The sequence below is a fragment of the Papilio machaon genome, chromosome 12, assembly GCF_912999745.1.
Source record: "Papilio machaon chromosome 12, ilPapMach1.1, whole genome shotgun sequence".
Classification (NCBI taxonomy): Eukaryota; Metazoa; Arthropoda; class Insecta; order Lepidoptera; family Papilionidae; genus Papilio; species Papilio machaon.
The window spans coordinates 4,062,776-4,275,950 of NC_059997.1; the positions used below are offsets into that span (position 1 = coordinate 4,062,776).

At 35.9% G+C, this 213,175-nt stretch overlaps 18 protein-coding genes across 24 annotated transcripts; 9 read left to right on the top strand and 9 right to left on the bottom strand.

The window, feature by feature from the left end:
* Positions 1-18,619: 18,619 nt before the first annotated feature.
* On the bottom strand, positions 18,620-39,235 carry LOC106711673 (activating transcription factor of chaperone). Its single transcript, XM_014504047.2, has 5 exons — positions 39,066-39,235; positions 35,888-35,987; positions 34,911-35,044; positions 27,147-27,317; positions 18,620-19,859 (listed from the first exon to the last, which is right to left on the bottom strand). The coding sequence occupies exons 3-5, from the start codon at positions 35,014-35,016 to the stop codon at positions 19,087-19,089; spliced, it is 1,050 nt and encodes a 349-aa protein (XP_014359533.2). The 5' UTR covers positions 35,017-35,044; positions 35,888-35,987; positions 39,066-39,235; the 3' UTR covers positions 18,620-19,086.
* Positions 39,236-39,845: 610 nt separating this feature from the next.
* On the bottom strand, positions 39,846-42,498 carry LOC106711670 (DNA polymerase delta subunit 2-like). The gene is made up of 8 exons (XM_045680216.1): positions 42,022-42,498; positions 41,825-41,946; positions 41,490-41,583; positions 40,846-40,997; positions 40,595-40,771; positions 40,451-40,522; positions 40,136-40,372; positions 39,846-40,059 (listed from the first exon to the last, which is right to left on the bottom strand). The coding sequence occupies exons 1-8, from the start codon at positions 42,375-42,377 to the stop codon at positions 39,947-39,949; spliced, it is 1,323 nt and encodes a 440-aa protein (XP_045536172.1). The 5' UTR covers positions 42,378-42,498; the 3' UTR covers positions 39,846-39,946.
* Positions 42,499-42,817: 319 nt separating this feature from the next.
* LOC106714699 (meiosis-specific with OB domain-containing protein) lies at positions 42,818-45,684 on the top strand. Its single transcript, XM_045680217.1, has 9 exons — positions 42,818-43,064; positions 43,138-43,199; positions 43,367-43,520; positions 43,798-43,878; positions 43,977-44,070; positions 44,359-44,525; positions 44,734-44,893; positions 45,122-45,224; positions 45,521-45,684. Exons 1-9 carry the CDS (start codon positions 42,818-42,820, stop codon positions 45,677-45,679), a joined length of 1,227 nt encoding a protein of 408 aa, XP_045536173.1. The 3' UTR covers positions 45,680-45,684.
* Positions 45,685-45,937: 253 nt separating this feature from the next.
* Positions 45,938-48,898, top strand: LOC123721448 (dynein axonemal intermediate chain 2-like). The gene is made up of 11 exons (XM_045680218.1): positions 45,938-46,193; positions 46,586-46,733; positions 46,803-47,055; positions 47,185-47,294; positions 47,371-47,522; positions 47,592-47,726; positions 47,801-47,882; positions 47,958-48,136; positions 48,226-48,358; positions 48,464-48,568; positions 48,695-48,898. The coding sequence occupies exons 1-11, from the start codon at positions 45,979-45,981 to the stop codon at positions 48,896-48,898; spliced, it is 1,716 nt and encodes a 571-aa protein (XP_045536174.1). The 5' UTR covers positions 45,938-45,978.
* A 207-nt stretch (positions 48,899-49,105) lies between these two features.
* LOC106714991 (ecto-NOX disulfide-thiol exchanger 2-like) lies at positions 49,106-50,844 on the bottom strand. 2 transcript variants are annotated; one of them, XM_014508162.2, is made up of 4 exons: positions 50,679-50,844; positions 50,368-50,514; positions 49,784-49,930; positions 49,106-49,441 (listed from the first exon to the last, which is right to left on the bottom strand). In XM_014508162.2, exons 1-4 carry the CDS (start codon positions 50,745-50,747, stop codon positions 49,253-49,255), a joined length of 552 nt encoding a protein of 183 aa, XP_014363648.2. In that variant the 5' UTR covers positions 50,748-50,844; the 3' UTR covers positions 49,106-49,252. The 2 variants fall into 2 exon arrangements, with proteins under 2 accessions (XP_014363648.2, XP_014363649.2); XM_014508163.2 differs by having other exon boundaries at positions 49,109-49,441; positions 49,784-49,927; positions 50,679-50,839.
* A 49-nt stretch (positions 50,845-50,893) lies between these two features.
* LOC123721516 (DNA polymerase delta subunit 2-like) lies at positions 50,894-53,070 on the bottom strand. The gene is made up of 7 exons (XM_045680342.1): positions 52,940-53,070; positions 52,518-52,639; positions 52,184-52,277; positions 51,540-51,691; positions 51,289-51,465; positions 51,145-51,216; positions 50,894-51,066 (listed from the first exon to the last, which is right to left on the bottom strand). The coding sequence occupies exons 1-7, from the start codon at positions 53,068-53,070 to the stop codon at positions 50,894-50,896; spliced, it is 921 nt and encodes a 306-aa protein (XP_045536298.1).
* A 440-nt stretch (positions 53,071-53,510) lies between these two features.
* On the top strand, positions 53,511-56,360 carry LOC123721483 (meiosis-specific with OB domain-containing protein-like). Of its 2 annotated transcripts, XM_045680295.1 has the most exons (9): positions 53,511-53,757; positions 53,831-53,892; positions 54,060-54,213; positions 54,474-54,554; positions 54,653-54,746; positions 55,035-55,201; positions 55,410-55,569; positions 55,798-55,900; positions 56,197-56,360. In XM_045680295.1, exons 1-9 carry the CDS (start codon positions 53,511-53,513, stop codon positions 56,353-56,355), a joined length of 1,227 nt encoding a protein of 408 aa, XP_045536251.1. In that variant the 3' UTR covers positions 56,356-56,360. The 2 variants fall into 2 exon arrangements, with proteins under 2 accessions (XP_045536251.1, XP_045536252.1); XM_045680296.1 differs by lacking the exon at positions 54,474-54,554 and having other exon boundaries at positions 53,587-53,757.
* A 253-nt stretch (positions 56,361-56,613) lies between these two features.
* LOC106714992 (dynein axonemal intermediate chain 2) lies at positions 56,614-59,574 on the top strand. Its single transcript, XM_045680299.1, has 11 exons — positions 56,614-56,869; positions 57,262-57,409; positions 57,479-57,731; positions 57,861-57,970; positions 58,047-58,198; positions 58,268-58,402; positions 58,477-58,558; positions 58,634-58,812; positions 58,902-59,034; positions 59,140-59,244; positions 59,371-59,574. The coding sequence occupies exons 1-11, from the start codon at positions 56,655-56,657 to the stop codon at positions 59,572-59,574; spliced, it is 1,716 nt and encodes a 571-aa protein (XP_045536255.1). The 5' UTR covers positions 56,614-56,654.
* A 207-nt stretch (positions 59,575-59,781) lies between these two features.
* Positions 59,782-61,502, bottom strand: LOC123721467 (ecto-NOX disulfide-thiol exchanger 2-like). Of its 2 annotated transcripts, none has more exons than XM_045680264.1 (4): positions 61,355-61,502; positions 61,044-61,190; positions 60,460-60,606; positions 59,782-60,117 (listed from the first exon to the last, which is right to left on the bottom strand). In XM_045680264.1, exons 1-4 carry the CDS (start codon positions 61,421-61,423, stop codon positions 59,929-59,931), a joined length of 552 nt encoding a protein of 183 aa, XP_045536220.1. In that variant the 5' UTR covers positions 61,424-61,502; the 3' UTR covers positions 59,782-59,928. The 2 variants fall into 2 exon arrangements, with proteins under 2 accessions (XP_045536220.1, XP_045536221.1); XM_045680265.1 differs by having other exon boundaries at positions 59,785-60,117; positions 60,460-60,603.
* Positions 61,503-61,525: 23 nt separating this feature from the next.
* Positions 61,526-63,773, bottom strand: LOC123721465 (DNA polymerase delta subunit 2-like). The gene is made up of 7 exons (XM_045680263.1): positions 63,325-63,773; positions 63,128-63,249; positions 62,783-62,876; positions 62,222-62,373; positions 61,955-62,131; positions 61,811-61,882; positions 61,526-61,742 (listed from the first exon to the last, which is right to left on the bottom strand). The coding sequence occupies exons 1-7, from the start codon at positions 63,678-63,680 to the stop codon at positions 61,570-61,572; spliced, it is 1,146 nt and encodes a 381-aa protein (XP_045536219.1). The 5' UTR covers positions 63,681-63,773; the 3' UTR covers positions 61,526-61,569.
* Positions 63,774-64,130: 357 nt separating this feature from the next.
* Positions 64,131-67,144, top strand: LOC123721450 (meiosis-specific with OB domain-containing protein-like). The gene is made up of 9 exons (XM_045680223.1): positions 64,131-64,377; positions 64,451-64,512; positions 64,680-64,833; positions 65,258-65,338; positions 65,437-65,530; positions 65,819-65,985; positions 66,194-66,353; positions 66,582-66,684; positions 66,981-67,144. Exons 1-9 carry the CDS (start codon positions 64,131-64,133, stop codon positions 67,137-67,139), a joined length of 1,227 nt encoding a protein of 408 aa, XP_045536179.1. The 3' UTR covers positions 67,140-67,144.
* A 253-nt stretch (positions 67,145-67,397) lies between these two features.
* Positions 67,398-70,584, top strand: LOC123721451 (dynein axonemal intermediate chain 2-like). Its single transcript, XM_045680224.1, has 11 exons — positions 67,398-67,653; positions 68,054-68,201; positions 68,273-68,525; positions 68,655-68,764; positions 68,841-68,992; positions 69,065-69,199; positions 69,274-69,355; positions 69,431-69,609; positions 69,689-69,821; positions 69,927-70,031; positions 70,156-70,584. Exons 1-11 carry the CDS (start codon positions 67,439-67,441, stop codon positions 70,357-70,359), a joined length of 1,716 nt encoding a protein of 571 aa, XP_045536180.1. The 5' UTR covers positions 67,398-67,438; the 3' UTR covers positions 70,360-70,584.
* Positions 70,585-70,614: 30 nt separating this feature from the next.
* LOC106711651 (ecto-NOX disulfide-thiol exchanger 2) lies at positions 70,615-76,051 on the bottom strand. 3 transcript variants are annotated; one of them, XM_045680226.1, is made up of 10 exons: positions 75,915-76,051; positions 75,583-75,713; positions 74,673-75,319; positions 74,194-74,412; positions 73,878-74,061; positions 73,138-73,244; positions 72,014-72,133; positions 71,703-71,849; positions 71,302-71,448; positions 70,615-70,902 (listed from the first exon to the last, which is right to left on the bottom strand). In XM_045680226.1, exons 2-10 carry the CDS (start codon positions 75,629-75,631, stop codon positions 70,714-70,716), a joined length of 1,809 nt encoding a protein of 602 aa, XP_045536182.1. In that variant the 5' UTR covers positions 75,632-75,713; positions 75,915-76,051; the 3' UTR covers positions 70,615-70,713. The 3 variants fall into 3 exon arrangements, with proteins under 3 accessions (XP_045536182.1, XP_014359506.2, XP_045536181.1); XM_014504020.2 differs by having other exon boundaries at positions 71,302-71,445; positions 75,583-75,717; XM_045680225.1 differs by having other exon boundaries at positions 75,583-75,717.
* A 113-nt stretch (positions 76,052-76,164) lies between these two features.
* On the top strand, positions 76,165-77,403 carry LOC106711667 (DNA-directed RNA polymerase III subunit RPC8). The gene is made up of 4 exons (XM_014504041.2): positions 76,165-76,379; positions 76,559-76,742; positions 76,906-77,046; positions 77,189-77,403. Exons 1-4 carry the CDS (start codon positions 76,269-76,271, stop codon positions 77,398-77,400), a joined length of 648 nt encoding a protein of 215 aa, XP_014359527.1. The 5' UTR covers positions 76,165-76,268; the 3' UTR covers positions 77,401-77,403.
* Positions 77,404-82,976: 5,573 nt separating this feature from the next.
* Positions 82,977-111,510, bottom strand: LOC106711650 (integral membrane protein GPR155). Of its 2 annotated transcripts, XM_045680181.1 has the most exons (15): positions 111,405-111,510; positions 110,190-110,282; positions 109,674-109,963; positions 109,134-109,438; positions 108,566-108,687; positions 108,315-108,480; positions 87,784-88,011; positions 87,202-87,354; positions 86,489-86,660; positions 85,875-86,033; positions 85,550-85,685; positions 84,776-84,986; positions 84,173-84,348; positions 83,506-83,631; positions 82,977-83,387 (listed from the first exon to the last, which is right to left on the bottom strand). In XM_045680181.1, exons 2-15 carry the CDS (start codon positions 110,267-110,269, stop codon positions 83,195-83,197), a joined length of 2,517 nt encoding a protein of 838 aa, XP_045536137.1. In that variant the 5' UTR covers positions 110,270-110,282; positions 111,405-111,510; the 3' UTR covers positions 82,977-83,194. The 2 variants fall into 2 exon arrangements, with proteins under 2 accessions (XP_045536137.1, XP_045536136.1); XM_045680180.1 differs by lacking the exons at positions 109,674-109,963; positions 110,190-110,282; positions 111,405-111,510 and adding an exon at positions 85,770-85,784 and having other exon boundaries at positions 109,134-109,432.
* Positions 101,157-106,550, top strand: LOC106711187. Its single transcript, XM_045680182.1, has 2 exons — positions 101,157-101,597; positions 106,161-106,550. Exons 1-2 carry the CDS (start codon positions 101,231-101,233, stop codon positions 106,433-106,435), a joined length of 642 nt encoding a protein of 213 aa, XP_045536138.1. The 5' UTR covers positions 101,157-101,230; the 3' UTR covers positions 106,436-106,550.
* A 2,014-nt stretch (positions 111,511-113,524) lies between the features above and the next one.
* On the top strand, positions 113,525-121,199 carry LOC106708836 (ATP-dependent RNA helicase DBP2). The gene is made up of 8 exons (XM_014500401.2): positions 113,525-113,638; positions 113,723-113,821; positions 115,016-116,456; positions 116,527-116,755; positions 116,835-116,993; positions 117,132-117,461; positions 117,541-117,693; positions 117,890-121,199. The coding sequence occupies exons 2-8, from the start codon at positions 113,787-113,789 to the stop codon at positions 118,018-118,020; spliced, it is 2,478 nt and encodes an 825-aa protein (XP_014355887.2). The 5' UTR covers positions 113,525-113,638; positions 113,723-113,786; the 3' UTR covers positions 118,021-121,199.
* A 73,258-nt stretch (positions 121,200-194,457) lies between these two features.
* Positions 194,458-195,817, bottom strand: LOC123721518. The gene has a single exon (XM_045680343.1). It carries the CDS (start codon positions 195,757-195,759, stop codon positions 194,458-194,460), a length of 1,302 nt encoding a protein of 433 aa, XP_045536299.1. The 5' UTR covers positions 195,760-195,817.
* Between the last annotated feature and the right edge of the window lie 17,358 nt (positions 195,818-213,175).

Consider the following 213,175-nt stretch of genomic DNA (forward strand, 5'->3'; position numbering starts at 1 on the left):
GTCCCTCTCATCTTATTTTTGTATTCGGCTCACGCAAAAACTTTGTTTGTGCTAAAGTGATTTAAATTGTTTCGTTGTATTAAATTTTATTAGTAATCAAAACTTGACACTGACTTATGATCTGATAAGGGACATTTTATTTCAATTTAAATATGATTTGTTAATTTAACTTTTTCCCAGTGAATGACGTTTTATTAATATTAAAATACGCAAAAATACACAATGGTAATACTTACTTCTACAACTAATTTTACCTAAACGAAAAAGAATTAAAAAGTTATTGAAACGATTCGTAAATTATCTGCGAAAACGTAATGCATTTTTTTAATTTATGGAAAAATTTAATTTTGCAATAAGATATTTGTGATAAATCGTGTAAAGGTTGATGTGACCCTGACCGAGTTAACCTGAACAGATCTCGCTCGACTTTCACGAAATGCGATTTATCAATACTATTCTATAATTTAAGACTATGAAGGCCAAATTAATGATTGCCATTTGAATACATGTAAATCAAATGTATACAAGTATTTAAATAATCACATTCCGTAATTATTCCCATATGTTAACCTGAAAAAGTTTTCTATTTGTTTTCATATAAGCTTCAACCCATAAATAACGACAATATTACTCACAAATAGTATATTCCCTAAAAATAATCAAATTTTACATTTTGATATTTTATATTTTATTCTTAGTCATTAAAATATTCTGAATTGTACACAATTGAAACGAAATAAACTGAAATCATTTGAGCGGTATTTGTATCGTTTTTAGTACACATCCCTCATTACGATGTCGCGATGACAGACTTGAGTTACACATTAATAAGAGTCTGGAATACGTCAGGTTACTTTATTCCCATAACAAACCTTGTAACCTTCTAAAAAAAATTAATTAGTAAAGTTATTACAGTATGAATACAGTACACTCATATTTGCTGTATTAAATTTATTTAAAGGCATCACGAGAAACGTAGATTATGAACTCAACAATTTCAAAGCCACATGTATATGGTTGTTTAGAGGAATTTTCTTCATTACATGTCTTAATTTTTGTAATAAGTGAATGCTGGCGAATGAACGAATTAATATTGTTAGTATTTTAATTAACAATTAACTATATTTGTATATAGCTTTTAAATGAATATTCCCAAAACTATCACTACAGCAAACCAGGGTGCTGACATGACGTAGTTGTACCTTAAATAGCAAAAAATAAGAGATAAGTGTAATAAAAACAAAGAAACGTTGTAATGAGAAAAGTTGAATCCGTGCCATTGCTGTAAACGCTACCAACACAGCGTACATATGTAGTTTCTGTTAGTAAAGTTTATTGGTACACATGTTTGATATCCAATTTGTATTGTTGCTCTCAAACAATCTAGTTTCAATCTTCAATTAATACTATTAATATCCCTTAGGATTGCTAAAGAATATACTATGGAAAAACCAAATTATTTTGTAGTTAAATAAATATAATAAATAAATAAAAAATAAACACTAATATAAGTATCACACATTTAAAGAACAGTTTGGAACGAATTAAAAAAGAGTCTTCTAGAATAGTATTCTAAGTTAAATAAAGGTTAATACGAATTATTGTAGTCAAAAGAAAAGCTTTCTTTACTATAATAATTTACTTAGATGATATAGAAATATTATTATTAATAAATAAATTTAGAATAATTATTCTCTCTCACACATACCTTCCAATTCTTTCAAGTTAAAAAATAAAAAAGGATAGTTAAAAATAAGTAAAATAAAATGAATATTTTCGTAACCAATTTGCTAATTAAGTTGAATCGTATAATATTTAATAGTTAAAAGTCGGATATAAATTTTATTAACATTTTTACTGAAGTTTTGTTTAATGGAGGATTTGTTTAATGGAAAAACTTTAAATGAAGTTTGATGAACGGAACGCTTTTGTTACATTGTATTTCTTTAAGATAATTTTCTAAATACGCCAACTTCGTTTCTACTCCATTTGGTACGAAAGGACGCGATTATGTCCCTCTTAATAAACAATATGTCAAACTCTCTACAGTTATTTTGAAACAACAGACAGCGACATTGATAATCCATTTGTAGCTTTGGAAATTTAAACAAACATTTCTTTTGTTTCCTTTACGTTAAATCTCCATTTTCGTAACACCTATATTTGCCACCCTACTCATTCTCTTGTGATAACAATAATGTATTTATACAAGCGATACATTGAAAACTAATTTGGATTTTTAAAACTATCAGAAACATAGCCTTTAGTAAGCTTTTAAATCAAGTGTACATGGCTCTTGCGCAGTCGATTCTGACATACTGCATCCCTGTTTGGGGTGGTACTAACAAAGTTAAGCTCTTAGAGCTAGAACGCAGCCAACGATCCCTAATAAAAGTCATGTACCATAAGCCCTATAGGTATCCTACGAGATTACTTTACGCTGACAGCAAGTTGTTGAGCATTAGGAAATTATACATACTACACTTGTTAATAACAAAACACAAATCAGTTTTCTATAATTCTAAATTGGATACTAGAAGAAGCAAAAAAGCAATCAATGAAGGTATGGTAAAAACATGTTTTGCTTGGCGTCAATATAAAAAACAATCAGAATACATATACAATAAAACCAATAAAATTCTAAATATGTCACATTTGAACCTACATGATTTAAAAAATATTGTTACGAATTGGCTTAATCAACTAGAATATGATGAAGTAGAAATGTTACTTAACGCACCATAACAGACACATTCAGAAACAAAATAGACCAAAATACTCACACTACTAGTTCCACGCATACACTTTCATGCACTTGCAGTTTAAACGCACACAACACAACACAACAACACGCGCGCATTTACACTTAAAAGCAAACACACATGCAATGTATTAGTCTAAGTCATAACGAAATGTAACAAAATAAAAATGTATAAAATTTCATATGTTATGGAAGAACGGGGCATCCTGACACAAGTATGTACTTACTTAAAAGGGTGCCTCAACCTAAAATTTGTTTGTAATAATTGTGTTTTGAAATAAATAAAATTTATTATTATTATTATTATTACACACTTATTCATTTATTATCTTATTATTTATATAATACATTTTATAAAAAAAAAATTAACAAAATATATTATATAAAAAATAGTATACCACCGGCTGCGGAATCCCATTACTCAAACAACCAGTGGTGAGGGCTACAGAGACAGGAACCTCCTAACTATGCGTGCGGTTTCTAAAATAACTGCCTTTTGTATCAGGCCCTTAATCCAACTGTTTAGCGAGAGCTTCTTAAGCTGTTGGTCGAAGCTCTTCGCTATCAGTCCATTCACCGATACGACTATCGGAATAATGGTAGTCGATTTCATACGCCAAATGGCGGTAATCTCGTGAGCCAAGTCTAAGTATTTTAGTAATTTTTCTTTTTCAGCTTTCACGAGATTCTCGTCATGTGGAATAGTGACATCGACTAACATTACACAACCCTCAGACCGGTCTATTATTACTATATCGGGTCTATTGGCAGTAATAGTCCTATCTGTAATAATAGATCGATCCCAGTAGAGCGTGATATAGCTATTTTCCAGAACAGGAGAAGGTTGGTATTGGTAATAAGGTACCTCAGTATCCACAAGAGCATATTTAAGGGCAAGTTGCTGATGGATAATCTTGGCAACTTGGTTGTGTCTATGCAAGTATGCACCGTCCGCAAGTCGAGAACAACCGGAAACGATATGTCTAATAGACTCACCGGGACGACGACATGCCCGACAAATGTCAATCGTACCATCCTTTAGAATATGTTTTCGGTAGTTGTTCGTTACGATGACTTCGTCCATGATTGCAAAGACAAAACCTTCAGTTTCCCCAAAGAGGTTGCTGAAGCGCAGCCAAGCCACGGAGGATAATTGGTCCACATCAGGCCCTGTTAAGGCGCGATGGAACCTACCGTGTAACTCCTTGCTCTTCCATACACTAATGCGGTCCGAGACACTTAGTACCGGTAACCTTCGCCAATTCGTGGTAGCCAAGGAAAGCGGCGTGACTCCTTTGTCCATTGCTACAACATCTTGATACATTCCCACGTTCACCTTAAGGAAATATTCCCTAAGATTGTGCACCTCGCGGTTATGCAGGGTCTTGGCATTTAAATAGCCACGACCCCCATGTTTCCGCGGGATGTATAACCTCATTACAGACGAACGTGGATGATGCATCCGGTATGCTGTAAGCAATCGACGAACTTTTCTATCCAAGGCATCCAGTTCTGTCTGCGACCATCTCAGTATGCCAAAAGAGTAGGCTAAGACTGGCATGACCCAGCTGTTAAAAGCACGGCACTTGTTCCCACCCGATAAAAGACTTTTTAGAACTTTTTTCAGGCGGCAAAAGAACCGTTCTTTCACCAGTTGTTTCATACCTTTGTCATTAATACCTAATGCTTCCGACATACCGAGATATTTGTAGCTTTCATTCTCCGAGAGGGAAACGAGGGACACATCCTGAGTAAGCTGTAGATTCTCAGAAGCTACAACCTTCCCCTTTTGTACATTTATGACCGCACATTTGTCCACTCCAAACGTCATACCAATGGCTCTGCTAAAATCGTCGGTAATTTTAAGCAAAGTCATTAAGTCAGACTTCTTCGATGCGTACAACTTGAGGTCATCCATGTACAAAAGGTGTGATATGATCTCGCCTCCTCTACGTAGACGGTAACCTAGCTCTGAACTCTTTAGCAGTGTGCTTAAAGGGTTCAGAGCCAAGCAAAACCACAATGGACTCAGACTATCACCTTGAAAGATGCCACGCCGGATTCCAATCCGGCTAGAGGAAGTAGAAAGGTTTCCCTGCCCTGGATTGGAAAAGCTTGTGGTCCACTGTCCCATGCATGAGTTAAGGAAAGTGCGAAGTGTAGGATGTATTTTATATATTTCCAGCACTTTACTTAACCATCCATGGGGCACCGAATCATAAGCCTTCTTGTAGTCAATCCAGGCCATAGAAATGTTCTTTTTACTTCGTCTAACCTGTTGGCAAATAGCCATATCAATGAGGAGGCAATCTTTGGTACCACGGGACCCAACCTTACATCCATTCTGAGTTGCTGACAAAACGTTATTTGTACAAATATGTGCTTCAATTTTGATTCTCAGAATGGATGTAAGGAGCTTGTAGATGGTAGGCAAGCATGTTATTGGTCTGTAATTCTTAGGGTCCGTAGAACATCCAGATTTATAGATCAGATGTGTTATACCTGATGTCATGAAATCTGGAAGCGTGCCCAATTCTATTGCAAATTGAAATTGAGCTGCTAGGCGCTCATGCGAACTACGGAACCATTTTAGCCAAAAGTTCTGCAGTCCGTCCGGGCCCGGACTTTTCCAATTAGGAACAGAACGAACTGCAGCACTTATGTCAGAACCTGTAATAACTACAGGTCCCATTTCGGTAACCGCTTCACACGAGCGTCTGACAACATTCAACCACTCGCCTTCAGTGTGCTCGATTGGCACCGACCAGATACCGCTCCAAAACGCAGTAGTCACAGTAGCATCTGGTCGCTGTAAATCAAGTCCCTGGCTTTGTGGTTGCTCCCAGTTACGGTAAATACACCTCTGATCTCTCTGGAATATGCGATTTTGAATAAATCTCTCAGATCTTTCTTTATACCTTCTTAGGCGATTAGCCCATGCGAACACTTTTTGTTTCCAGAAGTCTATGCGTTCCATGACTCTTGACATATATTCATTGGACGTGATACCAGTCCCAGCAAACGCCTGAGTCACGAAACGCATAACCTTTGGGCGGTTATTACCCGCCCGAAAACAAAGAAGCTTCGCTATGAGCCTTCTAGCTACATTTATGCGCCGTTCAATTCTGCACTGCCATACGGGGCGAGCTTCTCCACGACGAGAACCTGAATTGGGATTTATAATCCCCACTCCAGCCACCCGACATGCAGTCAGTGCCCCACAATAGAGAATTGAATGGGTATCGCATAAATCTAGACTAGAATCCACATACGGAGATAACAAGCGGTCTACAGCATTTACAATACATATATTCCGCTTGTTAATGGGCAATCGTGGTAAGCGAGGACGGTCACTGATTGATACGGATCTATAATTCAAAATCACATCTTCCAAAGTTCTCCTCAAACGCTCAATATCCTGATCACTAACACAAACCTCTTCACTTGGTGGTTCCGTTAGCACATCAGCAGCCACGGGGTCCACAGGTGCAACACTACGTACTTCAGCTGCATTGTGAAGGGGTCGCGCTTCGTGACGGAGTCGCTCAAGTACAGAGTCATCTAACAGGTGACGCCGTTGTATGACCCGCACTTGATCCGATAGACGTTGGGCAGTCACAGACACACTTGGGTGAAGGGTCTGAAACAAAGACAGCATCTTAGGCCGATACGCCGTAAGGTTGGTTCCACCCTCTGTCGCCCCGAAGTAGGCCCGCATGACACTTTCATTTAATAAATGCCATCTCATGCGGCGCACTACACCACCGGTTGCGGGAGCCGTAGGCGGGGGAGTAACCCCCGAGGATTCCAAGCGAGCCGGTGGTGGGCGGCCACTCCTCATCGGTGTTGTAGACGAAGTGGCCGGCAAAGGCGGCCCGACGATGGCTGCGCCACTGGATGTCATCAGGGCTGGGGGAGCAACAGGTATCCAGTCCCCCGTCGTGGCGCAGACCAGAGCAGGCCGCGAAGTTGTTGGGCGTGCGAGCTCACATTCGGCAACGCGACACTGTCTTCTTGGATTTCTCCTCATTGTATCTATGAATTTTGTGATCTGGCTTCTTTTGTGTTTGTTTCTTTTCCATTTCTATTGTTAGTTTTGATTGTTTAAATATTTAAATTGTATTTTAATTTACTGGGAGAAATTTTTCGTTTTGACAGTGTCAAACGTTGCCATAGAGTTATTATTATTATTATTATTATTATTATTGTCGTCGTTGGTTCATATAAAATGTCCCCACCGAATGGCTCGGAGGCCACACAAATTAGAGGTGACTAACCCATAGTCAATCATGGTGGCCCAGTCCGGGTTGGTTAACTTCACTTATTTGAATTGCTTCATAGATATTTTAGCAACGCACGTGCAGTTCCTCAGGTAATGCGAATGTCCACGGGCGTCGATGATACCCTCGGTATACCCGGCCCTTCTCTTATAAAAAAACATGTGCAAGGAGTACCACGATGTTTTCTTTTCACGTATAAATGTACAAATGGCATTCGAAAACTGAAAAGAACATTGGCGCAATGCAGTCTGCATGGATTCGATCCTAGACATATAGATTACGGTCGCGCCCAGTCAGGTACTTAACAAATGTGCCATCGACACTCCACATGTGATACAACAATTAATATACATAAAGGTTTAATTCATTCAACACATAGATTACATAGTAATCATTTAAACAAATCATTAAAGGATAATACTTCTAACTAACGTAATAAATAGACATTTAATAGCCTCGCAATGTCACTTACACGCAATAAAGATATAAAGTACATGCGAGCTCTTGTGCGGAAACTATTTCACACCCGGTCAACACCGCTCCCACATAAATTAGGAAAGAATGGCCTAAGTTTCGTCGTATTGCCAGATTCGGCAGATTAAACGGCTGAGGAAGAGAAACACGACAATACAAAGTATTTCTAAAATCAACCTAACCTAAAAGACACAGAAAAGCTTAATAGAGATATAAATGTATAGGGTATAAAATAAACAAGTAGTCCAACTTACCTTTTTAAACACCTTGGTATGTGTAGGTACCTGAAAATAAAATAAATTATTAACACAAGTAAAAATGTATTTACACACAGATGGTATAAAGAAGTAATTCATATCATATGTGTAGTATATAGGCATTTAGATATGTATTGTACATTACCCGTTATAATAAAAAAAGTTTTATGTAAAACTGTACGTACTAACGACGTTACTCAGCGTAACGAGCGAAATATTTCAAGCTATTAAATAATATGTCACACGGCGTATTTAGAAACACCAAGAAACGGCCATTATGGACCCTCAATACACGTTCCGTCCATTGCTTACAGTACAGTCTGCCCAATCAATATGTCCTATCACGCTTTATAATATCTATAGCACACGGAGGCTGGACATAAATACCAACCGGAAAGGATCGATAAGAGACTGGTTCGAGACTCTCATTAACCGTGGATTTCCACTGTTGTTTTTCATGTCTTTGTGTGATTGTCATGGTATTGAATTTTTTTTAATATTTGTTATTATCTGCTCGTGTTTTGTTTTATTTAAAAACGTATTGTTTGAAGGAAACTAAGTCGTTCAAAGTTTATAATAGAGTGAAAAGGAAAGAAGTATGTTCTAATTTCTTATTTCAATCAATTTACACAAAAGCTTAATTGATTTACTACCTACTTACATTCCAGCTTTTATTTAAAAAGATCCATTTTAGTATTTTCATAACTTATAATAAGAAAGAAAAATAAAAAAATAGAGAAAAACATTTGCTTCAAACATGACTACGTTTACAGTAAAATGTTAACATTAAAAGTTTTCTGGAACATCGGCCCCTCTTTCCCGCTGGAAAGTTGAACAGGAATGCTGCTTCAGATACTAAAGTAGAAAAGTTAACAACGTCTGGATATCTCAGATAGAACCGAGAACTCACTATTAAAACTTGATAAATGTACCTACATTACTATAAACATAAATACTTAATATTACCGATTAGCACTAAAAAATTGCATGATTAAAAAGAAACATCATTCATTTACAAATTGTAAAAATTTGCGATAGAATAGTTCATTGAATAGTTTGCAAAAATATTGTCTATCTTTGTATTTAATCACTATTAATTTATAGAAAGGACATTAATTAGAAAGAAAGATTATTAATAATTTATAAGATATTTATAGAAAATAAGCTGCTTAGAATCGCACCAGCCGCGGCTGGCATTGTCTCGCGGCTGCCGTCACGTTCTATGCTTACAAATGAACGGCAGCTTCACCAATCGATTTCATCTCCCTTAACATTGCTATAGGACTTTTACATATCAACCTAGTTTCATATTTAATCAGTTATTTAAAAGAAAACTTTACAAGCTAACTTCTTATTAACGTACTATAAAAATGTGTTAACCGTGTTAATTCTATGGCTCGATGGAAGAGCAAGAGGATGCAATTTAAGGAAAACAAAACTGTATAATTAAAATAAAAACAGTGTAAGAAGTAAAAAACACCAGTTGTCAATGAGAAGTTTTACTGTCATTTGATTTAAATAAATAACCTTTTTTGAATACAGGAGTTTCAGATTTGTAAATTTTATTTTGCATTTGACAGCTACATTATAACGTAAGGTTTTGTTTTAGAACGATTCAAGTCAAATCATAGGGATCCTCAAAGAATCTTATTTCAACGACTTTCATTTTGTTAAGTTAAAACAATTTCTTTAACAAAATATTCCGTATCCTTCCCAAGAACACTATCCGTTTACCCGAGCATCGCTCCTCCCAGGAGGTTAGAACAAATGCAACATTGCATTGTATATTCTCCTATGTAAATTAAATTTAAAAAAAAACAAACAAAACAAAAGTTTTACTATTTTAACATAAACATTAGTAATAAACCACTAAAACTAGACAACCTAATAGAAAGACGACTTAAAGTATTCATGTCTAGAAATCGTCACACTACTATATTGAAATATTTAGAAATCTAAAGTATTATTTTCTTGAACTTCTTTTGAAATAATGAACAACATTAAATGGAGAGTTCAGGATCTGTTCTAGAGATTGTTCATATGAAATTTCGTTTGCTGCAGGTAAATAATAAACAGATAAACCTAACATTGTATGAAAATATCAAATTAACTAAATGAAATAAAAAGTAATTTACTATGCATACTACAGGGATACCTCTATATAACTAAAAGCTTTTCCGTATCAGTTGAAATTCGTGACGTTGGTGGCCGACCCTATGTATATGCATATCCGATCTTTAAAGAAGACAAGAAAATATACGTCCGAACAAATTGCGTCAAAGCAATAAGTGTAAATGCCTGGTTTCGATAGTGTAGTTTCTTTCTAGTATTTATTTATATACAACTAGCTTTTACCTGCGACTCCGTCCGCGCGGAATAAAAAATAGAAAACGGGGTAAAAACTATCCTATGTCCGTTTCCTGATTCTAAGCTACCTGCCCACCGATTTTCAGTCAAATCGATTCAGCTGTTCTTGAGTTATAAATAGTGTAACTAACACGACTTTCTTTTATATATTTAGATATTTGACTTTCCTTAATGATTACGTCACTTTTATAAATAAATAAAACGGTAAATAATTCCGTAAATCTACGACTTGCCCCGTAGCGATATTAATTGAATTTTGGTAATGAAAAATTAATACATTAGGTATGACTTGAGGTCATCTTTTTAACTCTTTATATTCATGGTATACTCTTTGCCGCTTCTGATTCAACAAAACTTAATAAATCTTATGTAATAGCATTTTAAGCACGATTGTTATTTTCATGAAACTCAAATACATTTTTTGCAATTAATAAAATTTTAAGATCTTAATTTTAAGGAATACTTCGTATTAAAAAAAAACGAAAGTAGAAAAAAAAGATCTCATTATAACGAAGCGTCCGCATTCTATTCAAAGAAAATTCTTTAGAAAATATCATCAGAATGTTCAAGGCCCACCTGTGAGGAAAGAGGGATATTTTTAATCTATTATAAAGATAACCAATATTTAATGCGGTAAAATGTAAAATGATCAAGAAACGTTTCAATTTATTATATTCTATGTATTTGTAAAATTTACTCAAATTTTTTTTGATTTTAATTTCATTTGAAATAAATATCTTTTGAAAAAATAAACATTCTGGTTGTCACAGTAGACTCATTAAAGTTACAAAGTTAAACAGGCTATTTATATAGCCTATTACCTTTGTTACGCTACCTCATGCTTATTTACCTATTTAATATTGTTACTTTACTTCAATTTAAGTATAATTTTAATAATAAACTTCATAAACGGTGACATGTGCAAATTTTATTCAAATTTCAATATTTGAATTCTTTTCATAAATCTTTTTTTTAATTTATATAAATTTTATTTAAATGAAATCGCATTTTGAGAAATTCCAATACAAATTATTTGATTCCATTAACTTAAGATGGTCGCTGTTAAGTTTGATTGACAAGCGCTTTAGCGGAGCTTAATCTGCTGTCAATGTCATGAAATAAGCCAGGTGTGTGAAAGCTGAAGATATTTATTTACAGCTAAATAAATCTGTACCATTGCGAAATACGTCAGACAAATGCATGACTAATAAAATTATGTTTATACTCATATAAAGTAAATAAATACATTACCTGAAAATAACTAAAAACCACAAGTTTGAAATTTAACACTTAAGATATTGATTTATATTGCATTAAAGGATTATTTCTTTTGCCTTCAGTTCAGTTTCTAGAAGCAGTTAAATACGCACAGCAATAACTTAATAAAACATAAACCGAGTCAAATGATTTCAATTTCAGAAACCACACAAAATTACTTTTTAAAAGAAACCTTTTAAATTCCAATTTGCTTTGGTAAACTGCAAAAACTTATGTTAATTGGAAAGTATCGATAGTAAGTTGGTAGCCTGAATAAGTTGCAAGTAATCGCGCTCCAGCGGAAAGTTCTTTTCTTAAGGTTTTCATAAAATACACGAACTTATTTTATTTTCTTTAAGAAGTAAGTACAGGAAGTATTTCTTGTTCCAACTAATACATACTGTCTAGTCCCTTCAATCTGAAGGGAACATAAAAAATATCATAACTAAAATGTAAATGTAATTAAGTACTTATCACTAGTCAGGAGCCCATGTATGGTATTTAAGAGTAACTAATACTTTATATAAATAACAATATTCGGCCACAAATACCGTTATAATTGACACTTATTACAAACATTTGTTATGTAAATTTATTGTAACTAAGTAGCATAAAAGTGTTTTAATTGTGTACTTGTGTACTCGTGATATCGTTCGTAGAGCTTTCGTAGGCTTTCACTAATTACTGACGCGACACGATTTATGAACGCTAAATAATAGTATGTTAACCACAAAAGTAAAAATATTTAAAACCGTACTAAAACCGTAAATTAATAAATGTCTATAAATGAAAGTGTATTAGTATTTTATGTAAAAAAACTCAGGTATCCTCTAAGAGCACTATCAAACTTTTATCACAATATGATCAATCATTATTTTAGTTTTTATAGCTTCGAAACTGTAGTAATTTAAACATTTTCAACAATACTTGCGTATAACTTATCAAAAAGTTGTGTACTACTTCTCAGTGTTACATCTTGGACATTACTGACTTAAATCCATATTTAAATCTTACCCAGAGCATTCAACATTACCTACGTCTTCTGAGTATACCCGTAGCGAAGATAATTTTTCTTGTAATACAATTCTTCAAATTGGTAACAAAACTAACCCTTTGAATCTACTTCAGATATTTGTTATTCAATTTGGCACAAGCTACGCCTTCTAAAACGTACAAATAATTTTTCGAAGCGCGCTACGAACAATGTCTGTAGAAGCGACGATTTAAACTAAGTAAGATTTATTCTAGTGAATTTAAATTTGTGTTTTAAAATTTAATCAAACAATTAACGAAATTGTTAGAACCAGTCTAAAAATATTCAATAATTAGGTTTGTATTCCATAAGTAAAAATAAAATTTTAGACCAGTGAAAACTGTGCGAAAAATACATAGTTAATGTAAAACTTCATAGGCATATTTGTGGAGTGGTGCATTTTAAATATTATTTAAAACATCAGGCATTGAATATTCTGTAGAATTTTATTTTAGAAAAAAAAAATTATAACGAAATCATTAGGCTTAAACATAAAAATTCACAAAAAACTGATACAAATTCCCTACCAACCAATATTAATACCAAGAATAATGACATAGAAGTCGTCGATTGGGGCGTAATGGCCCATAATAATGACAAAGACGTATAAGCTCATGTCTTCGTACATTCAACAGGTTTAGCGTTGTATTGATATCGGACATCCATCAAAGAGGAGACAGTATATCGTGTGGAGGAAGGCGGCGCGGTGGTCGCAGTCGGCGCGGCGGTCACGGGCGGCGCGCGGGCGCTCCCAGCGAGCAGGGAACTGCGGTGCTGCGAGCTTTCGGCGCTCGTTAACCGACCTAAAGATATGTAATAAATTCCGCAAGGTTCTACTTACGGGAGCACAGTCAGGCCCGAGACGCGATACTGCACGTAACGAGTGGGCCCGCGTGGCCGGGCTGCGGCAGACTGTTGCTCCCGGGGCCGCTTCACTTGTTACGTGCCTCCCGCCACCCCGCTATCCCGCGCGCCCGCGCCCTCGCCCCCGCCCCACAACCGCCCGCACCCGCCCTCGCAACCCCGCCCCGCAGCCGCTCACCAATATCACAGGTCCTTCACACAGCAGAGTCCTTCTTACTCACCTGGGCGAGGTATACGTAAGGTTGACCCTTATATTTCAAAAGCCTTTTGAATGTCAATGGTATTCATCAAAGGGTCACGTTTAATGAATGAAATTGAAATTTTAAATATGAACGTCAGAATCTTATTTATAAAAGATGATAAAATGTTTCTGTGTTATGCTTTTAACTATTTACACACCTCTGATATTTTCCACGGTTTTCTTTTTTGCTACGAGCGGGTGCACAATAAGTAAACAATTGATTTCATGTTGTGCAACCTTGACTCGTAGGTAACTAGGACACGGGGTTCGAAACTATTACACCGCGAGGGGCACAACTAAGGTGCTTTGATTATCCATCAACCGTCAAACTTAACTTTGGCCGCCGGTTTACAGTATTTGCACGAATATATTATAGTGAGCAGATTAAAGTTACTAACTCCTTTGTTAACTTTGTAAACGATGTTAAAGGAAGCCATTGTGCCCTGCTTAACTAGCACTGATTTTGTTCCTTTTAACTATACCAGTTCTTACAAAGTATAACACAGTTTTTCATATTAAAATTAAATAAAAAGAAACTGCAAATATTTTGTTACTATTATAGCGACTAGTAAACATAACAGATGAAAGAAATCCCGAGTCTAAAAATTTCAATGGACATATTTTTATAGATATTAAACACAGATATATTACTTGGCTACCAGATATGCATGAAATAATTGCTTAAGCAGTACCTACTCAGAAACTATCTTGTTGAATCGTAACGTTGTTCTTTCCATTCATTTGCATAACGTAATTTCCTAGAGTCATCTTTAACAACACCCTCGATGCTTATATATTGTAAATATATAAACTTAAACTTAAACTCACTGGAAAATACTATTACATTATATACATTTATATAACACAATTTAACATGATAGAAATGAGTGGTACTTGTAACTTTTATTTATAGAGTAAATAGAATACACACTTTTAATAATAGTTTGTATATATTTTGTAACTGAATATGTTCTATGTTTGGAGGCTGGCTTGTTGTTTCATCAGGAAGATATTCTCGATAATCCAAACAATTAACCTCAAGGCACGTCTACACCGACAACACGTACCTCGTCTAATAGAATTATGTTATCTGTGCGTTAGGATTACTACAAACGTTACATCTCAATAATGTAACGTTATAAAAAACTAGTACCATATATAGAAATAAATAAGTTAATGATTATTAGTATTTCAAATGGTAATAGTAAAATTAAAGTAAATCAATAATCAGATATTATCTTTATGTAAATAAATCGAATGTAACCTGTAATGTCTTGTATTGGTTTCTTCTTCAGAAATAAAATAGCCTCGAGAGCGAAATGTAAAACAATTTGTAAGAAACTGCAACCATAACATACCGTGTTACAGAAATCCGCGAACTCTCCTGGGCCTCGTATATCCTCCGCCCTCGCAGACTATCCGAGAATAAACAGAACGAAGCAAACTAAAGAAATGTATAAGGACTATATTTAAGAACAAAACTTGAAAAAAACAACAAAATATTGATACTATTAACTCTCGGAAAAGAAACAACAGAAGGCAGGCAATGCATCTTTAGTTCCTCTGGTGTTGCCATTGTCCATCGGCTTGATCACCTCTCTTGATGCTTTGTTCTCAATAATATACGCGTGCGTGGCATTGTAGATGTTCGACATCGAAATGCAACGCAAATGCCGCGCTATAAAACCAGTTTGGAATAAAATATTAATTTAATACAAAACAGAATAAGTATATTTTCATTAGCTACGTATCTTCAGTATCCATCGTAACAAAACACATAACAAGTTGGGCAAAAAAAAATTATGTTCTAGTCGACTTCCACTTTTGTAAATATTAAAATTTAGTCATTTTTACATATACAGTTTAACAGTTTACATTTGATTTTGGTTTACCAATGACATACTTAACTACGCAGAGTACTATTTTTAGCCGACTTCAAAAAGGAGGTTATAGCAAATAGTTTCGGTCAATACTTATAATTATAACATTTGCTTCCTCTGATCCAGACAATCAAGTCCATTTCTTAATTTATGGTCACACTTGAACGACTTGTAAAGTATTTAACAATTCCATTTATATGTGCATAGCATACAAGGACGCAGTTCTCGAAATGTCGTCTTAAGATCCTAGCCGCAAGAAGCTTCTATGAAAATTCCTTCCAACATACTCGATGTACCAAATACATTCATAATATGGAGCTTTTGACGCTACTAAAGCTGTAAAAGTTTTTCCGTCGAACACAGCGGAGGAAATTACCATACAGTCACAAAAAAAAATCATGTAAAGCGTTGTACAATTTTTGTGTGAGCAAATAAATATCCTGTATGTTTCAACTGTATGGTTCTAAAACTCTACGCGGTGTCAAAGCCTCGTATAAATATTTAGGAAATGTTACTTAAGGCATAGAGGCGTAATTTTACTTGAAAAAAGCAGTTCAACTGGATTCAAAGTCAAATATTTTTCAACTTAGCTAAACCTTCGAAACTGTAAAGTTTAACTATACCGATGAAATAGAGTAAAAATTTACCGTATTAACTTTACATTTAGAGCTTATGACGAAAATAATTAATTTTAATGGTATTTAAATAACTAACAAAATTTATTAAATCTTTGATGCAGTACAAATTTATAACAACCTGAAGGTTATTATTATTCATTGTAATGCTGCAATTAAATTCATCATTTAAAAACAAAATCTCTTCTATACAAATGTTACCTGTATGTACCACCACATACCGTAACGTTGACAATGTGTTTATTGCATATCTAATTATTCGCTTTATATTCATTTTCCTTATAGATAGAGAAACGTGACACGATTTACTCGTTATTGAATGTTTTTGTTATTACCTATATCAAGTTGTTTAATATTAATAAATGGTGATATTAAGCACTAATAATACTTTGAATTAATAAATAAATTTAATCAACACCTACTAGACCGATAAAATAAATACTCGGTAGCATTAAAACTGACTGCAGAACAGGTAATAGCACAATAGTGTGTGGGATTTAAACAAAATACAGACAAAAATAGCTGATATGATCGGATGATGATAACTCATCTTAGCCCGATCTATAAAATAATTCAGGCATCTATCGTGATTAGGACTTAAAGTTAATTCATATTAATGTTCAATTCTAGCGCTGGCTACATTAACTTACGTAGGCGGTCATGCATCAAAGTACTTCCAACCAAAGTGGGAAAAACCTACACGCGTACTTCGAACAGTTAAGTAAATATCGTAAATAAAGCAAAGTGCAATTTTATGAACTTCTAAACAGTGGAATACATATAAAATATATGTTTTATTATAGCTGCAAGTAAATTTTCTTCACAAATTTCATTTCACTATATCTTTTTTTTTTTATTTTAGTTACATTATTTTTTTTATTTCTAAAAGACAATATAATTGCAAAACAATATTTACGTATGTGTATTGGAATTTTCTGTTTAATGTTTCTCATATATGAAAGGAATTTAGATAGTAAAATTCATTAATGACAACCTTAAAAAAATAAAATGTGTGTCAAAATGTGCGCGAATTATTATACATCGATATCAAAATTTATGAGCTTCAACTTGTTTACAACGATTGACGCATGCGCAAGCGCATAAGATGATTAGTTTGTTTTTAGGTCTATATCTTTATCGCGCCTAATGCATTTGAAATGACATTGTTTTTTTGTTTGTTCTTTTTCTAAGAAGGTAAGCCAGACGATAGAAATTTATAACAATCGATAAGCGATACAAAAACATGTAAATGAATCCGAATAGTGTGTTCGGAATATAACAAATGTTATGTTTTTGATTCATCTACTTTAAAGGTGTTCATATGGCTGTGAAAAACCATTACATCAGTATAAGAAACCAGCGTCGGAATCAAGTAATCATTATTCTTTAAAAAGTTAATTGCTAGAGGTGGCCTTATAATGGCCTGCAAGTTGCTAAAGAGTTAGTCATTTTTAATTACAGCGTATTCCATGAGTTTAGAGATGTGCGCGTTAACTTCTAACGCGCTTCGTTAATGTTTATTAATTATTAATAATGTCATTTAATTGAGGTCAGATGTGTCTCAATGACGTATACGTTATATAGCTTGTTAAATCGTTATCTTCTATGACTTACTATATTATATACTTCCTCGAAACATTCCGAAATTGGCTACCTTGACTATTATGAAATTGTACTTGGAAAAAACCTACAGATATTGTTGTCAATTTGACCTTAATAAATTCTTAAATTTTTTAGATTCGGTTGGTAACAAAATACATATGATACACTTTGTGAACTATACATTCATAGAACAACATTACAAAGAGTAATTAAAGTGAGATGTTAAAATGACCTTATCTATTGGTAATAAGGTATCCTAAATCTTACACCTTTCACTGTATACTGTCTGCTTTTTCTAGTTGATGCACGTTGTTAAGTAAGATGGCATCCTAGCAACATGTCATGCTTCCATTTGCCCAGGTAAAACAAAAATAGCCGAAAAATATACTTGAAAGCGTGGATTTCTATAAGTGAAATAATTATAAAAATATTTTTAGCAGTCTACGTTCTGTTTCGTTACGTTGTTTTATAACATTTTAGATCTTCAATTAAATATTAACAGAATATGAGAAAAAGTGAATACACGTATGATTTTTTGCATAAGAAAGCAAGATAAAATACCAGTTTGTCTTGAAACAAAGCTAATGTAAACTTTTATCAGTCATTGTTCTGAGACTACTTTCACGATTTAACACTTTCAATGCCGCTAAGATTTTTACGTATTAAAAAGATAACTTGTAGACCCAGTCAGTGACACTAAATATGTTTAATAAAGGTTTTTTATATATCTTTTCAACAATAGAAACAGCCAGTACCTATCCGATGCTACCATGTGTGTGTATATTAACTTTTGCTTTTGCGATATTGCATCTATATAACTTTAAAAAAAACTGAAATTTTCGTATTGTCATTTTCACAAGGTCGCTCGCTATTCGAACTCTACTTGTTGTAACCCTTACGTTGGTTTCCTGTTGTTAAATAACATTGGTAAACATTTATAAAATAAATGTGAAATAAAACAACATTACTTCCGCCGTCGCATTCCATATATTGCATGAAAAGAGAACAGTTTCCAATTGGTCATTTAAAATTCATTTAAAATATGTGATATTTTTTTTTACAAAATGATATTGATTTTTACAAAATAGTTAAATTTCATTTATGATTTGTATTCCCATTTTCATCGCAATGAATACGACCTATCCTCTAAACGAAATTAAAATGAAAGATGAAGAATTAATGCCACCTATGTGATCTTAGCTTAGGTGTTATATGGAGATGTTCTGTCCCTCGACTGATGACGTGCGCGTACGCTGCTCGATGCGAAACTGTTAATCCTATTCGAGATATGAACTAGACTTATCTAGCTTAACAGAAATTAAACATCAAAATTTGTAGAGCTCCTAAACCTCGGGTTGAGCAGAATTCGATAGACCGGCGCATCTTTCGCGCGGTACGGTTATGTTTCACTTGTAACTTGAGGGAGGGATACGTTTTATTTTATTAGGCCTTTAGCCTTGAGAAGGTCGCGCATAAGCCCCTTGATGTAGCGAATCTCGCGCTGGAGATCTGAGCACTTTTCGCCGAGCTCGGTGTGACGCTTGCGCAAGTTCTGCTCCTCGTTGAGCAGGACTTCGATCTCCGCCTTTTTCTTCTGACGGTAGCGGGTCGCTGCGTTCTTATTCTGCTCCTTCTTACGAGAACGACGGTCGTCTACGTTTCTCGAATAAGGTTTGGGGCGAGAGGGCGCGGACCAATCTTCGTCGGTGGACGAGGAGCGCGGCGAGGAAGGCGGCGAGGAACGCGGGGAGGTGAAAGCGCTGCCGCCCGACGGCTGCGGCGATGCCAACTGAGCGGCGCGGTGACGAACCAGATCCTCTACGGCCTGGAGGTCGCAGTCGTACTCGGCTGCCACTGTTGAGGACACGTGGGCGACGGGCCACTGCTCCTGCGGGGCCTGCAAGGAGGGCGCGGGGGCGAGCGGCGCGTACTGAGCTTGTTGTGCGTAGCTCAGCAGCAGCTGCGTGGCGGGGCCAGGCGGACTCTGCGGCGGCGTGAGGTGGGTCAGTTCCACGGCGCCGTATACGGATTCGAACTCGCGCAGGAGATCCTCCGTGGGCTGGGGCACCACGTGCGGCCGGTCGTAAGCTGCCACGGGCGGCACCAGCGCGGCTGGGATCGGGACCTCTACACGTTCGGGCACTTGGTTGATATTTTCGAAGATGGGGAGCTCTACCTTCTCTTCTAGCCATGGCGGGAATATGTTTTCTGTAAGAAAAAAATATAAATTAGTTCAATCGAATACATTTCTCTTCAGAATTTTTAAAAAGGCCACTAGAGCGAAATATTGCGGCTAATGAAATTTGTGAAAGAGAGATATTTTATTTTACGTTCTACGTATAAATATGTTCACTAGTAACATAGTTTCATAAATACTAAATATTTCTATTTAGAAAGTTTCCTTAGTCTTGCTTACATTACTTATGATATAAAATATGTTAAATTGTAAAAATTAATCAATTTTGCACAACACAGTGTATCCGTTAGAAAAACAAAGTTTGAAACCCTTGAATCACTTTTAGTGTGTTTGTCTTTCATACTCTTTATACAATCAGCCGTACCTCAATTTTTCCACGGTGAACGATTACAGTTGAATCTGCTTATCGTGGTCATGGATAATGTAGAATTTTCACGCGAAATAGCAACTCTCTGTTCATTTGAATCCTTCTTTTTATTGCATTTACAATTTCGCGTCGCGCTGCTTTGTGGCTATGGCTTGAAATTAAGCCGAAGAGCGCTTTCAAATATTAATAGTAGATGCTACTTTATCTATCCATTTATCAATCATGTATTACTACTTTTAGTACCAAAGCGTTTTTTTATAATGAAAATCAAAATAAAATAAAAATATGCAGATAATTAAAAGTGAATAAACTCTGGCATTGATATCATCGACGTAGTCAAAATAATTGTTATAATTTCATGGAAAATTGCGCGGAATGTGACGACAGTCACGTGATCTTCGACCTCCGGCATCGCTTTGCGATCCTTATCTTATCTTTATTCTCAAGCTCACCAAACGTCTATAATCGTACAATTTAAAAAAGTATAAATTGATAAATATTGAACAAAATTAATCAATGACGCAAACTACTAAGTACTCACTTATAGTCGTTCTAGAATTAATAATCACCAAATTCAAGTTGTATGTGAACAATCATAAATTGTTGTTTTAGGTTTTTCAGAGAAAACGTAAAGAATATATTTAATATAGCAGTGGTTCAACAATATCAACCCAGTTATTTCGGACGCATAATAACAAAAGTTATAAAAAACTTGTACCATTTGCATCTGTCTTAATATTTTTTTTATGTAACATTTACATCGAGACACCGTGAGATTGTTAAAAAGATGTTGATTGTATTTTAATATTTAATATTTAATATTCCACGCAAGAAACTATTGTCCGGTGATCAGAACGACGACAATTTAAATAATTTAATAATCAATATTAAAAAGTATCGGAACTCTAAAACATCATAAGTTAATCAATATTCTCACTTAGGTTATAGGAACTTTCCATAAGTAATCTTATAAAGTTTTTGAAACGAAACCTTTTATAATTACCTTATCCCATACTTATAAATGATGTTGTAAAGCCTGATTTAAACGAATTCTTTGTTATAAAAACAAGTATTGAAATGTCATTTTTCTATTTACAAAACACCGTCTGACATTTAACTGACCTCATCGTTCGCAATAAATGTACGAATATTCTAAAGCTATATATGTTTTCTTTGTGACATTTTATAATCCTTTTAAATTTATTCTATTTAGATTCAACAGACACCAAATTAAGCTGCAGCTTAGCTTTATCTCGGACCGAACGCGCATGTTCGCCGTTTGTAATTTTACCAAGCAAATCGTAAAGATTCGGCAAATAGCATAACGAATGAATTCACTCACAGAGTAACGTGTTATAACATTTTCAGAGTGTTTATTTTAGCTTTAAAATGTATTGTCTTGATAGCTTTTAATCGTGAGAAAAAAATTAAAAAGTTAATTTCTTAAGCAAGTCAATAAAGAATTAAAATCACTATTTAATCTCTAAGTGTCCTTGTTACTAATGTACTCCATTGTTGTATCAGTAATTAGGTTTTTAACCAGAATGTTTTTAACACAGCCATAAACTTGTCGCACGTCATACGGGCCTGTTATATTTTGTGCCACTAACCGATTATGATATTTTTATCATTTTACAATCTCAAATGGGTCTAAAATAATGACGGGTAAATTTGAATTGAACCTTTCATTTACCATGAATTGACACTGTCGTAAACACATAATATAATTTATAATTACTAAATTAACTGAAGCAATCTATTTTACAGTCTAGAATCTATATTACAAAGTACAGTATTTAAAACTAGTAGTTACAAAACTTTAAATTTGTAAGTATATTAAAGAATCTCGTATACAACGCGCTTAAGAACAACTTTCACAAATTTGTATGTACTCGTTTTTATTTACAATGTTAAGTACCTAAACAAGAAACGTGTAACTACTTTATTAAATTCATCTCAATTTTATTTCAGAGCTATCAGATATATATATAAAACAGATATATCTTTTATAAAAACTATATTAAAAAGAGAATCTGAAATATTTAAACAGACATTTTAATACTATTTAGGACAAAGAAACAATTGCTATCGCAGCATAATTTTTCTACTTTTTAGCTTTGATTAAAAAAGTCAAGTAAACAATTGATAGAATTACAGCTAATTATAAAAATTATTGGTGTCATGACACTATTACGTCACAATGCAATTCTAACGAGATTGAGAGCGGGGTAGGTACGTGAGATACCAAACTATTAACTGGCAGCAATCGCAGACGACCGCAGCACACAAAAATCAATTGGTAGTAATTGACTGAGGCACGGCTACCGGCCGTTTGTTATGCCGGCCAAATTGGACTGGTATACAACAAAATAAATAAAAAATCGGTTGTATAACTAAATACGAACGCTCTAAACACATTATTAATCTAAACTATTAATAGATCTCGTAATAAAAGCGTGTTTTTTTTTAAATATAATGTCATTGAACTTAACGTGAGGCGTATCTGTATCGTAGGTATTTTCCATAATTAAACCGACACTTATTGTGCATTTGGTAGTCAGATAGGTAGTGTTAAAATGTCACCAAATAAAATAAAGTTGATGTTCACCACGACAAATACAGTTAAAATAAATCTTGTAATAGAATGATTTAAATGGAAATAACATTTCTGATATACTTAAAAAAAAACAACAATCTGACCTGGCAATAGAGCATATATTGACATTTCAGAAAAGAAGAAAATTTCGGAAAGTTTTCTGTGATAAAGGCATGGTAGTTATTTAAATTAGATGATCAGTAAACAAAATCTATGTAACCGTTTTGAAATAATAATATATATCAATAAGTAATACATATTTTAGATAAGTTAATTGAAGACAAACATGTAGCGAGCGGCGCATTGCGGCCGAGCTGACCCTTGATAAACCTTTACAATCTCGGACACTTGTATATGCCCTCCGGCTGTACCATTTGATAACTATTTCTGTGGTCGCAACAATATTTTCCAACAAAACATTTATAATTTTCCTATTAATATGTAAATAACATCAAATGGTTCTCATTTAAATAACGTTTTGCTATGTTTTCCATTCGAACGCTAGTCGTTTGACATTAGTTTAGATTTCTTTGCTTTTCAACGTCCAGCTTATCTCAGATTGTCAACTCTATAACAAATGTGTGTAGCAAACCTTATGTTTTAAAAAGTAAAAACAACGTTAACACATTTGCATCGTAGTTAAAGTAAAACCTGTGAAAAAGGTTCTATTTACCCATACCAGTTAACTAACATTTATATATAGGTATATATACATTAAAGTTATATATAATACTAGCTTTTACCCGCGACTCCGTCCGCGCGGAATAAAAAATAGAAAACGGGGTAAAAATTATCCTATGTCCGTTTCCTGGTTCTAAGCTACCTGCCCAAAAATTTTCAGTCAAATTGATTCAGCCGTTCTTGAGTTATAAATAGTGTAACTAACACGACTTTCTTTTATATATATAGATATAACTCGTTCAAAGATAATTAGTGCACAATGACAATGTGAAACGGGTCAACAAAATATTGATTCAATTCGATAAATTTGTATCAGTAAGCAACAACATTCGAGTAACTAATTCCATAATCTGTATCAATAATGTATATTGAAAACAAGTGGTCAATATACGTCGCTTTAATTATTGGGTGAGTATCGAAGCGAGGTCGCCTTGTGCTCGGAGACTGGTTTATCAGTAGGTCGTGGTACAAGTATCAAAAGATTCCATTCTCTGCAAAACAAACGTTTGTTTGTCGGTAAGAACGCTGCGCGTGCGGCTACAGCCGGCACTGATAAATAATGCAGTCTCCCCGCATTGCTGTTATCACTTGGACCAGAACCTAAAGCGCCACGTGAACGTTGCAACTCAGTGATTATATTAAATTTATTGCAATACATTAACGCAATGCTATGTAAAAAGCAACGTGGAAAATATTGTAGAAAAATATTTTAATATATTAAAGACAAAGAGAACAGTTACACGTTCTTATAGCATGATCAAACGTGTTTACAATCAAACAACGCACATGTGTGGCAAAAAGCGTATCAATAACAGTGCGAATATTTTTAACAGATTTAGCATAATTTTCAATATAAATGAAGTGTATTTTTATTTCAATATCGTTCAGTGTTAGAAACGCTGCAAACTGGCACAATAATTTGTATTCGAATCTTTCTTCAAGGCTTTTGATACTTTCAAGGTATACAAACCGCCGCGGCACAAACAATACACAAGCACGGTAACTAGAGCATGAGGACCTTGAAATTGCATTGCTCGCAGCGGTAACTTTCAATTACTTGACACAAGTCAATAACATTTAGAAATTAAAACAATGATTCAAAACGTACCGGCATACAAATCGGGAAGTGCCATGTTGATGTCCAAGATATAATATAATTTTATAGTCTTATACAGTCCTTAGTGCTTACGAAAGAGTCCTTATATTAATTTTAATACGAATATATAGGCAGTGCTATCGTGCAATATAAACTGTAGTCCTCGTAGAGAGCGATGGTCGTCGTAAAAAGTCCAGCTGGGATCGACAGGCGATCTAACGTCTTTTGACGAGTTTCTGTGAATTGAACACTATCTCCTTATTCCAAATGCAGCGATAGTGGTACTTCATTCTAACGGCGTCCAAAGGTATCGACGGCGGCAGACATAGGTTGCGTGCCGAGCGCGAACGCCCGTAATATGTTACTCGAATCGAATTTATTGTCACGGGTAAGTTTCAACTGGATAAACACCTGCAAACGCGGCGCGGGTTGCACGACTACTAAGTGCGCGCGCGCTCGCCACCGCCTTGGACCTCAGGCGCCTTTCCCCGCCCCCCGCACCGATCCATTGCATTGCATACTGTATCATTACTGCATATATTACACGTCAATCGAAAGAACTTATTAAAAAGAAGATGTAGCCTAAAACATGACCACGTGGAGCTTCCATGTCCGAGGTTAACAGGTTATGTCGTAATGAACAAGGATTATCAAAATGTAATCTAATAGCACGATAACAGGAAAAAAATTAATGAATATCTCTGTAGCCTTCTATCATTGGTTATTTCTAAGTTAAATATTTTTGACAAATTATGAAGAACTTTATTGATATCATTGCAATAATTAGATAAGTGATGATGAAGATGTATTATTGATACAAATATAACATTATCGAGGGATTTCATTCAGGTAAGGAAACCAGGCGCACAAATCAATCCTATTTTTCATTAGCTAACTAAATAAAAAATGATATTGTAGTTAATCTAGTTAATTTTCGCCTATCACTATAATTACGTATCAATATAATTAGTGTCAATAAAAGTATTTAAATTAATGACTGACAGATGTCCTAAAATAATTATAAAAGGAAACTTAAAAATATAAATGCATCTCAAAAACTTTTAGAAAATGAAAAAATTCTGAAAAATTAAGTTCACTATGTCTCGTCTATATGTTACTATTCATCTTTTTGTGTGGTAACAACATTTAAATTATTTTTTTATTTTGATTGTCTAAGCAAAACAATGAGAGCTTTACAAAAAAAAGGCATTGTTTCAAATACATTTTAGCTTTGTACGTCATACGTCAACCCTTTTATACTGTGACTCTAGCGACCAACGGTATTACCTTTCGTTTATTTAAAAGATTTATATTAAGGTTTATTTTAAGAGACTTCAAATTTTATTATTTTTGTCATAGATATAGAAGAGAATAACTTATGTTTTTAATTTATTAGGTTTTTATGTTACGACTATAAGAACAGGAGCTCATGAAGATTGTCATTAAAATTATATCTAAATAAAAAAGTCAAAAGTAAAAAGAAGATAAGAAATTGCGCCTTACAAAAATAATCATGCAAATTTATTTTGCCGCAGACACGTTGACACGTGTCCTTTATCAAGACAAAATTGTTTTTCAATTACTTTAACGTATCATGACATTCGCAATTTAGGATTTCGGTTTTTTTTGCTCGAAGATAACGCTAGATATGATACATTTTCAATCACATCTAAATCCGTGACGTTATCGATGTCTATACTCGTCGATGACATCAGTGAAACTATCAGGACAAAATACAAATGCGATAGAGAAATGATATCTTATAAGCTTGCAGACATTTCGAGAGGTGTGGTTGTGATTGACTGTGAAGTGATAAGAAAAAACAAGACTCATTTTAAGTTTCAGAATCATAAGCTAAACGTGGGTTTCCGGCATATTGTCATTCTTTCTATTCTCTTTGAAAAAATAGAGAACAACATATTTTTGAAATGGTATTTAAACAGTGGTACCTTAAGGTCGTATATCATTATTTGCCGTACCGTAACATATTATCAATATTATTTACCAGCTGTATACGCGTTTGAAAAATTAATTGAAAATTTTGGAGACACCCCAAAATATATCTCATACTAAATCCACACTTAGATACGGCAATTAGTAAGGGAGATCTCATTTTTAAGTAAATTGTAAATTAAAGTTATCAGAGAGTGCCATAAAAGTATTAGCCAGTTAGACTAAAAGGCGAATAGCGTGTAGATTTACGTCTTAAAATCATTGTGCGAAAATTATGGATTCCCATCGTTAAGACATGGTGATATAGACATATGATATGGATATATGGAAGTAGACAACTACTCTAAGTTTAAAAAGATCTAGATTAAGTATCTTAATTTAGTAAGAACAGGCCTAGAAACTTGTAAATTGACGTATATTTATATAAAACAATTCTTGTCTGCCAAATTTTCTCGAAAACTCTATCTTGAAAAAACGTAGACAAAGGGAAAAGAAATTAATTCCAACGGTCCTAGCGAAAACCATTAAAAATTAAATTATATGGTTAAAGATTTTTAAAACCGACTTAATATTCTGTTTAAATCATAAGTATAGACTATAATTACCTTGTTTGTAGTTATTGTCAAGCTGCTGCAGAAGATCTTGTGCGAGGTCGGCGCGCGAGGGCTTGGTCTCAGCCGGCGAGGGCGGGTACAAGTTGTTGGTGCCGTCCTCTTGATAGTGGAACTTGTCCAATTCGACCTTCAGTGCAGCGCTCGGGAATGTCTTAATTAAATCTGCAACAAAAGAAACATATATAAATTGATGACTAGCATTTATTCAAGAAATTTGTTTTTTAATTGGTGAAACCAAATATCAAAGTTCAAAATATTTTTTAGCATTATCATGTTATGTAATTTGAGAAATAATTTATTAATTCATAATGTTCTACTTAAAATTATCAAAAAATTACATTTTATTATCAATTTGAAGTACAAAAATTATATTTTAGTGATATAAAAAACATATCTAAGAATGCATTATTAAAAATTTAATTACATTAAAATATCAAGATATTTTTAATAATAAATTACCTAAAAATAACCAAATTAAATAAACAATATCTTACTTTGTAACAGGTTATATTGGAAGTCTCTACAAAGGTTACACATTCCGTTACTTTTGTAGCAACACATGTTGAAAAATCGCAGGCGCAAAATATGTATAACGCTTAGTACAGTTACGTATCAACCACTGAATGAATATGGACAATTTGTCTGAATATATCTAAGGAGTTTCAAGGTAAGAAGCTTAGATAAGTGTTGTACAAAATACGGCTGACGAATGGAGCTTCAATATATATACTAACGTTATCGCCGCTTCTCGTTACGTCAAAGAAACGCCCAGATGTCGCGATGCTTTAAATCTTAACTGATAATGTCACAACAATAAGCGCTCTACAAAAACATCGAACTCATCATTTTATTGTAATTACTATGTTTTTCATACGTCCCTCAACGCAAATATGTCCATCAAAATATTTACCATATTAATACTGAATGTAAATTTATTTTTACCCTTATGTACGACTGTCGATCGTAAAAATATAACTCAAGTATTTTCAGATTTTGTGATGATTTCGAGGGATATTTATCTCTTTACCAAGGACATACACTAAATATTTATTTGACATCAACATTTTGTTCTAAATTTAATAGATATTCAATATTTTTAGATACAAAATGCAATACTTGAAGAGCAACATAGAAAACCATAGTCAGCTCACAAGATTTAATAACCCTTAAATTTTGGTTTAAGTTTATACGGTCGGCCGCCTGATTGTCGTCTGTCGTTTTGTCGCCGCCTGACACGACGAACAAGAGTAATCCGCCCATTATGTAGATCTTATCCATGTCACTACGACAAATATCAATTTCTCACACTTATCCTGTTGTCGACCAGCCCAAAACCAGAGTAATACAAGGTAAACGATATATATATTAAGTTTTAGAGCGTATTTTCAATAACTTGTTTTTGTTCTATTAATAATAACATTAGTGAAAGGCCAATCGGTGATAATAACAAGATATTTACTGCCGGCAGGCTCGTCATGTCATGCAAAACATCACATCACACCACTCGGTACCAACGGACACGATATCTATCAACGCCCGATATTTCGTTGGGTCATACAGTTGAATAATAAAACATCAGAGGTCGTCACATGTTGATTAAGTTAACTGAAATTATACACCGCTTATTTTAATGAGTTTATTTCAGAATGTTCTATAAAAAAACATTCAAAATTCATACTGGTCGTATGCAGATGGTACGTGCATTACGCGGAACTAAATAGTTTGTGCAAAAGTATGCTTCGACGTTCTCATAAGGCATAAGAATATTTAATATTGTTCCCATGGTATTTTTTGTGTTTAAAAAATACAACCGCAACCACATTGAAATTTTTAAAAATTTCTAGAAATCATTTTGTGCATACTTTTTGTATTAACAAACATGTTTTTGATAACTATATCACATGATATTTTCACCGTTTATTTGATAAGCAGTGGAAAACAGAACGGTTTGCGATATACTCTTTCAAAACATGACCAAGAGGGCTTCTTTAAGTCAAAACAAAATTTGTTTTTAAAGCACCAATGACGTCATTGGCTGGAAATAAATAGACCAATCATGTCACGAGAAATCGGTTATCTGGACACACCCCTGTTACCACCATAGCAACCGGGTAGCGTGAACAAAATACATTTTATTTAACTCTGATAACAGTTATCTTGTTATTGCAACGTCACCTCATTATTTTATATTCTGATATGGTAAGGTAATTTTTGGATTATATAATGAACCTAAGATTACTATTAGACGGCTAAGGGCTGCTGAAGTTGTTTTAACCATTCAATAGCGCTTTTGGTTCAATAACGGTTGAGATTCCCAAATGATGAAGCTATTAAAGTACTTTTGCCCGTGTTATATGTCAAATTGCGTATGTCTCAAAATTACAATGCGACCGTCAAAGAGTTAAGTAAGTGGTAAGGGATGGCAATAAAATTATACGATAAAATTCAAAAGCAAAAAAGATGTCGGAAATGTTTGACTTTAACGTCTAGAACTGACTTGATCGATTAATGATAACATAACGACGACAAATGAAGCAATTTAAGAATATTACATTATCAATACAATCGATTAAATAAGAAAAGAAGGTTTATCCTATGTGACAAAGCTTTGAGGAAGGTGGGTGTCTTTCAATTGTCCTGTTACTGTATTACTAATGGGGTGCTATATATAGTAGCGCTGTTGTCACAGAGTAGAACTTTAGCTTTATGTGAAAGGTATGCTAAAACAAATAACAACATGCTACAACAACTCGATTGCTACTCTGTTTTTTAATAAGTTCCGTTTGACATAACCCTATCTCACCTAATTTTAGTCCTCTTTCCCTTCCCATCCCCTTTCTTATAAGGAAAGGATGAAAAGGGGAGGTGAATTTGATGGAGGAAGAGATGCATAGGAAGGTTAAATATTTTCTTTCTGTGCGTATCCTCCTCCGTCGATTAGAGGTAGGCAACGCATCTCAAATTCCGGATGTCTATGGATAGCGGTCGCTTTGTTATTTCGGCGAACTCGCTCGTTTGCCACCTTATGGTATAAAAAAAAAAAAGATTTTTCATGATACTGAAAATTACAAAAGGTTCGCAAACTACAAGTAAAAACCGATCTGTATCTCATTATAATTGTTAAATTATTCGAGATTGTTTGTGCAGCATTGAAGAAATGGAAATGTACATACGACGGGTGCTTATTAAGACCGTGTCAATCACTGACCTTTTGTCTTATCACGATCATGAGGTGAATTTGTGGGGGGGCTATCGAGATTACTGGTTGGCTATTGGGGTCATGTTAGATGTATCTACACTTATCTTTCGTATTTGCGACACATTCTACGCAAATTTATCTCCTTCAAGGTCGTTAAATTAAAATTAAACTTTTTTTATAAATAATTCTTAATACGAAAAATTCGCATTTAAAATTAACGTTTTCGGCTCTACTAAGCTTTAAATCGACTTTCTAAGATTCCTCTTCGCGATGACATAACATTCTGAAGCGAATAGAAATACAGATAGCACAGACGCAAGTAAGATCAGATTAATTAACGAGCTACGAATTTTACATAGGATATCGGAGCCAATGCTTTCATAGGAGTTATTTTCGACAATAAAATCAGAATTGTCAAAGTCGATGCAACGGCTCTTATGAGTCGCGTCTTCATTAAAAAAAAAGATGTTTCTGCCCATTGGTTTTTTAACCAACTCCTATCTGCAAGGCGTAATCAAGTGTATAAAAGTATAGATATCATACAAAGTGACGTCATCCATGATTTAACAAATATCGCCTAATCCGTTTCTATCACAATAAAAATATCGCTGCTAAAAATCGCCGATTCACTATGACTGAATTCTTATGTTTATGAAGCATTTGCGAACCGTGTCTTTTAAGTTATAAATAGTTTATTTTTAAATGTTTTTTGTTATGATATGATTATTGATCCGACACTGTCCTCCATAAAAACATGCACCATCGAAAGAAGCCTTTAAATAACGTGAACTCTCATTTCTTCTAGGACGTAAGGTTTTATTGGTTTGTACACCTAGGAATACTGGTCATTCCACAAGTTGTTCTAGTGTGGGTAGAACGTAATGATCGGTCGAGTATGCGATGACAAAATGCATTGGGTGATACGATTAAAAAGCTCTCGCTTCTAGTTAATGTGATGATCAGATTGAAACTGTTTTTCATAAATAATAAACAAATTAATTAACATGTACGAACTTGCCATGCTTGGATTCGAACCCACGACCGCTATATTTGTATTCCGAGAAGTCATAGGCTATCACAGCTTGTAACTTGAGATCAAGTTAATGTAATAATAATGATAGGCACGAGACCTGATCGTGTATGGTATAATTAAAGCAGAGATAAGATACGTGATCAAGATCGATTTGGTACGGCTGAGACGCTGGCAAAATATAATGTTAATTTATTTATTGCTCACTGATAGGATATAAAAGAGCAGTTAAATCATTATGGCGAATGTAGTAACTTTCGATATAGCTGCGCGATGTGTGGACTCAAATCAATGAGGTCGATATAACCAATAAGTAAAAAAACATATATCGTGCTAAGTCCTCTCCGAAATAAACAGTGAAAAAAGCTTTTTATTTTATGAACCGGAAAGCTTTCTATGCTTTCTCCTAAATACCTTACCGAAGCTTCTTTACAATCCGAGTACTAAAATGCTGTTACATTTTCCTTTATTCATTTATATATAAGTTCCATTCCTTTCGTAAAGGTACAAATAATGTAAGTCAAGAATTTTTTTTCATTTAATGACAAAAACTTTTAAATTTATTCAAGTTTTCTTCCTCTCCACTATCAATTACGTAGTTATCGTTAAGAACTTACTATAGACATAATCCGAAGTATGAAGTAAGCGATTCAAACGTATTCCTGTATTGTGACCCTTCAATGGCGAGGATAATTGCTGGGTCTACGAGGCTCCTGCTAATTCTATCGCTGCTTATACATGATGTAACTTCCAATGCCAAGTTAAGTTTAGCTTTGATAACCCAGAGGCGACTAATAATGGTCATATATATTCACATAGGCACAAATTGCAAACAGCAGCTCAACCCAATTTTTACCTCAATGCAAATTACATGCAAAGACATTCCTATATCATGTTACTCACAACCGTTGATCTATCTCTCGCTGACTACCTCTCTGAAACCTTTCATTGCTTACCTTTAATAGTTTGTCCGCTTTATGATGCTTAGTTTGACCATAGGCGTGTGATCTCATTTTTGGATTTGCTTTTGTTATATCGACGCTAAAACGCGTCAGCAGCCGTCTGGCACATTCACATAGCTATCTCGCTCACTTGGTAGTCAATAGGCTTTAAGGGGCCAGAAGAGCCAGCAACAACGTATTTTGCACGAATGGGCACACAGAAGACAGGCGTGGTGGAAGAAATTCCGTGTTTCGTAAGTGTGCGGGCCGAAATCCTTATTTTGTTCCTCTTTACCTTTCCATCCTTTTCTTAGAAAGAATGGTAAGGGGAAGTGAATTTTATACAGAAGGGTACGTATAGGAAGAGGAAATATTCTCTTTCTGAACGTCTTCTCCTCTCTCGCAACGGAAGATAACACATCTTTTAAAAATATGTTTAATTATACCTACAGCGTGCAGAGCATGAGCATGAGCGGCACCTTATAGTGCTAAAATTTCAAAAAGTTACTGTTGACATCTGCAATAAGGACAAATGAGAGGATGTGAATATACAGAATATTTCCCTTTATTCCCTGTAACATTCGTTTCCCTACCCATTAATTATTCGATAAACGCAGGTAGAGGGAAAAGGCTAAAAGTGACCTCCGACAAACACCCTCATGAGCCGAGACAACACATTAACAATTCTTTACAACAAAATAATCCCACACATGATATTTCTTTAGAATTTTTTTTTATATCAAAAGGTGGCAAACGATTAAACAGCCACCTGAATTCGCCGAACGGAGAAGGGCACGCACAGAAAGAGAATATTTGCCCTTCCTATGCGTTTCCCCCTCTTCCGCCAAATACACTTCCCCTTGACATCCTTTCCTAATAAATAAGGGTGGGAAGGGAAAAAGGACTAAAATTGAGCCCTCTATTATGAATTCAATGTCACGTCACTCGTCAAAATCGACTTAGCCGATTTGATTAAAGGCGGTCATAATGGAATGGATATATGTACATACAAGGTAAAAACCCGCATGCATAAAAATACGTCATAAAAAATAAAAATTTCTTTCATATGGTAATGAGTAATGAGAAATAAGTGAGTTGGGATCCTCTTATTCCACGTAGGTCTATTTGCACGTCACTAGTGCAGAATCTTGGTGCTTTTCTAGTGACTTCGTAGAGAAGTAATAGTGCAATCTCGTGTAAACTTAGACGTATTTGATGCACGATAATTCTACTTCGATAGCTCATAAAAAAAAAGTTATGTCAATGAAAGATTTTTGCAATAGATGATTTCTTTTTTAAAATAACAAGACAATAAATGTACAATGACAGAGAGAAAAGTTAAAAAAAATAGACGATAAAAGGTTGCGCGGTGACCAATCAACTCTGAGGTCCGTGTTGCCGCAACAGTATCCATGAGGAAGATGTGAGTTAAAAGGATAGCGTTATAAAATTAAATTTAGTATCTAAATACTAGAAATGAGAACCGACTCAGAGATCAAGAATTGCTCCATTATATGAAGGGTTGGACGAAGTTGCCAGCTTTAGTGTTTCCACCTACTTGACATGAGTGCCTTCTAGGAGAGCGAGAATAGGCACTTACTACTATTACCCATATGACTCAAAAGGGTTATGTTTGTCGCACGTATGTATGGTTTTAAGTATGCTGCTTTCTGTGTATGTCAATACATATAATATATAACTGTGTCCGTGACTTCGTCCGCGTGAAATACTGTCTTCGGGTAGCATTTTTAATGACTTAGGCTAATTATTTTACTTAAAATTATAAAATATTGCAGCGAATTTATTAAACTTACTTACAAAACATTCACATAAACCTTACATATTCCCATACAAACCTTCATCCCTATTCCCTATTATTATTTTGTACTCTTGAGGGTAAAAACTTTAAAAAACTTTGATGTCATATTTATTCATATCAAATTAAAAGTCTAAAATTAAGTTTCTAACTATAATTTGACCATACAAATTTCAACCCCCATTTTCATCTTCGTACAAAACTTTTTTGACGTTAAAAAGTAGCCCTTCTCTGGTTCTAGACAATCTATGTACCAAATTTCATTTAAATAGGTTCAGTCTTTTGGTGTGAAAGCGAGACAGACCAACAGACCGAGTTACTTTCGCATTAATAATAGGAAGTAAAAATTGTGACCGCCCGTAGCCTAAACAACTAAAAATATTTTAACTAGTAAATCATCATTCGATTCGACGATTACTGCTGAATGTCAGAGGAATACAGTGAGTTGATTTTCAATTACGTTTAGTGTTTATAAAAAACTAGCGACCCGCCCCGGCTTCGCACGGGTGCAATGCAAAATATACCTACTACAGAATGTCCTTATACACAACGTTCACAGCGTTCACATTAGAAACCTTTAAATTTATCAGTGTTTCTCTACTATATTATGCATTTATTATACATACAAACCTTCCTTAAGAATCACTCTATCTATTAAAAAAAACCGCGTCAAAATCCGTTGCGTAGTTTTAAAGATCTAAGCATACATACGGACATACAGCGAAAGCGACTTTGTTTTATACTATGTATTGATAATTAAAATAGATACCATCATCAGTGTTGAAAAGATCGACATCGAGCAGCATAGAGCATTCTTCATTAGTGAGCAGGCCGTCGGCCGAAGCCAGCGACCAATCCCATGCGCTTGTACTCATCCTCAGCGTTGTTGATCTTGCTGGTACTCTGAAAACCACCAAGTAATACGTCAATTAATTATTAAAAATACATAAATGGACTTTAATTTTTAAGGCTTTTTGTTTCTTGCAACCACTCCAAATAAGCCATAGTGACAAATTTCTAGCTTATGCTAGGATACAGTCCGTGGCAATAGTCGAATGGCGGAAATCGAAGCCACGACTGTTAACTGTATAGATAATAGTACAGAATTAACCATTAAGCTATTGGCGCCTTTGTCACATTCATTTATATTCTTTAAGGTTATCATATTTCAGTATATTCAGTATTTTTAGGCAAAAAGTTTGAGAATTATAAATTCTGCGAAACGAAAAATTTGCTATATAATTCTGCCGCGGAGAAAAAAAATTTCGAGGTGAACTTGTTAATAGGTAGTCCAAAGTTCAGTATTCTCGATTCATTCATCTATATTCTATGTATTCATATTGTACGAGTTAAATGGCCACAATTAATACACAATGCGACGGCTAGCTAACATACTGTAACTGAGTTCCTTCATAAATTGGAGGAACTGTTATGAATATCTTCCGAGGTATACCTATGTTCTTTAAGAGAAACAGAGTGTGTATTTTTAAATATTTTATAATATACAAGTACAATGAACAGCGAAAGTAATCTTAGTCTACAACATTATATAAAAACTCAACAACTCTACGAAGTTAAATCAGAATTAATATTTTATTATTTAATTATAACACGAAATAAATTTAATCACTGAATCACAAATATTGACTTATATTTAAACTAAATTATCAAAATTCTACACAGCACGCACGTCTGACGCAATAATCCAGATTGTTACTTTTTATATAAAAGAGACAGAACACTTACCAAAGGAATAAATACAAGTGGATACAGATGGTGGTAGTCCGATGGAGATGGTGATAATTGTCGAAGGACAAAGTAGTCCCTAGGGGGCGCCATTTTGGCACTGAAAAAAGTAAAAATATTATGTTAATAACATTCACGGAATCATTTTTTTACAATATAAGATGACAAACGCACAAGTAGACACTCGATATCGCTTAAAAAAGTGAAGCAACCGCTGCCCCTAGATGTCTCTAACAAGTTGTTGATGCATTGCGTACCTTCAATGGACAGAGGAGAAGACTTACAGAAACAGGATGTACCCTTATTATATGTCCCACCCCCTATCGAGTCCAATTCTCCTTTCCCATCCTTTCCCTTTTTAGGAAAAGATGGGAAAGTGAACAGGACTAAAATTAAGTCTAAAATCAAGGAAATGTTTTGCCCAACGTCCTTATCCAGTAGACCTTTATCAACTGTGAAAATACCAACCAAACCACTAACTGGCCCTGCAAGTTCACTTTAATCATGATAGATAGTTTGCCACTCTATGGGTTGATAAAAAATAATTTATTCCTATGATCATCTTTATTCTGATCATTCGCACTCTATTATTGCAATGTAGACCTTTTTTTTTATAATCCCTAGAAAATGTAATTTGTTCTATTCATCCATTTTTCTCATAATTCTTCACAATATAATTACTACAACATAGTGTAGGAAAATAACAAGACATAATTAACAGACATTAACTTAGTAATTTACACAACTTCATTTGAGAAGTTGTGTAAATTACTAATGTAGCAAAATTTTCATTAGTAACCATGGTTTGATCACTAACGGAATGTCTTAAACTGGGAAAAACCAAAACTAAATCATTTTACAATGTGGTAATTGGGTCTTAAATGTAAAACAATTTGCAATTGCCTGTTTTCATTCCTAACATTTATAATTATTTTTGACATCTATAATATGTTGAATTTTTAAATCATACTAATCATACTAATATTATAAATGCGAATGTTTAGATGGATAGATGGATGTTTGTTTGAAGGTATCTCCGGAACGGCTGAACAGATCTTGATGAAATTTGGCACAGATGGAGAACATATATCTAGAAGAACACATAGTCGACTTATTATGTTTTTGTGCACGGACGGAGTCGCGTGCGACGATTAGTGTATCTATAAATATAATCTTAAATGATCATCGCTAATAAATTTGTACTATTTCGCGCATCTACTGACTTCCTTGTTTGTAAGGTTATCACAGATGTCATCCTTATATTAAAAAAAAATATTAAATACCTATCATAAACAATTTTTCCTAATAGATACAAAATAATAATTTGGTCAAATTATTACAAAAAAAAATGTATTGGATAATTTTAAACATAATGAAACATAAAAAAAGAAATTGTCTTGCAAACTACATATTTCGCAAGCACTAGTTGATACATGCACAAGAATGGTTTCTTATTTCAGACAATAATGCAATAAAATTGTTAGAATAGCAAAAATGTTCAATTAATGTAATTAGATACTGCAACACATGCAATGACTTATATTATAATCTAGAGATTATAAGTTGGAACATAATGGGAAGTCAAAACTTGAACCATCCAATGTTTTTAACTGTGCTACTTTATAATTTATATGAAATTTTTTATAACAAGCCTAGTACTTCTTACTAGACAGTGACCTTTTGAAGAGTTGATTCGGAATCCAAATTAAATAAATAAAATATTCAAAATAGAATAAATAACAAAATATGCTTGAGAACCAAATAAATTGGAATAATAAATAACTTCTCTCAAATGATTCTCTGACAAAAAAGAATTCAATATTAGGCAAAAATCTTCTTAGGTTCTGGTAGCTATATTAAGCTAATATATATTACAAATAAACTGATTGTACAGTACAATGTAACATTTAGATTTTTAGAAAGTAAACTCAATACATGTTGCAACAAGTTATGTAACTTAGTAGTGATATAAGGTTGTTAGAATAGCCTTATCAAATAATTGTTTTTCATGGATTGACATGTACAAATTTTATTTCTCATCTTATAAATTTTCTGTAGAATGTGTTAAAAACGAAAAAAAAACATTGTTGGCTGAGAAGAATTAGTAAAATTACCATTCAAGCAATTTGTATTATGTTCGATTTCAAAGCCAAATTATTTTATCAATAGACAAAGTACAGATTTTTGTCTAATGCTTATAAATTCCAATATATATTTTCAATAAAATCCTTCTCTCCGATAACATAATAATATTAGCTATCCTTGTTATGGACACAAAATTTGAAATAAATTTTAAATAAATAAATATAATATTTTAACATTTAGTTCACTATTCATTTCATCAAATTCATAAATTTTTTTAAATGTCATGGGGTGTTTTAAGCTTAATGGATCAGCAAATCGTGATAATTGAGTGTAACAAATTATTAACATTGTTGTGTGTCATCATCATCATCAGCTCACTATATGCCTCCACTGAGGGGCTCGGCACCTACCCCAAGTTGGGGGTGACTAGACCATGGTCAACCATGCTGGCCAAGTGCGGTTTGGTTGACTTCACACATATCTTTCGAATTTCTTCTCAGATATGTGCAGGTTGTATCACGATGTTTTCTTTCACCGTAAGAACGTCGCATAAATGTACATAATATGTAAATTTAAAATCGAAAAACACATTGGTACATGGCGGGATTCAAATCCAGGACCTGCAGATTGCAAGTCAAGAGCTTAACCCCTGAGCCACAGACGCTCTCAAGCGCTCTTGTTGTGTGTAGCACTAGGAATTTCTTAGAATTTTTGAACTTGTTTTGTATTATTTAGCACTTTCATTATTGGTCCATTTATGGAACCGTTTTAGGTACATAATTCTTTCAAAAAAAAAAAAGGTCCTTAAGAAAAGAACTATAGTTTAAGCGTAAACAATGGAATTTCATAGTTCCTAACAATTACTGATTCTAGTAGAGGGACAAAAGAAGGAAAATAACTTTTCCGCGCCATTTTATATTTGCGAGTTTTCCATACATGTCAATAAATACTGTACGCTTTTCCTATAATAAATACTACGCAGGTTACACCCAAGAGGTGAAAGTTATAAGCGATGGAATGCAATGGTATGCAATGGTGAGAAAATTGAGCACAATTAGTAATGAAATAAAAAAAAAATAAGAGTTTAACTTACAGCATTTTTATTACGATGTGAAGGCACACGCTGGTGTGCAAGAAGTTTTTAAGAGCTTAGAAACCCATCTTAACGCAAATAATAGCACAGGATAAAACAAATAACACGTCTTTTTAACTTCGAAGCATGATGAGTAATAGGCAAAGCATAGGCAACGAAGTACGGAGCTGAGACGTAATAGTTATTCTGTCAATCTGTCATATGACTCGATTTAGTCAAACATCGGAATAATTTAGTTGTTTCAAAAGTCGATGTACATATTTAATAAGAAACTTCTTAGATTATTAAAAATTATAAAGTACATTAAATTAATAGAATGTAAATGTGAAAATTTCATGAATTAAAACAAACATTTTATCAAATTCGATTCGAAAAACCGATTAAACCAAATCGATTTGAATTGCATCGAGTTGTGTTAAAAAAATTTAATCCAAAAAGTAAGACAGTGTTGCCAATGCTATGACAATTACCGTATTCAGATGTTTTGTGCCTTTCAGACAAAATATGTAACATATATACTGTAGAATAAGACTCAGATGTGTCTTGATCAACATATATCTACTTTAAAGTCAAGACACGACACTACTTATATAAAATGTTATTTGATAATTCATATTTTGCACAATATTGCAAAGAGATAATAGGCGATTCGATAAAAAATACTTTTATTATTATTAAAAAGGTAATGCAAGGTTTACAATATACCAGTACAGCAGATCATCGCTGGCGTACAACTGGCTTAATGTAAACAGTAACTGGCGCGAGTTGGACCATACTGTTCATACCAAGCCAGCGCTACTGTACTACTGTACTGGCATACTGTGTGCAGGCACAATATTAAAATTTATTTTCAACATCTCATTTACATTTATTCAAAAAAATTAAGAAAAAATCATACTGTGACAATCTAGATTAGCTAAATTGACTATCGCAATAGTCTGTTTATCACAAAAATCCGGAATGCACACTATTCTTGTAACTTGGCCATCAGCTCCTAAAATAAAATATAGGTGTTTGTAAATACATATTTAAATTTCTGACAAATGAAATGAAAAATAAATTTGTTTTACCTTTATGTAAATCTGTTGCAAATTCTCTACAATTACCACTGAAATAGATAGCAGGACAGTTGTAAATAGTAAATGGATCAGTTTCTATGCAAGGTGTACAAGGGACAGTATCAGGACATGTAGGTGCAAGATGGCGCCACTGTAAGGTCCTTCTCATAATTTCTAATTCATTATCAAGTTTGCTGTATTTCATTATATCTTTAATTGGTTCCCCAGATGAACCTAAACACAAGAAACCTGGAAGAAATTAATAAAATTAATCATAATATTGAGTTGTTACATATTGAAGATCATAAATTAAGAAAAAGTATTTACCACCAATCTCACATTCATATGGATTAGATACTCGGTTAAATGATTTATACTCCACAGACTTTGGGAACAGGCCTGAAATACAACATCTTATTAGTGTATGATAAGTAGAGATTATCAAATTAATTTTATGCATTGTTAACTTACAGTAGTGGAATGGCTTCTGAGGTAACATGATACCTGAAGGATCTTTGCATCCAGGCATTAAATCCACCGGAGCCACTGCACTTAATGCCGCAGAAAAACCATCAACTGAATCAGCAGATGCAATAACATCTGATTCATTTAAAGTTGCCTCATTTGAATGATTTGCGAAAACGCCACCTACAAATATATAAATATTAATTTACTACATCATTATCAATGGAAATCATTATCATAGAAAAGATCAGGTATACCTGCAATAATAACTCTTACGATCTTAGAGATTTCTTCTTGATATACTGTTGTACCACAAAATCCAGATATCCATTCAAGGAATAGATTCAATGAAAATAAATGTTCAGCTGATTTGGATGCCATATTGAGACCAGACATTAGTACTACATATCTGTAACAACATGAATCCTATAAGTCCATTGCCATAATTATATTGCAGTTAAGAGGCAGTTGCACACAACTTCGAGAGTGCAGAATTTTTTTAGCACATAAGTCCACATGTATAACCTACATTCCCTTTAACATTTAAAAAATTGGTTATTAAGCAGTTCAAATACAACAAGTGTTTGAAATGTTATATGTATAGATGTGAAAAAGATACAAAATAAATCAATATTTTGTCATCCCCCTCATTCCTACCAAAAATAGTGAGATAACAATATTATGTTTTGACAGTAAAAATTTAAATATGGTTAGTATAATTCTTCTTCTTTTAATTAATAGTGGACCCCATCGTTTGTAAAGTGCGTGTGATCAAAATATTAAATAGCAAGAGAGGTATAATTAAAGAATGTCAACTCCAAATCAAATCTATGCCAACTTGGGAAGTGTTGTAGACTAAAATAGAATTACATTTATGAAGTGAGGTGCATGAGAATATTACCTATCAGTATTAAGCTTTGGTAAAGGTTTTTGTATATTGCATTCCGGCCAACAAATATCTTTGATTGTAAAAATCCCATCTTCATCTTCAGACCCTGAAAGTTATGGGCATTACAAAGGTAGAGATATAATATTTCTCCACACATATCTAATATATAAAATTCTCGTGTCACAGTTTTCGTCACCATACTCCTCCGAAACGGCTTGACCGATTCTCATGAAATTTTGTAAGCATATTCAGTAGGTCTGAGAATCAGCCAACATCTATTTTTTTTTAACTGCGCGCGGACGGAGTCGCGGGCGACAGCTAGTATCATATATTTTCCACACACTAACCAAGTATTGCAACAACTACACCAGTAACCACCTCATGTACATCAATACAATTACTAGATAATTTGATCCTTTGAAGTTCATCTTCTAAAACAAGACTATCTGAGTCATGAACAAAATGAGTTCTGAAAAAAAAAAAATCACATGTTATGTGCATGTCCTAATAAAAGTAATGAGAAGACTATTTAAATATGAAGAACCTTGTAGGCTGAGGAATAATCTCCAACTGATCTGAAAGTTCTTTCAGAATACTGGGTTTTAACTGTTGTAGTTTGAAAAGTGTACCAATAATAACACATTGGGTGCCTTTCTCACGTAATTCACACAATTTTAAAACTTTATATTTATTCGACCATTTCTTATTAATAATTGGCCCTAAAATATTTCTGAAAGTATTCAATCTTGCAGAATATATATGAGCATACTGTTTGGAAAAGTCGCGGGATACTTGATAAAACCGTCTTGAACAATCCGTGTATTTTAAGTTTTGTCTTTCTAATTCGGATGGTGAAAATTGATCTCGTTTGTTAGAATCTGGTTTAGACTTGAACAACATGATGATAGTAACTATATCATAAATACTAAATATAGATGTACAAAGTATTATTTCACCGAATTGAATTATTTCTATTTGATTTTATCGTTGACGATTGACGTACGAATAGCAGTTGCCGCTATATTTTGACATTGACTTCAAGTTATCATATCCGCTCCGTTATGCAATGAAATTTGCAAAACATATATATCTGTCAGGATCGTCAGGATAAAAGAACTTTTACTTCAAATTCTTGTAATAATTTATAAATGTCTTGTAATATTATTAAATAGCTACTAATTTCAGCACTAATATAATTAGATCCATTTTTTTTAACTAGGATGTATCATTAATGACAAATAATATCGACTAATATTCCATTGCATAAAAAAAATGAAATTGGCGGGAATCAAAGTTTTTTAACATTCTGTTTATTTCTGTGTGGTTTTCGATTTCTTACCATGGCGGGATTACAAAAAGTTTGTTTAAATAATTTAAACATAAACATTAAGAATGCTTTAGTGATTGGCATAATTATAGCTAAAAAATGTCCAAGAATCTTTAGTCCCAAAAAGAAAAGTAGCGAATCACGAGGTGTGATGTCTTTCACTATAAGGGATTCCCAAATTGATACAATAAATGTCGATGTGTGGGGTTCAGATTACTTTGTAACGACTTTTTATAATAGATTCATCGTTGGAGATGTCGGTAATAACCTTAACAATTTCAAAATATTCCTTTTTTATGTATTCAAAAGTGTTGAAACGAAAGTTTGTTGCAGTTGAAATTTATTCGCCAAAAATTTGCGTCAAAAGTGTGGCAAATGAAACCTTTAATCCACAGGTAAAAATCCTCTTACAACTGTATCCTTAAAAAGTTTAGATCACTCAATTTGTTATTTCAAACCGTATCAGAATATGTCTAATTTATAAAATGAAAGTACGTCTTAGATCTTAATATAAGAGAGAAAAAACGAAATATTTTTATTACATATCATTTTATTCCTCGAGGTATCATCTCCATTTTGCCTATCTATCAACGAAGGATCCTCCGATGTGAGTACTTTCAGTGGCGATACATATGGTGCGTATTTACCGCTGCTCCATATTCCGAGTAAATCATCAGCGGGCTACTGTGGTCTCGCTGAAGTAATGAAATTTACTGGTAAAATATTTTTGTTTCTTTTTTGTTGTTTTCTTTTACTACTAAAGGATGTGGGTCGGTATACCGAGAAAAACCACTTCTATCGTATCATAGTTATGTTATGACCAATGAACTTGTCAATCTAATCTATCTTTTATATAGATTGTATACTACATATATATATATATATATATATATATATATATATATATATATATATATATATATATATATATATATATATATATATATATATATATATATATATATATTTAATTTAATGTATCTTTAATTACAGAAGGAAATGGAAATATTTATGTAGACTTGTTAGTTGTTGTGAAATCTGTGCAACCTGTGAAGATGATAAAAACTAAACTCGGTATAATTGTTTGCATATTATTATTAAATCTTTTTTTAAATTCTTTTGCTACATAAAAAACAATTTCGTAATAAACATAATTTATTGTATTGCATAAGGTGTGGAAATGCCGGTACGTGCTGTAGAAATAGTGGACAACACAACGCCCGCTTCTCTCTATTTGGACATGTTTGATACCGATACTATTCAAAGGTGAATGTTGCGTCATAAAAAAGGAATTTTGTGTAATTGTTTTATAAGCAAAGCACGTTTCCTGAGTGAATTGAAATTAAAATGTAATAATAATAGTTGTCTGTAAGAAGCGGCGTAAAGTACATTTTTAGTACGTGTTATTTATATTTAAATGTTTCGTCTGTTGAATTATTTGACGAAGTCTTCACATTTAACTTTCTATCCCTGCTATAAAGCACATAAAGTTCTTGTTATAAGTACAACGGATGACCACTAAAACCGTCTTTTAATTTTTTTAAAATGTACTAGGGCGGAGGAATGGCGTCCATTAGGAAGCGTGTTGTTCATCGCGGACGCGCGCGTGTCGTGGCGCGGTCGTGGCGCGCGGGCGCAGGTGTGCGGGCGCAGCGTCGTCACGCATCAGCCGCACACCTCCGACGCTGAGGCGCTCAGACTCTACATACAAAACCAAGCTGGTATATGATACAGTCTTCGTACAAGCCGATAAACTACTGTTTTTGATGAATCCTGGATTTCATACAGAGAATTGCGGTCGTGCTGTCATGATATTGTTATATTTTTTCTATGTTTTGGTTAGCCTCTAAGCCATCTACTTTTGGTGTGTCACTGCATAAAAGAAGTGCATAACTCGTACAAAAGAGAGCTGCATATAAGTAATTTCAGCGGGTGGTGAGGCGGCCGCGTGGGCGGAGTGGAGCGGGCAGCGCGCGTGCGCCGCGTCCGTGGCGCAGGTGCGCGACCGCCTCGCTGACGGCGCGCCCTTCTGTGCCTCGCTTCATGCTCTGCTCACACATCTCGACTTAGACGATCTGATTAACTCTACGTAATTTAATTTATTCTCCGTATTGTCGTTACAAAAATATTTTCAAATAATTAACTGAACCGACAGCCGATGGTTATACAAAGAATTTAGACGTCAACGGTATTTTTATTAGACGAACATAGCAGGAGTATTACCCGTTATTCGAGCGTATGTAAATATAAGTCCGCTTCACTGTACCCAATTTCAAGTCAGTTTTGTATTATTTAAAATTTTTGTCAATCAATTTAGGGACAATAACTGTGAAGAGTTAAGAGTGCGCTTCGCCGATCACACCGGGGAACTGACCGCTCGTCTTCCAGCAAATATTTTACAGAACACGTTAGGTTACACGGTGAGTATTGGGAAATTAATTGCTACTTTAATAAGAATCTGGAAATTTATATAACAGCTTTAGTCTGTTGCTAAGATTATTATTTCAAGCAAAGTGTAAATAGCAGGTGAATAAACGGATACTTTGTAGTTTTATAACATAGTTTATAACTGTTATTGACAGTTAAATACATACAACCGCTATGGTCAATGCCAAAATGGCGAAAATCAAACAAGAACAAAATACCACGGCTTGTAGCTTGTCCATGTAATTATAGAGATCTGTGGATATAATAAAGATGTAAATTCCTTTAATAGGCGCAACAGTTAAAAGCGATGTCGTCAGAAGAACGGGCAGCTGTCCGCTGGCGCCTGCTGCTGGAGCAGTGCTGCGCCAAGTTGGCCGCCACGCCGCCGCGCCTCATCGTGCTCTCTCTGCGCAAAGCCAACCCTGCCGACCCTATACCACTTTACTAAGTTTAATGTTGCCATTCATTGATTCTTTAATAAACTCTAATGTAGGCTAATTAATGACGAAAACCATTTCGTTATTGTCTAAACATAGACATAAATAAAAAATTACTTACTAAAGTTATTTTATTGCTCCTTTCCAAAGATTCATACATTCATAAAAGTGAACATATTTAGCTTTTGCAAAAAACACATACATTTTTATTCTATTCGTACAAACCAATTTAATGATTAGAATAAAGAATGAGTAAGAAATATAAACGTAGTACAGTAGCAACGGTATTGATTAAATAACATCGAAAATTATGGAGAAACCAGAAAAAAATGAAATCACTTATGAATATACAAGGAAGAGAAAAGAGTTTGGAAAACAAACTTTATTCGAAGATTATGGCCCTGAAATGTGTGTCAGTATTCCATGCAATCCTAGTCAGTATAAAAATTATATACTACGCAATCCTGTACATGTCGCCGTACAAAATGCTCCAAATATGTCCGAAAACTGGGTTAATTCAACAAGGTAAAGTATTGTAATGTAATAATAATTGTTGTTATAAAGCACCAATTTAAAATGTTGATATTGTTTTATAAAAAGTTGGCGAAAGGAAAATTGTTAATTGTAACTTACAAATAATTCGATGTTGTCAATAGTCTCAAAATTAATTCGTTATAAATTATCTTTATAATATAACTAGCTATCGCCCGCGTGGAATTAAAAAAAACGTATTAAGTAGCCTATGTGTTCTTCCAGACTATGTTCTTATGACAAAAGACTGTGTTATTAAAAACTATGCCAAATTTCATAAAGATCCGTTGAGCCGTTTCGGGGATACATTCAAACACCCATCCATCCATCTAAACATTCGCATTTTTAATACTAGTAAGATACTTGGTATTGTTGGTAACTTTTAGAGCGGAGTATACAAGTTCAGGTATAAACCATGTCGAAGGTGGCTGGCCTAAGGATATAAACATGAATGACCCTGAAGCCACACAACGATATCGTCGTAAGATAGAAAAGGACGACGCATACATTCATGCTATTATGCACCTCGGACATGTTAGTAAACATTACAATTAGAACTCTGACGGTTTCTTCTGCATATATACAATTCTCGTCATATTTTAGAGTATGGAGCATAACATATTACAAAACAATGCGGTAGATATGTATCAGATATATTATTCGGAATTGCCATCAATACCGCCGGTGGAAAGGAGCAGCTGTCACACGGTGAATGTATACCGCGAGCCGGGAGCGCGGCGGCCGGTGCGCTCGCTGTCGTGGCAGGCGGACGGGGGCGCCAAGCTCGCGGTCGCGCACGCAGACATCGAAGTACTCAATACTAGATCACTGCAGTTCTCTTATATATGGGACATAGGTAATCCTTACTCTTTTAGAACGTTCTCAATCTCTTGATAAGCAACTGCAGTCTAGTAACCTCTCATTTATCTAAATCTAACTCTAAATGTTATTCTAAGTGATTCATCGGTCTTACTATATTTAATAGATAATGCGAACGCCCCTGAGCTAACGATAAAATCACCTCAGCCGTTACTGGACTTGCAGTACAATCCTCGTGATCAGCACACGCTTGTCGGTGGTATGCTGAATGGACAGGTAGGTTTAGATTAAAATTTTATTAACTATAATTAATGATTTATAAATTAAAACTTTGTTTTGTCAAATGTTTCAGGTTGGTTGGTGGGATGTCCGTAAAGGTGGCGACCCTGTAGCTCTCTGTCCACCGCATGTGGCTCACAGAGATCTCGTGAGGAATGTTTTGTTCATCAACTCGAAAACGGGGGCTGAATTCTTCTCTTCGTCTCCTGATGGAGTTGTCAAGTGGTAAATACAATAATATTTAAAAAAGTATTGCTGTTGCACAATCAAGACACATTTTTTTATAATTTTCAGGTGGGACACGCGTAATATGAATGAACCTACAGATTCCATGATAATCGACATTGTGAAACTGCCTAACGACACTCAAAGCATAGAAAAGGCTTTAGGTATATCGGCACTCGAGTATGAACCTACTATACCGACAAGGTAGAACAAGACAAAATATTTTTCAGGGCATGTTATTTTTAAAACAACTATTCAAATACATCTATTGTCTACAGATTTATGGTAGGTACTGAAACTGGATTGGTGATAGGAGCAAATCGTAAAGGAAAAACACCTTTAGAAAAATTGCCTTCAAAGGTAAGTAAGTAATCCAAAACTGTGCAAAATAGTTTAACACTATTTTATTCACACGTTTTATTTTCATTTAAATAGTACGAAGCCCATTACGGCCCAGTATACGCGCTACAGAGGAACCCGACGTTCTTGAAGAACTTCCTGACAGTTGGCGACTGGACAGCTCGCGTATGGAGCGAAGATTGCAGAGAATCCTCCATCCTTTGGACACATTCACACAAGACTAAGCTAACTGACGGTGCATGGAATCCTATAAGGTAATATACACAATTATATTAAACTGTGTAACTTTAAAAAATAATCAATGTCTTCTTTTTTTACGAAATTTGTAACTTGTTCATTTCAGATTTTCACTTTTACTAGTGACGCAATGGGATGGTTGCCTTTCCTGTTGGGACTTGTTAAGAAGACGAAGCGCGCCCATTGTGACCGCGCAACTCTGTGACGAACCTTTGTTACGATTACGTCCACACGAAGGAGTAAGTCGTAATTAACCATGTGTTTTGAAATAGATAGCACTTTTGCACGTGATTGCGATTTTTTTTTTCGGTTATAAAATACCAATTATTGTGGTGTTATCTTAGGGTTTGTTGGTGGCTTGTGGTAGCAGCAAAGGAACTATTTACTTGGCGGAGCTGTCACAAAATCTTGGAACCGCGGATAAAAACGACAAGCAACTTCTTACTCACGTAAATATTAAATTAATATATAGGTACCTACACATATAGTTAATCGAAATATGTCAATTCAGTTTAATTGCTTACTTTGTTCATATATAGTGGAAATACATTTTTTTTTAATTTGTGACATTTCAGATTTTAGAAAGAGAGAATAAACGTGAGCGAATTTTGGAAGCTCGTATGCGAGAGTTGAGATTAAAAATGCGACAAGACCGTGATGGCGGACAGGCGCAAGTTAACGAGACCGACCCCACCACTAACGACAGAGATCTTGAAGAAGCCTCCGCGGAGTACCAACAAAGAGTCAATGATCTATTAGCACAGCGAAAAAATAATTAAGATTAAAACTATAATAAAAAAATGATACACGTCCGACTCGAAGGACCAAGATTAGTTTCGTCAGCTATATCTTAAGTTAATCAAACATATAAAAAAATGCATACAAAAAGACAAGTTTTTGTGCAAAAATCTGTATTTTGACTTCTTCGTCATCAACTTTAAACTCGAAGTTGTTAATCATAGTGAAATAACACATAACAATGTTAGTATATAATCTCAATTTGATCGATGATTTTTTTATTTGAGACATCCAACTCTACTTTAATCTCTTTTACTGCAATAACGTAGTATGCCTAAAGTTCATTTTTATATACATACTAACTGCTATATATTTTTCGTTGACTTTTTTTTTCTTCACTTATTGCATTTGAAGGCGACGAAAGACCATCTATGTTCTATATTAGCGCCCACACCGCTGGTGGTGCGCTGGAAGACGTCTTCATGTTTCTGCAGCACATGATGTACTGAGGCTTGCGACACTTCGGGGAACAGCGCGCGGACGTACGACACTACGTAATCCAAACTGGCACCTTGTGGATGTACCTGAAAATTATATTTCATTTAAATAAAACCAACGGTCATTTCGCTATTTTAACGAAACCATGTAGCCACTTGCACGTTGACACCTTCTACTAATTAAAAAAAAAGTGTTTTTTTTTTCTTTAGAAAAAGGGTTTTTTTCTTTGAAAAAAAAAAGAAATAATAAAAACTTCATTGGTCAAGTAATGTTTTTTCAATTAATGATTAGCTTCCTTTGCAAATTGAGTAATCATTGCTTCTTTAAAAGGTCTTAAAAATGGCAAAGAAGATGTTATATTTTGCAATATTTAACTTAAAAACAAATTTATATAGTATCAAAATACTTCTAAAAACAAATTATTATACCTGTAAAAATGCAGACATAACTCCAATTAGCTTAGCTTCACCGCAGCCCGCTTCTATACCTTCTTTTAAATTAACTTTAGTGTCACCATCGTCCGGCAAAGATGGCGGCGGCGGCGGCTTTATTATCGGAGCTGGTAACGGTGGCTGCTTAAAAAAATATTTGTTCAAGAGAAATTTATAAAAAATACTAGCTGTCGTTCGCGACTCCGTCTGCGCGGAATAAAAAAAAATTGTAGGCTATGTGTTCTTCCAGACTTTGTTCCATATCTGTGTAAAATTTCAGCAAGATCCATTGAGCCGTTCTGGAGATACCTTCAAACAAACATCCGTCCATCCACCATCAATTTAAACATTCATATCTATTATCTATATATATAAAAGAAAGTCAAGTTAGTTACACTATTTATAACTCAAGAACGGCTGAATCGATTTGACTGAAAATTGGTGGGCAGGTAGCTTAGAACCAGGAAACGGACATAGGATAATTTTTACCCCGTTTTCTATTTTTTATTCCGCGCGGACGGAGTCGCGGGTAAAAGCTAGTTTATAATATTAGTAAGATAACAGTGTAAATATAAACATACATCGGCGATGTCCATAGCATTCTGCAGAGCTTGTCTCGCTATGAACTGAGCCTTGAACTTCTCCATTTCTTTTTGAGCGTCCATCTTTATAACATCAACTTCATTTTTATAAGCTTCTAGTTGGAATTGAAGACTTTCATTTTCTCTCTGGAAAATATACATTAAATGATAATTAGAACGACTCGATACCTCTATGTGTTATAAATCCAGTGGTTGAGAACTAGATTATAATAGAAATACAAGACAGTAATAAAAAATCATAGTAAAATAGAAGTAGGAAAGAAATTAGCCGGGTTATCAACAAATTTTACCTTTAACTCTTGAATTTCCTCACTATTATTGTCTGAGATCCTATTGTAGCACATGCCATTGTACTCCATTTCTTCAGTCTGGAACTTCTCATTGAATTCCTCTTTCAAGTTATTGAACTCCTAAAAATGTTAAAAAATTTATAATATTATAATTATATGAGAACTAGTTACATTTAACAATTTCTTCCAAAATATAATAATGCAGTTTTTAATATTTATTTAAATGGATCAGTTTCTATGCAAGGTGTACAAGGGACAGTATCAGGACATGTAGGTGCAAGATGGCGCCACTGTAAGGTCCTTCTCATAATTTCTAATTCATTATCAAGTTTGCTGTATTTCATTATATCTTTAATTGGTTTCCCGGATGAACCCGAACACAAGAAACCTGGAAGAAATTAATAAAATTAATCATAATATTGAGTTGTTACATATTGAAGATCATAAATTAAGAAAAAGTATTTACCACCAATCTCACATTCATATGGATTAGATACTCGGTTAAATGATTTATACTCCACAGACTTTGGGAACAGACCTGAAATAAAACATCTTATTAGTGTATGATAAGTAGAGATTATTAAATTAATTTTATGCATTGTTAACTTACAGTAGTGGAATGGTTTCTGAGGTAACATGATACCTGAAGGATCTTTGCATCCAGGCATTAAATCCACCGGAGCCACTGCACTTAATGCCGCAGAAAAACCATCAACTGAATCAGCAGATGCAATAACATCTGATTCATTTAAAGTTGCCTCATTTGAATGATTTGCGAAAACGCCACCTACAAATATATAAATATTAATTTACTACATCATTATCAATGGAAATCATCATCATAGAAAAGATCAGGTATACCTGCAATAATAACTCTTACGATCTTAGAGATTTCTTCTTGATATACTGTTGTACCACAAAATCCAGATATCCATTCAAGGAATAGATTCAATGAAAATAAATGTTCAGCTGATTTGGATGCCATATTGAGACCAGACATTAGTACTACATATCTGTAACAACATGAATCCTATAAGTCCATTGCCATAATTATATTGCAGTTAAGAGGCAGTTGCACACAACTTCGAGAGTGCAGAATTTTTTTAGCACATAAGTCCACATGTATAACCTACATTCCCTTTAACATTTAAAAAATTGGTTATTAAGCAGTTCAAATACAACAAGTGTTTGAAATGTTATATGTATAGATGTGAAAAAGATACAAAATAAATCAATATTTTGTCATCCCCCTCATTCCTACCAAAAATAGTGAGATAACAATATTATGTTTTGACAGTAAAAATTTAAATATGGTTAGTATAATTCTTCTTCTTTTAATTAATAGTGGACCCCATCGTTTGTAAAGTGCGTGTGATCAAAATATTAAATAGCAAGAGAGGTATAATTAAAGAATGTCAACTCCAAATCAAATCTATGCCAACTTGGGAAGTGTTGTAGACTAAAATAGAATTACATTTATGAAGTGAGGTGCATGAGAATATTACCTATCAGTATTAAGCTTTGGTAAAGGTTTTTGTATATTGCATTCCGGCCAACAAATATCTTTGATTGTAAAAATCCCATCTTCATCTTCAGACCCTGAAAGTTATGGGCATTACAAAGGTAGAGATATAATATTTCTCCACACATATCTAATATATAAAATTCTCGTGTCACAGTTTTCGTCACCATACTCCTCCGAAACGGCTTGACCGATTCTCATGAAATTTTGTAAGCATATTCAGTAGGTCTGAGAATCAGCCAACATCTATTTTTTTTAACTGCGCGCGGACGGAGTCGCGGGCGACAGCTAGTATCATATATTTTCCACACACTAACCAAGTATTGCAACAACTACACCAGTAACCACCTCATGTACATCAATACAATTACTAGATAATTTGATCCTTTGAAGTTCATCTTCTAAAACAAGACTATCTGAGTCATGAACAAAATGAGTTCTGAAAAAAAAAAATTCACATGTTATGTGCATGTCCTAATAAAAGTAATGAGAAGACTATTTAAATATGAAGAACCTTGTAGGCTGAGGAATAATCTCCAACTGATCTGAAAGTTCTTTCAGAATACTGGGTTTTAACTGTTGTAGTTTGAAAAGTGTACCAATAATAACACATTGGGTGCCTTTCTCACGTAATTCACACAATTTTAAAACTTTATATTTATTCGACCATTTCTTATTAATAATTGGCCCTAAAATATTTCTGAAAGTATTCAATCTTGCAGAATATATATGAGCATACTGTTTGGAAAAGTCGCGGGATACTTGATAAAACCGTCTTGAACAATCCGTGTATTTTAAGTTTTGTCTTTCTAATTCGGATGGTGAAAATTGATCTCGTTTGTTAGAATCTGGTTTAGACTTGAACAACATGATGATAGTAACTATATCATAAATACTAAATATAGATGTACAAAGTATTATTTCACCGAATTGAATTATTTCTATTTGATTTTATCGTTGACGATTGACGTACGAATAGCAGTTGCCGCTATATTTTGACATTGACTTCAAGTTATCATATCCGCTCCGTTATGCAATGAAATTTGCAAAACATATATATCTGTCAGGATCGTCAGGATAAAAGAACTTTTACTTCAAATTCTTGTAATAATTTATAAATGTCTTGTAATATTATTAAATAGCTACTAATTTCAGCACTAATATAATTAGATCCATTTTTTTTAACTAGGATGTATCATTAATGACAAATAATATCGACTAATATTCCATTGCATAAAAAAAATGAAATTGGCGGGAATCAAAGTTTTTTAACATTCTGTTTATTTCTGTGTGGTTTTCGATTTCTTACCATGGCGGGATTACAAAAAGTTTGTTTAAATAATTTAAACATAAACATTAAGAATGCTTTAGTGATTGGCATAATTATAGCTAAAAAATGTCCAAGAATCTTTAGTCCCAAAAAGAAAAGTAGCGAATCACGAGGTGTGATGTCTTTCACTATAAGGGATTCCCAAATTGATACAATAAATGTCGATGTGTGGGGTTCAGATTACTTTGTAACGACTTTTTATAATAGATTCATCGTTGGAGATGTCGGTAATAACCTTAACAATTTCAAAATATTCCTTTTTTATGTATTCAAAAGTGTTGAAACGAAAGTTTGTTGCAGTTGAAATTTATTCGCCAAAAATTTGCGTCAAAAGTGTGGCAAATGAAACCTTTAATCCACAGGTAAAAATCCTCTTACAACTGTATCCTTAAAAAGTTTAGATCACTCAATTTGTTATTTCAAACCGTATCAGAATATGTCTAATTTATAAAATGAAAGTACGTCTTAGATCTTAATATAAGAGAGAAAAAACGAAATATTTTTATTACATATCATTTTATTCCTCGAGGTATCATCTCCATTTTGCCTATCTATCAACGAAGGATCCTCCGATGTGAGTACTTTCAGTGGCGATACATATGGTGCGTATTTACCGCTGCTCCATATTCCGAGTAAATCATCAGCGGGCTACTGTGGTCTCGCTGAAGTAATGAAATTTACTGGTAAAATATTTTTGTTTCTTTTTTGTTGTTTTCTTTTACTACTAAAGGATGTGGGTCGGTATACCGAGAAAAACCACTTCTATCGTATCATAGTTATGTTATGACCAATGAACTTGTCAATCTAATCTATCTTTTATATAGATTGTATACTACATATATATATATATATATATATATATATATATATATATATATATATATATATATATATATATATATATATATATATATATTTTAATTTAATGTATCTTTAATTACAGAAGGAAATGGAAATATTTATGTAGACTTGTTAGTTGTTGTGAAATCTGTGCAACCTGTGAAGATGATAAAAACTAAACTCGGTATAATTGTTTGCATATTATTATTAAATCTTTTTTTAAATTCTTTTGCTACATAAAAAACAATTTCGTAATAAACATAATTTATTGTATTGCATAAGGTGTGGAAATGCCGGTACGTGCTGTAGAAATAGTGGACAACACAACGCCCGCTTCTCTCTATTTGGACATGTTTGATACCGATACTATTCAAAGGTGAATGTTGCGTCATAAAAAAGGAATTTTGTGTAATTGTTTTATAAGCAAAGCACGTTTCCTGAGTGAATTGAAATTAAAATGTAATAATAATAGTTGTCTGTAAGAAGCGGCGTAAAGTACATTTTTAGTACGTGTTATTTATATTTAAATGTTTCGTCTGTTGAATTATTTGACGAAGTCTTCACATTTAACTTTCTATCCCTGCTATAAAGCACATAAAGTTCTTGTTATAAGTACAACGGATGACCACTAAAACCGTCTTTTAATTTTTTTAAAATGTACTAGGGCGGAGGAATGGCGTCCATTAGGAAGCGTGTTGTTCATCGCGGACGCGCGCGTGTCGTGGCGCGGTCGTGGCGCGCGGGCGCAGGTGTGCGGGCGCAGCGTCGTCACGCATCAGCCGCACACCTCCGACGCTGAGGCGCTCAGACTCTACATACAAAACCAAGCTGGTATATGATACAGTCTTCGTACAAGCCGATAAACTACTGTTTTTGATGAATCCTGGATTTCATACAGAGAATTGCGGTCGTGCTGTCATGATATTGTTATATTTTTTCTATGTTTTGGTTAGCCTCTAAGCCATCTACTTTTGGTGTGTCACTGCATAAAAGAAGTGCATAACTCGTACAAAAGAGAGCTGCATATAAGTAATTTCAGCGGGTGGTGAGGCGGCCGCGTGGGCGGAGTGGAGCGGGCAGCGCGCGTGCGCCGCGTCCGTGGCGCAGGTGCGCGACCGCCTCGCTGACGGCGCGCCCTTCTGTGCCTCGCTTCATGCTCTGCTCACACATCTCGACTTAGACGATCTGATTAACTCTACGTAATTTAATTTATTCTCCGTATTGTCGTTACAAAAATATTTTCAAATAATTAACTGAACCGACAGCCGATGGTTATACAAAGAATTTAGACGTCAACGGTATTTTTATTAGACGAACATAGCAGGAGTATTACCCGTTATTCGAGCGTATGTAAATATAAGTCCGCTTCACTGTACCCAATTTCAAGTCAGTTTTGTATTATTTAAAATTTTTGTCAATCAATTTAGGGACAATAACTGTGAAGAGTTAAGAGTGCGCTTCGCCGATCACACCGGGGAACTGACCGCTCGTCTTCCAGCAAATATTTTACAGAACACGTTAGGTTACACGGTGAGTATTGGGAAATTAATTGCTACTTTAATAAGAATCTGGAAATTTATATAACAGCTTTAGTCTGTTGCTAAGATTATTATTTCAAGCAAAGTGTAAATAGCAGGTGAATAAACGGATACTTTGTAGTTTTATAACATAGTTTATAACTGTTATTGACAGTTAAATACATACAACCGCTATGGTCAATGCCAAAATGGCGAAAATCAAACAAGAACAAAATACCACGGCTTGTAGCTTGTCCATGTAATTATAGAGATCTGTGGATATAATAAAGATGTAAATTCCTTTAATAGGCGCAACAGTTAAAAGCGATGTCGTCAGAAGAACGGGCAGCTGTCCGCTGGCGCCTGCTGCTGGAGCAGTGCTGCGCCAAGTTGGCCGCCACGCCGCCGCGCCTCATCGTGCTCTCTCTGCGCAAAGCCAACCCTGCCGACCCTATACCACTTTACTAAGTTTAATGTTGCCATTCATTGATTCTTTAATAAACTCTAATGTAGGCTAATTAATGACGAAAACCATTTCGTTATTGTCTAAACATAGACATAAATAAAAAATTACTTACTAAAGTTATTTTATTGCTCCTTTCCAAAGATTCATACATTCATAAAAGTGAACATATTTAGCTTTTGCAAAAAACACATACATTTTTATTCTATTCGTACAAACCAATTTAATGATTAGAATAAAGAATGAGTAAGAAATATAAACGTAGTACAGTAGCAACGGTATTGATTAAATAACATCGAAAATTATGGAGAAACCAGAAAAAAATGAAATCACTTATGAATATACAAGGAAGAGAAAAGAGTTTGGAAAACAAACTTTATTCGAAGATTATGGCCCTGAAATGTGTGTCAGTATTCCATGCAATCCTAGTCAGTATAAAAATTATATACTACGCAATCCTGTACATGTCGCCGTACAAAATGCTCCAAATATGTCCGAAAACTGGGTTAATTCAACAAGGTAAAGTATTGTAATGTAATAATAATTGTTGTTATAAAGCACCAATTTAAAATGTTGATATTGTTTTATAAAAAGTTGGCGAAAGGAAAATTGTTAATTGTAACTTACAAATAATTCGATGTTGTCAATAGTCTCAAAATTAATTCGTTATAAATTATCTTTATAATATAACTAGCTATCGCCCGCGTGGAATTAAAAAAAACGTATTAAGTAGCCTATGTGTTCTTCCAGACTATGTTCTTATGACAAAAGACTGTGTTATTAAAAACTATGCCAAATTTCATAAAGATCCGTTGAGCCGTTTCGGGGATACATTCAAACACCCATCCATCCATCTAAACATTCGCATTTTTAATACTAGTAAGATACTTGGTATTGTTGGTAACTTTTAGAGCGGAGTATACAAGTTCAGGTATAAACCATGTCGAAGGTGGCTGGCCTAAGGATATAAACATGAATGACCCTGAAGCCACACAACGATATCGTCGTAAGATAGAAAAGGACGACGCATACATTCATGCTATTATGCACCTCGGACATGTTAGTAAACATTACAATTAGAACTCTGACGGTTTCTTCTGCATATATACAATTCTCGTCATATTTTAGAGTATGGAGCATAACATATTACAAAACAATGCGGTAGATATGTATCAGATATATTATTCGGAATTGCCATCAATACCGCCGGTGGAAAGGAGCAGCTGTCACACGGTGAATGTATACCGCGAGCCGGGAGCGCGGCGGCCGGTGCGCTCGCTGTCGTGGCAGGCGGACGGGGGCGCCAAGCTCGCGGTCGCGCACGCAGACATCGAAGTACTCAATACTAGATCACTGCAGTTCTCTTATATATGGGACATAGGTAATCCTTACTCTTTTAGAACGTTCTCAATCTCTTGATAAGCAACTGCAGTCTAGTAACCTCTCATTTATCTAAATCTAACTCTAAATGTTATTCTAAGTGATTCATCGGTCTTACTATATTTAATAGATAATGCGAACGCCCCTGAGCTAACGATAAAATCACCTCAGCCGTTACTGGACTTGCAGTACAATCCTCGTGATCAGCACACGCTTGTCGGTGGTATGCTGAATGGACAGGTAGGTTTAGATTAAAATTTTATTAACTATAATTAATGATTTATAAATTAAAACTTTGTTTTGTCAAATGTTTCAGGTTGGTTGGTGGGATGTCCGTAAAGGTGGCGACCCTGTAGCTCTCTGTCCACCGCATGTGGCTCACAGAGATCTCGTGAGGAATGTTTTGTTCATCAACTCGAAAACGGGGGCTGAATTCTTCTCTTCGTCTCCTGATGGAGTTGTCAAGTGGTAAATACAATAATATTTAAAAAAGTATTGCTGTTGCACAATCAAGACACATTTTTTTATAATTTTCAGGTGGGACACGCGTAATATGAATGAACCTACAGATTCCATGATAATCGACATTGTGAAACTGCCTAACGACACTCAAAGCATAGAAAAGGCTTTAGGTATATCGGCACTCGAGTATGAACCTACTATACCGACAAGGTAGAACAAGACAAAATATTTTTCAGGGCATGTTATTTTTAAAACAACTATTCAAATACATCTACTGTTTACAGATTTATGGTAGGTACTGAAACTGGATTGGTGATAGGAGCAAATCGTAAAGGAAAAACACCTTTAGAAAAATTGCCTTCAAAGGTAAGTAAGTAATCCAAAACTGTGCAAAATAGTTTAACACTATTTTATTCACACGTTTTATTTTCATTTAAATAGTACGAAGCCCATTACGGCCCAGTATACGCGCTACAGAGGAACCCGACGTTCTTGAAGAACTTCCTGACAGTTGGCGACTGGACAGCTCGCGTATGGAGCGAAGATTGCAGAGAATCCTCCATCCTTTGGACACATTCACACAAGACTAAGCTAACTGACGGTGCATGGAATCCTATAAGGTAATATACACAATTATATTAAACTGTGTAACTTTAAAAAATAATCAATGTCTTCTTTTTTTACGAAATTTGTAACTTGTTCATTTCAGATTTTCACTTTTACTAGTGACGCAATGGGATGGTTGCCTTTCCTGTTGGGACTTGTTAAGAAGACGAAGCGCGCCCATTGTGACCGCGCAACTCTGTGACGAACCTTTGTTACGATTACGTCCACACGAAGGAGTAAGTCGTAATTAACCATGTGTTTTGAAATAGATAGCACTTTTGCACGTGATTGCGATTTTTTTTTTCGGTTATAAAATACCAATTATTGTGGTGTTATCTTAGGGTTTGTTGGTGGCTTGTGGTAGCAGCAAAGGAACTATTTACTTGGCGGAGCTGTCACAAAATCTTGGAACCGCGGATAAAAACGACAAGCAACTTCTTACTCACGTAAATATTAAATTAATATATAGGTACCTACACATATAGTTAATCGAAATATGTCAATTCAGTTTAATTGCTTACTTTGTTCATATATAGTGGAAATACATTTTTTTTTAATTTGTGACATTTCAGATTTTAGAAAGAGAGAATAAACGTGAGCGAATTTTGGAAGCTCGTATGCGAGAGTTGAGATTAAAAATGCGACAAGACCGTGATGGCGGACAGGCGCAAGTTAACGAGACCGACCCCACCACTAACGACAGAGATCTTGAAGAAGCCTCCGCGGAGTACCAACAAAGAGTCAATGATCTATTAGCACAGCGAAAAAATAATTAAGATTAAAACTATAATAAAAAAATGATACACGTCCGACTCGAAGGACCAAGATTAGTTTCGTCAGCTATATCTTAAGTTAATCAAACATATAAAAAAATGCATACAAAAAGACAAGTTTTTGTGCAAAAATCTGTATTTTGACTTCTTCGTCATCAACTTTAAACTCGAAGTTGTTAATCATAGTGAAATAACACATAACAATGTTAGTATATAATCTCAATTTGATCGATGATTTTTTTATTTGAGACATCCAACTCTACTTTAATCTCTTTTACTGCAATAACGTAGTATGCCTAAAGTTCATTTTTATATACATACTAACTGCTATATATTTTTCGTTGACTTTTTTTTTCTTCACTTATTGCATTTGAAGGCGACGAAAGACCATCTATGTTCTATATTAGCGCCCACACCGCTGGTGGTGCGCTGGAAGACGTCTTCATGTTTCTGCAGCACATGATGTACTGAGGCTTGCGACACTTCGGGGAACAGCGCGCGGACGTACGACACTACGTAATCCAAACTGGCACCTTGTGGATGTACCTGAAAATTATATTTCATTTAAATAAAACCAACGGTCATTTCGCTATTTTAACGAAACCATGTAGCCACTTGCACGTTGACACCTTCTACTAATTAAAAAAAAAGTGTTTTTTTTTTCTTTAGAAAAAGGGTTTTTTTCTTTGAAAAAAAAAAGAAATAATAAAAACTTCATTGGTCAAGTAATGTTTTTTCAATTAATGATTAGCTTCCTTTGCAAATTGAGTAATCATTGCTTCTTTAAAAGGTCTTAAAAATGGCAAAGAAGATGTTATATTTTGCAATATTTAACTTAAAAACAAATTTATATAGTATCAAAATACTTCTAAAAACAAATTATTATACCTGTAAAAATGCAGACATAACTCCAATTAGCTTAGCTTCACCGCAGCCCGCTTCTATACCTTCTTTTAAATTAACTTTAGTGTCACCATCGTCCGGCAAAGATGGCGGCGGCGGCGGCTTTATTATCGGAGCTGGTAACGGTGGCTGCTTAAAAAAATATTTGTTCAAGAGAAATTTATAAAAAATACTAGCTGTCGTTCGCGACTCCGTCTGCGCGGAATAAAAAAAAATTGTAGGCTATGTGTTCTTCCAGACTTTGTTCCATATCTGTGTAAAATTTCAGCAAGATCCATTGAGCCGTTCTGGAGATACCTTCAAACAAACATCCGTCCATCCACCATCAATTTAAACATTCATATCTATTATCTATATATATAAAAGAAAGTCAAGTTAGTTACACTATTTATAACTCAAGAACGGCTGAATCGATTTGACTGAAAATTGGTGGGCAGGTAGCTTAGAACCAGGAAACGGACATAGGATAATTTTTACCCCGTTTTCTATTTTTTATTCCGCGCGGACGGAGTCGCGGGTAAAAGCTAGTTTATAATATTAGTAAGATAACAGTGTAAATATAAACATACATCGGCGATGTCCATAGCATTCTGCAGAGCTTGTCTCGCTATGAACTGAGCCTTGAACTTCTCCATTTCTTTTTGAGCGTCCATCTTTATAACATCAACTTCATTTTTATAAGCTTCTAGTTGGAATTGAAGACTTTCATTTTCTCTCTGGAAAATATACATTAAATGATAATTAGAACGACTCGATACCTCTATGTGTTATAAATCCAGTGGTTGAGAACTAGATTATAATAGAAATACAAGACAGTAATAAAAAATCATAGTAAAATAGAAGTAGGAAAGAAATTAGCCGGGTTATCAACAAATTTTACCTTTAACTCTTGAATTTCCTCACTATTATTGTCTGAGATCCTATTGTAGCACATGCCATTGTACTCCATTTCTTCAGTCTGGAACTTCTCATTGAATTCCTCTTTCAAGTTATTGAACTCCTAAAAATGTTAAAAAATTTATAATATTATAATTATATGAGAACTAGTTACATTTAACAATTTCTTCCAAAATATAATAATGCAGTTTTTAATATTTATTTAAATGGATCAGTTTCTATGCAAGGTGTACAAGGGACAGTATCAGGACATGTAGGTGCAAGATGGCGCCACTGTAAGGTCCTTCTCATAATTTCTAATTCATTATCAAGTTTGCTGTATTTCATTATATCTTTAATTGGTTCCCCAGATGAACCCAAACACAAGAAACCTGAAAGAAATTAATAAAATTAATCATAATATTGAGTTGTTAATCATAAATTAAGAAAAAGTATTTACCACCAATCTCACATTCATATGGATTAGATACTCGGTTAAATGATTTATACTCCACAGACTTTGGGAACAGACCTGAAATAAAACATCTTATTAGTGTATGATAAGTAGAGATTATCAAATTAATTTTATGCATTGTTAACTTACAGTAGTGGAATGGCTTCTGAGGTAACATGATACCTGAAGGATCTTTGCATCCAGGCATTAAATCCACCGGAGCCACTGCACTTAATGCTGCAGAAAAAGCATCAACTGAATCAGCAGATGCAATAACATCTGATTCATTTAAAGTTGCCTCATTTGAATGATTTGCGAAAACGCCACCTACAAATAATAATTAACGCCACCTACAAAAAAATAATTTACTACATCATTATCAATGGAAATCACCATCATAGAAAAGATCAGGTATACCTGCAATAATAACTCTTACAATCTTAGAAATTTCTTCTTGATATACTGTTGTACCACAAAATCCAGATATCCATTCAAGGAATAGATTCAATGAAAATAAATGTTCAGCTGATTTGGATGCCATATTGAGACCAGACATTAGTACTACATATCTGTAACAACATGAATCCTATAAGTCCATTGCCATAATTCAATGGTAGTTAAGAGGCAGTTGCACACAACTTCGAGAGTGCAGAATTTTTTTAGCACATAAGTCCACATGTATAACCTACATTCCCTTCAACATTTAAAAAAAAACTATTAAGCAATTCAAATACAACAAGTGTATGGAATTTAATATGTATAGATGTGAAAAAGATACAAAATAAATCAATATTTTGTCATCCCCCTCATTCCTACCAAAAATACTGAGATAACAATATTATGTTTTGACAGTAAAAATTTAAATATGGTTAGTATAATTAAAGAATGTCAACTCCAAATCAAATCTATGCCAACTTGGGAAGTATTGTAGACTAAAATAGAATTACATTTATGAAGTTAGGTGCATGAGAATATTACCTATCAGTATTAAGCTTTGGTAAAGGTTTTTGTATATTGCATTCCGGCCAACAAATATCTTTGATTGTAAAAATCCCATCTTCATCTTCAGACCCTGAAAGTTATGGGCATTACAAAGGTAGAGATATAATATTTCTCCACACATATCTAATATATAAAATTCTCATGTCACAGTTTTCATCACCATACTCCTCCGAAACGGCTTGACCGATTCTCATGAAATTTTGTGAGCATATTCAGTAGGTCTGAGAATCGGCCAACATCTATTTTACATTTATTTTTTTTAACTGCGCGCGGACGGAGTCGCGGGCGACAGCTAGTATCATATATTTTCCACACACTAACCAAGTATTGCAACAACTACACCAGTAACCACCTCATGTACATCAATACAATTACTAGATAATTTGATCCTTTGAAGTTCATCTTCTAAAACAAGACTATCTGAGTCATGAACAAAATGAGTTCTGAAAAAAAAAAATTCACATGTTATGTGCAAGTCCTAATAAAAGTAATGAGAAGACTATTTAAATATGAAGAACCTTGTAGGCTGAGGAATAATCTCCAACTGATCTGAAAGTTCTTTCAGAATACTGGGTTTTAACTGTTGTAGTTTGAAAAGTGTACCAATAATAACACATTGGGTGCCTTTCTCACGTAATTCACACAATTTTAAAACTTTATATTTATTCGACCATTTCTTATTAATAATTGGCCCTAAAATATTTCTGAAAGTATTCAATCTTGCAGAATATATATGAGCATACTGTTTGGAAAAGTCGCGGGATACTTGATAAAACCGTCTTGAACAATCCGTGTATTTTAAGTTTTGTCTTTCTAATTCGGATGGTGAAAATTGATCTCGTTTGTTAGAATCTGGTTTAGACTTGAACAACATGATGATAGTAACTATATCATAAATACTAAATATAGATGTACAAAGTATTATTTCACCGAATTGAATTATTTCTATTTGATATTATCGTTGACGATTGACGTACGAATAGCAGTTGCCGCTATATTTTGACATTGACTTCAAGTTATCATATCCGCTCCGTTATGCAACGAAATTTGCAAAACATATATATCTGTCAGGATCGTCAGGATAAAAGAACTTTTACTTCAAATTCTTGTAATAATTTATAAATGTCTTGTAATATTATTAAATAGCTACTAATTTCAGCACTAATATAATTAGATCCATTTTTTTTAACTAGGATGTATTTTTTTTTTAACTAGATGACAAATAATATCGACTAATATTCCATTGCATAAAAAAAATGAAATTGGCGGGAATCAAAGTTTTTTAACATTCTGTTTATTTCTGTGTGGTTTTCGATTTCTTACCATGGCGGGATTACAAAAAGTTTGTTTAAATAATTTAAACATAAACATTAAGAATGCTTTAGTGATTGGCATAATTATAGCTAAAAAATGTCCAAGAACCTTTAGTCCCAAAAAGAAAAGTAGCGAATCACGAGGTGTGATGTCTTTCACTATAAGGGATTCCCAAATTGATACAATAAATGTCGATGTGTGGGGTTCAGATTACTTTGTAACGACTTTTTATAATAGATTCATCGTTGGAGATGTCGGTAATAACCTTAACAATTTCAAAATATTCCTTTTTTATGTATACAAAAGCGTTGAAACGAAAGTTTGTTGCAGTTGAAATTTATTCGCCAAAAATTTGCGTCAAAAGTGTGGCAAATGAAACCTTTAATCCACAGGTAAAAATCCTCTTACAACTGTATCCTTAAAAAGTTTAGATCACTCAATTTGTTATTTCAAACCGTATCAGAATATGTCTAATTTATAAAATGAAAGTACGTCTTAGATCTTAATATAAGAGAGAAAAAACGAAATATTTTTATTACATATCATTTTATTCCTCGAGGTATCATCTCCATTTTGCCTATCTATCAACGAAGGATCCTCCGATGTGAGTACTTTCAGTGGCGATACATATGGTGCGTATTTACCGCTGCTCCATATTCCGAGTAAATCATCAGCGGGCTACTGTGGTCTCGCTGAAGTAATGAAATTTACTGGTAAAATATTTTTGTTTCTTTTTTGTTGTTTTCTTTTACTACTAAAGGATGTGGGTCGGTATACCGAGAAAAACCACTTCTATCGTATCATAGTTATGTTATGACCAATGAACTTGTCAATCTAATCTATCTTTTATATAGATTGTATACTACATATATATATATATATATATATATATATATATATATATATATACTAGCTGTCGGTCGCGACTCCGTCCGCGCGGAATTAAAAAAATAAAAAAAAAAAAAAAAAAAAAAACTGTAAATCTAAACCATTCTCGAATCTCCACGAACACACACAAAAAATTTCATCAAAATTGGTCCAGTCGTTTAGGAGGAGTTCAGTCACATACACACGCACACAAGAAATATATATATTAAGATATATATATATTTTAATTTAATGTATCTTTAATTACAGAAGGAAATGGAAATATTTATGTAGACTTGTTAGTTGTTGTGAAATCTGTGCAACCTGTGAAGATGATAAAAACTAAACTCGGTATAATTGTTTGCATATTATTATTAAATCTTTTTTTAAATTCTTTTGCTACATAAAAAACAATTTCGTAATAAACATAATTTATTGTATTGCATAAGGTGTGGAAATGCCGGTACGTGCTGTAGAAATAGTGGACAACACAACGCCCGCTTCTCTCTATTTGGACATGTTTGATACCGATACTATTCAAAGGTGAATGTTGCGTCATAAAAAAGGAATTTTGTGTAATTGTTTTATAAGCAAAGCACGTTTCCTGAGTGAATTGAAATTAAAATGTAATAATAATAGTTGTCTGTAAGAAGCGGCGTAAAGTACATTTTTAGTACGTGTTATTTATATTTAAATGTTTCGTCTGTTGAATTATTTGACGAAGTCTTCACATTTAACTTTCTATCCCTGCTATAAAGCACATAAAGTTCTTGTTATAAGTACAACGGATGACCACTAAAACCGTCTTTTAATTTTTTTAAAATGTACTAGGGCGGAGGAATGGCGTCCATTAGGAAGCGTGTTGTTCATCGCGGACGCGCGCGTGTCGTGGCGCGGTCGTGGCGCGCGGGCGCAGGTGTGCGGGCGCAGCGTCGTCACGCATCAGCCGCACACCTCCGACGCTGAGGCGCTCAGACTCTACATACAAAACCAAGCTGGTATATGATACAGTCTTCGTACAAGCCGATAAACTACTGTTTTTGATGAATCCTGGATTTCATACAGAGAATTGCGGTCGTGCTGTCATGATATTGTTATATTTTTTCTATGTTTTGGTTAGCCTCTAAGCCATCTACTTTTGGTGTGTCACTGCATAAAAGAAGTGCATAACTCGTACAAAAGAGAGCTGCATATAAGTAATTTCAGCGGGTGGTGAGGCGGCCGCGTGGGCGGAGTGGAGCGGGCAGCGCGCGTGCGCCGCGTCCGTGGCGCAGGTGCGCGACCGCCTCGCTGACGGCGCGCCCTTCTGTGCCTCGCTTCATGCTCTGCTCACACATCTCGACTTAGACGATCTGATTAACTCTACGTAATTTTATTTATTCTCCGTATTGTCGTTACAAAAATATTTTCAAATAATTAACTGAACCGACAGCCGATGGTTATACAAAGAATTTAGACGTCAACGGTATTTTTATTAGACGAACATAGCAGGAGTATTACCCGTTATTCGAGCGTATGTAAATATAAGTCCGCTTCACTGTACCCAATTTCAAGTCAGTTTTGTATTATTTAAAATTTTTGTCAATCAATTTAGGGACAATAACTGTGAAGAGTTAAGAGTGCGCTTCGCCGATCACACCGGGGAACTGACCGCTCGTCTTCCAGCAAATATTTTACAGAACACGTTAGGTTACACGGTGAGTATTGGGAAATTAATTGCTACTTTAATAAGAATCTGGAAATTTATATAACAGCTTTAGTCTGTTGCTAAGATTATTATTTCAAGCAAAGTGTAAATAGCAGGTGAATAAACGGATACTTTGTAGTTTTATAACATAGTTTATAACTGTTATTGACAGTTAAATACATACAACCGCTATGGTCAATGCCAAAATGGCGAAAATCAAACAAGAACAAAATACCACGGCTTGTAGCTTGTCCATGTAATTATAGAGATCTGTGGATATAATAAAGATGTAAATTCCTTTAATAGGCGCAACAGTTAAAAGCGATGTCGTCAGAAGAACGGGCAGCTGTCCGCTGGCGCCTGCTGCTGGAGCAGTGCTGCGCCAAGTTGGCCGCCACGCCGCCGCGCCTCATCGTGCTCTCTCTGCGCAAAGCCAACCCTGCCGACCCTATACCACTTTACTAAGTTTAATGTTGCCATTCATTGATTCTTTAATAAACTCTAATGTAGGCTAATTAATGACGAAAACCATTTCGTTATTGTCTAAACATAGACATAAATAAAAAATTACTTACTAAAGTTATTTTATTGCTCCTTTCCAAAGATTCATACATTCATAAAAGTGAACATATTTAGCTTTTGCAAAAAACACATACATTTTTATTCTATTCGTACAAACCAATTTAATGATTAGAATAAAGAATGAGTAAGAAATATAAACGTAGTACAGTAGCAACGGTATTGATTAAATAACATCGAAAATTATGGAGAAACCAGAAAAAAATGAAATCACTTATGAATATACAAGGAAGAGAAAAGAGTTTGGAAAACAAACTTTATTCGAAGATTATGGCCCTGAAATGTGTGTCAGTATTCCATGCAATCCTAGTCAGTATAAAAATTATATACTACGCAATCCTGTACATGTCGCCGTACAAAATGCTCCAAATATGTCCGAAAACTGGGTTAATTCAACAAGGTAATGTATTTGTATGTGTAATTGTAACATAATTGTTATAAAGCCCCAATTAAAATTTTCGATATTTTATAAAAAAAAATGACGAAAGGATTAATGATATAATTGTAACTTACAAGTAATTCAAATTTGTTAATAGTCTCACAATTAATTCGTTACAAATTAACTTTATAATATAACTAGCTATCGCCCGCGTGGAATTAAAAAAAAAAACGTAATAAGTAGCCTATGTGTTCTTCCAGACTATGTTCTTATGACAAAAGACTGTGTTATTAAAAACTATGCCAAATTTCATAAAGATCCGTTGAGCCGTTTCGGGGATACATTCAAACACCCATCCATCCATCTAAACATTCGCATTTTTAATATTAGTAAGATACTTGGTATTGTTGGTAACTTTTAGGGCGGAGTATACAAGTTCAGGTATAAACCATGTCGAAGGTGGCTGGCCTAAGGATATAAACATGAATGACCCTGAAGCCACACAACGGTATCGGCGTAAGATAGAAAAGGACGACGCATACATTCATGCTGTTATGCACCTCGGACATGTTAGTAAACATTACAATTAGAACTCTAACACGGTTTCTTCTGCATATATACAATTCTCGTCATATTTTAGAGTATGGAGCATAACATATTACAAAACAATGCGGTAGATATGTATCAGATATATTATTCGGAATTGCCATCAATACCGCCGGTGGAAAGGAGCAGCTGTCACACGGTGAATGTATACCGCGAGCCGGGAGCGCGGCGGCCGGTGCGCTCGCTGTCGTGGCAGGCGGACGGGGGCGCCAAGCTCGCGGTCGCGCACGCAGACATCGAAGTACTCAATACTAGATCACTGCAGTTCTCTTATATATGGGACATAGGTAATCCTTACTCTTTTAGAACGTTCTCAATCTCTTGATAAGCAACTGCAGTCTAGTAACCTCTCATTTATCTAAATCTAACTCTAAATGTTATCCTAAGTGATTCATCGGTCTTATTATATTTAATAGATAATGCGAACGCCCCTGAGCTAACGATAAAACCACCTCAGCCGTTATTAGACTTGCAGTACAATCCTCGTGATCAGCACACGCTTGTCGGTGGTATGCTGAATGGACAGGTAGGTTTAGATTAAAATTTTATTAACTATAATTAATGATTTATAAATTAAAACTTTGTTTTGTCAAATGTTTCAGGTTGGTTGGTGGGATGTCCGTAAAGGTGGCGACCCTGTAGCTCTCTGTCCACCGCATGTGGCTCACAGAGATCTCGTGAGGAATGTTTTGTTCATCAACTCGAAAACGGGGGCTGAATTCTTCTCTTCGTCTCCTGATGGAGTTGTCAAGTGGTAAATATATAAATAATTTTTAAAAAATATTGCTGTTGCACAACCAAGACACATTTTTCTTATAATTTCCAGGTGGGATACGCGTAATATGAATGAACCTACAGATTCCATGATAATCGACATTGTGAAACTGCCTAACGACACTCAAAGCATAGAAAAGGCTTTAGGTATATCGGCACTCGAGTATGAACCTACTATACCGACAAGGTAGAACAAGACAAAATATTTTTCAGGGCATGTTATTTTTAAAACAACTATTCAAATACATCTACTGTTTACAGATTTATGGTAGGTACTGAAACTGGATTGGTGATAGGAGCAAATCGTAAAGGAAAAACACCTTTAGAAAAATTGCCTTCAAAGGTAAGTAAGTAATCCAAAACTGTGCAAAATAGTTTAACACTATTTTATTCACACGTTTTATTTTCATTTAAATAGTACGAAGCCCATTACGGCCCAGTATACGCGCTACAGAGGAACCCGACGTTCTTGAAGAACTTCCTGACAGTTGGCGACTGGACAGCTCGCGTATGGAGCGAAGATTGCAGAGAATCCTCCATCCTTTGGACACATTCACACAAGACTAAGCTAACTGACGGTGCATGGAATCCTATAAGGTAATATATACAATTATATTAAACTGTGTAACTTTAAAAAATAACAATTTTTACGAAATTTGTAACTTGTTAATTTCAGATTTTCACTTTTACTAGTGACGCAATGGGATGGTTGCCTTTCCTGTTGGGACTTGTTAAGAAGACGAAGCGCGCCCATTGTGACCGCGCAACTCTGTGACGAACCTTTGTTACGATTACGTCCACACGAAGGAGTAAGTCGTAATTAACCATGTGTTTTGAAATAGATAGCACTTTTGCACGTGATTGCGATTTTTTTTTTCGGTTATAAAATACCAATTATTGTGGTGTTATCTTAGGGTTTGTTGGTGGCTTGTGGTAGCAGCAAAGGAACTATTTACTTGGCGGAGCTGTCACAAAATCTTGGAACCGCGGATAAAAACGACAAGCAACTTCTTACTCACGTAAATATTAAATTAATATATAGGTACCTACACATATAGTTAATCGAAATATGTCAATTCAGTTTAATTGCTTACTTTGTTCGTATATAGTGAAAATACATTTTTTCAATGTGTGAAATTTCAGATTTTAGAAAGAGAGAATAAACGTGAGCGAATTTTGGAAGCTCGTATGCGAGAGTTGAGATTAAAAATGCGACAAGACCGTGATGGCGGACAGGCGCAAGTTAACGAGACCGACCCCACCACTAACGACAGAGATCTTGAAGAAGCCTCCGCGGAGTACCAACAAAGAGTCAATGATCTATTAGCACAGCGAAAAAATAATTAAGATTAAAACTATAACAAAAAATAATACACGTCCGACTCGAAGGACCAAGATTAGTTTCGTCAGCTATATCTTAAGTTAATCAAACATATGAAAAAACGCATACAAAAAAGACAAGTTTTTGTGCAAAAATCTGTATTTTGACTTCTTCATCATTAACTTTAAACTCGAAGTTCTTAATCATAGTGAAATAACACATAACAATGTTAGTATATAATCTCAATTTGATCGATGATTTTTTTATTTGACACATCCAACTCTACTTTAATCTCTTTTACTGCAATAACGTAGTATGCCTAAAGTTCATTTTTATATACATACTAACTGCTATATATTTTTCGTTGACTTTTTTTTTCTTCACTTATTGCATTTGAAGGCGACGAAAGACCATCTATGTTCTATATTAGCGCCCACACCGCTGGTGGTGCGCTGGAAGACGTCTTCATGTTTCTGCAGCACATGATGTACTGAGGCTTGCGACACTTCGGGGAACAGCGCGCGGACGTACGACACTACGTAATCCAAACTGGCACCTTGTGGATGTACCTGAAAATTATATTTCATTTAAATAAAACCAACGGTCATTTCGCTATTTTAACGAAACCATGTAGCCACTTGCACGTTGACACCTTCTACTAATTAAAAAAAAGTGTTTTCGTTCTTTGGAAAAAGTGTTTTTTTTTCTTTGGAAAAAAAAAGAAATAATAAAAACTTCATTGGTCAAGTAATGTTTTTTCAATTAATGATTAGCTTCCTTTGCAAATTGAGTAATCATTGCTTCTTTAAAAGGTCTTAAGCAAATGACAAAGTTGTTACATTTTGCAATATTTTACAAAAAAAAAAAATTAATAGTCAGTTTGTATATTGTTATTTAATAATGAAATATACAAGCGACACAAGTTTATATACTATCAAATTACTTCTAAAAACAAATTATTATTATACCTGTAAAAATGCAGACATAACTCCAATTAGCTTAGCTTCACCGCAGCCCGCTTCTATACCTTCTTTTAAATTAACTTTAGTGTCACCATCGTCCGGCAAAGATGGCGGCGGCGGCGGCTTTATTATCGGAGCTGGTAACGGTGGCTGCTTAAAAAAATATTTGTTCAAGAATAATTTATAAAAAACACTAGCTGCCACCCGCGACTTCGTCTGCGCGGAATTAAAAAAATTGTAGGCTATGAGTTCTTCCAGACAATGTTCTACATCTGTGTCAAATTTCAGCAAGATCCATTGAGCCGTTCTGGAGATACCTTCAAACAAACATTCATCCGTCCATCCATCCATCCATCAATCTAAACATTCACATTTATAATATTAGTAAGATAACAGTGTAAACATACATCGGCGATGTCCATAGCATTCTGCAGAGCTTGTCTCGCTATGAACTGAGCCTTGAACTTCTCCATTTCTTTTTGAGCGTCCATCTTTATAACATCAACTTCATTTTTATAAGCTTCTAGTTGGAATTGAAGACTTTCATTTTCTCTCTGGAAAATATACATTAAATGATAATTAGAACGACTCGATACCTCTATGTGTTATAAATCCAGTGGTTGAGAACTAGATTATAATAGAAATACAAGACAGTAATAAAAAATCATAGTAAAATAGAAGTAGGAAAGAAATTAGCCGGGTTATCAACAAATTTTACCTTTAACTCTTGAATTTCCTCACTATTATTGTCTGAGATCCTATTGTAGCACATGCCATTGTACTCCATTTCTTCAGTCTGGAACTTCTCATTGAATTCCTCTTTCAAGTTATTGAACTCCTAAAAATGTTATAAAAATTTATAATATTATAATTATATGAGAACTAGTTACATTTAACAATTTCTTTCAAAATAATATAATAATGCAGTTTTTAATATTTATTTAGGAACAAGTTGAAAAGAATCCAAAGAAACAGAATACCCCGTGTATACTTTAGCGACTATAAACTATATTTTTTTTACAACTTGTTTAACTAACTTTTATTTATCCATTGTTACCTGCATTTGATGATTTCTGCAGACCCACCAATGTAACCGCTTCTATTATGGCATCCATAACTTAATCACTATGTTAAGCATACTTACCGGTTACCAAAAGTAGGGTGGATTATAAAATAGAATAAATAATATAATATACTAATATCTAATATTATTCTTTAATAAATAATTGATAAAAAAAATATAAATTAAAATTTAAAATGTGTCAAAATAATAAATTTTATTTACATATGTATATCCTTCTATTAAAATAAAATGTAATTTTTACTTTTTATGCATTATGGTAATTTCAAAGCAATGCATCTTCATTTATGCATTGCTTGGGTTTATGTCCATTTTCTCTATCTATAAATAATATTAAACATACTGTAAAACATAATTGACCTATTTAATTGATTTTTAATTCTTTGATGGATAAAAAATACTGAGTTTTGAGTGTAAATTTTAAATACCCTAACTGTACCTGTGTTGTCTAGATATATATGATTTAAACCTGAAATATTACTGTATAACAATATGTAATGAAGTATTTTCAATGTTATTGACATAATCATTAAAAAAATTAAAGATACTGGATTCATGCCCACAGTAAAAGCATGCTTACTAGCTTAAAAATATACTAACAACAAATAATAATATCGAAAACAGAAGATTTTCTTGTTTCATTAACAGAATAACGTATTTGGGAACAATGAAAAATTGTAATTTGGGAACAATATAAAACTGATACATCAGAAAGCGCAATTCGTTGTAGCAGTTGAGGTTATTTGGAGTTGTCTACACACCTGTGTCATTTTTTGCCATGTTTCAATGTTTTTTCTCTGAGGTTTTGTGAAATGGTCCCAGACACGCTGATGAGTTGCCGCTGAGAACACTTTCGCCACCTGTTCGACTGAGGTTCACAAAACATGTTAAGAGCATTGACCGTGGCCGCTCGACCAAACATACCAACGTAGTCTCGTGATGGACAGCACCCCAGCTAGTGTTTACATTACGTTGTTCGCCTTCGTCGTTCAACCTAGGCGCGTATATGACAGACTTTGTGCCCTCAGTTCTGACAGCCTCCCGGGACAGCGAGCAGTAGACACATGACAGTGTGTTACCACACAGAGGTTTTACAGAAAGGTTTGATATGTTTTGACAAATTACATTCTTCAACTTTGAAAATTAATTAAACAATAGATGTAAAAAATGTTGACAGCAATTAAATGTAAATTTATCAAAACATATAACTTACACTTTTTATTCCAGTCGCTGTGTCAGATTCATACATTTACGTAAACACGTAGACCGCTGGCCTCGATATCAAAGGAGAAACTCGATATGACCAGAAGAGAGAGACAAGAGCATCCATAAATTGTCTAACATATTGCGGGTATACCAGTATTTCTAGTAGTTTATAGGCGAGCAATGCCTCAGGTAAGTAGAAGTTTGATAAATATAATCTTATTGTAAATACTACACCTTTTTCATCCTTTCAAACAATGAGAATTGAAATAGTGTTAAGTTTTTATAGTGTACTTACGTTGATCAATAATGTTCTGTATGTTCCTCTTTGTTCTCTCCTTACATTCTTGTAATTCCTCTTCAGATTGTATCTTCTCACTGTACAATCTACGGATGTGTGAATTCGTAGCTTGTATCATTGTGTAGAATTGATTTGAATACTTCTTTGAACATTCTCCTCTTTCCAACCATGCTATGAGGGTCTGTAACAAAATATAAACAATATCAATTATCCTATACAGGAAAATACCTAATTTTTGTTCTATTTTTTTTACACTTAAGTGAAGATATTTTGAATTTTTTGAAGTTTGATTTTGTGACAGATATCAACATACCGGAAGTGAAGTAGAAAAGTATTCCTCGCTCTTGATTTTCTCTGACAGCTGGACAATGGCTGCATTTGTAAATGATTGAATCCTAATAGGTGATGGTGATCTCTTATAACTCATTGCTCGATTAGCTTCAGGATTTGACGTGAGTTGCTGCATTTGTGCTTGTTGTGCACGAACTGCTTGTCTTTGTCTCCTCTCATATTCGTTTTGATCATCTCTGCTCTATAAAACACAGTAAAAAAACAATGTCAGTAATTTCTGTCCTGGGTTTTCACTCAGAGAACTTGAATATAAATGTTATGGGAGGTATAATGCTAAAGAAGTAAACAACAGTGCTAGAACTGAACAAAAGCAGCAGCTATTAATTAACAGAGTAGTTCCATAAGAAACTAACAGCTTGCAATAGAATTTTATGACTTAAAGTTAGAAAAATACTTATGTTCCTTGACTCATATAATTGAACAATAATGTGAAATCCTTACCAAGGCATAGTCTACATGTAACCAACCATTAGTTGCATGAGAATGTTCATCATCTTGATCACTATCTTTATCATCTTTGTCCTTATCTCTGGATGTTAATTTAACTTTATATCCTGAAATTGCCATAGCCGCATCCACACAACTTTCCCTATCAAAGCGAATATGACAAAAGTTTTTCTTAGATAATCTCAAAATCTGTATTCTACCATAAGGTTCAAATATTTCTCTCAGCACACTTTCACGTATTTTGTCAGGTAATCCACCAACAAAAATTGTACGGCAGCCAAGAGGACGTTCTCTTCTTGGTGGTTGAGGGGTACCCGGTACAGGTGGAGTCAATTTACAATGTTTTAATACTATTTCCTTCTTCTCTTGCGCCACTTCTGTATTTATATTTGTGTACATAGGAAGTATAGAGGGATCCACCATGACACTTCCCATATTCATCATATTCATGTCTATTGGTGTTCCACTTGTTCCTAAACCTTGATTTCCAATAACTGACATGTCCATGGTCGGCTGAGGAATCATTTCCAATCCAGTACCGGTCATTATTTCCATTGGCGCTGGCTGCATCATTCCTCCAGCCATAATGGCATTCGGCATAATCATATTTCCATACATTCCACCACCCAAAAGCATGTTTCCTATAACAAATGTTATCTACTAAATACCTTTTATTTTACTTTTTATTAACTTTCAGTAATAAATTAATTCAAAAACAAAGATGACTCTTGCCACATTAGCATTTTAATCTTCTTACATGAAAAATAATTTAAATAATTGTATATAATAAATACATAAAATGTGGAATTAAGATTCCTCCTAGCCTTTAAATGACAATGACGAAACAAATTGTGTTAATGAGCTTATTTAGTATTTATATTATTCATGACAAAAAAATACATACCTTGCGAATACATATTTGTGATCATCATCTGATTCATTACACTAGACATATCAGATTTATTTAATTCCTGGTGCTTGTCTCTGCGGCGGGCCGTATTATCTCGTGACGGGGAACGAGATCTATCTCTTCTACTACCTTTGAAAATAATTAAGTGTTGACAAATGTAATAAGCCAATATCTATGGCAAGTTTAACAAGTCACCGATCACAATAAATTTTATTAACAGAAAGAACGCAAATATTGTTGTGATATAAAGTGGTAAGTTACGAAGATATATTCAAAACTTCATAACTAATACAGCACATCAAATTAGAAGTAAAAGTCGTAATCACCTGACATTATTATATTAAACAGTATATTTTAAAGTAAATCGCACTATTTGTTACGATAATTAAACATTCGTTTTATTAGAATAACACAGAGAATTACAAATGAAGGATTTTGGACGATTGATAAGAGATTGATTTGATTGATTGATTAAATTGAAGTTGAAGGTTAGCTAGGTGTTGCCAAGACGAAAATCAATTTTATCAAAGAACAGTCGAGATACCTAACTTTTCTTTGGCAAATGTCAAAATGATCACACATTTCTTAGTTTATTTATGTTGTTTTGATTTAAAATTAAAATTAAACCGCGAACCTGCAAAATACAAATATAAATAACTAAGAAATGAGTAGTTTTCATAATGTTTGTGCTATCTGAAATGAAAGATGTTATTAGAGTTACTCCTGAACATTTTCATCAAAGTTTAACGGAATCAATAACAACATTGTTAAATAGAAAACTTGCGAATAAGGTTAGTATATACTACTTTAAAATAACATTTTAACCTATTAGCAGCATAAAATGGTTCCTTTGAGATAAGTAATTCGGTAACCACATGTCATATTTGGAAAACCTCAAAGCCTTATCAAGAGTTGAAGACAGGTCTTGTTACTTATTATTTTGTTTTCTAAAATATTCCACGCATTTTAGGTAGTACTTAATGTAGGTCTGTGTATAGCGCTATTTGATATAACTCATATTGGACATTCATATATTTTTCCTGGAGATGGTTCATCACACACTGAAGTCAAGTTTCGTTACATTGTGTTTAGACCTATTGTGGAAGAAATCTTGATAGGAAAAATAAGAAGTTGTAGCAGAGATGGAGTGCATGGTATGTTTTGATTTCTTAACATCAAGTTATTTTTGTCAGTGAAATGTGTAAAAATTAAAACAGTAAATGTAAACATTTAAAAAATTAAATGATAGAATTTTTTGAAGTTGGTACTTCTCCTTATCATTATATAAATAAAATATTATGTGATTTCATATTACAGTGACAATTGGATTTTTTGAAGATATCTTAATACCAGTTAATGCTTTGCAGCACCCTTCAAGGTTTGATGAGACAGATCAAGCATGGGTATGGGAATATCCAAAAGGGGAGGGTGAAAAGCATGATTTATTCATGGATTCAGGTAATTTTTCATACATTATTACACAAATTAATAATTTACATATTAATTGTTCCCAGATTTATTTGTTTTTTTTTTTTAATTTTATTAATTTAATTAGTTTAACTAATTTAGCTTGACTTTTACAAAAGTTCCCTTTTTTCAGGAGAATCAATAAGATTTAGAGTTACAAGTGAAGTTTTTGAGGAGAGTTTACCAACAGGTCCTCTGGGGACAGAATGTCCTGTTCAAACTATAGCACCATATAGAATAATAGGTGGCATCAATGAGCCAGGCCTAGGTTTGCTCACATGGTGGGAAGCTCAGGAACAAGATGATGAGGCAGATGAGAATGATGATCAAGAAAATGATGAATAAATTGTTACATAAAAATTGTTTTGTAATTTTTTCATAACCTGGATAAGCAAAAGTCCAAGGGGCTGAAATAATTTTCTTGCTTTTAGAGGTTTCCCTGTAACCCGAGTTTCTCGCTCGTGGAGGATATCCATTAGGATCAAACAATGAGTTGCTTATTCTGGTTTGATTGTATTCTTTACCATATTAGGCCTTCTTAATGCATTTGTGTTGCAATTAGGCAACAATTGGTTTAGTGTAATAAGGGTCTGGTAAATTTCAAATATGTTTCATATTTTATCTGTTTGCAAAATGATTACATGTTATGTGAGTTTTATTTTTAAGAGAAATTTACAAAAAGTAGATAATTAACCATGCACATCGGAATTGTACAATATTCAATAAAAATAACACTATAATTTGCAATATTATATTTTAATTGATATATGAATACAACAATGTTTAATATTAATCAATATATAGACAATCCAAAGCAGCATCTTATACTAATATATATTAAATAAAATTATATTCAACTGCCACAAATATCACAAAAAATAAAATAAAAAATATAACTACTAATATCTTAACAAAAAATTGGCAAATACATTGATATAATATAAAATACTACTGCAGCGTCAGTCTGGGACATCCGAGACGGACTTTTACCATCCAGATTGATGAAATACTCAACAAGGGTGGAATTGAGACCCCCAAAACCGACGTGTATGTATGCATGTAGAAGAAGCGAGAGAAGTGTGTCAGGACCGCGCCAAATGGAAGTTTGAGGTGTTTCCTTACCTCTCTGGGTTACGGGCGTGAGTTATGTTGTCTACTGCGTAGAGGGACATTTTTCTAAAATTCATCTAACTTTTTAATTCCATTTGTCCACATTCTCAAACTGAAAATTAGAATTTGATTTTTTGTTTTGAACAAATTGAGTTGTTGAATTAATCATTTTGAAAATATTATTTATAGCGAACATTATTTATTCGAAATTTTTCTTTGCACATTTTCGTGTAAAATATTACATTTGTAATTATTTTATAAAAAAATTAAATAAATTTGGTGTCGTAACTGTGGATTTTGATAGCACGGAATCTTGTATTGACACTTATTCATGTCCCTTTTTGCTCAAAGAGAATATGAGGGATAACAATATGTGTCAAAACAAGTGTCACCATAGTTATATAACAACCTTTATTTAAAGTTCCTTAAACTAAACACAAATATACTAACTATAAACAATAAAAAACACTGCATATAGTAGACCCTGGATTAGCAAGAAGCGAAGCGACCGCGATATTAACCTTGCGTATATAGATTGTCCTCGAAGCCGAGTTTCTTATGGTGGTCGTCAATCGGGACCAGATAATGACTCGCTTATAGAGATATCTAGTTTTTCCAGGTTCGATTTTATTACTAGTAAAATTAAACTAACTTTAAAAGCAAAAAACCCGACTGACAAGCTCTAACAGATGAACTAGCGCCATCTATTGGCTGCATTTTAAAGCAAATATTTTTATTAAATTGTAATTAGAATATACTCGCCTGGGGGAATCGCCGAAATGACGCTAAGGGGAGGGTTTTAATGGACTGGGCAGCCGGCTTAGACCTTAGATTGATAAATCAGGGCTCTGTTAGCACATGCGTTCGCTGGCAAGGTGAATCGGTCGTAGACCTTACATGGGCATCCCCTTCCGCAATGCGATTGTTATCGAATTGGCGTGTTGCTGAAGAATTAGTGTCCTTATCGGATCACCGATACATCTTTTTTGATATCATGTTGAGTCAGTCTACTTCCATTTCAGGCAATGAAGCGAGTAGAATTACAAAACGGTGGTGTCTTAAGAAGTTGGATCCAGATATGGTTGTGGCATCGGCTATAATAGCAATATGGCCACAAGACGCTGTGACTCCACTGGATCCAGAAAATGAAGCAATCTGGATGCGAGACAACATGACACGAATCTGCGATGCATCAATGCCTCGAGCGGGTCTTTCTAAGAGGAGAACAGCATACTGGTGGTCTGATGAAATCTCGCAACTTCGCGTTGCCTGCCTGAGAAGTCGCCGCCAGTACACTAGAGCTCGCCGGAGAAGACGAGCCACAGTTGAAGAAATAGCCACTCTCTACCGGTTATATCGTGAATCTACGAAAGCGCTGCAAACTGCAGTCCTAAAAGCCAGAACCAGGTCTTGGACAGAGCTCATAGAAGGACTCAATGTGGATCCATGGGGGCGTCCATATAGGTTGGTCATGGGCAAGCTGCGACCTTGGATGCCTCCACTGACACAAACTATGAACCCAGTGTTGCTCGAAAATGTGATAAACGCTCTTTTCCCTGCTGGTCGGTCTCTACCATATGTTCAGCCCCAAAATACGTCATGGTGTTGGGAAGATCAAATGGAGATAACTGAGCAAGAGCTAACTAGAGCTGCAAATCGTCTGAAAGTGCGAAACACGGCACCAGGACCGGACGGAGTACCAGGTCGAGTCTGGTCATTGAGTCTAACTGTCTTAGGAGACAGGTTGAGGCATCTTTTTAACCTGTGTCTCCGCCACTCTATTTTTCCTCTCCCGTGGAAAGAAGCTCGGCTGATCCTTTTAAAAAAAGAAGGCAGAATCGCGGAGTCCCCTTCTGCCTACCGCCCTATATGCCTTTTGGACGAAGTGGGCAAAATGTTTGAAAGGATATTAGCAGGACGTATAAATTATCACCTGTCGCGCGTCGGCCCCAACCTTGCTGAAAATCAGTATGGATTTCGACAGGAGCACTCAACCATCGACGCAATTATGTGTGTCCGCTCCTGGTCGCAGGAGGCTTTGTCCCAAGGTAGAGTGGTGCTAGCTCTGAGTCTAGACATCACCAATGCTTTTAATTCCTTACCTTGGGATGCAATAAAGCTGGGACTCATACGTCACAACGTGCCGCGGTACCTACAAGCTATTATCGGCGACTACTTGCGCGACAGGTACATTCTTTATACGGATCATGATGGAAGGTGTATCCGGCGAAAGATCCAGTGTGGAGTTCCACAGGGGTCTGTTTTAGGGCCCTTGCTTTGGAATCTGGCATACGATACAGTATTAAGGACAGATCTCCCAGCTGGTGTCAAAATCGTCTGTTATGCGGACGACACCTTGCTGCTAGCATGTGGGGACACGTTCGAAAGGACAAAGGAGATCGCTGAACGGGCGGCTGAATTGGTTGTAGCTAAGATCCAAGAACTGGGACTCAGAATAGCGCCAAACAAGACAGAGGCACTTTGGTTTCATAAGTTGCCAAGAACTAGAGAGCCGCCTGACACGTGGATCCGAGTAGAAGGATCCCTAGTTAAAGTCGATCGGTACTTAAAATACCTCGGTCTAACTTTAGACAGCCGCTGGGGGTTCGAGGAGCATTTTTCTCGGTTGGTTCCTCGAATCGAAAGAGTAGCAGGTGCCCTGCATAAACTGCTACCAAATCTCGGAGGACCAAGAGAGGAAGTTCGCCGCCTTTATGCAGGAATTGTGCGATCGGTAGCCTTATACGGGGCTCCTGTGTGGGCGAAAAGGCTGGCCATCCGCCGCTGTAGAGCCAAGTTGTATAGCATCCAGCGACGGGTGTCCATACGGGTCGTACGAGGATACCGCACAATATCTTTTGAGGCGGCGACAATCTTGGCTCGATTTCCGCCACTGGACATATTAGCGGATATGGATGCGAGGATATATAACCGAGTTCGCATCCTTCGCGAAGAGGGTAGGCCCATAGCAGGCAGTGTGCTTGAGATGGTGAGGCGGCAAGAACGACAGAACGCTATGACAACATGGCGCAATAGGCTATCGAGTGAACGAGTTGTGCATAAGCGCGTCGTTGAAGCACTTCTGCCAGTATTGGATGCCTGGATGAAGCGAAAAGAAGGAAGTCTTACTTTTCGGCTTACTCAAATAATCACCGGGCACGGCTGCTTCGGTGATTATCTGTATAGAATCGGACGGGAGGTATCGGACAGCTGCTTCCACTGTGATGGGAGTGCCGATACGGCTTCTCACACCCTGGCGGTATGTCCGGCATGGCAACCCGAGCGACTTACTCTGGTCCAACATATTGGGTCGGATCTATCTTTGCCAGCCGTCGTATCGGCGATGCTAAGCGGAACCTCAGCTTGGAGGGCAGTAGCCTCCTTTTGTGAAGCTGTTATGGTTAAAAAGGAGGCTGCTGAGCGAGATAGGGAGCGCGCGATTAACGCTCGGAGAGGTCGGCGGCGAGGCACCAGAACCTCGACATGAACGACCTTGACTAGGTGCTGAACAGTCGTCATTGTGGTTGTAAACTAAAATGGGTTACGGGTTGCAGGTGTATAGGGTGGGGACCCTGAACACTATTAACGCAGCCTTGAGAAGGACCATAAAGGTAGCGAAAATTCGCGCGAATTTGTAAGGAGTTGGGCTAGTCGTGTAGCAAAGCGAGGAGGGGCTGCGGTTGCGTTCCGTATGGAGATCCCGTGTCCCCCCGCTATCGCTGTTGGCGGCCACCGTGGGGTTTTAGTCGGTGCAGACCCGACATAACTTGTCTGTTTTCCCCAGGCAGATAAGTATGCGTTAGGCATTTCCCCACGAAAAAAAAAAAAAAAAAAAAAAAAAAAAAAAAAAATTAGAATATACTCAAAAACATAAAATACGAGTGAGGTTTCAATTCGTTTTTCTCTAATTTGGAAATGTATTTCTTACGTTAACTATATGTGTTTCGTGACGATATAATATACTATGACATTCAGGAGAAGAAGATAAATCTGTCGTTCTGTCGTTTATGCTCTAGGCCATTACAATGGTATTTACATAAATACAAACCAAAGTAAATAAAAACAAATTTAAACAAGAGCGAAAAACATTACCTTCTTGTCAGTCGGCTAATAAACCATGTTCGAGCATAATTACACTTGAATTAAATAAAAATATACCTTACTTAGCTGTCTCAAAAAATTGTCAACAAAGCATTTATTATATTATACACTCAATACAAATGTCAACGCTTACCATATAAATAATGAATATATTTTGTTCCATATATGACTAGAATTCAGCACAAAGTATGCCATGTCTCATTAAAAAAAATAATATACAATATTTTATATTCTGGGTAGTAGAATTCAATGCTAGGGGAGTAAATATAAGAAAAAGAAACAATCTTTTACATAATTCTCAGAGTACTAGTAGACGGTAAATATACAGATCTCTATGTAAATACACTATACTTCAGATCGAAGGATATAGAGTTAGAAAAAGTAAAAACTATTAGAGCATTGTCATGGATAATAAAAAGAAAGAGAGCATATAATCTTAGAATATTTTTTTGTGTATAATGTACAGTACCATAACATAGAGATCATTTATAATAATAATAATAATAAAAATAATAAATAATAATAAATAATAATAATAATAAAATAATATTATAAAAATTAAATAAATAACAACAAGATACTAAAATGGACTTACTCTAAAAGTATATATTATTTTTATTTACCTCATACATTTCTTAAAGATAAACATTAAAAGCAAATAACTTCCACATACATTTGTCAATTTTTTTGATTAATTTTTTACTCTGGCAATCTACTATATATTTTTTAAGAATATAAAATTTTCTAAATTTTTGTGCCTAATAATGTGCCCAATTTTCAATCCGAATAAACATTGCTTTAGTCGTGGTAAATACGAAACTAGTTACATCTGTCGTAACATGTATTACAACAATATTACTATCCCTAATATGTTCCTAGAAAAAAACTAGAGATAACAATAATGTTCATTACAGGAATAGTTACAAGATTAGTTAAATCTATACAATAGGGGGCTATTAGTGAAATGATAGGTGTTGTTTACGTGTGAGATGAGTCTGCCGTCAAGTAAATGTCGTCCATAAGTGACAGCCTCGAAGTCATCACCCACGAGGCCGGAGTTCACCAGCCAGCGAACTAAACATGAGCCGCGGAACACACCGCGGTATGTACGCATCCTCCATCTAAAATAGTTTATAATAACACACCAAATTAATTTTTAAATAATACCATTGGTACCATTGGGTATTATTTGAAATTATAGATTTAAAATTTAAAATTATTTTTGGGGCTTGAGTATACCTGATATCCTGAGTGATGTCGTCCTGGCACCGGGTGAAGTGATGAGTGATGAACTGCTCGCATACATGTTTGGTTTCGAAGCTCAGCTCTTCTATTGGTGGTAACTTCACCGTGTCGGCGCCATTCCTTAAAACATATCAATATTATAAAATCTTACTAATAATACTGGGTACATATACATACCCATGTATCTGGTGCCTCGAAACGACGCAGATTTATGAATTAGATGTTTTATTAAGTTTGTTAATTTTAATTTGTATTTATTTAATAATTTTGTTAATTTTCACTTTCAATTTAATTTAATTTTTAATCTTAACTTTACTAACATAGTTATAAGTATTATTTTACTAACAATGTATGGACTTATATTGGTCTGAATTAAATGATTTTTATTTTTATTTTTTTTATAATGTCAATGCGAAAGATTAAATGGATGGATAGATGGATGGATGGATAGATAGATGAATGGATGGATAGATGTAATTTGTTATGGATGTAGTACGTAGTCTGGTTGAACATATAGGCTAGTAGTATCTTAGAAGTAAAATAGAGTCAGAGATTAAATACAGTAATAGATATAACTTTTATAATTTTTCGCGATTGTCTCGCAATAAATTAATTGTGATGTAGTATGAAGCGTTATCTAGTGTATTTGTTGGTTGCTAACCATTTGTTCTTGAAGAACCTGAGTGTGGGCAGCAGTATCTCCTGCGGGTTGAGACCGAAGAGCGCGAACATGATGAGCGCCTGCCCGCTGTTGGCCGCGATGTCGAAGAACGCGATCTCAATGTACACGCCGCTCTCGTCCTTGCGCAACACTCGCCATCCCGTGTACGTCACCCCCTGTTGTAACGTAACCAAAACAATATATATATAACGTATATATGTTCTCTGTTTTAAACACTGAATTGCTAATTTAGAGGTTTATGTGGTTGTGTAGTTTAGAGAACGAGGTAAACGGTTCATATGGTGCCAGCGTAAGAGTATGCTGTCATCAGTCAACATTTTTTCCAATTTTTGTATTTAATTTTTCATTTTTTAAGTAATTTATGAACTTATCTGTCAAATTTTAAATGGAATTTGACTAAAGTAGTTGCTATGACTACACCGAGGACTTTTTGTATAAAATAAAGTGTTTTTTATATCTATGGTATATTTAGTGATACTTCCACTCTTGATCATGCTCACATCTATAGTAAGTTATTTTAAACTATCAAATTCATTAATTTAAAAAGAAATTGTTAGATCGTGAATAAAACTGTATACATACGATGAACATGGTGAGATTGTACGCGATGATGAGCACGGTGTGCCGCAGCAGCTGTCCGCCGCGGCCGCGCGTCTGCTCGGGCGGCAGCAGGCCCAGCAGGCCCGCCGCGCGCTCCAGCTCGCTCAGGTACTGGCACGGGCCCTCCGCGCCGCACCCGCCAGCCCCCGCCCTCGCCCTCACCGCACCCTCACTACATGTGCACGCACAATCCCTACACATCACAGATAATGTACACAATTAACCTACAACCCTTTAGCATCTTCCTACACAAGGTAACGTGTGGTTGTGTCGCAAGAATTGCGTTGCGCGCGCACCGAACACACAACATTGAAACGTAGACGCGCGTCGTCTATTACAGGCATAGCGAATACCATGTCAACTGTATTTGCTCTGCCATCTAGAAAATCCCAGTGACATTTCTCATCACGTTCCATGATAGATAGAAATGTTAACAACACAAGCTATGTACGAAGTTTTAAGACATTGCTTAACGACTAAATTCGCCAAGGTTCGAAGTTTACGTTGTCTCATGTACGGACGACCTTAAAATGACATTCATTCGAATACGACTTTTTTGTGGGAAAACAATGTATGTACAATAAATGGAGATAAAAACTTAACACAGAAATCTATTAAACTTCTAGGGAAGTAGAAAAACATAAAAATGTTTTTTTTTTACAATATGTATTAGTTCCATAATTTTCTTTACATAAAGATTACAACTTATCTTTTGAAAAATCGATTTTTCTGATACAAATGTTGAATTTCTCTTACTTGTTATTATCGGCGATGTCTTCCAAGTCCCGCGAGGATGAATTCATAAAGCCGCTTTCACAGTTTGGGTCATTGGTGCAGCAGCCGTTTGGATTTCTATTAGGTGAGGGCGTTGCTGTTATTGCGCCGTAACAACCTATATCGGGGTTTCAAAATTACTCCAACAAAATTATATTACAGAATTTACTGGCAATCTGGAAAAAGTGTTAGTAATAATTACCATGTTCTTCCATTCCTTGTGCCGCAGAAGAATAACAACATAAATAAAATATGAAATAGGAATTTACAACACATAGTTTAAAATCGACGGAAAAACTATATTTACCAATGTTAGAAACGGACTGCGTGTTGGAGGTGGGCTCCGCGTTGTCGACGAGGCTGGTGGTCTCATCTGGTGGACTGGACGCCAGGTCATCCGACAGCGCCGCAAAGTGCGAGCTGCGGCGCCGGAATCGGATGTACAGGATCAAACAACCCGTCGTCACTGCAACACAACATCTTATTGCTAAATAGCTATTGTTCGCGTCGAATTAAAATAAAAACGTGAAATAGTATCCTATGTTCTAAGCCAAGTCTCCCTGTTCTAAGCTATCTCCCCACCAAGCTCAGTAGTATTGGCGTGGAAGTGAGATAAACAGACAGAGATACATAGTTACTTCGGCATTTATAATATTAGTAAGGATTGGAGTGTCTGTATGTAATATAACAATCATATTAGCGTAACGAGAACGTAACGAAAACCAATTTATAAAATTTTTGTCCGTCTGTCCACAAGGCCACGTTTGTTCCGGTTAATCTCCGGAATAACTGGACCGATTTTCACGGGACTTTAACACGAAGTTACATATATTTAATATCTGCGCTTACGAAGTCACAGGCGAAATCTAGTATGTAATAAACATAGTGCCACAAATTTGACGTGTAAGTGTACTCACTTACCCGTTAAGCTAAAGACCAGAAGACACAGGCGTATGACATCCGTAGAGTTGCTATCCACGATCCCACCGGTGGGCTTGGTGGCCAGCAGAATGATGACCATCACCGCGGGCGCGCCCCACGCCACGAACGCCAGCACAGGCCATAGCGTCAACACGAAACACGGCCCGCGACTCTGACATCACCAACGGTGTTTACAGACAACTTGATCCAACTTATTATGAGGCTTACATACATATTAAATATCTAACTTAATTGGCTCGATATCTTCGCTGTTTGTTTCAAAATAAAAGAAAACATAACCGCGATTTTTGAAAAATTGAAATTGAAATTTTACATTACAAATGGACTGATGATGTTATGAACTTAACAACAAATAGTTTATAACGTGTCCTGTGTACAGTCAAAACTAGCTAAGTCAAAAAGACGGCGTAAGTCCAAGGGAAAATCTGCAGTCCGCAACTTTATCCCATATAAAGATTTTAGTTGTTAAAAACGTTGGGATCAAACAATGACTCTCACTTATAGAGGTTTATAAAAACTTTGTAACCATTAAACAAAACCTTTTTAGATGTTTCGGCAATGTAAACCGACATTAAAAGGCACAAACAATAATGAACAAACAGCCTAGATACCTTTCAAAGTTATTTACAGTTATTTACAATGTTAATATTGTTTAACATCAAGAGAATATGAAAATTCTCAGTTATAAATACCTCCAATGTTAGTAGTCCAACAGACAACATGCAAGTCCAGAGTAAACAGGAGTAAGTGGTGAATATCTGCAAACCTTGTTGCGCCACGTACTGCCAGGACGGCGGGTAGTTGTTCAGCGGACCTCCCCATATCATACTGATTGCCAACAGTATCTAAAAACATTCATCAAAATAAAATAAATAAATAACATACAGTTTATTAACCAAAAACAAAAGAAATTACACCGTCACTGAAGGCCGCGATGGTTTTCAGCCTCCCCGTAGTTACTCTAATGAGGTGCAGATAATTTAGTACAGGGGCAGCTGAGAGTTCAGCCATTCATTCATTCGTGTGTGTGCGCGTGTGTATGTGTGTGCGATTCCTAAAGTGTGGCTTATCATAAAACCCGACAAGGGATAGCGGGAACAATATTGAAAGGAGTTTACAAAAAAACTTTGGGAACATACAAAATTCTCAAACAGGTTTTACTTTTTTACTTAATATGAAGACTTTATTGTTCCCCTATTTCATACAAATTCATTATTAAAAATTAAGATTTATAAATAAATTAAAAAAAAAATTAAAATTATATCAAAACTTACTTGAGTAATATTCAAGCAGAATGTAATCCTGTGAGGCATTCGTTTGTATTTTCTCGTCACAGTGAAAACTATGAAGATCCATAGAGCAGCAAATAATGATACTATTGATAAATCAAAGCTAAATTTCTTAAGTTGATCAGCATAGTCCTTATTTAAGGTAATCACTTGAGCAGACAGGAATGTTATAGGAGCCGATAAGAATGTGCAAATAACCATTGATGATGCCACCTGAAAGTTACAAAACGTTAATGCATTGCTGGCATCTATAGGATCACTTGTAAACCGAATTGTTGGCGTTGCGACGCTTGCCGTGGCGACGGGTCGCCAAGCTATACTAAGGTATACATATTGTAAGATATTTGATGCAAAAGTATTTTAAAAGAATTAAACTAACAGCGAAACAGTGAATTTAACTCTACTTCATAATAATCCTCGCTGTAGTGTAAACTTTAACCGAACGTAAGTAAACAAAAATGTCAGACGTTCCGCAATGACGGATGGAAAGAGACTGCCTCGAGCAGCAGCGCACGCTTCCTTATTGTGGTGTATCACCTCTTTCATGATTAAGTTACTGGCCGGTAAGCCAGTGAGATAATAATCAATAATGTGTCAACATTATGTCATTAATAAATATAATGTAAATATAGACAACAATGCTTTTAATTTCTTTATGTATATATAATATTGGCGACGAGTTTTAAACCCACGATTACATGGAAAAAGTAAAAAAACAGCGGAGTACCCAAAGAGGGTTACTCACTAGAATAGAAAAATATGTAACATCGAGGGCGTCGATGTCTGACGAGGACATCGATGCTCGCTCTGAGAGCCTTAATACAGCGATAAAGTCTCTTCGAGAGCTTCAGCGAACGATCGAAGACCACACCGTCGACCAGCATGACGAGACCGCTTACGAGCAAGAACAGGAGTACAGGTACGATTTCGAAGAGCTGTACACAACAATTATCACTAAACTATTAACGAAAAAGAAACTAAACCAACGACAGCAAGAACAACAACAGCGAGCGCAACATCATAATGAACAACAGTTGCATGACCAGCAGCAGATACGTGAGAGCATACCTAAAATACAATTTCAACCACTAGGAGCATCAGAAACTTTCAACAACTTTAAGAGAAGACTGGAAGCTTATTTTCGATTGAATAATATTACCAAAGATCAAACAAAAACAAACATTATACTATCTACATTATCACCAGAGCTCCATGAAAAGCTCTGTGACTTAGTATGCCCAGAAGAACCAATTAATATGTCATTTGATATCATCACCGAAACACTTAATGAATATGTAGATCCAAAACCTAGCAAATGGGCCCTACAACATAAATTCATATCAAGAATACAAAAATCTGATGAAACTATAGCTCAATTCACAGCGGAACTAAAAAAATTAACAACAAACTGCGAATTTAATTGCCAACATTGTGAGAAGAACACATCAGAAAGTTTCCTTTGCCTACAATTCATACGAGGCTTAAAAGATAATGACGCACGAACAAAAATTTTACAAGATCAAAATAAATGCACATTTAAAGAACTAGTTCAAATAGCAACTTCAATCGAAATGGGAAAAACAGAAAACGACACTATTGCTACAAATGTATTGCCCAGCACGAGTAACGGCAGTATTGACAAAGTTTCTACAAACACATATCGACCTAAAACTTCAAACTCAAGACAAATCACACGCCGAGATTTATTAGGTAAATGTTTTCGCTGCGGATCTTCTCATGAAAGCAGGATATGTAACGCCAGCAATGTCACCTGCCGGAAATGCAATAAAATCGGCCATCTTACCCGCGTTTGCCTACAACGCAACCCTAATCTGCACTACAAGGCACCGAGACCTAATTCGCACCAACTAGAAGAGCCGAACAATAGCGATAACGATGACTGGAACGATATCAATATGATATCTGGCGAAAGAACTGAGAAATTCATGATATCAGTACAGATCGAGAACGCAAAGCTGAAAATGGAATTTGATACTGGAGCAACATTAACGTCAATGTCAATGCGAGACTATAGAAAACTGAATATTGGAAAAAGACTGTTCCACACAGATATGAAACTTCGTACTTACACAGGAGAAGTAATAAAACCAGTTGGAGTCACTTACGTTAAATGCAAATACCAAGAGAAGGAATTTCACGGTAAACTATATTTAATCAATGGCGATGTAGATCCTATTTTTGGACGCAGTTGGATGAAGGAACTGGGAAACTTAAACTTAGCAGATATAAAAACTATACAACATACAAACATCTTAGAACTAGACCAACTCTTACAACTTTATAAAACCTCAGTCTTTAAGTCCGACCTGGGTAAAATACCTAATTACAAGGGACACTTTAACCTTAAAGAAAACACACAACCAATTTTTATCAAACCTCGAAGAATACCATACGCTTTAAAAACGAAAGTGGATGAAGAAATAGAGCGACTTTGCAAGTTAGGGGTCATTACGAAAGTTGACCACTCTGAGTGGGGAACCCCAGTGGTACCAGTTGTCAAGCCGAACGGGTCAATCCGACTTTGCGCAGACTACAAAGTTACACTAAATAAAGTTATATTGGATGAACAATACCCAATACCGATGATAGAGGATATCTTTGCAGAAATGAACGGCGGCAAGCTATTTTGTACACTCGACATAACTCAAGCATACCTTAATATGGTCATGGACGACGAAAGCGCAATGCTACAAACACTCAGTACACACAAAGGTACATACAAAGTAAACAGACTTATGTTCGGTGTGAAAGTCGCGCCGAGCTTGTGGCAAGGATTTATGGACAGACTCTTGCAGGGGCTGGAAGGAGTCAAATGCTTTTTCGATGATATAATTATTCAAGGTGATTCAAAGGAAAAATTGTTACAAAGACTTAAGCTTGTGCTTGATAAACTGAAAGTAAGCAACCTCAGAGTAAACAAGGATAAGTGTCAATTTTTTAAAACAAGTATAAATTACCTAGGGCACACTATTGATAAAGATGGCCTGCACAAAAACAAGGACAAGATAAATGCTATAATAAAAACAGAACGCCCAGTAAACACTGCAGGATTGAGAACGTTTCTCGGTATGGCAAATTTCTATAATAAATTCATACCCAATCTCGCATCCATCACAAATCCCTTGAACAACTTATTAAAGAAAGAATCAAGCTTTCAATGGACTACACAGTGCGAGGAAGCCTTCATCAAAATCAAAAAAGAAATATTAAGCGAAAGAGTATTAACACACTTTGATCCAACAAAACCACTAGTATTGGCCACTGATGCTTCACCACTAGGACTTGGTGCAGTCCTATCACACAGACTTACTGACGGATCAGAGAGGCCTGTTGCGTTTGCCTCGAGAACATTATCAGACAGCGAGAAAAGATATAGTCAAATTGACAAAGAAGCTACGGCGATTCACTGGGGATTAAAAAAATTTTTCTACTATATCTACGGCCGAAAATTTACCCTCATAACAGACCACAAACCACTTACAAGCATATTTCATCCAAATAAAACCTTACCAGCAATGAGCACTATGAGGTTATTTCATTACGCCCACTTCTTGTCCGGATTTGACTACAATATTGAATATAGAACTTCAGCGAATAACTCCAATGCCGACTACCTATCAAGATTTCCAATAGAGTCTACAAGGATTAATAAAATAGACCAGAACTACAATTTCCAATTAGAGCAAATTAATACTATAGACATCAACCCAAATACGATAGCAACTGAGACTAAAAATGATTCAGAACACAGACTTCTACTACAGGCACTTAATTCAGGTATCTCGCTAAGAACACTCGGTTTCAAGGACAATGAGTTCACATTACATGACGGCTGTATACTAAGAGGAGCGCGCGTTCTTATCCCTAGAACACTTCAAGAACGCGTGCTAAATGAACTACATCTCGGCCATCCAGGAATAGTTAAGATGAAACTATTGGCGCGCAGTTTTGTGTATTGGAAGGGGATTGATAACGACATCGAAAAGAAGGTGAAATCGTGCAGAACTTGCAGACTACAACAGAATGAACCTGAAAAAGCACCACTTCACCATTGGGAACGACCTGATGGACCTTGGCAAAGATTGCACATTGATTTTGCGGGACCTTTCCAGGGTCACCAACTTTTTATAATAGTAGATGCATTTTCAAAATGGATTGAGATAATACCTACCAAAACCACAACAACTACTTGGTGCGTCCAAAAACTGAAAGAATTATTTTGCACCTTTGGAATACCACGAATTTTAGTCTCTGACAACGGACGACAATTTATCTCAGAAGAGTTTGAAGCATTCCTCAAAGACAGTATGATCGTTCATAAGACGTCTGCTCCATACCATCCAGCAACGAACGGTCAAGCCGAACGATACGTTCAAACCGTGAAAAGGATACTACGAAGCTTAGAGGGGGAAGGAGGTACAATATATCAAAAGCTCCTCACGACTAAAACACGACTTCGTCGAACGCCGGACGCTAACGGCCAGACCCCCTACGAGCTTATGTTTGGTAGGGAGGTACGCACGTCGCTACATGCCATGTTCATGAGAGGGGAACGCCGACGACCATCAGTTAAACACCAGCCACATCTTAACAAAGAGTTCAATTCAGGCGACCGCATCCAGGCCCGTGATTATACCGTCGGCTCCACGCAGCGCTGGCGTTTCGGGACCATCCAAGAACGTTTAGGGAGACTACATTATAAGATAATAACTGATGACGGTTCTGTTTGGCGTAGGCACATTGACCAGCTCCTAGCTGCTCCCTTGGTCCAAAGCTAGGGGGGAGAAACTGTGGTGTATCACCTCTTTCATGATTAAGTTACTGGCCGGTAAGCCAGTGAGATAATAATCAATAATGTGTCAACATTATGTCATTAATAAATATAATGTAAATATAGACAACAATGCTTTTAATTTCTTTATGTATATATAATACTTATAAAACCTTTTTTTTGTGTGGCTACCCTCAACAGTCCTAACACGGCTTCTCCTGACATGAGACCGTCCTCGGGCTCTTTCTTCCAGCATCTTCAACACTGGAATTCGTCTGTAACAATGGCATAGAGTCTTTCGATACCAGCTCGTTGGCAGGCGCTATGCGGGCGCGCTGCTCGTCGTCAGGCGCTGCACTGGCGCGCTGCTCGGCAACAGGTGCTGCATTGGCGTGCTGCTCGCGGCGGGTGCTGCACTGGCGTGCTGCTCGGCGACAAGTGCTGCACTGGCGCGCTGCTCGCGACAGGCGCGGCTGTGGCGCGCTGTTCGGCGACAGGCGCGGCTGTGGCGCGCTGCTTGTAGACAGGCTCCGCTAAGGCACGCTGCTTGTAGGCAGGCGCGGCTGCGGCGCGCTGCTTGTAGGCAGGCGCGGCTGCGGCGCGCTGCTTGTAGGCAGGCGCGGCTGCGGCGCGCTGCTTGTAGGCAGGCGCGGCTGCGGCGCGCTGCTTGTAGGCAGGCGCGGCTGCGGCGCGCTGCTTGTAGGCAGGCGCGGCTGCGGCGCGCTGCTTGTAGGCAGGCGCGGCTGCGGCGCGCTGCTTGTAGGCAGGCGCGGCTGCGGCGCGCTGCTTGTAGGCAGGCGCGGCTGCGGCGCGCTGCTTGTAGGCAGGCGCGGCTGCGGCGCGCTGCTTGTAGGCAGGCGCGGCTGCGGCGCGCTGCTTGTAGGCAGGCGCGGCTGCGGCGCGCTGCTTGTAGGCAGGCGCGGCTGCGGCGCGCTGCTTGTAGGCAGGCGCGGCTGCGGCGCGCTGCTTGTAGGCAGGCGCGGCTGCGGCGCGCTGCTTGTAGGCAGGCGCGGCTGCGGCGCGCTGCTTGTAGGCAGGCGCGGCTGCGGCGCGCTGCTTGTAGGCAGGCGCGGCTGCGGCGCGCTGCTTGTAGGCAGGCGCGGCTGCGGCGCGCTGCTTGTAGGCAGGCGCGGCTGCGGCGCGCTGCTTGTAGGCAGGCGCGGCTGCGGCGCGCTGCTTGTAGGCAGGCGCGGCTGCGGCGCGCTGCTTGTAGGCAGGCGCGGCTGCGGCGCGCTGCTTGTAGGCAGGCGCGGCTGCGGCGCGCTGCTTGTAGGCAGGCGCGGCTGCGGCGCGCTGTTTGTAGGCAGGCGCGGCTGCGGCGCGCTGCTTGTAGGCAGGCGCGGCTGCGGCGCGCTGCTTGTAGGCAGGCGCGGCTGTGGCGCGCTGCTAGTAGGCAGGCGCGGCTGTGGCGCGCTGCTAGTAGACAGGCGCGGCTGGGGCGCGCTGCTTGTAGACAGGCGCGGCTGGGGCGCGCTGCTTGTAGACAGGCGCGGCTGGGGCGCGCTGCTTGTAGGCAGGCGCGGCTGTGGCGCGCTGCTTGTAGGCAGGCGCGGCTGTGGCGCGCTGCTTGTAGACAGGCGCGGCTGTGGCGCGCTGCTTGTAGACAGGCTCCGCTAAGGCACGCTGCTAGTAGACAGGCGCGGCTGTGGCGCGCTGCTTGTAGACAGGCTCCGCTAAGGCACGCTGCTAGTAGACAGGCGCGGCTGTGGCGCGCTGCTAGTAGACAGGCGCGGCTGTGGCGCGCTGCTAGTAGACAGGCGCGGCTGTGGCGCGCTGCTAGTAGACAGGCGCGGCTGTGGCGCGCTGCTAGTAGACAGGCGCGGCTGTGGCGCGCTGCTAGTAGACAGGCGCGGCTGTGGCGCGCTGCTAGTAGACAGGCGCGGCTGTGGCGCGCTGCTAGTAGACAGGCGCGGCTGTGGCGCGCTGCTAGTAGACAGGCGCGGCTGTGGCGCGCTGCTAGTAGACAGGCGCGGCTGTGGCGCGCTGCTAGTAGACAGGCGCGGCTGTGGCGCGCTGCTTGTAGGCAGGCGCGGCTGTGGCGCGCTGCTTGTAGGCAGGCGCGGCTGTGGCGCGCTGCTAGTAGACAGGCGCGGCTGTGGCGCGCTGCTTGTAGACAGGCTCCGCTAAGGCACGCTGCTTGTAGGCAGGCGCGGCTGTGGCGCGCTGCTTGTAGGCAGGCGCGGCTGTGGCGCGCTGCTTGTAGACAGGCTCCGCTAAGGCACGCTGCTTGTAGGCAGGCGCGGCTGTGGCGCGCTGCTTGTAGGCAGGCGCGGCTGTGGCGCGCTGCTTGTAGGCAGGCGCGGCTGTGGCGCGCTGCTAGTAGACAGGCGCGGCTGTGGCGCGCTGCTTGTGGCAGGCGCGGCTGTGGCGCTCTGCTTGTGGCAGGCGCGGCTGTGGCGCTCTGCTTGTGGCAGGCGCGGCTGTGGCGCGCTGCTTGTAGGCAGGCGCGGCTGTGGCGCGCTGCTTGTAGGCAGGCGCGGCTGTGGCGCGCTGCTTGTAGGCAGGCGCGGCTGTGGCGCGCTGCTTGTAGGCAGGCGCGGCTGTGGCGCGCTGCTTGTAGACAGGCTCCGCTAAGGCACGCTGCTTGTAGGCAGGCGCGGCTGTGGCGCGCTGCTTATAGGCAGGCGCGGCTGTGGCGCGCTGCTTGTGGCAGGCGCGGCTGTGGCGCGCTGCTTGTGGCAGGCGCGGCGCGCTGCTTAAAGGCAGGCGCTCTGCATGTAGACACGCGCAGCTACGGCGCGGTGCACAACACAGCTACATAGTAGGACACAAGACCGGACCAAATCTGCATCTATATCAATAATGGTGTCCTCGGTTATTTGATCATAACTCTTTATGGTTTCAAAACATTCGTCACATGACCACGCGAGCCATGACATCAGTGGCAGCCCGCAGTATGCCAGATACTGAACGTCCCGCAGTCCGTTCAATGCCTTAATTCACAAGATCATGTAGGGCAAGCGTCCCGCAGTCCGTCCTCTACATGATATTAATGGCAGCCCGCAGTATGCCAGATGCTGAACGTCCCGCAGTCCGTTCACAATCTCACTTCTGCAGTTGGGTATACCGCAGTCTACGCAACGCAGAGCATCTCGACAATACATGGACAAAACAAACTGAACTAATAAAGGGCATCAATGACTATTACGACATAATGACATACGTCTGACTCAGGTAATGGCTTAACACGCTCAGCGCAACCGACTAGCCTTACAAGTTCACTTTAAAATGAAAAAATCATGTTGGCATGTAACGTGTTAAATCTTGCCACGACTCGGCTTTACCTGACCCTCACTGATAAACTGATCGAGGTATTCAATTTCAGTCTTTAGTAAAGAACACACCTTTAACAATTAATTGAAAAGTCTAATGTTGACTTATTTGGCATCAAAACTTGAAATATAAAAATATTGGTTCGATCTTACCGCAGTACAAATTGAATAGATCGTGTCCACAATCCTTTCTGCTGTGAAATACACAGACAGCGCGTGAGCCTCACTATTCACATATACGGCTTGGACCACGCTACCCTTGTTTCGCGAACACTGGTACGACTTTGATATCGACTCAACTTGCTACGACTACAACAATTATCACGGTAACGATCTGACATTTTTCTCTTTGCATTTATTTTCACGAAAATGCAAACACAAACACAGAGTGAGCAAAGTGGATAGAATCACGTGGATCCTATCCCACTTCTGATGTAAGATATTTGATGCAAAAGTATTTTAAAAGGATTAAACTAACAGCGAAACAGTGAATTTAACTCTACTTCATAATAATCCTCGCTGTAGTGTAAACTTTAACCGAACGTAAGTAAACAAAAATGTCAGACGTTCCGCAATGACGGATGGAAAGAGACTGCCTCGAGCAGCAGCGCACGCTTCCTTATAAAACCTTTTTTTTGTGTGGCTACCCTCAACAGTCCTAACAATATATATATGTAGGAAGAGGATCGGCCATAGTTAAAAAGAATGAAGCTACTTTAAACTGTATAATAGTTTTTAGCAAAATCACAGGACTAATGACAGTTAATTAACCATTAAACTAAACTATGTTCCAAAGTAACAATTCAATAAATTAGTCTAGGGACCAAATTATAGCACCGGAATAATAATTAATTCGTTTCCACAAATTAACTATCCAAAGCGTCTAGGTTAAGCAAGCGAAGTACAACTAGTGCACCGAGCCACGCCATTTATTTATTTTTTATGAGGGGAAATGCAGTTACGCACCCCTGCGCCGGGAAGTGCAATGGCGCAGGGAGTGTGGGACTCGCCTAAAGACGTTCGGCCATACCCACTAAAACCCCTCGGGCCCTCCACGTCGCCTTGCGGCTGGGACACGGGAACACTCGCGCAATCTTCCGCGACCCAGCCGGCGACCGTCCGCTACCGCAGACTCACATCCTCACGGGGGCAGGGAGTACCCCCCACAACGCGCGTCATAAGGCGCACCCATAACGCCGGGAGCGCCTAGCACCTAAAAAGGTATGCGGCGGACGATGGGGCAATGGGCCGTCCATCGCCCGGAGCTCTCCGCTAAGGAGGTAGACGGCGGATGTGCGCCTGCCGCCTGCGTCCATCGCGACGTCGGCGAAGAGGGTCCGCGGCTGCGTCCTCCTCTCGCCGTCGTTCTGCCGCCTCCTTCAGCGCCATCACCTCCTCGCAAAAGGAGGCGACAGCGTTCCAGGAACTCTCACTACCCACCATCGCGTTGACGACAGCGGGCAGCGAGAGGTCCCTCCCTATTTCTGCCGCGAGTGCGGCGCGCTGGTCCGACCAGTGCCCACAGAACTCCAACGTGTGCTGGGCCGTGTCCTCAGCATGGCCACACTCGTGGCACCTCGCATTGGGCTCTCGCCGCGCAATCCGGCACAGATACGCCCCGAAATAACCGTGCCCCGAGAGTACCTGCACCAGACGGAACGTGAGAGCCCCGTGCTTCCGACCCATCCAGAGCTCGAGGACGGGCCGGATCGCCTCAATCGTGCGTTGGCCTGCAGACGCCGTGAGCAACCGCTCCCGCCAGACAGCAATGAGCTGCGCCTCCGCCGCCCGCCGACACGCACCCTCCTCGACCGCGGGAGGAGGCTCTCCCCGGGATCGGGCTTCCGCCCTCCGCCAGTAGGCGCCGGAGAGCACCTCTGCGACGAGGTCCCATGGCGGCGTCCCCGCCAGCACACAGGCCGCGTCGCACGACACTGTGCGATATCCACGGGTCACTCTAACCGCCATGACCCTTTGCGGCTTGCGCAGCAGGGCCCGAGTCCGGGCGGTCAGAATGTCTGCCCAGATGGGCGCACCATACAGCGCCATGGATCGCACGACGCCTGTGTTCAGGCGACGACACCGCGAGCCTGGGCCGCCAAGGTTCGGCAGAAGCCGGCTAAGGCCCCCGGCCGCCCCCAGGAGCTTCGGTACCAGTCGCCGGAAGTGCTCTTCAAATTTCCATCGGCTGTCAAGGACGAGTCCAAGGTACTTCATCGTACCTCCGACGCCGATGAAAGTCCCGCCCACCATAATCGCGGACTGGGTCGGAGGTGCTCGTCGAGGCCCGTAAAAATACATGGCCTCAGACTTGTGCAATGCAACCTCCAAACCCAGACGGCGGATTCTGGCCACCATAATGGACAAGCCAGCCGTAGCCCTGCATCGGGCCTCCCTGTGAGTGCTGCCCTGCGCCGTCACCAAGGTGTCGTCTGCGTAACACACGACTTCAACGCCACCCGGGAGGGGCAGGCGCAGCACCCAGTCGTACCCGATGTTCCATAAGAGCGACCCGAGAACCGACCCCTGCGGAACACCACAAGACGTTGCTCGCTGCGACCAGCCGACGCTGGTTGGGTACGCGACCGAGCGTTCGGAGAGGTAGGCCGCGACGATCCTCCGAAGGTACGGCGGGAAACCGTGGTATCCCAGCGCCTCCCTGATGGTTTCCCAGGGCAAGGTGTTGAAGGCGTTGGAGATGTCCAAAGACACCACCAACAGCACTTCGCCCCGGGACTCCGCATCTTCCGCAAGGTCCCTAACCCGCGCTATGGCGTCCAGGGTGGACCTGCCAGTGCGGAAGCCGAACTGGTTGGCGCTGAGATTCGGCCCCACACTCTCCAGGTGCTGGACGAGACGAGCGGCAATCACCCGCTCAAAGAGCTTGCTGATCTCGTCCAGCAAAACTATCGGTCGGTACGCCGACGGCTCGAGGGCCGGACGGCCGTCCTTTTTGAGAAGGACCAGTTTCCCCCTCTTCCACTCACTCGGGAACTGGCCCCGCTCCAAACAGGCCTGGAATAATGCCCGTATCCACGGTCCGAGCGGCTCCAGCGCTAGGACCCAGGCGCGGCCGGGCACACCGTCGAGGCCGGGAGCAGTGTTTTTGGCGCGCATGCGCAACACCGCCGCCCTCAGCTCATCCTCCGTTACCGGCGGTGCTCCTGGATCTCCTCCCTCCCCAGTGGATTCAGCCATATCAGGCGCCTTGAAACCGGCAGCTGCCGGCGGGAACAGGCCGGCGACCACCGCGTCGACGTCATGTGGCTGAAGACTCTGGGTGATGGGAGGGCCCCTAGACCGGAGCTTTCGCCGCACGGCCTTGTAGGGCCTCCCGAATGGATCTCTATCCAGAGCCCTCAGCATCTCATCGTCCGCCTGGTCCTTCGCCGCGCCGATAGCCACCCGAAGGGCCTTGACCGCACTCCTGTAGAGGGAGTAGAGCCGCCTCCGCCGACGGCAGCGGGTATACCGGCGTCTCGCCGCCACGCAAGTACTGCGCAGCAGCGTGAGCCGAGCCACGCCAGAGCCAAGACTGCCTTTCAAATAATGTTGCACGTCTTTTATAGCGGCAGAGCTAGTAGTGGGGAGAGTGGGGGCATCGAATGACGCAATCGGTGCACGTGTTGTTTACAGTTTCGCTCAGGTGGCGCGCGGGCGCCGACATATATTTTATGTCTTTAGTTTAATAATATTTAATATTATTATTATTATTGTTATTTTTCGTTACAATCTAAGAAATTATAAAAACAATGAGGACTCTGTTATATTTGCTAGTGGACATTAGTTACAGTTAAAACATCAGACAAATACATAGTATTGTTAGGACTGTTGAGGGTAGCCACACAAAAAAAGGTTTTATAAGGAAGCGTGCGCTGCTGCTCGAGGCAGTCTCTTTCCATCCGTCATTGCGGAACGTCTGACATTTTTGTTTACTTACGTTCGGTTAAAGTTTATACTACAGCGAGGATTATTATGAAGTAGAGTTAAATTCACTGTTTCGCTGTTAGTTTAATTCTTTTAAAATACTTTTGCATCAAATATCTTACATCAGAAGTGGGATAGGATCCACGTGATTCTATCCACTTTGCTCACTCTGTGTTTGTGTTTGCATTTTCGTGAAAATAAATGCAAAGAGAAAAATGTCAGATCGTTACCGTGATAATTGTTGTAGTCGTAGCAAGTTGAGTCGATATCAAAGTGGTACCAGTGTTCGCGAAGCAAGGGTAACGTGGACCAAGCCGTTTATTCTGCATGGGAATATGTGAGTAGTGAGGCTCACGCGCTGTCTGTGTATTTCACAGCAGACAGGATTGTCGACGCGATCTATTCAATTTGTACTGCGTGTCTACGCCATATTTAAAAAGTGGCAACATTGCCACAGAGCAGCGACAGTGCACTGTCATCGCTGCTCTCGCGCCGACGGCCGACCGGCCGGCGGTCGTCGGCGCCATCTTTTACTCCACTTCAATTTCAACATCCAACCTTACAACAAGCACGCGATCAAGTAAGATCTTTCAATGATTCTTCACGAACCTGCACCGACATAGTTTCGAGCCGGATTCGAATAATTTCTATTGGAACTCAACAATCAAAAGGGGCCAAGAAGAAAAATTTCGAAGCGGTGCGGTCGAAAAAAGAAGATTGATCGACATGGACGCGTGCTGAATATCAAATCTTCAATTCATCAAGCCAATATATACCTAGAGAGGTTTGCGGAGATGAGTGAGTTCGTTCCAATTATTTTCCAACTATTTACGTAAATCTCACTATTGCAATTTTCAATCTATTTGTTCAATCATACCAACTATCTAAAGGTGTGTTATTCAATTTCTTTGTTATTAATCATTTCAAAAATCATTATTCCAAATTCAAAAAACTATAATTTATTTCGTTTCAACAAATTAAAAATTGTCGCGTCATCCCACTTACCTTCACTAACTTTTAAAAAAAAATTCAACTATTGTACATTTCTAAAGGGTCTAGAACGGTGTATTGCCTCTATTTGTACTAATGCAGCATAATTTTAACCATTTGCTAACTTAAATTTCGAACATTACAGAAATCCATCTGGGGTCATTGTTCCCGCTTAAGCCGGTTGGTAGCCGAGTGAACCCTCATGAGCCTTCGGTTGTTCTGCCATCTGTTTGCTTGAATATAACCTAACGTTCTGCCTGCTTTTTTCAAGTTTTTTTACAAAATTTAAGTATTTTTTTATTTTTTTTACTTACCCTCAATTTAATTTTTTTATTTGCATATGTAACTTTGTTTAATTTTCTTTACAACAGCAGGGATTTATAATTTATTTCATTTTCATTAACATTTAATTAACTTTGCATCATTAATTTACTTTCAATTAACAATCAAAATGGACATCCAAACTTTGAAAAAATCTAGAGCAAGCTTCAAATCGAAATTAACAGTGTTTAAAAAATTTCTAGATACATTATTACCTAGCAAAACTATAAATAGTGTACAGGCCCATGAATTAACCATAAGAAATGGGAAAATGCAAGAAATGTACAATGATTTTGACTCGATACAGAATGATATAGAAGGATTAACCGACATTCCAGATGACGAGTATGCAGAACGAGCTGCCTTCGAGAACAGCTACTTCAGCGCCATGGCTGTTGCGCAGGATTTGCTCAGCAGGCATGCCGCTGTTAATGCTGCTACTGCTGCGGGCAATGACAGTGCATCGGTGTCGGGCTCAGGTGTTATTGGATATTCAGGTGGGCCGAGCATCAAATTACCAACAATACATTTACCTACCTTTTCTGGTCGCTATCAAGATTGGTTAGAATATCATGACACCTACAAATCATTAATACACGACAATCACACAATTCCAAAAATACATAAATTTCACTATTTAAGAAATTCATTAAAGGATACAGCGGCTTTAATTATCAAATCTATAGAATTTTCAACGGAGAACTATGATGTTGCCTGGGACTTACTTTGTGACAGATTCAATAACAATCGAATTTTAATTAACAACCATATTCAAGCTCTATTTAATATACAGCCTGTCACGCAAGAGTCTTCCAAGGCTCTGCGGAACTTAATAGATTGGGTAAATAAAAACCTACGGGCTCTAAATACATTAAAACTTCCAACAGAACATTGGGATGTGTTAATTGTTCACATGATGTCAAGCAAACTTGATTTAGTTTCAATACGAGATTGGGAAACTGAGCGTAATCGGATTCAGCATGTACCATCTTTGCAAGAGTTCATGCAATTTTTAAAAAACCGTGCAGATCTTTTAGAAACCATCGAAGAAGCTCAGGGACAACCTAAGTCACGACGTTATAGTGATGTAACTCACAACCGTCCCAAGACATTTATTGTTAATGAAACATCTAAACAAAAACAATTTAAGTGCCCCGTTTGCAAAAATTTTCATTCCATATATCAATGTCCTAAGTTCAAGGCAATGTCTATAGAATCTCGGCTAACTAAAATAAAAGACCTGAATCTTTGCACAAATTGTTTGCGGTCTGGGCACAATGAACAACATTGTAGACTCAGTTCCTGCCGCTTATGCACAAGGCGACACAATACTATGTTGCATCCATCTAAACAATTTAATGAACCTCCGGTTAATCAATCTTCTAAAAGTGACTGTGTTGTTCTACCAAATATACAGGAACTATCTAAACCTGTTACACTATCATCAATACACAATAGCCAGGTTTTATTATCAACAGCAATGATCACCATAGAAGATCATGCTGGGCAATTACACAAAGTACGTGCTCTATTGGACAATGGTAGCACTAGCAGTTTCATAACACAATCTTTGCAAAGGCAATTAGGGATACCCAGTTATTCCACATGTGTATCAGTCCAAGGACTAAATCAACAATCTTCCAACATCTCACAAAGATGTGACGTCACAATTTCATCTCTATATCAAAATCATTATAAAACAGAAGTCAACTGTTTTATCGTTCCCAATATCACTCAGCTGATACCCACGGTTCCCATTAATACCAATTCATTTGAGATTCCTTCCCAAGTTCAACTTGCTGACCCAACATTTGCTGTGCCGTCAGAGGTACACATGTTGCTTGGTGCTGATCTATTCTGGAATGTTCTTTCTTCAAATCAAATATCTCTGGGTAAACACAAACCAATCCTCGTTGAAACAAAACTTGGTTGGCTAGTTTCTGGTTCAATTCAATTACCATACAAAAGAAAATCAAAACAATTTTATTCACATACAGTCCATTGCCATTTCACAAACGATATCGAGCTTGATGAAAAATTAAACTATTTTTTTGAATCTGAAGCCGCTCCAGTCACTCAACAATTGCACGATCTTAAAGCTGAGAGTGAGTGCGAACGGATCTTCACTACTACAACAAAACGCCACCCAGATGGCAAGTTTATTGTTACAATTCCATTTAAAGAGTCCCCGGACTGTCTGGGTGACTCCAGCCAACAAGCTTTGGTTAGATTTAACTCTTTAGAACGCAAATTTAAAAGAAATCCTAGTTTCAAAAACGAATATATCAATTTCATGAATGAATACATAGAGTTAGGACATATGTCTGAAAAAACAAACACACAACTCAAAAATTCAAATTTGTGGTGGGAAGGTCCGCACTTCTTGCGGCATCAAAACATAGATTGGCCATCCCAGCCTCAAAACTTAGATATTTCAAATTTACCAGAAATAAAATCTAACTTTCATATTTCTGCGACTGCAGTCTTGCAAGATATTGATGAACATTTCACAACCAAATATTCAAATTTTAACAAAATGCAACATATCGTAGCTTATTTATTAAGATTCAAACACAATTGTCAAAATAAAAATAATAAACATATTGGTCCACTTAGACTTTCAGAATTAAAACTAGCATTATTAGTGTTGTGCAAAAGAGTGCAACTAGATATGTTTAATAAACAATATTTTTTACTCATGAAAGGTGAACTTTCACCAAAAGATAAACTGATTAAATTGAACCCTTTTATTGATAATGACCATCTTATTAGAGTTGGAGGTCGATTGTCAAACTCCAACTACGACTATGACACAAAACATCCAATATTGTTACATGCATCTCATCACATAACAAAAACATTAGTACAACATTACCACACAATATTATTACATGCAGGACCACAATTACTTTTATCTACACTACGGCACAAATTTTGGATCGTTGGAGGACGCAACCTCTGCCGAAAAATAACACATCAATGTACAACTTGTCTCAGATTTGCAGGCAAAACTTACCAACCAATCATGAGTACACTTCCTGCGGAGAGGTTGCAGTCTGAATTCGCATTCTTAAACACAGCTACAGACTATGCCGGTCCAATCATCAGAGCTGGGCATTAACTCGTTAATCCGTTAATCGTTAATTAACGAAGTTAACATTTTGCTTAACGGATTAACTTTTAAGTTAACTTCAAAAAGTGTTAACGCTTTTGTTAACTTCCGTTAAACTCAACTTCCGTTAATAAAAGTCCGTTAATCGTTAAATTTGGAGAAATTTGAAACTTGGAGACGTGCTGTCATTTTGTTTAAATTACGCACCACGCCACGCTCTTAAGTTCAGCTATGTTAGGCGACTGTCAGCGACTCGAATGATGAACGAACGAGTTGATAATTGATACATGTGAAGTTCGCGTGCAAGTGTGATGTATCAGAGCGTTCCGGGAAAGACGGGACCAACAGGACAAAATGAAAAGAAAGTTCGAAATAGTATATTTCATTACGAGTATATAAAAGCACGAGTATGTAATAGCCCACATTCCGAACGCTTTTCGTCCCTGCAATACGCCACTTTTTGAGAAACTGTGTTAAAAAACTTTTTTTACTCGTTCTTTAGCTTTTTCAAACTCGTGCGTTCTCTTTCACAACTGTCAAAATAATGTTTGCTATAAAGAAAAACCAACCACTAAGTTTTTACAAAAAAAAAATCATTGAAATTTTTATGATTCATGCAAATATTTCTAAAAAGAAGCTCCTAATTTGTTACAATATCAAATTTAATGATTTGATTCAATGAATTAGGTTAGGTTTCATTTTATTTCATCTCATTAAATTTAATTTTCATTTCATATCAATAAAAATAATTTACTGAAGACTTGATTGTTTGGGCATAGTTCCCTTTGCCTACCCAGAATGGGTGAAGAAAAAAAAATCTCAGTTTGTATTCTTTTACGGTTGGCACCATTTTCCAAACATTTTAGTTAGTTGAGTTTATTGTGTTTTTTATTATTCTATTAAATTGCTTAATTTTTTCGCAACTGTATCAAAAATAGTTGTTTAGTACACGTGAAAAACTTTACAACTTGTTCCAACTGTCAACTTGTAGACATTTGTCGGAACTCTTTGCAATGACAGGCTTTCCGCACTCGTAATGAAATATACTATAATGCATTCATACTTGTCTCTAATACTAATGTGTTATAGAATATGTAGTCAAATTACTATTTTAAACAAGTGTCGCCACATAAGTGTAAAATTAGTATGTATAATTTTGGTATGGTTAACTGTTAACGATTAACTTTAACTTGCGTTAAATTTTCGAGAATTTAACGCTTTAACGATTAACGAAGTTAATTTTTTAATTAACGAATTAACGATTAACGAAGTTAACTTTTCGATTAACTGTGCCCACCTGTGCCAATCATGATATTGAACAGAAAAGGTCGTGGTGCACAACTTATCAAATCCTATATAGTTGTGTTTGTATGTTTGGCAGTGAAGGCAATACACCTTGAGCTCGTCACCGATCTCACTTCGCAAGGTTTTATTGACGCGTTAAACAGGTTTATTGCCCGCAGAGGTAAGCCAGCAACTCTTTATTCTGACAATGGAACTCAGTATAAAGGGGCGTGTAATGAATTATCAAAATTTTTAAAGGATAACTGCAACAATATAGTTTCATATTCGGCTGAAAATGATATAAATTTTAAATTTTGTCCTGCTTATAGTCCCAATTTTAACGGTTTGGCAGAGGGTTCAGTAAAATCGGTAAAGCACCATCTAAAACGAGTCCTATCTATGACTCATTTAGACTACGAACATATAAATTCTCTTTTAGTACAAATAGAGGGGATACTAAATTCAAGACCGCTCACTCCTCTTTCGTCCGATCCTACGGATCTCATTCCCTTAACACCGGCCCATTTTCTAATTGGACGAACAATAACTATGTCGCCTGCACCTCAGGTGGAAAATCACCAATTATCAACTTTAAGCAAATTCAAGAGAATTCAACAATTAAAATGTCATTTTTGGACCAGATATTATAAGGAATATCTTTCAGAACTCCAGTCCCGCAGCAAGTGGCGCACGCGAGGAACGCAACCGCAATTAGGAGAAATGGTCGTCGTGAAGGATGATCGCCTTCCACCAAACCGATGGCTGATTGGAAGGATCACTGGCGTCCACCCTGGCAGCGACGGTGTCAACCGCGTCGCTGACGTCCTCACCACAACCGGGACGCTGCGCAGAGCCTACAACCGCCTCTGCCCACTACCTGCTGCGTTGGACCAGGATGCTCCTGACCCAAGGGGGGCAGCCTGTCTACGCCATATTTAAAAAGTGGCAACATTGCCACAGAGCAGCGACAGTGCACTGTCATCGCTGCTCTCGCGCCGACGGCCGACCGGCCGGCGGTCGTCGGCGCCATCTTTTACTCCACTTCAATTTCAACATCCAACCTTACAACAAGCACGCGATCAAGTAAGATCTTTCAATGATTCTTCACGAACCTGCACCGACACTGCGGTAAGATTGAACCAATATTTTTATATTTCAAGTTTTGATGCCAAATAAGTCAACATCAGACTTTTCATTTAATTTAAAGATGTGTTCTTTACTAAAGACTGAAATTGAATACCTCGATCAGTTTATTAGTGAGGGTCAGGTAAGGCCGAGTCGTGGCAAGATTTAACACGTTACATGCCAACATGATTTTTTCATTTTAAAGTGAACTTGTAAGGCTAGTCGGTTGCGCTGAGCGTGTTAAGCCATTACCTGAGTCAGACGTATGTCATTATGTCGTAATAGTCATTGATGCCCTTTATTAGTTCAGTTTGCTTTGTCCATGTATTGTCGAGATGCTCTGCGTTGCGTAGACTGCGGGATACCCAACTGCAGAAGTGAGATTGTGAACGGAATGTGAGACGTTCTGTATCAGGAGATGCCTCTAGGGTATCTTCTGGACTGACAAACTGCGGGTTGCCATTAATATCATGTAGAGGACGGACTGCGGGACGCTCCTATCGGCAACGGACTGCGGGACGCTTGCCCTACATGGTCTTTTGAAGAAAGTATTGAACGGACTGCGGGACGTTCAGTATCTGGCATACTGCGGGCTGCCACTGATGTCATGGCTCGCATGGTCATGTATCGAATGTTTTGAAACCATAAAGAGTTATGATCAAATAACCGAGGACACCATTATTGATATAGATGCAGATTTGGTCCGGTCTTGTGTCCTACTATGTAGCTGTGTTGTGCACCGCGCCGCAGCTGCGCGTGTCTACGAGCAGAGCGCCTGTCTGCAATCAGCGCGCCTGAGCGGTGCCTGTCTGCAATCAGCGCGCCTGAGCGGTGCCTGTCTGCAATCAGCGCGCCTGAGCGGTGCCTGTCTGCAATCAGCGCGCCTGAGCGGTGCCTGTCTGCAATCAGCGCGCCTGAGCGGTGCCTGTCTGCAATCAGCGCGCCTGAGCGGTGCCTGTCTGCAATCAGCGCGCCTGAGCGGTGCCTGTCTGCAATCAGCGCGCCTGAGCGGTGCCTGTCTGCAATCAGCGCGCCTGAGCGGTGCCTGTCTACAATCAGCGCGCCTGAGCGGTGCCTGTCTGCAATCAGCGCGCCACAGCCGCGCCTGCCTACAAGCAGCGCGCCACAGCCGCGCCTGCCTACAAGCAGCGCGCCACAGCCGCGCCTGTCGCCGAACAGCGCGCCAGTGCAGCACTTGTCGCCGAGCAGCACGCCAGTGCAGCACCTGCCGCGAGCAGCACGCCAATGCAGCACCTGTTGCCGAGCAGCGCGCCAGTGCAGCGCCTGACGACGAGCAGCGCGCCCGCATAGCGCCTGCCAACGAGCTGGTATCGAAAGACTCTATGCCATTGTTACAGACGAATTCCAGTGTTGAAGATGCTGGAAGAACGAGCCCGAGGACGGTCTCATGTCAGGAGAAGCCGTGTTAGGACTGTTGAGGGTAGCCACACAAAAAAAAGGTTTTATAAGGAAGCGTGCGCTGCTGCTCGAGGCAGTCTCTCCATCCGTCATTGCGGAACGTCTGACATTTTTGTTTACTTACGTTCGGTTAAAGTTTATACTACAGCGAGGATTATTATGAAGTAGAGTTAAATTCACTGTTTCGCTGTTAGTTTAATTCTTTTAAAATACTTTTGCATCAAATATCTTACAGTATTATTATTTTCAGTTTGTTATATATTTCAGTACTTACCAGGTCCATTTCCAACTGGTATATATTTGAGAATACAAACACGGCCGGAGCTGTTGGTATGGTTCCATACAAGAATGCATATGTTGACAGTGATGATGTTTCTGTCTGATTTTCACCAGCGTTCAGTGCAGACACACATTCTCTCATTACAACAGGCAAAATTACTCTTAAAAAAAATTGAAATTAAAATAAACTTTGATCTAAGTAATTGGGATAGTATTTTGTTCTAGGTTCAGTCAAAATATACTTACAATTTAACCATAATTAGTACACAGGGGACAATTAACGCAGGCCCTCTAAGCCGATGCACTTGACCAACCATTCTTAATCCTAATAAGAATAGAGCTGATGCGGAAAAGGCTTGACCATAAACCTAAATAAAAAATTATAAATACTTAAATTATTTATATAATTAAGATATTCTTTGTCTCACCTAATCCATATTTGAAAAACTTTTAAAATATTGGTGGGGACACAAATAACATGTGTCATTAAGTATATATAAAACTAGCTTTTACCCGCGACTCCGTCCGCGCGGAATAAAAAATAGAAAACGGGGTAAAAATTATCCTATGTCCGTTTCCTGGTTCTAAGCTACCTGCCCACCAATTTTCAGTCAAATCGATTCAGCCGTTCTTATGTTATAATGGTGTAACTAACACGACTTTCTTTTATATATATAGATTAGCACATCATACAAATGGAGCATATTTTAGATACACATACAATAAAAAAAATACAAAACAGGTTATAACAGGCAACACTATTATTAGATAAAGGTTGTATGAATGAAATTGTACAACATAATAAATATCTCACCTCTAAAAGTCCTTCGATGTAGATGGACAGTTTATGTTTAAAAGCGATATTTCCAATAATGCCTAACACAGTCATCACTAATACTGGATTAAATACTATTCCTTTGAGAATCTGTAGTAGCATTTTTATTCTCATAACATATTTCTTTTGGTTTTGTGCACTATCAGACTGATCCGTATTTTGTCTCTGCTTATTGATTTCAAGCAACACAAAAGCAAACGGATTTAGTATAGCCAGAGAAATAGGCGCCATTAAATATAGATATAATGCATATTCAGGATGAGTTTTTTCATATATTGCATTAACTGAAATGGGAAAAAATCGTAATATTGTATTTACAAACAAGTATTAGTAAAATAAAGCTGAATAAATAAATAAACGCCTAAAAAATCAATGATTATTTTGTTCATAGGCATATCACTAATACAATATGCAAAATTTTGCAGTGAAAATCTTTAAAATCCATTTAGATTTATTTAAAATCATTTGGATACAAAGGGTAACAATGGTTAAAATACAAATTTTACAAAATTCACTTACTAATTGGATATCCCAAAGCAAAGTCATTACTCTGTGTGCAAAATATTGCAAACATTCCTGCTTGTCCTAAGTTCATTGGTTTTGTCACCAAAATGGTGACAAGAACAACTCCAAAGAATACTACTCCTTTTGCTAATAGCATCGAAAATAAAAATGTCCAATTTACAATGCTAAAGTCTAATTGAGCTAGAGACAAGAATATGAGTGATGGTAATGCAAAGGTGCCCACAAATGTGGCAATGCCTTTCGACTCAGCCTTGGTGACCACATTAAGTCTACCAGCAATGTATCTGAAAATAAGAAATTTTTGAGCAAAAACTACATCATAGTCAGTTAAGTAACATAATAAGTAGATAGATACAAGCTGCATACATCTTTTATATTTGTAATAAAAATCTGCACATAATTATTTATGTTGTTGATAGAAAAAACGTAACCAGCAAGTCATTTAGGCCAGGATCTTTATTTAGATTTGATATTGTTATTACAAGAATTATCTTAAAGATACAAACTTACCCGCTAATGATAACAGTAAAACATTGAAACAAAGCAGGATACAACCTCTCCGAGGCTGCTTCAGCTACTTCCAACTGCATGATGATATTTATTCTATAAAATATTTAAAAAACAAATAATCATCACAAAATTAATAACCTAATGTTTCTTCTAACACATTTCATATGTGACATGGAACATGTTGAATTACATAATTTTTTTCTTTTGAAAGTGAAGTCTCCACATGAGTTGGTGATACTGAACAAATTAAAAAAAATCAAAGCTTTTTATCTCCTTTAGAATCTGATATCAGGACTTACAGTGTTATATCAAACTACAGTGAAACCTGGTTAAGTGAGACATCAAGGGACCTGCAATGTCGTTTCACTTATAGAGGTATTCCACTTACCCAGTGTCTCAGATATACAGGTAATAATAATCTGTCTCATTTACAGAGGGTTCCATTAATAGAGGTGAGAATACAGGTTATTTCAGTTATTTCAGTTTGACATTTTTCAAATAAACATCTGTATGATAGTAAATATCGATAAGATAGATAAAATTGAAGCTCAAAATTTGTACTTACGTACTTGGAATTACGTGTGGAAATTGTGGGTAGAATAAGAATGAGTAAACAAACAATGTTATCTCAGTTACAGAGGTTTATGCATATAAAATTTACTCGCTGTCTCAGTTATAGAGGTAACTATGATGATAAATCGAAAGAACAAATCCCAGATATAGAGGTTTACCTCGTCCCACTAACAGAGGTAATTCAGTGACAAAGTGTTGGGACCTCAGCATGAGTTCCAGTTATGGAGGTTTCTCACTTATCCAGGTCCCACTTAACCAAGTTTCACTGTAAATGGAGTATAGGACAAGCAACAAATGCAACCTCTTAGAAAAAATGCTAAAATCAGCACTGGGTGCTAAAAAAATTAAAAGTTTTATTGTTCCATACTCCGAAAGGAATAACCAGAACCATTATACAATCGCTTTGTTGTCAGCCCATCTGTCTGTTTGTCAAGACCATTTTTCCTTTAAAGATAGAATTTATACCAAATACTCAGGTCTACTATCCCTTTATGCTGCTTTCCGAATCAAAACCTTTAGGGTACTTCCCATGAAATCAGAATGTTGAAATTGGGTATGAAGCAACGACTTATTGTACAGATAAAGGAAAAATAATAAAAACGGAAATTTTGAGTTGAATTTCATTAGTTATATCCCTCTTACAGGTTTGTACGGAACACTTGGTGCGCGAGTCCGACTTGCACTTGTTCGGAATTTTTATTAATTACATCACAATTATTATTATTTTACTAATTCTGTGTCCCATGATATTGAGCACTATAACTTAAACTGATAATCTCTATTGTTTGAGAAAGTGGGGATAGAAAACAATCTTATTATGTTACTATAGGGCACAAGAACTATATTTTGACAACATGGAAAAGTAAGTTTTTAATACATTAAGAGAGAAATTAAAAGTATTATTTTATTAGATATTAAAAGATTTAACGAGCTTTTGTTACTTCTTTACTGGTTTTAATAAGACAAGACTAGTTAAAAAAATAAGATAAATTTATACTTACGTAGATTTTGTACGAATTAAGATAAGCTAGCAAATATTTTAATTTTATAGTAATATTATGATAATGTGTCAATTAGTTTTTTATCAAAACACATTTGATTAATATTCGTATAGAATTAGCAATGTACGGCACACATTACGCTATATTCACTAATTATTGGTCTTGGAATTTCATGATTAATTACGGAACAATCGATACAATTTATACAAATTTGTAAGTATGTTTATCAAGTCATCAAATCAAACACAATATATTTCCGAACTGGCAAATCAGTCTACTGACATTGACAAATTGAGATTGGTCAAAGAAAAAGAGAATCAGAAATAGAAAGGTCACGGATTCTACAAATAGACTGGTTAAAAGACAAAATTTTTGTGCCTTTTTGATTTTCCTTATTTTAGCGCTGATAGTAGAGGTTTATATCAGTGATATGAATTCGAACTAATAATATGGATAAAATCCTCAGATTAAGAATTAATCAGATTAAGAATTAAGAATTATATAGATCAGATAAAATCAACTTTCATGTAACCTCAACAGGCGCGTTTAAAATTTATTGCAGCAAAAAACTGTCATTTCCGAGAAATTGCCTATCCATTAATAGATATGAGTGAGAAAGGTGTGGTGGTTGGTTTTAAACAGTTTTGATAGTGTAACTATCTAAAAACTACTAAAGATTGTCCATGAAAGGTAAAAATCCTGTCATGAGGGCGCCACGATCTTCATTGATATTGCAACACTTTTCCTCTACCAAAACATCGATCGAGCAATAGGCAATAGGCGGATCATGTCATTGTCAACAGTGGTAGACGCCAAACAACCAGTATAATTAGGCCTAATTTTAGACTTCTTTCCCTACCCTTTATTTTAAAGAAAAGATGGAAATTTGAAGTGGATTGAGGACGTCCGATATCCGATAATCGTATAAAAATAAATATAATAATAGAAAAAGGTGGGCTAATTTAATAGGTTACATTTGGGATCTATCCATTTTAACTTCATAGTGAGGGACCTGATTAGGAACATCGATTCAAATAAATGAATCGATTCCGGCTTCAAACAAATTTGAATCGAAATAAGTTGTTATAAAATATCTGTGTTTCGTTTGATTTTTTATAACAGCCTTTAACGTAACGTAACACTGTAACGCCGTTCATTTGACATGATTACAATAAATATGTCATCGAAATTCGAAAAATCTTAAGCAATTGCAGTTCAAAAAATAAATGGTATTTGTTTCAATGTTACATTGTTGGCTTTTAATACGTTCAAATGTGATCTATTAAAATGAGCCACCCATAATTTCGTTTAAAAAATTATGACGGGTTAACATTATGTCAGTAAAGGAGGACAGTAGCGCTCAAAATTAGCGCTGGCATACAACTGGCTTAAAGTAAATATTAACTACCGACATTGAGCTGACACAGTCTATGCGAGGCCAGTGCTATTATCCTACCTTACTGGCATAATGGAGACCAGGTATTATTTTTTATTAATACACATTGTTAGTCTTGGTATTAGAATAATGTCCCACAAAACCATAAAATAATTTGAGTATACAAGCGAAAAATAAATTCGGAACATTTCAATGAAGTGGATAAAAAAAAAACTAGTTCTTAAAACAAATCTTTGAGCTAACCTGACAAGGAAACAGGCAAAATATAGACAACGACTTGTAAAATATTAGATCATTTTCAGATTCAACTTTCAATTCTTACCATTTGGCACAGCTTTGTCATAATGGCAACCCAATCCAGTTCCGGTAGCCATCATTGATTCCATTTTCCATTATCGAGTTGTTCGTTCGCAGAGTCAGTCGGTAGGCTTTTATGAAAACTTATTAAAATATATTTCAAATTCTCTCTTAATTGAGAGGTAAGTGTTTTTGTTTTCAATTCTTTAAGTAGTAGATAATACCTAAGTTGAATAAGTAAGGATTAACCAATCATCATGTTCCAGATACTTACTCAAGCGTTTACCACCACGTAGGTAAGCGCGTACCTTTTACAGAAAAAACGGCAAAATGCAGTTCAACGGATTCCACAATCAACATCCTATGTAAGTTATTTACTTTACTTTTCATTTTTCGCTATTATAAATTTGTAAGACCCATGTCAAAATGGCCGCATACGTTGCAGAAGGTATTGATTGAATGTTACAAGGGGGCCGCCATTTTGTGAAATGAGTTTCACTCAGCTGATACTTAATGGCTGCATTTATTTCACACAACAGGCTCCGAAATATCATGAATCATCTTGAACTGATATTATAACTAACTGTGGCTAATTTTTTCTCATTTTTTCTTTGATATTTGTCTCAGTTAAATCACCTCATTACTGCGCATGCTTGTACATTCGGATAAAATCAATACTTAGATTTTCCAGAAGCATTGAGAAGTAGCATACTCATTATATTACAATATTTTGCTTTCAATGCTAATCAAGTATATTATTTTAAAGCAAATGTCTAATTATTCATGTTATGTATACATTCTCATTACTTGTAATATCTTCTAAACGAATCTTTTGTTTTTTAAATTACTTTCGAAGATTATTTTTTTAATGGCTATAGCGACTTCAAAAGTATAATCAACGAATAATAAATAACTGCTAGGACTATCTTTGAGGTATATGTTCAAGGTCAGTTGTGACTGACTACAATGGCTATTAATTTTGTGAAATGTACAAAGTAATCCATTGTAATGAGAATATTAAAAAATCTGTTTAAAACATGGACAGTTAACTTTATCAATTAGTTTTTGAGGGGTATATTTAAATTTAATAAGTTATACACAACAACATATTAGTTTATAAAAAATTGTGAAGAAAAAAGGGAGCAGTTTTTGGGTTTTTTAAACTTTTTTTGTTTTATCACAATAAGTATAACATAAATATGTACCAACAACATCAATGAATATAATTATATAAAAATTGAAAGCAATTATGAATATGAAATTTTGACACAGTGAAAGTTAATGTCTCCATATTATTGAAGTGCAAAGCTATTTTTAAACAAACAAAAATCTGATCAATTCTGATAATTTCATGTAATGGATGAATACTAACTAGTATACTTAAAAATTCTCAAACATGTTTGTTATTCTACCCTACATTAAGTAATTAAAATCTGTAAGTGAAATTTACTCTGTATTAATGTTTTTTTTTTATATTCCTTATACCTCCAAATATTAAAATGATGAAAGCTGGGCTTGCTTTTAGTAACGATTTAGTATCTTGAATTTGCTGCGATTAGTTTCAGACCACGACTTGACCAGAATGAACAATTCGGTAAAATGCCATATTATAATGGTGGAGTTCCTGACTTTGGAGGGCCGAAAAACTTTAATCCCAGAAATATGGGCAATAAGAACTTTAGGCCAAGATCTGATTTTAATGGAGTAAGAAATGATTTTAACAACCAGAAAAATGGAAATGAATTTGGAGGGCCCAAGGACTACAGACCAAGAAATAATTTTAACAATCAACAACAAAAGAATGAATATGATGGTGAAAAAAGCCCAGTAGGAAACCAGTTCTACAATGGGCAAAATGATTTTGGTGGACCTAAGCAGCAGGGTTTCCAGAAAAACAACTATGGCCCTAAGAGTTTTAATGGCAACCAAGGAAACCCTAATCAACAGGGCTATGGTCAACGAAAATCATATAGCCCTACTATGGGACAAAACCACCAACAATCAATGGAATTTAAGGGACGTAAACTTCAGAGCATGAAAGCTAAGCATCCTGGAGATGCCTTGGTCAAGCCCATGTGGGACCTATCAAAACTGGGTCCGATCATGAAGGATTTCTACAAGCCTCATGTCAATGTTGAAGGGCGCACGGAAGAGGATGTTCAGATGTTCCGGGCTACAAAAGAAATAACTGTTAGTGGCAACAATGTGCCACGTCCTAACCAGATGTTTGACGAGGGCAATTTCCCTGAACATATTTTGGAAACTATCAAAGAGCAAGGTTGGGAAGAGCCAACGGGTATTCAGGCCCAAGGGTGGCCGATTGCTTTATCTGGTCGCGATATGGTGGGCATTGCTTCTACTGGTTCCGGAAAAACATTAGCTTACATGCTTCCTGCTGCTGTTCACATTGTTCATCAACAACGAATTCAACGTGGTGATGGCCCCATTGCTCTCATATTAGCACCCACTCGGGAGTTGGCACAGCAAATTCAATCCGTTGCTCAAGCTTACAGTGCTAATGGCTGCATCCGTAATACTTGCATTTTTGGAGGTTCACCAAAAGGACCCCAGGCTAGAGACTTGGAAAGGGGAGTTGAAATTGTCATTGCCACTCCTGGTCGTTTGATCGATTTCCTTGAACGTGGGGCTACTAATTTGCGTCGCTGCACCTATTTGGTGCTGGATGAGGCTGACAGAATGCTGGACATGGGTTTCGAACCCCAGATTCGTAAGATCATTGAGCAAATTAGGCCCGACCGTCAGGTTTTGATGTGGTCTGCGACCTGGCCCAAAGAGATCCAAGCTCTGGCTGAAGATTTCTTGAATGATTATATCAAGGTGAATATCGGCTCATTAAACCTTTCCGCTAATAACAATATCAAACAGATTGTTGAAGTTTGTGAAGAACACGAAAAAGAGATGAAACTTGCTAATCTTCTGAAAGAGATTTCTTCCGAAAAAGATAACAAAGTTATTGTATTCGTGGAAACAAAGAAAAAGGTATGTTATAATAAATTAATTGATGTTATTTTATGCTATTATTATTTTTTAATTAAACGTGTTATTTAAGGTGGATGATATTGCGCGTGCTGTGCGCCGCAACGGCCATAAGGCTCTGGCGATCCACGGAGACAAGTCGCAGCCAGAGCGCGACGCCGTACTGACGGAGTTCCGTAACGGAGCCACCACCATCCTGATCGCCACCGACGTGGCTGCACGAGGCTTAGATGTGGAAGACGTTAAATTTGTTGTGAATTTCGATTACCCGAATTCATCGGAAGATTATATTCATAGAATAGGTAATGAATTGTCAATATTCACATGTAATTTCTAATTGTTACCTTTAATTAATTGTTTTATTTTTTTTAAATTCAACAGGACGTACTGGTCGCTGCCAGCAATCTGGGACAGCGTATACATTCTTCACAAGCGGCGACGCTCGCCAAGCGCGCGGACTGGTAGCGGTGCTGCGTGAAACTGGCCAAAACCCTCCAGCTAAACTCAATGATATGGCCAGAAATAACAACAGTGGATCAGGTAATCATATTTTTTTTTTCATATTTCTAATGTATGTATTTTTAATTGTGGAAATGTAGTAATTATATTTAAAAGTTATTTGCAAGTTTAAAGTAAATTGTATAAGTTTTATATACATTTGTAAATTTATTTTTCCAGGCCGCAATCGCTGGCAACAAAGAAAAGAGAATAACAGCGGATCTAGCTCGCCCCGTCAACAGAGTAATCAGTGGAACAACAAAATGGCTAATGTTAACAATGAAGACAATCAAAATAATTATCAGGCTCGCAACCAGAACCAACAAGCACCTCGCTTCACAAACCAGAACCAAAACAACCAAGGTTATAGACAGAACAACTACCAAAAGCAGGTACCATTCCCCAGCCCCACTGTGTTTGAGTCGATGGGCAATTACCAAGGTGGATACACCAATGGATACCAAGGCAACTATAACAACCAAAATGGATATGGCCAGCGTCAATTTACAAGTATGTACTGCTAATACAACACTATCAGTTGGATGACTTTTCCTTTCACTAGCTTTTCTTATATTTACCAAATTTTTAGATACCCGCAATAATGGGCCCCAATATCGCAACAATAACTCCAACAACGGAAACAAATCCGGTGGATCTGGTTCATCATATGGATCACCGCCACCTCATTTCGCCACTCCCGCTCATTATCCCCAAATGCACCCGCACCATCAGGATATGCTTGGTTAGTAAAACATTTCTAATAGATATTTTTAAACATCACATTTTTCTCGTTTGGCTTAAAATAATTAAAAATTTATTATGCTACACAAGTACATCAACATGCCAAATGTTCTAGTTTTCTTTTTCTGGTCAGATTCCTAAATTAAAAATATTTTTGTCTTTGATGTCAGCGTTTTTTAAAGTCAATGTTAATAAAGGTGGCAAGTTCTACGGCGGAGGCGTCGGTGGCGCCGGGCCTTGCGGTTACCAGGCGGCGGTGGGCGCCGGAGTGGCCTACCCGCACTTGCCGCCCGGACCCCTCGTCTACGCAGCTCCCATACAACAGTAACTCTACACTACACACGCACTAATATCTATTTTCATTTATATACTACCAACCGCTGGTAATATTCCAGAGTTATTACCGTGTCCCTTAAAGAAATATTTTTTCAGAACCTTTAAATAAATGAGCTCTCTTAAAGTTTTCAAAAATTAAAACTTGGATGTACTTAGCGAGTTCTACGATGTCTAAATTATTACCATATTTAAGGTAAGTAGTTGGGATGATTGATGTTGTGAATCACTTTTCAAAATATCTTGATGTCATGTTATATATAAAGTTATAAATGTCTAAACATAATGAATATTTCAGTAAAATTGTATGTTTTACGAAAACTTTTATAGAAAATTATTCTAATTTACCTGATGTAGATAAATAACTGTCTACCTACTTGACATTGGTCATCCCTTTTAAAAAGATGTCTGTCTGTGTAAGACGTTTTTTCGATTCTTTTTTTATTTCTTTAATTTTAGATTATTACACGATAGATCTGAATGAAAACTAACCAATGTCATGCCTAAAAGTTTCTAGAGCAAATTTGGTTTGATTGATTTATCTTGACTTAAAATTTAAGAGCTATGTGTCTAAAAGTTGATTTCTTTTACCCATTCTTCTTTCAGATCCATTTGTAGTAATAATATATGTATACTATGTGTGTTAGATTTATTAACACTTGGCACAACTGTTGACCATATACGGTTATATTTAATGTTTAATTTATGATTGACATTGTTAAATGTTTATTTTTTTAAATGGTGTAAGTTCTCAACATTGGAATACACTTATAATTTACTAAAAGATATTATGATTAATATTGACATTCAAAATTTATTGAAAATGTTGTATTATTTATCGGATTCGCGTCGCGTATATTCAACTGTAAAAGGCTACTGTAAGTCTTTTGAATGTTTGCTTTGATGGTCAACAGTATTGAGCCAAAGGGAGTAAGGATGGTGGATCTCAAGGAGCAAATTGTCATCCACCTTAGATTTTAATCATTATATTTGTTAGAGTAGTCGATGTGGGTACCCTTATGTGTAATCCCCGGGTGCCTTTCGTTTTTAAATGTCTGTATGATGTACGAAATGCACGAAACATGTAGAAGATGAGATAAAAATGTAGGAGGAGGGCTTTCAAATGGCAGATATATTTTATATAAATTATTTTATTGTTAAAGATCTTTACCAGTGAAAGTTATGGGACAAGTTAGTATTAGAAAAATTTGAAAAATGCTTTTGATATATTTCATAAACAACAAATCTGTATTGCCAGATAAAATTGTGAATATTTTTCTTACGTAAAAATATGATGTCAATGACATTTCAAGTCACTGATTTCGAAGTTATTTTTATTACGATTAGATCTTAAAGTTGAGTATTACGTGTAGGGGTATTTAGTCTTACGTCGGTGCAACTCTCGACATTGGGACAACAGCTGGTTCTTGAATGCTATACAAATTGATTCTGCCGTTCTAAAAAAATGTAGCAAGAATGTAAATACATTGCATTTAACTTAGGGAGATTAGTAATTTGAGCATTATAAATAATCAAACGATGGTTATTTTCTTTTCTTAGCAAAATAAGTGTTTTCTTCATATTTGTTTTTTCGATTACTTTTACATAATGTAATTTCACATATTCGTCTAGTTAATAACTGGAGTTTCTTTGTACGTAAAGGGGTTCTAAGGGCTATGACGAAGAAATAGTCAATCGGTACAAAGTAGGCAAAGGTTTGAGTTTGTTTATTTAGAAACCCATTACTGTCCAAAGAGTAAAAATCTGTGATATTTCATTACTATAACCTGTCGTTGCGTTGGTCAATTGTTATAATACATAGGAACAGTTCTTGTACACGGAACATGTTTCACTAGACAAAAATATATTTTTTGACTATTTGAACGAATTTCATGAATGTTTGTGACACAAAGTTTGCAAGTCGTTCACAGATATATAATATGATAGATGTAAGATTTAATATTTTATTGTTATTCAGTTTAGTTCTGTTTGCCGCGAGGTGACTAAATTATACCAGTTCAGAGGGACGTAAACGTTATTATCTATGAGCCCCGTGCTTGATCACATCGCAGGTGCGGTTTGCAATAGCCACGGGTCGCGGCGGATCGGAGCCAGGAGTGACCACCACCGTGTTTATGAATCTCGCATCTTAAACAAACTCTTTGCGAGATTCGCTTCGTTATTAATGTACATTAAGCGGAAGAATGTGTATTTGTGCATGACTCATCTCAAAGATGATTTTCCAATGCAGGCTCGCCCGTACGGCATTGTCGAGCGGGCCTAGTTAGTTGCGTACGTATAGATCGGCAAGCGTGTCAAGTATGGTCGCGGATTTGCAGGTAGCTCCTGTATTGTGTACAAAGTACTGCACCCACCTCTACTAAACAACTGTGATAATAACACTAAGTAGCGTAGCAGGCGATTTATATACTAGTTACGTCCAAGGGAAGGAATGACATCATATCTAACATATTGTATTGTGATAGTAAATATATCAAGACGTCTTTTCAATACGTTATGATAAAACTTTTCTCTAAACAAGACTGATTATAATTATTTCTAATTGAATATTTTATACATGTTCCACTTTGACTGAATGGGATTAAGGTGTTTGTATTTATATTGATAGCATTCTCGTGCTGTGTGTTTATTTTCCAAAATTTATTATTCACTATGTTGGATATGTGTCAAAATGCCCTTTCTAAGCGGTCACCGAGATCCAGAGAATTTGATAAAGTCATTCGAATTTGTTCTTTCATTTAATGTGATGAAAAATGTTGTTGACAAATACAGTGGCAGCGACAGCAGCAGTATAAACACTGTGTTAGAGTTATATTATTATTTGTTGTTAATTTGCAAAATTTTATTTAACAATTGATTTCACTTTCAAAGGTTCATGGTTTCACAGAATATCAAGAATTATTTTATTAAAATTGGAATTTGTGAAAAATATACATAGATTTTTAAGTATGTGGCAATGCAGATCTTCATAAATATTGATTCTATTAACGATAAAGTACATAGTTTATATTTATTCAATTATAAAAGAAATGGAGAGCGCAGGGGCTCGTTATAAAACTGTCCCAAAGGGAAGTCTTCTGAATGTTTCTGAGAAGTGCATTTCTTCTATGTAATACAGTATTAAATTCCGATTAATAAATTAATGTATAATTATTTATGGCTTTTCATTTTGATTCCTTTTATCCTTAAATTTTTTAATAGAATAGGTGGAAACGAACAAAACCAATATATTCGATATTGTGCGGGGCCATACAAACTGGCAGCTCATAACTTTGCATTGGGTGGGCTTTGAAGGCGCAGTTTCCTTAGTCATTAGGCTCGTAGGCCGCATGCGTTGGACGATATCTCTTACTTTTCTCTACTGAGCATTATGCGGGATGCAGACCGAAAGCTAAGTTTAGCTCTCATAGCTGACGTAGTTTTTCATACTTGTTGCAGACCAAAGTTATGTGAGCTAACTATAATATACGAAGCTAAGTTAGTTGTGTAAGTCGATGCGCACACGAGCTAAGCTCCTCCCGCCTACCCTGCATTCCTTTCATCCTTTGCCAGCGCTGTTCTCAATGTCAAGGTTTTTTTGTATCGAATACGGAGCAATTTATGGTAATGACGATGTATACCGATCTCTTGTAACACAATAATATAATTGAAAACGTTCACGTAAAATAAAGTTCTAATTTTTCCACTTCGTTGCCGAGATTGAATGTGTTGGCAAATCCAAGATCTAAAATATCTTTTTTTTAGATAAGTCAGTAAACCTGTAAATTGTGATTAAAATCCTTCGACTGTATATCCCATAATAAAACGCATCTACGGTTCTCTGTTATTGTAGATGTCCATGGAAGTCTATGATTGACATTTTCTCATAAAACATTTTTACCAGACAAATTTTAGAACTGCTGCGTATCATCGTATATAGATTTTAAATTTGAATTAGAATAAGGCCTTGAATTTAATGAAGAGGCTTCGAGGAAAAATTATTTAATTGACCTAAAAGCGCCATCTGTTGGCAGTGAATTAAACAATTGCGAAAATAGTTTTGTGGTTTGTTTACACTTTACTTAATATTTGAGTTGTTGTTTTACTGTTGCTATTGAATAATAATAGATGGCGGTTGAAACAAAATGTTGAAAAAGTAGTTTATCCTCAATGTCTGCCGTAGCTGTCACTGATAAAATTATACATTTTCGCGTTCTTAGTTAAAATAACATAAAATATCGTTCTATAGTGTTCCTTTGGGATAAAATCAACTAAATATCGAGTGTATTTGTATTAAGTGAACTGTAACTTTATCAATTAAATTGTGTTTTCTTCAATATTACATTCATTAAAACTAGGACAATTGGAGTATTTCATAGCAAATGGTAAGGTATTATATTTCTGATCTCATCCGAAAGACATATAAGGGCTAGAATTAATTACATATTGTTATATTCAAATAATTTTTACTGCCAATATAGCCACATAACCAAACTTTCACTATCCAGACTAGACGGCCTTGAATCTAATCTTGTCAAGTCAATGCCATTTGTTTATCAAAATAGATATTATATTGTAAAGGTATCAGTCTATTCACGAATAATTTCCCCTTTGTAATGTATAGGTTATCATTAATTTGCTAGAAAACTTAGTTACATTGCACTATGGGTTTATTGCAAAATAAACGTGTCGAGGTTGATAAACGATGATGCATGTCCTGAAATAAAAATATACAGACGAATTGTGAACCACCTCATTTTTGAAAGGCAGTTAAAAACCAAATTACTGCATCACCTCTTACGTGGGTTGAATAGTTCTGGTAAAAACGAACTGATAAAGAACCCCACCTTACAAATATTTGACACTAATCATACCGTAAAATGGGTTGAATAGAAATCACGGGATGGATAGACATAAAATTAGAAATAGGTTTTACACCATGGCATTGAATGATTTTTCGTTATTAAATAAGCTATTTAATAAAAAAAATTTACTATTGAGATAAATCAATGATTTTTTTTAGAAAATCTTTGCGTATGTGTTAAGAATTTTCAAGTTTCGTTTCTATATATACCTTGAATTTTATTTACCCCGTTTTATTGTATTCAAGTTATGAAAATTGTGTAAGGAGCCCAAATATTAGAGAAACAATATGGCTGTTCTTGGTAAATCATAAATTAAAAAAAAAGATTTTTTTTAAATGTCAGTGCCATCTATTAGTATATACTAGTTCATTATTTAGAAAAAAATGTTTATTGAACTATTCGAAGTTAGTATTATTTATTCTATTTAAAGGCGGAAAATAATTAGGGCCGCACATCTAACACGTAACATTATACCTATAAATCTTTTAATTTTTTTTTGTTGTTATTTTTAGGCTTCGGTTAAGCAGATGGTTCTCAAGGGCACAGCACAGCATCTAGGTTAAGGCGCCACAGCACGTAACCAGTTCATGATTGCGGAACAAGGTAAGAAACATCAACATGTATGGTAACTCGGTCGTTATCAAATACCGTTTTCACTGATTCACATTGTTTGTCCAGCTGAGTTTCTTCCATCTAGGATTATCAAAAAATCATAGATTAACAGATTAAAATATCGTTAGACCCAACACGCTTCGACAGTACGGACGCCTAGACTGAAAGTTATTGGAGCAGAACAATTTAATTTGTCCCCGGTATGAATATTTACTATTCTATTCATTGTTTAGTTCTGGCAACCCTGTAACGGTGTTTTATTTCTACGGTTAATTTCCCAGACAATTATGTTATGTTTAATTTAAATAAATACCATTGTTTGCGTACTCTTTACAAGTGAAAAGTAATCGTGTGAAGGTGAAATCTATACGAGAAAATATTATGTGTACGTAAGTGGATTATAAGAATAATAATGGCTTATTATGTCAGTTTTATATATTTGCAATATTTTTTTCTCAAGAATAAAAAAAATATTATAGACCGCATATGTGTAAGCTAATTTTAAATAATAAGCCAGTAAATGTAATCATATTTATTTAATTATAAATAATACTAATAAAGATAATTCATTGTAACATATTTTGCTATAATTAGGTTTATAAAGCAGCCTAAATAAAAACAATAAAATATGCATTATAGTTTATAGTATTACTTTGATCTATGATAGTTAAACGTAAATATGAATGAGTTTACTACAGTTTTCATTTCTCATCATTCCTTTCACTGTCGTAAAGATAAGAGACAATATGAACAGGTGCTTGGGCAGTGGAAACTTACGCTAAAGTGAAACTGTCATTAACCTTCACCAAGTAATGTTTACAAACAAACAAACGAGACGTGATCGCGTTACGTGAACGAACTGCTTGCAGCTCTTTTGTAATGCTTCTTATAATCATATCAACGATACCATAGACAATTGAGACCATCTAATAAGTCGTTATGTCATAAGTGCTTTAGCTTTATGGAATTTAATATGTTAAATAATATTTTTCAAAGTCAAGAGAGAGTCAAAGTAGTGACAGCCACTAGAGTAGTAACGCATTACCTACTTTTACGGTACCATGTACCTACGGCCAACAGCAGACCAATGTTATTATGATACATTCTGATAGCAACTTCCGTGATAAAATAACAGATAATGTCATGAACACGTGGTCAGATGGTCTTTTACCACATGGTAAAACCCAGTGCTACGTATCGATGACATATCAAAAATTATGATTGATGAAAGACAATGTTCAAAAATCACTCAGTGTTTAATGGTTGATACAGAAAACGTAATGGATTATAAATCTACAAGCACGTAAGGATTTTGTAATTTTATTCTATCTTTGGTTAGTTCAGATATAGGCATGAAAAATAAAAAAAAAGTCTGAAATGAGAATAGATAATATTAAAGGTCTTTCAAAATATTTAATTAATCTCGTGATTTTTTTTTTACATATAGTTATTGTTCAATAATACGAGTATTACGTTAACACTTTCAAAAGAAGATTGTGTTATCTTTGTATCGCATCAAACCATAAAATTAGATGCGATTATAGTTGAACTTGAGTTAAGATTCTTCGAATGTTTTACTGTAGTTTATATATAACTTTATAACTTCCGCTGGAATTCACACAATATGTCTCTATCAACTCTAACCGAAACCAATGGAAATACCGGGTCGAGATATAAAAAAAAAATCATCGTATTGTTCGTCTAAAACATTAGATCTAACTGAAATACTTATTTGAGAAGGTGAATTGTCATCTTACTTGGTGATGACTTTGGAAGTAAGATTTCGCATAGGCGACGGCAATACTTTGTCAAAAAATCTTTTCTAATGACTACAAATATATAAAATATGTTTGATGTATACAATTACAGAAACGCACTTCCACGTTCTAGAAACATCTTCGATGTCACAATATCACAATAACAATACAGAGTCTCGAGGCCGCAGCATACAAAACAGCATACGCATCTACACCGCTGTAGATTAGCAAACGGAGAACGTTCCAAGCACTCCATTGTCAAATTTGATATAATCTTGCTGTTAATGGAGAAAACATTTTGGTAGAAATTTCTTTATTCATTCCTTTAAAAGACTTTTTTAAAGAATTGTTTACAATCCTTTCTTTGACGAACGATTAAGTCGTAGGAATTATATTAACCAAAATGTGTGTTACCTACATGCATTACAGGGAAAAACATCAAAATATTGTACAATAGGAATTTTCGATGAATCTGGAATGAAGTTTTTGCTAGTTCTTAATCAAGGACAGAGACGCTAACTTAAAAACATGTACCCCATTGACACAATGACATCATTTTATTTCGTGAATGGCCAATGAAAACGTTTTATACAATTTTCAATATGTTTAGGAATAACAGAACTGAACATTAGATGTCGCTTTAAGGTCACCGCGTCTGAAACATATCACAAAACATTTAGGGGGAAAAAAATAGGAATATATTTTACATACAACATGACAATTCTCTTTATTTGGTATTAAAAGCTATATGTATCGATAATATTTTGTTTGTGTTAATAAGATTTTATATAAACAAGAAACAAGCGGGTAAATTAGTTTCGAAACATGACAGAAGTGGTTACAGCGCAATATACTATGGCTGTGGGAGCCGTGACCGTGTCTCAGCTTTCTAACTTACATAACTGTTTTGCGTTTGTTTTGAAGTGAACGATGTCATAATCACGGAATAGAAACGAGCTTATAAAAGCCGTTCATTGAATCGCCAATCTAGAATGCTTTCTCGACAGAGCGTTCTTGTATACTTCCTTTTTATGCTACCAGTCAAAGGGTTAATTTGGAGTTGGTCATTGTTGTGACAGTGAAGCGAGAGAGCTGTAGTCCTATTTGCGCTTTTGTTTAACAAAAATATTGTTTGATACAATCAAATGTTATGAAATTTTAATTTTTCGTTGCAACTTGTGATAACGGTGATTGTTGCTGTACATAAATGATCACGTTCACACTACATACGAAGTATCGTTTTGAAAGGTCATGTAATAAATTATACAACAATGTATATTACATTGATACATAATGATTGTACAATAGCACGTGACCTTACAAAAAATCTCTTAGGCCGCGGGCATGAAATTTCCGACGAACGGGACGGAGTGACGGGCGGAGCGGGGCGATGTAATCAAAAGTATAGCACAATACAGAGACGCTTATGAAACAAGCGGGAGCGGATTAGTACATTTGTGTATATAGCCTCGCTTCGTCGTAGCGCCACACGCTGGTTGCTAATTACGCGCCCGCAGTCTTATTGTCGTTATCACCATGCTTTACGGGTTTTTAAAACATCTACGCAGATGTTTAATGATGTGTTGCGTAAGAATTTTAATACTAATTTAATTAAAGAATAAGTTCGATAGAACCAAAATTATTTTGAGATAAGATAACCAGGTTATGGTTGTTTTCATCACTTCATTAAGTTGTTTTACATTTGTCATCATTTTCTGCGACCTATTTCTGCCACGACATAGTAATTTGCAAACTGGGGTATTTCGGTACGAAGGGCGTTGTATGCTAATGATATTACTATTGACAGGTACAACACGTGCACGATAACATGAGACTTGCGAGAAATTTCCACACGGTATTATTTTGTCCTGAGTTTGGATGGCCGAAACAAACATATTCTTTTTCTTTCTTTTGAAAAATTTAAAAATGTGTTTGGTCTTGGTTCTTGTGGCGTGTTTGCAAGTGTGAATTCTTTTTGTTTGGGTATTTTGATAACAACAGGTGCTGGGGCCGAATGGATATTGTATTCGTGTCACCACGTCTAAAGGTTCATAAAATATGTTAAACATTATCAATTGTTTACTTTATAATATATTCCATAATATAGCTCGATTATATTTTAATGTTATTATCTCATTTAGCTTTACCGACGGTTGATAGTTGATTTACTGATCGGATGAATTTTTCGCATATTGTTTATCATTGAATAAAATAAATTCTTTTTGTTCAGGATAAATAACTAGCTGTACTTTTAGAGTTTTTCTCCATATTTTTACAGGCATCATTAATTCAAAGTGAACTGTTTCGAGGCTCTAATTATTTTTATCAAATAATAATATAATTATGTGGTTTATGATATCCTTCCTTATATGTATTTTGTTTAGAACTCGGTATTTCCATTGGTTTTGGTTAGACCCGATAGACTCGTACTGCATACATTCGATAAGAATAATACCAAACTACAATAATACATTAAATGTCAAAATATGAAATATCTTTTTTTAAATAAATTATGTTAGAACACGTTTAAACATCTTTCTTCTAACTAATATTATAAATGCGAATGTTTATATGGATGGATGTTTTGTTTGAACGTATCTTTGGAACGGCTCAACAGATCTTGATGAATTATGGCATAGTCTGGAAGAACACATAGGCTACTTATTAGGTTGTTTTTTAATTCCGCGCGGATCGAGTCGCAGGCAACAGCTAGTAATTTAATAAATTAAATTTATTAATTAAACTACGATCAGGATTTTGTTAACGAGTGGGTATTGACTGTAACGAGATATTGTCATATCTGTCTAACCGTAGGTTTCTGAGACCAAAATCTAATAAGACTATTGTAATTAAAAGACATACAAAAATACATACATTTAATTTAATAAAAAATCTAAAAATATCAAAATGATTGAATTAACGATATGATGAAGTCAATAAACTTTAGTAGGTCTTCCTTTTTGTTAGAAGCCGTGTAAGTGTAATTCCGTGGCGCCTATATCTGTAACCAAGTAAATGGTTTCTGTGCTCTACTTTGAAAATGTGATGATAAATTCTATGAACCGAGATGTACTTTTATTTATAGCATAATGTTTGGTTAACAATAGAGTAAGAAACTTCCAGATATAACTGAAAGTAATAATACTCCTACGAGTTCTTGAAGTTCAATACATTGTTGTCTGGATAGGTGTAGTTGAGAAAACTTTTGGGAAGGTTTAACATTTTACCTAAACAATATGAATAGAAACTAAATAAAGTTCTTGAAATGTATATTGTATACTTTAAAAATGCACTTATCGTTCGGTTACAATTTTTACGCTATAAAAGTGTAAACAAATACATCGGTGTCATTTTCCCGCCGGAGCCCATAAATAGCTGGTAGTAATTTATTAGAACGGAAAGTTAAATGGAGTAGAATGCGATGTCGGCGCTCGGTATGCGTTGCACAACATGTTTTGACGGCGGAGGAGCGTCCGTTGCTTCATAACGCCGGTGTTTTCCCGCTATGTTCCATGGGTTTAAACCGAACCTTGCAGTAGATAAACTAAATGTGATATGTAAATATCTATATATATAAAAGAAAGTCGTGTTAGTTACACTATTTATAACTCAAGAACGGCTGAATCGATTTGACTGAAAATTGGTGGGCAGGTAGCTTAGAACCAGGAAACGGACATAGGATAATTTTTACCCCGTTTTCTCTTTTTTATTCCGCGCGGACGGAGTCGCGGGTAAAAGCTAGTATTATTATATTGTAAAATTAGCTGTGACCCGCTGTTTTTACCGCCGACCTATTTATTTTTAAACATCAGGAAACTTCTTTCTAATGACAAATTACATTTGTATCTATGACATGAATAATTAATGTCTATGCTTAAATTATGTTACAAACCTTCCAAAATTGCTTAAGTATTTTTGTTTGGTTCTGAATAAATTGGTTATTTGTTTATCATTAATTTGGCATTATTTTTGTGCTATAACATATAATATTGGACACACAATAAGTTTGGTTTTTTCAGGCGCATGTGGCTCAGGGGTTAAGTACTTTACTTGCAATCTGTAGGTCCTACATTCGAATCCCGCCATGTACCAATGTGTTTTCGATTTACATATGTACATTTATCCGAAGTTCTTACGGTGAAGGAAAACATCGTGATACAACTGCATGTATCTGAGAAGAAATTTAATGATATGTGTGAAGTCAACCAACCCGCACTTGGCCAGCGTGGTTGACTATGGCCTAGGCACCTCTAACTTAGGGTAGGCTCCGAGCCCCTCAGTGGGGACGTATAGTGAGCTGATGATAAGTTTTAATTTTTCGATAGAAGATTTTCCATTTCTGCTTTCATTTCCATTAATTGTTTATCAACGTGTTGCAAGATATTTTAATTTATGGACGTCATGGCGGTGTTAATCGCTTTAATTTGTCATTACGTTTTTGTTGATACAGTGTTCTATTTCGTGTAGCAATTTCTTTATCTAACATGGGAATTGTAAACAATGTTACGTTCAACTATTAAATAAATAGACTATATCTAAAGCAAAGATATTGTACAAGCCAAGGCTGATAGCACTCGCAAAATATTAGGCCAGTGTTTAGACACTGCATGCCACACATTAACGATGTTATTAGTAACGTCGTTGTTAAAAGTAGAAAATGCAAATTAAAAAAATCAAACTAATATTATAAATGCGAAATGTTGGATAAATGAACGCGGATCTGGATGAAATTTGTCATCTGTGACAAAAGTATCGATTATCAAGTGCAACAAGGGTTGGAAGAACGCATAAGCTACTTAGTTGTTTCTTACCTCAGCGTAGACGGAGTCGCCGACAAATGCTAGTTCATTATACATTTTAACGTCAAATATGACATTCACATGATATGAATTTATTTTTGATGAATGCGTCAAAATCGACATTTACCTCTTATTATTACTGTTAATAAAATACATATTAAAGCATATTTTGGAAGTATATAAAAGACATTTCTCGAATGTACAGAGAGAGAATGTACGACCGTGTGTGGAATACGTATTCCCGTTTCCATATTTGTGAGCTGTCAAATGTCAACTAGTAACTTTGGAATGCGTTGAAGGTGAGGTGTGACGTTGATTGGTGACCAAGCCTTGATTAACATTTACTTATAATGGAAACCTGTTTTGGTTTAATTAGAAACTTTTAGGAATTAGTAGAGGAATTACACAAGATCCCCATAATTCTATGTCTATCTTAAAATAAACTTACTACTTATACTTCTAAACTTTCGTTCCAAACATTTATCTTAAGTTTAAGCGAAGCGTACAGCAACATCTAGGGTTACATCTAGGGATGTGAGTCTTTTATTTGGATGGTAACATATTGTTTAGAAAGGCAAGGGCACATGGAAAATGATTCTGTTTACACAGTGATTTGTCGACGTCCTTACGTGACTAGGCTCCGTTACGTAAAGCTTTCCCCTTATTGATTGTAATGAGTCGTCTCTCTCCTCCATTGATATTCAATCGCATCCGATTATTTACTCGTAGTTATTTGTGTTGTGTTACTGCTACACTACTACACTACTACAAAATGTTTTCATAATTATTGACAAATATTTCATAGCTATTCATAATCGTAATGATTAGAATAGAAAATATACACAAATATAAACGAGTTTATTTTTTCACGTAAAAGATTTAACTTAAGAATATTGGTTATGACATTTTCCTAAGAATACACAGTTTCCAGTTAAGATAATTTTTCCAGTGAATATTTGCTTACTAATCTTACTTCTTACTAATATTATAAATGCGAATGTTTCGGTGGATGGATTTTTGTTTGAAGTTATCTCAAGAATGGCTCTACGGAGCTCGATGAAATTTGTCATAGATGTATATCATAGTCTGGAAGAACACATAGGCTACTCATTATGTTTTTTTTTTAATCTGCGCGGACAGAGTCGCGGGCGATAGCTAGTTACTTAATAATTTAATATTATTTTGATTTTAATGGTTTCATTGCCAATTTTATTTTATAATTTCTTAACATTCCTTTTTTTTATTGTAATTTGATTTTATTTAATTCGAATTAAGTCTATTCCTGTCGTAGGTACCAATGCTCCAAACAAATCCAATTTAAATTAATACCTCATTATAAAACAATGTTGACGTGTGTAGCATTGACGTATTATATTATATTTAATGATTTACGTTCTAAATTGTTAACTTAACAAGTAAACACTATAACATAATATGTTATAGTGTTTATTAGTGTATATTATTTTATAAATTCTTTCATATATTATTTATTCTTTCACATATTGGAATTTTTAATGAAGCTTTTATGTACTTAGATATGGAACGTAAATGGCTTCAAAATGTTATTTTATACACATTAACTTTCCATATGAAACTTTTTGTTCCATATCTATTTATCTCCTCTCGCCTCTCATTAACTTAGAAAAAATATACAAAATTTTTTTGGGTAAAATTGTGTTTTTGACAGGGGAAACTTGCGATGAGATTGGATAGTTCTTTTGACTGTTTTAATATTGTATAATTTGTAATCTTTTAGTAAATATCAGATGCAAACAAGCTATTCAAATTTCAGTTCTGAAAGAACAACACTTTTTACCTATTTATTATAAAGTTTTAGGTATACCGGAATCAAATTAAAGCCCTAAACCGTAGATAAACTACAATTTATGCTAAAACTATGTTAAAAATTTCTGGTTAAACACTTTTTCTCACAAAACTGTATTTATAACATTTGACATCTTTCAATATACTTTATTTTATAATACTTTACAATTTTAGCTTACAATTTTTACAAAACAAAAACTAAACAATTCAAATAATGTAACGGCTGCAATGTATGGAATTTGATGCGTCTCTGTTTACTTTATTTTGGCTTTCAATAGAAACGAGGGATGCGTAAATAAATAAGAGAGTGAAAGTCACGATCAGTTACTGCTGGCTGGAAATATATCAGCAAATATTTAATACCAGAAATTGATTTGTTTTTGTTAAACAGCCTTATCTCATTGCAACTATTGTTGTTGTTTTGTGTGCGAAGTGTCTGCAATAATAATGTAAAACTCTGCAATTGATGTGAGTAACGATACGTAGTATGTACTTATAAACACATCTTTCCTTACATACGAAAAATTTGTTCGGCGTATACATTAAGATTTTCCTCTGCACAAACACCAGGATAAAAACAAATTGTTATCTCAATTGTTTCTTATATGAGGATGTAAACATTTTTGTAACCTGTGAAAACTCAAGGTTAAACTTAAGACTATTCATTTAACTACGCTTTGCACATTATTAACTTTAAGAAGACTTCTATTGTTTATCTTGTTTACTAAAACTAAAGCGTTTGCGTCATAAAATCTACAAAAGCGTGTTTTCATTTAGACTCATGTAACCGTGACTATTGTTTTGTCCATACGTACTTGTATTCAGGTACCATAGTATACGTAGTAATGTCTTGTTAGAACTGTGGTAGCGTAACCAGCTGTTGAACAGGATCTCGGCGTAATACACCGCCTCAGCCTCGCCGCGGGCGATCTTACTGCACTTACGACATATTTGTATGAACTCCATAATCTTGTAACTGAAGTACAGGACAAATTGCTCTTAAGCAAAAGTAATTACAATGATCATACTTCATTGAATATGTGTATCCGTAGTACGATAACTTGAACAGTGGTAGACGTCAGCAACAACAACATCCGTTACCACGACACATACCACGACAACGCAGAAGACAGGCGAGAAGTGGAAGTAATTTCACGTTTCGTCTGTTGAGTGTGGTGCCGGAGGCCTAAGTTTAGTCCTCTTTCCCTTCCCACCCTTTTCCTTATAAAGGAAAGGATGGGAAGGGGATGTAGATTTGATGTAGGACGAGATGCATAGGAAGGTTAAATATTCTCTTTTTGTGCGTCTCCTCCTTCGTCAATTGGGGGTAGGCAACGCATCTGAAATTGCGAATGTCTATGAGCAGCGGTCGCTTCGCCATTTTGGCGAATTCATGCATACCATGCCATGCATGCATGGTAGCATGTCTACCATGATACTACGATCATTTTTTAGGATCCCTTCAATAGTTTTTAAAAGAGGAAATTCCGTAAAACTACCAAAACCATGGTACCTCTACGGCTAAGCGACTGTCGGCCCGGCTTTGGCTGTCTTAAATGCTTTTGCGGTGTAAAATGCATGTTAAAATAAATTAATAATTTTGTCATAGTAATTAATATATAAAAAAAAAAAATTGCCTGACTGACGACGACTGACAAGTATATATAATACTGTGGATACGAATACGGTTCGAAAAATATCTCACTTTAAGGTTTTTTTTAATTACCAGGAAAAATACAAAGGGTAACTTATTAGTATTATTATAATATTGCCGGTACTGATCATATTTATGAAATGAAAATCAACATCGAAAAATTATTCTAAATAACAACTGAATAACTTATTGGACGATTACAATAAATATAAATGTGAGCGTGCGCGCACCCGCAAAGATAATAATTGTAATAAGAGTTTCCGCCTCGTTCTATTCATGATGTTTCCCTACCTCCCGCGCACTCAGTTAACCCCGCTAAGGCCTAACCATTTTACATTAAAACTCTTTTTTAGCCGACTTCAAAAAGAAGGAGGTTATCAATTCGACTGTATTTTTTTTTTTTTTTATGTGTGTTACCGCGAAACTCCGCCCCTGGTGGTCCGATTTTGATGAAAAATATTTTAATCGAAAGGAAGTGCTTGCAGGTGGGTCCCATTTTTTTGTTTTTTTTTTTAAATAACTAGAAGACTAGTAGATTTTGAATATAGCTTCAAAATTTGTTGTGAAGATTAGGGACATTTTTGCTTTCAGCGCTTACGTAGGCTAAACTATAGGACCTACATAAAAATGATGTATGGCGAATTGTAGCTCTTTAAATGTGCTAAATAAAAGTCAGCGATAGCATATATCTATCTTTTATAGTTTTCTCACAATAACCATGTTTTTCTTCAGAAATATCAATTAAATTCATGCCCTATTTCCGACGCTATTATTCGAGTTCAGTATTAACCCTTATGTAAATAAACATGTTCATTATCAAGAGAATTTAATGTAGATTATATTTGCAATTGAAACTATATCATTCTGTCTAATAGTTTAGGAGATATCGTAAGAATAAAATTACGCGGAAACGAAAAATGCTACACGAAAAGCACAATTTTGCTTTCTGGGCTTACGTAGGTCAAACTATATGACTTACATAAAAATAAGTATGGAGTAATTATAGATCCTTAAATTTGCTAAATAAAAGTCTTCGGTGGCATATATCTATCATCTTTGGATGTCTCACAAAAACCATGTTATTATGAACAAACTTCGATTAAAATGCACACGAAAAACAGCGTCGTAAGCTTACGGCGCTATTATATTACATTCGACATGAATCCTTATCCAAATAAATATGTTTGATGGCTAGAGTAATAAATGCAGATTACATTAGCCTTTAAACTATGTAATTCTGATCAATAGTTTGGGAGATATTAAATAATTAAAAACTACGCGCATTCGAAAAATGCTAGTGCGGCGCGCGGCTGGACAAAATTAAAGGCACGCTACGATGTATTAGTTCGTTAATTTTCAATTTGTATACCGATTTTGATAATTATTTCATTGTTTAAAGGATAAGTGGTTATCTGCTGCATTCTAAATTAATTTTTGAATTGAAGTACACACATATCAAATAGGAAAGTCCTTTTCTTTATTTGTCTTATTTATGTCTTTATATGTATTAAGGAAATTTGTAATTGAACTTCAAATTCACTAAAAATTGTGAAATAAAACAAAAATTTTAAGAAAAAAAAATAGCCGACTTCAAAAAAAAAACAATCTCAAACAAAATGCACTCAAAAGTAACCTAAAAAAAACAATTTCAAACAAAATGCATTCAAAAGTAACATAAAAAAACAATTTCAAACAAAATGCACTCAAAAGTAACCTAAAAAAACCAATTTCAAATAAAATGCACTCAAAAGTAACATAAAAAAAAATTTCCAACAAAATGCACTAAAAAGAGACAAAATAATGTCATGAAAACTCTCTAAACTCTAGTAGTTAGAAGTAGGGGCTCAGTTTTCCGCAACTCCACGATAAGCGCGTATTTTGCGTGTCTCTAAATTCTAAAGAAAGTTCTCTTCTTTCTTGTAACATGTCTATATTGTATAATTATTGTTATTTTGGAGTCGGTTTCGGCCTAAGTAGGGACATAAACGTAAGTATATCTAATACATCTCAAATATAAAATGTCACCTATTTACTTCGGCCGACACCGACTGCGAAATAACAATAATTATACAATATAGACATGTTACAAGAAAGAAGAGAACTTTCTTTAGAATTTAGAGACACGCAAAATACGCGCTTATCGTGGAGTTGCGGAAAACTGAGCCCCTACTTCTAACTACTAGAGTTTAGAGAGTTTTCATGACATTATTTTGTCTCTTTTTAGTGCATTTTGTTGGAAATTTTTTTTTATGTTACTTTTGAGTGCATTTTATTTGAAATTGGTTTTTTTAGGTTACTTTTGAGTGCATTTTGTTTGAAATTGTTTTTTTATGTTACTTTTGAATGCATTTTGTTTGAAATTGTTTTTTTTAGGTTACTTTTGAGTGCATTTTGTTTGAGATTGTTTTTTTTTAATGTAAAATGGTTGCATAAAGTATTATGATCACGTTTTTACAGTATTTTCTAAAATATTAATTCGTTAATAAATTTATCATTGTTGAGTAAAAAATAACATTTTACATTACTTGTTTCTTTTTTTCTGGTAATTAAAAAATAACCTTGTATAGATTTATTTATTATAAATGTGCAACTGTGTGTTTACTCTTGACACACTTTATGTCTATTACTTTGAAGTACATCAATCTGTTTATTGGATGTGAATTTATAAAACACGGAGGCACATTTTTCAAGGAGCCGTTTACAAAAGTCCCCTAACAATAGTTCTATTATAAGAATAGGTGTTATAGGTATTTGTTCTTTTGTGATTTGTTACCAGGTGGTATTAAACAACACAAGATTTAAAGATTTTAGAGATTGCTAACCTAAATAATTACTTAAAATTTTAATCAGATAGGTTTTCTGGTTTCTGGTGAAATCATGATTAGGAAATGTTCTCGAATTAAATAACGCTGTTAATTTGAAAAACGAAAGAATTATTCGAATTCGCTAATTATTGTTCTTCTGCTAATACTAAAGGTGAATCTCCACAGCTAAAATACCTATATAAATATATTGATATCCTTCTTATATATTAAAAAAACTGATACAGCAATATGTTTTATTGCAACTCATGGTAAGTTGAGCTACAGAGTACATATATCTGTTTAGTGTGTGATTACGTGATTATTTGTCGAGGATTCGTCGTCTATCGGTTTGGACTGCATTAACCGGATGTAACCAGAATATTTCTGCGCATATTATTATTAGCATTGCTTAAATATTTGCATAAACATATAACGCTATCAGTCGTTTTCCTTAACCATTATTAGGCCTTTAGTATACAAGGTACCGTAAATCTTCGAAACCTGGTGATTTTTGTCGCTAACAATTGCACTCGACTTACGCAATACAATGTCATAGAGTTTCGTGCACAAGCAAATGTCCGATCCGAGATGACAATGATCGTCGTGAGAAAATTCGCTGCAATTTTCAAGATGGCGGAGCAAATCTCAACAGTACTGATCCAATTGACGACTCGTGTCGAGGATTCAATGTTTTACACACACTCGTGAGCTCGTGACGCAAGTACCTAGGTACTGAAATTTACTACTACTTAAACTTTTTTGTTTCCGTTTTAATACCACAAAATTTCGAATAGCGTTTATTTTATAATGCCTTTCTGTTACGCTTTAAGGCATTTGCATACTCTAAGTCGTTATCAAGTCGTATATAAAGTCCCCACCTAGGCCGTTCGGCGCCTACTATAGGGATGACTTTTATTCGGTTGTCTCATTCCGTATTACCACATATCGTTTGTTCGCACTGCGGGATCATTCATATAAAACATTAGCAGTCCCCCACGACTCCATCCTCGCGGTATAAAAAAGAAAAACTTTACTAGTAGCCTATGTGTTCTTTCAGACTATGCTCTACATCTGTGCCAAATTTTATTAAGATCCCTTGAGCCGTTCCGGAGATACATTCAAACAAATATTCTTACATCCATCCTAACATTCGCATTTATAATATTAGTAAGGTTACGTCTCCCTTTATATTTCCTAGTCCAATACCACGCTTAGACTTAAAAAAATATGTGTTAAATATTCATTCAGTGATTGTTTTCCCAAAAACATGTAGAACAATGTCATAGATTGCGCATCATGGGTATTACGCTGCGCACAAACACCTGCGCTTGCGCGGTTAAAAGTTTACTTTTTAACGTAGTGTTGATTTAATTTAACGCTGGCGTAGCGAAGGCCCGCAGTGCCGGGTTTCCTGTTTACGTTGTTTGGGTCGTGAGTAGTCGTTTGCTAGTGTTTTTGTTTATACGCTTGGCTCTAGTCTGGTCGCGGCTCGCGGCTTGCGGTCGTTTTGATTCAAACGTCCTCGGCAAGGCCGCCCGTCGCCGCACTTATGCTTGTTTCACACTAGGGCAGCTCAACGAGGTGTAACAGTAGGACAGAACAGTATCACCATTGTTCTGTTTAACAGTGATAGATCCCGCACCAACAATATTTGTTGGATGCACGAATGCGTCGTCCGGTGCAATACCACGATCACACCACACAGAAGACAGGCGTGAAGTGGAAGCAATTTCGCGTTTCGTCTGATGAGAGTCGTGCCGCAGGCCTAATTTTAGTCCTCTTTCCCTTCTCACCCTTTTCTGGGAGAGAAAGGAAAGGCTGGGAAATCGATATGGTGGAAAAGGCGACGCATAGTTAATGGCAAATACCCTCTTTCTGTGTGTTCCTTTCTCCGTTCATTAAAGCAACACATCTGCATTTGCGGATGTCTATGGGCAGCGGTCGCCTCGCTATTTTTGCGAATTCAGGTGGCCGTTTGGTTGTTTGCCATCTTTTGATATAAAAAAAATTCTGTCTCGGCAGGGCGCGCCGTTTCGATTCAAACGATAACAATACTGCATTGCCCTACAGAACTGCCACATTTTTGCGCGCTCCTGTGAAAAAAAAACATTACGTTGCACCGTTACATGGTACTCTACTCGGCTCTTTGTATCGCTTGTTTACTGAAATAGATTATTATCTTCCTTCATAAGGTTTGCTTATGCTCTCCACTATATTTGTACCATAATAGTAAACAAAGTAAATGCGAATAGCTTATTTAGCATACGGTACCCTAGACGCGTATAGGAGTAAATAGACAAATGAAAAAAGTTGTTATTATAATAGTTTTTTATTTATTTATTCATAATAAATACGCAGAATGTAATTTTATAGCCATTAAACCAACAATTGAGGATTATCATTTAGAGAGAAGATTACTTTAATAATAAGGCCGGTTTTCAGTGTTACTTTTTGCAACATAGACAAATACAAAACATTTTGTCATTTTATATCCGGTTAATTATTTTTATCCTTTCTGTAAAGGTTAGATTTTTCCATAAGGTCTAACAATAAGGACAAATTTAGTAAAGTCTTTTCTGTGTCTTAATTAAAGATCTCTGCGGCGATAGTTTGGTGAACCGTCGTCAGAATGAGAATAAATGAGATTGTTGTTTTGGTGAATTGTTATGTAAAACAATCTATTCTTCTTAAATCTTCTCGTAAATTAAGTAAGAAGAAAGAAACGTATGTCGGTACTTAAATTGCATTACGTTACTATTCGCTAGTATTTTCTGTGTTTCTTGAGTTAGATTTCTATACTGATTCTTTTATTTACTTATTATTTATTAAACGATTAAACCTGAAACCCATCCGTTGTGGATATTGTGCGTGGTCACTCAATTATGAAAAAATCATCAATCACATTAATAAAGACGGCGGCTGATTCATGAACCGTCAATGCAATTAGGCGTCGAGGCAGCCTAAAATAATCTCAGCAACATAAATAACATGGAAACAAAAATACGGGCAAACAAATATACACATCAATCGACACGAGCCTTTCTAAACGGTGTCACGAGTCACAAGACCAGCAGCAGTTGGCGCGAGGTATCGACTGTGCCCCCTCGGCCTCCGCGCCCAGCCCGTTCCCCGCGGGCGCCTCGACTGCGAGGCGGCGGCGTCGCCAGCAACTGGGCTAAGGTCGCGGCCGTGCATTTTTCAACACGCCTACTTACCTGAGTACTGTGTAACAAAACCGTGCAGCAGTTTATTCTAGCCCCACTGCCACTGTTTGCACTCATACAGCTGCTAAGGTCATACGCCAATTGCTCAACCAATTTCCACCGACGCAGCGTAGCCGTGATCACTATATCATTATATGTTGATCTTTTACTATTTTCGTTGGAGACTTATTGTCCTAATACATAACATTATTTAATGCAGACACACAAACAGTTTGTTATTATTTCTTTAATTTTCACGAGCGCTTTCATTAATTAAAATCTATCATTGAATTTCTTCATGTGATTTATTATTTAAGATTGATGTTTGTTACTACGAAGTGAAAGGGGAGCGCGGTGCAGGGGTACGGGCCGTGGAATGCGCTTTCGATAGGATGTGTGTGCGCCGTATGTGGGTCAAGCTTGTTGAGCCACACTGCGGTTGATACGTATAACGTATTTACTTGTCATGTTGCACGGAAAAGTATGGCGCAAGCATTGCCTATAATACAGCTCAGGTTTGTTTGGTCAAGTTGATTAGCAAACGAGTTCAGTGAAATATGGCGTCATTATAGTATTCTGCTTTTGTTTGCAAGATAGTAATTTATACCTTATTTAAAAAAAGAGTGGAACCGAAAAAGAATTGGAACGAAACACGATTGAGGATATTAAATTGATAACACATATGTTGAAAAATTCTCAATCTTAAATCTCTTTGTTACGACAAAGCAAGATGTGCAACAATGTAAACAGACTTTGTATTGTTTGTGCTCGGGTATTCCCGATGTTTCGTTTATCAGTACTCCACACACTCAATACCTAAATGTGTAGTCAATTATGGAACGCCCAAACCAAGTGAGTTGAAGTGAAGAGTTGAATCGTTTCGTGATAAACACAACAATTTATTTATACCTGGATATGTATTTATAATTTAGATTGAATAATGTTTTCTGCGAAACGTGAACTGGTACATCAAATATACCCATCGATTCATATCAAAGGACACATCGAGGTTTTTTCATTTTAAAGTGTAGTGAAAAATGCAACGTAGTGTCCCTAATCTGACTTCAGTTGTACAATTATGTATTTACCAGAGCTGGGCATTAACTCGTTAATCCGTTAATCGTTAATTAACGAAGTTAACATTTTCCTTAACGGATTAACTTTTAAGTTAAATTCAAAAAGTGTTAACGCTCTTGTTAACTTCCGTTAAATTTCACTTCCGTTAATTTAGTCCGTTAATTGTAACAATAGACACTTATTGACGTGTTGTCATTTTATTTAAATTATGCATCAGGCTACATTCGTAAGTTCGGCTATGTTCGGGGACCGTCGGCGAGTCGAATGGTGAACAAGAACGAGAGAGAACAAGAACGAGCGAGTGCGAGTGTATGTAGGTTATACAATACACCGAGCGGCCGGGAAAGACGTGATCAAAAGAGTACCGCAGAATCCTTGTTAGAAAATAGTGACGATTTAACCAAACTTACCTCTATCAAATATTGCGAAGTTTAGGCGCTAGACACCTTCAAAGTTTATTAATTATTTCACATTTTCACAAATATCTCGAAAAGTCTATATTACATTTTATTCACATTAAAACTGGTTTTCATTTATTTAACATCACTTTTTTTTAGAACATGATTTTGTTATAAAACCAACATAAGGTACGAAAGTACTTTATTCTAAATACAATAATTATACACTTTGTCTTATACGTGAAACGCAAAAATCTAGTAAAAAAGATAAACACTGCGTTGAATTGCAATCAAAATAATCAAGTGTGCATAACTCTTCAACGTCGTAACTAAATTACAACTAAACTTTGTTGGCGACGAAAATGTTTATTTTAATATAGAAGTTTAAAGACAGCAAAAAATATAAAAAAAAATCATTTATGGTTCATTTGAAAAAGCGTACAAATAGGATTTTTTTGTCACTGCGTAGATAAGAAACAAACAATGAAAAATACATTTAAAAATACGAAAGACGAAATGTGCACGCAATAAACATTCCTCAAAAACAAAAGGGATTTAGGTGTTTATTACCGTCGTTTGGTTTTTTTGGCGCTTCTTCATAGTCAACGAAAAATAATTTTGCATTTTAAAAATATGAACAAAGGATCAAATGGACAGCCGCACAGAGAATGCGATAACGAACTCGATGGATTTATGGCCCCAACCCTTCTAATGGTCGGGGATGCACGTGCGCTGCGCAAAGACAATAGCGAAGATAATTTGTTTGTTTACAAAAAAAGTATACGATAAAACGAGAAAGAATGAGGAAAAAGATAAAATAATTATGTTAGTGAAATAATGTTAAATTGAGTTATACTAAAATTAATATATGAAATGTCGTCGGCACAAGTGACCTTTACAATAACATAAAAAACAATCTCAAACAAAATGCACTGAAAAGTAACAAAATAATGTCATAAAAACCCTCTAAACTCTAAAGAAAGTTCTCTTCTTGTTATTCTTCTCTAAATGTTACAAGCATTTATTGTTATTTCGCAGTCGGTGTCGGCCGAAGTAAATAGGTGACATTTTATATTTGAGATGTATTAAACATACTTACGTTTATGTCCCTTCTTACTGCATTTTGTTTGAGATTTGAGATTGATATTCTTTTGAATATTACCATAATACGAGTATGTCTCACTGTTTAATAGAAAACTTGTGTTGTCTAAATTTAGTTAGTTCTCTAATTCCGTGAAGTTGGATGGTCGATAAAAAAATGACTGAAAAGGTCAATTGTCCATCATTGTCAGTGTAGTATATAAGTGTGTGTAACTAGTGCATGCTATGTCATTAGTATCGTACAGGCAGTAGTACATCACCCCAATCGTCAAAATTTTATTTGAGTATATTATATAACTAAACTATAGATAGGATTAGCGCTCGCCCGAGATTTCGTAAGCGCAGTAAAAAAATAGCCTAAGTTCTATAGAAAGTCTTGACAAAATCAGTCCATATGATTCGGAGATTATTCGTATGGCCATTTCCCGCTTGCGCCCTATATTCGTAATATAAACCAAAATTAACTTTAACTGTTAACTTTAACTTGCGTTAAATTTTCTTAAATTAAACGCTTTAACGATTAACGAAGTTAAATTTTTATTTAACGAATTAACGATTAACGAAGTTAACTTTTTGATTAACTGTGCCCACCTATGGTATTTACGTATGAAATTAACTCTCAGTTTATTTCACGTCTTTTATAGTTGCTGCTTTCCGTAGTTTTATTAATTTAAAGCAATAAATAAGTTTTGTATATCCAAATCTCTGCTATTTAGGGTCCTTCAAGAAGCGAGCGTACCATTTTCTCAAAGGCCGGCAACATATCTTCGGTTTCTCTTGAGATGTCCGTGAGCGTCGTGGAACACCTCAGTGTTCCCGCTGCACGCTGCCCCCTTATAAAAAAATATTCCTACTCCGTCTTGGATTATGAAACGGAATATCTAGTTTTGTTTATTTTCGGTGCATGAGTCAAAGTATTTTAAAATTGGTGGTATAATGGTTTTGTAAATTGTAATTGGTAACTGAATGGCAGATCGTTTATGTGGTGACATGCGTCGGCTGCATGAATCATGTATTTGTGGCCTCGCCCGGCCCTCAGACACCGGCGGTATGTGGGCCGAGCTCGTGATGCTTTGTTTGGGTCTTCCCGAATTAGTGTGTTAATAATAAGATAACCTTTCGCTCAGTGCATCCCGCCAACCCTCCGGCGTCTGACAATTCTATTTCGATAGTCGCATTTCAAAGTCTAGCATCACATTTGCAACTATGTTTTTCGAAGTGACACATCTGCATTGGCACATTTATATTTAACTGTGATAGAGGCAGCAAAATTAGCTAGTGAACTTACTAGTCCACTGATCGTCTTGAAACAAATAAATATTATATATTGGTTTTAGTTTGCTTCTTAGCTTTGTCAGAGGACTGATATGTTTAGGGATCAATTTGCAGATCTGACGATAACTTCCTTTAGAAAAGATGGAGCTTAGAAATCGATAGATAAAGAAGTAGATAGATTCTTAGTGTCAGGGTTTCATTATAGATGAAATTTATTATTTTAGTATTGAAGTACGTTTTTGCATCCTATAAAATAAAACAGACATTGAAAACTGTTGTTGATTATTTTCCGTACAATTGAAAGTGAGGGGATTCCCCGTAACATGAAATGACTGTAAATCATCATTTGATTGAGGATGTCCTCGCTTATAGTTATTTTCCTGCGTAAATAACTTGCATATTTATATTGAAGCGTAACTGTACCCTATTCTTTTAATTTACGCTGTAATAATCAATGCACAATTTCTCTCGAACTATAGCTGGTATCTTGATGCTTAGATCGGTGTCATTCTAAATAGTACAAATAAATAGGCCATCAGTTAACAGATAACGTATGAATTATTTGGAACTTTCTACACAGACATTTTTAACAGTGGTAGATCCCGCAACAACAATATTTGTTGGGTGCACGAATTGGCCGGGTCGACCGGTGCAATACCACGACCACACAGAAGGCAGGCGTGAAGTGGAAGCAATCCGCGTTTCGTCTGATGAGTGTGGTACCGGAGGCCTAATTTTAGTCCTCTTCCCCTTCCCACCCTTTTCTTATTAGGATAGGATGGGAAGGGAAAGTGGATTTGGCGGAAGAGGGGATGCATAGGAAGGAGAAATATCCTCTTTCTGTGCATCCCCTTCTCCGTTGATTAAAGGTAGGCAACGCATCTGCATTTGCGGATGTCTATGGGCAACGAACGCCTCGCTATTTCGGCGAATCCAGATTGCCGTTTGCTCGTTTGTCACCTTATGATATATAAAAAAAAAGACTTGTATTATGTATTGGTACGGTTAAAATTTGCATAAAATCGCAGTATATATGACATAATAGTATTGGAGGTGCGGTGTCCCCGTTGGGTGTAAATGGGTCAGTCGCCCATCGCGCCAGGTTTGTTTGGGTCCCGCGTATCGACCGGCGGCAGAGTGCGCGCGCACCGTGCCCTGTCGTCCCCTGTCGCCCCCCACCGCCTATTGCAGTGCTTGCGGAGAATTATATAAACAATTCACCCTTCCTTATTTTTTTTGTTCTTGAATATTTATCTATATTGTATTTCAATATGTTGCAGATGTTTTAATGGCCGCTTTCCATAATGTGAATGCTACATTTTTATATTTCTATAAGTATGTACATTGTCTTTAAATAAGGTTTATATTATGTTAAACCCCAGTTCAAATTAAATATTAACGGGAAATTTACATTTAATTGTCTTTCTATTAATAAAGTGTGAATATAAAAATATCGAAGTTGTAGTAGTAAATGGGTTACCGTATTCTAATCTTGTTCAAGTTATAAAGCGCAGGTTAGCGTAATTTTGACCTACATTTACATCGGCACCGACCCAATATGGGTAGGTTTTGAGATCGATGCATGTATGTATATATTTAGGTTAAAAGGTCAACTAGAAAAATAACTTATCTATTGGTTTCGGTTTGTGGTCAGAAAACAAAATCAATTTAAATCTGAATTTACTAGTGTGACTAGTATATTTGGTATACTGGCATATTTGGTATTCTTAATTTACCCTTAATATCGCACCATTTAGAGTTTTATGATATTAGGACCAAGTGCCTTAGTGTTTTTGGACTATAACATAGATTACATAAGCTATTACTGTGATGTATTCTAATAGTAGTATGATGTTTTTGTTTTAAACGACATCTTTCTGTCTAATTGATTGAAGTTCAGTCTGTAACAGACTTTGTCAAAGGCCGAATCAGTCAGTTGCAATGACGTGTCGTAAATCATTAATTGAACAAACTAGTTGTTGGTACTATTATAAACATGTGACAAAACATGTGTCTCTCTAGTTTCATCCTCATATTAATTGACGCTGGTATACTACCATTCAAATTTTATGGCCGTTCGAAATTTTACAATTGACAAGGCTGGTCAGATTAAAATATAAGGTATCGGCAGACGTAAGGAGAGGCGGTGTCGCACACTTTTACGCGCCTTCCTCCTGCAGTGGGCCTACCTGATCTCTGCTCATACCAGCTCACCTAAGGAGCCGCAATACAGTTTGAATCTTGCCAAAAGTTTAGAAGTGCTTTAAATCTGAAAATTCAGTTGTAAAAGTATATTGTATATTTTATGAAAAAAAAAATGATCATGCCATTTTATCCACTTCCTTATTATTTTCTTTACTAGTCCTTATTAGTCTGGCTGCTATTTAAGAGCTAATAATAATTTTTCAGGATTTGTTTGACACACACTTGTGCGATGTCCACACACAATGTTTCGCGTTATTGTGATTATTAAAATATAATTGATAATTGAAAAAAAAAATGTTGTTTATTTGTTTTTAATTTATATTGCTACACGGTCACAGTAGAACGAGTCTTAATTGCAGACAATTTAAACAACGACCTTCATGGCGAACAGTAAAAATAGGTATTTAAATGGTCAAGTTAAACGTAGGCTCGTTGTGAGGTCAGTTATTTTTTATAAACACCTTTTCGCTTCTATAAAGCAATATGACACGAGTTATAAAAAAGTAAAAGTCAAAACTGAGATTAACAAAGACTAAAATTATTGTATTTACTTTTTATTTTTGTTAAAACTGTAAACATAAAGGTTATCCACACAACTTTATAAATATCTATTAAAACTAGAGTGGGTAAATAACTGTAATTTACTTACGATTTTTTATTAATGTTAAAAATACAGGTTGTTTATTAAGATCATATTGTTCTTTGTTAATTGAAAACGTACCTAATAATATCTTATTATAATTAAATAAATACGAGTCAGAAAATTGTTATTATATGACAGGAATATTGAATTAAAATAACTTTGATGTGGAATGAACTCCGTGTTTGTCTTTCATTCGACTTTATCTTGACTTATTCATGAAATAATACGCCGAGATTCCAGTAGATCTATGTTGGTTGTGCCCGTCTTGATACCGTCTAGACAGATTTAATTTCATTGTCTGGTTGGTTGCGTATTATTCTATTTTTAGTCATCAAGGTCTTTGACAAAAGTACATAATTTGGAATTAAATTATAATATTCAATTTTAATTTTCTTTACGAATTCAAATCATAAATGTGAGTGAAAATAAATGTGACTTTAAAACAATTGGTATAGAAGAATACTTTCCATACAATTAATATAAAGAGACTGACGCAAAGGTATTTTTTATATTATGCAATTCTTTTAGTTTTTTTTATTATTCCTAGTTGGATTGAATTGTAATGTTATTTTGTACTGATCGTTGTTCTTTTATGTTAATTTTGATAGTAATTTCCATATTTTGGATTTCGCAATAGATTGCAATGAATGAGGTGTCTATCTGGGGCACTCTGCAAGGGGCATCGTTTGAGGCGACGGCTCGTAGCGCTTGCGCCGCGCCTGCCCCACGCGCCTCTGCGGCCCCGTGTTCGATCGCGTTACGTAGACGCTCTGAAACGTAATTGTAAGTAGGTCGGAGTTCATTGCGCGCGCACTTCCTCGGTCCGCCTCCTCACCCTGGTTAGAACGACGCCTTCACGCGCCAGTACCCCCTTTTGCTCCCCCCTCGCCCCCATCTCCTACAAACGACGTCACTATTGATCGCGCACGTGGCGCCGTAAATGACGTAGCGGCTGTCGCGTCGATAGTACACCCCGGCCGTACACCCCCGCCGCATTGCCGCCACCCCAACTCGACTCGTGTCGGCCTGCATGCTGCAATTAATAACTATCACCCCCTCCCACTCCGTCCTTCGTCTCAAACCCCGCTAGTGCGTAAGCCTACTTTTATAATTATAAACTGTAAAATGATACTTCATATAACCTTTGAGAAATTAAAACAAATGACTATCGTCTTTACATAAATATTTGCAAACTTTGATAAAAATAATGCCTATCTCAAATAGTAAGACGTAGTTGTTGTACAAAATGTCATAATATAGTGTGTACGATTATGTCAAATCATAATAAAATATTTGGGTTATAATTATAATAATGATGTGTTCACCAAAACTTCTGTATAATAGTTCGGCTAAAGACATTAAAAAATATAAAGGCTGGACATTCTGATTTTTCCACTGATTCAACTCAATAGTGGTTTTTTCTCAGTTGTTGGTTTAACAGACATGACATAGAACATTTGCCAAAATTGTAATAAGCTCCATCTTTTGTTAAACAGTGTTGTTTTATGCTATCTCTATAGCTACATATTGTATTTGAATGTCTTTGATTTCGGCGATGTTACTCGGACAATCTTACTAATATTATAAATGCGAACGTTTAGATGGATGGATGTTTGTTTGGAGGTATCTTTGAAACGGCTTAACGCATCTTGATGAAATTTGGCATAGCCTCGAAGAACACATAAGCTACTTGTTAAGTTTTTTGTTTTTAGTTACGAGCGGACGGAGTAGCGAGCAACAGCTAGTTATAAAATATATCCACTATTTCAGCTTGCTATCCTATTAAAATCGTGACGTTATATTATGCACTTTACTAACTGTTGCAATCTAACGTTATAAATAAACAACGACCTGACCTTAAACTAACCTAAATTCTATTTTTATCTTTGCTTCAAGTTGCAAACAAAGATTTTACAGTTTGCTTATTTGTAGATTATATAATCGCCATTATAAATCTTATTCTTTTGAAAATATGTCACGACATGCTGTAAACATTTTGAAATAATAGACTGGATTTCCCTTGGAAAAAATATGTATCTCACTGAGGATAATTTTCAGTCACGGAAGATGATCATTGTAGTGAGATATGCCTTGAAACTGGAATTTCAAGGTTTTAATATGCGCAGTACTGCATCTCAAGGTCTGAAAGCAAGTGAAATCGAACTACGTATTTACCGCAGATCTTATTTATAAAAAGTTTTCAAACATACATTGGTAAATAGGGACTACACGCTGTAAACAATTTTAAAGAGGTTTATTGAGTTTCAAATATGAATGTTGCTCTTCTCCGCAAATAATTATATGTATTGGACAAACGGAATAACAAGTGATTTTTATTCTTTGTAAAAATCTCTGTTGTAATAAAATAGCTTCGAATTGCATATGTTTACGTTGTTATGAAACTATGGATCATTTCATGTCCTATTGTAAGGAAAAACAGGTAGGCTTATAGATATGTTGGTGGAGGCACGTGGTCTGTTTGTATGCTGCGCGCGTGCAGTGATGATATTGACATCAAATTGCATTATTATATCTTTTTATTACTGTGGCCGCTATTTGCGTGGTCGAGGTTAATACGTTTATGAATTCCACGAACTTAAATGCAGGAAATTGGTGGCGGTTTTTGCAGTACCGTATTTAAGTTTGTTTACTGATTTAACTGCGATTTAAACAAAAAAACCAGCGTATTGTAGATGAAAAACTTATTACGTAATAATGACAGTATAAATTTACATCGTGGTTATGGGTCGCGCAAGCGATGGCTTAAAGGGCAGAGGTCGTGGTGCAGTACGACTGCAGCGAGAGCGGGCGGGGAAGGGAGTACGAGGTGGCGGGCGGGTGCTCTAGGCTGCCGGGCGTCTTGGAGGCGAGGGGCGCATGGACCCACCATTACATACATTAATCAATATAGTAGTATCGTATAAACATTTCCGTGAAGAAGGTTGTTTTACATAACACCGAATGTCTGGGTCATTAAACGTAAACGCGCTTTTTTTTATTTGTCCGGTATTTTATAGAGACTAAATAGTGTTTCCTATTTATATTGCGTTTTAATTGATTAGATATATTACGTACGTAAGATCCCGATTCAATTGAGTCACGATGATGTTTAAAACTAACTTAATAAAATCACTATTTATGAGAATTATAAACCTGTGAACCGGTTTACAAGGCCTTTACAAGATAGAGACAGCCTAGCTTACACCGCTTTTTCCCAGTTAAATGTCACCACCAACCGACCATACCATTTCCACTAGCATAGTTACGACTACGAGAGTTGTGCGTCTAGTCCGATATAATAATGGTTATCGATATTTTTTCATATTCAATAAGTATCACACTATTTAATTTACAAGTTCTCGGTACTACGTAAAATCAACCGTAAAACGTTACCGTTGTTAGTCTGCTGACGTTATCGACAAATCGATAATGTTTATTTGAATCGTAAAGTGTGCGCGCAATCTATAGTTCGATAGCGATTGGTCACATTTGATAAATATAAAAAATATACGAGGAAGCACGTAACATACATAAATAATGCAATAGGACAAATGAGGGGTATTGGTCTATACAACTTTAGCTTCAAACAGGGTCCCGTTTTAATTTCTATTTTACTATCACATGATCAGTAACAACAATTTACTATGAGTTGAAATTGATTTATTAAGTCTATAACTTTTCATTAGATTTAGTGATATTATACATGTTTATTTTATTTTTATGAAAAATGAATTAGACCTTTTTTCCACTAAACCACTAAATGAGTAGTATTTACACACTAGTTATAGATTATATTGGTCTATACGTGAGTTTTTTTATATATTTCTTAATCCCTCCTTGTTTAAGAAATACAAACATATATAGATCATAACACGTGCGTGCACTGATGACAGTCGACGGCCTTGTCGCGTCGTTGTACGCCTTCCAGCCGCTACTAGCCTTGATTGCTGCATTATTAGAATACCTCCTGCACAGGCTGTGCAGGTCATGGTTTGCTATGCAGCTATGATAATTAGGATAACGGTAAAGAGAACGCGCTCTCTGCTATTATTATGCCATACATTATACTGTTTGTGTAGAGTTTTCCTTGAACTGCTCGTAGCAAGCTAATAACAGCTCTACGTTTAGTGCAGAGTTTTTATATCGACAACCTGTACTTAGTTTAATAATACCTATAAATTCCAAAACATTACCTGTGAAAGCTCATGTTACAAGATGAACTCATATTTTCCTATAATTTTCACGTACTGCCTGAAAAAGTAAAATATCGTATTGTCGCAATATGTTAAATTTCACTCTTCTCAATTGCCTTCTTATCGTCATAGTCATGCAGTGTCCTGTCGGCCGTAACTACGTACGTACACTGCAATAATTTTAATACAAATTTAGTCGATGGCGATTGTCACAAATATTACTCTAGGTCCACTGTTCTTAAAAACAACGTCGGTTATCTTTCTATGGTAATCTCGTTAACACATCTAATCCTATAAGGATGGTTAAAAAGAAATTAAATTGTAGTGGAAAACTTTTATTTAAACCAAACCTATTGCATAAAAGTAATTAGGGACCTTAATTATGGACCGAAAATAACCTTGGGTCATGTACATCAGTTATATAAAGTGATTTATCTACGTTGTCATCGCAATAGTTGGATATTTTATGTTGATGGGTTCTTTTGGAAATACCAACCGTTTCCGTCGCCCTTATCTGGCCATCTAAGTTATTTATAGAACGTATTTCCACCGTGTCTCAATAGGTATATTTAACTTTACGACTTTATTATGTCATATGTACTGTTGGGGATTTTGTTCTTGACATTTTCATAGAGTTCACACATGTAAATATTGCGATTGAAATTGATGCTATCGCTTAGTATGTATAATAAAAATAAACATTTGGGGAGCCTTATTCATTAATCATTCAACAAAATAACTTTACTTTTAATTTATTTGTATCAAATCAACCGCAGTAATATTCTGGTAACACTATATAGTGCAGCGACACACCGCGCATTATCACTTTCCTTGTATAGATCATATCGGTCGTTTCTAGCAATTAAAATATTGGCTTTGCGTATTTATTTTTCTTAGAAGTATTGAATGCAAACAAAACTCAATCATTTACCGACGTTTTCTGCGTACCGAAGCCGGACCCTACGATGGCGGCGGCGTTTTCACACTTGAACGATTGCATACCGTTACTGTTTGTTCCACTCGATGGTTTTCTGGAAACGTACAAATATCGTACTTTTAATGACATCGTATATTGTAATAAATGGATACAAAAATATACGGTTCGAACTCAAAATGGCATCAGCAATACTAAGTATTAGGGGTATAATGGGCATTTATTTTTCCATAAAATGTCTGGTGAGTTTTGGTATTATGACCAGTGGAAACTTTAGAAATTTGAGATCAATGGGCAGACTAACTGTACGTTAGTCTTACTAGATACTTTAATTACGCAACTTTGAGTTTTATTTAATTGTAATCAAATATAAACTAACTGTTTGCTCTTCTACTCAAATTAATTGTTATCTATCAAATTGAACTTCAAAGCTTATGATTTCGTGAGGATGAAAATGGTTTTTCTATTCCATTTCAAAATGAACCCGGACCATGTATCGCATTAATAACAATGCAGCGCAAACGGTACTTTTCTTGTTTACAAAAGAACGTTGATTTAATTGCAAGTGAGCGATCTGATGCATTTAAAGATTATTGTCTACAAAAAACCGGACAACGTCTGAGCCCACTGCACTGTGACGCAATTTGTTTTTCAAACTACACTTAGTCACCATTTGGAGTGTTTTGTAAATGAGATGGCTTCGTTTCTTGATTATAAATAAACATTGATGCACTCGCTTTCCACGTCTTTAAAGACTCGGTTATCCTCAATTATTTGTTACACCAGTATATGATGCTCGTTTCACGCAATTTCATGTTTAAATAAACGGCTAGTATATGAAAATTGTACATACAATTTTTTTTCAATTGACTTGTTTTTTTTTTAATCTACGCGGAACACAATGCCTTCTGGTATATCATTCACCGTCTACTTACAAAGTTGCAACAACATTTTGTGAGCATATAATTTATTTTTTAAGAGTTGGCCTTTGACTCATTCTTTGTTTACATGTAATAAACGAACCTATTTTCAATTCCAACCCTACAATACAATGGGTACTGCGTTTAACTTTTCGTTTGAGCGCTTTGTATTTCGGTGATCTATCGTGACATGCGTTTTCATTATGAACTTGTTTCGGACGCGTCTATTGATCGAGACTAGATTACTGGCACTTTTATTGTTCGTGTACGATGACGGAATTGTATGAAAAGTGTACAAAGCAAATTGTTTTCGAAGCTTCATGGAATATTTTGTTTGAGTTTGCTCAATAAATAATGTTGACAGCAATATTGTTGAACTTTTTGAAGACAGTATTTGATAAATATTATCGCTGTAATGTTTAACATTAATTTGTTGTTTTACGGATGTAGGTTATTGTTAAAAAACCTATTAAATTATAATAATTTATATACCAATTTTTGTCATTTTCTTATTGAAAATTGTTAATATTTCCGGAACATTTTCTGTGTTTAATAGGAAATTAAAAATGATACATTGAAAAGAAAACCATTCACCGAAAAAATAATTCTAGGATAGTCTGACCAACAATATAGAAAACTACACCATTACCACATTTAATCGGAAGGAAAGTGTTGTTAAAAAACAGTTTTTGACGTTTATGTTTGACTTTTCCTTCCTCAACTATAATTATGCTTGATCCCTATTACATGATTTATGCAAGATATTTAAGTATTCCTACAATTAATTGATACTAAATATTATTATTTATAATTTACTAGCGACCCGCCCCGGCTTCGCACGGGTGCAATGCAAAATATACCTACTACAGAATAAATGCACAATTTATTTAAGGTACTTAAATGGATAAGGATTAATGCTGTATTGTTTAAAATCACTTCGTAAAAGAATAAAAATGGTTATGCTGGGTTATCCCTAAGAGATAGACATATACCATCGCGGACTTTTTTGTTGAACTTTTTAAGGTGAACAATACTGTAGTACATTATTTTGGTCTATCTCGTAGGGTTCAGCCAGCGTTTGCAATATAAGCGCAAAAAAACGTGCTTATTTACGACATCACATTAGAAAACTTTAAATTTATCAGTGTTTCTCTACTATATTATGCATTTATTATACATACAAACCTTCCTTAAGAATCACTCTATCTATTAAAAAAAACCGCGTCAAAATCCGTTGCGTAGTTTTAAAGATCTAAGCATACATACGGACATACAGCGAAAGCGACTTTGTTTTATACTATGTATTGATTGACGTAAATCTATGGTTAACAGGAAAACATTGAATTTATCCTTAAAAACTGCACAAGTTTTATTTTTCTCGTAATTGTTTATATGTGATAAATATTTATATAAAGCTTAGTTTGACTTCTATAAATAGCCTGGCAGCTTCGATCATTCAAATGGTTCGATTACTCAGCATCCGCGGGGGAAACTCCGTATGACTCGCATACCTGTGCTGTGATTGAAGTATATAGTGGCGAATTCTGAACTATGTATAAGGATTCTAGATTGCTATTGTTACTCTAATTGTTGGTTTCCAAGGCCAAAATTCCTGAACAAAACATGTCATCTCTCTGATTATATTTGAAAAAAAAAAACAGAGATAAAAATATGTTTTAAACTGTGATTTAGTTCTCAGAAACCAACCATAAATCAGTTAAATGTTAAGTAAATGCAAAGAAGAAGTAAGAAGAAGTAAGTAAGAAAGTAAAAATAACAAATAAAAGTACCGAAAAATAGTTCGAGATCGATTATTAATTGCCGACGATAAAAAGTATTATAATATTTTGCATAAGCACTCTATAATTATTGTATAGCTTTTTTTGTAATAAAAATAATTTTATTTTCTAAAGCTGACAAATTACAAGTTACTCGTAAGAGTCCCAATTTCCTTAATTTAACTTTCACGAAGGTTCTGCGACGTCGAACGTCTGCGACGTTTTTTCGTCTAGACGTCGACCCTCAGAAAACATTATACATTTCATCGAAACAAGCATGATAATAATGAGTAGATGTATCCAGTTTTATATAAAACGGGTCGTCTAGACTACGTCAGATTTGGGTGTTGTCTAGACGGGCCATGACCTCGTTATCGTGATTACAATCTGTGTAAGTGTGCACGCGGGGGTTAAGTATGCTGTGTACATCTATGTACATGTATTTGTATTCGAATTACAATCCCCTTCTGTAAATGCACGATGTCAGAAAATAAGTGGATATTGTAATGAACGAAATGTGCCTTTGTTTGCAAATGTGTCTAGCCAACATAGATTTTAAATTTGTTAAAATGGCAGACAAGACGACATTTATAAAATATATTTTGCAAGGGAAATTTAAATGAAACCATTGGTAGAATTTGGGTTAAATCAAGTAGCTAATAAAAAACTTTACTTCGAAATTAACACAATTATTATCATATTATTGTTCAATTTGAGGTTATTTCTAATAGGACTTTGTTGCACAATAGTTTTTTACAATCTACGTATAACTATGTTAACTATCATCATGACGATTCGGAGATTAATTTGTGTAACCTAAGATTACCATGCGTATAAATTAAATAATCACGCCGCCTGTGACGCGGCCAAAGATGAGCTTGATCATGATACGACAAAGGATCTTGCGCTAATTAATAATTCTGACTTTCAACTGTTACATATTATTGCGCAATTATACATTTTATCACAATCATAACTTTTAAGGTCACTGACATTCCACTAGTTGTGAAGGACGCGCATAGATCATCTATAGGTTTACGTAATATTATAAAAGATTGAATTTTTGTTCTTGTTTAACTCAACAACTACTTATTAAAATGTTTGATATCAAATTGTTAAGTTTAACCAATAATCTTTAAAAGATTAAAAGATGGTCGGAATGCAAACATAAAGAAAATAATTATGAAATGTGTGCAATATGAAATCGATGATAAACTCGAATGTTATTTAACGTAATTGGACCAAAACAATAGTGATGCCATCGTTTGATTGTTAACTGATGATGTCAACGGAGCTGGATTCGTCATAGCGGTGTAACTGTTCGCTGTAATATAAAACACACTCAATTAGGGATTGCAATCCGGCGTCATTTTCAGTCCGGCCGGATACGACCGGATTCCCATCAATCCGGCCGGATCCGACCGGATCCGACCGGATTGATTAAATCAAGATGATTTTCGCTTTTTAGTACAAAATAAGTAAGTTAATCAAGTGTCACTGCACTTATATGTAGGTAGTTTATTAAAAATAAATCACAAATATATAAAATCGACTTTATTTCTTAACCAACGTTAAGACAAATAGACAACAAGAAAACAATTAAAATTTAGTAGTGTAGGTAACTATAGTAATAATTTTACGACGTAACGAGTAGCTTAGTCTTTCTAGATTTCACTTTCACAAATAGATCAATTTATAAGTAACAACATTAATTATCAAGTAACTATAATATCTAATAGATACAATTTTTTTTTTTTTTTTTTTTTTTTTTTTTTTTTTATTTATATTAAACAGGGTACAAAATACAAAGTTATATTAAAAGTGTCTAAAAACCCATCGTGGGTTTGTCCAGACACTTTAGTACTACGCTATGAAATATAACTGAAGGTAAGTTTAGATTAATTTTTTAAACAGCAACTAAGTGAGATCGCTCATACCGTCATATACAGGGTGCACAACGGGTAATAATTATATAATGCTCAGGATTTAAGATAGTAGTCTTTAAGTATGTTTTTTAAATTTTTGTAGTTTATGTTATTTTTAATTTCAGAAGGTAAATTATTTATTAATGTTGGAATTATATATTCTGATGTACGCATACCATAGACATTGACATGTTCTGGAATTGACAATTTTTTATTTGTTATACTCCTAGTTGTAAGTTTATGATTAATTGGAAGCTGAATTTCATTCCGAAAATATTGTTCAACTAATAAGTTATATTCTACTTTTTTATGTACTGGAATTACTTTACAATGTTTAAATAGTTTTATAGGGTCTTTAGAATAATTCTGTTTTATTTTCGCTGGTGTTATTAGTTTTAAAATTTTATATTGTATATTATATATTTGATTTAGGTATGTTTTATAAGTTCGTCCGTAGCTACTTAATCCGTATGATATTATACTTTCTACAAACGCCATATACATAGTTATTAACCGTACGTAATTAACTGAAATGAGATCAAAATCATTATTAAAGTATTTGAGAATGCTAACAAACAAGTCTTATAGGTATTTATGATTATAACAGATACCATCATGATTTGATGAATCTGTTGAACGAATGAATGGCAAAAATTATCACAATAATGAGTTTAGAACTCTTTAGTTTAATCAACTTACGATAAATAATTATTTTAAGTAATAATTGTAAAAAAATATAAGTATTAAAAGAAAATCAATATTGATTTTGAAAATAAGATCGTAGAAAACAAACATTGTTAATTGTGTCATCAGCTAAACGACTTCTAATAGAGCTGCAAATATATACGCACAACGCATTTAAAGTACCTACTCATGCAACAGCTATATTATTTTCTCACAAACTGCTAGCACCGGATCCGGTTTTCGGATCCGGTATATTGGTACCGGATCCGGTAACCATTAAATGATGCCGGATCCGCCGGATTACCGGATCCGTTTTTCCGGATTGCAATCCCTACACTCAATGCTTCCCGCCTTACGTAATCCAATTTATTGTAGATGTTATCAGATCCTAAGAATGCTTTGATGCATGTGAGCTGTGTTCCTTTATTAATACACATACACGTCAATGGTTTGCTTACAGAAATTAATTTTGCAAGTGCTTTTCGTTAGTAGCGATTTTCAATATCCAAATTCAAAAGACTTGTTGCGACAAAAAGTGATAAAATATACGCAGTAGCGAGATGCAAGTACAGAAAAAAAAACTTTAAAAGATAAAAAGTTTAGTAGCGACTTTTTGTTTGACTCGGCGCGTCTAAAACAAGCCTATTCTTTTGTCCAAAAGTACGAAATGAAACGCCGAGTACTATTATTATATAAAGTGTACCAAAATTGATTTGAAAAACATCTGCACTACAAAATGTTGATGGTAAATTAACTAAAAAGTCTTTTTCAGACAATAAAAAAACTGCTATACGCAGAATTTAAAACTAAATTATCATTAATCAATAAATATTCACTTAGTAATGCTGATACGAAAGAAAATATATAAATTATATGAAAACATTCACATGATCATAATGATTGTATTTTAAGGAAATGTAAAATTAATATAATGATAATATACTTTTATTTAAGCTGATTCAATTCTAACATCAACATAAATATTTCCTTAGTCATTACAATTCAACACAATTTGTTATTCTTTACTTATCGTTAGATTTGGAGACCAAAATCCACGTTTAAAACATATTGTTATATTTGTTTTGTTAAAGGTAATGACTGGAATGATGATATGTTTAATACAGATACTTTAATCTCAGAAACCAACGGTTAATATTACATGCAAATTATTTGAGATAGAATCTATCCTATAAAGATCCCTGATCCTTGATCCGAGAAAATTATTGTGTTACAAAATCATAATATGTACCTCTAACCCTAAAAATTGTATAAAATTTGCAGCTATTATAACTCTGATTTTCCCTAATACACCTAGCGAACTATGCGAACCGAAAACTTATTTCAAATTTGCTACAACTTTTTTAATTACTTTTCTTGTTTAATTATTTGATAACCTTTAAAATTTTCCTTATGAAAAAGTTGGTGTACGGCTGCAAGACTTACCTGTTTTAACTTTTCCTACGCAACCTTAAAATTGTAAAGAAACTTTTATGATTCATATTTATGCATTAAAAAGATTTCGTTGTTTTAGTGATTCCCGTCTACTGTAGTTAAATATTGATAATCTGAGTAGTACATAAATATAAAAATGTAACATAGTTCGCATTGCACTAACACTTTGAAAAATGACTTCACTTTTTAAGTCGAATTTGTGAACTCCATCTGTATCTATATGTCATAAATCTGTGGCCAACATCTACTTATTATTTTACAGACAGAATATAAATTTTTACACATGTTTTATATGAATTCACGCAACTACTCGTACTTTACACACACGGACGGACTCTGTCACGGATCATTTAACGCTTTTACATGGTTTCTGGACAAATTGTGTTATTATTAAATTTGTTCGAAATGATATGTACGATGTTAACACGTTCAATGTTCATTTACAAAGTTCTAAAGATGCACTTTGAACCATTACTAATAGTTAAAGATGATTATGAAAACGGATCTCGCTACATGAGTCGGTGGTAATGAACGCTTTAACATTTAAATATTTCAATCCCTTTATTTAATTATGGAAATGGTTTGTTAATGAAACGATGCATTCTTGCGCGCGCATTTAAAAAAGTACACACTATTGATAATTAAAAAATAACCTTTTCCACGATTTAAAAGTAATATTAGCGGTATCTTCAAAATCATCAATATCAATAATTTAATTTCGATTGTATACATGTACTAAAGAACTATGCATTATTATACTGATTATCCTTGTTTCATGCATTGAAATTACAAATACTTGTTTTAAAACACTTTTGATATATTACATAATATAGAGTTGTCACTTTCTTATCTATACGCATAATAAAACAACATTATAAATATAACACATGCCTATAATATTAACGAATATTTCAATTTAAAAATCATTCATAGCTCAAGTTATTTATTCAAGATATATATATTTTTTAATTCAATATCAAGTAATAAGTAGCCTATGTGTTCTTACAGACTTTATTCTACATCTGTGCTAAATTTCGCCAAAATCCGTTGAGCCGTTTCGGAGATATCTTCAAACAAACATCCATCAATCCAACCATCTAAACATTCGCATTTATAAAATTAGTACGAAGTATGATTAGTATGATAAATACATAAATCAATAATTTATTTTGTTTGTTGTAAGTCGTAAATAATTATAAGTTTTATGTTGGAACGCATAAATAAACGTTATCAAATCTTTTAACTTGCCGACCCGGAAACAGTAATGTTATAAATAAGTTTCTTAAAAAAATAAAGGAAATCGAAAGCATTTTATTGGCCTGCTCTTCCTCCGCTTAGATCAAGTATAAAGAAATTGTTTCGCATAAATATGCACTTAAAAGAACAGAAGTGTGTTACAGTTCTGATCTTATTAATACGAAATTGACTAAATAAATTCCCAACCTTATGTAATTAATAAATTATGATTAAACTAGCTGTCGCCCTCGACTCTGTCCTCGAGGGATTAAAAAAAGACTTAGGATCCTATGTGTTCTTTCAGACAGTGTTCCACACCTATGCCAAATTTCAGCGAGTTCCGTTGAGCCGCTCTGGAGATAACTTGTAATCAATGACTTATAAGAGACTATAACTTTAAAAACATCTTAGCTTGTAATAAACATCCATCCATACATTCATTCGTCTTAACTTTCGCATTTATAATATTAGTAAAAAGTAAGATTAATAAGATACATCATGGCTCTATAATACAGGCTGTTAATAAAGTATGCTACTAATACACTATTACAGCCCACTAGCCTACACTAGCCTATCAACTCGGACCAAATAAGATCTGTTCAAATGTGTTTAATTTATGTTTACTTCACCTTCCTAATTGCGTAAAAAGGTAAGGAGGGAGTGAATTGAATAAAAAAGAAAATACAAGCACAAGCATCAAGTCATTTAACTCCTTTCAAAAATTCTGTCAACTTCATTAAAACAATATTATCGTAATGACATGAGTAACAGTATTCGATAATGACTTTGTTTTTTATTAAAAAGAAAATTCTCGTACGTTTCGACAATGATTTGCGTCATGAATCACTATTTACAGTTGTATTCCCGTTGACTCGAAACGGCTTGTGAATGAGCGAGTGAGGCGAGTAGTTTTGGAGCGTCCCGCACGTGGGAACCGAGCGGGCAGCGCGGCGCGGCGCGGGTTCCCACGCGCATTGTCCTAGCCGCCGACTATTACGACAACCCTGATCACAGCCTTTTATACTTTTTACAATGATTATCGTTTTTCAAGCGAGTTTTTATTTTTGTTACAGATAATCTTTGGTGTTGGTACACGTATTTAGGTAAATATTAAAGTATTTACTCTTATTTCACTATAAATTATGTAAAAAAATGTGTAATTGAATCTCTATTCTTAATGTCTCTTCTTTTAATTTATTTCACCATTTTAATAGTATAAATAGTTTCAAAAGTTTTTGAACTCATGAAGTATATTTATGAGGAACGATAAAGTTAATTTTCAATTACAAATTTACCTCCAACTTCTATAATAAAAATTAAAGTAACCGTTTAAGACAATATGTTTCTGAAAACAAGCGATTAAAAGTAAATAGTATGTAAATTTATTTCAAAGGCACCTTTTACGTAACGATTAATTGTACGTTGGGAAGTAAGACAATACATTTGCGTCGGTGTCGGTGGCGCCAAGGTCGAGGTTGTTGAACCCATTGCCAGTTTGCACGGGCGCCGACCGAAGCCCGCCGGGTTTAATAAATTACATACTTATACCAACACGATATATCATTTGCGTGCCGCGAGGATTCGCAATATATCAAACCAAATAACAAATGAACGCGAACATCGACCGATTTGTAAGAAGCATATTTTTTTTAAGGTCATGGCTTTTGCGCCTGTGACATAAATAGAATTATTGTTATAAACTTCACTGTAAAACTATGAATTTTGTATTAACAACTGGATATTCATTCTACGTTCAGTAGAACAAATAATAAAGACGAGTTAGATTAGTACAAGAAATCCCTAAAATGTTGGCCCGAATTTGAACGGACGCGTTTTTTACGTTGCGTTGCGTTAAAACCCGGCGTTAAGGATGAAAACTTTAAGATCACTGGTTTAAAAAACGCCTCAGCGAATGTGGACTTAAACGTACCAGTAAAATCTCACAACGCGAAAATAAAATATTAAAGCGTAATTTAGGTGTGAAAAATTATTATCTCTGTTTTAATAATATACCACCAGTTTCATAATTTGTTTCATATACTCTTGCTATATGCAGAAACTAACGAATACTTAACAAGTTGTTTAATTTGGCGATGTGCGTAATTGTATTGAGTGCGAGAATGTCATCGACAATTTTCCGGAACGAAACCTAAATTCTCTCATTGTTATGTATAACAGAACGGAGTCAGACAATGACGGGGTCGACGTTTGTCAACATTTACCATGGCTCTGACGTCTTTCAGACGCAGACTGTACGTAAAAATATGTATACAAACCATAAAACAAATATAATTTCGTTCGATGTACGATATGATTAATTTTATTGTGCTACGAGGGCAAAACTCTTTTATCAATTTCTATTTATGTAAGTTTCGTTTACAAGAGAAATGTTCCTGATAAGGGTTTGTTGTTTACCCTGCTCTTTAATTCCAAATACCATAATAATGATAACATGGCAATAATATTTTTGTTTGTTCGGAGCCACCAAACATGGAATCTTTAGAATTGACATTGTAAGGTTTAATTGTACTAAAATAAACATTATAATGACTCTGATTTCATCTTACTAATGTTATAAACTAGCTTTTACACGCGACTCCGTCCGCGCGGAATAAAAAATAGAAAACGGGGTAAAAATTATCCTATGTCCGTTTCCTGGTTCTAAGCTACCTGCCCACCAATTTTCAGTCAAATCGATTCAGCCGTTCTTGAGTTATAAATAGTGTAACTAACACGACTTTCTTTTATATATATACTAGCTTTTACCCGCGACTCCGTCTGCGCGGAATAAAAAAAAAAAAAGAAAACGGGGTAAAAATTATCCTATGTCCTTTTCCTGGTTCTATGCTATCTGCCCACCAATTTTCAGTCAAATCGATTCAGCCGTTCTTGAGTTATAAATGGTGTAACTAACACAACTTTCTTTTATATATATAGATAGATGTGAAAGTTTAGATGGATGGATGGATGGATGTTTGTCGTACAGCTCGGACGGGGTCACACACAAGGAAATTTGGCATACCTACATGTAGAACATAGTCTTGAAGAATACATTTATTAAGTGTTGAGTGTATAAATAACAACACAATATATTAATACAGTTAATGCATGCAAAAACCAAACCGCTGGAGCAGGTTATCAAATCTTGTTACGTGCAGTTCATGACAGCGTTGAAGTTGTCGTTATTTTTACGCTACTGGATTTTTTATAATAACTTTGTTTTCGGACCTAACCCTTCGCTATACTTTTGATTAAGTAATCAAAAGTATAGCGAAGGGTTAGGGTACCTATATATTAAAAAAATAACGCTGTCGAAATATAATTTTACAAAAGATACATAGTCACGTACCAAAGTATAAACATAAATCATTTAATTTATAAACATAATCAAGAATATGAAAATTGAAAGAACGGAAAAGTAGACGTGACTTTTGAGCATAATATACATAAATGAATGTTTTTTTATTTTTTCATTACAATACTTATGTCGTAAGCAACTGTTAATAATAACAATTCAATCGCAGATGTAATGTTTTTGTAATTCAAAAATTAAATTAAGTAACTGTTATTTCAGGTTTTTCACATAGTGTGAAATAGTCGATTTTCTGTTTTTGTATCAATGTTATGGCAGCGAAAACCACGGTTATTAGTCGTTTAATTTTTCGTATGTTTGTTTGGTTTTTAAGTATGTCGGTACGTATGTATATAAACTACATATTATGAAAACGTATAGAATTATTAATTACATGCGTGATTTTATTTGTCTTGTGTAATTGAAAGTTAATTTAATTAATTAAAATTGAGAGTTTCATACAGTTAATTTTGCGTATCACACACAGTATAGTAAAAATGTGTGTACCTTAGAGAAATCACATTTTTTATTTTTTTGTTCTTATTTATGTTCTTGTTGAAAGCTGTAAACACTGCAAAAACATGTAGGTATGTTTTCGAAATAAAGTTACTCTTTATGGTTTGGTACAATAAACAACTTTGTTTATCACAATATTATGTTGTTGAAAACTTTCAGTTTGAACTCGATAAACACGCGAAATGTCAATACTTGAGAAAAATATGTCTTCAACAACAACTTTAATATGACCATTAAAAAGCTAATTATTTTATTATATATTTTATTACTTGGATGGTGTAAAATATAATTTATGAAATAAAATCATCAATTTAACACAAATGTAACTATATTTCCGTATTTTACTAGTTCCGTAGTAATACTACGTAGCGTTTTATGTCCTTTTCGTTGTATATTTTTTTATAACTGTTAGAGACAAAAATCAACACTGTGCCGGTGTATCGGCGCAGCACTAGACATGTCAAATATCTAACAGACTGTTGAGGGTAGTGTCACAAAAGGTTTTATAAGGAAGCGTGCGCTGCTGCTCGAGGCAGTCTCTCTCCATCCGTCATTGCGGAACGTCTGACATTCTTGTTACATTTTTGTTTACTTACGTTCGGTTTGAATTTATACTATTGCGAGGATTATTTAGAAGTAGAGTTAAATTCACTATTTCGCTGTTAATTTATTTCTTTTAAAATACTTTTGCATCAAATATCTTACATCAGAAGTGGGATAGGATCCGCGTGATTCTATCCACTTTGCTCACTCTGTGGTTGTGTTTGTATTTTCGTGAAAATAAAGGCTAAGAGAAAAATGTCAGAACGTTACCGTGATAATCGTTGTAGTCGCAGTAAGTTGAGTCGACATCAGAATTATACCAGTGTTCGCGAATCAAGGGTGCGCGGAATGCCAGACACATGATCGATAAAAGAAAATCAAAGATTGCCTATGGGGCGTATGATTGGTAATAATAATAAAACTTTTATTTCAGACACATGATCGATAAAAGAAAATCAAAGATTGCCTATGGGGCGTATGTCTAGCCTCCGGGCGTATATGTTGCCTCCGGGCGTATGTTTAGCCTCCGGGCGTATATGTTGCCTCCGGGCGTATGTTTAGCCTCCGGGCGTATATGTTGCCTCCGGGCGTATGTTTAGCCTCCGGGCGTATATGTTGCCTCCGGGCGTATGTTTAGCCTCCGGGCGTATATGTTGCCTCCGGGCGTATGTTTAGCCTCCGGGCGTGTATGTTGCCTCCGGGCGTATGTTTAGCCTCCGGGCGTATGTTTTGCCTACGGGGCGTATGTTTAATAACAATTATTATTAGTTTTATTTCAGATACATGGTTGATACAAAATGTGCTATAAGTTGTGCCTACGGGGCTATATGTTTGCCTACGGGGATGTGTTTTGCCTACGGGGCTATATGTTTTGCCTACGGGGCTGATTTGCTTTTAGGTCCTTTTTCTTGGAGGTGTTTTGGCTCTTCATGGCGCTTGGGACAGCGTGTAAAACGATGCAGCAAGGATCAATACTCCTTCGAGAACGAAGGAAATGCAGGATGGTCGAACTGTTAGAGACAAAAATCAACACTGTGCCGGTGTATCGGCGCAGCACTAGACATGTCAAATATCTAACAGACTGTTGAGGGTAGTCTCACAAAAGGTTTTATAAGGAAGCGTGCGCTGCTGCTCGAGGCAGTCTCTCTCCATCCGTCATTGCGGAACGTCTGACATTCTTGTTACATTTTTGTTTACTTACGTTCGGTTTGAATTTATACTATTGCGAGGATTATTTAGAAGTAGAGTTAAATTCACTATTTCGCTGTTAGTTTATTTCTTTTAAAATACTTTTGCATCAAATATCTTACATTACATAACTTATATTACTATAACTTAGTTTCGATACTGTAAGTTCATTTAATATAAGACATTCTAAATACATTTATAACAATTGTTTATCTGTACGTTAGACAACGATGTTACTTGTTTGCGTCATACTATTGTCGTTTGAATTTTTTATTCTTACTATTGTTATCTATTAATGAATAGGCCTGTTTATATCATTGTCATCTTTGCGCACGTAAATCAAATTATTGTAAATATATATAATATGTAATATATCCCAAGCTTATTTACTTATTTTTGATATCTAATGTTATAAGAGGCTAGCAGTGGTCCGCGACTGAGTCCGCGCGGAATTTAAAAATATATGTAGTGTAAGTTTAGTAGCTGTGCCCGAAACTTCGTCCAAGTGAAATACTGTCTTCTGGTAGGATTTTTGCCAAAGTTCATCAAGATCTTTTTAGCCGTTCCGGAGATACCTTCAAACAAACATCCATCCTTCCATCCATCTAAACATTCGCATTTATAATATTAGTAAGATTACAGCAAAAGATGTTAAACTAAAAAAAAAAAAATACATAAACCTTACATATTCCCATACAAACGTTCATACCCTATTCTTGCACCCTTGAGGGTAAAACTTTTATGACTTTTGAATGTCATAATTATTTGTATCAAATAAACAGTTTAAAAAATTAGTTTCAAGCTTCAAATTGTAAAAATGACTATACTTCAAAAATAAATTTCAACCCTTTTGTCGCGTTAAAAAGTGACCTTTTTCATTTAAATTGGTTTAGTACTTGACGTGAAAGTAAGATATGCCCGAATACTGAAACGTTACTTAAATATCTCGTTTCGTAAGCATTGCTTACAATTTAACAGACGTCAAAACTTAAGTGGAATACACAAACGCAAATCAAGACATGTAAGCGCGTGATTCCGTAAGTAGACGTATTATTTTTACGTCATGGCAACATCCTTTGTTTTCGGTCAAAGAGTGTATAAAAAATACTTGTTCTCGATTACGTTTTCTTAAAATTCAATTTACGTATCCGTTTCACGCAGCATGGCTTGGACAACCTATAGTTGTAAGACGTGTTCATTCCCAAATAGTAAAGAAAATTAAAATAAAAATACTAAATACTCAAAAATCAAAGAAGGTTGTTAAAAAATATCCTTTCTGTTTAAATTATTTTTAAATAAAAAAAAAAAAATTGACCTTATTTTTGTAGAATGGAAAGCATCTGGCGTTATGTTTTGACAAGTTAACGGTGCGACATCTAGTTTCATATTTTGAAAGTTTGAATTAAAATTTTAATAAATTTTAATATCATCAAGACACTTTTTAAGCAGTTTAAGCGGTCGCAGACAAATGTCGCTACAAACCTATTTGCGATTCCGATATATTCTCGTTCAGTCGGCATTTTTATATTAATACTAACTGTCGCCCGCGACTCCGTCCGCGCGCAGTTAAAAAAAAACTTAATAGGGGTATGAATAATAAATTTTGGCCGATTCTCAGACCTACTCAATATGCTCACAAAATTTCATGAGAATCGGTCAAGCCGTTTCGCAGGAGTACGGGAACGAACATTGTGACATGAGAATTTTATTTCTCCGAAAACGATGATAATGATGAAGCAGACATGTTAACACCTTAGATTTTCACTTTTAAGATAGCCCGCGACCACTCTTAAATTGTTGGCGTACTTAAGTCGACATGACAGTTCTTTTGACAGCAAAATGTCGTTGAGTGACGATCCAGTATAAGAAATGTGATATTGAGTGGCCTTTAAGCATGGTACGATTTGATTGGCATCAAAGTTGAGATGCGTCTTTAACTGACTTACGAAAATTGCATATTGGAGTTTAAGCGTGGTCTTATAATTTAAGACGCTCTTACATATTTAAGTGACGTTTCAGTATTCGGGCAATAGACAGACAGAGATACTTTAGCATTTATAATATTAGTGAGGAAGTGAAGACTAGCGGTCGCGCGCGATTCCGTCCGCGCTGGATTTAAGAAAACAATAGTAGTTCTTCCAAACTATGTTCTACATCTATGCCAAATTTTTGTAAGAACCATAGGGCCGTTCTGGAGATAACACTTTCAGCGCCAGTACTATTTCAATAAAGTGAACATTTGGATGTCAATAGCATTGAGTGAGTTAAATAAATTAGCATTTTTATATTAAATAGGTAAATCTTACTTAATGTTTGTTTGTTTGAAGGTAGGTATCTCCAGAATGGCTCCAGACAGCTAGTATACTCGTAATAATAAATTACATTTTTGTTCTTTTATTTGGAAGTTTCCATCGCATATAAAACAATGTAACTATAAATTGAAGCAATATTATGACCTTAGTATTGTTTTATGTTGATTTGGTAATCTCAGAATATACCTATACATACTCCTTTGATAATTCTGACCTACTTGGCTTTTTATGTAGTATGTTTTAATTATTTTAAATAAGGAATGTCAGTATTATTTTCTTAAGATTGACGTATGTTATAATAAATTAATTCCGTGAATATTCTCAAAGAAGTAAGATGTCTAGTAATCTAAAATAACTGTTTAACCTTTGTATACATATTTAATAATGATCCTGTATCAACTAAATTATAACCAATATGTTTGAGTTGGAATAAATATTTTCCGAATCAATCCTTAAGTGTCTTTTTTGGTTTGAGAAGGATCCCATCATCAACATCTACCATTTCAAGATTTTAAACGAAATCAAGTTCGATCAATAATTCGATTCTTACTAAGGAAAATAAACGAATAAAAACTTATAAAAAGTTAAGTCGTATCCTTGTTGTGCCCTTGGATCAGTTAAGCATGACGGTGAGTGACCGTCGTGGGTTCGTGGGTTGCTGACACCAACTGCCTTAGTTAACTCACACAAAAAATACGATAAACCTCTTTATGTATGGTTTCTATCTATCAAACGCGACAAATTTATTACGCTATATCGACTGTTATCTTACTTCATTTGTAATTATATAGTAAGATATTCCATCGTTTTGTTGTTACAGTTGAGATAAATTTGCATTTGTTGGAGTTAATTAAAAATTTTGTAGTTATTCAATCGTTCGAGTTTACCACTATTTACCTACTCGGTAAAATATTACATGTTATACCGTGTGATGTGAAAGACGCGCGGCAGCGCGCCGTACCGACAACGCTCTCGGCCCTTCATAATTTTTTTTTTCAATCTAATCGTGAGCAGTAAAAATTTTTTGGCGGATTCTATTACATAAATGATAAATGCATAATATCGAGAAAAAGAAATTTTGATTTTTGAGGTAGAAGTCATTGAAATTTTCATTTGTTAACTAAAAAGTTAATTAACAATATGAAAATCAATAAATAATTTAAACTTTTATATATCTTATCAAAGTACAACTATTAAACTATAAATCCTGAAAGTTTCAATAGTATAAACTTTAATAGCTTTTTATTTATTGATTTTTTAATAAAAAGTCATAAAAAATTTCATGAACAAAAAAAAAATGTTGTTAAAATAAAAATTTCCAAAAACTGTTCCAGAACAGTTCTCCAGGCATTGATTGTTCATAGAAAATGCTTCATGAACAAATATTCATACCTGAATTTACTTATTAACACGTTCACTGCGGATCAGGCCTAGATCGACCTGCCGCGGAATTTCAGCTGGTGCGGACGAAGAAAACTATGTCCCTCTCACTGGTGCGGAACGATTTTCTCATAAAAAATCACGGCAGGCCTTTATCGGCCTACCACGCACTGACGGTGAAAAATATCAACTCGGTGCGGCAGGGGTCTATCGCGGCCCGCCGTCCCAACAGGCGGTTGGCGACCCGATACCGCACGGAGCGCCCCGCTTCGCTAGTTAGTGTTGAGCCATCTCATTGAACTGTACGTCGCGTTTTTTCTTTTCGTAAAATTAACGACGCACGATGGCAGGAAACAAAAGAAAAATATAAATTTTGGAAAATAAACTAATTCGCGAGGCAGATAAAAGTGATAGTGACAGCAGTGAGGAAATATTTTCCTTCAAGAAAAAAAAATAGATATTTTCCTTCAAGAAAAAAATAGATATTTTCCTTCAAGAAAAAAAAAATAGGATGTGCACACAAAATATTTGTGCGAAATGTTTTAAAGACAAGCATAAATAAATAATTAAATAAACTATTTTTTTATCACTACTAAAAATACTTTCTAGTGCGGTGCTGGTCGATATCGACCCGCCACTTTCCCTGGTTCATTTCTCATTTCCTGTTTGGCAGATCCCGGGGCGAATCAACTCTAAAGAAGGTGGGTTCAAGGTTTTTCTAACAGTCCAAAAAGTACACACCTATATTATGTTTTCGCAAAGTTATAGCGATTTAATCTAACCTTATGCTGGTGGGTCGAGAAACGCCTGCCACGCACTGGCGGAAAAATCATTGGGGGCACACTTTGGCCCGCCGCCGCACCAGACGAAGGTTTAAGATTTTACTTGCCGCAGCTAAGGTGTTAAGTGGAAAAGGGGCGGTCCACTTGACGTGATCTTGCTCATTTCTATACTTGGTATTAATGAATTTGGAGTTTCTGTATGTAATATCGAAAAAAAATATCATATTTCGTACACGTGATGCATTTACTGGTAACGAAAATCAATTTTTAAAATCTTTGTCTGTCGCTATGTCGGTCTGTCTGTATTCATGTCTGTCCGCATGGCCGTATTTGCATTTGTTAATCTCCGGAACGGCTGGACCGATCTTGATGGGAAGGTAGTTGATGCACGCGGGCATCTTTTATGCTACTTTTTTTTTAAATACCGCGTTTACGAAGTCGCGAGCTACCGCTTGTGGGTAATTGAAATTGGTTTAATCATGAAAATCATGTCGCTTATAAAAAATAATAATTTTTAAAATTTTGGTCTTTGTAATATAAATTATTTATTTATTTATTAATTTTTCAAGGAATGTTAATAATTTATTATTGTTACATGAAATATAAAAATATTTATTAATTCGAACAACTGTTATTAACATTTGGATACAAATAAAAAGAAATATTGTGTAAAAGATTTAATTATTTATTTAGTTATAGTAGTAAATGTTACAGTTTCATAGAAAATGTGTTAAAAATATAGTTAGCTCTCATACTACGTGACGTCAGAAAAAATGTATTTTCCTTACATAATACGTCACGCCAGCCATCGGCTCGACTTCGGTACCAAGTTTGGAGACGCAATTTAAATTGCAATAACTTTGTTAAAACGAAATAAAAACAAAAATTTAAATTATTTTATAGTAAATTATAAAGTTTACTTTTGATTAATTAGATTATTCAAATCGATGTTATTTAAAAGTCTGGTGCACTCGTTCTCATACTTTGGCTGTTTTAATTATACTTTTTATTATAAACATAAAGTGATAATAAAAGGCGGGTAAACAGACGTTGCGCTCATTTCGCATTATATTTTTACTTAAATATAAAGCAACAACAACAACAAAAGAAAAACTCCCGTAACCCAGAGATATAACTGGAACTCCTTATACTTTTTGTGACTGAGTAGTCATTGTTTGCCTTGAAGAGGCATCTACAGCTTCACCGGGCTTGAGGTGGCCGGGCGCAGAGCGCGCTTTGCCTAAACCTCGATTAAGAGTAACTCCCTCAGGAGCCACGGCTCGGGCTGTTACTTCGTTATTATTACCGGATTGGATGGAACTCCGTAATCATTGAACTTGTCTTTTATGAAAATGGTTATTTAAATAATATGATGTGTAATAAGGGCTGCTGTTTGTTCTGTTCTTGGCGCTGCTTAAATGCGTGGTACAAATGTACAAGTATGGCGTCTTTAAACAATGTTAATAAATTAAGGTAGAACTGTGCGTTAACTTTAAAGGCATTCTTTTTTATTCGTTTGAAACCACAACTGGAGTAGAGTAGCTGTGATTTTTTTTTCTTTTCTGTTTCCTTCCATCTTATCCACATGTGAAAGTTTTGATTGTTATCCATGGCAAATCACTTAATTTAATCGATAGTAAAGGCTGTATCAAGCGATTTGATTCTCGTTAAATTTGTTCGTTTATTTAATAATTATGTGGGTTCTAAATGCAGTCACTTATAATCCATGACAGTGCCATTAAAAACAAGAAACAAACGTTTGCTACATTTATAATACTCATATACAGGAGATATATTTGTAATATCTTCATATTCTTGAGAGTCGTATTGCGCCATAACACAAATATAGAGCGAGGCAACTCTGGTGGTTGTGGGTCGCAGCGAGTGGCAGAGTCCAGCGGAATATTCTGTGAGTGCGTCGCGGCGGCGGTGGCCGAACGATGGCCTCTACTTTGTTTACAACGACGCGCGGCGCCCGCTCTCACTGATGTATCGCGATGGCCACATGACGCATGCGCTGTCCATGTTTACTAAATTATTATTAATGTTGGTATTCATGCGTATCGCGCTAAGGGTCTACTCCTTATGCCCTTAATTTCACTACATAATATACTTTTCAAATTACGCTTTAGACTACAAATATACAAGAAAACTAGCAAATGAAAAGTCTATAGTCTCAAGCGACATAATATTGATGAAACTTTTAGACAAATTAATGACTAATTCTATCCTGTTTTCATTTAAAAAAGAGTCGCCTAAACGTATTCCACAAGATAAATCTTTGCCACTTTACATGATCGAGGCGCATGACATGCATCATTCATGTATAACTGTAGCGAAATGTTTACAAACACGACCCCACGATTGTAGGTTATCGATCCGGCGATATCAGACTATGTTGTAATCCAAGTTCATATCGGGTGAAGAGAGCCATGTAACTCGTCTGTGTGTTTCGCTCGAATGTATTGTTTACGCTGTGTAGGAATTCGAGGAATGAAACAGTAGGCCGGTGGTCTATTCGCGGCGAATGATGAGCTATGTGATGGATGGATGACGCGGCCTCACGGCACTGCGGGCCCGTGTTGGCGCGGCGCCGGCGCGATCACGAGGGCACACGTCGCTTATCTGCCCGAACTATATATACCACATACCCATTGTAATGCCACGTGCCATACTCGGCTACCTCACCACATGACGCTTGCGCACTACGATGATGTAACAAGTCGCTGATGCCGTTCTGACTCAGTCTACTTTAAAAATTCCTATCCGCTTCTTTTTGACAATTTATGAAGTGGTGCTTTTATGACTATCTTCACTTTTAGTTTATTCATTGTAAAATAAATCAATTAATCGTAATTTTAAAGCCTCGACAGGATAATGTTACTGTGGTATTTTCCATATTTAACAACTGTTTTTATTGATTCTTCTATGTTGATGAATGTAGGGTTAACAGGGACGTGCAAAAAGATATAAAACAGTTGTAAAACCTTATTATAACATAGGTTCGATGACAGTTCAATAAATTTTCCGCTAGCTACAGTATGTGGTAAGTTTTTGCCTTGTTATTGTGTACTAAAACAACAGTATTTACATTTGGGAAATACTTGTTTACAACTCACAATATATATGTCAGTGTCGAGTCGTTGCGACGTGTTTCAATTTCAATGGAAAACAACTCTGAGCAAGTGACTTTTAAATTTTGTAAACAAATTGTTATTGCAACGATTCGAGGTGAAAATCGTTACCGTTTAAGGAATGAAAAGAAAGCGGTTAACGTTGTTTTTTTAAAGAAAACAAGTATCTATATATATCTTCTTAAGATGAAACCTATAAAAACTGTGACTTGAATTGTTGGATTACAGGAAATTACCATCGTTTACCTCTTAAGAATTACAAGTAAAATCGTTTGTCATCACGTATTACAACAAAACAAACAACATCGTCATCTTATATTACTTTTCTTGACCATGATGTTACAAAGATTGATGCAGTAGGCACCAGCTGGTGCATGGCCGCGGAACATGAAATGCTTGTATCGGAATCCACGTCATAGGCGCCCGTGTCAATGGGTATTATTTATAGGCTGGTCGGATTTAAACGGAGTCTTGTTCGGCAGGACAGGACGGATTTGGTCGTTGCGGTGCCAGCGCCCACGGGCCACGTGATTCATTCACTTGGCCGCACAACAGTAAACATTACCCTCATTACATTTACACTGTTGCAAGGCGACCTTATCGTGTGAAGGCGTATGTTGAAATTTAAAAAGATATTGGGCGTCTAACAGAATTGGTGGGCGCAACGTGTTGGAATTTCCTGTGATAAATCAGAACGGATTGTTTTATGTTCTGTTGTGTAGTTACCTTCCACTGATTGTTTAATGACACATTGCCAACACTCCCTTGAATATTAATAGCACAAGGAAACTTGAAACGTGATGTCTACTTACACACAGTCTAAATATACAGTAAAAATAAACCCAATTGAACCATTCCAATGAAGGTTTGGTTAATGAGTCTCAAAACATTGCGAAGAAATCTTTGAGAGTCTTTTAATCAAAATAAGTCATATCTTAATTTTTTGATCAACATGTAAACTCAAGTGAAGGTAAAATAGATATAAGTACAATTTAATCGAAGCTTTGGCAAAAGATTTAGCGGATACTTTTATAACTTGGAACAGATTTCTGATTATTTAATTTTTATATTGTATATAATTTTTATTGTTATGTTAAGTTATAAAATGGAAGTGTTTGTTATATTGCCAAATATGTATATGTTTTGAGGTCACTATATTGTTACAGTATTGTAATAAATAAAGACTTTTACGTTTTCAAGATTAACCTAAATATGGAACATCCAACGAATATCAGTTTCGTTACCATCAATGGCGTCATAGCGTTTTGGCAAACGAAGTCAAGTCTCATGATTATTCTGTTACGTTGTCGTTGTTTTCCATGACGTAATATTTAACACGAAAACTTTTCGTCAAATGTTTCAGACTTGACTTGACGCCAACAATCACGTGCTTGTTTTGTTGGCTTCATTTAGTTCTTGCTTCGAATTTTTTTAAACGGGAAAAACATTTCAAACACGTTACTCGTTTAGCCTACAACTATTTGTGTTCTGTCACTAACCTTTCTGTGATCTAAATCTCTGTATAACATATCGGCATCCCTTTCATTATCTTCGGAAAAATAAGATAATATGTTTTAAAATATTGTCATCTCTAGGATTTTGATCTCAGAAACCCATAGTAAGTATTATATTTGAAATGTAAAATAATTTTCTTGAATGATTTCACATAATTACAGATAAGTTGACTATAACATATAAGGGAATACTTTCACAAAAACAACAAACAACTAGTACAATTTATGGATGTGTTCCAGAAATTAATTAGTACCAATAAAATGAAACATTAAGCTTGTTTGTTTCGATAAAACATGAGTGTTAAAGCATAAGGTAAATAAGGTATTTATCAGCAAGGCCAAGGAATTTATGAATGGAAGTATACAAACAAAAACGCTCCCCTGGTCTACCGTCCCCTTGACATATTTTACACAGTTATTTGTCTTTTCCGACATTCATTACAGCTGCTAACACATGATATGTACTCGTCGGTGAAAGATCTAACGACTTTATTTGTGATCTCTTATCTACTTTGCTATTCATTTTTACATCACACGTTTCTCTTCTTCTTCTTTTTATTCTTCTATTGTTTATTCTACAATTTCTTTACAGTAGTAGTGCATAATTTTGGTTATAAAACATTATACTTTGTTGTCATTGCACTAATGGAAAATTTTATGTCTGTTCTTACGCTATCCTTCATTTCTTACGTCGCTTTTACAAAGTGTTTACAACGTACACACTGTAATCGATAAGATAAAATATTTTATGTTAAATATGGCTAAGATAATCTATTTATAATTACATCGATTGCGGTGTCACATACCGCCAAGGTGGTTTCTTGTGCGAACCGAACGTGTTTTTGCGATACGTGTTTGTAACATGCGTTCGCCTTCTTAACTAGGATGCGTGTTATTAGAGATAAAAAATAAAAATATCTCATACGACCTCTTGATATATTAAGAAACAACACGCAGTCATAAATGACAAGTGAATGTTTACATTTTAAGCCTTCACACATAACATAAAGATCGCCACAAGCATGCTGACCTTTATGATTATTAATTCTTTGTTTTAAAGTTTTTTTTTAATGGTTTCTGTATTATTCTAGATTGTTATGTGCACAAATTAGTTTGTCAATGTAGAAAAAAGAAGCAATAAACAAATGGAAATTGTTATTTTAAAACACAACATGCATTAATTGATATTAATGACAGTTTAGTCTCATTTTTGGAATCATGAAGCTTCTTTAATATAGTAGAAAGTTGTGTACATGTGTACACGTGTACATGTGTACATTTTAATTTAATAAATTTTCACCAAGTTTCATGATCTGTTTTTCAAATCGCCATAAACTTTCCTGACTACCGTAACGACTTAACGTTGTCAACGGAACGATTGAAGAAGTGAAAATAATGAAAGCTGTCATATGCTACTATTATACCGTTTTACAAGTTAAAACGTCGGACTACTGCTAACCTCAGTTAATTACATTAATTACTCACTAAGGGAGTAGATTAGTGTATATAAGTAGAGTATAATAAATCTTAACTAAGATACTGTTTAAGTAACTCTACTCTATCAGTCCTTAGATTTGTATTAGTGTGTATAATTCTGAGTGCAGCAGCGATAGTGGCAGTTAGAGAAATGCTTGAATATCGATTTGCAAATGTAGTGGTACGTTGTATTGGTTGCGGCGACACAGATTTATTTGAGCTCGTGCGTTGTTTGTTTGCGTTTATTTGTGCACGCGCGCCGGCGTCGCGTCGCGGCCGCATTTAGCGGGAACATGATCCGTGCGCGTGCACCACTCACTGCGAGCTGACGGCGACGGCCGCGTCGCGTAGGTGCCGACCCAGTGCAACGCGCCAACAATACTTTCGGCCCGCATTAAAAAAAAAGAAAAATATTGACTTCAGTTAGTAACCAGAGTGTCTAGTTCGAACATCCTTCTACATTTCATTTCTAGTCAATGCCATATTATTGCAGTAGCACATTTTAAAACGGAAGTTCAAACCTGTTAAACTTACTTGAAGTCACGACTATATCGCGAACTCCGCCACTAGTTCAACGTGCACATTCCTATAATCTTATTAATATTATAAATGCGAAAGTTCGAAAGTTTAGAGGGATGGATGGATGTTTATTAGAAGGGATCTCCAGAACGGCTAAACAGATCTCGGTGGAATTTGACATGGATGTAGCACATAGTCTGGAAGAACACATAGGCTACTAAATTAGTTTTTTTAATAACGCGCGTATGGAGTCGTGGGCTAAAGCTAGTAACATCATATGTTTGATATAGTTGCTAGCGCGACGCACGCGACTGTCATTAGCTCGATCGCACCCGCGCCTGCGCCCGCGCGTATAATGTGAACACTCTGATACATCATAATATATTTAAAATTTAGCGACCACGTCCCTGCCCGCACCTGTGAATCAATGTGAACAAGCTCTATGAACAAGCACAAAAACACATATTGCATTATATGTACTGGACATTGTTATTCATTTATTTCCTGATCTATCAAACAATGTGTTGAGAAATATGTATCAATTTTAATTTAATACACGCTATTTTTTATTCGTAACTTAGTAAAGTTACGAAAGTCACAAGAAATCCATTAGAAGTAATGAGCGTATAACAGAAAAAAATATTTAAATTTGTATACTTTTAAATTACCTCACGGCCTCTAGAGACAACCGAAAAGAAGGACAAAAAATGGGCCCTATTTGCATTTATCTCGTCGACGCTGCGGCTGAAAGAAAAAAACAACAATAAATAATAGTTTTGTGCTACATTCACAGACCCTGTGACAGAGCACAAGACGCGCAAGGCCGTTGCTCATTTATCAGTTTCACAATTTGTTTTCTTAGAAGCGACGCGGGTCAAGAACGGAGGTCCATTGTTTCGTTTTCGTTTCTATTCATTCATGCAACAGTCGAGGAGAACAAAAAGTATTTACCTGCCGGTCTCGTCGCGGCCGAGATTGTTTACGAAGCTAGTTAACGAGGACATGAAAATTGAACGAAAGTGAGCCGCCGCAAGACGTTACCAAATTCCGTTGTGTGCGGTTATCGTCTGTTCTGAACTATTCCGATCGTACTACTTACTGTACCGTAGTTAATGTACCAACTTCTCACTTACTAATTGTACATTCTTCTATTTACCTTTGGTTTTTGTTCCTTTAGTCTGGTTTGTTTCAATACAACCATTCATAACAGGAAACGTAAGTAAACGGAAATGGTAGGCTAGGTTGACCTAGTAATATTGACACAATGGTTGCTCAAAAACCTTTATATTATATAAAACATTGTTGTTCTATTGATAAATGTTTGTTCTTAAATTTTCGAATCATTATCTATAAAGTTGATCGTTGACCGTGGAGTCAGATTCGTCTCGGCGGGCGTCTGTGGCGACCAGTTCGCAGAAAAGCGAACTGTGTTGTAGGGCGCAGAGACTACTTTATTTATAAATATTTTCATTGAGCGCCTCGCTTCGCCCTCACCCTGGACAGACACCACGCCTCTGCAACCCGACACGAATACACCGTCTACTCGCTAATTACTTTCACACTTTTCCTTAAACTTCAAAGCTATAAAGTCGCTTCGTTAATCATTGGCGCCAACAAATATTATACTATGAGATGAGAGATCTGCTCGTAAATTAATTGCCAGTTGGCTGTTGGCGAATAATGACACAAAGTAATTAGAAGGAGTCAGCTGGTCAGGATATTTGGCTTCTACATTCAATAATTTTAAATCATGATGAATAACGGACTTAATCGATTATCTCCTGTGATGTTACATTCTATGGACTGTTATTGCCGGATGGAGAAAAGTACAAGTAAATTCGCTGTTGCTACGTTCGCCAAATTTTGCCTGGCAAGTATTGTCCATTGTAAAAATGGTCACTGCGCCTCACTTGTCGAAGGGCCGCGGATGCACCATCATTACGTTATTGGAGCGATAAGCTTTGATAAAAACTGATTAGATGTTTATGTAAGCTGCAAAAAAAACTAACGTTTCCAGGAATTAGATAGTAAACATATTTAGTAACAGATAATACACGTTAAATACAAAGAACATATTTTACCTAAATGTTTACATATTATGTTACGATACCATAAGTTTCTGTGAAACCACTGCTAAATAACTGTTTCAGGACATGTGTTTCTGCAGTGGAAAGCCACAATAGTTATTTCGCACGCTTGAGGGTACAACTTTAACAAACTTTCATGTTATATTTATTTATATCAAATTAACAGCCTAAAAATAAATGCTTTCTGTAAAAATTAAGCTACTACCATATAAATTTTCACCCCCACTTTCAACCCCTTAAAACCCTTTTTTCACGTTAAAAAGGCTTTCACGTTAAAAAGACCATTCTCAGGCTCTACACAACTGTGTATCAAATATCATTTAAATCGGGTCTTTAGTTTTGGCGTGGAAGCGAGACAGACAGAGTTACATTCGCATTCTTAATATTAATAAAGTTAGGAAGTATTGCTATTAGTAGTAGTATTACTAATAACTATACAAAATTTTTCCAAAAAATAACCAGCTATATGTGTAATCTGAATGAGTGTGCAATGTATAATGACAGCGGCCGCCGCTCGCCGCCCGCCCGCAAGCCGCTGCTCGGTGGCGCCGGGGGCAAAGTCCATGCGACGACTGCAAGCGTCCGCTCACCGCTCACCTACCACCGCGCCTCGCCCCCTGTTGCGTCCTGTCACCAGCGGATCAATGCAGAAACATCATCGGCCACACCACCACCAATAAACCCACTGTCTGAAACAATGCGCACTAATTGATGCAATTCACCTTGTTTATGACGGCAATACCGATCACACAAAGGATGTTTATAATGCACATGTCACGACCGATGTTTATATCTCACATTTCATTCATCATTCAATACTACAAAATAATAAATCTTCTATAAATAAAATACGTGAATAAGCAACGGGAGCGGAAGGACAGAAGTGTAATGACCTAAATACGCCTATTATGTACAGATAACAAATGTTTATTTACAACTTTCCCATTTCGTTACCTAATTCGTTCGAGATTGAATATATAAAGAGACATAAACTCTTATTATATTGTCGTAGTTTTATGCTAGAAAAAATAAGTTGCATAAGAAATATCAAACGGAAGATCACGACCGTAATTGTGTTGATAAATAATATACGTTTACGGTTTGTTGCATAACATAAAGACTCAAAGACAAATTGCGATCTCATCCTCCTGCTAGCACTATAGATAAATTTTACTGTTAGTAACACAAAATTTTATGTTGATACTTAACATTGTTGCGATTATTAAACTGCTAGGCTACTAGGAAGTAACACGTACAGAAAGTAATTTGACTACGTATTGTGAAACTTGATAGTTCTTGGCGCCAAATAAATTCTCTACTTTGTTTAATGTCGTGGTGACATTTTGACGTAGATCTAACATTTGCATAAAAAACAATGCTCTTGTATCAATCCGGAAAACTTAAGGAAAATGTATCATTCGATTTAATGAAGTCAATAAAAATAAGATATTTTATGTAGTTGTGTTTTTACTTCTACATAAACTATAGATATTTAAAACCTTTGAGGTCGTTTTACTGGAAATTTCAGAATATAAAAATGGCAAGGTTGCGTTGCGTTCAAATTTGTTATGAGGATTCGATTCGGCAGTAGTGGAATTAAATTCTTTTCGACACAGTCGCTTATAATATAATAAAGAATAATATTAAAAAAATTACAAAATCGTTAAGCGTAGGTACCCTGAAGTGGGGTCACTGTAAACAAACTGTGTCAACTACCAGTGGAAGTTAATTAAACGCGCTCGGATGTTGCACGTGGCGCCGTCGTCGCTTGTGTTCGTTTTACTTGCAGCTCGCTGCGATAATGGAAACTTTTATTGGTTTTTCGTGCTCTCCCATATAACTTGCTGTCATCGATAAGAAGGCTATGATTCGCCTTTAGGGTACCCAAGTTTGATTGAAAGTGTGTAATTGTCTTTTTGAAATGTTGCGCAAATTTTGTTCCTTGAAAATATCAGATTTATAATTTACGGAGTGTTATCGAAAATTATGGCAATTTTCCTTGAGGAAAACATCCAATAATGCCCTACAGCCCTACACAATCTTTGTGAACCTTGGCCTCGCCATGTTAATGTCATTAACATAACCTTTGCGTGTATCTTCTTGAATTTCGTATAGACTTCTTTTATAAAACTGTTTTATACGTAACGCTTTTACGACGGGATACAAAAGTACAAAATAAAGTGTAATATGTATATCATCATCGTCGTATACGTCCCCACTCAGGAGCTCAAAGCCTTTTTTTTTTTTTTTACATTGGGAAATGTGTTAAGCATACCGCCCGCCCTTCGGGGGGGGCGGGCGGTTATGTGAGGCTCCCCCGGCGCCAGTAGGGGCGCCGGGTATACTCACTAAAACCCAATGGTGTTCCACCTTCTCCGCTTGTGATGGGGCCGTGGGAACGCAATAGCACACCACCACGGCCCCGTCTGCGGATTGCCCGCCACATGGAGATGCGGCGGGTCCTGCTTCCGCGACGACGCCTTAAGCAGAAGGCGCCGTCGGCCTTCGCCGAGGACTCCCCGGAACACGTGGGGAGTCCTACAGCACGGGACCCTTGCGAAGCAGGCGGCGAACCCCGATTCGCCGCCCGCAGGTCCCTCTCACGGCGGCGCTCTGTCCAGCGCCACGAGGTGAGGAGCTCAAAGCCTACCCTAAGTCATGGGTAACTAGGTCATAGTCAACCACGCTGGCCCAGTGCGGGTAAGTTGACTTCACACAGATTTTTGAATATCTTCTCAGATATTTGCAGGTTGTATTACGATGTTTTCCTTCACCGTAAGAACGTCGGATAATATGTATATATACGTATAATTATCCTAATATTATAGCTCCATGGCAACCCTATATGTAATGCGGCACGTGTAAAAAGCAGCGCGCGCGTTGCATTCGAGTGCAACGTACTAGCGTGCACTATACGAACATAATACAACTCAATATACAATAACCCGATGAGGTTCTACGAAGTGTTACGTAATCGACAAAGATTAGCGACGGACGTAACGTTCGTAAACCGTGCACCGGCGATAAGTACTAGCGCACCGATACCTGCTGTTATGCTATTTTATCACGAGGGCAGTATAGTGAGGTAGAGAAGTAGAGTGAAATACTACTGTTAACTTTTAAAGCACTACAAGACTGGCTCGGCGTTTACGTCCAAACATGTTCAGTACTGCACTCTTTTGCCCCTGTGTGAAACTAGCATTGATAGTTCTCCTTTTACTCTTATCAAGTACACGTGCTACGTTTACTATGCAGCGGTAGTATACACGTGCCGTTCAATCAAAGCGCACCAACAAACCATTGTAATACATCAACAATGCCTGTTTGCCTAACAATAACCATATTTTGTTGTTGATAACCAATTTTAGCTATAAATAGGCGTTCATAGTTTACTAGCGGTATCGAGGGCGGTAAAGTATAAAATGCAATTATTTCATCATCGAGGAAATCAATTTTGATTTTCTAAATTAACATTGTTTAGTTTTATGGTCAATGAGAATATTTCTTTCTCGTGCTTACCAACAGTATAGTGCGTAACTTTGACCTAATATAGAATTGTATTTTTTAGCACATGTGACTAGAAAAATATCTACGGACTGTGCTTTTATGTATTTGTATTATTGACGTACATATTTAGACTTGGCTCACAGTTTATTACTTCTTGTAAAAGTGCGACATCTATTGCGTCGGTACAAAGTGCGTCACTCATTACATTTTTTATGAAGCAAAAATCGACACAACTATGTTTCTCTCAAGGTTAATGGTACGGGGCATTTTTATGGTAAAACCAAACGGAAAAGCTTACGATGATAATAATATTCTAGTTCGTTTACGGGTCGATATATTTGGCTAGTCATTCTTGTTAACCGTGAGTTTCTGAGACCAAAATCCCCGTTAAAATATATCGTTACCTTTGTTTTGTCAAAGATAATGACAGGGATGAAGATAAGTTTTATGCAGAGATTTTGGTTTGGTAAGTCCGTTGGAATCTAAAAAGAACAACTATTTTGGAGTGTTACTATTCCTTTAGAGGGAACCCTGGTGAAGAACCTAGAAGCAGTAGTCAGTTTATATATTGGAACGAAGTTCCTTATCGCGCGTTGTGAAAGGGGGTTAGACGGAAAAAATTCTTACGAAAAGTTGTCACGACACTTTTTGCTATAGACGAATGAGCGCTACTTCACCATGGCAACGACGTGACAATATATAACGAAAATTCATAGAAATAAAATGTACTTCTTGTGAAGACTTAAGTTTTTTATTCATAGAATAAACATTGGTTCCTACACTAATTAATTGGAAGGAACTTCGTTCCATCCGGGTGTCCCTTGACACCTCTCAAGTTTTTTTTTTAATGTTCATTTTCTTACATAGCTCGATAGAACTTGTTTCTAAGCTATGTTGATGAGAATATCGGGTGAAAGTGAATCGTCACGAAAGTATACATTGGGCTCACATTGTATAAGTGGGAAAGACGTTTGCATGTCGGTATTTAAATACGTCGAGGAGTGTCAGCCTTATGTGTGTCGAGCTGGCAGACAGCGAGGCGGCGGCGCAAGCGACAATTTGAATGACCCCGACTTACTGGTTTTTTCTAAATAAAACATAATCTTTTATATTTGAATCGCAATTTCAATAAAGTCTGGTCTGTGCGATCCAATACGTAAGTCCCTTTCAACACTAAACAGGTTTGAGGTTAGACGGAATTGGAATGGAAGAGTCTGAAAAAATTGTTTAAGCATTTAAAACTCTCAATCTTTTGTCCGAGTCTGGATATCAGTCAAGCCAACAAACATTACTAGTTATTATTATCTTTGAGTTGTTCATGTAAAATAAATTGGGTTCTCAAAAATCAAAAATATTGCTATCAATATTTAACACGTAAATAATCTCGTAATATACGTAATATTCAACACGTAAAATAAACTTTACCGATTTTACAGACTGTAAAGTTTATTTTACGTGTTTCCATTAGTCGCGGTTTTGGTATATCTTTCATGTATCTTGTGTATATGTATCTCATATGTATTGTGACGCACATACATATACTCTCGTTGGAAATGTTTGATGAATTATTTGTTATGAATTTTAAGCAGATTTATTGAAATCGTTGTTTCTTAACTCAGTGTAGTTATTAACGTGATTAACAAATTTGTAATGGCTGAAGCTCTCATTATTATGTGTTGTGAGTTCGATCGTATGGAAATTAGTTGCTTGCGTATCAACCGAAATCAGCCAGCAGGTGTTGTGTTCAATGCCGCTCCGATATCAAGTGTGGATTACCCAGACCTAGGGTGACAACACGGTAAATGAAAATCGTAAGGCACGACCGAAAAATAAGTATAAATATACTTATTAAAAAATGTAGATTTTAGGTACTTGTGTGATTTTCGGGATATTTTTCCCTTAAAGCAATTCGACATAAAAAAATTAGACTTCTACCGTAAAAACGTTTGCTTTAGCCCAATTAAGATTAAAGAAGTGTTAATAATAAAACCTATTGAGAGATCAAAGTAGTCGTTATCGTTCGTGTGCGAACTTCTTCTAAATTAGGGATGATTAGGTCTTAGTCCATTGGCGAGATAAAAGCGCAACGACTCCGCTGGCTCAGCCACTTAGAAAGAATGGATGATGTTCTTGGTGTCAAACGCACATACATGGGACGACCGAGTGGTTGGCGCCCAGTTGGCCTTCCCAGGTATCGCTGAATGGATGAGGTGGATAAAAATCTTCGGGAGCTACAGGTCCGGGACTGGGTCGTGACGGCGCCGGATCCGAGAAAGTAGAGAATTTTGCTGTCGCAGGCCAAGGCTCACTTCGGGTCACTGCGTCACCCTAGTTAGTTAGGTCTTAGTCCACCATACTGTGCTCACAAATAAACTCAGTGCGATTTGATTGACTACACACACACATTTTAATTTCATCGCAGTTACACCTACTTATTATATGAAAATCTTGGAAAACATTTGGTTATATTTACAGAGGAAGATAAGATTAAATTCTCATAGAGAATAAATAGGTGCCATTCCACAAAAGTCAAGTGTCCGTTATGAATGTCTCAGTAAGTTGAGACGTATGTTTACACTAGTCAGGGCCAGACAAGGGCGAATTTAAAAGTTAGCTAGTGAGGCCCGGACGCGCTCCAGCCAGTCATGGGGTGAACACCCGAAATTACGACGCGCCGCCGCCTCGCCGCCGCCCCGCCGCCGTCCCGCCGGCGTCTCGAACAAGGTTAATAACACGCACCGTCTCACCGCGACGTACTGTTTTTGTTATAATAGCGGCCACAATCACGGAGATAGATTTAATACTACTTATTTATTGTGCTTTTAAGATTTATTACTCTTCGTACTTTCAATTATTTATTTGTAGGTTTGCATATCTATTGAATAGTTGGTGGTCGGTAATGATATGGTTTAATAAATGACGTAGTACTTGATCATTTTTCGTTGCTTTAAATCTTTTCATAACTTTTTTTAAATCTTTTGCCCTCAAAAAGATAGATTCGTACATATTTTACCGCTTTTGAAATGGTATTAACCATAACTTGACCTCGAGTTGGAATTGAAAAAAGAGATTCGGATCTTAATGTATTTGCAAGTTACATGTACTTGAATAAGGTTTGTATTTTTTACAGTAATTATTAGTAATGTTAAAGGTCATTCAGCGATGGAAGGGCATTGTTTTTTTACATTTGTTTACGGAAACTATGGTCGATTGTTTATTAAATACATTTGTTTACAGTCTATTGTTTAGGGCAATTGTACTACTTTGTTTATGTCGGGAATATTCATATAATTATCGTGCTATCTTGTGTAAATTTAAATTTCGTAGGTGTCACATTCGTAGCGTAGCATTTAGGAAATATATTCCTGTAATAAGCAATTCAAGAGATGTTAGCTGTTTAAAATGTATCCGGATTCGTAAAATAATAATTAATTTTCTTTTTATAAATATAAATACCTAAACATTTGTAATTTATTGGTGAATCTATCGTCCGCGAAGGTTCTTAATTGATTTATCATGATGTCATCAATGTGTTGTTAATATAGAACGTCCAAACAAAATCTTATTTTAATTTAATGCTACTATAGTGTTCCAAGTGTCAGTGGCCTACAAACTAAATGAACATTGATCCGTAACGCACGCGGGCATTGTGTGCACTCCTAGTATAGCTTCGCCGTGCGCCGTGCCGCCGGGCACCTAATAAGTCCATGTGGGAGACGCTCGAAGTCGAGCGCCGCATTCGTGAATGGGCGCAGACAATATGTGCATTTATACATCACTGGACCGACACGTTAACGACTGTACATTTCATTACAATAGGAGATAGGTGTAAATGCAATTATTGTGACATGTGTGGACGAATAGTAAGTAATTGAAAATTGTCAAGGCTTTTTTAATGCAAGTCTTCAAACGTCTACGAGAAAATACGTCAACGTAGTCAGTTATTGTAATCACATTATAATGTTCATTTTGCGAAGTCATACAAATCGCTGAGCATTTAACATTTGTCAATGGATAATTTTTTTCTTGGTAAAGATTTTACTATGTTATGTATAATTATTTCAAAATCAGTAAGTTAAAGCTGTAAAATGAAATAGTTAAAACGCACAAAAAAGTTATAAATCGTTAAGATGTCGTTATCGTCTCATTGTGTTAAAGGCATCTGAAGGTGCGTCCTGAGCTGCGGCGTCAGTCTCGTGACTCAGCCGGACCACCCACACATCTATTGCCTTACCTCTTATGGTTTCCGGCGCTATCATTCAACAAACATTCAATGTGCACACTTATTACAACCGCCTCCAGGCTAATCAAAACCAATTGTGATTGAGATACCTTACGTGCAGTGCTATTTGCTACCAAATATTGTTAAATGATAATGAAAATCATATGAGAAATTAAATCTGAAACGTGAGGTTTTGAAAGCGCTTAAACTAGTAACTAGTGACTTTGACTGTAACTAAAAACCTTGTGAGCGTTGGTGGCTCAGGGGTTAAGCACATGACTTGCAATCTGCAGATGTGATTTTCGATTTACATATGTACATATATCAGACGTTCTAATGGTGAAGGAAAACATCGTGATGCAACCAATGCAACGTGATGAATCCAACCAACCCGCACCGAGCCAGCGTGGTTAACTATGGCCTAGTCACCCCTAACTTAGAGTTGGCTCCGAGCCCCTCAATGGGGACGTATAGTAAGCTGATGATAATGATGAAGGACTTTGTGTCACCTAGTAAAAAAAGTTTTTCAGTTCAAATAAAATTGACGTATTAAATTTATATTTAAAGCTTTTTGTATATTTTGTTTTGTTTTCTTTATCTCAAGCATGCGATACTATTTTTCCATAAGGAACATAAAGTTATTCATAACTCAACCTACACGTTAGTATATTTTTTCTTTGCTTGTTAAAATAATAACGCAGTAGTCGAGCGTCCGAAGCCTTGACTGGGGCGATAGCCACGAGGTTCGGGTGAACGTCTGGGTCTACAACCTTACCTCGCACAAAGACTCCAGGCTCAACGTATGGCCTTCGTAGCGGGTATTGAAGTCTGCTTGTGTTTTTTTCCAGTGGAATGTGAATCCAATGGATATTAAACCATGTCATCAAAGAGTTAACGCGCATTTTCTATTGTTTTCAGTGAATGGCGCAATTTACACGTTTATTTGGGCATGTTTGTTCTCGAAGGGTTTTGATCACGCCAATTGTAATACGACGACTTTGCTTTATAATATTTATGTAAACGAACGTTGTCACTTAACAAGAAACTGAAACAATAAAAAAACATTGCCAGATTTCTTTATGGAAGAAGGTGGTAAACTAGCAAATTGCAGCAGACGTTAAGCAATCTTCACTCATAAATATCCGCAAAAACCAGATGTAAATGATTGCGCAAGAATACATGGCTTTCCTTATTGATATAATTTAATAAAACCCCAATGATGATTTTACTTACTTCATCATATTAAATGTTTCTCGGTAAAGCATCGTTCGTATTTTTGGCACAATTTCTGCGAATCAAGAGCCGAAATCAAAGAGGACAGTTGTCCTTCATACAGTCTGTTCACCTCGCTATGCCTCATTTCGGGGTAAATGCGCATGTTATATTCTCATGGCGTCTCACTAAGTGTTTTGTCGCTATTTTTGATATTTGTGCTCATCTGAATAATGTTTACATTTGAATATGATCTCTAACTATGAGAAATTTTGTATCTATGCAGAAAAAGTAAGATATAGTGTATCAAGACTATTTCCCTGTTACTTCATATTGTGTATGTTTTAATTCCTGAGTCTTTCATGGTAGCTACCAAAGAATTTTAGCTTATTCACACATAGGAAGTCCACACGTATTCTCCGAATAGACGATGAAAAAAATCTATATTATAATAGGCAAAATAGAAAATAATAACCTCGAAACATTACATATATTACAGATACATTTTAATACCCATCAGTAATGTAGGCTTTATAAGTATGTAGTCCTTAGGTTCCATGGCGTATATAATTGAGGGTAATGGCGCCATAAAAATGCGTGCAACATCCCTGACCGTACAGCATGGGAAGAGGGGCGTTTGGAGGTAATGCGGAGGGCATGGGCGAGACACGGAATGCGGCTCGCGAAACGGCGGAGGCCCTCTGCGGTGCGACTGGGGCGACGCGACGTGGCAACGACCGCGCACATTCCACGCGTCTGATTCACGCTGGTGCCACTGCTCTGCACTCGACCGCTTCGATTAGGCGCACAAACATTTAAATGCAACATAGATACATACATCCCATAATACATATCAACGCTCTAAATAATGTACCCTGCTCTATTACGTTTTACATCTTGGTTTCATCGATTTTTTTTATTTAGGTTGTAATAATAGTTAGTATTTTATCATAGATATAAGCCAATATTTACGTCCCCATTGCAACTGTAACAGATTGTGCCAATGGTAGAGTAAAAGATATCGTAAGGAAATATACCAATACTTATGTATGAGATCCAACTTTTGTAATCGAAGTTAAAGTTCGTAATATGCTTATATTATATAATAAAACCTAATGTGCTAAATTGGTTGTTTTTATTCTTCTTTTCAGTCATATGACGCCCACTGCTGGGCATAAACCTCTTCCAAATATCGCCACGATGGTCGGTCCTGTGCTACCCGCATCCAGGATACTAAAGGTTATTGATCCAAAAGCAAAATTAGCAAAAGTGGAAATATGTAGTACTTGGCAAGGCTTTTTAAACTTCAATTGTTCGTTTTTTTATGTTACTGAAATCCATAATAATGATACATTGCAAAAATGTCGGCTGCGTCGGTTAATTTCAAAGGCGAAACACTAAGCGATTTCGGAACAAAGAGCCGATCGGAAAAAGGCGCGTTGTATCTTCGAGGAATTTCAATTGGGAGTAGGTGGATGTGGGTTTTTGCCGCTGCTCTCGAGTTCACCGGCCAGACGCCGTGGATTGTTCAAATCTTCCTTTTTTCAATCCCTTCGGCTCCGAATAAAGAACAACAATTGTTTAACAAGTAATAAATATAAATAAAGAATTAGGTAACAACTCTGACGTACCTACTCAAATGTTAACGAACAGATGGAGCTTTTTTAAAAAGACAACTAAAGTTTGAGATGTCATTTATTCGACTGCTCGCTTAAGACTAACTTAATAATACTAACTTATCTCTATCATGCACTATGCTAGAGACCACCCAGATTATGCCTGCAAGGCACATCGGATGTTTATAAATGTCTTATCTCTCCTGGAATAAGTATTGTGCGCGTAGGCATTTGTTGGGTGGTCCGGGAGTTGCGTCGCATGACTTCTCCCCCCTGAGATTCGAAATTATCAGAATCATCAGTATTCTGAGAATTTCGAAAGTTACAAGTGTAATCTAATTTCTTAAGTCTAATATACCAAATGACCACAATGAAAACAGCTATAATTAAATACAATATGATCGTCCAGACACTGACACTATAGACTCTAATTTTACCAATTTCCACTTCACTTTCACTGACACTTTTTACTGATTTTACTAATAACTGCATGTTCTTCAAGTTCATATCTTCCATCATTATTGGTTTTCGCTGTCGAGTCTTCACGTTACTGATGTGGGGCAGACTTATAACCGGTAGCTTGAGATATTGCATGAGCTCTGTCATTTGGGGATGTACTTTTAAGGTAAATTTGTCAATCTTCACTTCACACGCTTGATCTTCTATAGTTATAACATGTGACCCTTGTACATAGCGTTGGAAAATATCGTTGTTGCATTGTTGTTGCAGTAGGGTATTCTGTTTCACAAATATGATCCAACGGTTCGGCTGAATATGATGCAACAGGATGTTGTCGATGACCACAGGTATAAATTCACAGGAACTGAGATTGGTTGCGTACTTCATGATGTCCGTGATGCAACGGTCTTCCAAAATTTGGCTAGTAGAGTCAACATAGCATATGAAGTTGGAGGGTGTTGTAGCTGTACAGGGCTCGGCGAGTGGTTCGGAGTTGAGTCCATTCACTATCATGTAAGGATACTTGGGAAGGATGACGTAAGTATCGTGATCACGGGAAATAGGAGTAGGGTACAATTTATAGTATGTATAGGTCTCTTTCTCTATAAGTGGAATTTCTAATAAAAATGTTAACTGATTTTCTTTACAATATGCTTTTATAGTTATAGTTTGTTCTATTTTAACAAGATTATCTAAACTTACTGAAAATGCAAATCTTGCCGATTTTTCAATATCCTTTAGTACAATTAACAATTTCTCAGAATCGACAATTGATTGATGTAGTGTCTTAAGTTTGCTAAAGGCAATGGCTGTTTCTATTTCACCCAATTTGCTATAGAGGCTCTGAAAATTGTGTAAAATGAGTGAATACGTATGAACAATTATGTTAGTGTTAAAAGCTGTTCTTTCTTGTTCTTTAATATTTTCCAAGTTATTTTGGACGATATTAAAGTTATCATTTAACTGGTTTATATTATTATAAACAGATACAGACCAGTTGTTAAGATTTTCAATAAAATCAGTGACTAAGGTTATTTTGTAGTTAAGAGCGTTTTGTTTAGTTTTAATTTCTCCAATAATCCGATCGTAGCGCCTAGCATCCTCGTGATCTAAATTGCCAGTAATCGTTTTAATGATACTGCCTAATGGGTTAATAAGACCCCTCTTAACTCTAAAACTAGGAACTAACTGCTTATATTTATTTAACGTTACATTCTTAATATACTCTACTTGTATCCTAAAGTTTCTAAATACTACATTTATGTAAGTCTGATTGAAATTTGCTTCTATAAGCGTGTTTAATTCTTTTAGTTTGTTGATGTTTAATGTTAAATCGTCTTGAATGTTATTAAGGTCCAATATTCTTATGAGTGTCCATTTTTCTCTGCTTATTACCGCCTTTCCTTCCTTGACGGGAAATATTCCCGGCACGTTCTTAAGTGACTGCATTTGAAGGCCCTGCAGTAGACTCGCCGCCTTCAGCACGAGCAGGACGATCAGGATGCGCCTGTGGAGGACGTTTAACATCCTTTAATGGAGCTCGTATGTCGCGATTGTTCTTGTTAAGCGTTACCACATTTCTTTCCACTTCTCCTGTAACTATCGCCTTGTCAAACCTAGGCTTATCCTTACTACGTCTAACATTAGTCCCCTTAAAGAAAACTACGTCATCTATGTCGATCTTGAAATCTGTTTCACCTCCCCTTTTCGCTATTGCTTTTTCTTTAGTTTGTATCATTTTATCTGTAAGATGTTTATATATAAATTTTGTTCGTTTAAGATGATCACGCATTAAAACTTGCATATATTCTTTATCGATGTTTGTTTCAAAGGTGCTTCTGGATTCGGTATGGCCAAATACTACCTCAAAAGGCGTGAATCCTGTTACTGAGTGTATGGAGTGGTTATAAGCCATTACGGCATAGGTCATAACGGATGCTGCGTCTGTTAATTTTTGTTCGTACTTCGCTAATCGGTATATTTCGATCAATGTGGAGTGAAATCGTTCGACTAATCCCATGGAGTTAGGATTATTCGGTGTTCCTAAATGTAGTTGGATTTTATAAAAATCCAATAGTTCCTGTATCAGACGATTGTTGAATTCCGATCCGGAATCTGAGCTGATTTTGCGAGGAGTCCCGTAATATGAGAAATATTTGATAAGGGCCCTAACAACCTCAGGTGCTGACTGATTCGAGATCTCAATCGCTTGTCCTAGTTTACTAAACGCATCTATGATAGTTAAGAAACATCTGCCTTCAATTTTAAAAAGGTCTATGAATATTTCTTCGAATGGTTTATTTTGAGTTTGTGTTAGTTGCATCGCGGGTTTTAAAGGTTTACGATCATATTTCATTTTTTGACATGCTTCGCACGCATTAATAACCGCGGCTACTGTTATGTCCATGTTATGCCAGAAATATGTTCGCTTAAGGTGTGTTACCGTCTCTTTAATGCCGCGATGACAATTTTTGCCCATATGATACTTTTGGATAATTTGTCTTTGTTCATCTTCGTTTTCAATGTACACTACTCTTTCCGTACATTCGAGGATGTTAACAGATCCCTTTTTAAACAGTTTGATGACTACGGCTGTGAATTCTACTCTATGTTGTACGTCTTCGAAGTAAATGAAATATTTTATTTTGTTCCGGATGTATCGTTTGAGAAAATCTGTTATTAGGTCAGGTCTTCCTTTGGGTAGGTGAATTTCTAATATTTTTTGTTTCTTGTTTGAAATGTCCTTGACTGAAATGTCATTTCTAAGCCACGTGTATACTAAAATCTGATTAGGTTTCGTGTCGATAGCCTCTTTTAGTATCGGTATGCCTATAGAGTCAACGTCACGTGCGGAGTGTACAGTTTCGGAAAGTATACTTTCCGTTTCCGGAGCACTAAGAGTATCGCTAGATGGTGTCGCGATCGAAAACGGGGAGCGAGCTCTATTTTCTAAGATAGAGTTTGCAGAAGAGATCGTTATAGCCTTTTCCGAATCGGACGAAAGAGCTACAGGACTAATTGGTGTCTTCCTCCGCCCTCTCTTCTTGTCAGGTTTAGGTGTTTTCTTAGTGTCACGACGTTTTTGCATTTCCGTTTCGTCGACATTCACAGCGACAGATGAGTTTTCTTCACCGTTGCCTAACGCATTAATTTTAACCCTAGATAAGGCATCAGCATTAGTGTTTTGACGGCCGTTTTTATAAATGACTTCATAGTTATATTCCGCCAATCGGAGGCGCCAGCGAGTTATTTTGCTGTTAGCTTCTTCGAATGAATTCAACCACGCCAGTGGCCGATGGTCCGTATATATCGTGAATTTCTTCCCGTAAAGATACGGGCGGAAATATTTCACTGCCCATACTATAGCCAGTGCTTCCTTTTCTATAACGCTGTAACGCGTTTCAGCGTCGTTCAGCGTCCTAGATGCAAATGCTATTGGTCGATCGCTACCGACAGCTCCCTGCGATAGGACGGCGCCGATAGCGTAATCTGAAGCATCGGTGGTTAGAATAAACGGTTTTTCGAAATCGGGAAACTGTAGTAAGGGCGCATTTGTGAGCAGCTGCTTACATTTTTCAAACGCCTCTACAAACTCCTCTGTGATTGTTACCTTGCTGTTCTTTTTAAGGCAAACTGTCATTGGTCTTGTTAATTTTGCGAAATCTTTCACAAATTTCCTGTAATATCCAATCAGCCCCAGGAAACTCTTGATTTCTGTTTGAGTTTTAGGGAGTGGATACTTAAGGATAGCGTCAATTTTATCAGTATTCGGCTTCAACCCATCCTTTGTAATTGTATGTCCTAGATATAGAACCTCTTTACGGAGGAACTCCGACTTGTCAATTTGAACTTTGAGATTCGTTTCGCGTAACCTATCGAATATTTTTCGTAGTTTTCCCACGTGTTCTTGGAGGCTTGTCGAAAACACAATTATGTCGTCTAAATAAACAAGGCAATGAATTCCTTGAAGTCCGCGCAGAATACTGTCCATTGCCCGCTGGAACGTGGCCGGAGCTGTCTTAAGTCCGAACGGCATTCTTAAGAACTCGAAGTGTCCAGCCTGGGAACTGAACGCAGTTTTCTGGCGGTCCTTTTCATCGATCTCTATCTGATGGTACCCGCTTGCCAAATCTAATGTCGTAAAATAATTAGATTTACCCAATTTGTCAAACAAGTCAGTTATGTTTGGCAACGGATACTTGTCGTCAGTAGTTATCTCGTTCAGCCTTCTATAATCGACGACCATCCTGAATTTCTTCTCGCCCGAGGCGTCGATCTTTTTCGGTACGAGATGCACGGGAGCATTCCATGGTGATACGGATTCCTGAATGATGTTATCTGCGAGTAATTTTTCAACTTGTCTATTTATTTCGTCGTTTACAGGAGGGGGTTGACGATATGGTCGTACGTAAATGGGGTCGTCATTGGTAGTGCGAATTTTATGTTTGACCTTATTGGTAAAAGTCAAGGGCAATTTGTCACAGTAAAAGATATCCCTATATTCGAAACACAATTCACTAATGGCGCGCCTCTCTTCGTCATTCATGTGATCGAGACGTATCCTTTCTAAGTTCGCGATTAGGTGTTCGTCTTTGTCCAAGTCATTTTCGGTAATAACGTCCTTGTCTAAGTCATTAGTCAAATTAACGTCACACTGTACAGGTTCATACGGAGTTACTTGTGTCATATTATTTATTTTAAGAGTGACCGGTGTTTCCAAGATATTCTGAATAACCGTGTACGTCTGTCCATTGACACAGTTGACAAGAGCAGCTGGCATTCGGATTCCGTCTGAAAACTCTCTATAATCTATAATGCCAGTGCCACTGTATAAATCTACGGGCAATTGCACGCGTGTTTCAGATCGCGGTTCGAGTCTAATGTTAATTAGTGGGTTATATATAAATGGAATTTCCGTGTCGCGTGTTCTAAGAACTTGATGTTTCATATCTATATTTGCATCGAGTTGCGCTAGTAAGTCTGAACCAATTAGGCCGTCATAGTCCTTGTCCACGCTATACACGTAAAATGTGTGAGCATCCGCACTTTGAAATGTCGGTGGCAGGGGTATGTGTATGGCCTCGTCGTGAAGACTTTTACCATGAGTACTGATAACTTCGAATGGCATTGCGATTTTATTTTGTTCGTAGAATTCTTCGGCTTTATGTGGACTGATGAACGAACGCGAACTACCAGTGTCTATCATGAATCTCGCTTCTAATTCGGGTAAATAAATGTACGGCAATTTTGCAAAATTAGCACAATTTAAATTTATTATTTCATGGCTGTGTCCGAGGCTAACATTTGAAAATTTGACTCGTCCATTAGGGGTTGATCGTCGTGAAATTCAGTCACATTCATCGCGTTGACCTGAGTGGGGTCATAGTCATAGTTATCGTAGTCACAGTAGGTGTTATAAGCATTATAGTCATAACCGTTAGGGTCAGCTTCCGTATATACTTCGATCTCATTATTGAATGTTTTATTTGGTCGGGACGCTGGTAAAGCTGTGCGCATAGTTACATCGGAATCAAACGGTTTCGGTGGCGGCTGTACGCCGAATTTGAACTGATTTTGATATGATTGGTTAAAGGCCGGTCTTTGTTGCGGTGCCTGACTGAAATTCGGTCGGTAACCTTGGGGTGCCTGACTGAAATTCGGTCGGTAACCTTGGGGTGCCTGATTGAAATTCGGCCGGTAACCCTGAGGTCCTTGATTAGGTATACCGAAACGGAAGTTTTGGGTAGGCGGTCTAAATCCGCCTAGGGTCTGACCTTGAGGTGGATTCCCAAATTTAAATTGTTGTACTGAATTCAACCCTTGTGGATGACTGGGCATTCTAAATTGATTCGGGCTGCCGAATCTGTATCCTCCATTATTGTTTGATGGTAAAAATGGTTTGAGACCGAACTTCTCTACGTACGGATTTTGTGAAGATGTTAACTGTGGTTTGCTTACATTCGATCTAAACATTTTATTCCTAGCATTGTACTGGAACTGGAAGTTAACCTCCTCCAATACTGTAGACAGCGCATTTTCAAGTGTTGAACTGCCCTTGAGTCTGACAATACGTATGAGGTCCTCGGGCAAATTATAGAGAAAAACGTTCAGCGCTAAATTGTCGTAGATCGTAATTTTACTTTTCTTAACATGCAGGTCTGAGATGGTATTGACTTTCGCAATTAAAGTACTTTTAACCTGTTGAATTCGGTTACAAAAATCGAGATACGATTCGTTATTGTTAATTTTTAATGTCTCGAGTTCAATTGCAATGCACTCTTCTGACCGTGGATCGCCAAAATATTGTATTAATACAGTTTTCAACTCGGCCCATGATTCTATATCCTGTCGTTCGCTCAGTAATTGAGCGGCTTTACCTACTAATTTACTTGACACTACATGAAACATATATAAATTTTGTGCCTGGCTGTTTTCCGATTTATAACAATTTAATACGTATTCGCACTTTTTAATGTACAAATTTAAGAGTTTTTCGTCCCCATCAAATTTTGGTATGACCTTAGACATCTCCATGGGAACGGCCACAATTCCCCTGCTTTCCCTGCTTTCAGTCATTTTACTTTATTTTCAAGGTTACACAATTCAATTAACAATCAACTAATTACACAATTCAAATTAAAAATTTAAATTACTAACTTTATTCTAATGTCTCTATAATACTTATTTTATAAATTACTTTACTATTGCCGTCGTATAAACGCCAATTTTTGTGCGTCTATATCGAAAATCAGTTAACAATTAGGTGAAGTTCGACCTAAAGTTATATTTATACACACAAAAAGAATGGAAAAGATGTGGAAAAAGGAGATAGTGAAGTAGACTACTCACAAGCCACACATCCTCCGTTGAGTCTGCTTACTGCGATGTCCGAATCTGTTCGCCGTTGGTTAGAGTTATTTCTTTGGTTCGTTGGATACCCGTTTGCTACCAGCACTCACGACAAGGCCAATTTTGGGGCCTCGAGATATACGCAAAGCACGGCAGCAGGATGACGAGTATCCTACCGGCTGCGCCACTCAAATGTTAACGAACAGATGGAGCTTTTTTAAAAAGACAACTAAAGTTTGAGATGTCATTTATTCGACTGCTCGCTTAAGACTAACTTAATAATACTAACTTATCTCTATCATGCACTATGCTAGAGACCACCCAGATTATGCCTGCAAGGCACATCGGATGTTTATAAATGTCTTATCTCTCCTGGAATAAGTATTGTGCGCGTAGGCATTTGTTGGGTGGTCCGGGAGTTGCGTCGCATGACTACCTACCCAACACTAATTATAAATAAAAGAAGAGCAAGGTTTTTTTTACATTAGAATAAACTAGAATAGAACTTTTAATGTCTGCCTTAATAAGTAACCTTACTTGAGACGAAAATTTAACGTAACTTATCTCCGTTTTTTAGATAGAGAAAGAGAAGGATGGCAATATTGTTGTAATGCAGGTGTTGCGAGAGTAGAGACTCGTCACTTGTCAGCGCGTTAAATTCAAACGTAACGGTCTCGGCCACGATTTGTAGGTGCAACGTTTCGAACTCAAGCCGCACAGACTCGTCCTTCGTAGAATTCGCACTCACACACCGAGCGAATGCATCGCGCCCGCCATACAACTTTGATATTTTTTACAAAATCATTGTTAGTTGCCATACCTCAAATTTCGCAGAATCGAATTTTGGTTGGTACCTGAGCTGTGATACAGAGCCGGTATTATCAAAATTGATTTCTGCTTAAATTTTTAACAGATATAGCAACTGTATTCAAAATAACTTAGTGTTCAGCTTCATTTAAAAATAAAAAAATCTATAGTAAAAGAACATAGTTTTATTGTCATTGTGTTTTCATGGTTTCCGTCCATAAAATAATTTTAAATGGTATTTTTTTCAAACGTTGTTCTCGGTTGAAAGTAATTAATAAAATCTAAACAATAACTTATGTTAGCACATGTGCACTTATCGACTAGTAAGAGATACGGCCCAAGCGTGGCAAGCACGTGGTCGCCGCCATTTTGAAAGCTTATGTTTTGGCGCGAAATGTATACATATACAGTGGTGGCAAATGTATTTAAATCTTAAACATCCAATCTATAAAAAGATTGCTTTATATTATATTCCCTAAAATACTAACCTACGCATGTAAAATATTTAGTGAGTAGATAGGATCACCCCTTCCAGACAGGGTAAACACCCCTCCAGGGCTTCGACCCTGTCGCGCCGCGCACACCATTAAATTGCTTTACATAGCTATAAAAATACGTCTGTTTCAAGTTGTAATAAAATAAACTTATATTATGAAAGCTTCGTGAAGTTTTTTATAACCGGCGGAAGCCCGCGACTTCGTATGCGTGGAGAATTTTTCGAAAACCAAATATGATTATTTTGGTTAATTTTCAAGAAATGTTGCTGAAGAAAAATCTACTACTATCTCTTACTAATATTATAAATGCAAATGTTTGGATGTTTGTTATTAGGTATCTCCAAAACGCATCAACGGATCTCGATGAAATTTGACACATAGATGTAGAGCATAGTCTGGAAGAACACATAGGCTACTAATTAAGTTTTTTCACATTCCACGCGGATGGAATCGCGCACGACAGCTAGTATTTATATACGAGTATAAAAACCTACTTACCTTACTAATCTACCTACTTTAGGGGATGTTTTTAAATTTTTTTCTTTATTTTATTGCTTGTCTAAGTAAAAACATAAATCTCTGAGCAATATTTCAATTCTCCGGCCCAGCAATCTGATGCTGGATTGAAGACTGATTAATCGGTCAGTTTTCCCTTTAAGAATATAGTGTATATTTGTTTTTCTGTAATTGAAACGCTAGTGAAATAAAAAAATATGGATACAGTTCCCCATTTCCCTTGTGGTTGGCGCCAAAACGTGGCTTGGTACTTCCACGTTAATGGTTGCCGTTCATTGCGCTCGCTTGGGTGTATTGGCCGCAACGCGCTACGCGCATCCTGTCTACTACGTATTTCGCGTCCTTCTCGCACCCGTTATTTAAAATGGAGGAGAAAGAGACGTACTCATCACGTGCAGCGATTTTTGTGCTACAGAAGGACGCCCCACGAGATCAATGCACTCTCCGAGGACAGCGGGGCCGTTTTTATACGGGTCGAAGTCGGGCCCCTCCGGATGTAATAGGAATCTTAAGGCGCCCCTCCTAAGATCGTATTTGGAAGGAAGACGAGAAAAGTTAACGTCTAGACTCGCGGGAAGTGAATAAAAGTATGTAAGTGGAAGGAATTCCACCCACCGGAATAGCAGGCGCATTGTGCGTGGGACGTCGTCGTGGCGGAGTCTCAATACTTGCCGCTTGCAGCTCGCCGCTCGCCGCTTGCCTTACAACTTGTATTTTTAGCATAGTAGCCGTTTTAAAATAGACCAATTTTAATACCGGTTACCCACGCGTCTAAAATTATTTCACTTTATCTATGGTTCTCCATTGAAAGTGGCCCTTGTTGATGCAATGATTTATGCTCGCGTCTATTTTTTTTTTTGTTGCAGACTAAAGAATTTTTACCTGTCCGTTTAAATGAGGGTGTCGCTGTTTTATATTAAGTAGAAAGCGGTCACATGGCGTTGTGGAATATTGAATAACGCATAATGAAACCAGCGTATTGTTGTTTGTTTGCGTTATCTCGACATAAATTCTTGTACTTTGACCTGTTTTACTATCTGTGATAATTTGTCGCTGACAAACAACAACAGCTGTCATGCATGCCTTAATTGTTTTTCAATGGGCTCGCAGAACGATCATTCGCACATTTGTGAACTGTTGCTACTACAAAAATAATTTTACTTCTCTATCTTACTTTACTAATATTACAAATACGACAGTTTAGGTGAATAGATGGATGTTTGTTATAATGTATCACCTCTACGGCTGAAGGAATCAAGACACAGACACAAAACAGTCTGGAAGAAGGTTACTGAGGAAGTTTTACTTGTTTTGATTGCATCTTGTTAATAGTGAAAATTATTAAGTCCAATAATGTTAATGTATACAAAGCTTGATGCATAGTTTATTATATTATTCATTATTAATAATAAATTAATAGTTATGGGTAAATACTATTTTTACCTAGCGTGAAAAGTGTTGCATTTTTACAGAATTACATCAGTCGAAGTTAATTAAATTATTCAAACTTTCGTGAGACATTATCACTAACTTATATAGAAACGGCTAAAACACTCACGTATATATATCCGGTGTCGTCACCGACTAGTTTCCAGCCCTTCGGGGGCTCTTCATCAGTGAGCGACGGGCCGCGTCCGCGAAATAATACCAATCCCACTCACCCTGTGGCTTGATGAAGTTTGGAGATTTTTTTTTACATTACCTTGCGTTTTTAAATAAAAAGATGTTCTTTGTTTAGGTATCAAATGTTTGACGACGTCAATCGGCCGGGCGCAGTTGGCGTAGGTTAGGATCTTTTTTTGGCGTGATAACGATTGCACAAACATCGTAAATAATTTTCATTGCACAATCCGATAGTTTATTAATTCCCTCAACATATATACAAATTTATTGCGGATGTTAACGATATAATTTATCTAATAAAAATTATAATTCATAATGAAATGATAAAAAACATTACAATGTAAATATCACAATACTTGTGATATGCTATTTATACTAAATTCTTTAGTTCATGAAGTTATTCATTTATTAGGAAAATGATTTTAAAGGAGGATATTTATGAATTCCGCTATAGAAAAATGAAATTGCCAATTATATTTCGCCACCGGATGTAGACATATTTTTAGTAACTTCCTAAGGCAAGATGTATCTTGTATTTAAAAAAATTTGGTAGTACAGTCAGCTTCATAAATATAGTGGCAGTCAAGATATCCAAATATATAGGAACACCTAAAGTGATCAATTATATAAGTACAACCAAAGTCATCTAATTAATTGAAGCATCCACTCTGCTCAAATACATCGAAGCGTTCACATCGTCATATATATGAGTACATTCAAAGTGCCCATAATTATAGTAACAGACAGAGCGTCAATAGTAACGAAGCATCGAAAGTATGCAAAAATATCGTAACATTAGACAAAATTGAACTCTATCTCTATTCACTTAAGATACACTTTGAAATATACTACTTCTGTTAAATTCATTTGACGCTTTGTACAGTCAGCTTCATAAATATAGTGGCAGTCAAGATATCCAAATATATAGGAACACCTAAAGTGATCAATTATATAAGTACAACCAAAGTCATCAAATTAATTGAAGCATCCACTCTGCTCAAAAACACCGGAGCGTTCACATCGTCATATATATGAGTACATTCAAAGTACCCATAATTATAGTAACAGACATAGCGTCAATAGTAACGAAGCATCGAAAGTATGCAAAAATATCGTAACATTTGACAAAATTCAACTCTATCTCTATTTGCTTAAGATACACTTTGAAATATACTACTTCTGTTAAATTCATTTGACGCTTTGTATCAACATAATAGGTTGTCCAATAAGTTCGTCCCGATTTTCAATAGGTATTTTAGAATAGACCCGAATATATTACAATTATTGAAAACATATGACATGTTTACATAACACATACATACTGAAAAGGGTAACTTAAGCCATATTTTGACAAATGGTAGGACACAATTCGTTCTTTTCTATCAGTTTTATAAAAACTAATTGACTTAATTTTTGCCGAAATACATAAGACTTTTTGCTATAAAATCGAACAAATATAATTTAAAAGACGTACGCCAAAACTTAAGGGCCTTTAAAATTTCCCTTAAAAATGGGCACGAACTTATCGGACAACCCAACATTTTTCTTCTTATTCTTATAACGCTTAAAATTTATAAATTTACGATACATGACAGATACCTAATCTATATATATAAAAGATAGTCGTGTTAGTTACACTGTTCATAACTCAAGTTCGGTCGAACTGATTTAGCTGAAAATTGATGGGGAGGTAGCTTAGAACTAGGAGACGGACATAGGAACTTTTTTATCTTGTGAGCATTTTTTTTTATTCCGCGCGGACGAAGTCGCGTGTAAAAGCTAGTAAGTAATATCAAATTTTACTCTGTCACAATATGTGCTAGTTTCAGTGTTTTACTATTTTCGCCGCAGTACGTAAGTTTAATGGTTCGAATCCCAGGCTTACATGGTTTTTATTTTTCAATATTATCAATATACTTGATTTTTTTTAATGAAAAGGAAAAATCTAGTAATTTACTTAGAATATGTTTTTTACTTAACAAAAACAATTTTAAATTTTTATTTTTGGGGTATTAAATATTTAAATAAAATTAATAACGATTAGGTTCGGCCATCTATACAACTTCTGTTAAATTAATTGACAATTTGTATCAAAATATTTTTCTCTTCCTGTTAGGTATCTTCAGTCCGGTTGCAGTAGAATTTTCCAAGCATAGATTTATTACACGTATTCGATGTCGCCAGTGACAGTCCGCGCGGAGTTTAATGACGAAACTTACAATAATAAACGTGAACAATAAAAAAACATGCTAATGACGTCTCGGTTAAAAAAAGGGACAAGGAATAATGTGGTTCCTTAATTTTTAAAGATGTCGAATAGTAACCAATAATTGTTGCGATAAAGTTCAATTTTATATAACGCTTTGATAATAAAATTAAAAACCTTAAAAAAATTAAAAAATAAACTAATTTTGGGATTCGAATCGCCAAAACTGCGTATTACAGCGAACAGTTAAGCCGTAAGGCCAAACTGGCATATATTGTGACAAACTAAAATTTGATATTACTTATCTATCTAGTATCTGTCATGCGGGACGTAAACTTGTAGTAAATAGCAAAAAAATGTTTTGATATAAAATGTCAAATGAATTTAACAGAAGTAGTATATTTCAAAGTGTATCTTAAGCAAATAGAGATAGAGTTGAATTTTGTCAAATGTTACGATATTTTTGCATACTTTCGATGCTTCGTTACTATTGACGCTATGTCTGTTACTATAATTATGGGTACTTTGAATGTACTCATATATATGACGATGTGAACGCTCCGGTGTTTTTGAGCAGAGTGGATGCTTCAATTAATTTGATAACTTTGGTTGTACTTATATAATTGATCACTTTAGGTGTTCCTATATATTTGGATATCTTGACTGCCACTATATTTATGAAGCTGACTGTATCAACACAATAGGTTGTCCAATAAGTACGTTCCGATTTTCAATAGGTAGCTTAGAATAGACCCGAATATATTACAATTATTGAAAACATATGACATGTTTACATAACACATCTATATATATAAAAGAAAGTCGTGTTAGTTACACTATTTATAACTCAAGAACGGCTGAATCGATTTGACTGAAAATTGGTGGGCAGGTAGCTTAGAACGAGGAAACAGACATAGGATAATTTTTACCCCGCTTTCTATTTTTTATTCCGCGCGGACGGAGTCGCGGGTAAAAGCTAGTACATACTAAAAGAGGATAACTTCAGCCATATTTTGACAAATGGTAGGACACGATTCGTTCTTTTCTATCAGTTTTATAAAAGCTGATTCACTTAATTTTTGCCGAAATACATAAGACGTTTTGCAATAAAATCGAACAAATATAATTTAAAAGACGTATTCCAAAACTTAAGGGCCTTTAAAATTTCCCTTAAAAATGGGCACGAACTTATCGGACAACCCAACATTTTTCTTCTTATTATTATAAAGTTTAAAATTTATAAATTGACGATACATGACAGATACCTAATCTATATATATAAAAGAAAGTCGTGTTAGTTACACTGTTTATAACTCAAGATAGGTCGAACTGATTTAGCTGAAAATTGATGGGGGGGTAGCTTAGAACTAGGAGACGGACATAGGAACTTTTTATCTTGTGAGCATTTTTTTTATTCCGCGCGGACGAAGTCGCGGGTAAAAGCTAGTAAGTAACATCAAATTTTACTCTGTCACAATATGTGCTAGTTTCAGTGTTTTACTCTTTTCGCCGCAGTACGTAAGTTTAATGGTTCGAATCCCAGGCTTATAAGGTTTTTATTTTTCAATATTATCAATCACATATAGAGCTTGATTTTTTTAATGAAAAGGAGAAATCTGGTAATGTACTTAGAATATGTTTTTTTCTTAACAAAAACAATTTTAAATTTCTATTTTTGGGGTATTAAATATTTAAGTAAAATTTATAACGATTAGGTTCGGCCATCTCGGGATAAAGCGAGTGGGCGGAGAGGGTTTTCACTTGTCATTGCGGTCATAGAAATTGAATTCTACTCGTATATCCTTGAAATACACTTTGAAAGTATACAACTTCTGTTAAATTAATTGACAATTTGTATCAAAATATTTTTCTCTTACTGTTAGGTATCTTCAGTCCGGTTGCAGTAGAATTTTCCAAGCGTAGATTAATTACACGTATTCGATGTCGCCTGTGACTTAGTCCGCGCGGAATTAAAAGACGAAACTTACAATAACAAACGTGAACAATAAAATAGTAATAGTAACCAATAATTGTTGCGATAAAGTTCAATTTTATATAACGCTTTGATAATAAAATTAAAAACCTTAAAAAATTTAAAAATAAATATAGTTTGGGATTCGAATCGCCAAAACTGCGTATTACAGCGAACAGTTAAGCCGTAAGGCCAAACTGGCATATATGGTGACAAACAAAAATTTGATATTGCTTATCTATCTCGTACCTATCTGTCATGCGGGACGTAAACTTGTAGTAAATAGCAAAAAAATGTTTTGATATAAAATGTCAAATGAATTTAACAGAAGTAGTATATTTCAAAGTGTATCTTAAGTGAATAGAGATAGAGTTCAATTTTGTCTAATGTTACGATATTTTTGCATACTTTCGATGCTTCGTTACTATTGACGCTCTGTCTGTTACTATAATTATGGGCACTTTGAATGTACTCATATATATGACGATGTGAACGCTTCGATGTATTTGAGCAGAGTGGATGCTTCAATTAATTAGATGACCTTGGTTGTACTTATATAATTGATCACTTTAGGTGTTCCTATATATTTGGATATCTTGACTGCCACTATATTTATGAAGCTGACTGTACAACAGCTCATATTGAAGAGAATACATTGAACTGATTTATTCAGAGAATTAAGCTCGTGAGAACCATAAGCCGAGTAAAATTTTGCGTCATTTTTCTCCAATATCATTTTTCATTTAATTTTATTAGAGTTCCGTACCTCGAAAGGAAAAAACAGAACCCTTATAGGATCAATTTGTTGTACGTCCGTCTCTCTATCCGTCAAGACCCTTTTTCTCAGGAACGCCTTCAACTAAGAATCTTGAAATTTGGACGTCCACGATAGTACAGATAAAGATAATAAATGGCGAAAACCGTGAAAATCTTAAATATAGAAAATTTACTTAAATAAATACAGGTTTGTACCGAACATTTGGTGCGCGAGACCGAAACGCGCTTGGCCGGTTATTATTATAAATGCGAAAGTTTAGATGGATAGATATGGATGGATGGATGTATGTTTATTACAATTTATCTCTAGAACGTCTGCATGGATCTCGCTGACATGTATAATTTATAAATATATACCATATCTATACGTCAGAAATATATAATAGAATTGAATCTGCTTCAGATACAGATGTGTTTTTCGAGACTATGATCTACAAATTTCAACGAGATCCTTGCAGCCGTTTTAGAGATACCTTCAAACAAACATCCATCCATACATCCATCTAAACATTCGCATTTATAATATTACTAAGATATGTTACGTATAAAAATAAATGTTTTCTCAAATTTAAAATCCTTTCAAAGAAATTAGTATATACTTAAAATTGTTTATAATAATCCAGAAGAATATATCACCTTTGTACCCTCTAATATTAATTCTGCTCACGTTCTACAAAACACGTTGAATTAACACATTAAGGTATTAATTAAATATATATCACTAGATGGTCGCGACGTAGTTTGAAGGCCATCAGGAAAATACGCGAAGCTACTTGCGGTCCTTGAATAATTAATCATCGGTCAACGCACCTGTCTCGCCCAAAATGTCGTAAATTGATCGCTGTGCGTTATACTTAACGATTTCGATTCAGAATCCAGTATAGATCCGGTATGTTCATGGATAGATGTCGTCCTAAGCTCGTGCAATTATTTGTGACTGTTTTATCATCTTCTTATATTTTGTTTTGAGGTCAATAATATTGATGACTTTACTGTTTTGTTTATTATTTACCAAGATTGTTTACCGTTTATTTTTAGCATTTGTAGCAACAAATGTGTTGTTACAAATGCTAAAAAATTATAAAATATAAATATTTGAATACTTTTAAATAAATAAATATCAAGTATATTTAGTGTGTGTACAAACCGAAACCGGTTTTTATAATTTTCTATCAGTTTTATGTCATAATTTTGATTATTTGCTCATAACGACTTAAGTTAAAAACCTTAAGGACATTGACCGTCCTGGTCCGCCGCGCATGTGATTATATTGATAAATGAGTACACTCAAGTCGCTCCCTCACACAATTAAATAGAACTTGTTTATTCTTTAAGCGATTTCATTAAACGAAATTATTGCTTGTAATTATTTTTAAAAACTTTTTGTTAATGCTCAAGTTAAGTGCACATTACCAAAATAAATGTAAACATCGTGTACTTATCTGCTTTATTGTCTTAATGGAAACAAACTGCGTTCAAGTAAATGAATGGTACATTTCAGAAAAAAGCATTCACGTAAACGTATAATGTATTTGTCATTTTGAAACTTTTATACTGTTATTTTCAACATGTTTTTTTATGTCAAAAATGTGTTACTTTAACACTTGGCGTGCGGGCATACTTCGCCGCCGAATTACCGTTTCTATCGGTATCCACCACAAATCTACGAAATACGTGCTTTTACGTGACCCGCGCTCTAGTGATAGACTGCAAAAAACGTAAAAGCACGTTGCCCACATGTCAAGTGTTAATACAAATTCGAATCGCTGTTACTCCAATTAAAATTAGTAAATTAATCAATCAATAGCTAATAACATACAACGCATATGTGTTTTGGAGATACGTCAAAGTTATTATTAATTCTGAAGGTATCGCCATATCGTATTCGGACGGAAGCGCGCCATGTGCGCGGCTCGGGGGCCACGCGTGCAGGTGGGGACCTAACCTAACTGCTTCCTGCAGGGTCAAAGGACTAACTCAAGGCTAACGCGGACAATTTTCGCAGTCGACATACGCGCCGCCCTACACGCATCGCTATCAATCTCCCGCACGTATTTACCCGAGTTTTCCTTCGCTTTTTGTAAACATGTTATTTTGCGACACGATTCTTCCATAAACAAAAAAAATAGGTGATCCAGTTACATATTGAAAGGAATTATTAATTTGTTTTTATACCACGAGAAAAAACAAGGGCGCGTCAAGATGTTGATAAACACAGTAAACATCATTAAGAAACTAACATCGTCTATAATGGACTATAATTGTGAATGTTATTCGAGTGTGATAATTTTATATTTTTAAGATACTCGTCACAGGAAAGAAACCGTTATAGACCGATAAGGATACCTGACCAGGTGGGTATAAGTTTTAGTAATGACAGCTCACTGGTGCCCTCCTGTGAATATCAATGGAATATTACAACTTCCTTTTCTATACCTATTTATAAGTGGGTTTTATAAATATACTAGCTTTTACCCGCGACTCCGTCCGCGCGGAATAAAAAAAAAATTGAAAACGGGGTAAAACTTATCCTATGTCCTTTTCCTGGTTCTAAGCTACCTGCCCACCAATTTTCAGTCAAATCGATTCAGCCGTTCTTGAGTTATAAATGGTGTAACTAACACAACTTTCTTTTATATATATAGATAGATATATAGAAGATTATAATATTTATAAAAATATTCTGACAAAACTATCCGAGAAAGAAGCGATTCTGTGCACTGTAGGGCCTCTCTATGGGCCCAGATATCCCTGTACCATATACCATAATTATTAGGTTCCAATAGCTGTGGCCCGTGAACCTTGCATTGGCACGTCATGTCATTTCAGTCGAAACCCATAGTTATTGTTCATTGTTAACAGACATGACATGTTTGTTTATTTACACGCTTTCATCAACAATTACACAGTCGCATATTTATAAAATGACGTAGCACCATAGTATGTAGTATATTAATAATATATCTATGACGTGTTATAAAATTGTACTACTGTTGTTCATTATTGTAGTACTGTATAAATATACTGTCTTTAAGGAATTCGGATTTTTTATACACATACGATATTGAATTACTTAACTTCTCGAATTAATTTGTAGTTGTCTAAGTACTCTTTTAACGTAATGTTGGTGGAATTTATCAAAATTAAAAGAATGTTATGTGGATCCAGTCAACTGGGAAGTCAAATGCATCCTGATATATAACGTTGGAGGGTGACGGGCAAGGTCATTGACACCATTCACCCCTACGACGCCACACACAAACATTTCACCGATGTAGACGCACTTTCCAATAGTCTGTGGACGTGTTCAATATTGTTTGTGGACTGCATTGTACTAAGTAAAGACACGTAAGTTACATCAATACTTATAAAATTGGCTAATTTTTACACTAAAAGTTTACCACTAAAAGATCTAACTACAAGTAATGCAATTTGAACAGCAAACTTTTGAAATAAATTACATTTGTTTGTTTTTTAGTAATGAATGACTTGAAATCCGGTACATAACCTACACAAAGGTTTGTCAGTATTTATCCGGGTGATACTTATGCGGAAACGTTCGACGGCGCTAATGCATCTACAAAAATAAACACGAACGGGCCTTCCCGAATGACTCAAATGTTTACAACATTTTTAAGTCAGATAAATACAATATCTAAGTTCGAGACAGAAAAAGAGAACAATGTAAAATGTAGTGGAAGTAGTTTGTGTGTTTACATTGTTGCTTTATTTCCCTATTGTTTATATTGAATGCTGTTTTTACAAAGGCCAATTAGTGATAGGGTTTTTAAGAATGATTCCTTTTGTTTATGTAACTAATCCGATCATTGCTTTTTGTCATTCTGCTCTATGCATTCCTTATTTTGAAAAGGCTCAATCTTCTTTCGACGTTCTGACACGTCCTGGGGATATCAACAAAGAATAATACCTTGAAGTTATCATCCAGTGCACTTAGGAATATTAATCATAGACGAAGAAAATCACTTTTTTATATACCTGTTGTACAGTTAACCAGTTGAATTATCGAGTTTCTAGTCCATCTTCTGAGAAGTCGCATTTGTTTTAATTGTTTACCTCACCTTTTTAATTTGATGGTAATGTGAGTAATAATAATAACATGATGTAATTAAAAACAACATGCATATTATCGAAGAATGTTGTAACCGCAATGAACTAGTTTCTTGTCAAATCGTTTACAAAATACTGCTTATGAAACAATGCACAAGTGAATTGGACCGTCTGTAGTAAATACGCTTACGCTGCGTGGACGGCTCGGCACGCGTAAGTACGTCCTATTTTATTACAAAGGTAACATGCATGCGACGAGACAGTGTTCATCTTGTCCACGAATGCATATCTTGCATTTCCATGTCTTACACGTGCCAATAATTCAAGATGTGCAAAATGCTATGAACGTCTAAGCAGGTAATAACGTAAATTGCTGTCTCTATGAACGCTTTATGCTGTCACTTAAATGTAATACGCATCCTATATGTTAAATATGTTATACACCAACACACCATAATTTTTTGTCCAAAAATATATTAATATTTGAACACATCTTGTCCTTATATAATAAACGTGTTTATTTTCTTTAGTTTATGATTAACTCTTCATAAAAACTTTTAATATTTTGATGAAACTTAGGTGGGATTTGGTTAAATATCAATAGTATTTGCTTAAATGTTATTTGACGTCATTTATTTTGACTGGCATTACAACGTTTCATTATAATGATGCAGTTAATTTACTAATTGTTAAATTGATAGATTATTTATTATTTTCTTGTTAATTACATTAGTCTGGTAATACACATGCGTCAGATAAACTTTAAAACAGTGGAGTGCAGACATATTTTTTTTGCAGAATTTGTGGAATATTTTTATCTACATAACAGAAACAAAGTACCTACTAATTAATTTTAAATATATTTTATTTTCGAAAATACTAATGTAACAATAATTCATATGTTACTATCAAGTAACTATCAAGTTTCTCCCTAGATATTTTAACAATTATATTGTTATTAACTGAGTATTAGGGCGAAAAGAGAATATTGCAATAACAAAAACAATTAAATAAAAAATATTTTCACTCTCTTTCTTCCATAATCTCTTTCAAACCAATGTGTTTCAAAGTCTTTAACAATTTTCTGATACTATGATTTAACACGAATGTGTCGATTATTGGTACTTCGAAAATTCAAAGAAAATAATTGTTTTACTTTTTCTTGATTGTAAACGATTTTGTTGGAATCGTTCATAATATTGTTGTTGCTACAAACGCACGTGCATTCCAGTTGGTTTTAAAACGCACCTGTGCCGCAAAAACATCTGCCGCATTGCTGCGTCGGGATTTGTCATTGCATCTTTGTTTTTTTCTTATTTATTTTTAAATTTATATACCACCTTTTTGTACAGGGCAGTAGCTTATTAATAGATTTTTATCGGCAAAAACCATTTAACAAGAAAGCAAACAAGTGGTATTACACCTGATTTGTCATCTAATGGTTTCTTAAACCGTTTGCATAGTGACTAAAGATTGAATTAAGTAGTAAGTCTAAAAGAAACTTTAGAAGAAGCTAGAGAAGAAATGGAAGCAAGATTCAAAGTACACCTTTGTTTTAAATTTAAAAAATAAAATAAAGGACTAACACAGCGACCTTTTGGACTAGAGCTATATTTGATGTTTTCCTTGATAGTTCAAGAATGAATGCTCGATATATTGTTGCATGCGGGCCCGATGTTGATGTCTCACTCTTATTGAACTGCCGCGCATATTGTTGAAAATACATTGATAAGGTCAATCGACGCTTGTTTGAATATATTTTATTACGATAGTTGAGAATAAAGCCACTAAATTATGACTTAATTTTGACACATCCGTGATTTAAAAAATCTTTACATCGGTTTGTACTTTAAAATGAAAATATAACTATAAAAAAGACTATGATTAATAGCAAATGATATAAATTTTTTATTCATTGGGAAAAAAAGGTTTGGTCGTAGAATAGTGATCTTAATTTGTTTCGTTAAAACATAAAAGACTTCTTCATGAACCCTTTTTTTCATTAATAATTTTTCAATTGAATGGTCGTGATAATTGTTTCTCGTGAACGTACTTTCGTATGTGTCGTTATTTAATTAAATTTATCTTTGTTCGTGTCTCATTTAAAAAATTACGACGGTAATTAAGTCGCAGTAATTGTCGATGTTAATCAACAGTTCCTTAAAGGCGATTAACCTCTCAAACGTGCTTAAATAACAAGACACCATAGTTTTATTACCACGTGTAAATTGCAAACGTCTTTCAATATTTTAGATTATTATTGAGTTTGTTGTATTAGCCATGTACTTCTATATCAAGGTATTTGATAGATAGCTGAGGAGATTAGTTGAAGGATTTATTGAGATGTTGCATCTTATAATAAAATTTACACATTATTTAAAAAATGTCGTTTTCTGATTCCGAACGCAGCGTGTATTTAATTGCTTTCGTTGAAGCACGGTTATTCCTTTGAAGGCAAGAAGCTTGCCAGGTGTCGGGTTCAATGCACGTATCGTTGTTGTTTTGTTTTGTTAGGAGACCAAGACTTGGGGGATGGCGAGACCCGAACTACAACAAAAAATGCAACAGCCACCTGGCCTCAATATCACCTTGTGCTCAAATTTCTCAAGTATAACACGAATTAAATTCGATTGTGACTAGCTATAACAGATGTTAGAAGCAGATGATACGATGGATATGAAAGTCCTTAGGTACCGTAACATTCAACCCAACAATACTATAGTACTATATTTGATTCCTTAGACTAGCGTCGAAATCTTTCATTTAGATTTTATTAGTTATCATGATGTCATCATAGCACGTAGTTATAGCAAGTTTATTTAAGTATTTTTTTAAATCTAAAAGAAAATTATATAATTTTATTTATAACAGAATGGGGCAATATTTCGTTAATTATTTTAAGTCAACGGTACATTGGTGCTCATTTATAATGTACCGTACACCCGTATGGAGGGCGTAACCGAATGCGGGCCACCGAAAGATCCCCTCCGTTTTAACAACAAATTCTTCTTTCGATAATATAACAAACTATATATCAATTACATAAACAACAATACGTTATAATTATAACGTAGATATGTTTATTAGGATTCTGAGAATAGCTGACGTTCTTTGATAATTAACGAATTGGAACATTCTTTAAATTTCCGAGAACACTTAATGAAAATGATATGTTAAGAATATTGTGTATAAAATGAAACTATTTTCTAATTAAGTAATTAATTAGTAAGTTGATATGGTCAAAAGAATGTGTATACATTACAGATATCATGAAGCGGTTTCTATTATGTGAGGTTTTAACTTAATAATATGCTTTAAATACACATATTTTTATAAAAAACGATACTTGTTCTTTTAGAAACACAGATATTCTAGAGTCCAAGATGATCTTATGTGGTCTCCCTTATTCTAACCTTCTTTGTCAAAATGGCACGTGTTTGTGTGGCTTTCGGTAGATAGAGGCTGAATTACGTGCGCAGCTGTCTCGGCACGTGCAGCCGCGCGATCTGTGAACATGTGCCCATGTGACTGCACCGACGACAGTTGTCCCACTGGCAATAGACAATATGGTCATTGTTAACTAAACATAAACACGCACCAGTGACGCGATTAATAAGTTCTTATGTTCGGAAACCTACCTTTATCCTATGACTTTTAACATCTTGAATTGTAATTAAAAGTCATCGAGTTAATTTACTACGTGTATCTAAAAAGTTTGGTTTGCTTTGGTAAGGTGAATGAATAAAAAAATATTGATTAAAACAATAAGGCAAAGTAAAACGTTTATAAAACTTTTTTCGACTTTTCGACCATCGAATTTCAAAGCGATACAGTTGGCCTAGCACAAATATTTCTGACAATGGCTAAACTAATTTTGACATAATTGACAACACGCAGTTGTCAATTATGTCAAAATTAGTTTGGAGTTTTTTTTTGTGTATTGTACGCTCGATACGACCGCTGCACAATTTTTAGTAGATATTTTGTCGATGAGAATACGATGGCGAATGTCACAAATTTTCGTGCTAGGCCCACAGTTTGTAATCGCTGCATGGAATAGCAGTGGCGCAGTGCACTAGGTCGATTTTAGCGCATTCTGTGGGCGGTTAACATTTCCGTGCACTGGTTCGCGACCTCGCGGCTTCTTTAGTGAACATCTTAATATTATTGATTTTCTCTCTACTCCCCAAACCCTCCCCCGCTGCTCCGCACCGCGAACAGCCGCGCCCCTTCTTTTACGTTTCGTTTTGATACTCGCCCTCGAAAATTTCAAAACAAAACCACGTGGTCAATATAGTAAAAACTACGTGGAATTTTTAATTTTCAAATGCGAACTTTTCAATTTACAAAATAACATCATAAAAAAGTAAAGACCCATAGAACTATACTTAAAAATTATTGCATGTAGTTACTATAATATACTTTTTTTTTAGTAAGTTTGTTTATTTAAATGTACATTATTTGATTTATAAGTCATTTCTGTTAAATATCGAAATTATGTACTGTCGTATCTAATCATTAGGTAATAAAAAGTTAAACAAGAATTTACGTAAGTTGAAGTTCAAAGTACATACTAGTAGTACTAATACATCGGTAAGTATCTGTGTAATGGATATTTCATGTAACAATCTAACTACAACATGAAATCGTATAGTATTTCGGGTGGGTGGGGAAGGC

Bases quoted from the DNA above. Each gene is read 5' to 3' on its own strand.
- LOC123721483 (XM_045680295.1), top strand. From the start codon at position 53,511: ATGGCGGGATTACAAAAAGTTTGTTTAAATAATTTAAACATAAACATT. The intron at 53,758-53,830 runs GTAATAACCTTA...AGTTTGTTGCAG, and splicing joins ATTCATCGTTGGAGATGTCG to TTGAAATTTATTCGCCAAAA. The intron at 54,555-54,652 runs GTATAATTGTTT...GTATTGCATAAG, and splicing joins GATGATAAAAACTAAACTCG to GTGTGGAAATGCCGGTACGT.
- LOC123721451 (XM_045680224.1), top strand. From the start codon at position 67,439: ATGGAGAAACCAGAAAAAAATGAAATCACTTATGAATATACAAGGAAG. The intron at 68,993-69,064 runs GTAAATATATAA...TATAATTTCCAG, and splicing joins CCTGATGGAGTTGTCAAGTG to GTGGGATACGCGTAATATGA. The intron at 69,200-69,273 runs GTAGAACAAGAC...TACTGTTTACAG, and splicing joins GAACCTACTATACCGACAAG to ATTTATGGTAGGTACTGAAA.
- LOC106708836 (XM_014500401.2), top strand. From the start codon at position 113,787: ATGCAGTTCAACGGATTCCACAATCAACATCCTAT. The intron at 113,822-115,015 runs GTAAGTTATTTA...TGCTGCGATTAG, and splicing joins TTCCACAATCAACATCCTAT to TTTCAGACCACGACTTGACC. The intron at 116,994-117,131 runs GTAATCATATTT...TTATTTTTCCAG, and splicing joins AAATAACAACAGTGGATCAG to GCCGCAATCGCTGGCAACAA.
- LOC123721448 (XM_045680218.1), top strand. From the start codon at position 45,979: ATGGAGAAACCAGAAAAAAATGAAATCACTTATGAATATACAAGGAAG. The intron at 47,523-47,591 runs GTAAATACAATA...TATAATTTTCAG, and splicing joins CCTGATGGAGTTGTCAAGTG to GTGGGACACGCGTAATATGA. The intron at 48,137-48,225 runs GTAATATACACA...TGTTCATTTCAG, and splicing joins GGTGCATGGAATCCTATAAG to ATTTTCACTTTTACTAGTGA.
- LOC106714991 (XM_014508162.2), bottom strand. From the start codon at position 50,747: ATGGAGTACAATGGCATGTGCTACAATAGGATCTCAGACAATAATAGT. The intron at 50,515-50,678 runs GTAAAATTTGTT...TATATTTTCCAG, and splicing joins AGGAAATTCAAGAGTTAAAG to AGAGAAAATGAAAGTCTTCA. The intron at 49,931-50,367 runs GTATGTTTATAT...TATTTTTTTAAG, and splicing joins ATGCTATGGACATCGCCGAT to CAGCCACCGTTACCAGCTCC.
- LOC123721518 (XM_045680343.1), bottom strand. From the start codon at position 195,759: ATGACTGAAAGCAGGGAAAGCAGGGGAATTGTGGCCGTTCCCATGGAG.
- LOC123721467 (XM_045680264.1), bottom strand. From the start codon at position 61,423: ATGGAGTACAATGGCATGTGCTACAATAGGATCTCAGACAATAATAGT. The intron at 61,191-61,354 runs GTAAAATTTGTT...TATATTTTCCAG, and splicing joins AGGAAATTCAAGAGTTAAAG to AGAGAAAATGAAAGTCTTCA. The intron at 60,607-61,043 runs GTATGTTTATAT...TATTTTTTTAAG, and splicing joins ATGCTATGGACATCGCCGAT to CAGCCACCGTTACCAGCTCC.
- LOC106714992 (XM_045680299.1), top strand. From the start codon at position 56,655: ATGGAGAAACCAGAAAAAAATGAAATCACTTATGAATATACAAGGAAG. The intron at 57,971-58,046 runs GTAGGTTTAGAT...CAAATGTTTCAG, and splicing joins GTGGTATGCTGAATGGACAG to GTTGGTTGGTGGGATGTCCG. The intron at 59,035-59,139 runs GTAAGTCGTAAT...GTGTTATCTTAG, and splicing joins GATTACGTCCACACGAAGGA to GGTTTGTTGGTGGCTTGTGG.
- LOC123721516 (XM_045680342.1), bottom strand. From the start codon at position 53,070: ATGTTGTTCAAGTCTAAACCAGATTCTAACAAACGAGATCAATTTTCA. The intron at 52,278-52,517 runs GTTAGTGTGTGG...CATAACTTTCAG, and splicing joins TGTAGTTGTTGCAATACTTG to GGTCTGAAGATGAAGATGGG. The intron at 51,692-52,183 runs GTAATATTCTCA...ATGTTGTTACAG, and splicing joins CCAAAGCTTAATACTGATAG to ATATGTAGTACTAATGTCTG.
- LOC106711651 (XM_045680225.1), bottom strand. The intron at 74,062-74,193 runs GTATGTTGATAT...ATTTTGTTACAG, and splicing joins ACTTTTCTACTTCACTTCCG to ACCCTCATAGCATGGTTGGA. The intron at 73,245-73,877 runs GTAAGTACACTA...TGTGAACCTCAG, and splicing joins ACAGAACATTATTGATCAAC to TCGAACAGGTGGCGAAAGTG.
- LOC106711187 (XM_045680182.1), top strand. From the start codon at position 101,231: ATGGACATCCAAACTTTGAAAAAATCTAGAGCAAGCTTCAAATCGAAA. The intron at 101,598-106,160 runs GTGGGCCGAGCA...AATATCTTTCAG, and splicing joins AGGTGTTATTGGATATTCAG to AACTCCAGTCCCGCAGCAAG.
- LOC123721450 (XM_045680223.1), top strand. From the start codon at position 64,131: ATGGCGGGATTACAAAAAGTTTGTTTAAATAATTTAAACATAAACATT. The intron at 64,513-64,679 runs GTAAAAATCCTC...TTATTCCTCGAG, and splicing joins ATGAAACCTTTAATCCACAG to GTATCATCTCCATTTTGCCT. The intron at 65,339-65,436 runs GTATAATTGTTT...GTATTGCATAAG, and splicing joins GATGATAAAAACTAAACTCG to GTGTGGAAATGCCGGTACGT.
- LOC106711673 (XM_014504047.2), bottom strand. From the start codon at position 35,016: ATGAGTACAAGCGCATGGGATTGGTCGCTGGCTTCGGCCGACGGCCTG. The intron at 27,318-34,910 runs GTATCTATTTTA...CTTTTGTTGCAG, and splicing joins TCTTTTCAACACTGATGATG to ATTTAATTAAGACATTCCCG. The intron at 19,860-27,146 runs GTAATTATAGTC...TTTTTCTTACAG, and splicing joins TGACAATAACTACAAACAAG to AAAACATATTCCCGCCATGG.
- LOC106711667 (XM_014504041.2), top strand. From the start codon at position 76,269: ATGTTTGTGCTATCTGAAATGAAAGATGTTATTAGAGTTACTCCTGAA. The intron at 76,380-76,558 runs GTTAGTATATAC...CACGCATTTTAG, and splicing joins ATAGAAAACTTGCGAATAAG to GTAGTACTTAATGTAGGTCT. The intron at 76,743-76,905 runs GTATGTTTTGAT...TTCATATTACAG, and splicing joins TAGCAGAGATGGAGTGCATG to TGACAATTGGATTTTTTGAA.
- LOC106711650 (XM_045680181.1), bottom strand. From the start codon at position 110,269: ATGCAGTTGGAAGTAGCTGAAGCAGCCTCGGAGAGGTTGTATCCTGCT. The intron at 88,012-108,314 runs GTAAGTACTGAA...TGTAACTTTCAG, and splicing joins ACCAGTTGGAAATGGACCTG to GTGGCATCATCAATGGTTAT. The intron at 86,034-86,488 runs GTAAGTGAGTAC...GTTGTGTTGCAG, and splicing joins TCTGGTCTTTAGCTTAACGG to TGACGACGGGTTGTTTGATC.
- LOC123721465 (XM_045680263.1), bottom strand. From the start codon at position 63,680: ATGTTGTTCAAGTCTAAACCAGATTCTAACAAACGAGATCAATTTTCA. The intron at 62,132-62,221 runs GTATACCTGATC...TATTATTTGTAG, and splicing joins TGTAAGAGTTATTATTGCAG to GTGGCGTTTTCGCAAATCAT. The intron at 61,883-61,954 runs GTAAGTTAACAA...GTTTTATTTCAG, and splicing joins TCAGAAGCCATTCCACTACT to GTCTGTTCCCAAAGTCTGTG.
- LOC106714699 (XM_045680217.1), top strand. From the start codon at position 42,818: ATGGCGGGATTACAAAAAGTTTGTTTAAATAATTTAAACATAAACATT. The intron at 43,200-43,366 runs GTAAAAATCCTC...TTATTCCTCGAG, and splicing joins ATGAAACCTTTAATCCACAG to GTATCATCTCCATTTTGCCT. The intron at 43,521-43,797 runs GTAAAATATTTT...CTTTAATTACAG, and splicing joins TGAAGTAATGAAATTTACTG to AAGGAAATGGAAATATTTAT.
- LOC106711670 (XM_045680216.1), bottom strand. From the start codon at position 42,377: ATGTTGTTCAAGTCTAAACCAGATTCTAACAAACGAGATCAATTTTCA. The intron at 41,584-41,824 runs GTTAGTGTGTGG...CATAACTTTCAG, and splicing joins TGTAGTTGTTGCAATACTTG to GGTCTGAAGATGAAGATGGG. The intron at 40,998-41,489 runs GTAATATTCTCA...ATGTTGTTACAG, and splicing joins CCAAAGCTTAATACTGATAG to ATATGTAGTACTAATGTCTG.